At 39.4% G+C, this 202,436-nt stretch overlaps 1 protein-coding gene across 7 annotated transcripts; it reads left to right on the forward strand.

The window, feature by feature from the left end:
- The first annotated feature begins 57,813 nt into the window (after positions 1 to 57,813).
- Positions 57,814 to 191,548, forward strand: LOC110954496 (contactin-4). 7 transcript variants are annotated; one of them, XM_051948581.1, is made up of 24 exons: positions 57,814 to 58,099; positions 100,612 to 100,652; positions 120,914 to 120,966; positions 131,030 to 131,176; positions 135,994 to 136,117; positions 136,369 to 136,544; positions 138,389 to 138,484; positions 141,362 to 141,565; positions 142,093 to 142,195; positions 142,304 to 142,488; positions 147,344 to 147,486; positions 147,603 to 147,732; positions 148,054 to 148,204; positions 154,782 to 154,909; positions 155,489 to 155,661; positions 157,733 to 157,850; positions 167,203 to 167,361; positions 169,486 to 169,635; positions 170,270 to 170,340; positions 170,760 to 170,994; positions 171,093 to 171,208; positions 178,698 to 178,878; positions 184,424 to 184,536; positions 185,393 to 185,897. In XM_051948581.1, the coding sequence occupies exons 4-24, from the start codon at positions 131,116 to 131,118 to the stop codon at positions 185,663 to 185,665; spliced, it is 3,090 nt and encodes a 1,029-aa protein (XP_051804541.1). In that variant the 5' UTR covers positions 57,814 to 58,099; positions 100,612 to 100,652; positions 120,914 to 120,966; positions 131,030 to 131,115; the 3' UTR covers positions 185,666 to 185,897. The 7 variants fall into 7 exon arrangements, with proteins under 7 accessions (XP_051804541.1, XP_051804542.1, XP_051804540.1 ...); XM_051948582.1 differs by lacking the exon at positions 120,914 to 120,966; XM_051948580.1 differs by lacking the exon at positions 100,612 to 100,652.
- Positions 191,549 to 202,436: the final 10,888 nt, after the last annotated feature.

Raw genomic sequence — 202,436 nt, forward strand, 5'->3', positions numbered from 1 at the left:
TCCAGTGACCACAGTAATTATAATGCAAGCAAGCAAGGAAGTTATAGGAATTCTGCATGAGGAGGACACTGGGATGGATGGACGGGGTGACAGCACAGGGCAGGGAAGACATTTCAAAACCAGCATGCCCATTGTTTCTTTTATCCAGTGTACCACAGTGTAACCATGACGGCAAAGTACTTATTTTAATCCTGACAATGATTTTTCTGTGTGTCATCATCGATTCCTCACTTCCTTTCCAATCACATATCAATAGCATCACCCTGCATATTTCCAACTCGGCAACATCAATCATCTCTGCCCCTCCCTCACCCCCCATACTACGTCCATCCCGGTCCAGAGCCTCATCACTTCCTGCATTGATTACTATATTCTTCCTCTTTGGTCTCCCTCACAAATCCCTCCATAAGCTTCAACTAATCCAGAACGTAGCTGCTCGCATCATCTCCAAAACCCCCTCATTTCATCACATCACCCTCGTCCTGCAGCAGCTTTACTGGCTCCCCGTCAAATCCAGAACAGAATTCAAAATCCTCCTGTATACATTCAAGGCCATCCACAACTTCACCCCTCCCTATCTGTCTGATCTCCTTCACATCGCCGCCTCCACCCGTCCTCTCAGATCTTCTTCCTCCGTCCACCTCACAGTGCCCTCCGCCCTCCTCAGCACCATGGGGAGCAGGGCTTTCAGCCGCTCTGCTCCCAAACTCTGGAACTCACTCTCACCGGACATTTGAAATATTGACTCTCTGCTTCTTTTCAAATCCAAACTCAAAACTCATCTGTTCAAGACTGTTTATTCACTCTAACTGCCTCTTTCTTTATCTATGTTTTTGTTTAATCTCTATGTATCCTTTTTGTATGTGTTTCATCTGTTCTGCTGTATTTGTTTTTTGGGGTTTTTTTGGAAAGTGGCCTTGGGTGTCAAGAAAGGCACTTACAAATAAAATTATATTATTATTAGTAGTAGTAGTAGTAGTAGTAGTAGTAGTCCTGCTGCTTGTTTCTGGATGGATTTTAATTGACAAGCAACAAAGACAACAATGGGTGTTACAGGTATTCTAACTGAGAATCATGAAAACTTGCAAGAACTATGAAAAACATGGAGGAAGCAGCTCGAAATAGATATAGTAAAAGCTGATTGAAGCTGAAACATGCGGAGTCGAGGAGGCCATTCAGCATTAGATGAGTTAATAATTTATGGTTAAAAATAAAATAAACTAAAACCTTAACAGCCTTGGTGAAATAATGAGTTTTTTCATTGCTTATAGACCTCTTTGCCTTTATAATCAGAGCATTTAGCTTTCTGCGTGTGCTCTCCTATTGCATATGAAAGACTGTTTCATTATACCAGAGCTGCATGGTTTGCTTTAAAAAAAATTGCACCAAGGGGGCTTCTTTTCTGCTTAAATTCCGTAAGCGATAGAGAAAACTGATCAGATTTGTAACACAAACAAGTATCTTGTAAAAGCGTCAAATCGTGTCCTAAATATTTACAAGGAGGACATTTGAGCCAAGCTTAGCACAAAGACTGGAAGCATCAGGAAACAGCTTGTCTGGCGTTCTCTCTGGAGTTCAAAAATGTGTTCACTGGCACCTCTAAAGCTCTCTAATTCCCACACTTCTATCTTTGGAAGTTCAATGTGAACACAGATAGAAATAGATAAAGAACTGCTTTTGGTTTCAGGTGGAGTGGTTTGCGCAATTTTCCAGCAGCCGCAGCATACGTTTCTGTTTTACGTAACAAACCTGGCAACCACAGTGTGATTGTTGGTCTTCAGGAAGCACAGTCACTGTACTTGGATGTTGTTTGCCAAGAAATAGTTCCAGCACTAAACTCCCATTTTAAATAAAGTGTAAATTTGATGTTAATTGTATGTTCCTGGTTTTTTTTTTTAAATGTACATGTGAAAGATACAATTAAATTAATTATGGTAATTTGAACTCCAACCATTGGTTATAGTCTTTTCACCTGATTCCATAATAATCTAAATTCCAATTTGAAGGGAACATAATTAAATTTAGAAGTGCAGAACATGTAACCTGTGACATGGTGGGAAAGGCGGCCAGTTTGAAAATTGACAACATCCTCATTAGGAGCTAGGAGAGGGGATTGGAGGCTTGAACCAGAAACCAGACTTTCACCCACTAGACCAAAATTTGCATTCTTTATTGGACTAGAGAACACCAGTCTCCGAACTGGGTGTTCTTCTTTGTTGTCGTTCATTTTTTTGTTATCACTTACTGGTTAAGTTTCAGCACCAAATATCACTTTTTTTTTTATACTTTTACATGTTAGAAGCTTAGTTAAAATGATATGGTCTGGGTTTGGAAAATGTCATGGTTAGGATTAAAATATGACCATTTGACTGCATATTTAAACCATCTCCTCCATTTTCTGGCTTTTCAGGGTGATGATTCCCGCCAAATATATGCGATCTCTTCTTTCGCCAGCCTCTTAACGATGCCGGTTTTTATCTTCACTTGCCGTATTCTTGGATCTGCCATGGCTGTGGAGAATGCGTAGTAAACGGTTCGAGAAAATCGAAGTATATTTTCATTATTATTGTGTTTCAGTTCTACAGACTGTGGTTGTAATCAGTGCTTTCATCTGCTCCCAGTATCTTGCCATTATTATAGAGTACATGTACAAAAACTGTCTGTGTGTCATATGTTGTTGCCGGGTGAAAAAACCAAAACAAAGCAAAACGAAATGTGTCCTTTGCTACAGAATTCATATTGAATTTGCTTGTAGTGAAGCATTTTTTTTTAAGTCTGCCATCATCATATACTCTGATTTTATATGATTGGCCGGTTGAAAAGAAGTCATAGTAAAACCTTTAAATAAATAGCAAAAATTGTTTATTTACAAACATATTTATGGTACACTACAAACAAACTTAACCGGGCAGTAATATGTTCCTTTTAAAACATAATTAAGAATGCAATTTGGTTGTACAGGACCCTCATTTTGTGTAGGCTGGTTTCTGCACACAGGTCATATCTGTGGCTAGGTGGTAGAGCTGGATGTCTACTGATCACAGGTTTGGTGGTTTGATCCCCGGCCCCTCCGCATGTCGAAGTGTCCTTGGGCAAGACACTGAACCTGAAGTTGCTTCCAATGGCAGGCTGGGACCTTGCATGGAAGGTCTGTCAGCATTGGTGTGTGAATGTGTCTGCAAATTACAAAGCTTTAAGGTAGAAAGGCGCTATAGAAGTAGACCTTTTACCCTCTGCATATGTGCTATCTTCAAGATTCAAGAGGTTTATTGCCATGTGCAGAGAACGTAGGCAGTTACACGGCACAGTGAAATTCTTTTTTTCCTCATCCTGCTTAACCAAATGACAAAATATATAAAAGTGTCTAAAAAGTAAAGCAGGGACTAAATGTATAAGAGGACAAAACTGACAGCAACAGTGGTCATAAAGTGCACTATGCATTTGTAAACTGGGTTTGCATAAAGTGATCATTGCAGTGATGAAGTGAATTACAGTAGTATAAAGTGATTACAGCAGTTTAAACTGCATACTGCAACAAGGTAAGCAGTTGTACATTATGTGGGTGTCTAGAGTTCAGTGAAACAGTCCAGTTCAGTGTGAGTGTGTAAGAGAAATCTAGAAGTGCATCTACTATAACACACCATTCCATCGGTCTGGTGTGCTTCTGTAAAAAATAAGCTTGCTATTTTTACAAAATTAACAGCAGTTGCGGGAGGATCAAGCAGAGATGTCTGCCTCGGTGGGCACCATCTTGAAATAATGTGTTGAAAAAATCTATAGAGCAATGGCAGATTTAGGGATGCGGAAAGTCTAACACTAGTCTTAAACATCCTGGAGTTGTTATTATTTTAGACTCTGTTCCATACATGCCAGGTACATACACCAATCAGACCTGACATTATGACCACCTGCCTAATATTGTGTTTGTTCACTTTATGCTGCTAAAACTCCTCTGACCCCATTTGGCATGGATAAAGGGCCTCTGGAGATGTCTTGTGGCACCGGGACGGTGGCAGTGAATTCTGTGTGTCCCATGGGTGGCAGGGTGGGACCTACCTAGATCAGTCTTATCCTGGCAGATCCCACAGATGCTAGTAAGAAGAGTCTGGGGGAGTGTGGAACCTGGGTGAACACCTTAGCTCTGTCGTGTTAGGTGTAGGGGTGCATTGTCCTGCTGAGGGTGGCAAATGGCATCAAGGACTGCTGTTGCCATGGGGGGAGCCATATCAAATATCAACATGAATGTTAGGACTCAAGGTTTCCCAGCAGAACATTGCATTATAACACAATGATCAATGTTATTCACTTCATCTGTCAGTGGTCATAATGCTGTGACTGATCAGTGTGTATATGAGGTTTACATGCACTACAGAGCATGCAGATTATTGCCCTTATGTTCTATGGGCTGCACACTGGTGTGTGTGGAGGCGTCTATGCGAGCTCTCACAGGCATTATATCTGACCTACCTTTAAACTGAAACAGTAAAGTGGAATTCCCTGGGTGGACGTTATGAGACCCTCATTAAAGACTGTATCTGCTGGCTGTTTTTTGCATTTCAGGCCTTGCAGCACCAGGAGAATCTTGAGTACGGGGGTGTACATTAATAAACCTCCCTGTGTTCTGTGAAATGATTCATGGGGTCACATAATTGATTTGAGGACAGTGCATGCAGGAAAAAAATCCTGTGTGACCCCCCCTGCAGCAGCATTTAGGAAGAGGTGAAAGGATTTACCTTTGGTTTGAAAGCCATAAAGCACAGTAGCATATCCTTAAACAGCCTTTCATGCATTATATCCTACATATCATGCCTTGACCCCAGCCCATTACAATGGCAATGTCAAAGCCTTAAAAAAAGCCTCTATTGTGTGTCCGTACTTCTAATGGAATTCGCAGCGGGGAATAGAAACCAGCATCTCTACGGGCGTCGCCATTTGTTAAGCGATGAATAGAGGAGAGGGAGGGTCAATGACTTAAAGCACAAGGTGGACTTTTAAGAGCCCCAGTGACGTGAGAGAGTCTTTTCTCCCCAGACAAAGCACTCCAACAGCGTTTCATCTAAATCAGAGTTATAAATAATACAAGACTCAAATGAACGTCAGAATTGCCTCGAAGGTCTTGCGCTGGAAAAAAATAGCTGTATTAAGTAAAGAGGAAAAATGAACTCTTTCGCCGTGCCATATAAATTTCCTCCCATGTTGCCAAAAAAAAGACGAAAAAAAAAAGAAAACGCCGTAAGGCTCACATCACGAAAGCAAAGGAAACAGTAGATCCAATTATCATTTCACGGTGTGATAAAACGTCCACATGGTGTTGCCTCATGCCAGATGAATTCTTGTTCTTTCCTTGACAGTACAAAAATCTGGACCCCTGCACACACACAGTCACAGAGGGGGGCTTTTTTAATGCATCTATTGTGTCACTGCCACAAATAACTAAATTAAGCACATTTGAAAAAGTCTGCATTCTCTAAAATCTCACTGCATACCTGGCATGCATCCTCAACTTCGTCCTGCTACAAGAGTGAAGCTTCCTTGTGAGAAGTTACCACATTATTTCTGAAATTTCCAAGCGGTATACATGATAATATCGGCATCAGCATCATGTGTTCTGGCGGATAAAGGCTTTAAAGTTAAATATTGGCATTGACACACTGGCTATTCTAATACAGATAATGCCTGTCAGGCTGAAAGATTATTTTATTACATAAAAATTAAGTTTTACATGTAAGCTGAAGTAGTTTTCTTATTTTTCTCTGTGTATTTTTAATGCTTGCATCTGCCAGTGTTACATCATGATAAGAGTAGGTATAATAATATGTCAATTCCACTACAGTGGAGAGCTGCAATTATGTGGAAAAAAAAATATCTGCTCTTCAGTGTTTTGGGGCCCACATTCCCACCATGACATTCCCTCATCTAATTCCTCAACAGACTAAAATGTAAATCCACTTCCTGACACACTACAGTCTCCATTAGAGCTTATAAGTAGAAATTATTGGATGTCAGATTCATACAGTCAGGTAATGAGAAACCTGTGTTGCAGCAGCAGCAGCAGCAGCAGCAGCAGCAGCAGCAGCAGCGAGGGCTCGGCTCTCTAAGGCAGCGATTCACTCGAAGCGCTGCTGAATTTCCAGAGCACAGTCCTGTGACTCTTTCAAAGTGCTCCGGCGTCTGGGACATCTGAGGGACTGATCTCAACACATCACACTTGCGCTGCAAATGAATTGGTCTCCCAGGTCTCCAAACCTGTCAGCAACTCACTTTGTATGAGAGCTTCATTCATCAACACATTTTTCCCTTTGAGCAGCAACTTTCCGAGGAAAAAAAATGGAGCAAAACTTTTTTTTTTCAGACTCGTCCTTGTCGGCATGCTGAATATCCATGTTCTGGAACATTTGTAGAGCGGAATTAGGAACCAGGGCCTGTTAGACTGTTATGTAAATGACTGCACCTCTACAGAGTTTAGTTTCCTGTTGAAATAACTGAAAAGCAGCATAACATGTATATAAAGGATATTAGTCAGAATAAAAAAATGTACAATGCTTCATCTTTAGTGATATGTACTCTATACATTTTTGTCAGTTTACAGATTCTGAAACTGGGAATCTGACTGAGAAAAGATGCATTTGGGTGCACAAACCAGCTAATGCTTCACTTTATGTGTGTTTAAGTTTCCTGAAGAGCACCAAGCTTTTATGATAAATGAAAATTAATAATATTATACGATAAATAATTGATTATTATTCTTTTTTGGATACTTTCTAAGTTAAATTGTACACATTTTTACATTCTTTGGTAAGTAGTTAGGATAAATTTGTCATTTGTTTATTCCTTTTAATTTTTATTACAGTAGACTAGTGATTGGTGCTATTACACATTGTTTTTATGTTCATTGCCTTTATGTTTTTTTGTGTATGTTTCTCCACTTATGTACACTAAAAAATGTTTGGGCTCAACAACAAAATTTGCGCAACAGTTTGCCCAATTGTATTGAGAGTTACGAAAACTTCCACAGAAATTATGTTCAACCAATAAACTACACTAGCTTTCATTTACAAATAAACATATTTTCATTACCAACCTGAACTGTTTGAAATCATCCAGGCATGCTTGGAAAATGAGAGCAGACTTGAAATCATGCAGTCAAGATGAAGAAAAATAAGTTTTTAAGGTATTTTAATTAAGTTAGCTCAACTACAATTTAAAGTTTTGAATCAACTAGTGCAGGAACTTGTGTTTGAATTCCACAAAATATTGAGTTGATGCAGTTACCAACATAAATACATCAACCCAGCACACCAAAATAAAGTTTGCAACTTAAAAAAATTTGTCTCCATCAGTAAATTTGATTCATTTTTTGTGTCTTTATCTTGCAACAACGTCTTGCCATCGCTAAATATTTAGAGCTTAGCTGCAGGCTGACTTCAGCAATTTTTTCATGATTGATACTCAAGTAAAACAGTTTGTTAAAGGCTGAAATGAGTTTAAATACAAAAGTAATTTCAGTTTTATTTATATAGTGCCATATCACAACATATGTCATCTCATAGCACCTACACAGTAAGATAAAGACGTTACAAATTTAAACAGAGAATCCAACAATCCAAAGTTAAGGTTTTTAAATATTAAGTTAAGAATGTATTGTCTGAAAACATACGCCACAAAATTAGACTTGAATTGTCGTTAATTTATTGTAATGTAATCATTTTAAATCTGTAGTACCATTTTCTTCCATTTTTCTCTCCATTTTCAATAATGTTTTCAATACTGTTGGACTGAACCAGAACACCGTCTGTCCAGATTTCAGGTCACTCTCCAAGGGATCACACATTTACTACTAAATGAAGCAACATCAGCCCAACACCCTTCTTGGAAACTTCCAGATAAACATTCTGCCACTGGAAATTATGAGAAACATTTAAATAACTTACAGTGGAAAAGCTCAATAATTGAGTCTATGAAGTCTGTCTTTTTTTTCAAACAATGGGGAAAAGCAAAGTGAAATTACTTTCACTATATTTATAAAACAAGTCAGTCCAAACAAATGTGCAGCATGCTTTATCACAGAGCTCTGTTTCCACTCTTTCTTGCCACATGTGTTCTGAATCTCTGCAATGACTCATCCAGGAGAACTTCAAAAAAGAATAGAAAATGTGCAGATGGATGCGGAGCTGTTTGTCAGTCGTACCTGTCATCAAACGTGATATATGATGATATATATTCAATTATGTTAATCGCGTTTCTTGCCAACACTTTATTGCAGAGATAAGCAGATGGCATCATCGCAAAGGTGATGTCAGGCAGTTTCATTTGCACTACGCTGTACTGCAATAAACACTATGAGAGCAATTTAACCCAGGAGAGGAGATGTGACTTTGAAGTTGTGTTTCAAAGGATAATACATTCAAATTCCGGGGAAAAAAAGCGATTGTCTTTAACAAATGTTTTTAGTTTCTGCTGCCAGAAAAAAACAGAATCAGCGTCAAATAGTGACTGACCACATGTTTAACGGGAATGACTTCCAAGTAATTTCCAATCTGCTGCTTTACACTGTAAAATCATGATTTTGCAACCATGGAAACAAACTTTTGTCATGATGCATGTTACACATTTCACATACGTACAAACATTTACTATCATTACACACAACGCCCAATTTAATATACTTGATGGCATGGCTCAATGGGTAGAGTGGCCATCTTACTAACTGGAGGGTTGCTGGTTCAATCCTTGGCCAGGAGAGATTGTGTTGAGGTTTCCCTGAGCAAGACGCTGAACCCCTAACTGCTCCTGATGAGCTGTGGTTTGCGCCTTGCATGGCAGCTTCCCCCATCAGTATGTGATAGCAATTTTGTTATACTGACTATAAAGACCGTCTTCTTCTTCCAGACACTTCACAGTGGATTGTTGGTTAGCTCTGTCGCCTTGCAGCTAGAAGACCCCCGTTTCACATCCTGGTTTTCCTGGGATCTTTCTGTGTGGAATATACATGTTCTCCCTGCTCATGCATGGTTTTCTCCACGTACTGCAGCTTCCTCCCACAGTCCGAAAACATGCTGTGGTTAATTGGCAACTCTAAATTTTCCATAGGTATGAATGTGAGAGTGCTTGTTTGTCTCTATGTGTAGTTCTGTCATAGACTTCTCCCTAAGTCAGCAGGGATAAACTCCAGCCCCCTCACAACCCTAATGAAGATTAAGTGGCATATAGATAATGGTTCAGTACCATATTCCAGATAATCTCCAGGACACAATTATGAAAATATGACTGCATTTTATGGTGATATACGAGTAAAAATATAACAATTCCATTAAACAAACCACATTCTTTCTTCTAATCTAAAGAATCTAGAAGCTTTATCTTATCAGAGGGCATGCAGGATTAAATTACAGTCTACTATATGTGTGATTGACTGGCACTATAGGCAGAAATCAAATTCAACAGGATGACATCATAAATATGGTAACTATGTTTGGTAATGCATGCATGCTTACTGTAGCTACATGAGTGGCCATCAATTGTGCTTTCAGACATCTTAATCTGTTCAGGGGTTACTGAAACAATATAGAAACATGTTAGTGTGTGTGTAGCTTCCTGTATTTATTCAAAACAAATGTGATCACATATTGAACATAGAAATACAGACATCCTACATGGAGCTTTTCCTTTCAGTAGCCAGGCTGCTTTTATCAGCGCAGTTTCTCCACATCTTTGAAATTCAGCCCAACAGGCACTTGAATACACACTTCTTCAGACAAAGAGCGGTTTGAATGTTGGAACATTTACATAGCCTTTATTGTATGATACTTGAGCGCCGACTACCTTGTGACCCTACTTGAGAAGCAGTTGTGAGGGTGATGATGATTACCCCGCAGTGTCAACTGTCTGGGCCTACCACTTGATGATGCGTAATCCAAACTCTCAGGCAGCTCGGCGCTTTCCTTCCGGGGAGGTGATAATTTAGTGGAGAGGTGTGGGAAGCGTGGAGAGCAAGAATATCCTCTCCCCTATCGGCTGTTAGCGCGGGCCAGCGGATCCTGCACAGACAGATGCTGAATTCGGGCACGGCTGGCACCGTTTTGGAAATGTAGGCTATGGGGGAACACATGGCGGGGCAAAGGTAGCCGGGCACCCAGGGGAGGCAGGCAGATGGGCCTATATTAGACATCTCAGAGAGGTCTGCTTCCCCCTGGACGCCTCCCAACGCTGCCAGGTCAGAGGAGTGAAGCATCAGCCTCTTTGGATCCAGGTGGCTCTCATGCTTGACCTCACTTCTCCATTTGTCTGCAGCCACGTGTTCACACCTCCTCCTGCACTGCTTTGATGAGCTAAAAGAAGAGATGCCTTCCTACTCTTCAAAAGGATGATTATCTGGGGGTTTGGTTTCGGGTTTGTCAGTAGGAGTAACTTCTCAAACTACTCATATATTGTTGCTATGAAAGCATTGGTGCAGCTTTGAAGGATTGAAATGTGCGAATTTTTGGATGAAACAGCAACAACTACAGGTACTATGCTAAAGTTACATATGTAAATGGTCAAATGTTGCCATATGTCTAAAGTTTCATATTAACTTGACAGTAAACCTTTTAAAAGCTGCACTGACTGATTTATAGAGAAGCAGAACAAGTTGATAGCAGTGCTTCTGATATTACCAGGTTATTTTAAAGGTGATATTTTGAAAGCTGCAGCAAACAAGTGAAAGGAGGTGTATGCCAATTGCACCTTTAATCAGTGTTGATATACATACATGCATACAAAATAATGTTCCCTGAAAGCATTTTATTGCATAGACAGGCCATTGGCATCATTGCAAAAGTGTTGTCATGCAGTTATTGTGCAGTGCGCTCTATGCCTCACTGCAATGACTGCTTAGAGAGCAATTTAAAGTAGAAGAAGAGATGTGAAATTGAACCAAATAAAAGCGTCACTTTCTGACATTATTGACGCTATTGTCTTTCTGACAGCATGAACTGAAAAATGTGTGAAATGAATGCCTGTGTTGTACCTAATGGGTATATTCATAGTCTATTAATTTGTTTGCAGTATTACTTTTAATCAGTTAGCTTCTTGGTTAGTAAAATTACAGATATCTTGGTTTGTCCACAACCCAAAGCTTTTTTATTTTAATGTCATAGAGATTGAAAGAAACCACCGAAAAAAAATGTGTAAAAATTCACATAAAAAATATCAGACAAGTTCTGCTTCTTTTATCTAAAGAATACTCCAATTGATTCATTAACTATCAAAACAGTTGACTGATGTGACAGTTGGTGACCAACCGATTAATCATTGCAGCTTTAGTGAATACATTAGCTATGAGTTTGGAATAGTCTGTTTTCTGTCATCTGATGAATGTGAAATCTATATTCTTTCTCTAAAACCAGCCAAGAAATCTCTTTAGCTGTTAAGTTTCTAAATGCTCTACTACTATTTTTCTTTACTTGTGATACTGGGAAACCAAAACTAGAAGTTGAAGGAAACCAAAATTTGATAAAGGTATTGAAGGGTTGACTTAGCCTAGCTGCGCTAGACAACCCACGGCAACGAATTTAATTCTCTGGCAGGGTGGGTCTAGTTACCCTCCATAAGGCTCGAGGTTGGATTCTCCTAAAACTGGCCGGACGAATCACCATGAAGTGTAGAGTCAGAAGGCGGGCGTAACTAAGTGACGACAGAGGCGTGACGATTCTGACAGAAACAACCGGCACACAATAAACAGTTATCTTTCGACTCGGCTTTGGCCACAGCCCTTAAAGATTTGAAGCTAAAATTCAACTTGAAAGATAAACAAAGGACGGCACTGAAGTGTTTCATTGAGAAGAAAGACGTATTTGGACTTATGCCGACGGGATATGGCAAATCCTTAATATACCAGTTGGCTCCGCTGGTTGGGAAGCTAATGGGACTTAGCCACAATCCGCCGGCGCTCTATGAACTACGTCAGCCTATTCGTTACGCTGATTGGTTGTATACCTACCCAATTGCTGCAGAGTAATTTGAAAGACAACCTTTTAGCCCGCCTCCCTCCCCGTCGAGCGTTCCTAGACCCTTGTGCCTTAAGAGCTGGATCTAGCGCGGCTAGGCTAGGGTTGAGTTGTTTTGATTCAAAACCCAGATTTAACTGACAAATCCTAATGAAAAGATGAAAGTGTGCACAAAAAAGCAGTTACAAATACACTACTGTTCAAAAGTTTGGGGTCACCCATGCAATTTTATGTTTTCCATTAAAACTCACACTTTTATTCATGTGCCAACACAGTTGCACAAGAGGTTTTTTTTTAATCATGATTAGCTTTTAAACATGATTAGCTAAGACAATGTAGCATTGGAACACAAGAGTGATGGTTGCTGGAAATGTTCCTCTGTACCCCTATGGAGATAGTCCAATAAAAATCAGCCGCTTCCAGCTAGAATAGTCATTTACCACATGAACACTGTCGACACTGTATTTCTGTTTAATGTTGCCTTCATTGAAAAAACTGCTTTTCTCTGAAAAATAAGGACATTTCAAAGTGACCTCAAGCCTTTGAACAGTAGTGTACAACTTCAAGTACGTAAAGGTTGCTTCCATGTGAATGATTACAGACGTAACTGTACAAAAACCCTGTCCAAACACGGGCTACATGTAATGTCTAGATTAGTGGGTAACTGCAGAAAGTCAAAAGTTCAAACGATGATTAACGTCTTCACAGATGTTCCTGCACGGTAAATATTCTCCATCTCCATGTAATGTGAAGTGATATACAAGGAAAAAGGGTAATCCAGGAATTGCCTGGAGCTTGTATTCAATAACAATGCAATTTCAGAGCTGCTTGTATTATTTATTGAAGCGCAGTTGAGGGCACTGAACAAATTTTCTTTATTGTCCAAATGGCTCCTTGCAAATCCTGATTCGCTCTATCCGGGTTTGACAATTATTACCTTGGATACGACGTCCTCTGCAAAGGACAAACAGACTCCTCAGTGTAAGTGTGCGGTGATACGATGGTGATACGAAAGTGTGTCTGTTGCCATAAGCTTATCTGGGCATTAGCAGTTTAATCTACTAGACATCTGGGGAAATGTAGCTCAGGTAGCCAGATTGAGGGGGTTTTGATGCATACGTTAGCAACTCTGCTTCAAAGTAGTTTTATTGCAGTGCAGCCAGGAATACTGGTCTTATGATACATTTCACTTGTGCTCAATTTGATTTTCAAACAAGAAGGAAAAAACTGAGGATGATGCATCAGGTGTGCAGGACGACATTCAAATAACAGAGCTACTTGTGCAAAAACAGACTTCCTCTCTAATGCATGTGGTCAGCAGTGCAACTGTGCAGCCAATTTGTCCCCCATCAAATGAAGTTGGAGAATGGCCCCTTTTAATTCAATGTTATCCTGTAAACTGGCTGTAGTGTAATGAATCAGACAAAGCCTCTTTCTGACACTCTGCCTTGTATGCGGTGAGGTGTTTCCCTAGGGCAGCAGTCCTAGTCCAGGGTAAGACTAATGACTCTCTGTCTTTAGCGTCCTGAGCGTCGCCGAGGCTCCCAGCAGTTACAGCGACACCAACAAGGCTGCTCTGCTCTGATCCAATCCGACCAGGACTTTTGTTATCTGCTGCGAGCTCACCTTCCTCGCCAACCCTCTCCACAGGCCGCCTCACTGCAGGCAGATTGAGGAACAGGTCTTTCAAAGATTCGGTCCCACATTTTTCACACCAGTTACTGAAGGATAAGCTCTGAGCCCGTCTCCGAACATGGCACTTTGAAATACCTTCCTACTTTGAGAGGATAAGCCTCGGTGCACTACACTCATAGCAATTTAGGCTCTGATGCTTCTGACCTTCAGAGGGGGAGAAAAAAAAACAGAGATATATATGGTAAGCAAAGAAATAATAAAGCAGATTTTTTTTTTTTTTTTTTTTGCTGACACCACAAAAATAAATCTGCAGAGAACTGAGAGGGAGATTTTTTTTTCATCAACAGCCAATTTGAGACATTTCAGGAGGTAAGATTTCGGGTTGTCAAAACTCACCGTCGGTCCTTTATTCTCACTGTTTCAGAGTGAAATATCCTCAGGCTGTGGTCCCCTTTCCACCTGACATTAACATGCCGCTCTGTCTTCATAGTTCATCTCTGGCATACATATTAAAACCCCATTTCTCTTTCGGTCTCTAAAAATTGTTCATGCATGACATCCGCTTCTCTTATATCTTCCTCCATCCCGTCCGAGGAGACAGCATGTGCATCATTACAAATGCATGTAAAGCATATAAGCATTGTTCCAACTTAGAGAACTTTATCTGAAATTCTAGACAAGGTGTTAAGGTTTTATAAAGTTACCAAATATGCCACGCAAGGTTGTGTGCAATAAATGTCTAAAGAGACATCAAAGGCATTTCAACATGATGTAAGAAAGCATTCAGTTGTTTTAATATTAGATTTAACCTTGATATTTAACTCCAATAAACTTTCCATATGCTGCCTTGTCCAGTTCATGACAGACAAAATAAAAGTGACAACAGCAGCTTTTAGCAGAGTTAAGGTCTGATACATTTTTAATATAGATGGAAAGAGACACATAGACATTTAATTCAACCCCTTGGGGAAATTCAAGGTATCTAGTAGCTCACAGATGTTACGTTGTAGAAAAATAGGGAAACTAATGTGCCAAGTAATGTGCAAATCGTGCTGGTAGAAGTAGGGAGCAGGTGGAGACCAAAAGTGTGCTAAAAGTGGAATGAATATTAAAACAACAAATTATCCAAATGTAACATTTTAAGATGTTGTTTTGCAATCTAGAATTGTCATCCTAAGTTGTTAGGGTGCCACTGGGCCTACTAGACCGTACTGTGATGGAAGTAGAGATGAAATGATTAAATATAAAGTACTTGCAATGCATTCTAATGGAAAGTGGACAGTCAGAGGCAGTCATTTGAGAGTCATGGAGACACTGGATGGATGCTATCGTAGCCTACAGTAGGTAATGTTAGACAATTTTTGAAAAAGAGGACGATAATAAGCAGAGCATGGCAAGAAGCCTGCAGGACAGCTGTCAGGATAGCTGTCAGAAAAATACACTGTAACCGATACATTACTCTACTGAAACCTGCATAATAGGCAGCTTGGATTTAGTGTAACCAGTTTGCCCTAGTGCCTTTTGCGTCTGTGTTTCATGCGTGTTCTCTGTGGTCCACAACCACTAAGGGGTGGCTAAATGGAAATTAGAGCTTCTGTTAGCGGCTGCTATTTCAGCGGGAGGCTACCAGTCTTGTTGAAGATTGTAGCTCCTATTAGCAGCCTGCTAATTTGGTGAGAAGCTACTTGTGACTTGAGTATCTGTGTGTTGTGTCTTGTTTAGAAATGTGTGTTTTGAGGGCCCAGTTTTATTTTGTTAATTATGCGCACTTGGCACATTTGTATTATATTCGCTTCTGTTGTTTGTTGTGGGTGTTGCTATTGTGCTTAAGTTTGAATTAGGAATTTTGTTATTTTTGTTTAGCTAGTTTAAGAACGCTTACAGCCTTGTTTTTTGAGGGTTACACATGTAGCAAAGTTTTAAAAAGCAGATTTAGTTTGATCTCATGCACATCTCCCCCTTGAGTCAGTATTTTCTAATAATTTCTATAGTGACATTTCAGATTTATTGATTGTACACCACCATGAATTCTAAGCACATTGCTGGTTTATCATGGTACATTGTGATTTTTGGCTTGGAGATAATTTTGTAGTTGGAGGAAGAGTATGGACTTGATACAGTAATAATATCACACAGTCGAATATTGTCCACTGTTCCTGTTTTAAGAGAAACTTTATACTTTTATTGGGGTACTTTTACATGAATTTTAAAGGAATTCTATACCATACTGTCCTACAATAGATGTATTTTCTATTGGGTAGTGCACACAGTGAGCCTGACTTTGCACTGCAGTGGACACACAGCCAAAAACTTAACAGCATTTCCAAAGAAGTCATAATTACATTGGCAGTGCTATAGTAGAAGAGATTATATTCAGGAGTGATGACCTTGTTGACATTGATCTTCTCTACATGAGAAGAGATGAAAGATGCTAACAGGTGACGCTTATCTGATGTTGGAACAGATTATCTGATTTCACTGTCTAACTGACCGGAATCCTGCTGCTACTGTTTTGCTTCTGCAGAGCTCACATATCTTAACTTGATCTCTGTCTATAAATCAATCTGAGGCTTTGCGTTTCCTTTCGAGTCTTGAAAATGTTGAAGCAAATATAAAAGGTTAATCCATAATTGCACTGTCCGAACGTCACTGATGACAGAGTGGTTTTAAAGCTTTATCAGCACAATAATATATCACTTCTGGGCTTCTTGATCCAATAGTATTTGGAATATAAGTATGGGTTGTATGTGCAGCAACAAAGAAAAGAAGAGAAGACAAAGAGAGAAAGTGGAGCCAGGAGACAAAATAATATTACAATGACTGCTTTGTTGTGGAAATCAAATAAAACACTTTCCTCCAAGAAAGATGAAGTTCCATCTCATTGATAAGGTAATGATGTATGCCACGGGTCAGGCAGGGAGTGGCGATAATGATGGTAGTCATTTAACATATTTACTGGATTACCATCTGCAATTTTATGGCTGATTTACAGTCACTTTATCCTCTCTTTTATAGCGGAGATTTCACAATCAAATGTGCATCAGCCATCCTTTTATCATCTCATGTTTGCTGAGCCAGCAAGGACCAGTTTATTGCCGTGGAGAAAAGTATTTCATTACGTCCCAATATAGACGCTTTCTATCTAAGTCTGTTTTCAGAGAGAGGCCTGCATGCGCTGTTGGCTTCTTGACCAGCGTTCATCTTCACTGAGTGCTTGCCTGCACCCTGCACAGTCTTTACAAAGCTGTGGGTCAACTGATTAGACTGCAAGACGATGGACCGAAGAATAAATGCTCTTCTTCCCTTCCTTTATTCTACAATTTGCCTTAAATGAATGCAATTTGCAAACACTAGCCATCAGTGCCTGTAGAAAGCATTCACCCCTATTAGTCCTAAATAGGTTGCAGAATTCATGGGAAACAGTCTATGAGACATTCCAAAGCAACTTCTGTGGCACGAACTAGTGTAGTCAACATGTTCTAGAAGAAATTACATCTGCAGTGTCAGCAACAGCTTGGTCCACTTGATCATATTACAGAACTACCTCTGGTAATGCAAGAACCGACACCCTAAATGTTGTTGGGACAGGGACAATCGAACTCCGGGGGGTTTCTGTGGTGTTTGGCAGTAGATCTTTGGGGTTGCTGAGTGGGATTTCTGGGAACAGGGCTTCATCTGGCACATGCTTTGGATGCTTAATGAGATTGGAATCTGAGCAGTTTGGAGGCTAAGTCAACAAAATGGGCCCCTTATACTGCTCCTTTAGTTATTTTTTATCAGCTGTTGTGATGCAGCAGGGCATGCTGTCTTGCTGTCGGAGGCTGCTGGCGTCAGGGAGTGCCACTGCACTCGAGGAATCTGTTTGGTCTGCAATATTGTTTAGCTGTGACGCCAGGAACCAAAGCTTCCCCCAGAATTGCATTGTAACAAGGTGATCAATGCCAGTTATATATTCTTCTCTTCTCAGGGGATTCAATGTTGTGGCTGATTGGTGTTTATAATGCATCAACTGTATGATTTATAATCCTCTACCCAGGCAGTAGGAGTATTTGCGCTCAGGTGAATTTGGTATTTCCCGATAGTTCTTGAACAGTGCTGAGAAGTGTTGGAGGTTAGGTCCTCTAGTGTGGTTTGCTTCACAGGCTGTAGTGGTAAAAGCACTGGGGCACAATATCTTACACCTGTTTGTAGTGGTCAGCGTTGTTCTTTTATATTTTTAGGCTACTCTCTCTGTGGGCACTTTCAGCCATCCAGCATTCAATGAATTATTCAGCAAATGTACTTCTGTTTTGAACCACGTCTCTGTTTTGTCTCTGTTAAACTTGTGTGACCTGTGGTAGGCCAGGTTTATTGTAATAGTTCCTGGAGAGAGACTCCCCAGGTAGCATTGTCAGGTCTGCTAGATTCTGATGAAGCTCCCCAACCCAGACTTGAGTATACGAATACTGAAGCATATTGGTTTGATTTACATCACCCTTTCAAAAATATATCTGTGGTTCAATAAGTGGTTGCATTCATTTATATTTTGCTGTCAAGCAATGGTTGCATTTGAAACAGCCTCGTCTGTTTCATTGTGGTATTGAAGAATGCCTTTTATTCTGGGTTTGCTTGGATTGTTTCTGATTTACTTGGCATGTGTCTTTGGTGTGAAAAAGCCGGTTGGACCAGCAGGACAAGTTTTAAATGATGGATAGTTGTGGGCATTATTTAGACCCTCCAGAAAAACGCGATTATGTGATCGCATGAATTCCCGCATTAATCACCAAAATGCCGCTGATTATGTGGGGGTCAATTATTTCCCAAAAGGCCGCATAATCCCCGCAAAACAGCGCATAATTCCCGCAAGAATCTCACATTTCCACGAAAAAAAAGAGAAATATGCGGGTCCCGCTTGATTTCACAATTTCCGCATAAAATGAAAAAATTATAACCAATATAAATGGAGTTGTGAGTGAGTTTTTATGTGACGCCCGGCCTGACGTCATCAGTTCGCGCATTCACACACACACTAGAAGCACGAGCTGATGCGGAGCGCGGCACCAGTGTTGCCAACTTACCGACTTTCTCGCTAAATCTAGCGACTTTCCAAAGCGTCCTAGGGACTTTTTTTTGTCAAAAGCGACTCGCCACAAATCTAGCGACTTTGTCTGCCGTTTTGGAGACTCTGACAGGAAAACTCGGATCATTCTGCAGCTACTGTCCTCAACAAGCAGCAGGTGCTGCTGTGAGCTTCTCCTCCTCCCAAAGCACAGGCTGTCAGTCAAGTAACCCCGCAGCAGTCCCAGTGTCTGATTAGAGGACACATCCCTCCGCGGCCAGACGGCAGGTGAATTGCGCATATTTTTGCATATTTCACAACTATTCGCATACTTTGCAACTTTCCGCAATTTACCCGCATAAAATGACATAAACACCCCGCATATTTATTTGCATAATCAAGGATTTTAGCCCGCATAATCAAGGATTTTAGCCTGCGTTTTTCTGGAGGGTCTAATTATTGCTTTTATTGTTGGGATGATCCTTTGTTCTGAATTGGCTGCCAGCTCATCCAGTGCATGACTACCACTGACCACTGAAACTACTGCATCGCTTCATGATGTAGTTGATCATGCAGATCATGATAAATAGTGCAGCAGATAACTGCAAAATACTTCAGTTTGTGATGCAAGCATGCAATTTGGCACAAATACTCTTTAAGGTCCACTTTTTGTAAAAAAGGCATTAGCCATTCAAAATTCCAAGATGGCAACCATTTTTCAAGATGGCTGCCATGTGCACCGTAAATTCGTCTTCTGTAGCAAAATATTTGAAAAAAAAATGCAACCTTAAGGGTAAAAACCAAAGATTCTAGTGTCTAACATTTTAGCCTGATTATTTTTTGCTATGTAACATCACACAGCATAGTTGTAACTGATGGCGTCCAAAATGTCTGCCACGAAACCAAAAAATGCTCATACTTCAGGAAATAATAGACATAGAATAGTGATTTTTGATCTATCACTAGGTTTTTGAAATCAATTCATTAGATGGACACCATTCTAGATTCCTAGTTATCATGTGTATTGCTGAAACAAAGATGCAGTCCAATATGGCTGTTACAATAGCCATAAACCATTGTTCACGAACTAGTAATTCGAACTAAATTAGGGTTTGTATGATTTGCTAACTTGATATGGTTTTCACCAATTTGTAATAATATAGTCTGCACTGTGTTTGTACCGGCTCATGAAAATAAAGTGCATGGCGCTACTGTTCTGGCCCATGACAGAACGTGACACAAGCCTACAAATGCATGCACATGGTCAGTTGCCCTACGGTGGGGTTGCTATGGTAATGGCAACGTGGAAAAGTCAGAATTTGTTTCAGGTCTTATTCGCGTATGCCACAAACATCACACGACTCTGCATAATCAGGACTGGAATTCTATGTGTCCCTGCCATGTTCAGCACACACTGGGGCTTGACTCCTGCCATGCAGAGCCCTTCAGCACAGTTGTTAAGACATTGAGATTTATAGATTTCATGGCAGCCATCTTGGACGCCATCTTTGCTTTGATCATTTTATTAGGTACTCTAGCCCAGAAAACCTTTCTTTTAGATACTTTAGTCCATAAAACCTGGATATACATGCAAAATATAATCTTTCATTCAAATACTTGGCTTGAAAATTGAACTTTTCAATCAAGATGGCGGCCATCTTGAAAAATGGTCACCATCTTGGATTTTTGTGTGGCTAACACCTTTTTTTTTTTTTTTTTTTTTTTTTTTTTACAAAAAGTGGACCTCAAAGAGCATCTGTGCCAAATTTCATGCTTGCATCACAAAGCGAACTATTATGGGGGTATTTTGCAGTTCTCTGCTGCACTAAAAGTGTGATGTTGATATTTACTTCCACCACCAATACTGTTTTTCCTTGACCTGTTTTTCCCCCCTCTTACACATGTTTAGACCTCTGACTTGAAGGCCCATATAAATGCTGATCTCACCCTGAAGTTTCACCTTCATATTATACAGTAGCTCATACTCTTGGGTTTGATGTTTATGCTTGCACGCAAGGTGTTCAACTCCTTTTCCGATCAGATGAGTGGCTTTAATGTTGTTCCTGATGTAAATGTATATACAGTCTGTCTACCTTTAAATCAAAACAATCTTATTCTTCTTCTAAGGATTCCAAATTTCGTCCAGAAACTACTTAACACGCATTTGAGAATCACAATATTGCACAATGTGACATGTTGCTGCATTATAATGAGCACAGCTGCTTTAGTTTACTTCATCAGTCTCACATACATCATTCTGCTGCTGTAAATGCTCTCTCATGTGTCGAATACGTAGCTTTCTATGACTGCGCTGTTTACTCCTTTTTTTTTCCCCCACCCGTTTGACTTGTTTCCATGGACTGACTTATTCAGAAGGGGCCAGTGTCTTTGTTTCTTATGTCCTATTGTGAGACTTCCTATGTCCTTACTTATGACACCAATCATGCTGATTGCCATTAATGTCTGATAGCTACTGTCTGCAGTAACATACTGTGGGATTCAACACAAAGAAGCAACTGGCCTGCTGGCTGTGATGTTGTGGCACGCAGCCAGCTTCACACCTTTCCCACCTGTCAACTTATAAGCAATGTGCACTGTGGTTGTCTTTAAAATTAACAAAAATTAAATGGGAGGAAGCAGCTGGGCAGCAGGAACTGTGTTTACCCAGATGTCATTTGAATTGACAAAAGCAAAAGTCTCGAGCAACGACTGTTGCTGTTTGCGGCGAGATAAAGAATTTGACTTAAAAAAAATGTGTTTCCTTTGTCCTCAAGTTTACACAAGAGCGTATTGTAATGGTTTAAAACTGAAGCTCATCATTGAGATGCCAAATCGTATTAAAGGCTTACTAACGTCTAAAAAGGTGACGCCATCCTAGCAACAATGCAAACTCGCACATGCAGCATGTGACACTCTGCAATGCAGTGTGTACCTGCTGGGTAACACATGGCATTCTCCTTCTGGATTTAGACACCTACCTGTCATTGTGGTAAATTCTTTTGCATTGCTAGTTGGTGAAAATTAAGTGGTCATTTTTTTAATTGTTACTTTGGAAAATTCCTGAGGACGGTTAATGAAAAACGCTGCATCATTTTTTTCTAAGACTGACAATGTGTCAAAGGCGTTATGGAACTTTTTACAGCTACTGCTGCTGGCTTGTGTTGCTCAAATATTTTCTTTAGTTACACACGTGGACAAAATTGTTGGTACCCCTCAGTTAAAGAAGGAAAAACCCACAATTCTCACTGAAATCACTTGAAACTCACAAAAGTAACAATAAATAAAAATTTATTGAAAATTAAATAATCAAAATCAGCCATCACTTTTGAATTGTTGATTAACATAATTATTTAAAAAAAACAAACTAATGAAATAGGGCTGGACAAAAATGATGGTACCCATAACTTAATATTTTGTTGCACAACCTTTTGAGGCAATCACTGCAATTAAACGATTTCTGTATTTGTCAATGAGCGTTCTGCAGCTGTCAACAGGTATTTTGGCCCACTCCTCATGAGCAAACAGCTCCAGTTGTCTCAGGTTTGATGGGTGTCTTCTCCAAATGGCATGTTTCAGCTCCTTCCACATATGTTCAATGGGATTCAGATCTGGGCTCATAGAAGGCCACTTTAGAATAGTCCAACGCTTTTCTCTCAGCCATTCTTGGGTGTTTTTGGCTGTGTGTTTTGGATCGTTGTCCTGTTGGAAGACCCATGACCTGCGACTGAGACCAAGCTTTCTGACACTAGGCAGCACATTTCTCTCCAGAATGCCTTGATAGTCTTCACATTTCATCGTACCTTGCACACTTTCAAGACACCCTGTGCCAGATGCAGCAAAGCAGCCCCAAAACATTACTGAGCCTCCTCCATGTTTCACCGTAGGGACAGTGTTCTTTTCTTCGTATGCTTGGTTTTTGAGTCTATGAACATAGAGTTGATGTGCCTTACCAAAAAGCTCCAGTTTGGTCTCATCTGTCCAAAGGACATTCTCCCAGAAGCTTTGTGGCTTGTCAACATGCATTTTTGCAAATTCCAGTCTCGCTTTTTTATGAGTTTTTTTCAGCAGTGGTGTCCTCCTTGGTCGTCTCCTATGAAGTCCACTTTGGCTCAAACAACGACGAATGGTGCGATCTGACACTGATGTACCTTGGCCTTGGAGTTCACCTTTAATTTCTTTGGAGGTTGCTCTGGGCTCTTTGGATACAATTCCAACGATCCGTCTCTTCAATTTGTCATCAATTTTCCTCTTGCGGCCACGTCCAGGGAGGTTGGCTACTGTCCCGTGGGTCTTGAACTTCTGAATAATATGAGCCACTGTTGTCACAGGAACTTCAAGCTGTTTAGAGATGGTCTTATAGCCTTTACCTTTAAGATGTTTGTCTATAATTTTTTTTCGGATGTCCTGGGACAATTCTCTCCTTCGCTTTCTGTTGTCCATGTTCAGTGTGGTACACACCTTTTCACCAAACAGCAGGGTGACTACTTGTCTCCCTTTAAATAGGCAGACTGACTGATTATGAGTTTGGAAACACCTGTGATGTCAATTAAATGACACACCTGAGTTAATCATGTCACTCTGGTCAAATAGTTTTCAATCTTTTATAGAGGTACCATCATTTTTGTCCAGGCCTGTTTCATTAGTTTGTTTTTTTAAATAATTATGTTAATCAACAATTCAAAAGTAATGGCTGTTTTTGATTATTTAATTTTCAAGAAATTTTTATTTATTGTTACTTTTGTGAGTTTCAAGTGATTTCAGTGAGAATTGTGGGTTTTTCCTTCTTTAACTGAGGGGTACCAACAATTTTGTCCACGTGTGTATTTGCTGTAAGTTATTAGACCAGACATCCCAACATTGGATTGACATTTAACAGTGCTGATTCCATCCCTTCAGTGGGGAAAATACAGCAAATACCACTTGAACATTTAAACTGGCGTAGAATATTTTTGGCATCACTGGGGGAAAAAAATCATACTTAAACATTTAAGCATGTTGCAATTCAAGAAGAAACTAGACATCTGCACCTCCTTCTGGCTCCCTTTTCAGGCTTTAGAATATCTAGCCAATGATGGAAGATTTTGGCCATTTATAAGGCTTTTTACCCAGAGCAATTGAGGTGGCATAACTAGCAACAGAGTCCATAGAAAGAGCAGGATGTGGTGCAATGAGGTACTTCTACTTGGAGCCGTGAGTTCTGAATTCCAGCTAAAGCAACAAATAAATCTTGACTTTTAGCTTGACTATCTGAGTGCTTGAAGTGAATGCTTGTCTGGTGGGAAGAGATTAGGATGGACAGGGGAGGGAAGAGCTGCAGGAGGGCTGTACTTCAGTGGGCTTTTTTCTTTGACTTTTCCAAATTTCTGTCCATTGTAGCTTTAAACTTGCAAACCTTAGTGTTGTTAACCCCTGCTTCAACTTTTACCAGTTGACTCCTTGCTGCATGTGTCCTCTAAATCCCACATGCATGTGAATCCAGTGTAGGAATGGCCAACTCCAACGCTAAAAGCTGAAACTGCTCTTTCGAGGGGTAATTCCAGCTGTAAATACACTGAACTGTGTAGTGTTTTTGTTTTGTTTTGTTTTGTTTTGTTTTGTTTTGTTTTTTTTGTTTTTTTTTTTTTGTTTGTTTTTTTTTGGGGGGGGGGGGGGGTTAAAGCCCCAACAAAAAACTATTCCAACCTCTTCCCTCCAACATTGTGAGCGTAATTCAAAGTCTGATCCAGAAGTTAAGCAGCAGGATCCACTGATCCTCCTCAACAAGTTTTAACTACCACCAAGTCACAAATCTTCCAAAATTTAACAGTAAGACAGTGTCTGTCAGTCACAGGTGTAGAGTTCTGGGAGAGCTGGAAGAGTCAGAACATTTCCATTTGTTTTGGTTTCATTTTTTGTGTTACAAACTTAAAATATGCACTTTTGCAGATAGTTAAAGGTAAATGGGTGGAGCCTTATGAACTGTTGCTCAAAAACACAAATACATTCACTTGTATGCCTCACTTGGACCCTTTCTGTTTGCCTTTGAAATTATCACTCTTATGTGGATTGTTTGTCATTTGTTGGTGCCCTTTGTACACCAGCAGCTGTGATGCACCGAACTCCCTAAGTCTTTTGTGATTTAGGCTCATATGATGCTTATAAAGGAATAAGGGAAATAACCTGATTTGTTGTGTAAAGTAACAGTAATTTTATGTGCTAACAATTGCCGTCAAACTGCAGAAAGGCAACAAATCAAAACCTAGTTTGGTTGTAAATTTATGCAAGGTGTGTAAAAATATTTTTTGTATTATTTTTTAGAATTTTAAAGCTAAATTATTAGATCATTTCATATGAACAATGATAGTTGTAGCCACAGGCAAAAGACCAGGCGAGACACCTTTAAAAAAAAAAAAAAAAAAAAAAAAAAAAGCTGTTCTGCTGTTCCTCCGCTATTTGTGTAGTTTTACCTAAAGATGACTAAACAAAGGCATGCAGCTTTAAAATTCCTTAAACATACCCAAGTTTTTTATGAATTGGCATATCTCAACCAGCATTACTGTCTTGTTCAGTCAGTAGGAGTGATAATCTTAATACTTGGCTTTAAAAAAAATAGATTTTTTGCAGCTAAACAGCTTTAAACCCCAGAATAAATGTTGGTATTAAATGGGAGCTTCATTTTATATTTCAGAGTGTGCTGTCCTCACAGCATGTACCTGTGTGCTGCTATACAGCCAGCGAACCTTTCAAAAAAGACTCCTTATGCCAGGTTTCCTTTTATCAGCTTTATCGAGTCTTCTTGAAGCCAGTAATCGGCAAATGGTAAAAAGACTTTGGTTTTCTCCAGGTTCAACAGTACGGAACAAAACTACTGTCTCACAAAGTTTTCCTTCGTACAAAACAAAGATCCTCTCTATCTGAAATGAACACCCACTCTGTGGTTAAAAAAAAGAAGAAGAAAGAAACAGAGATCCTTAATAAAGGGACGTTACACTCTGGCTCTGACCACAGTTTCTGAAAATCAAATTCAAACAACATATCTATACACAATTCAACCGACTCATCGGTCATCAAACTGAACGTCTTAAAGCAAAAGGCATAACACAGAGAAATGTTTAACAGCATGTCGTCAAGAATGTGACTAGTGATTGCCTCGTATTATGGTCTACTAAGGTGTCCACAAATGTCTATTGAAGTGGGCACACCTGCCATAACCCACCTGCTGCTGTTCTCTCTGTAGTTGCACCTGCAGAGTTGCCTACATATTATGTACTGCAAGAAATACAGAAATTCATAAGTACTGTTAAATGGTAGGTGGGATGCACCTACCAAAACACTTGAAATACATATAATTGTTCATACAAGGATGAAATTACTAAGTGCTTTCCAACATGTGCAGATTGGTGCTTGCTGTGTTTCCAGTGGTACCATTCTTCATATTTTCACGTTTTCTCCAAGTTCTACATTGAAACTCCAGTCTGACCTAAAACTGAAGCACACCCCTATCACTTTCAAATTGACTTGTTTAAATTGCAGGGAGAATTATCATATTGCAATTTTATGCCTGGCATATTTAAAGATAATGATTGTTACAAATAACACAACTACATTTCATTTAAATGATAATTTTGTGTCATTGTGTATTCAGAGAGCCGGGACAGCAGTGGGAGCCGTTGGAAATTAGGCATTTAAATGACAAAGGCCGCTCACGCCGCTACAACACAACGGCTCTATTCAGTTTTGTCTAATTTAAGTCACAAGTCTTTCATCTGCTTTCGATTTGATGAATGAGAGAGCAGCTCGGGCTGTGTGCTCCACTGTATGCCGATGCGCCAATAGCGTGACAAATGGCTGTGGGCTGGGTGGCTACAAACACGGTAAACAGAGCCAGAGCTGCCATCACTTCACACAAGCCCAGTTTTTCCACAGGGCTTCCTCCACACATCATTCATCTCCTTCGTGGCTTGATGAAACTGTAGAGAACTCACAGTGAGGATGGCGTAATAGTTCATACTAGAAGACACAGCTGGTTTTCTTACCTCATTTTTGAAATATAGCCCGTGTGCGCAGCACTTTTCTGACTTGGATCAACACGAAGGGGATGATATTGTGAAATTGAAGTTTCAGCAAATAGTTAGTTAGATGAAACACCATGTTTACCTAAAGACAATAAAATGGAGAGCTGGGGTCTATGCAGCCGCAGACAGGAGTACTGAAGAAAGGCAACTACTTCACATTCTTATTAAAAGGCATTACTGCTGTTGGTTTAAATAAGGAATTTGTGGAATAAAAGTAAATAGAAGTTAAACCATAAACACAAGGCTAAAAATAATAATAGTAAATAAATGAGATGAATACATAAAATAAAGGGTAAAAGAGAATAAAACATAAAATAAAGCTAAAAAAATTAGTTTAGAAAAAAGATAATTAATTGTAACAATTAACTCGTAATTAATAATCACAAAATAAAAATGAAAAACTACTCTTGACAGTTGGACCTATAATTCCCTTGATATGTGCAACAGATATGTTTCTTTGTTTCTTTGATTTTTGTTTTAAGCTTAGAATATTGGTTACACTTTATTTTTGTGAATTTTCCGTGCTTTGGTTGGTCCGCTCACATTAGTGTAGTAATACCAATAATAGTAAATGAATAAAAATAAAAAAAATACATAAAAGACTGCTTAAAATAATCAAATGACTCAAAGTATACACTAATTACCAATAATAAAAGAATAACTTCTGACAGTTGCCTTGATGTTTTCATTAAAATGTGCTACAGACACTCACACATGCTGTGAGTGCGTATGAAGATTTTTTTCACTCCCTTTTGTGGTTGGTTCACTGTTAAGTTTATTTTGAAAATACAGGAAGCAAAGCCATGTTTGTTAGCGTACGCAGTGATGTCATCACCTGTGCCTGCGTGCACTGAGACGCTGTTCTGAGCATGTGCATCAATAAAAATAGTCTGCGTGAGTTCCCAGACGAAAGAGACATGGAGGTCCTTCTTTTCTCTCACAGAAGTAATTAACTATTTTTTGGCAACCGTGGTGCAAGAGACTGATGCAGACATGTCTAACGCAACATTCACCTTTTGAGATTGAATGTTAGAATCCTCGTGAAGTACTTGTAAAGACATATTTCCTCCTTGCTGTGTGCACATGTGCACTGCCACACATATGGTTGGTGCAGCCATTAATGTTGACCTACTTGAGAAGGAACAAGTCATTCAGGCTTTTAAGAAACAAAGCTACCATATAGCAAAATGGCCCAGAAAAAAAAAGAGAAGTGAAAGCCAACATCTTTGCCCTCTCATGCCATTCTCAGCTTGTATGTTTGTGTGTGTTTGCTCCAGAAACCAGCCTGACAAAGTTTGACAAACACACGTAATAAGTAAATTTGACCGTAACTATTGTTGCTAAGCAACAGGTTTTCCGAAGACCGCTGCCGTTGCCCAAAAGAGCCAAACGGACAGACAGAAATTTGACTGAAACAAACCATGTAATGCGAAAACAAACACAGAAATGTGGGGAAGTGTTGTGTTCTCTCCAGCACAGCCGCTCTCCAAATGAAACGCTTGCCAGGAGGCTTAAGTCAACTCAGCTGGTAGCACAGATGCTGTCCGTTCCCTTCAGCACGGTCGCCAACGCAGGGAGCACCCAGCCCTCTGTGAAGCCAATCTCAAAATGGAGAGCTGTGATTCCGGCTCAGGTTCCTGCTTGATGGGTGAGATGCCCCGATTGTTGCCCTTCATCAACAAAACAGACCCCATGTGTTGGAAATAAGGGTGTCATTCTATTTCTTTTTTTAAAAAAAACTTTTGAGTCTCTTAATGCTTTTAAGTGAAACACAGCTGCATTGTGTATAACATACAAAATAAAATTCAGCAAATCTAATGGTGTGGTATCACTGCAAGAATAACACATAATTATAGGCATAATTGCATCATTGCCTCAAGATGAGGCATAAAAAAATAATACATATATAAAACACTATTAAACGGGTGTATTCACCAGATAATCACTGCCTGCAGGTTGAATGAAACGAGGTTAATTAGAAGGCCACTGGAGGCTGGGAATATTATAAAATGACTAAACTTTAGAGAAGTCATGAAGTGTTGTGCAACTTTGTGATATTAGAAAGTTGTTCAAACTTTGGACAAGTATTCAGACATCTGGTGTTATTTATGTTTGCTGTTGGACTAGATTAATCCAGAGATTAAAAAACAAAAATGTGATGCGTAGTTGAACAGCTGTGCAAAGTCCTGCTGTCTGTGAGTGAGTAATTCTTCTTTCCTTTTCAACAATTTCTTGCACTGGAAGAACAAAAGTAATCATTTGTCCTTTCCCAAGTAAAAGAAATGGGTCCAGAGATCCGGTGGCCCATCATTTGGTGAAGAACAGACTAGATCATGTTGTAGTTGAACTGCTTCTTTCAACCTGCATGAACCAAGTCACATGCTGAACATTTTATAGTGAGATATTGGTTACACTTGATTAACAGTAAGAAAAGCTTGAGGTTAGGATTGCAAGCCTTTTAGATGTTATCAACAAATTAAATACCCATTATCAGTGGCCATCCTGCATGGATAATACCAAAGGTGGCCTCCTCCATTCTCTAAGCTTTGTAGCCGGTTATCACTGTATGTAATGGTGTTAAGAGGTTGGGTGGGCGGTGGTGGCATAAGTCAGGCTTTGACCTAAGAGGCTGGAGTTCAAGCCCCATCGATGACAATTTTTTTCCCTGATTATTTTTGGACTTCAGTTTCATTTTTACTCATTCCATTCAGTTTATTTTATAGCACCAGTTCACAACATAAGTCATCTTAAGGCACAAACCCTGCAATGTTATATTAATTCAATATATGATCCCCAAGGGAAAATTTCCTTTTCATGTATGCCAGATAGGGTTAAGAGTAGGGGCGGCTGGTCAATAGAGGGCGCTAGGGCGCCGCCCCCTCTGTCTCACATCATGTAGAGTCACAGCCCTTCCTTTAATAAAACGTTTTTAAAATTACATTTACATGTATATCCTATGTTTTTAACAAGCAAAATGGATAATAGAGCCTGTAGAGAGTTACTAAAATGTAGAATTTGTAAAAAAAAGTCAGATTAGAAACGTCCGACGTTGTCTACAATTACTAGTAGTGGACATATATGGCCGGGGCGCACTCATCTTTCCCCACTGACTCTCGTTATAACTTTGACATGCGCAGTTCGTTCCCTTCAATACAAGAGATAGGAGACCGCAGGGCGCAGGCTGACCGCGCTGAACTGTCGCTCATCTTCAGCAACACAGAGTTCAGGAGCTGCAATGGTGCTGTGGCTCTGTACCAGCTCTTCATGAGCAACAATCTTCAGGACACCTTCTCAGAGACTGTGTCTCTCCTGAAGATCCTCATCACGACTCCAATGACTACAGCTGAATCTGAGAGGCACTTCTCAACACTAAAAAGAATCAAGACCTTCCTCAGGAACACAGTGTCGCAGGATCGTCTTAATGCACTGGCCATGCTCTCTATGGAAAAGAAACTTGTCAGGGAGACCCCAGATTTTAACCGTAGAGTCATCGAGAAATTTGCATGTCTCAAAGACAGAAGAGCAAAACTTGCATACAAAAAATAACACAGATGTAGAGGTGCTGACTTTAATCTCTAAAATGTGAGGATTTACTTTTTTGTCATTTAATAATGTAAATAGAAATGTTAGTTGACACAAGTGGCACTTTAGACTGAAAGCCTGTTGATTTTCATATGTTCTGAAATCTGAGGAATTCTTGTTTTTCTTTATTTTCATTGTAAATATTTAATGTTAGTTGATAGAAGCACTTTGGGCTCAAAGCCTAAGATAAGATAAGATAGGTTTTATTAGTCACATGCACAGTTATACATAGTATAATGCCTAATGGTTTCAGTATTTTTTTTTCAGGCAAAGTGACAAATTTTTATTGCTTTGATCTTAAATATGCAGATTTGCTGTTTTCTCATTGTCATGTAAGGTTGTTAATGTAAAAGTTAGCTCACAGAAGCACTGTCTGCTTTAAGCCTTATAGTTAGTTTTTTTTTAACAAAATGTCCAATGTTTGTTGGTTTCACAGGTATGGATTTGTTTTTGTTTATTTAAGTATGTAAATATAAATATGTTGTTCCAAAGATTTTGCTGGACAGAAGAAGCACTTGGCACTGTTTGAAGCTGGAAAAATGAATTGTTTCTTTTTTTACTTTGGAAGTAAAAAATAGATTTGCATATGTATACATTCTTAATTTGTTTAATTATAGAAAAGGAGATTTTAAGGGTTTGTGTACCAATTACACCTTATCTGGAGCAAATCATATCAAACACTGGGGAGATAAATTCAGATTCACTAGCTGGTAACATTTACGTGCATTTAATTGTCTATTTGACTCAGCAGTAGTGCTTAGGTGTACCCTCGTAGTGGTGCATAGTAATAGCACATCAAATTGCTGTGAACATAATTTACATCAATTCTTGTATTCCAGTGTTGTTGACTCTGCCATTTGGTTTGGTAAATTAAGTGCGCCCCCTCAAGAGAAAAATTCACCAGCCACCACGGGTTAAGAGCCTGTAGCAAGCCCAGGATTCCCTCTGAGCTGCTCTTTGGTGACAGTGGGAACGGGGGGGGGGGACTCAGGCAGGGCAGTCATGTGTCTCAACAGGTTGAGTAGCATGTTTACTTTACTTGACTTGCTTTTACTCTAAATCAAGTGCAGTGTACATGTAGCTATAAAAAAATAACATTCAGATTGTTCCGTTTTTGTTTTTTGTTTTTTTCACATCTCATCTCCTACCAACAGCAGCTTTAAACCAAGCCCCTCTCACAGTCCTTACTTTAACCAGCTAGGCAATCTTGTCTAAAACCTACCAAACCTTGCCGTCATGACTACGGTTTTCCGAACCTTAATCGCATGGTTTCCCTTGACATGGTTGGGATAAGCAGTGTGTTTTCTAAGTGCAGCCGTCAACTGTAGTCTTTCTCAAAATTATTTTAACTTTATTGACAGAGAGCAGGACAAGTCACTCACTACTAGAAGACATTTGCGTGGTACACTCCTTAATTTAACCACTCGGCCAGCAGTTCACCCAACTCCTGCCTCTTTTACGTGGGTTGTGAGTAGCACAAGTGCTTGTCCATGCCACAAAGTGAATTTATGTGTTCATCTTTGCAAAGGTGTTGTTGAAAATTTGATTTTTGGTTGCTAACCTGAGAATTACCTCCAGATTGGACAATTTTGCACCTTAAGATTCATATCCAGCAACATGTTCAGGAAAGTAGCGATGTAGAGCACCATTTGGTATGGGAGTATGTAGCATGTGTGACTCATGCAGGATACTGCAGTTTGCATCCAGCCACACCTGCAGTTACTATTCATTTTTCATTTAAGTGTCTTTCCATGAGGTTTCAAGCTGTGCAAGAAAAGTCAATCCCAACCTCTTAACAACACTGTATTTGTCACAGTCACTGCAGTTTCTTGCTCTTGACGAGCTATCATGTGTGTACATACAATTAGCATGACACTTCAGGCTTTACATACTTTATGCGTGTCATCTTACTGTTAGATGGAAAATGATTATATTCCAGCTTTTACATGGGTTGTAATCACAGGAATTCCACTGAAAGTAAACTAGTTTGTCCACATTTTAGCAGTTACAAAAGATGATGGTTACAAAAGATGTCGCATTCTTTCAAAACATATTTGGAAAAGCAAATTAAAAGTGTTCTTGTCAGACATCTTAAACAGAAGATGTTCTAAATAGAAACACTTCTTTAATATTTAAATGGGAATATGAAAGGAAGAACATGTATTAGTTGTGAAAAGCTCTGTGAAAAGATGTTTTTAAGAGTAAAGAAGACACTCTTTCTGAGGACAGAAAGTCTAAATAAACAATACTTTGGGGAGAACATGTTGACTTTTTCACAACACGAGTGCTCAGCTTCCCCACAGTGTCATTTTTCATTTTTCTTATCTTCTGCACCTTGAAGGCTGCCACAGAGGAGAAGTCGGGAGCGCTGTGCTCCAGGAAGGCTTCAGTGGTCTCCAGAGAAAAAGTCTTAGTTTAGTATTGAACAGTCCAGTAACCATGTCTTTGAGCTGTGTCTGAGGCCATTGCCTGCTCTCTGAAATTTCCAATTGCAACTTTTCAGTTGTGGGGAAATGTTCTCAGTATCTCTGTGGATATCAGTGCTGCTTCTAGACAGCATCTGGGCTTTGAATTGCTCGCCCACAAATGTCATAAAACTGAAATTCTCCCGGATGCATTGACAGTGGATTTGAGGAAATGGGTAAAAAAAAAAAAATCAAGAAGAAAAAGATTTGTCAGGGCTGTTCAGTGTTTTTACGCAGCTGACACTGGGGAAATGGGACACGCCTTATTTGCTGTGGGGTGGGATTTTGTTTTTGCTGACAATTTTCACACTTTTGGCTTCTACGCATCTAAGTAGGCCTGAACCACTTGATAAAAGCATGAAAAGCAATTGCTACTGTCAACTGCAAAATAGGATTTGTAATATATAGGCAGCTATTTCTTATCCACTGTCTCTTAACTCACAGTGTGTCAGACAACGCTGATTGTTTCATAGTATATATGTACTCCATATATCCACATGGCTTTATCTTATAAAAAATGTTAGTTTTTCCTGATCATCTGTGACAGTTTCTATCGCGAGTTGATGTTTAATGCAGCTTTTCTATTTCAGCTGTGCGTTCGGAATGTGAACATATCATCTCTGACCCTCTTTCAGATGGCAGAGGCTAAAGGACAGTAGAAAAAAGGATCAAAGGCATTCACCCTGAATTCACACTGAGTCCATTTCTCTGTGCACTCCTTTCAGCATGAGGAGAAAATGTATTTTTAGCTTGTCTTTTGTGAGAAAAGACACGCAAGGAGTACAACATATTGTCAGATTTTTCAAAGAGCACTATTCTTTAAAGGGTTGTAGGCAGATCACATATCTCTGTTGGAATCAAATGACCTATTTGTCATTTAGATACAAGGACTTTATTCTACTTCATATGCATACCAAGATTATTTTCTTCAGTAGAGGTTTCTGATGTTTTAAACAACTGAAGTATTATCATCAGTGCTGAATCACTGCTGTGATGTTTCATCCCGCGGTGAAAAAGAGCAAAAACAGCCACAGCTTGATTAATCGCGGTCTGCACGACCCCTTTGGCTTCCATGTTGGACCTTCCATGGGGTTTACACGAAACCTGAACATCTCTGACCTCAGTGTTGTTCTGATAAAGGTAGTTGCTAGAGGTACGGACCCGTACCCGTAGCCTGTGGACTACGGATACGGCACTTTCCATTTGCCAATCAGATGCGCGAGATCTGGTCACATGACTCCTGGTAGACGCTAGAGGTATGGACCCGTAGCATCGTTACTACAGGTACGGACCCTAAACCTGACCCTAACCCTAACCCTTGCTTACCTTTCAACAGTTTGCAGTGGTTAGCAGCTTCTTGACTCGCAAGACTCGCGTACGGGTCCATATCTGTCTGGCAAATGGAAAGTGCCATATCCGTAGGCCACAGGCTACGGGTACGGGTCCGTATCTGTAGACACTGCCTCTGATAAATGTGACTCATAGTTCGTCAATCACAAATATCTCCTGATGGACTCCTTCCTGCATTCTTACAGACAATCTTACAGATTCTTTAATATTTAGTAGCAGTGGCAGTGGTAGCTGACGAACTGTCAAAAAGCAACAGGTAATTTGCTTAATTTATGTCATTATAGGAATACAGGATAATACCCAGATGTGGCCTCATAATATACTGTTGGTCACAAATTGCATTAATAGACATTACAAAGAAATGCACATTAAATAAGAAACATTAAATTTAAAATGTGTTGTAGAGAACTTGGGTTACTGCTTGGGTTTACTTAGGCTTAAAGGCCTCTACGCACTATGCGATTTTAACAGTCTTATAAATTAAGTTTGCTTCACTGTGCGACATGAATGTAATAATCTTTGGCAATGACGTGAAATTTGCTCTTTGCAGGTTTCACGATGAAAATCCATGCTGAATCGCAGCCTACGATGTACGTGAGTCAACGTGAATGCCCGATAAGCGTGCGTCATCCATCCATGAAAAATAAACAACCAAAGCATGAACAGAGTACCTGCAATCACAGGGAAATGAGTGAAACATGAACTGATTTAATTTTTATTTATTTAACCCTAACCCTGCGGCCACTATTTACAGCGGTGTTTGTGTGTTTGCTAGCTAACTAATGTTAGGTTACTAACCAGGAAGCTGAAATTCTGGCGCTATATCCTTCCATGCTTCATCCTTTTTTGTCCAGTTGTGGTACGACCTGGAGGACACATCAAAAAGGCTTCTGCTGCCACAACTCTACTAGGCTCCCACATACTTTTTTGATGTTTTACCATTGTCACCGCAGATCGTCTATTTGGGTTTAGCGCCAGTGTCGCGCTGGTCAGTATGTCCTTTCTTGCTGCATTTCTGTTGGTTAGTTGTTGTCAGCAGTCACACTGAGAATTTTATCGCAGCTTTTCTTTGGTCGCAAGACCATGACAATGGCCGTCCTCGAACCTGTCTCACTGTGCAATGTAGGACCGCTGATTTATAGCCACAACCAGAGATATCGCTATGATTCTGTCAGTGGCGATATCTGATACCTGATGGTTATCTTTCGTCTGGGATGCCCGCAAATCCTACCGTGTGTAGTGGCCTTAAAAGTCACAAAAGAGACAGTTAAATATTCTTACTGGCTCCTCTGCACGACCAACATGCTATTTTTTTGTAGTTTTATTTACAAAATGCATTGGAGTTGGTGTTTGCTTCAGTGAAATGTGTCTTTAGATCCTCAGGTGAGGTACAATAATAACTAATATTGTGGCCCCTCTGGCAGCTAAGAGATTTTGAAAACCACAATACACTGAAGAGCCAGTCTTCAAAATTCTGTGCTCCAGTTCTTAAGTATTGTTTGCCCATAATTCAAGGGTGTCATTCAAGTTTTTAAACATGTTTATTGCCAGATTGTTTAAGCCCACCTAAGTCACTGTTCGAGCCCACATACCCAGCTGAATTCTGGAGGTGCTGCTCTGTTCTGTTCCCTTGTACAATAAGCAGAGCCAGAGAGAAGCTTGACTCACTCTGTCATCGGTGAAATATTACTTTTCTGCCAGTTTCCTGGTGCCTCAGATAATCACCAGCCTGCTTTAATACCAGCTATTATTGTCATTAACAGTTTGTACCATTGCTAAGATGACTGGAGTCTTCTCAAAGGGGTTCTCTAAAAATAAAATGTAAGAGGAAAATGTTCAGTCTTTTACCCAGGTTGGATTGATGGGTGATTTATATGTTGCACAACTTGTCAAGTCTAAGCTAAGGCACGTATTTGATGTTAAGTTAACATTTAATTATTCAGCCTCAACAGTGTTCTATTGTATTTGATGCAAAATCATTTCAAATAGTAATTTCCCAGTTGTTACACACACCTTTTTAGAAGTAGATTGTACTTATTTTATGGAGTTGGATTATTAAAGCTGTCACTTTCACCACTTGTGGCAACCTTCAAGTCACCTGGGACATGCATGGTGTTGGGATTGCACTAAAAACGGGTTTTTCGTGTGTGCACAGGGACACGCTGTCAATTCTACCACTTACCATCACGTCATGGAGACTGAACTCTTACACATGGCATGAAAAATAATTTTTTTCCCCAACAGAACAGGCACTAGAAGAGATGTATATGGAATTTCTGTGCTAAGGCTTTGAATGTGCTGCCATTGCATCATGAAAGTGTTGAAAGTGGGAGAATGAGCTCTTATAAATACAGACCCAGTAGTGATTTGATGTCAAAAAAATGCCCGAGGTTTGACTGGGATTGATGCTGCTTGTTTTCCTCTTTTATATTTTCTTGATAGAAAGCTCCATGTTTGGAACAGCTTGAAAATTATCTCAAAAAGGATGACACGTATTTTACCTCGACCGACCATAGAACTCTAAAAAAACACGCTGAACTTGGCCTTTTTCTAAAAAAAAAAAAAAATCAATGTGACAGAGAATTCCAGTTACATTTCATTCTATTTTTTAGAGTATATGTAATAATACACATAAAGAAACGCTTGCAACAATATGGGGGCAAATCTCAACCACAAAATCAGACACAAGTTGTCAGGAAAATTATGCTTTTTCTTTGTCGTAAAGAGAAATTAAATAATTTTTAAAAATTGTCTAAACTTTTGTTGGTAAATAAAAAAGATTCTACCACCCTTTTCTATATTTTCTGATGTTTTATAGACAATATGTAACTGATTAAGTAAAAAAACAAAACAAATGTCAGATTAATGTCTAATGAAAATAGTCTTAGTTGCAGCCCATTTACCCTGAAGCCATCTTATTTAAACTGCCAGTCATACAGATGAGTCATGCAGAGTGAAACAATGTCATAAATTCATCTGAGTACTATGTGACAACTTTTAGCTGTAAGCAGTGCAGGTTTTCTACTCTGGGCTTCCTGTAGCTGTAGGCTCAAACTGCACAGATTAATGCTACAACTGCCGCTGCTAATAGACTGTTAATGGTCAAAATTAAGCATTTGTTCACTGGCGTAATATAATTGAGTACATTTACTCAGTTACTGACAGTAAGTAGAAAATATTGAACTTATTCCCCTAAAAAATGTCTGACACCTTCAACTGCTTCTCAGATTCAAATTTTTCATATTAATTCGCCTCCAGTGAAAACTAGGTACCTCCATATTTGGCGATTTAAATTTTTTCTCATGAACTCAAGGATTTAGTGTTCCTTTATGGGTTGAGAACATCCTCCTGCCTCTACATAAGAGGTTTTTTTTTAACTTCTCTGGGAATAGCTGGAAAATTCATTGTCATGGATGAAAACGGGGCTGTTTCTGAGCTCAGGCAAAGTTGACGCTAAGATATGTGGTTCTCACAGGGGAGTAACACTAAAAAGATATGATGATCTTACAGAAGATGAGGCTTTGTTGTAGATTAAACTACGCAGCAGCATATGGAGGCGAAATTAGCTCAATCTGAAACATCTACAACAGTAAAATACAACATGCACAATAATGCAACAATAACAATAATCTAAAAAACGACTTGTACAACACTAACGGAGTATGTCACTGCATAGCTAGTATTTTTACGATTGATACTTGAAGTACAATTTGCTGACTTTGTAGTTGCTTTTACAAGAGGGTTGCAATACTTCTTCTTGTTGCACAACTTTGCTTCCACGTATCATTTTGTCCCTGCACTACAAATTTGAGTTATTTGTACTTTACATTTTTCCAATTTCTTCTGCTTCACTGCATCTCAGAGGCAAAATTTGTACTTTTTTACATCACTATAATTCTGACAGGTTTAGTTACTTTTAGATAACAATTTTTAACTTCCCTCCAGTAAAAAAAAAAAAAAATTATATCTCCAGGTTGTTGTTTTTTTTAATGTCTCCAGTGAACTAAAAGATGAACTCTTCCTGTTATTGGTCAAGTGCACTGTTATACTTCCATATAAGGTGGGTAAACCATTTTCAAAATGAATAGCTGGAATATTCATTGTGAGCAACGAAAAAAGGGCTATTTCATTGAGCTCGTGAGAAGAATGGGAAGCATTTTGGTTAATTAAACTACCAGTATATAAAGTAGGTAAAATGAGCTCAACCTTTAACATCTGCAGCAGCAAAATGCAACACAGACCTCAGTTCAGGTGTAATGTTATTTCAGAAATACCACTTTACTGCAGAATGTACTTTGTCACTTGGGATTCTTAAAGTTAATTTGGCAGATAATACCTGCATACTTTTGCTTTAGCATGTTTAAACACATTTGAATGATACTTTTACTTAAGTTAATGATCAGTATACTTCTGCCTCTGTTGTATTTACTTCCATTCAGTGCATCATGTCAGTCCTGCTTTCTTATTACCTGAAAAATGCGTCTCTCTTTAAAAAAATTTGATGGATGGATTCTTTATTAATCCCTTTGGGGAAATTTAGGGTATCCTGTAGCTCACGTTACATTCAAGAAAATAAAGAAACCCAAAAAAATGTGCCATTAACGTGCATAGCAAGCTGGCTGAAGAAATAAGATGACACCACTGCTGGTATTTACGATAAAGACCATTAAAACATCTAAGCACACTGTAATAATAGAACTAATAATAAGCTTTGGTCCTGGAGGTCCAGTATTGTGGGTTTTTTATAGGCTATTTTAGTGTTGACACTGTGGTATAAGGTTTGAGTTGGACTAACTACCTTGGGTTAACAACTGAATGCTGCACCGTCACAATAAGAGGAGGCTGCATGGGTAATAATGCTACTGCTTGCCCTCTTCCATATAGCTTTTCTTTAAAAGCGGCATCGTGTGCTTCCTGCCCTATGGGGCTTGTTTTCAGTGATGCAGTTGAGATCTCTCAGCGAATCGACAACAAGCTCAACTGAATACTGAGCCAGGACCTTTAGGTTATGTACCATCATTTTACAAAAAAAAAAAAACACCCTCAGAATGTTTGCTGTGACTTATGCTTTCTGTGAATTTGTTTCTGCTTTTGGCAAAACTACTGAGATCTGCGCATTCTACACTATAAGCACTTTCAGATTTTGCTTCAAAAAATGAGAACTTCTCAGAAAGCGCATGTTTGTTTGGAGGAATAAGCAGCTTCATCTGTCTTTGGCAGCAAACTGACTTCTACTTTTGCAGTCGTGTAGACAAATATTCCCATTTTAAGATGCTGAAGTTGTGATAAAGGAGTGAACTAAGCGCTAAGTAGTGAGCATTTCAGTAAACACTTTTAAAGCATCATTAGCGCCCTCATTACACAGCACACAGCATAGCTGAGCCACAGCTCCATCTAGTTTAATTAGTATGATTGACCTTGTTGTGCATGTACAGTGCTTCAAGTGATAACTAAGAAATCCACTGAATGTGGCGCTCATTCGAACAAATTCCTTTTCGTATAAAACGTGAGACGGTGGCTATTTAAAGCAGCTCCTATCATGGCCAAACAACACTGCAATCCCCTCCTACTTTGATGCAGTTCATCCATCAGAGAGCAAAACAGTCTTCATTTATAGGGCTGCAAGAAGCCAAGCCAAGGTGAGTTCTCACTGTTTGAGACAGTCTGACCCTCATCAATGATTTGTGGTGGCTGCACAGGCCACCGTTTTCCCTCCCCTGCTTTGTTTAGAGGCCTTGGGGGCGGGCGTGCGGTGGCTGGACGATCTTACAAGGCGCTGACAACAGGAGTGTTGGGCCACTTGGCCATGACAGGAATTAATGAGGCACGCATAGGTAATGAGATCACAAAGCTGCGGCGTGGAAAAGCCAGAAAGGAGGATTACCAGGTACACACCTGTACGTGTCGCCCAGCTGACACTTGCAACAACGCCGCCTCAGATGGAGACGTGGCAGCTGTGCGATCTCGTTTGTGGCGTCTGGAGCTCCCAGTACTCCCTGTAGCGTCAGGTTAATGGTAAGAAAAGACATCTGCCAAGCTGTCATGTGGCCTCCTGTGGGCTTTATATCAAAAAGGCAGAGAAAAACAATCAATGACTAATAGAAACGTGTGCTTTTAAAGTGGATCTCTGAATATGAGAAGCTGCTAAATACCTCAGATGTACCTATATTGAGTGTCATTGCACATGGAGACACTATGTGATGAATGACGGTGTGCAGAGACAATGGCCGTGACCTTTAGATATTGCATCATCAACACATTAATAATGCATTCTCCAGCACTTTGCTCGGTGCCATTACTATGTTTCATATTGTGAGGCCAAAAACAACAGTTCGTTCTGCTGCTATTGCTTGCCAGCTTTGTCTGTCAACCAGACCTTAAGGGCCTGTTTAAAAATTAATGAGGAGTGCTTACACTGTAAATAACTGCTAGTAATGCACCGAGGGTTATTTGAAATGTAAAACCCACTGTCATGCTTTGATTATCTATGTATCTGCCCAGAGCACGGAAGCAGTGTTCCATGCAGTCTGGTTGCCGGCTGACTTATTAAGGCTCGCTGTCACTTGTGAGCATGTTGAACAGTTCCCTAGAGTTGGGAAGCAATGGGGGTTACTGCGACAACATTTTGAGGGCGCTTCACGTATATACATAATTCCTGTGTAATTCCAAAGAGGTAATTATTTTTTTGGACTTGGAGGATTTACTCTAAAAAAATGTCACTGTGGGAGATGATTCCAAGGAATCTAAATGTGTAATTTCACAGGAAAACATTCCAGCCACGCGTAGCTTTGTTCATTCCTCTTGTAAAAAGCCGTTTCCAGATGCATTCTCAGCAACAACTTCCCGCAGAGCGCAGACAAATAGCTCCTGGACTCTGCCATCAATCAGTGTGTTGGCCCTCATTAGTTTTCTTCTGCCTTTAAACAAGCCCAACCTTGTGTCTTTGTAATTGTGTGTCTAGTTACTGATAGCAGGCTCCTTCCCAGTGAATAATTAATTTGGGTAAATTGTGCTGCTATAATTTGGATTTCCACTGTACTAGTCTCATGGTCACCCTTACTCCATATCGGACTGGAAGTCTATTTTCTGCCCCGTATCAATTTTTCATATGCAGCCATTTGTCCTCAGGGGACGAATGTCATCTCAACACTGGATACCGAGTTTTCATCTATCCCCACGGCATTCCGCTGACATTTCCTGGACACTGAACGACATGAGGGAAAAGACTTGCTTGTACTTTTTCTTACTTAAAAACTTGTCCTATTTCTACCTCACACGGCCCTGCTACTTTGAACAACTGGGCTGCTTCGAAATTTACAAAAATATTTCACCTAAGTCGAGGTTTTCTGAGAGAACACGGACTGCGTAACAATCAACTAAGAGCTTCTTTTTTCTCTCTCGTTTCAATTCCATCCAGTTGCTACATTCCACCAGCGGCCACAATTGACCCGACACAGAGCGGTATGAATGAGTTTCGGTGGCACCTGATTATCAACCTGCTTGATGAGTCTGGGCTCTGCCTCCCACCCATACGCCGTTTACAAAAAATGACTGAGGCTTGCTCCAGATGGTCATGCCCTTTAGAAGTCTCTCTCTTCCCTGTAATGGAGCGACTTGGCTCTTACTCCCCAGACTGAGTACTGGGATCTGTCCAGGCGGCTGCTGTTAATGAGCCTCGGTGTTCCCTCCTCTGTCATGCTGGGGCTTCTGGCTCACACTGTACCTTGCTTCTGTTTTATCTGCTCGTGTTTCTGCATGGGATCAGACGGGGAACTGGGAAGCAGGTTGGCCCCGTGAAACCGGCAGTATCAGCCTGTCCGTGCATGCTATAGCAAAGGCTGACATGCTAACCTAATTGTGTCTGTATGTGGCAGTATTTTTAGTCTTCATGCTGAACACTCATACAGATCAGTACTATATATGTGATGTACATTTAAAGAAAACAAACGGATCCTGATGATTTTCTTTGGTCTACACAGATCTGACCAATTTACATCAATTTCTACTTTATTACACAAGTTTTTCTTCAGAGTATTTGAAATTCACTTCAAATAGTTCAGACTGTTGTAGTTTGAATGGAACTTTGCACACCTCTGTGTTGCTAATACCTCCTCTACCTCAGTTATTGTCAGAGCCGTTTCAAATAAAACTTGCACCTTATTATTCTAATCATTGTTTTGATTGCACTTGTTTGTGAAACGATGAAACAGTCCTTTTTGAAATCTGTTTGTAGGAAGAATTTCGTACCTTTTTAGTCATTCTTGGCAGAAAGTAGGCTGTGCATGCTGTTCTCTGCTTGTTTGTTAATTTCCTTCATCAGACCTTCATGGAGCACTGCTGTCAGTATGGTTAAAAAATCTGAAGATTTCAAAATCTATCCTGAGACACTTTCAAAAACAATTCTTTTCAGGTTTTTTTTAAACACTTTTTGGAACTTTTTTGGGGTGGTGCAGAAAAATTTGCTCTAACCCAAAATCTAACATATCGGCTCATGAAGTTAATTTGGATGCCATTGTTTTCTAATGCAGCAGACATTAGCCTTCATTTGACCACCTTAATGCACAAAAGAAGGAATGCATTCCAGCATTAACCTGCTTCCTAGTTAAATGTCACATTATGTTTCTCAGGTTGCTGCTAATTTTAAATGTTATTTGATGCTGGGTAGGTGGTGAACAGAGTTTATCAGAACTTTTTCACTCACAAAAGCTGTCATGAACTAAAAATAATGCTGTGCTCCCAAGAACAAGCTAAAAGACACCAAAACTTGCAGACCAAGATAGTTGATCATCCAATTTATTGTTGTTAGAGCAGCTTTAATGTTTTCAATGCAGCAAAAAAATAAAGTTTACTGCCTTTACACATCAACAGTATTCACTACAAGCTATTGCTTTGCCCATAGAACTTGTTTGGAGGAGGAATTTTAAGCATCTTGGCCCTGAGCTGTTCCCCCGTCAGCTACACGGTGTAGCCACGGGCTATTAACAGCATGATTAGTTTATACAGCACAGGACATTTTTGCCTCTTGCTAAGTCTAAGGCATTAAAAATATCCTGCACAACTTGAGACAAGTGCTGGATTTCACAGTGAGGTCGGCAGAGTCACCACCTTTTCAGCTGCAGACTGTTCTGGGCCGGCAGGTTAGACGACCTCCCCCAGGCAGGTGACGTTTACTGGGGACCGAGTGGGCCTCTTCATACTTATGTGGGAGAGGATTTCTGCCTATTTTGCGACCATAAATTTCTCTGGTCACCTTGGTGTCATGGCGGGGGGTCGTCGAATCCGACTTCCCACAGACAGACCATCCTGGCACTGACTAGCCAATATGCTAATTCCAGTATGCTGCTCTGTTGTAAGGAGTTGTTAAGCTTGTTTACTCCATTTTGACAGATGAAGAAGGCGAGCAGATGTTAGAAGCCACATTCTCCAATATGGCATGAGACTTATTAACATTATTATTATCATTACAAAGAAAATTTACATAGAAATAATTTATTACCACCTTAAAAGTCTACTTAACAGTTGTCATGAGTAATTGCTAAGAACAGCCTCAAGTGAAAAGAGCAGTTGCTGACAAGTAACAGCCCGCTCTGTGAAATTTATAATCAATTAAACAAATCTGCATAACTATCATTGCGCACTTCCAGCAAGAAAATGCTGTCAACTCTATCCAAGGTTGCATGAAATAGTTTCAAGTTGCTGCTTGTTGTCATAAAGCCTAATCACGGGCGCTCAGTCGCTTGTTGTGTTTAATGCAGACGCAGGAGAGGAGATCAGTGCGAGGATCTGCTGCAGAAGGAACACTTCGAAATCTTCCCTTTCCCGGAGTGCTGCTTTTTCCTGCTGCTCAGATGCCTCGCTGATGCTCCGGGGGTGGCAAGTCAGACAAGATAGCAGAGACACTGTCACAGGGATAGCTTTTCATGAGAAATATAGAGGGAAAAGATGCATTATCTGTCACATTTGAATCTGGAACAGGACACACCGCACACTCCCACAAAGGTGACAGCAGCATATTGTGACCCATTTGACACTGCCTACCCTGACTGTGGTCACAAAAGTAAGAAGCAAATATAAATGTACAATACAGAAATGTGTAGCATCAGAAAATGGAATCAAACCAAATGTACTTCAAGTTTATTCTCACACGCATTAGTAGCCTCACAGCACAAGTTATTCTTCCACCTGGGTAAACTAAATGTTCATAATTGTGCTACTAACCTTCAAATCTCTTCCTCCTAGTATGCTTAGAATTTACTGTAGCTTAATATTTCCCAATATTTTTCATCCACTGAATTGCAGATCTGCTAAAAACAGATCAAATACTCCTATACTTTAATCGCAATTTCAGCATTCCTGGCCGCAGAGCTGATCACTCCAGGAAACTATTTTTTTTCTTTTGGCCATTAGTCCACGTGTCTCATCTGTGGTCAGATAAAAGTGGGTCAGAAAACCTATGTTTGTGGCCTTCCTTCACACATGAAGACCTCACTCCCCGAAGAGACAATTAGAGGGAGAGACCTGTGTTGCCTCAGCAAGCAAATAAAATTTCAGAGATGTAATAAGACAGAAGTGTGACTTAAGGCAACAGCAGACGCATTACCAAGTGGATTTCTGATTAAAGCTGCAGTAGCCATAATAATGTGACAAATGGCAGCAGGAGGTTTGCACAATCAGAGCTTTTATGTTCCTTTGCAATTGCACAGCTGTTTACAGAAGAATGCATTTCTGTTATCACGTTGAAATGCAGCTTTTTTCTATATATATATGTATTTGTGGAGCCTGAAAACAGTTGGAAGTTAAAGTAAGTATGAGAAGGCTTCTGTCTCACCAGGTTTAATCTGGCAGAAATAAGAAAGCCTGTCTTCTGATCCCCTGTGAGGCAATTTGTCGAGGCAGCACATACATTACAACACCCAGGCCCGGGTGTCACTTATTACAGACAGGTCAGATCCTGATTGAAAGGTCTGGATATAAAAAGCATCTTTGATTTGTCTTTTCCCTCTGAAATGTTGCTCACACACTGAGTGGGAGGAAACGCTATGAATCATTATTAACAGCCACAGTGTGCAGCGTAGGACTTTGTGTGCACCTCATCGGTGACTTCAGGAAAAAGGAGGACTCTAGTGATAGTGTGTCACATCAAAATCTAAATCTGGAACAGTCACAGGAAAAATCTTATTTGGGATATTATTGGTGGCTGTTGCAGCAAAGAAAACGACTTTTCTCACTGTTGGTGCAGATGTTTTAACTGACTGTTTCTGTATTTTCACATTTCCTCTGGTGTCTGGCAGGTTCCTGAGCAATTCAATCAATTACTCATTATTTGCTAATTGAAGAGTAACAACAGAACGATATTATCTGGTTCACAGCAAAAGTAAGTAGTGCATTTGTTATTGCAATATTTTCTCTGTACAGTTGTTCTAACTAATTTTTCCACATATGTTCTGTTTTGTGCATGTAAAAATGGAAAACATAAAATACAAAACTGCATAAAATGCACTCAACAAAAATATAAACGCAACACTTTTGTTTTTGCTCCCATTTTTTATGAGATGAACTCAAAGATCTAAAACATTTTCCACATACACAATATCACCATTTCTCTCAAATATTGTTCACAAATCTGTCTAAATCTGACGGTGAGCGCTTCTCCTTTGCTGAGATAATCCATCCCACCTCACAGGTGTGCCATATCAAGATGCTGATTAGACACCATGATTAGTGCACAGGTGTTTTGCAAAAAGGCACCAGAAAAAAAAAAAAATTACTTTCTGTAGGGCATTTTAGTACACCTAAAATGCCAGTTACTGAACCAGGATAGTGATATTTAGAAGTGATTTTGTATACAAAAACATGATCTGAACATTTCAAGCCCACTTATAATCATTTTGTGTTACAAAATCCTGAATCTGTTTACCTGCACTGGTGCCGGGTTGTGCAACATCAACTTGTGCATCAGTAGCAGGTGTCTCCACTCTGACATGCTTTAAAAAAGTTATGTTTTTGCCACATGCACACCAAAAGGCATCAGAAGCTCCAAGCACAGATCCACAGAATGGACAGTACATCTGCAAAAGAAAAAAGACATGGTTTAGGTATGGAGGACTGTAATAAGGGAATCTCTATTAAATTTAGCTTATTTCTCAGGCTAATCTACAAATGCAAATGTGCTGCCTTGCAACGTCTGGTGTAACAAACAATAAAATAAATGCCACGTATGTGCAGCATTATATGTAGTGATACAAACATAATCATAATAAATATACTCGAATGAAAGTCACATTACCGTTCCCGTTGTATTTTTATGCACAGTGGTTCAGGCAAAGACACTGGTTCAGGCAGCTGTCCGGTCCTGTCTCTCTCTCTCCGTCCCATCCGTTACGCTGAGAGGGCCCCCTGCTCCGTTTGTATGGTAATACAGCGTTTTTCATTCGAAGATTGTTTCTTGGTTTGGAAATCGTTTCATGTTCTGGAAATCGTTTCTTCGTTTGCAGATCGTTTCTTTGTTTTGGAGATCGTTCCTTGTTTTGGAAATCGTTACTTGATTTGCGATCGTTTTTTGGTTTGGAGATCGTTTTCTCCTTTGCACCGTTCCTCTTTCAGCAGCACGTTTTTTTTTCAGCGCGTTATTTCATTTGCACCACGATCCTCTTTTGTACCTCGTTTAGACCTGTGTTTGAGTTTGTGATTTTGCATCGTTTCTGTACTTGAAGCTGTTTTCCTGAACTGAGGCGTTTTGGAAAGTTGCAGATCGTTGGCCCCTGTCGGCCACCGTAGTTTCTCATTCGCGATCATTATCAGTTGGCGCAGGAGCACCTGGGAACAAGCAATCAGACCTTCGTCTCTTACTATATAAGCAGATTCCACCCACTTCTCTGTGCCGGATAGTAACATCGCCTGTAAATTCACTCAGTCGGTTACTCTTGCCACAGCCATCACCTGTACTTGCATTAACTCCGTTCTGTGCTCTTTCGTCTCAGTTCCCGGTCCAGCCACTCCAGTTCGCATCTCGTCCAGAACCACCTTGTCACTCCGCCTGTCGTCCACTCGAGGATCCTCATTTGTGCCGTTCCAGTCACCCGGCGTCCTTCCCACTCACCTGTGACTGCTTTCCACCACCAGCCATCCGGACCGCCAGTCTGCTGCAATACGCTCCACCACATTGGAACCCAGTCCGAGCATCCTAGTTCGTTTATTGTTGAGTAACTGAGAAAAACCGATTCGTTTGCCTGAGCTAAAACTAGTACTGAGTGGTTAGTGATTTACTGTCGATTTCTGTTTAAGATTAGCCTCGCTTTGGAGTATTTTTTAAAATTGTGAATATAACAGTAGTGCTTCGTATTTGCTTCGTTTATGATTCGTGGATTGTGTATGTAAGTAACCACTTAGATTTGGAGAATTTGTGTTATAGAGAATTAGACTTCCGACCCTCTAGTCAGCGCTATTTCAGTTTTGGTTGTTTAGCCAAGTTCTGTCCTTGCCAACTTCTGGTTGTGATTCCCTGCATGGGATTTGTAGTTTTCATTTGTGTAGGAAATAAATCTCATTAACATCTGAATCCTCGTCTGTCATTCCCTGCGCCTGAGCTCCCTCGAAAATCATAACAAAGGCATTTTAATTTTCAATTCCTAACTTGTGGAAGTGATACCAAACTCTCCGACTTTAACATTCAACAGCCAAAAAGCAACATTAAAATTCACTTAGTTTTGTTTCTGTTCTGTGGCTGCTGACACTTCTGTTGCTCTGTTTTTAATCTGTACTGGGTCTGGAAGGAATTTTCAAGTTTAGTCTCATCACATACAACTGCTTTGTCAAGACCCCTTGGTGTAAGCTTTGAACTGAGTGGGTATCCTTTAGCATCATCAACACACCGGGCATCTGATAGACCATTAGGCATTCATAAACATCACAAATAGATGCAGTTACCAAATGTTGTGTGGTGTTGTCGCTGCTGTTTATTTTGGAGCAATAGAAGTCTGCCTTGTGACATCTGCTTAATGTTGTGAGAGGATGAATGTTACCCCAAACTGGTCGAGGCAGATGGCTGCCCTCCCTGGGCCTGGTTTGCAGGAGGTTTTTTGTTGTTGCTCTTTGGTCCTTTTCCATTGTTGTCAAGTGCTCAAAGGGAATGCAAAGGATGGATTTGTTGGGTTCTCTGTTTAATATCTGTAAGGTCTTCACATTAGCATGTAAAGTGCTATGAGATGAAATATGTTGTGAATTGGCTCAATCTAAATAAAATTTAAATTGAAATACATTTTAATTGAATACTTATTAAGTTAACCAAACAGTGAGTGGAACAGGACCAAAGTCACAGAACGAATCAAAACCAAGTCCTGTGACTGTCGGCTGTATACATCATGGACGTGCAGTTGCTGCTGTTATAGTGTATCTTCAGTCTATGTTCTTCTAGCTGCTTTTGAAGGAGCCTGTTCCATTAATGCTCATGAGGAGTATTTATGTATTCCACACATGGATATTACAACTGAACATGCGCACTAATGCTCTTGTGGGGCAGTCATGCGCTGACATAAGGGGTCGGGGTGAAAATTTACATCACGTGGAACTTAGCGGTTTTAGACAGAGAAAGCATAACAATGATCTTACACCTCCTCCTCCCCTCAAAGTGGAAACCTCCAGTACGTCTACCAGCATGAAATAATAAAGCAAAAGTACTCCTTGTGCGTGTCTGACAGGAAGTGCATGTTCACTTCCTTGTCATCAGTTCCTTACAACCAAGGGCGTCAGTTTGTTTTTAAAAGTGGGGGGGATGGAGACCACAGCACTTTGAGAAAATGTCGAAGAACAGCGGCAAAATACCACAAACTGGGCTTGAACTCACAACCACCACACCAAAGGTGGAGGCTCAACCTGTTGAGCAACCGGCACATGCGGGTAGAGGGGTCTGTGGGTCGCTATAGTACTAATTCTCCCGGGCCGAAATTTTGCCCCTGCACGCCTCTGGTCGGAGCTTCCACTTGGCACGGGCGCAAATTTAGCGTCTGCACGTTTTTTTTAACCTCACGAAGGTGTGCTGCATGTTTGTGCAACTCTCGGCCGAGTGCGGATGGCGCATTCAGGAGACAAAATGACCCCTGATAAAAAGTGGGGGGGGACACATCCCTACCGTCCCCCCCTAAACTGACGCCTATGCTTACAACATCTGCTCACCAAGACTGGAGAAATCACCACAAAAAGAGCGGAAAGATTGAATCGAAATACTATAGTTTGTGGGCCAAAAACATTCAGAGAAAGAGAGTAAAAATGACAACATAATTTTCTTAAAGAGAAGTGTATCCAATAAATTCTTAATTATACCGTACAGTTTGCTTTTATTTAAAGTGGGATTGAATAATCACAATTGTTGTTCAGGGAAAGACCTCAAGCATGATACAAACTAATAGAATTGTTGTATTGTATCACAGATGAAACCACCATAAACTGTAATCATTAATCTGCTGTGGAGTGTACACAGTGAGTGATACAGCAGTCTGCATTTAACAGATTGTCATGAGCGCACAATAATCAAAATAAATTACATGTTACATTATAGTACTGTTGGGCTGCACAGTGGAGTAGTGGTTAGCACTTTTGCCTTGCAGCAAGAAGATCCCCGGTTCAAATCCCGGCTTGGGCCTGGGATCTTTCTGCATGGAGTTTGCATGTTCTCCCTGTGCATGCGTGGGTTTTCTCCAGGCACTCCGGCTTCCTCCCACAGTCCAAAAATATGCTGAGGTTAATTGATTACTCTAAATTGCCTGTAGGTGTGAATGTGAGTCTGATGCTCTGCATGTGAGAGACGCCTGGTGCTTCCAGCCCAGCACGGCTCGAAATCTCTAGCCAGACTCTTCTCCTCTGTTGTTCCCAAATGGTGAAACAAACTACCAAACTCTGTGCGTTCTGCTGAGTCCCTTTCTACTTTTAAGAGACAACTGAAGACTCAATTGTTCAGAGAACACCTAGGCACTTAATCTGACTCCACCTTAGGGGTAGAATAAGTCAAGTGGTCCAAAACCCAGCACTTATTTAGCACTGACAAAGTTGAAAAAAAAGGGGGGGGGGGGGGGGGGGTGTTGGCAATTCTTCTGCAACTTGATGGCAACACCTTTGACCAATCACACTTGAAGCACTTTTTGCACTTACTACTTTTTGCACTTATGTCTGAATTCTTGCTTGTGTTGTACGTCGCTTTGGACAAAAGCATCTGCTAAATGAAATTGTAGAATTGTTTGTCTGTATATGTAGCCCTGCGACAGACTGGCGACCTGTCCAGGGTGTCCCCTGCCTTCGCCCGAGTCAGCTGGGATAGGCTCCAGCACCCTCTGCGACCCTAGTGAGGATTAAGCAGTGTATAGAGAATGGATGGATTATAGTGCTGTAGGTTTTTTTTTGTAACAGAACAGTAGGGTAGCAGTTGGTGTTTGTTCGTATTATGGCTCAAACATTAAAGTGGTTGAAAGCACGGGTCTTTGCCCTTCATGTTTTCAATTTAACCCTTGCTGAATGAATGTGATTATGCAAATGACAATAGGACATCAAAAAGCAGCTGTCTCATTTTCTTTTCACAGTCAATCGATGAGATGTAGTTGGAATTCAGGACTAAACCGTCCTCTATCATAACAGCAGCCAACTCAACGACAAGCTTGGTCTTTGTTTGGAATATAATAGGTCTCTGGCAGCACTGAAAGAAAAGCTGACTTGGAGGTTTTCTGTCTTACACACACACAGCTTGTACAGAACACACACACAAATGCAGGCATAGGCTTTCTTGCGATATGTTTGTTAGCATTACAATTAGCAGCAGAGAAGGTAACCCTTGGGGTTTTTGACTGTTTTGCTCAGTGACACCTGTCAGAAAATTCTTTAAACTCCATTTCCTTCATTAGACTGATGGATGGTAAAAATGTTTGACTTCATGTATCAGCAAATATATATGTGACTTAATCAGTTTGACTGAGTAGCAACCTGGTCCCCTGAAATCACATCTTTACACTGATTAATTTTATAGAATTTCCTGTCAATCTAATTGATCTCTGGCAATATTAGTCACATTCTGACACTGTAGAATCTTGATATTGTTCCGTGTACTAGGCTAAACAATGACTGGATATTTTTTTAATACTGAAAAGAATTCAAATCTGCAATTTGGAACTTTTCCATACCCCTTCTGACAGTGACTGTATTACGCAAACACTGTAACTGCACACTGTGACAGGTGCCTCACCGAGTTGGTTGTGAATCTCGAGCATCACTAAACTTTCCTGGTCTCCTTTCAGGTGTTTCCACCATACTCCTAGTTGCTTTAGCTTGTATCATTTGTTAGAGTTGTAGCCATTTTTTTTTTTTGTTAGTTCTAGAGGATACTTGTCTTGTAAAGCACTCTTCTCATTCGGGAAGATGAATATTTTATTTTGCAGACAAAAAACTCTTGTATAAAATTGTTAGCCTTCATGGGCAGAGCAGATGGCCACACTGACCCAGACAGCAATGCTCTACACAACATGAAAGCCACACAAACTCAGCTCTGACATTTCCTTTCATGAACACTTCTTGTGCTCCACCTTAGCTTGTTAAATGAGCCACCAAACAAACTTTCACTGAGGGAAAAGTGCATTGTAAATGTCACTTTTGAAGTGAAATCAGCCACAACTTTCACCACCTGTCTTTGTGTGTTATGTATTCCCTCTTTTGCCACTTGAACAACTCTGACCGACGGGGGAATTGTGGAATTATCCTGTGGTGTGACGCCGTGAAACGTTAGCAACGGATCCTTGGGATCCTGTGGGATGTGGCGTGTGACCTCCATAGATGCTCAACCTGATTGGGATTTGTGGTGTTTGAATTGTTGTGTTCTTCAAGCCGTTCCTGAGCAGTTTTTGCTGTGTGGTCTGCTGTGTTGCTCTGCTGGGGGAGGCAGCCATCTTTGTGAATGCTATTGTTCTGGTTGAATGTACTTGGTCTGCAACAAAGTTAAAGTGGGTGGTTTATATTAAAGTAACATTCACATTAATGCCAGACCAAAGTTTTTCTTGAAGAACATTGCACTGTAACAAGATGATGAATGTTATTTACTTCCCCTTCACTTGCTGATAGGTGTATAATTAGCTGCTAACCTACAGCATGTTAATAGACCTGCAAATGACGCTTGAGTCCACTTACATGGTCCTGTGGTCATTAGTGTCAACGATGCGCTGTCTGATGATGCCCAGTGTTATACTTTCAGCATCTTCAAGCATTTGAGGTTCTGCTATAGCCTTCCTGATGTAAATTTAGTTATCTTGCTGCAGACTCATCTTCATGCACGCCAAAATTTGTCTAATTGTGCAGCAAGGGCAATAGCTTGCATCATGTTTCAGACGTGATCAATGGCACTTGTACGAAACAGATTCCACCAGACGAACTCCTGACTAAATACAAGGTTTAAAATAGCAACAACCCTGTGTCTATGGTATCCTCTGCTGTCTGTGTTCACATCTGCAAGAGAGTATAATCAAGGCTGAAGACATGTTGGCTACATTGCAAAGTTGTTTACTTTGTTTCTCATTCCTCATGGTGTAACACTGTTTGACTGAAAGCAGCAGATTTACAAAGACAGATCTCTGCAGACTGAGATGAAAAGATATTTTCCTAACAGCCTTTTCTTCCTTTTAATAATAAAACTATGAAAAGCTAATTTATAATGTAGACTGACACAAAATTTGACTCCAAAAAGAAATGACTAAATGTGACCGAAGGGATAATTTTTGTACAGTATCCATATTTGGTTTCCTTTTTTGTTTTCTGTCAGTTAGATGAGAAGATCAATGCTATTCTCATGTCCGATAGATATGCAGCTAGCACCAGTAGCTTAGCTTAGCACAATCTAAAAACGGGTAGAAAAGCTTTGCCCATTGCTGTCCAAAGGTAACAAAGTCTGTCATCCACTATCAGTCACACTCACTAATTAACATTGTTATTTGTTTAGTCTGTATGAAAACTGACAAGTTGTGCTCAGGCTGGTTATATCTCAGACAGTTTCTTGGCGCGGAGCAGTAATTCACTGAAGTCTTCTGATTGCCAAGTGGTTGTCAGTGAGACTCCAGGAAGATGTGCACAGTCAAGACGTGGTTCACCAAAACTTGGATTTTGAAATAATGATGACATTAGATTTTGTCTCTCTACATTTTTGACCCAATGCCAAACTAAAAAAATATATTGTTGAAGCTAAATTAATTGTTTTAAGTTATGCAATTTACTGCAAAATGCTGCATTCAACATTGTTTTTTCTATATCCACAAAGTGTTTTTACTAGACTATTTTCTCTTTATTTCAACCTAATGAAAAGCAAAGCAATATATGGACAAAAGCAACTCTGTTTCTCTTGGAGGCTCTTCCTGTGTCATAAAAGAAAACTAAATGTGCGACAGTAACTGATGGACTCTGTCTTTAAAAGTCACTTTCTCACCCAAATGATTGAAGCCATCTAATATTACTACACTTGCCCAAGTTGTTCAATATCAGGAAGTTCATAATGTAACACTTGGTGTCCCACCGGATTAGACAAGTAATTATATGAAATGAATACTTTAATTATGTAGACGCTTCTGATAACTGCATATTTGCCCTTGGTGTAGTTTGTATTCCTGGATCCTGGGCACATTCTCCACAGATCATGAAACTGAAATCTAGCCTCGCCACTTCCTCTCTATTTTGGGGGGGGTGGAATTTCACAAGGGAGTTGACTATATTGATAATGATGTGCATACTGCAGGCGTACCTTCCTGTGGGATTTGTCCTTACATGAATGGCCTCTGGAGTTATTATCTATAATGATAATGACTTCTTTCTTCCTGCTGCTTTACTGGTCCTCAGAATGAGGCCAGAAACAAAGTTCCTCCTTGATGTTTGCTGGACAAAGAAGAAAAGCTTTTGCAAAAATGTCATATCTCAGGTTTTATCATTGCTTTCTTTTTTGACCTTTCATGCAAATACTAACCGAATATTCCTAATGCACCGTGGAAGTATAGTATTTTATGACACTGCTGCATTTTCATTAAGAGTACAGCCTCATCGTATTTATATGGAAACACATTCTTGGTTAACTAAAATTCTGACCATAAAACATTCAGAAACATTATTTAAACAAACTGCGCAGGCCATTTTCTTGTCATGTCTTTCACAAATAAGCCTAATTTTAGCAGCTGTTTAACATTTAAACTCATATTTTTTATTGTGAACAGTGTTTCAAGGGCATCTTTCTCTTTTTCAGCATTCTGCCTTTTTAATTCTTAAACTTTTAATTTACTTGCTTTTATCTTTGTTTCTAAGTGAAGTAGCTGTTTTTTGTTGTTGTCAGAAATTGTTTTCTTGCCCAGAACTCAATTAAAAAATAGGCGAACCTCAAAGTCATTACCTTTGTTAACTAGCGGAGAAATACAAATAAATTAATCAAATTTGAGCAGCGGGCAAAGTGGTGGCAACAGTGGAAGAGGTGCAGCACCCTCATTTTGGTTTAAGTCCAGAGTAGAAGGAAACGGAGTAAAACAGAAGACTTATCTGAATTGAATTGGTATGATTTGAATTACTTGTGGGCCTCTGATTACAGAAGTTACCCACTATATGTCAGGTTGTTCAAAAAAGGATGTGACAGATCTATTTATGTTTTTAAAAAAAGGATAATTCAGCATTTTATTTCAGGTATTTCTCCAACATGTACCTTTTTACTTGAAGTTGTTTCAGAAAGGTAGAACCTTTTACTTTCTGTACACATTCTACAACACAGTATATTTAGTTTTAAATGAATAAAATTCCAAATATCCCATCAATCTATACTTGGTAATCTGAAGTGTTGGGGCCCTTTTTCTGCTTCACTACACTTTGTGGGCAGATGCATCATATTGCATTAATAATACTTGATCCGTGTCTTGTCCTTAATTAGAGTCCACTTGTGGCAAACTGAATTGATTGGACATAGTTTAGAAAGTCTTACTCCTGTGTATGTGAGATTCCTCATTTCACGCTGCATGTAAAGACAAAAACCAAACCGTGAAGTCCAAGAAACTCTCTGTAGACGTCTGTGATAAAACTGTGGCAAAGCGTAGATCCTGGCAGGAGTGTAAAACCATTTTTAAGGCTTTGAGTGTTCCCAGGAGCACAGTGGCCTCATTAAATGTGAAATTGAAGAAGTTTGAAAGCACCAGGAGTCCTTCTAGAGCTGGTCGCCCAACCAAACTGAGTAATCAAGCGGGAAGAGCCTCAGACAGGAAGGTGACTGAGAACCAAATGGTTTCTCTTAAACAGCCTCAGAAGGCCTCTGTGGAGATGGAAGAACCTGCCGAAAGTACGACCATCCCAGCAGCACTCCATCAATCAGATTGTTATCGCAGAGGAGCTAGATGGAAGTCACACAGGGGTAAATGGCATGACAGCATTGAAAGGACTCTGAGAACTCAAGGAAAAAAAAGATTCTCTCGTCTAATGAGTCAAAAACTGAACTGTTTGAGCAGAATTCCAGGCATTATGTCTTTTGGAGAAGCCCGTCCCTACAGTAAAGCATGGGGGCAGCAGCATCTGAATTGAAGAAAGCCAGCTCCAGAGTGTGCATGGCCTGAGGTTAGAACAACATGTACAGCTAAGACACTGCTGAAATAGTTTCAGGATAAGCCTCTGACTGTCCTTGAGTGAGCCAACCAAAGCTCAGACTTAAACCAAACAGAACATCTGTGGACAGACCTGAAGATGGCACTTCACAGATGCTTCTCATCCAATCTGACAAAGCTTGACAGGATTTGCGAGGAAGAATGAGATCAAGTGGCCAAATCCGACTGTAAAAAGCCTGGTGAGACTTACTCAAGAAGACTCTAATCTGTAACTGCTGGGACAAAGTGTTGAATTAACTCCTTTAACCACGCTGGTCCCCTGTACTGGGACAATGCTTTGTCAAACATATAAAGGCAACCCAGGACAGTTTTAAAAAGTTGCCAAGCCTGGCACTACTACTACTAAAAAGGATGTAACATTTGTCGTACTTTCTGTTCTATCAAACATTACAGCAGCTTAATTTGATAGTTGTCTTCATAATAAGCCATCAAATGACACTGAGCAAGTGGTCCCTCATGAGAATTACACCACAATCTGCAGCTCTGCTCAGCTTTAAAGAACTTCATAATGAATTTGACGTCATTGTTTTGTTGCTTGGTCAAATTTTGGCTAAAATGAGCAGCGTTTTCTCAGAGGGAAAAAGCTCTTAAAAGTCATTGTACACTACCTGCACAACACTAAATCAAAGAGAAATTGTTAGTTACTAGCTGACCCTGTTACTGACTTACCTAAATGGAATGCATAGATTATTGTTACCAAATGCACCTGTTCTTTTCCTGCTATGATAATGTAAAATGTCTGCTGTGAAGGGATGTGTATATAGTGCTGCATTTAGCAGTTAAAGAAGTCGCATGTATTCTTCAGAAGATGGAAGAGACTAAAGCATCATGAACACAGGCACATAACACTGACTGTTATTGTGAAAAGCCATCTGACAAGGTGATATAATAACATAATACTAGGAGGGTGTACTGAAGTGCTACTTATCTCATTTCACTGCTGTTAAAGCCAGCAAGCTGTAAGCACAATTAATCATTCATGTCCTTAGTATGAACTCTGAAAGTCCTTCAGGAAAACAAGTGAAGTACATACAGTAAATTCTGGCTTGCATTTTTGCAGGGATGATTGAAAAATTGCTGAGTTAACAAGGAAATCTACTAGCCAAGTCTAGTATAGTTGGGCAGAATAAACCAGATCTTTTTAGTACATGCAGCATTTTAGTTGAACTAACTCAAAGAAACAAGCTGAGGTTGCACAACCTCAAATCCTTTCTCACAGTGTCACCAATCACCTGAGTTTGATGAGGATTGTATCATCAGCAGTATTAGTTATTTTAAGATAAAACTGAATTTTCTTTTATTTCATAAGCAACACTAACATGAAGCTCAGCAGCTGCACTTGAATTGGCATCTCCTGCAGTGCTGGAGAGCAATGAGAGTTGGGACACTGAGTAAATGGAGGGTTTGGATATGAACGAAAGACACCACTGGGAATTGATTTAAAAAATAAAACCAGCACTGACAGGCTTAAAACAAAAGTGAGAGTGTCCAAATCTGAAGCAATCAATTAAAGAGCAGCCTCGGGTCACCTGTCTGATGACTCTCACAGTACGTCCGTGTATGTATTCACACGGAAATGAACCAAATGCACCTTGAAAACTATTTTAAATACATATTCTCATGTCTACCAGGTGACAAAACAATTATTTATTCATTATTTTGCAACATGTGATTATCTTTAACATGTTTTAGTCGCCTTTCTTCTCCAGTTAATTGGAAGAGGGGCTGCTTCTGTGCCTCCAGATAAAAACCATTGTTGCCTGGTAACTGCTGGAGGTTTAAATAAGTTTGGCGTGTCAATTTGAAAGGTTAGGATATGGCAGGGCTCTGTTTGTTTCTGCAGAACGCAAGGAACCCAAACAACCAGAGACGATGTAAAACTATTAATTTAAAGATTTAATGTGGAAATCAAATGCTATTATGAGTACAAATTATAAGGGTATTTGTGATAATAGTTAGCAAAAACTCCTATGGATGAATGAACTCATGTGTGACATGTGATTATGCAGAGTACCTCAGATTCCCCTTATTAATAAATGTGATATAACACTCCAGAATAGGCGCACATTGACCACCAAGGTGCTGCACATGCTTGGAGATGAATCTGACACAGTGATGGAGAGGAAACAGTTGGTTTACTTTGATATAAGGGGGGAGTGGTCTGAATTTCACTGTCCTTTATTGGCGTGGTAAAAAAGACAGACGCACTTTGGAGTTCACTGCTGGGACGTCTCGCCTTCCTTTCATCCACAGCGCAGCTTCTGTCTTTCTCTGCTCTCTGGCCGGCTTCATCCCCATCCTCCTCTCTCCTTTTCTCTCCTCTGCGTCCTGTCGTGTCTCCTCTCCAGAACAGGTAAGACATCCGTCAAAGTTATTGTGCGACGCAGATCTTTGTGCAGTTAAGTGTGCTTCGTGCCTGCCTTCCTTCCTGCGCTTTGAGATTTCAGAAGCCTTTTGCCATGCCTTTGCGCAGGTACCATGTAGCGGTATGGGAGGACATGATCCCCTTTGATGCGCTTCATACGTACACAAATCCCCTCTTTAAAACCATTTTAGCAAAAGTTAAGACTCAGCAGTGAACGGTGTATTCCGTAGAGGAGTGAAACATCGTGATGCTGCGTTCCAGCATCCGGCAGCGCACAGTTAAAAAAATCAGAGGGATTTTGCATCTCGGCAGACGCGCTGCGAAGAAGGGTTATTATTAAATCCTACAAATATTACACAGTTTTGCCACATGAGGAGTGGATCTAGGTGTAGCTGATGGTGGCAGAGATAGAAGTTCGGTGCGTTTTTTTTCTTTCCAAATGCCACCACTGTTAAGATCATCAGGTTCAAGCGCAGACGACACCTGCAGCCAGAGATCACAATGTGAGCGGTGGATTTCTCAAAGAAATATCGAGTTTCTGCCCTCAAACCTTATCCATGCTGCCTGAAAATACCCTGACTGTAGTTTGAAGTATTTGAGATGTTAATGGAGATTTGATGAAGAAGTTAACAAATGCTTTGAAATCCTAGAAGGTGTCAGAGTGTCGTGCCCACCTACAGTATCTCATCCAGCCACAGTGTGTGTGCGTGTGTTTGCTGTTCTTTGGCTCTTATCTCATTTTTAAAATGTTGTAGTTACCTTAGCTTTCTGTTTATATGTTTTCAGCCATTCATGCTGGGTCATTAAAGGAAAATTTCCCCCCCTACTCACACCCATTCACCCCTCTCCCACTCAGCTACAGCATAATAAATATGCCATTATCCATTTTCATTCAAATGCAGCTGTCCCCCCAACTGTATTCAGTGATCACACTACTGTCACTTAGTCCAGTAAAATGATGATTAATATGCCACTTTGTGGCTTAATTTCTAAGCACTGACTTAATAAACCTGCCACGTTCATGTAGCCCCGTCGATTACTCTCAGGAGGGTCATCTAGAGAATACATATGGGTCCCTTCATGTCCTCATCACCACATAATGACAAGGCAGACACACTCTGTCCACCAGGACTCCTTCATTCAAAACACAGAGGTAATAACGCAGTGCATAAACAAGTCACATCGTGGTGGTTTTCGATATTTGTTCCACTAGGCAGGCCGTCTGCATAGAATACAGCTGGATGTAAAGTTCAGACTGCCAGCTACTGTGCACATTTTCATTGCCTTGCAAATCAAAATGTATGCAATGTCTGCCAAACTGGTGTCGAGGAACTTTCAGGTGTGCTTCACTGTTTCTGGAGGAATACAAACAAGATGGGATTTCATTTAATCCACTGTTGTTTAATTCAAATAGGGTTGAAGACTGTGATAACGTGTGCAAAAAGGGACAATTTTATTAATGTGATTTTGCATATAAAAAACAGACTGATTAAATCTCATTAATTAATGTGATGCTTTACTTATTTGGAGGTGTCTTGTTCATGCCTGCACACTTTCCCACTTTTCAGAATGTGGGTTTTCACCTTGTGATGCTCGAGCTCTCTGGGTTTTTGTTCAGTAGCGAGAGTATGAACAGGTAGGTAGTGCTGGCTGAAGGCTAATCTTCACAGGGATGATAGAGATAACAGTGATGTATGTAGCGGATGGGGTGGTTTAACACCCAGAGCCGACTGTTGTCTACTGGGGTCAGGTCTGTGATACCGGCGTACTGTTTCACCCAGCTCCTCTCATGCTTGGGATTTGGCAGTCTTAATAGCTGCAGGTGGATGCGAGCAGAGGCGGCCTCTGTATTCACAGCCTGCAGATGCCTTGATGAATGCTGTGTTGCTGCTCAGGCATCTGTCAGTCGCTTCCACTCTCCAAGTAAAATACTTCCTTGGCCACTAGCCAGGCAGGCAGCCAGTGTATACTGTGGCATGGTTATGTTGCATTTTACTGTGGAGTTTCACAGTAAAAATGATGGCTTATTCCCACAAGGAGAAACCACAGCTTGAAATAGTCCCAGTCCTGCTGCTGTGACATGTAATTACATGACCACCTAGTAAATAAAGTAAATAAAGAATCTATGATCTTGCATGTATATAAAAACCTTCTGCAGAGTGTGAGCATTCAGATAGGCATTGTTAAAGTGAACACTTCAACATTATAGCTTAGTCAACAATTCATAAAATAAATTGCAATGTGAAAAGGGTCACTCAAACACAGTAAATTAACAACCAAATCTGCTTTTCCCTCCACACCACAGTAGGTTTTTAGCATATTTTAGCTAACTGTTTCGGTAATGTCAACCAAAAGCTCTGATAAATGGACTGTATGTTTACTGCCCAGCACCAAATTGCAAAAAGCAGTCCCTCCAGGATTTCGCGGGCATTTTTCGTGATTGTTGCGGCAGAAAATGCCTGAATTCGCGGCAGCTTTTCGAAAAAGTTGCGATGTTTTCAGCTTATTTGTTGTGATGAAACTGAGGGAGACAGTGACAACTGCTAAAAAGCTGCATTTTTTCCAGCTTGTAGAACATGTTTTAACACTGTAATTGACAATATTCTGAAATTAATTATTTTGCATTCCAACCCATTTCCACAAAAGCTGGCACACCATGGTGGGACATTAGCAGCAGCCAGATACTGGTTTAATATGACGTGGTTGGTAGATTTGAGGCACAAAATGCTAATTTACTATTGAATGAATCATATTCGGACATATCTGTCAGTGGCTTAAAAAGTTAATTTCACATCCTGGCACACACGTGTTCACACACACGCTCACGGCTTGTCACGTCAACTAACAAGAAGAGCACTGAGAGAGCAGAACTCCACCACGACTGTTCATCACCTGACCTTGTGCTGAACACAGGTGTGTGTTCTGCATGTGTACATACCGAATTACGTGACCTAAACATGTAGCAGGCGACGGGAATTGATGGGACTCAGAAACACCCCCACAATTTAATCAGTTGTTCCTTGTATCATTTCCAATACGTCCACAGTGGTAGATTTGTTGTAGGATCACAATCATGTGATCATCAGCAGGCCGCTGAGGTAGCGTTCACCTGTTGCCATGGTTACCGTGCTGCTATCAGATGCCGTGCCGCTATTAAACCTTAACAAATCTGTGGATCCAAACTTTAAGCCGCATTACTGCCGAAGTCTAATCACTTGGTCCTTGTGTCATTTATGACCGACCCTGAAAATTTAATTCACATCTCTGAGGTAACCGAGGAAGGATTCACACACGTTGATCGTCACATAACTCCGCCGTGTTCTTTGGTCGAATAATTAATCTAATTTACCTTCATTCTTTCAGTGCTCTAATGGATAACAGGAGTGGGGATAGCAGAAAAGCTAATGTACATTGCTGTTCAAAGTTAAAGAACATGTTTTTGTTTGTGTTTTTTTAAAAAGTGGTATTCAGCTTAGTATGTAGCTATTTAGCCTGCAAACTAACCCTGTTAGCAATGCACTTTTCCCCTGCTGGATGTTTGTCAGCTAATTTAGTTTAACCATCAGACACTGACGTCTCATTCTCTTACGTTTTATACATAATCATTGTGGCAAATGGATGCAGAGAGATGTAAAATAGTCAAACTGATGCTTACCAACATTAAATGTTCAATTGCTTATTTATGTGAAACAAAAATATGATAATTTTGTTTACAGTTTTCTTTAAAACATGAATTTGGGCCGTACCATTTTGCTGAATTATTTCATATGATGCATCGTTAAGACAGAATTGCAATATAGTTACACAAAAAGAATGTTTAATTACCTATTTTGAATATGTCAAACTACAGTAATTTATATATTATACTGCGGAATATTGTATACATTATATTGTATATATTATGTAATTGTCTTCTGGTACTAAATTAAAGTTGGTAACAGCAATGTTCAGCCTATATTAGTGCAATTTTATTTGTTATTATTTTATTATGTATATACATGTGTACTGTGTCTCCTTATGCTTGCACATTGTAGCAGCATCTGATTGTTTGTGCGACATATACTACAGTGCAAAACGGATTGCACTATGAGATATGGATCAAATGTGACCTGATCACACCTGAGGGGCTCCACAGGCTCTGGATTAAGTCATTTTTCTTTATTAAAAATAGCCTTTTTGGTGGACGAGGCTCAGAGAGACAGCATGCATTACTTAATGTTGTCATTTAATTTGATTGTTGCCGGTTTGAGATGGGTCCGGAGAGGAGGTGCGATTATTACGGTGTGATTATTTATTAGCTGCTGTCTCTCAAGAGTAGTAGATTGTGCTTGGTTGAGCTGTGCGGCAAATGATCATTTTAAAGGAATCAACCAGTTTAATAGCTTGGAATCAAAAACGGCAGCAGCAAGCAGTGAATTGGAAAGTCTGCTAATGATGTAGAAGGGAAATTAACTAATCAGACATGAGATCAGACGGTTTAAAGCAGCACCCAAGATGACTGTGATTAGTTTTTAAAGAAATACAGATGTGGCAGAGCATTTTTCACTCCTATAGCAGAATATTTCCTCAGCATGGACACAGCGCTCTGGAAGTATAAACTACAGATGTACTAACAGAAAAAATGAAATGGGGGGTGGGGGGCAAAGCAAAACCCAGAACTGTAAAATGTCGTTGAAAAACTACCTGCTCTGTTAGACCAGTCTGATATCAGACTTTATGCACAATAGCGACTAAAATAAGCGTGTTTGTGAGCAGCTTCCACGGCAGTCAGAAGGGATTCAGGGAGGAGGACATGTGGTCTGGCTGCAGGAGGCCAGGTAAGCAGGACAGAGTGGTGACCTTCACTCTCTGATAGAGACTGACAGAGGCGTGATGGAGGCTGTGCGGCTACATTCATGTTGAATTATTCCTGACATGGAGCTGCAAGAAACCTCAAAGCCACGGAGGAGCGTAGTACACCATAGTATTAGAATCGATGAAAGAATCCTGCGAACAAACCAGTTGCTCGAAACCGGAGCTTCACTTTTCATCTGCTGAGTCCACCAGCTCCAACGTACTGCCAGCCAGCTACAGTACAGTAAACTGTTCACACCTTAGTTTGATTTGTTTTGATTTGTAATTTGCTTTTCTCAGCAGAATTGTTACCTTTGTGTGTTCTGCCTTTGTCTAATGCGCCCTGGCAGAAGAAACCCGGCTTATGAATAAATCAGAGCCCTCACTTTCACTGCTTTGAAGGATTGCGAATGGAATTACCATGTACTGTAGCATACTAAACTGGAAGCTACTTTCATCTTTTTTTTTTGCCCTCTCTCATGCTAAAGATAGTCCAACTGCAGGAAAGTGCTGTCCATACATTGCGTTGGTAATTTAAACACGATATCCTAAATAATTCCTGGTTGTGTTGTTTTTATGATCAGTTATTCATCTAAACCTGGTTGTGAACTAATCAGTATTTGTTTCAGGGCTTTGAACAAACAGACCATAATTGCTTATCTATTATGTAAGATGACAACCTTTTCTCAGTGGTCACCCATGATTTAAGCCTAATCTTCTTAGCCATGCCACATATTTGTTTTCTTGGAAAGCAGATTATTTCTTCTGTTTGATATTTCCCTAGAAATATATCATCTGCCAGTGGGATGATGTTTTCATTTATGCTTGTCAAGGAAAAAAAGCTTTATTTTTTTTGTCTGTTTGTTTTGCCGTACTAGTGCCAATATTCCCGATTTAGATTTTTATAGTAATATCTGTAGCCGCAGTTCAGCGCAGGATTACTAAGGCAATATTGAAAGCAAACAACTGCACGCTCTCAATATAATTTGCGGCGAAATAAATATCATCCTCAGCCGAAATAAAGTGACACCCGGTGTCTGCAGGAACTACCAATGTGCCACAGTGAAGTTTGGAAATTTACAAACAGGCTTTTCAGTCAGACTGTGAGTTACAAGGGGAAGATGACTGAGGATAAGTACTTCAGAAAGAAGGCAGGGGCCCAGTTTAGTTTCCAAACAAATCCTCTGTAGCGCCGGCATCACTAACACATTAGTGGTGGTGCATGTTTTCAAAAACAGCTTCAAGTCAAGCAACACCTGCACAACACTGATAGAAAGAATGTAATATGAACCTGTCACGCCGACACTTACTGCAGACTCTTAAATAGATGATATTCAGGTTGGTTACAGCTAAAATATCAACTCATCATTAGAATGGAAATCCAAAAAATATGTATTTTAGAGGGGGAATAAGTTAAGTCTCCCCAAACATCCTAAAAGCAGGTATTATGTGTTGAGTAATGTGTGGATTTTAGGAAAATAAAAAATAAGATTGGCAGTTGGTTGGTCAGATAAAACCTTGACCTGCATAAACTGGTAGTTTTTCCCAACTGAGGACGTTTTGGAGTCAGGGAAGACTGCTGTGTGGTCTTTAGAGCAGCTTAGTGCCTTCGAGCCATGTATAGATTTTACTATCTTGAATAGGAAGCTTCTGTCTGTGATGGGAGTCTATATTTTATCCATCGTCTTTCCTCCAAATATATGCAGGTAATATTTACCCATGGAGAATATGATTTTAACTACATTTACTGGAGCCATTTGGCTTCACAACCACAGCTATGAGCCACTGTTGGATTAACGACATACAGAGTGAGCTACATTGCTGTCTCATATTGTAGTCCTTGTCAGTGTAGTTGAGTGTTTACCAGACATGTACGTTGATGAGATGATTGTTGTGCTTTGTGAGATCTGCAACCTCCAGGGATTTCGCAAACAAGATCCTGCTTGGTCACATTGCTAGGCAGAGGTGAGATTGGATGGTTTGTGGTCCGGTCTTCTCCGTCTCCCTTTTGCTCTTGAACATTCGGTCTTGGAAAACCTCAAAAGACCCTTTAATGAAGCACATGGTCACTAGACCTACTTCATATTGCAAAACCATAGCTATCCACTTGTTGTCAGTTTTCCAGTATCACGATGCACCCGCATGTTTGGATTACAGTCCTCTTGTCCTTGTAGATTGTATACAAATGCACACTACAGTGCTTCCTGTGACGCTACCTGCTGTGTAGCAGCCTGTAAGCCTTCCTGTAGCTCTTCTTATTCACAGCAGTTAGAATAAGTTAGTGGAAATGACTTTCCCTCTGGCACTTCCATCCATCAAGTCCTGTCTGAAGACTTATCTGATGTTGACGAACAATGCGACTGCGTGCGATGCTTCAGGAATCCACGTGCCTCTTGATGCTTGACGCATGCAGCATGCCTATTTTTAATATACATGTATTCAGCCTCAGTGCGATGTATAAGGTTGGTTCTGATTGAGATTGACACTTGCAAAATGATCGTGATGGCTTTTGAAAATCAGCTCTCTTTGTGCGTGACTGGTGAGGGAAAACTATTAATTTAATAAGTTGGTGCGCACTGTGGTCTGTATGTGTGGGGTGCTTGGGGTGGGTGCTGTGTGTGTGCGCTATTTTTACATTTGGGTTAATTCATATAACCTTTTTGTAATGCAGTCTTATTCTGCAACGTGGTAGCATCACATGAGCAGAGAATATTATGTCAGAACCCCACTTAGTGCAACTCTGCAAGAGGAATGTAATTGAGAGGGGGCCCAGGGAAGTTTGATGGGGAGATTGAGAATCTCATAATGATATCTGTCTACAGCACAACTAGATATTTCCACAAATAGCCACGTAATGTACCTTTCAACGTGGCGATCGCAATGCTTAGCGTGCAGAATAAACTGAATCTCACACACATCTCTCCACAGATTCGTCAGTCAGTCCCATGCTTTTCTTACTGGCTTCTTTGAGCATGTATGTAAGGCCACACACAACACTGAAAAATGAATGAATGCAGCCAGCATAATGAGAGTTTCCTTGCTATTAAGCAGAATTTCCAACACCCCTCTCTCGTAATCTACAGAGTAGCATAAATGGTGAACCTTGGCCGTCCGCAGCATGATTAATGCACTGCACGCTAAATGGATTCGCAATGAACCAATCGTGTGATGAGCTGCTTACACTCGCAATAAACTGGTACCTCGACAGTAGCTGTGACTCTTCTGCTTCTTTACACGGGAATTTGCATGTCAAACAGCCACTGTAGGCTCGTTCGTGTGGATACGTGTGACCAGTGTGAGTCATAAATCACAAATACCGGCCCTCTGTTTTCGCACGGCTGCCTTTAGAGCGTGTGGTGGAGCTCTCGCTTTCTGCCGCAGGTCACCTGGACAAAAGCCTGCTTGCCCTCTGTTGGGTTTCCGACCCCACAGCGCGGTTGTGTTGATTTTGTCTCCCCTCTCACTGCCAGTCACCTGGCCTTTGTGACCTGCGCCTTTTCCCCCCCTGGCTTACCCAGGCGGTAGTCCCAGCCCCAGCTTTGCTCTCAGCGTGGCAACTCATATCCTTTGCACGGTGAAAAATTGCTCCTGACATCTGTGATTATTCTAAACCTTTAAACTCTCTTTTCCTATTACACTTACTGAGGTGTGATAGATTAGGCGTTATCTTCGCCGCCACATTGCAACCTCCTTTTTTTTATTGTTTATGTTTGTGTCTGTCCAGAAAAAGGCCTCTCTTAGCAGGAATTCATCAAATGCGCTTTGTCCTAATATCGGGGCAGCATAAAAACAGGCTGCAAGGTCTAATGGATAAGAACCGTGGCCGTCCTTCAACCCCACCACTCATTGTGCATTGTGATTTCATTACCCACAGGAATGTTCTTATACTTTTGTCTCAGGGCAAAATTGTATTAACCTGAAATACCCACTTTCTCTTAATAGAAAACATGTCCTGAAGATACAAGGGCATTACTGTGTATCTACAGTGCTGCTAAAGCTTTATCAACAAATACAGATCGTTACCTGGCCAAACAATAACTGAACCTTTCTGTAGCAATTTGTGGTTGAATTTAGGCCTGAAGTGAATAAGTACCCAAAATGGAAAAATCATAATACCTCTTTGGGAAGGCTCTCGCCAGATTCGACCTGTACGGCTGTGATTGGATTAAGCACGAGGTTCCTGTCAGATACTTTTGTTGGTGGGGTCGGGGCGGTGGGGGTGCTGCAGCTGTGATGAGTGAAGCCGTTGCCCTGCGTGGTGGTGGAGGATGGATGGCCTTGGAGTACAAGGTTCAGGAGAAATGTGCCCGCCGTGCCGTTAGGGGATAGGGAGGAGATGATTCATTTTCAGCATCACTTCACCCAGGATGATCTCATTACTTTGTGTGAGTGGACAGTCCCAGCGATGAGAACTCAACAGGGCTGCAGACGAGCCTCCACCCCGCGAGGCGTGTCGTATCGGGCGTTACACGGTCCTCTGCTGTTTGTGTATTGATGAAAGAAGGCAACGGAACGATGGGAGGAACACAAATTTGTTCACGGTGTCCTTTCAGAGGATTTTATGCAGACTGAAAAGACAAAAATAATGTTTCCTATTGTAGAGTCAAAAATATTAAATAACTTATTTCATCTGCCTTATTGAAAGTGTGTTTTTGTTGAGAATACTCATAGCCAATTTCATAAATGATGCTATTATAATTGTGTTGTATGCTCAGAAATCCTAAATATAACACAGAGTTGGAATTGGCAGTCATATAATTTGTTGCTTCTTTTGTTTACATTCATATTTTACCTCTATTACATGTGCATATTACATTGTAAAATCAACAGGAGAGAAATCATCCGCTGTGACCTCATGTCACCTTTTTATTTTTCTTATTCAAAATCCTTCCAGTGTGTGTTGTTATATGTTGTGATTATAGTAAAAACTGAAGATTAAATAGTCTGTTAGTTTCAGGTTTTCAACACAAAGAACAAAGCATATCACACCTCTGCATGTGCTAATTGAAATGAGGGCACAGTTTCATATCTGAGTGCAACAGTACAGCTTCTTGTGGTTTGTAAATGTGCATTGGAGCTCAAAATCTCACCGTGCCTAGTTGAGGAAAACGGGGCCACAGCTACACTGTCGACAGGAAGGAAATCACAGGTACAGGCTGCTTCCTACACATTTAATTGGAATGTTAGTCATTGTACTGTATTTTAGCCTCTGCAGTACCTGGAAAGACTCAACAGGGGCTTCACTTCTCCAGAAAGCTTCTCTTTTTGTCATATTTTTAGAAGAGCACACATCAAAACTGTGGCCAGCACTTACAATATCTAATTCAGCAGATGAGAAAACCCTGTCTAGATGCAAGTCTGCCAAGTGATGAACCACAAGCAGAAACATGATCACGGTTTTTCTTTTTCCTGCTGAAAGAGTTTAATTATTTCTGTTTAAATTTCAATGTGCCACTGTTTGTGACTGTGTGTGGCCCATTGAGGAAGCTGGACTTTAATTATTCTCAAACTACAAGAAATTGCATTGTCTGATTCTTGTGTGTTGTGTTTACAGGATGCATTGTACTGCTTTATTTCCGCTGAGAGGCGTCACACACACTTCTGTTGAGATCAATTCTAAGAGAAGATACATTTACATGTGTTCTTGTACCCGAACAACAGAATATGCACTGTTGTGTAATACACTGCCTGTCTTTTAATGCATTTAACAAATGAATGCTTCTTTTTTTCTGTTTGTATGCATCAATGTTAGATTTTTGCAAAGCTACACATGTTCTTGATTTGCAGAGTATGTAAACATTTTGCAGATTTGGCATTTGTAAAGGAGAAAACAAATTGTTGAAACCAAGTCATCAGAATTTAGCTTGTTAAAATGCAGATTTTTTTTTTTTTTCTTTTTTTTTTAGTGAAAGATCTTGAATTGTAGCGTTAAATGCCAAGCCTCAGTGATTATAACAATTGGAGCTGAGGTTGACCGTAAACAGGGATGAAAAGTGACCTTGCAATTTAGAGCAGCCAGATGGTTAAGTGAAATAAATACACAGGGTCAGAACAGTTTCAGACCTTGACCACATGGTGCTTTATGTACTCCAGCACAGGAATAATGCATGAAAAGACAGTGTGTTTTAATCATGACAACAACATGAACTGCCTTGAGTTTAGAGATGCCACACTGTAAAAAACAAACAAACAGGGTTTTCTCATATGCACAGCATGTTTATTAAAAATACAACCATGTGGGCTTTTTTAAATAACAAAAGTGCATTGACATTGGAAATCTATTGTTTACAGTGTGTGATTCCATGATTACTGTGCAGTTTCATAAACTGTGTATGTTATTTAGTTTAATTTGTTTGCATTGTGCTTGGTGTATTTCAGTAATGTGAGCAGAGGCAGAAAGTCTCAGTCAGCTCTTGTTTGCAGGTTGGATCAGTTCAGTAGCTGAAGGATGTTGACTTTGTCAAGGTTGACCTTAATGCATGTATGGCTTGATAGGGATGACATGCTCTCTGCTGACACCGCCTTTGATGTCTTTAAAGTGGCATGAACTAGAAGTCAAGACTCAGCAGCCACCCCACAGATTGTGTTTAGGTAAGGCTGCCCACGTTAAAGGAACACTTCACCATTCTTATCGCCATTGGTGATACTATTGAGTTAGTGTAGTCTGGGTGCCAAGCTGTGATTAACTTCAGCAGTGCATCAACAAAAACTTCTTTGGAATCACTTCTTAAAACCCACTTTTATAGACTTGCTTTTATTGCAAAGTTTACTTTTAACTTTAATTACTTTTAGTGTTCTATTCTGTATTATGTCCTTTATTTTATGTTCTCTCTTGCTTTATTTTAATTTTAGCTGCCTAGTTCTTTGGTGTGATGTCACCTTTAATTTTCCATTTTTAACTTTTAATCTTAAGTGTTATTCTTCAGTTTTTAAACTGCATAGTTCTGGAACATTTACATTGAACAGTGTCTTCAATATTGTTGTTTTCAAGTCAGAGTATCATTTGGTATTTTAACTCTTCTGATTAAACCTGAAGGTGCTTGCTATGTAACAAATCCCATTTTACATTACCTTGTACTTATTGAAGGTACCTCTGGTGTGCCCTTTGTGTCACTATCTCACTTTGGAGAAACTTACATAGATTCTGATGTTGCAAGTTTTTAATTATCTCGGAGGAAAGACTTCTACAAACAGCTGGAAACAACAAAATAAACTTGAGCTCCAGTCACTGGTGATTTGCATTGACCTGACCTACAACAGTGTCAGACAGTAAAGTTGTATTTTTACATACATGTTATCTGGAACTGTAGAGCAAAGTAAATAAAGTGAAGCACCACATGCATGAAAGGTGTTAAATGATTTGATTTTTTTTCTGCATCTCTATCAATTAAAGTCACGAGAACTGTATCTTTGATGCATCCTGTGTTGTATACGGACCAATATTGGTGCTGAAATATGTTCAAAGTTGGATGCTCAGACCTTGTCTCGTCTGCAGAGACAACCTGTTTAAACTATATAACTTACTGGAGCTTTGTAGCTGTGAGATTAATGAAAGCGTGAAACACGTGTAAGCAGATGTTTTGTGCCAGAAGCGTGAGAGTTGCCAACCACGAGGTACTATAGCACTACTTTACACCTGCTGGAAAGAAAAACACCTGTTCTTCTATTGATAATTGGTGTATGAACAGAACAGATGTTTCGCTGAAATACTAAAGAATGTGAAAATGTTAAAGGAATAGTCTGACATTAGAGGAACGCATACTTTCTTGGCTCAGAGAGAAAGATGGATATAGCTCATGTTCGTATGCTAAAAATGAATTTATAAACAGCAGGCAGTTAGCTTAGCTGAGCACAAAGACTAACACCTAGCCTGGTCCTGCCTAAACATGCTCTTGGTACGCTTTCCTTCCTTTTGATGGACCCTCCCTGATCTATGTGTGTAGATGATTTGTGTGGGCTTCTGATATCATGACTAGTTCATGAGCATTCTGCCTGTCGTCTTGGCTGATTGGCCTTTCGAGCTCCACTCCTGCTCTCCAGCCCTCGTTCCTCTCCACACCTATCCTCTTGACTGATTGGACCGCTGCCCAGTGCCGCTCTCCAATCAAGCTGCAGCAATCACCACACCTGAATATAAATCTGCTACCGACCTGGCAGCTGTGATTTGTTGTGGGCAGTTTGCCTCCGTGGCTCTTGCTGTCTTTATGGCTTCTATGTAAATCTGTGACTCTTGCTAACAGTCTTGTGCCTGTTAGTGGTTACTTGATGTCTTTGTAGCTACTTTTAAGATGCTACTTAAATCTACGAGCCTCATATTTTATGATTTTCTGCCTGTAATCTGGTCGTGTCCGGGTCGTGTAAGTTTCTTACATCTGCACCTACTTGTTAGTTAGCCTTTGTTGCTACACTAGGAGCAGGGAGTGTTGTGGCCATGTCTTTCAAACCAATTGGATCTTTTGATTTTTATTTATTTGATTTTTACTTTTTTAGTATTTTTGATTTAATTCCCACTGACCCTGTTTTCTTTGCACTATTAGCCCCTTTTGTATGTTAATTATGTTACCAAGCTTATGGATATATTACTTTGTATATAGTAGATGTGTGCAACAAGAATTTGAGTCCAAAAATCTTTAAGTTTTCAGGGGAAATTACTTTTCTAGCTATAAAACCTTTACAAAAACACAAGAAAATACTAGGATGCAGAGTGTGGAGCCTCACTGTAACAAACTGTAAACAGCAGCTAGGATGGCATGTGGAAAGTCTCAGAGAATGCAGTATTAGATGTAGCTCCATGGCTAGCAGTTTAATATGTTAGCTGCAGAAAGGTTACTTCACTGTAATGGGTTAGGTGGTATCATTTGTGGTTAATAAAGCAGAAACCTCTTCACTCTTTTTTTTTTTTTTTTTTTGACGGTGCTGACCCTACTGTCTGAAAGGTGTTGATGGTAACAATGGGATCTACAGTAATTCCTGCAGCCATTTCTCTATGAAACGTACAATAGCCGAGTCTCGATTCATCTCCAGTCCATTGTTCTCTGGGGTTGTAAGCTCATCTATCTGATTGTCCAAATCCCACATTGTCCATGGTGATAAAAGGGATATCCAACTTATATCCAGTCATGGTTCTGTGATCCTGTCTCTTTTCCTTCATGGCTTTGTTCCTCCTCTGTATCGTCTCTGTGCACTTCTGAAAATAAGCAGTAAAATGTACAGGATTATTAAAATTGTAAAATGTTAATTTTGAATATTAAATCTAAAATATTAACAAGGGATATTAAATATCAATATGTATTATATTAATGTCTAATTTTAAAGACTGAGATACATTTGACTCCATTCTTTAAAGTCATAAAGTTTGATCAAGCTTGAAAGGTAAAAGGACAAGAGTCCAGAAGTTGTAAATAATCATAAGATTGACGATAACCTGATTGACGCTGGCTCTGGTTGTCACCCTACAGAGACAGCAAAATCTGCTTATTACACTGACAGTGCTGTTTGCTCAGCTATGTCTTCTAAGTTGGTTTGCATTTGCAATTTTAGATTTACTGTCTGACAAGAACATGTCGGGTTTCAGTTGACTGCATTTTCTTTTGTCTGGATGCAATTCTTTTCAGCTGAGCATCGGAATTGACAGAGATTATAATGTTTAAAGTTAACTGTCACACTGTAGCAAATTGTTTTGTCTTCTCTGTGCTTGTGCACAATCAAAGGTTTGTCCAAGTGGTGCAATAAAATCGCTCAACAGTGGACATTCATCATATTCAAATCTCCTGCTGCAGAGACTTTTTCCATACGGCTCCCACTGACTGTAGGTCATTCTGGTTACAAATTCCTGCGTCAAAGCAGCTTGGTCATATAAATAATTATATAATGATACAGGCTCAGCTGAAACCACTGTGTCACTTTAAAGATGCTGAGGAAATCAGATCTTAATATAGAAAGCGCACGTGTGATCGCTGATGTTCGAAGTCCGGTTCATATTTGGATATGCACATATTGGGCTGCACATGCCAGATGGGATGAGGTCAGATAGCATCAAATGAGAAAGTGATGAACTTGCTTAGCTCTCCCACATCGTCATCTGAGATTAAAATAGATTTATCAAACATGTAGGGAAGGAAAGCCAATAAATAAGATCATCTCACAATGTTTGCACCGTTATTGCTAATGACAGGCTCCCTGAAAAGTCCAAAATAGGCTTTCACGTTATGTGGTTTAATGTCCAAACTGTAGCAATCTTCTTTTAATCTCCCCCATGTTCCCTTTTCTCTGAGTAAGCCAGATCACTCCTGGTTTTGCTGCTTCTCCATGTCGATGCTTTTTCTTCGGTACTATTGAAGACAATATGTCAAGTTCCGTTCCAAGCAATTTTCAGAATGTTAAATCAGCCAACCTTTCGTTGAATAATGCTGAATAACATTCATTTTGCTGACATTTGTGTTCCACATGACAACTGCTGTGGCATTTTTATATTTCACCTTCCAGATATCATCTGTCATTCACATACCCCGTTGACTGAACCATCTGTTACATATCCCTTCTAAGGTTTTCTGTTGACGTGATATTTTCGATTTAGTTCAGTAGGTGTTCTCAGCCGTGGAAAGTGCTCCAAGAGAAGTCGGCACAGCAAGTAGGTATTGCTGAAAATGTAGCTTTGACTGTTTGTAGGTAGTTTGGTGGTTTAAAAAAATGGCGGCAGATGGTTGTTTGCATCAAAATGATTTTACTCCAAATCATTGCAAAAATTTTGCTCATATCCCTGACCTAATCCATTGAGTCTGATGTCGTTTCAGTCTCTGTGTGTGTGCATTTTTTGCTTTTAACAAGCTCTAAAATTTGGTCTAAATACGCAACCTTTCTTTCAAGTGTCACAAATGCCCATCTTACACAGATACAGTCCCTTAAATTTAATTAATTTGATAATTTGCCAACATTGGCGATGTTTGCTAATTGCATGCATGTTAAAATATGACAGCTTTTGTTAGTACATGATGGCAGATGTTCATTGTGTGAATTCTCTAAACATGCTCATGTGCTAAGAATGTAATATATTGCTAGATGGTTTAGTTTTGATGTTGATTCCATTGGTGTTGCTATCACTGCTCAGAACACGATTTAGAATGTAGTACATTGTTTTAGATCACTATGAAAACGTTCAAATGACTTACCTAAGTGCTACAAACAAGTCAAAATGGGCACCAAAAGCCAGGCTCACTCCATTTTATTTGGATCTACATAATTTATTTACTGCAAAATTGTCAGAAATTCGCAGAACTGAAGCAAAATATTAAATCTGACAGGTTCTCCATCGCCTGCCTTTGGGTCCTGCTTCTGCAGAGCTATATCAGTTTATATTGAAAGGTGTTATTTCAGCAAATTGCCCCAATTTCATAATGTATAACAGCGATTAAACACCTTGGAGAAGGTAGCATTATCCCATCATAGAGGCAGTGTTCATTTTGTCGTTGAAAATGACGAAACAATATTTACTCACAGCCTATTTTTTACGCAGCAAATGAAACTAAGACTAAACGAAAAATGATTAAAGACAAGAACATTTATGACATGTTTAGCATCAGTGAATAAAAACCAACAAAGTTCATGAACAAATGAACTAATTATTGTTTTATTGTTATTGAAGCATCTGTGGAAACACGCTACGGCTTTCTGATAGTTACATAATGATAAAAATAAAACATTATTTGTATCGCACCTAAAGTACTAATAAAAGATGCACAATGCACAATCAAGAATTAGAGACATAGATAAAAAATAATGAAATGAAATAAAATAAATAAATAAGAGCTTGATTAAAATAAGATACTCCCATTGGAAACCAATGTGTAAAACTGAGCTTTCCAAAGCATTTATCAGTAAACATCAAGGTAACTTGGCTTATTCTCCACCAAAGGTTACCCACAGATGTGAAGGCCTTATGGCAGAATCCCTACCCGCCTCCATCTCAAGCTTTCGCCAGCAGCTGGTCTGCAGATCTGAGAGTACGAGCTGCAGTGTACGAGGTGAGAAGATCGATAATGTAAGATGGAACAAGGCCACAAAGTGATTTTTAAAAAGAAAAATGGCAATAAAATTCAAAAATCTGTTCTGGAAATCAGTAGTATCCAGTGAAAAGAAGTGAGAATAGAGGAAATGTGCTTGTAAGAACTAAGAACCTGTAATATCTTGTACAAATTGGTGCTGGCTGATGGATTTCTTGAGCAGCCTGGGACATAATGAGTTAGACTAATCTAGATAACTCCAGACAAAAATATGAAAGACAGTTGTGCATCACTGACATTAATGATGTAAACTTTGAAGTAATCTTGATTTTATCAGTGCTGACTGATTGGTGAAATTACTAAAATATTAGTCTGACTTTGAGTAGTTCAATTGTGTTAGTAATAATATCAGCCAAACATCCACATAAAAAGTATTAAATGATATGTAAGATCTCATAGGTTTGAAGTGTTGCATTTCACAATATATGTGAATGGACACAAGTAGCTTGTCTTTTGAATGATTCCATTTACTTTATTGTGCAGAGCAAATGAAGGATTTGAAACATTCACTCTGTGGGAAAGTTGCAGGGCAGGCAGAGGTCATGCTCCTCTTATAATTTAGGCTATGATTGCTAAGTAAGCTTTCATTTCCTGCAGGCACTGAGGATGCAGCACAAGCTGTCAAAGTTTAGCAGCTTGGCTTAGTAATATTTCTTTGCAAATGCATCACAAATGGAGAAATCATTGGAAGAAGGAATGATGAATGAAGGCCATTGTGCTGTCTTTTAATTTTTGCTAGTTAAAGCTCACCATTCCAGTAGTTTTTAATATCTCTTGCATGGATTACATTTAAGTGACAGTTGTATCTTCAAATACTTAAAAATGTATATGAGTTTCAACCAAATTATGGAAATATTCTTGTTCTTCATTTTACAAAAAGAAAAATATATGGTGGAGTGTCGTGCAATACGCTGCACTGCAAACCCTTGGAAGCTAAAATTTATCTATTAATACCATGTGCTTGACTTTCAATACCTTCACTTTAGTTTTGTCCTTGTTCAGCTTTTAAAAGATACCAGACATTACAGACTTGTCTGCAAGACAGGCTGTGACTAAGGTGAAGTCAGTTGGAATAATGCATAAATAGATCTGTGTATCATCTGCATAAAAAAGAAAATAAATGTTTTAGTAGTGGATAACTTGACCCAGTGGTAGCATGTATACGGCAAACAGTAAAGGGAATGCAGGGGATTTTTCTATAACAAGATAAGACAGTCCCAATAAATACATTGGCAATTCGATCACTTGGATGCAAGTGATTCCAAAACTGTCAATTCAGTTCAGTGTTAAACATTTAATGCCAAGTAACATTAGAACATACTTAAGATGAAGACCTTGCAATATTTCACTACAAGAGAAACCTAACAAATCCAGATGCTTCCCTTTGAGCAGCTTTTTGGCGAGAAGAAGTAAAAACAAACAACAAAACCTCCTATTTAACAAGAAGAAACTTCAAGCAGAACCATGCTCAGACTGCTCAGCTACCTGCATCAACTGGCTGGGGTGAAGGGAAAGGGGAAAGAAAACAGGATAGCAGAAAGAAATCAGACAAACAATAAATGAGAAAACAATTGTAGCAAAAATTGTTCCAGAAATTAGCCTTGGTGCAGCTGCACGAGGCAAATTTCTGCAACAATTTTTGCAACATATCTTTTTTTTTGGTGCCCCATGTGAGGCTAATTTCTGCCAAATTTTGCTACACAACTAACACTTGGGTGGTAGGTGAGGCCACTAACTGCAGTTCAGAAACACATAGTTCTGTCAAAGACATGTAATAGTGGCATATGACTCCCACTTGGTAGGCATAATTGATACTTGTTGATCAATTAAAAAGTGATAATCAACTCAATGAAATGCCAGCCAGCATCTGAATTGACCGAAAAATCATTTAAGACTTTCAGAAGTAGAGTTTCTGCACTGTGGTGATCTGACACTTTTCAAAGAGTGAGGAGTTCTTACGGGATATGAGCTAAGAATAAACCACTTTAGCCAGTTCTTTGACCAGACAGGGCTATTACATGCAAGTCTGTTATTAGTTACATGTGTCAAGATTCAATTTCAGCAGGAGTTTAACTACAGCAGGTTCATAAATCAGAGGAATGACATCTGAGGATAAAGACTTGTTAATGATTGCTAAAATATCTGAGAGTAAAAAGACAGAAACCTCTTTTAAAAATTGTCGGTAAAAGATCTAAAGGAGAGGAGGGGAATGTCCTTCCATTACTCATCAGTAAATCTGACTGGGATGAAATAAATAAAAAATCTGATACACCTCCTTGTGTGGCCCAGTAAACAGAGATGGCATGATTTGGGCTCTAATGGCCCAAATTTTATCAGCTAAGAACCACAATTCTTCACATCTCTCCATAGAAGACACTCCATTAGAATACAGTGTGCTGGATAAGGGAGTTAATGGTGCTAAATAGTAGCTTGGGGTTGTGAGGATTTGCAGCAGTGAGATGTGAGAAGTATTTTGATCTTTCTTCCTTCACAGCATAAACACTCTGCTTCCCGAAATGTCTCTTGTTCAGAATCACCTGACTTGTTGCGCTGCCATTAATAAGATTCAGTAAATGCCTGTCAGTAGTGTTTTCTGGCATTTACTGGTTGTTGAAAGATGCTGATTTTTGAACAAACCAATGCGAATTTGACAAGAAATGGCACAAAACATCTGAAACAAACTACAGTCCTGGAGGCAGCAGCAGAGAGAGCAGTTCAGTTTAGAAATGATAACGTTAACTGGATTCACTGAGAGGAGAGTTTGTTGTATCACTGCAGAGCGGTTAGGCTTTTTCATTAATGCTGTGATGGACGTGACTTGCACCTGTAACTATGGTAACTGTACACAAAGATGCTGACAGCCGTAGCCTCAGAATGCAAAGAAGATCTAAAATTTAAACATGCAAAACTTAGACTACATTATGTGTTGAAAATGTCTCTAACATATATTTCATTTTTGTTGTCTTAGACACATTTTTGTCACAAACCTGAAACTAAAACATACCAGGTGCCACAATAAGCACACAAAGCCACTATAGGACTTCACCAACAATATTCCTCATTATTTTTGATTGATTGATCAGGGTAGAACGTGCAAGAAATATTTTTTTTTTTACATTTTATTTATTTTTTTAATAAAAGAAATATTTCATCTAAATTGCTGCCAATTAATTTTCTGTCTGTCAACTAATTAGTTCATCAGCTAATCTTTTTCAGCTCTGCAGTACTGGTTGGTTTCAGGGTGCCTGAGGTTATAATAAAACTTACATGTTCAAATGGGGGTCAGAAGGAGCCCAACAGCAAATTTTTTCCACGAGGCTCACGAGTGTTTCTCTGCAGACTGTGAGCAGTCGGTGCCTTTGTAAGGCAGCATATTGTCAATGCATCAGGATAAAGTACTGATATATTTCCCAGCATAAGTGACTTGTTGCTATGCAACACAGCTGATGTGTGTTATATTTAATTCTCTCCATACTGACTAATTGTTTGATAAATTCAAAAAGAAAAAAGTCAGAATGAAGGCACTGTTACCCTTGATCACGAGCTGTTGACAGAGAAACTCAGTGAAGGCTGAATAGAGGGGAACACAGAATGTCTCAGGCTAAGATTTATATTATCTTCACTGTAATAAACTATTGTAAAGGTACAGACAGACTCAAACAGTGCTGTACTATTTTTTAAAAATGTGTTGCCAGATGCAAGCCATCTTAAGACTTTGCCAGTGAAGCTGCCTTATATTGTATTTTACTTTGTGTTTAGCGTAAGTTGGTGTTTGTTTTATTGTACAAAAAAATTGCACAACAGCTCTGTTTATATGAACAACTTGGTTGAGGCAGTTACAAATGTTATTGACAATGCATTAAAATGTATTTAATTGGATACCATTTGTGATACATTCCTGCTTTTGAGTAAATCTTCTCATTCCATCAGAATATAACTTGCTTTTTTCCGTATCCTTTATCGTTAATGGAATTTTAGTTGGATGTGCATTTTTGAATTTAGAGTAGAGTTGTATCATTTTTACATATCAAAATTTTAAATGAAATAGCATACTGTCACTGTAACAGTACTGTGATTTCAACCACAGCTGACAGTATTTTTCAATGAATTTTACATTTTACAGTAGTAATAGATTTTATAGTATTTATCTGTTTGAATAAATCAGTCATAATGCTGTAAAAATACAGTAAAATACTTTCAACTGCTCTATTATTGAGTTTTTTAACCTCAATATGTTAAGTCAGTCAAGTAAATTTTGACTAGATGTATTATTGCAGACTTTTAACCATAATAGTAAATCAGTCAGGTATATTTACATAATGAATAATATTGTTGTCATTAATTTAATATTTAAACTTGTCAGCAATAATAATAATAACAATAATAATACATTTTGTAAGTGTCTTTCTTGACACTCAAGGTCACTTTCCAAAAAAACAAATACAGCAGAACAGATAAAAGCATACAAAAGGATAAAAAAAAAACATACATAGACATAAAAGCCATACATAAGGAAAGAGGCAGTTAGTTAATGTTTTAGTTAATTCTATTTCAGTTAATTATTTTTAATTTTCATCAGTACAATTTTTTTTTTAAATTGTGAATTGGACCTGGACACAGCAGGTTTGTGGTGTGTGTATATATTAAAAAAAATCATTTTGGGGTACATGTGGACCCCAGCCAGACCTCAGCAGGACTGTGCGTCTTTTATTTATGCATGTTTGTGTTATGTTGCTTTTGTGAAGACTGCTTCAGTTGCATTGGTTTTCATTTCAATTCAGGAGTTCTTACACTACTATTGTAAGCAATACATGTTTGTAATCATCAATGGTAATTCCATTGTTTCTTTCGTGTTTGTATCTATAGACAACACATGTTTTCAGAAAATTTTTATTTAGAGGATATGGACAGGTAAAGAAATGTAAAACAGATGAAATACTGCTGGGGTCCAGCTGGACCCTAAGTTTACTGATAAAGTAGGTTTTGCCATGTGTACTGATGAGGGTTAACCTAAATATTTAAGTCAGTTAGGTACTTTTTTTTTTTTTTTTACATATAATACTGTAGACTTGTAACCTTAATATTAATTTACTCGGATAAATTTACATACTGAATATTTATTGGGTCTTAAATGTAATATTTGAACTTATTACCTAAATTTGTGGCACTGAGCTCAATTAAACATACATCAGATGGAAATCCTACCTGTGGATTTATAACTACACAAGTAATAGAATTTCCCAAAAAGAACTTATTGTAAATAAGATTAGATTAAAAAAATCATAAATCTATGAAGTATAACTCTCCATATGTACTTTTTAAGTCAAAATCAGAGAATCTTTTGGAAAACACGATGGTTTAATGTCTTTTTACAAACAAATTTATGTATAAATACTGGTGGCGGGACGTATTGGCTGAAATGTTGTGATGCTAAACTCGATTCGGGTTGAAGCGACAGCGTCTGACCCTTTATGTTGTGATCTGGGCTTAGATGGCACCCAGGCGTCTCCCCCTCCTGAGCTCTGGGCAGAAACAGACGGTGAGTGTGAGCCGTGATAGCAGAGGCAACTTTGAGCGGTGGCCTATCAGAGGCAGACTGGCTGCGGGAGCTGGATGGGATTTGAAGACCTGGCCCTCCATTAATCATATTCAAATCAGCATCCCACTGAATGCCTCCCCTAAGCTTCTCACTTCTCACCCGAGCTTATCTTAATATGGACAGATGAAGCCACAGACGTGTTTGTCGTTTCCACATTCATTGTAATCACGCTCCCATCGCTCATTATTGATGATGTCAACATTTTTTGATGACTTACAGACGTGCTGTCGGTTTGTTTACAAACTGTTTATCAAATTTAACCGGCAGCGGCTGTATGATTTTTTAAATGAGCAGCTATAATCGTTGTTTTCTTATGCTTATTGTGCATCATTTGTGCTGTCAGATGATCCCAATTAATGAACAGAAATGAGAGGTTATAGCTTACTAACAACTGCATCTCAGTTGCCACTTTCTCCTCGCAGCGCTGTTTCAACTTTGCTCAGTTCAGCCTTCGTTAAAAATGACGGTTAGCACTTCTTGATGGATGTATCGCAAACATACAGCTGGTCAAAGAGCTCTTAATTCTTCTGAGAGCTACTGAGATCTATGCATGTTTAGAAAGATAAGAATTTCATTATGCTCTCAAGGACTATAAATGTCGAAAGGGAATTTGTCTCCGATGGTTTGTCTCTGTCTGCATCTCAATGATATTCGGCACAACGCAGAGATTTAAAAGAGGTGTTTGCCTCTTGTTTCTATTTGAAAAAATGTTCTGAATGAAAAATAATATTCAAAACACCACTGCAGATGGCATTCCAATGAGGTCTGACCTTCAATACTTTGCAGAAGAGATCGTGTGCGGACAGATAGCTATATTAAAGCAACTTTGTTTGCATGTATGTAATGTATATTCTTAATGGAGCATGACAGAGTAAAATCTCAACCCATTCGCAGCTATAATCCAGTGCTGTTGTCTGATAAATCTTTTGGCTGCTTATTTTCAGAGTATCATTTGCTCTTGTTTCTGAGAATGTACAAAATGATGAATAACATGTCCTTTAATGGGGCACCAACATGAATACGGACCCACTAATACAATCATATTGCTTGACACTCGTCTTATAATTTCATTCTGTTTAGGTGCAAACACTAATTTCATTACCGTTTTTTGCTCTGAGTATAAATATCAGTTGATTTAGCGGTTTGTATTATGTATGTTCCGAAAAAGACTGATTGGTATAATCTTCCTATTTTCATGCAACGCTTCATGTAATAATTATTGACTAAACAGATGACAGTCTTTCTCACCTTGCAGGCTAAAAAGAAATGTCTGTAAATTCTCCTCTGCCGCTGTGTTCTTGTAATTCTTGTTGTCATTGTTACAAGCCATAAAATTCAGGTTGTAAAAAAGATCCAAGTGCAAAATATGGTCAATATGCTGCATCTCCTGTGGGCAAATTTGATAAATTTGGAGACCCTTTAATGAGTAAACCAGTGGATTATGTTCTACTTGTCTCCAGCAAAACATAGCTGTTTGGCTGTGGTTATGCTTAAAGCTGCACCGGGCAACACCCCAACCCCCAACCCTGTTTTTTCAGCAGCTCCAAAAGGTAGCAAAAGGGAACAAAACTGTTGTCAGGAAACTGCAAGCAGCACAGTTATTTCCTCAGGCTGCTCTGTGATGCTTTACAGCAAAGAGAAGCAAAAGATGGAAATGAGTCCGGCTTTCTCTGGACACAACGTCTGCTGCTCTCGTGTGCTGCTGCTGTTAGTGTGGAAATGGGCTTTTATGGTAAGTTTTCATTTGTCAGTCCTGCAGGGGGAAAATGACTTCACTGTACACGACTTCAAAATTAGGTTTACTAGATTAACGGGGTGAAACGCTGAGTGAGTGAGCCTTTGCATAAAATATTTTTAATTTCTAAAGGGGAAAATTCAGACCCTTTAAGCTTCAGTGTACCGCCGGCGGTACACCTACTAATTTGCATAGGAATTTCAGGAATGTCCGACGGGTGCAAACGCGATTATACAAACACTATACACCGATGGAAAGCTTAGATTCTCATGAATCCGCCGGTATAAACCACTTTCAGATGCGATTACCACAGCGGGTGAGAAAAACACATTTGTCCGACAAAAACAAATATTCATCCATCCGTTCTCTATACACGGCTTCAAAGCACACAGCGCGACTCACATTTCCGGGTTTATTATTACACACAAAAAAAAAGATTCCACAAAAAACGGCCATAATCCAACCTTTTACATCAGATGACACAAGCCAGTAAACTATTTTGTCCAAAACATGTCCTGAAGTCGGTATAAAATCCCCGAATCGGTCGTTTTCAAGGAAATGCACCTCCCGATGCGCGTCCAATATTCCCCGTATTTTTCGTAATTTTTTTATTTAAAAATAGAATATTAGCGATTTTTTTGTACTGAAAACGTCTGGAATTGACTGAAGCTTAAAGGGTTAAGGGTCATTTGTATGCAAATTTGTGTTTTGGGAAAGACAGATCAATGAAAGAGGAATCTGAAGCAATTAGGGACGTAAATATATGAACATTAGTCCGATTATCTGACCAGATGTCACCAAAGATTGCAATTTCTGTTATTGATGTTTGTGTTAAGCACAAATGTGGTAAATAACAATTCAAAGACTCTTTTAAGTTTGGGGAAGGCCTAGTCAATACCTGCATGTAGGGCTGGGTGATATGGCCAAAAAATAAAAACTCGATTTTTTTTTCTTTTCTTTTAGTCATCTTGGACGATTACGATTTTTATCGATTTTTGTTGTTTCTTTGCGGTCTGTTTGCTATGGCTAGTGCTAGCCATGCCGCACTCCCGTAGTTGCGTGCACTCTTCCCATTCTTTAGGATGCCTCTCCCGGAGGTGCTGAAAGAGGTTAGTTGTGCTGCTACTCTTCGTTTTCATGGTACTTTTGCAAACCTTGCATATGACTGTAGTTTGCTCTGTGTCAGTCTTGTCAAAGCTGAACCACTTCCATATAATCGATGTAACATGAGGCCCTTTTCTTGCGACCAACTCTTCGTCTGCCGTTCTGTCCGCCATGACGGCGGAGTGAGTGTTTTGGCGGAAGGAGATGAGAGGCGGAAGCAAACGCCAGTGCACAAGTCGTGAAAGGCAGAAGAAGAATCTGTATTATATATTTAAGCTCGCCTCGATTTTACGATTTGGCAAATTTTCAAATCGTCGGGTTTTAAAAAGACAAATTAATCGAATTAATTCGATTTATCGCCCAGCCCTACCTGCATGTGTAAGATTGCATGGAGACTGGAAGGTTTTGTCACAGCTGTTGGCGAGGTTTCTGGTGGTTTACTCTTACCTATATGGGCTGCAGAAGTAAGTGAAATTGGATGAGGCACAAATCTAGACAGGAAAATGCAGAACTGACTAATTCTAAAGCATCACCCTACCTGGAGTTCAAGTTCTTGCCCAATTTCTGCTTTCAGTGTAATCTAGTTGTCAGACCTCCAGCAGGAATATCTATCGCAGTAAAGTCGTTCTGCAGGTTTAGAACATGGAGGGAGCTGACACTGGAGGAAAAGAGGGCTTGATTGGAAATAAGTGGTTCTCACTTGAAAAAACTTGTAAACAGATCAAACTGCGACAGAGTATAAGAGGTGCTGAGCTGGGTGAAGATGGCTTATTGTATCATTAACTGTGGTGGAAGAAATATTGAGAAACTTTATTTAAACCTGCAATAGCAGTTTTTAGGCCACTGGAGTGCAATGGAAGCAGTTTGTGAAGACAACATTGAGATATCAGTACATTTTAAGTTGATATGGTGATTGTTACTTCCTGCAGTTGTAGAGCGATGTCAGCGTTTATTTGGATTCTTTTTCTTCGTAACAAGCATAATATTCATTCCGTTTTCGATCAGTTTTTGGTCTCTACCAACTCCAAAGGGAAATATGAGGCTATTTAGCTGCTAAATAATCCACTGTGGTAACCAGCTGAGCCAGTAACTGTCTGTCTGCCATTTAGTCGTGATCACATAGTGTATAATGGGTTTTTAGGACCTTTCTTGCTGAATTCAGCTGCTTTCTCCAGCTGAAGAGAGTGAACCAAAACAGCAGCGATGTGGTCGGTTAAACATTGAACTTAAAGTCTAAAAAGAACTCTGTAAAGCTGTGTGGAGCTGCACGGTGTGCTCTCTATAGCAGTACTACAGTGTACAAGTGCTGCGTTATACGCAGAATCCTACATTTCAAATTTTACTTAAGTAGAGGTAGTGATGGGCAGTTAGCATTGTTTCTTGATTGGTCAGACCGAGAATAATTAAGTTCAATGTCATTTATTCACTTTAGGTTTGAGGTTTTCAGTTCACCTGCTGTTAAATTAACTTCTTACTTTCTTGTAATGCCAATATTTACAATGACTGAAGTTAAGGTAACCCCAATTTTATATTTGTGCCAGTTGTATGTGACAGCACTGAGGACAAGGGCTGCACAATATATTGTTTGAGCATTGACACTCCAATATGCACAACAGTCACATCACAGGAAATCAATCCACAAGGCATGAATTTTGTTTTTTGACTCGCACATGTACACAAAAACAAATAAGGAACAGAAGAGTATGAAGCACTTAGCTGAATAAAGAAACAGAACAAACAGAAAGGATGATGTTAACCAAAAGCAGGTACAAGTGTTTTGCAATTGTTGCCACTATGTGTGGAAGACAACTAGTTTGTTTGACTACTGAAATCAGCACCACAACGCTCTGCATGATGACTGCAAAGACGCATTTGACAGTCATCCAGGAAAAAGACTATTGTGGATGCCTTTGTCAGTGTTGTACTATCTGAGAAAGGTTCCAGTTTTTTTCAGCTTGTTTTTAAAATTGTTTATTTCTGCTGCTGATGTGCTTCTCTACAAAAATCACCTCAGTCACTCACTCAAATGATGAACCAAAATGGCAGTTTATATTAATTTAAATTCTTCCGTTTTGTCATATTACAATACACTCAGTTGCCAGTTAATTAGGAACAAATCAGGAAAATGCACTAATCCTGCAATAAATCTCAGCTTAATGAAGGTTACAGCATTTGTTTGAAACTGGATTCAGCTGCAGTTTTTGGTGCTACAGAATTGCGTAACTTTGAACACCGTATTTATATCAGGGAGGTTAGGCTGCAAAATACATCCTCAAAAATGATCATACAGTTGAATCAGCTTCTCTCTTAAATGGTTTCAACAAACAGTGAACTTTCATGGTGTTCAGGTGTACCTAATAAACCGGCAACTGAGTGTAAATATATCACAGAAATTGCAATCTAAGGCCAAATATTGCGCAGGTAGTGAACTAATGGGATAACTCATGTTTGTGGAGAATTTTGAGACAAATGAGTACTTCAGTTAATTCTAATTTTTTTATTTTTTTATTACCCTTCTTCACTAAATGTCCTTGTTGTATTACGTCACTCATCTTTAGGAAGTGTCTTTGAATGTGTTGTTGTATGGACTGTTTGGCACTGAGGAATGGTTAGATCTAGCTGTTATTTAGCTCGAACAACCTTCGACCTCACCAGTCAGAGCCCAGTGGCTGACAGACAGTTGAACTGCTATCTCTGACTTCTATGATTCTTCAAATAAAATGATGGGCGATTTTTGCATTTAAACGCAATCCCAAGGAAACCTGTAGTGGTAAATAATGAAGCAGAATTTGCTGCCAGACACACAATGCAGAGCAGTTGCGTCGCTTCAGGAACTCCACTAGGTGATGGCTCGAACACTGCAGGGTGGATAACCTTTTGAAATGGCTACAGGGTACGTAACCTTTTGAAACATTTAAACATTCATGTGGCAGCCATTAAGTGTGATGCATGTTAAATACTCCTGGGCTGTTAGTGCTTTTCTGCTCATATTTGCAGCCACTGGACAGGCTTTAATACTTAATTTTTTAGAATAGCCCTAGAAATCCCAGAATACATTGAGATTCTACAGGGAAACCTCAGAGGACAAATCTAATTGACTCCTGAAATTTCCAAGCTTGTAAAATGAATTACACTATATTTTGAAGTGCACAGAATAGTAAATACAAAAAATCTTGAGCTTAGATTTTTCTGTTGATTAGCATTCAATTGTTTTTTCTGAGTTTTATATAGACTTTGGTTCTGTCTGCCAACATTACCATGTGGTGAAGTCTTTGGTTCACAAACTACTGGTCTTAGCTCTCAGGTGAGCTGTCATCTTACCTGTCACTGCATTGTCTGAGGACTCAAAGGTTACAAGATCTCTGGTTTAAACAAGCTGCCTTGCAACAAAGGTCACTGACACCTCAGTGCTACCTAATCCAATTACAGGACTCTACTGCCAGTGGAATTTAAAAGAAGCTTTCAAAGCCTGTACATGAAAACAAACAATATTGCTTTGAAAGAACAGGATAATTACCATGGGAGGTTGTATATTGTCTGAATTGCTTAGAAGAAAAGTTCCCTCCATCTCTTTCAACAAAATGCTTTAATTTTGTTGAAAGAAAAATTATGTGTTGTCTACGTGTAACATTTAAAGAAAATAAAGTCTATTTTTCACTGGATTCATAACGTTGCCAAAGGTCTCAGCTTGGATGACACTGATAAAATGTAAATGTACATCAACGGTGCTGTTTTAGCCTTTTGATAAAGTGCATGTTAGGATTGACTTAGTTGCCTGAGGCTGCAGCCAGAAGCAGGGTGACAAGGTATTGCAAGGTTTTAGTTGGGACATTGCCATTCAGTGCTTACCACCATGTCGAAGGACAGTGCAAAAGTCCATAAACGACGCTGACTAACTGATCATTTTTCTTTTATGTTTTGTTTTGTTGATCTGTGGTTGAGTCTTTAACATTCACAACAATAAAACCACTTACAAGTTAAATAAACACTATTGATTGGAATGTTACAACAGCACCTGTCAAGGCCTAGGGTTTTATCTGGCAGCAAGTGAACAGTCACTTCTTGAAGTTGATGCGTTGGAAGAAAGAAAAATGAGTAACATGATGATCTGAGTGACTCTGACAAGGATAAAATTGTAAGGAACAGATAACTGGATCAGAGCTTATCTAAAACAGCAGGTGTTGTGGGGTGTTCTCAGTATGTAATGGTTAGCATCTACAAAAAATGATCCATTGAAGGAAAAATGGTACATTGGTGACATGGTTGTGGCCACTCATGGCTCAATGATACATGTAGGGAACACAGGCTCATCTGTGTGGTCTGATCCCATAGAAGTGCTACTGAGCCTCAGATAGCTGAAAACCTTAATGCTGGCTGTGATGGAAAGATGTCAGAACACACAGTGCTTGTCAGACAGTCCACACTGACCCCTGTGCACTGCTGAAAGCTCCTACAATAGGCACATTAGCATTAGGACTGTACAATAGAGCACAGGAATAAGTCGGCCTTGTCTGATGAATCACATCTCTTACATTGTGTGGACAGCTGTGATGCTCTAGGCAATGTTCTGTTGGAAAACCTTGGATCCTGGTGTTCATGCGGATGCTAACTTTGCCACATACCACCTACCTAAACATTGTTGCAGACCACTATGACCCATTTATGGCGATGGTATTCCCCGGTGGCAATGACCTCTATCGACAAAATGATCTTCCGTGTAATACTGTAAACATTTCTGAGGAACAACAGGAACACTTCAAGGTGCCGATTTGGTCCCAGATCTCAATCTAGTTGAACATCATTGGGATATACTGAAGAAACAAGTCTAATACGTGGAAAGACCATTAATACAACTTCCAAGACCTAAAGAATCTGCTGTTAGTCTTGGAGCCTGATACTGTAGTCTGTGGTCCAGGCCCTGCCAGGTCGGTGCTGCTTTGGCAGCTTCAGGGAGACTTGAACAATGGGCAGATGGCTTTAATGTTGTGACTGTGTATATTTTTAGTTGTATCTAATGAACCCAGTTTCTCATAAGCCCAAGACATTTGCAGACAAAATGATTGTGGTTAGAGAGTTGTGTTCAGATGTCCGTAATAACAGCAGGACAGAAAGGACTAAACATTCTGGTAGTTTTTAGATGGCAAGGTTTAAAAAGAAAAAGTTGAAAAAGGACTTTAGGCAGTGAATTGGCAAATTTTGTATATCTGGTTTAAACCAAGTTGCCATGCCGCAAATGTACTCCCTACTGGTTTGCCGATTCTAATTTTCAAAGTAATTAATAAAACAAGGGTTGAACTCTCTTTTTTTCAGGAAAACTAAAAAAAAGACTGCAAAAGTCACAGTCTGGAAGTGACATACTAACCTCGTCTCTCTTTACAGCGGTGGAGGAGACTCTGACTCTCAGAGTTTCGGATTTAAAAAGGCTGGAATAAAATGTTCCATTTATTTTCTTTGTTTTCCACTGCTGATACTGCAGCTAATAGCACACAAACAGACGAGAACATTTATCAGTCTTTTGGTATTTATCACAGAAAATATTCAATCCATAGCATTAATTTCATGTTTTCCAAAACCTAAGATGAGATCCTTCATTGTTGGACAGCGTCGGACCAAAATGAACGTGTTCGATATTATGTTTAAATGGATGAAGTTTAAAGTTTAACTGCTGTAGTGTGCAGCTTTCACATTAGAAGCAGATGCATTAGGGGTAGGAAAACAAATATAATGACCTAACATTGCAGTAGCCTTTCTTTTTACCTTAGTAAATGTTTCTATTCTTCAGAGCTCTCCACTTTAACAGACAGTTGTTACTAACTGAAGTTGGCAGGATGCAATAGGGTTGTTACATGTGGAAGAAGAGTCACATGACCCATTAAGTGCCCCATTTCACACGAAACCTGATTTGTAGTAGCTGTAGTAACTTTATCAGTATGATAAATATCTAATGTACATGAGACTATTTAAAGGGCAGTGTGTTCTCATGAACATATGTGTAAATGACAGAACTCTGGTCAGCTTAACCACTTTGACAGTGAACAGCAAACAACAATCAAACTTTATTTAGTATATTTATGCATAAACTAGAGTTACAGGCGTGAAAAGCCTATATTTCCTGACTGCCACTCTTTATAACACGGCAGTGATACTTTTATTTTATAATTGTCATGCCTACCACATTGTTTTGAATTGTTAATATCCATCCTACTCCTTTTCGGTCAACTGAGGTTAGCTTGATTAGTGTTTTCTATGTGATCCAAAGCGGAACATTTTCAGTCCATCGATGCTGTGACTGTTTTAGGCTGTGACATCAGTAGGCAGGTATCTGTTTATTTAAGCACACTCATTACGAACCAGATAAAAATAAAAAACTGTTGAAGTGTTGTTGATTCATATCATGGCTTCAGTTTCCTCACAATAAATAAGAAACGTGTTCCTCTGCATCACCAGCGGACTGCAAAGAAGGAGGGGAGCATTTAGTAGTATAGTGCTCAGAGTAATGCCGTGGAGAGGCAGCAGTGTGAATCAACCTTGTTTCACTTCTTCCCTGACGCCGTGTGACACGTGTGTGATTGACATTCCTTTTTACCAGAAAATGCTTTGGTTCTTGTTCTGCATCACAGCTGTTCCATTCCAATAAGTCCTGCCACCAAACTAATTGGGCTTGGTGTGAAACCTCAAATTGTTCAACAGGCTCTGACAGGCGAGAGAAAACAGTGATTGGTACAGTTGTATGCGCTTTAATAAAAACCTCTGTGGAGTTTAGCACCATACTGTCACAGAAAAAAAAAATTGTGTGTGTTTGACAAAGAGATGAAGACAAGTTTTAGGTGAGCATTTTTGTTTAGTTTGAAGCATTATTGGGAGAAACAAATCATTTTCTTTGATCAACAGTAACACAGTCGCCGAATTGTACTGTTTCCCAAAAAAAAACAAGCACAAATAGCCAAAATTTAATTTCTCTATCTTTATGAAATCCTTAAAGGATGACACTGGCAATGATTTTTATAAATAGACTTGCCATTTACACTCAAAAAGATATATTGCAGTGATTACATACAACATTTTTGCACTCGTTTGATATCGGCTTCATCTATTCCCTGTCGTTGCTCAGCTTGCCTCTACACAGCAGAGCCTTTCAGCCTGTTCCCTGTGTCTTAGCACCAGAGACCTTCATATTGTGGATCATATCTCGTTTTCTCCGCTGTGCAATTGATCTTAGACTGTGAAAGGAAAACCTGCCAGCTTTACATAATTGGATTTCAAAAGATTGCTTCTCTCTTTGAGGCTCACATCAATCTCTGTACCTATTAGAAGGAATGAAGTAAATCTTATTGTCATTTCAATTGTCTTTTATTGAAGGTATGCATCAGAGGTATGCATCCTATATGTCATGCTCTCTAGTATTACAGCCTCTTCCTAAAGAGAGCAACCAAATTCATGTGCCTGCAGCATATATGCAGAATCTTCTCTCTAATTACTTTTCTATTTTTGCTTTTCGGTAGCAGCTATCCTCCTGAACGAGACATTTTTTTGAAAATCCCTAGCTTTGGTGGCTACCTAGTGTAGCTGTATTAGTGTTTTAGGGAGCAATAAAAGACTGACGGGTAGAAACTGTGCGCACATACAGTTACACACACAAAACAATGCCTTGGCAGCTCTAAGCCTCTTTCCCCTTTTGCTATAATTTCACTCCACTTTCTGTCACAGCAGACTGTTGTGATCATTCCCACTTTCCGTGCGGTTGATAAGACCCTGCTCAGTTCATTGCAGTTTGTCACAGGCTGCAAACGCCATGTTCAGTGGACAAAAGCTTTGCATACTAATTTCAACCCGACTGCTTTTTTTCTGAGCAGCAGCAGCAGCCACGTGTGGTCATGTCCTGAAGAGAGTTTTAACAAACTATCCCCCAGTCACTCCTCCACTTGCCGCTGCTTCCAATTATCAAATGCTAAATGTTTGTCCTCATGCGGAGGTGAAGCTCAGCATTTAATTGGCTTCTATGATCGATCAGGACAGCCTGTATTAAAGCACATGAGAGGGGGGTGGTAGGTAATTTGTGAACTGCTCCTGTCAGGATCACACCAACTATCCAGGGGGGGTATTTTTGTGTGGGGGAAAAAAGATCTGTACATAAATGCTGCATCCTGCATTGAAGGCTTCTCACAGCAGGGATCTTATTTTGTTTTTGCCTTTATTTGTTCTTGCAACGTAGCCACCAAAATAATTCCTGAGATGTGGGAACATGGTGACATTGCTACATTTCCAACAGAGCTTCTAAACAAGCTAAAATCTGGAGATAAAAGCAAGAATTGAAAGTCCCGAACCTGAAAGAAATAAACCCTGTGTAGAAAAGCTAAGTGTGGCCACAGTTAGACCAAATAGTCCGTTTTTAAGATGTAATGGAAGCTCATGTCAGACAGTTTTGACAATAATTTCACTGTTCACTTTAATTTTATCTTCCAAGAAATTGTGACTAAGAAATGTTTACTATGTGCACGATCGTCTGGCTCTCGAGTTTCTTATCCTGTACAACCGCTTATAACAGAAAGCTGAATGGACATCAAAACTCTTTCTGTGCTATACAGTAGAACTATTACATAAAGAGCTTGTGCTGTTTTCTCCACTTCACACTGTCTGCTTCTGCCAGTGCAGATGGTGTAAGGCAATAACTCATTTTCAATAGAGAACAGAGGAAGAAGCTTTGATTTCAATCCACCCACATTCGCCTGCTATTTAAGGTACACAGTTAATTTTAGTGTTAACTCAAGAATGCACGTATACACATTAATAAAAATAAATAAGGACAAAGGAATGAACACTCCTTGGTACGCATTAAGCAAAGAAAGCAAGCAAAACCTGGTTAGTCAATGCACCACACTGAGGTGAAGGTTCAGTGTAGCAGACATGGACTGATTATCACCATACAAGGACCCCACAAAGGCCTCCATGTGCATCTCAACATCAAGTTCATTAGTTCTCCAGTGGATCATTTACGTGGAGGTGGTTGGAGACACGAGTAATGTGTGTTTCTTTGACTGTGATGTCCGTCTCGTAAGGGTAACCACCAGCACTAGCTTCTGCCATTGGAGGTTTTGCTTCCAAGTCAGAGCCCCAGAGGGCCATGGACTACTGTTCCTCAGGATTCCTGGAATATATAGGGAGACTGATGGAAGGTGAATGTGCTCCATTAGGAAGGGATATAATAGGATGTTTATGAGCCATGGAGGATGCACCTTTAGAGTTTGTTCATGCAAACAAACTTCTCATTTTCGTTATGTGTTTTTGTCGTATCCAACGCTTTTACGTGAATCTGTGGAGCGTTCTATGAAACAATTTTGTCATTGTTGCAGTGATACAGTGAAAACAGCTATCAAGTACAATCCCTAAGAACTTCATTTTACTAACGGGTGGCTGTTGTTTAGGTTGTGGAGTGGCTGAACTGTCAAACTGTAAAACACTGAACTCCAAATTGCCCCCAATGGCAGATGAGCACCTTGGACGCATTGGGACCACATTGTAAAGCATTTTGTAGGACCTGGTTCTGGTTAAAAATAACACTAAATATGTGTTGTTCATTTACTATTTTGCTAACACTGGATAGAGCCTCCCTTTGCTTTCAAAATAGACTCACTTCTTGGTGTCATGAATTTCACAAGATATTGGGCACATTCCTTTGAATCTCTGGTTCATCTCGACATTATTGTGTCACATCAGTTCTTCAGATTAACAGCTGTACAGTCAAGTCACCAGTTTTGACTCCAGTAGTACACTTGCTAGTCCACTGAAGTTCACTGAAATCATTGGCACGCTCATGAAATCATTTTGAGATGGCTCATGCGTTGTGACTTGAGACATTGTCTTGCAGCAACAAGGCATTTCTGTCCACAGAACAGCCACTGACTTATGCTTTTTTGTTTCCTCTTTCCTACCATAATCTGTGTAAATTCTGAAAATGCCAGGAGATAAGCATTCTCTGAAATACTCAAACTAGCTTGTCTGGTCAGTCATGCCATGACCAAAGTCATTAAGATAACCTTTGACCTGCATCTGCATTTTTCATTCATTTCACTGCTGGCCATGTGACACAATAGTTTCATTTCTATTTGAAGAAGCTCTGCTCTGGACAGATCCTGTGGATGCTATAGAATCACCAGTGATATCTGACGAAGTTGTGATGAAACCAGAACATTGGACACTCACAAACAACTGATATTGGGGATGAGTTGTCAATGTCAGTGATATGTGCAAGTTTCTGCACCTATACTTCTCTTTTTTTTTTAAGTTGTTTTTTTCAATTTTATCATTGTTACAGGATGCTATGAAAGGTTTACAATCCTGAATAACTGACAACAAATCATTAACAGCAGGAGGTTTACGGTGTTCGCATATTAGGTGTCTGAAGTGTTCGCTGATTCGGTTTGATTTATTTGCCCATATGAGAACAGTGCCATTTGACTTAACATGGCACTAAATCTCACATGTCATCCTCCAGGTGATCCGCTACGAGGTTCATTAAGAATAAAGACAGAATCGGGTCAACTACTTTGGAGAAAATGACCAAAAAAAGGTCTTCTGGCTGCAGGAAAGCTGCTGGAGCAACTGTCTACTGATTTATTCACACACACTTTTCCAACAAGTGTGTCAAACCAAGTTAAGACTTTAAATTGCAGAGGAGTTTTTGGACTTCCTATGATTTAATTATGTTTCTTTGTAGATTACAAGGCCATGAATTATGCCACATGAAAAAAAAAAACGTTAATTCTCAGCCCATGTGACATGATGCATATAAGACCTGAGGCTCTTATGTGACGCTGAGCAGACAGAGTACTTTAAGAGGAAACTGGCTTACACTAACATGTGCTAAAACTTATCCCCTCAAAATAGATTTAACTGCTTTATACAATTGACTTTGCTCGGGTTCAGGTTGTGCCTGCTCAACTCCGCCTGTCTGCTTGCAAGTTGCATTTTTGTTCCCACAGCTGGAGTTCCTGCTGCGTACTTGGAAACCCTGCATGCCATCAAGTTTTGCCCTGTGAGCTCAGCAGCCCTCTGCCTCTCAGAACATTTCATCTCTGAAAAGCAAAATAACCTTTTTTTTCATACGTGTTCATTTGTGTGCAATTCAGACCTCTTTGAGTTGCTGGTAACATTACAGGATAAATGTTCTTAGGTAATATAAATGGAGCATGGAGTTAATTGGACAGAACACTGAAGCTGTGTTTGCTTGCTTCACAATATGTATTATGTAATTACCAGATGACTAGAAATGGTCATTTTCATGCATCCCATGCACCCTTGTGACTGTGACAAATGCCATGTATGTGTTGTCTGCTTGGAGTTTGAGAGCTCCTTCAAAGATCTGAGTTTTCTGTCATATCTGACTGTTTAATCACGACTGATTAAACCAACTAAATTATGCAGCCAAAAGGTCACTGAAATTTGTCATCGCATAAAGAGAACAGGCTCTTTTTTGAATAAGTAACATTTTTATTATGCAATTTTATCAGAATGGACTCCTAATTCTGCATTATTATGCATTTCCAATTTACATTTAATAATAGGAGCATGTGTCATTGATGTAAGTAGTAGACATTCCTGGATGTCAGAAGGAATAAGATCCCCTAGCTATGTCATGGGAGCTGATAATTGAGTATCAAGTCAATGCCAAAATTCTGAAAACCTTCTTTTGTCTATAGTATCATATATAGCAAAGATGTGATTGATGTCATAGGTACTTAGTGGAAAAGAACTGGATCGTTGTTAACACTGTAGAATGACGATGTCTAGTAAAGATACAGTTAAAGACCCCTAGAACTTTGCCTACTTTGCAAGTTGTGTACAGATATATTTTGTGTTTGAGCCAAGTGATCACAGACAAGTCGTAGATGACCAAAAGCAGATCAACCACCAATGTCATGGAGCCTTTTGGGAAAAAAAATAGGCTTAGCTCGAAGAAATTTATTTGGATCTATACGCAGAATTCATTAGTGTTCGGTGATAAAGTTGAAAAATGTATCACACTAAAATATTTCATTACAGTTGATATAGATAGTTATTGATCATTTTTATTGATCCATTTTTAATGAAGGCCAGCAGAGAACTATTAGCCCATCTTAGAAGAATAACCACCAATCCATCTTCCAAATTTCTGGAACTGTGACATAACTACAACTAGTCTCAGTTGCGATTAGATTATGTTAGCCAATGAAACCTGAAATGCTAAAAAAAAAAAAAATACATTGGAGCACTTGGAAAACATTTTGTTGCACTTAGATAATTTCAGGTACATATTTGTTGTTATCAGAAGCTGCTCTGGCACTGATTTGGGAGATACACCTACTAAGTTATGCAGCACAAGGTCTAGACAAGAAAATAATCCAAAAATGTGATTGCAGCTCACTATAAATTCTTTCAGCAGCTTTCATTCATTAAGGGAGTTTTATTGGGATTTTATCAGATCTGACAATCCACATTATACAATGTTGTTCTGCAAATAAACCCAGACACACCTATGATTGGAAATAATACATTAATTATGCAGCATCAACTACACTTTATATATATCAGAAAATAGAGTGAATGCTCCTGTTGCAATGAAACTAGGAAACTGTGTACTTTATTTGTTTCCAGTTACCCTTTAACAGACAGGGACTTGGCTGGCTGATGTACAGCTGGCTTGTTCTGTGTTGGAAAAGCATGTGGCCTGTGTGACCTGACATCACTGTGCGTGCCGACCTGGCTGTAAAAGCAGACAACGGCTCTGAAGTCCAGGAGCTGACGCGTTCCACTGTGTCGGCCAAAAGAGCCTGAATCCCCAACGCCACCCGCTCGCTTAGTTTGACTCCAACTCTGCTCCCTGTCTAACTGGCCTGTAGAACAAGGGAAAAGAGCAAAGTATAGCAAAGTTTAGACGCGTGAGCATGATTGCTTTACTGCCTTGCGAACAGTGGATCGGTTGTTCACTGCACCACTTTGGTCCTGAGTAAAAAACCTTTACAATGACACAATGCCTTTCCATGAATTTGGCCCAGACATTCATGGTCTCCAGAGGATAATCATGATAAGCACATGGCTCCTCTCTTGACTGTCTTTTAGTTCAACCAACAGGCCACTTTCACCAATCTAGAAACATTTCTTACTAGGAACCTTGTCCAGACATTTCCAGTTTCCCCAACTAATAAATCCAGTTGATTTCAGTTAAACTTTGAATTTATGTTTGAAGTATAATGTCTAAACAGCGGTTAGATGGCTTATTATAAAAAATTCTACCTATTCTAATATCACTTGAAATTGTGAGTTGGTCCAGAACAGATTCATTGACAAATATTGACAAATGTAATTATTTTCTTTGGCCAGGACTGTTTTGCGGGCACTTATTTACAATCCTAATTATATTCTTCAGCTGTGTTGTGTTTTTTGGTAAGTTACAATTTTTTATCTCATTTTTTTAAATCATAATTTTACATAAATTTATGCTTCTATAGGAATGTTCACTTAAATTTTGTTGTGTGGAAACAAAAGATTGTAGATGTCGTGGTGGTTTAGCTTATCTGACTTTAATAATATATCTACAGATAGCTTGCCAAAAGAAGAAAATAATTGTCCTCTACAGTAATGAACAAAATCATTGTTCTCAAGCACAGAAATTCACACTTGATCCTGGACAAACATGATATGACCAAGGTCCACTGGATAGAGTGTTGTGTGCTAGTTAAAAATTTAGAAATAATTGTCTATCAAGTGTTATCATGGAGCTTTTTTTTCTCATAATTTGCAGTCAATTGCCACTTAAAGCCCTTTCTGAAAAGTGTAATTTATTGTTACAAAGAGGATGCTAGTATTGTGTTCTTTTTTTCTCTCTCTTTTCCTCTTTGTTATGACTATTTTTATAACTGCTTTTATTTTTGCACCATTAACCGATATCAAAATTAATGACACATTTGGACAAAATCCTGATTTCATTACCATTAATTGAAGTAACGAGATTAAACCAAACAGGAAGGCTCAGTGGATGATAAACGAGTTGAAACCTCTCAACACGGAGCCACCTGCAGTCAGAAGTGCCGCAAGTTGTTAATGATCACCAGTGGCAATTTTGCCATCAGTTAAAGTGACAAGAAGATGTTAAAGGTATCTGCACGGGAAGTCTCTCTTTCAGTGTTAAAACACTGACAGGGATGTGAAAATGAGCCTTGTGAACTGCTGACTGCAGCAACACAGTTCCCCTGTCTGTGTCAGATAGTGGCACTGCAATTAAGAGCTGAGTTTGTCTAATGGGGCAGCAACATGAAGAATCTGTGGAGGCCACCGGATTGAAAGGAACAGCAGTGTGAGCTGTGACGGCTTTGAGGTTCAAATCTTAAAATAAAGACTTTGGGTAAACCGCATCTTAAATGAAGGCTAGTGGATCAAAATCACAGGGGTTTCTCAAATTCTGAAAAAACTAAAACCCACAGCATTAAAGACTTCTTCTCTCCAACAGATTCAAATGCCCGTTGTTTTGAGTTCTATAGAAATGTTGCATCTTGACCATCAGATCCACCATCAACCATCACTGTGCTACACAGGATGTAAAACAAGCAAATGATTCATGCTAAAGCTACCAGACAGACTGTGAACACTGCACGAGCCATCTTAATGGAGTAAAACGGGAATCAAGATTCAGTGGAAAGACAAGACATCCTAATTAAAATAGTAAAATGCCAAATGAAAGTCGCTCTTAAGTGAGCCTGAAGTGTTATAACATTGTTTTTAACAGATTGTGTTAATTGTGTCAGCTTTCTTGCTGCTTTAATTTCAGTTTGCTAGAAAGAAACTTCCAGAGCTTATAACCTGTTTTCTCATGAATACGCTTTTCAAAACGTAACAGCTGCTCAGTGCACTGCCAGATATTTAAAACAAAGCCTTAGAGACATGGAGAAAGTTAAAAAAAAAAAAAAAAAACATTTATAGAAAAGATGACAGAGGGAAAGAGACAGATACTGATCCAGAACCAGCTGATAAGAGAAACTACAAACTGAAAAGCAAAAGAATTCTCTAAAGGTCTACTTTATTGATTTTTTTGAGACTATCTAAATCCCTCAGAGTTCAAAACACAAGACTGGAAACCTGGACAGATCTTTTAATACAGGGACTCAGCCACAACAGTAACAGTAAAATGCAACAGTAAAATGCCTGCCTAATATCGTGTACGTCCCCATTGTGATGCCAAAAAATGCTCTGACCCATCGAGGCACTGACTCTCTGAAGACGTCTGCAGGTGTCCTGGCACCAAGACGTTAGCAGCAGGCCCATTAAGGCTTGGAAATAGCAGGGTGGGGCCTCCGTGGATCGGACACGCATTTCATCTTACATGTTCCAGTTGGATCAAGATCTGGGACGAGATCGGGGGTCGAGTAAACACCTTGAACTCTTTGTCACATTCCTCAAACCCTTCCTGAACCATATTTGGAGTGTTGCAGGGAGCATTGTTTTGCTGAAAGAGACCACTGCCATTAAAAAGTATTGTTGCTATGAAGGGATGTACGCGATCTGCAAAAATGTTTAGATGCTTCGTATATCATGCCATCCTCATGAATGAGTGACTTCATCAAGAATCTAAAGGTAAGCTGAGACTTTTACAATAGTCAGTGTCCAGTCCTAGTAACTGCTATACACAGGAATCAGTTTTTGTGCTTTTTAGTTAGTTTGTTAAACTTCATTCATTTTTGTCTCCATCCTCATCCTTCTGGAAGCAAACTCACTTATTTGTGTTTTTGACTGACTTTCCCAAATGTTTCTGCTGAACCTTATTTGGTTGCAAGACCATTTCCTTCCAAAACTGTCCCAAAATTAGTTCTAAAAAAATGAAGCAATGCATTCTAATGTCAGATAAAACTGGTAGGTCTTTCTACATCGGCATCAGTTTCCGAGTAACTACTTTAAACATGAATATAATGTCAATTATGGCACTTATCCAGGTTGTTTTCTCCTGACCAGACCCTTGCTTGCATTGTATCTACTCTCAAATGTACGTCGCTTTGGATAATAGCATTTCCTAATTTAAATTGTAGAAGTGTTGAATTGATTATGTTAATTTCATTGTCAGAATAAGCCAAAAAGATGATTCAAATTTTTATTTAGCCACTGAGATTGAGTGCGGTGCTGGTTCTTCCACTGCTCCACGGTCCAGTCCTTACATTCATGTTCTCATTGTAGGGACTTTTGGCAGTGGACAGGGGTTGCACCATATGCTCTGACCCCTATTTTATTATTGCTAGCATTAATGCTTTTAGCATTAATGCTTTTAGCATTTGGGCTACGGTAGCTCTTCATCTGAGGGACTGAACTTGCCTGTGCTCTTCATGTGCATCGGTGACTCTGTGGTGCATGATTCTTGGACCACTTTTGGTAGCTTTTAACTGCCACATACCAGGAATACCTCACAAGGTACAATGATGCTCTGACCCAGTCATCCAGCCATCAGTCTGGTCTTTGTCAGAGTCACTCAGATCCTTATGCTGCCCATTTTTCTTCTTCCAACACATCATCTTCAAGAAATGACTGTTCACTTGCCTAATAACATACCCCGGCCCTTGACAGGTGCCGCTGTAACGAGATAATCAATGTTATTCATTTCACCTGTCAGCAGTGTTTAATGTGTGGCTGATCGTTGCACATTATATAACTGCAATATTAAGATATTGTTTTCTTATGCTGTTTGAGGGAGTTCACATTAATTAGGTTTGTAGATAAAGCAGTCTGAGTACGTGAACTCATGCAGGGTTTGCACATCGTTTATTTTACCCCTACGACCCTGTTTAGCATGGATAAAGAGCATAGCCATTCAGCAGAGTTCAGGGGAGTAATAGCGGGTTTTCAGGGAATGTGGCTGTTCGACACAGAAACATCTATTTTCACACTGACTTGTAATATCCATACACAATAGCAGCACAGGCCCAGAAGCTGCACTCTTGCTTAGCTATAGTCTCATGTATAATGGATGATGAAATTTGTTGCATGACTTCAGCGACCTTTGCTTTTATTTTTGTGGTTGACAATCACAATGTGTGTAACATTGCTGTCTGTTCTTTTGTGAGGCGTAGAGATCTGCTCTTCCTCCTTTGGTGTTTTTTTTTTTTTTTTCTTGTAGCCTAGCAAGGTTTTGAAGAGTTTTTCCTTGTTTTTCTAGACAGCCAGTGCTGGGTCAGGAACCATTGCTCTCCTAAGTTGGTAAGTCCGCCGGGACGTTGTATGTGATATTGGCATAAATAACTTGACTTCGCTTTACTCTGCAGTCAGGAATAACATTCTTATAGGCTCAGCACTCGGAAGCCGAGCCAAGTTAAGGGCCAGTCATTCGATTTGCAAGTCGATATCAGTTCCTCAATCAAAAAGTTTGCATCATATGGTCCATATGGCATATTGTACAAATCTATCACCATCCTCATCGTTTTTCAGTCTTATACTATGTATAGTTTTATTTTATATGCTTCTTTTAATTTTTTTTCTTGAACCCTTGGGAGTATTGGCTACTGTTTTCATTTCACTTGGGCCAGTCTGTCACTGTATTAAACACTACAAATTCACAAGCTAACAGCAACTTGTGCTATTTGAGTAGGATTATGTTTTTTTCATTTTTTAACACTAAAACTATGGAAATGTGTCTGCTTCCTTCATATATGTAGTTTACCACATCAAATAGCAAAGCAAAGCCTTATTTAAATGATTTAAAGACATTCATTACCTTGCAAGGAAAAGTAGAGCTCTTGTCCAATTAGCAACCACATCAGCTACACACAAAAACAGTCATTTTACGAGTAAACAAACAATAATTATGCTCTTTCTGACAAAATTTCATGCATTTAGGATTTACCAGAATTCAAATGCAATTATTTGTTGAAAACATTACCTCAGGTAACTTTCCTAGACTTATTTGTTCATTTGGTGGCTTAAGGGCAATGCCTTGACAAATGTGTGATCTATTACCATGAAATTTAATAGAGAAACGTATGGCCCTCTGAGATAAGATAGAATTCTGGTCTGGTACTTCCTAGTATTCTGATGATGTGCAGTCGTCAAGTCAAAATAAATGTGTCCAGTTCTTGGGTTCATGACCAAATACCTTCAAAACTAATGACATTCCCATGAGCCTTGGCTGTATTTTTTTTTGTTAAGCTTTAATTAGCTGCCTTTATCATTGTAAAAAGTTAAACAAAATGATAAATATAGTAAACTATCTAGACATCAACATGCTAGAATGCTGATGTTCAGACTTTTTGTGCTTAGAAACTTTTTTTTGTTACACCGATGTTTTAGCTGTTTAAAGTCTACAAAGAAAGATTTCTTTTTTTTATTCTCCTTTCTCCTCATTTCTCCTTACCATGCTGTACTGTGAACAGTGAACTTTCTGCTACTTTACTGCCACTTTAATGGTGTTTGCCAGATAGTTTGAAATTTCAGTACGAGAAAAAAAAGGCAATTTTCCTGAAAGTTCAAATTGGAAAATGTCAAGATTTTCCCCCCACAGTGTTATTTAGATGTAGTTATCTTGCACAGTGATGCAGGCTACAGCTAATTGGAGCTTACCTTCTGCATGCTGTTGTTGTTGTACCAAATAACACAAGATGTAGAGAGAGAAATGCCCAACTTTAGGTTTGTCACGGCATTAACTTTCTTCAGTGTGAAAACTTGTGTGTCTGGTAATATGTGGTGAAATGTGCACCTCTTGAATGTGAGTGGTGCAAAACTGAGGTGTGCAGACACATGTCTTTCGATGCTGTTCAACTGGATGTGCCACCGTTTGCACATTCTTAAGAAGTGAATGTGATAAAAGCAGGTGAGAAAATGTTGTTGTTTTTTTTGCCTGCCTATGCAACAAATAATTTCAAATTGCAGAGGTGTTCCTGAGAAATTATTTGATGTGTTCATCTTTAGTGCAACTCCCCACTACAGACACGAGCCAGCTGCGTAATTTTCCTGAAACCTTTGCCAGTTGCTCTTTTACTCTTGTCTTTGCTGTGTCATTGTTTACATCTTATTCATTTTCCTGTGAAAGCATAATCTCACCTTCATTCTCGCAGCTTGACGCACACATACGCATGCGTTCCTCGTTTCAGTGACAGGTAGTTAGCTTGTTAGTGTCTGACAGGGAATCCAGGTGGCTCAGTAACCAAATATAGACCAATCATCCAGTAGTACAAGGACACACTCATGCAACCTTCGGCACACCTCCATGCTCATAGCGTACTCACATATATGTGCCGGAAAAAGACTCTTTCACTGACCTGCTTTTTTTTTTTTTTTTAATTTCTACGTCCACTAGCGCCAATTTTTTTCAGCAAAAGACAAATGTCATTACCGATTTTCAGTAAAGAACACAGATGTGTGCATTTGCAACTCTTATTACAGAGAATAATTTTATTATCCCGACAGTGTTGGGGCGTTCATTCCTCAGCCATATTGTGCAAATGGAGCCAGAGACCTGGCAGTAATGGCTGTCTTGTCTCTTGGGCTGATATTCTCATAGTGAGACTCAGTGAGAGCCAAATTAATTGAAACCACTGGGGTGCATGAGAGGGCAACAGTAAAGGAGACAACGGGGGATACTGCTACTAGTAATATAAGATGGAACATTCAGTCTTTTTATGTATATTTTGCTTCTTGGAGCTTTTGTTGAACTGTTGTCTGTGTGCATCGTCCATTGCAAAGATTTCAGAATATAGGCACATAGCTGGGAAAAGATCAAGGAAGAAACACTAGACAGGTCAGCATTTTAACCAGATTTTCTGAATCTGTGCAGGCAGACTTCTAATAAAAACACAGCCATATTCATAAATCTAAGTTTTTAAATTTTTCTGTCACAATTTGAAAGGGTGCTGTTTTCACATCACAAATTGCAAGAGCTGTTATCTAAATCTGTCTTAATTAAATTGCGACACAATTAGAAGTGTCTGCAACTAAGTTTTCTAATAACAGTTGTCTTTAGTCTGCCGTGCTTAATTACGAACATTAATTCTGTCAGTTGGTTAAACAACAAAAAGGGAAATTTGGGCTGTTGTCTGGATTTTTTTTGTTTTATTTTTTCGTTTCTTGCATACAGTGTCTGCTTGCTCAAAGATTTCTTCGACTGCCATTTTTTAACAGTGGCCCCAAGAGCTTAGAAAGCCCACACACACAGATGAAACGCAGACTAAGAAAAGTTTTATCATCAATGTGACAACAGATTTCCAATGGGCAGAAAAAGTGCTACAAAATAGGAAAAGGCAACCAAATAATGAAATGCTCCAAGTAACACGGAGTATAATGGAAATATTTCCAAGCAACACTGAGAAGTGGTCACCATTATTGTAACAGACAATCTGCACCAGCTGTGTTTTCCGGCATTTCAGCATTAAGTCTGTTTTTTTTCTGTTTTCTTGTCATTATTCTCTTTGCAGCATGTTTTTCTGGACAGGTTTTGTCAAATTGGTCAACATGTTTTCCTAAGTTGGTGGTGTTTTTGCATTTACATTTGTTTTCTTTGGACTTACATTGCATCGCTTAGGGAACACTGTGCACTACAGGATAAAATAAAACTAGTAAAAGACGGATAAAAACATTTTAGCAATGATGACAAGATTAAGATTTCATTTGAAACTGTCTCCAAAAAACCTCAAACTGTTCTACAGGTTTAGGGCATATTTTCCAAATGTTTCCTCCTAACCCTTTTTACTTCTAACCTCATGAACAATTTGGAGGTTTGAAGATCGGAGGCACCTGGCAACCACATATGTATACGACAGGACAAGGACATTCAGTGATCTAAAAATCAATACAATTATTTCAAAATTTATTCTGTTTTAGACAGGTAAAATTGGAGTTATGTGGGCTTTTCCGTTTTATATGAGCTGTAACTGGTAAATTGCTTTCTTAGACACACCAGACGTGAGAGCCTTCATGAGTCCAGCCTGCCAGAGATAAAAGCATGCATTAACTTTTCTGTATCTGTCTGTGAGAGAAATGGTCCGACTCTGGCAATATTCCTTAAATGATAAAAAGGCACTTTTGTCAGGTTTCTAATGTGACATTTAAAGTTTGGGTCAGAGTCAATGAAAGCACTACGATTTTTGACCTGTTCATGGAGTTTAGTTGGTCTGACAGTTTCTAGTTTTTAAGTTTTTCTTTTCTTTTTAAGAAGTTCTGATTCATCTAACGACTCATGTCAGAATCACAGAAAATAAAAGTCACTAATGGAATTGTAATTATTTGACGTTTATAATACATAGCTTGCTATTTTCTGAGCAGTTATGGAAACTGTAAATAATTTCGACTGGTAACATGTCCAGACTGAAGGAATTGGGTCTGAGATCAAGCTCGGCAGGACACCAAATGTCGGGTATAATTTACTGGCTATGGGGTCCATGGTAACAATAAAGTTTCAGCCTGTGAACATCATTAGTTTCTTTGTATTTGCTCTGCACTGCCAAAAATTCATTGCAATGTGAGCTCCACCAGAATGTTTAGGGAGTGCACCAGTTGTCAGCAGTAAACCCACAGTCTATCAGCTATTGCATGTTAGCAAGACAAGCCTTAAATGTTGGGCAGACAGTGTGAATTTTATGTCCAATGTGCTATCTCACACTACACTTTGTAACATGCTCACACTGCACATAAACACCAAGCCCAATATTCATTTTGTTTAGTGACAATTCCATTAAAGTTTATTCAAACAAAATTCCCATATACCCAGTGTAGACAGGCTCTGATGCTAAACCTGCATCCTGCCTTTAATGGTTAATTCAGGTTAAATAGTACTGTTACCATTTCTGTGGCACTTATCAGAATGTGACACCATCACTCAGTGTAATACGTTTTGCCATATGCAGCTTAGGTCGCTGAGCCCCAAAAACATCTCAAAAGTCAGCCTATTCTACAATGAAAAAAGCCAACAGAATATGTGTAAGGCTATTTCCGCCCAGTTCTTTTGATGGAGTAGTCAGGAGACTTCTTCTTAGAATCAAAAGTATTTATTACAGCAAAATTGAATGTGCGATACAGAGCTCTGGGCCTGAATCCTCTGTCCCTAACCAACAACAAGTGTTCGGTCAGTTCGGATGGAACAACAAGTCCTCATATTCATACGACCGCATCTGTCGTTTGCACCGTGCACCGGAATACGACCTATGCGGTCGTATGAACGTTTGCGCCCCTACGGGGAAAACGAGCGCATTACGGCTTTTCTGTCGCAAAAACGGCTTTTCCGTCGCAAAAACGGCTTTTTTCTCACTTTCCCAACACGTTTTTAGGTTATGGTTAGGGTTAGGGATAGGGACAGGGATAGTGTTAGATAAAAGTTTGTTCATGGTGATGTTTCACCTGCGACTCCAGAGTGTCGATATTTACTCAACCGCCAGAGGTCGCATACGTCAAAACGTAACACTGGGTCGTAATACGGGCATGTACAGACGACCTATGTGGTCGTTTTTTGTTTGAGGACAGGCTGGGATGGAATCAGACCACTCACTGTACCTGGACCAGTCTTCTTATACTCGAACAGCGTATGTAGCTATCTAGGTCACGTTGATGGCCGCCCCCTCCAGTGCTGCATTGGTCCATTCTCCTCTTTCGCAGCTGATGTTTTGTCATTATCGCTCACATAGGAATGACTTCACCCCTACTAAGCAAGATTAGAAACTGCACACACAACAAGCTCATGTTCTTTACTGATTACGGCTTACGTCAAAAACTGTCTGTACTTTTATTATCAAAAACTGTACTTTTATTATCAATCACCTTATGTCTTGATCATCCTTGCGTTCAAACACATGAGTAATAAGTAAAATAAAGCATAAGCTCCTTCTTATTGATTCTGGACTTATCTTCTTTGTTTCATTACAGTCACACCGTGGTAATGATGCTCTTGACCTTCCTATTCCTCAGAACCAATACAACTCTTTAATATGCACTCTTAGCAAATTATAAAACACACCATTTCCCACAATCACCGCTTATGTAAACTACTACAAAACGTGACGCTCTACTGCCTCTGGTGTCGAGAAATACACCTGCCAAATTTGAAGTTGATCAGCTGGACAGTTGTTGAGAAAAGCAAAGAACAGACACACAGACGTTATGATGTTGCCCTTGTGTTATTGCACATTTCTTTTTGATTTATTTTAACCTTGCCAATACTGGACGACAAAATGACAGCAATATGTACCAGTTGTAGACACTGCATCAACAGCAGTAAGATAATAGATTGATAGAATGTTCAACTGTTTCACTTAAATGTGTTAAATGCAAACTGCCATGAAAACGCATTAAATAAAAGGCATAGTTTGATTGCATAAACACACCCTAAGCATGTCTTCTTCCTGCTTCATAAACAGTCTTTCATAATCTCATAATGGAGAAGTTGCACTGTTGGATTATATTTTGATATTTTAGAGTAACGTCAAGCATATTGCTCATGTAATGACTGAGTTAATTTGGGCTAGATATCTTTTTTCTTATGGAACAGTTTAAAAAATAAGAACCCTGCAAGGTTCTTAACAACCATCAGCTACACAATTGTGTCTGCTAGTCTAGAAATGGAAAATTTTTCAATTTTCAATTAAGCATGGCACATTTGGCTTCATGTAACATGTCCAAATTCAGACCTGTAGTTTAAATACCATGAAGAAAATCACCATTTTAAGATATTTTCCTCAAATTTTCTCCTTAACAGAGACAGTTAAATCAGTAAATCTTTTCAGTTTAACATTTCTGTTTGCTCAGCTGCACTGATGACCAGGAAGTTTTTCTTTAACTTTCTGTGTTGGAAACTGAGCTGTGTGCAGAGATTGTTTGGCTCTGGGAGGTGATTCTTGATTTTTGCAGTGGCCGACCCTTTTGCAGCAGAAGTCTCAAGCCATTTGCATTCTGAAATTGAAATGTCTCACTTTTCCGAACAGGTGTAGTGGTGTCCTGTATGACTATTTGTGCACCCATTTTCTGTGCAGACCGGTGTTGTTAGAGTTTCAATATGTCGTTCTGTTGGCTGCTTTGGACCAGAGAAGGTGAAATTTGACTTTTTTTTCTCAGACCGGAAAACGCTTTTATATCTTTTTCCGTTTCAATGCAGAAACCAAACTTCTTCTGACTTTGGCCACTTTGTATAATTTACATATTTTATCATTTAAAAGCCTCAGCAATCAACTTCTGATGGGCTTTGACAATGGGCCATCACTGTGCCAATAAGCCTGCCAGTATTAAAATAAATGAATCTCGGAGTTTTCATGTTCTGGGGGATGATGAAGAAACAGCAGAGACAATTGCTCCCCAGTGCGAACAAACAGAAGTGTTCTCTCCAAGATTCTGCACCACAGTGATGAAAACAGAGAATAATGTAGTCCATTACCTAATTTCCCACAGAGATCAATATCCGAGTTACATCTCATCTATCTTTACTCCTCATCATGGATTCGAGAAAGTAAGTTAACTAAAACTTTTTCGGCCACGCAGCATTTTAAATACAATTTCAGTGGATGGGATGTTCTCTTTGTTTTAAAGAAAGATTTTATACATTAAGTTCAGCTTACTTGTCATGATGGATATCGAAAACAGTTTGATGTCCTTTTGCATATGGAGGAATTTTTTACTGGCTTGCACTCAAAGACAACAAAGAAACATAGTCTAGTATATCTCCTGTTGTATAGCATACAACGGGAGATATCCAGCTGCTTCATGAGAAATGTAGGTTTGAGTGTTTTGAGGTCATACTAAGAGTAAAAATCAGGGTAGTTCCAAGAAACTCTTTCTCTCTTGAGACCTCCAAATGTATGCAAGAGCAATCTAAATCAATAAAAATGACTCTGTTCTCCCTCTGAGAATAGCTTTCCCTGAACTACATTGAATAAATGTTATTGAAATAGGTTCAAGTAGCAGTTGGGTTAGTGTAGTCTAAAAACTGGAAGAGCGATCGAGGTAGTCTGGCTCTCTGCAGGTAGCACAATCTGTTTACCCGCACCTCTAAAGCATACAATGTAATTAACACATCATATCTGAAATGCAAGTGTAAACATGACTTGTTGTTTTATTAAGAGTGCCAGACTTTTTCTTGGCGAGGAACAGTGCCTTCTTTTCACTTTCTTGTCATCACTGTGAGGTTGCCAAGGAGATGAAATGCCTGGCCAAGAATTGTCATTTTTACAAATTTACCAGAACGAACAATCAGGGTAAGACTCCATATAGAGAAAAACAGCTTCATGTAAACACTGAAGTCTGATTAAAGTAGGTAAATCAGAAAGAAACTACAAATTATCTTTTTTCATATTTAAGTGAATAGTTGCAGGTAGGTGACAAAATCGTTTTATTTAAGAGACAATCATTCTTATTCTACTTTTTTTTTGACCGAGACACAAATATGAAAATTGTTTGGAAAAACTGAATGAAAATGCAAAACTCAACCATTAAAGCTGCTGTCCGGAGTTTCCGTTTGTTTTCAATCTATGTATCATTTTTTAACAAAGCTTAAATGTGTTAGTCTAGTTCGATACTATAATATAAAGTTAGAATAACGCGATATGAAAATTTATTCCTGAGCTCCGCCTTCCTCTCATAGACCCCCATGTTATTCCAAAAAGCGCCGGTCGCTGCCGACCAATCAAGTTCGAGCTTCAGCTTTGTCATGCTGTCAATCAACGGTTACGCGCACAGCAAGCAAGCCCATGCAGAGGTGGGCGAGCTATGCACTACGCGACCGCGCGCACATTTGTTTTGCTTGTGGAGGAGAGAGCATCAGGGCTCAGCAACTTCCAGAAAAGTTACCAATCCCACGGCTTGTCAGGCCAAGAGACTGCAGGACGTTTTTTGGCTCGGGGTGCTCGCGTCGCTCCCCGACCACGGCCTCCATAGCCCGGCTGACGGCTTCGTTTAGATGCCCGACCTCTGGAGGAAGATGTTGGGGCGTCTGGGACATACTCTTCGTCGGAGGAGTCATGCAATTCTGAACTCTAGATAGAAATAAATAAACAATGTAACACATATACACACGTAAATGCACTAAGTTTGATACACAACGTCATAGAGAGGGATACATGAGTGTAATCACATATTGAAACTTTACTCGTTCGTCCTAGCAGATTCATGTTATTTTGGTATTAGGACAAGTTAGACTCAATACAGCATTCTAACGTAATTCCTTTATTATTTACTAAATGTACTAAATGTAGAAGAGGGGAAAACAGCAAAACAGGCGAGATGCTGCAGCACTCCGGGCACTTCTCTCATGTACTGCGCGTGTGCACAAATAAAGGGGCGAAATCAGAGGGAGGGAGGGTGGGACCAACAGCGTTCTGGGAGACGCTGCGATTCAAACTCCGGACAGCAGCTTTAACCACAATGCAGACTAGAGGTAGCTGGTTCATCTGGTTCATGTTTTTTTTTTTTTAAGTTCATTAAAGGTAAATAAGACTATCAAATACAAAAGCAGATTAGTAAAGTGTGGCACAAGCAGACAAGCTGGCTGACTGCCACATGCTGAACACATCACAAAACTTTGCCAAACTTTATCTACTGAGTGGATGATATGATATATTAAGTTGGGTTAATTACCGAACAATACATCATCAATCATAAAAATGGACAACTTACTTTCTACCATAACCGGCTCACTTTTTGTGAGTCAGCAAATTAATGCCACTTTCTTGCACATTTAGCTATAGAACTACACTTTAATTCAGTATGCATGCATCATTTCTAATGTTGTGCAAATGAAACAAGGCCAAACTATCATTTTGGCAGCTAATCAAGTAAAAAAAAAAAAAAAACCTAAAAAAACAGATTAAACCTTTTGATAATTTTACATTTATTTATTTTCAGTGCTATCCTTGTGTTTCTTGCACGTCAGTTAACATCCAGCACCGCATAGGTTAATGTATGGAGGTTGTGGTGGTGAGAGAGAGTGTTTGTGTACAGCTGGAGAGCAGGGTTAAGCAGAGGGATTGCTATCATTTCATGTTGACCGTCTCTCAAACCTCCAAATCCATTTTGGCCTTTGTTGTGTTAAGAAGCTTTGAAGGCCTCTTCATCCTTACAAATTAAATGTAGAATGGAGCATTTTTCACAGGTTACATGCTGTAATCTTTCTTTCTGACAACCTCTTTCTCTCTCTTAACAGCTTAATAGATCTATTTGATCCCAATGCTGCTGTAAAAACATGAAACGTGCATAAAAGAAGCATTGTTAAAAATCCCACGACAACACACGTGAATATAATCTATATGCTAGCTGTGCGCACAGATTCTCCCTGCGGCCTTTCACTGAGACTGACACTTTAAATCTCCTGAGAACTGAGATCAGACTTCTTTCTTCATCAAGCTTCTTCCTACAAGCCGGTGCCGGAACTGCCGAAGAGATTCAACCGTGGAAGCAACAAAATGGCATGAATTTTTTATATAGTAGCTGTATTGTGGGGTTTCCTCCTATGTTCTGCCGCAGTTCCCATTGAAGTCTTTGTCTGTGAGGCTACCAGCTTCAGCAAAGTCCTTGTAGGCTCCCTTCCAGGATGTCAGGGGGCGCGTAATCAGACAGCCATGAACCTGATTTCTTTTATGATCCCACTCGGTCAACGCCTTGACAAGAAGTTGCTGCATTCAACCCACCTTTGCTAGAATTCGTCATTTGCTGTATGACCTACTGGAGGAGGGATAATAAAATCCCTCTCCATTGTCTGAAATACCACCGCTGTCTCTCACATTATTCAGGTGACTGACAGCTGCAATTGCCAAGCCAGCAAGATGACTGGGCAGCATCGACAGAAACCTGAGTAGCTGTGATGATACTGTACGGTGCGATGATGTGCGTGTTACAGCATCAGCAATTTATGATCGGGGCTTTTTTTTTTCCACAGCAAAAATTTGTTTCGGTGTTTTTTTATGTCACACACTGAGCTGCCATTGCTTTTCACGGAAAACTGTAATTTCTAGTGGACACTTTCTTCCTCCCAAGGCTGCCTCAGCTTTTTTTCTAGGATGAAATATACCGAGGCGCCCGCCGAAACACACTTTCCATTTCAGTGTGGAAATATAGATGGGCTGATTGGTTTTGGTTGACATTGTTATTCCATTTTTCTTCTCTGATATCTCGACTTTTAAAAAGCGCTGTAATTCAGCCTTGCAAAGTAGCTCTCAAAGTAATAGGAATATTTACACAGATTTGCCTGGATTTGTAATTTCCACATCAGTCAGTCTGGGATGCATTGTGTGGTTTTTCTAGACAGATTGATAGAAATTGTCGGTTTCAGGAAAGTATAAAACAGGATTATATTGATTTCACATTTGCAATGCCACAGTGATAAACCACATGCGACCAAGCTACAACATGCTTTAAATTTGTTTTCTAGACCAGCTGCGTCTACGCTCTTTGATTTGCATTGTGACACAAGCATGTTTTAACTCGATTTTGGTCTCAACCGGTCCGTAAAGTGAAGTTGGCTTTTATTTTTTTAGCACCTATGGGCTTTACTATGGTCACCAAGTAGCTGTTAGTTACATCTGTTTAGTTTTTAAGTCAGTACAACAGAAAAAAATACAGGTTGACAAGCACAAAGTGAGAGTGAATAAAAAGAAATTTGTGATATCCTTTTTGCACATGGTGCAGCTCTTCTTGGGGGCGGGTTTGTGTGAGAAGGCTTTTAAGAACTGAGGGAAAAGGAATATTCACCACTGGGACCGATGACCTTCAAATTACATGCAAAAAAGCAAAAAAAAAAAAAAGCTCTAGAATTCTAAATACAACTTGTTCATATCATATTTACAAGACTTCTATCCCCAGCCACCTCACATGCCAAAGTGTCCTTGGGCAAGACACTGAACCTCAAGTTGCTCTCAGTCAGATGAGCACTTATGTGGCCATTCAGTGTGTGTGTCTGTGAAGGGGTGAAAGACAGTACCATGAATGTAGAAAAGCACAAGTGCAGACCATTTACGTCAATTTACTGACTCTGCATTGCCACCCTGAACTGGTAAATCATTTCTCCCATAAATAATAAAATCAAAATCAGGATACACGAGCCCTTCAGCGAGGGGTGATGCTCATGCAGATAATGCAAAGGTCAATGGTAATATGTCACATATCTGCAGGCCAGGAGCAAGATGTGAGGGTAGCGGTGTTACCATCTCTCGTTAGCAGCTCTGTGCCGAAGCTAACCAACATGGTTTCTTGTGGGTGTTTCATCACTTAAAGCGATATTTACTTGAACTACTTTTTATAAAAGTTATAACAGCATTATAAATCTGGTTGACGATACAAATAAAGTAGAAAAATACACTTACTGCGCTGTACTTTCTACTAAAATTTCTAAATCATCTGAAGACTAAATCCGTGGCTCATGTAAATGAAAATAGCTCATTTTATCTGCTTCTTTGTGTCAGCGGACAAATGAGACTTGTCTTTGCGTTGAATTTGCTGCAGATTTCACAGCAGCAAAGTACCTCACTTGTACTGGAAGCAATCTAGTGGAGAGGAAAAGGGCCTGATGCAACACAGCTGAATGTTTGGAGGCCTGAAATTTGAAACCGTGAATTATTCATTTGTGGCACTTTAATGAATGTGAAAAGAGTTTTCCTATCATTCATAATCTGTACAGCTGCTGTAATGTGACTCGTTTGCTCCGGGCACTTAGCAGAGTTTCCAGCAGGCCATGATACCTGAGCATGGAGGGAGGAGGTTGGAATACATGTTCAGTGCATGCAGAGATGGAGGAAAACCTGGAACTTTAACACTTCATACTATTTTAAGAAAATGACAATAATTGCAATTTAAAAAACGGTCTAATTATTGAAGTGTGATCTTAATTTTTAAAATATAAGCAACTGGGGATCTTCTATTTAGACACTGACCGATTGTCGGTGTAGCTAGTTGTCATGGCGATATTTGGCAATTTCCCGATTGTCGGTATTGGTATTTTAATGGCCGTTTATAAATGAATGAAAAGCTCTGTTGTAGCCTCCTCTTTCTGTCTGCTGCCACTCTGTGGTCTCAGACTTGTCTCTCAAGAAGAGACTGCAAAAACGAAACAAAAAACATAAGCCATCACCGAAAAAAAACAAGAAAAAAAGGAAATTAGCTTCTCTCACGGTGGCTAAGGCTATGCTAACAGCTAGGGGCTAAGTTAGAAGTTAGTCAAAAAATTAACCTGAAACAGAGTCTGGACAGTAATAATTAAAATGTTTTAATATATGGACGTTAGTGGGCAACACAAGTGATGGAAGAGAGGAATATTAAGAAACAGAACAGCAGGAGACAAACTCATCAGTTTTTCCCATGTAAATAGAGGAGCTCGTCCTAATTTAATCACTCCTATTTGTATTTCATGTATTCAGTTATAGTCACCTTTATTACTGAGGAAGTCTAGTTAAGAATCACAGATTCTTTGCTACCACATGTTGTTAAAACATGTAATGTATATCGGTTCCAAATATCAGTGGACAGACTTTCTTGAGAACCAGTAATCAGTATCGGTCCTTTCAAAGTCCATATCCCTTCTTCTATTTTTCTGTATGTTTCAAAGATGATGCACAGCTTCAAGTAGAGAAATAATTACCTGTTTGGCAGAAGGAAGAATATGAATGCATGATGACAAAGTACTGTGTCATGACCCAGATTCTGAATTTGTGCTAAATTCCCTTTAAGGATATCCAGCTGCTTTGAGACACAAAAACTACGATCCTGAATATATTTTCACTCAGGACATCGCAAAACTGAATTGTTCATTTGTTCATTTATGTTTTATATCGATGAAGTCTCTGTACTCTTTGTCTGGACAGCTGTAGTGCTTTGTACAGTTTAAACTACCCTTCTCCTTATTCAGAACAAACCCTCCATTCCTGCATCCAGAATCATAAAATGTATTACTTCCTCAGAGAGTCTGTTTTCTTACCAACACCCAATAGCTACAATAGCGAACACAAAGTCTTTTTCTCCGACTCTACTGTAGGTTGAATCTCCACTGTGTTCAAGGACAGTCAGATGGTGAACGTGTTGCAGTTGACTGATTACAAGAACCGTTTGATTATTTAACCACATTATGTTTTCCTTGAAAAAGTAGGCTACTGATGTGTCAGAGAAAAATGTATGCAGACTCACAGCTCTTATAAAAATAAAAATGTGACTGTTTGGTTTTCCTTTTGTCTGTTTTGCAATATCTGTACATAGTAATGATTTCAGTTCAGCTTCAGTCATTCAAGGCATGTTTTTTATAAATTTAAGCCTGGTATAGAATGTTAATTAACATAAGTGTTTTTGAAGTGCTAAGCTTGAAAACCTTGTGCTTCTGTAAAAGGTCAAATCACCAATAGAAAAAAAAAAAATATTGTGTTTGAAACCAAAAGCAAGATTAATACGGTTACATTCACTTTGGTGATGAGAGGCTGTAAAGAGAAGCAAAACTTCTGCCTTTTGGGGCTCATTACTGTGAGTCATCCATGTGCTGGTGTCATTTACTGAATATTTGCTAGCTACCTCGCTGTAACCATCCATGTATTGCAAGAGCTGGATGCTGGATGGAAGGATTCATCCACTCACTTAAATCATTTTTGCTTGAATTGTGTATTATCCAAAAAAAAAGTTATCTTCCTTCCAAAGTTGCTTCCACATTGTGAAGTTCACATGATGTAAAGATGTCATGCAAGTAAGTAATACTTTTCCTGGCATTCGTAAAAGGTTGCAAATATGAAATTGAAAAACTACAATACAAAGAAATGGTAATCAACCTTGTTTTTGTTTTTGTTTTTTTACTTAGGACTGAGTGGCAGCTGTCTCAAGCTCTCTTGATACACCTGCAGCTATAACACAACTGCTAAAGTGCGCAATTTATTCTACTGATATTGTTTAAACCATCACGAAATAGCCTTTAGCAGGTCTGTTATCACTGCTGCATGCAAACTTCACATCCAGGCTGTGAACTAGTATAAAATTCAGAGCAGAAACCAAACAAACAATGTCTGGGTTTTTCTGTGAAGGGTGAAATATCTGTCATAGCTTCACATATTCTGTGCAGCAACAAGTTCGTGTCTCAGAATGTGTCAAAAAGAAAAGTAAAGATTGGAGTGACCGTGTGATGCAGGCTTGAACATATCAAAGATTTGGGTAGATTTCCACCTCTGACTTCTCACTTGGAGACGGGTAGAGATGAGGAAGAGAAAATTGTACCTGCAGAGATGAAAGGTGATGAAAGGTGTGGGTGGCCGATCTAATTTTTCCCTCCGACTGTAGCTGTTAACTTGCATTTCCTACCTATTAGAGAAACAAATTTGCTGGTTTCGGAGCCTCAGTTAGCCGAGAGTTGGTGTTATTCTTCAAAAGTAAATAAATGGACCTGGTTATTTTTGGCTTTGTTACATCACAGAGAGAATGAATCAGAGAGTTTTGTAACATGCAGTAAGTAGAAACTTCTCATCTATTTCTAGTTAGAGAGAAGAAGATTCAGAGCACCTCAGCATGTTCTTAAAGAGTCTCTTGTTTACATTTCATGGACAGAAACACATTTGTGAAATGAGCTTCAATTCCAGACAAAAAAACATACTCCTCAAGTTTGGTTTATTTTGCTGTAAATAAACATTCAATCATTGAGTCTGCATATAGACATGACACAGATTTTAGTTCTTGCTCCTCAGACAAAATCACATTCTAAAACTTCAACATCGAAACAGCGAAGTCCCGGATTCATTGAAAACTGCTCACAGCAGTGGCACATAGTCACCTTGTAAAGTTGTTCTTGCATGTAAGCAACTGAACTGTGCATCATTTAGCAGTCACACAGCACACTGTGTGGTATTAACTATCTAGACACATTTAAATCCTGAAAAAATGTCAGTTATGCAACACTGGGCTTTTAAAGTAATAATAAAAAAGCAGCGTTCTGTGCTTTGAAATGTTTGGGACATGTCAGATGAAGGCGCTGATTGACAGCTTTCACACCAGCCCACACGAAAGGATCTGAGTTTGTTTTACTGGAACCAAATACTGTAGGTGGAGAATATTTTAAACAGTTTGCAGCTGTGAAATATTTTACCTGCCGTGACAAACTAAACACACAAGACAACTTGTACTTTTTGGTGGGAATGTACAGCTGGGAGTCGGACTGGAGAAGGTGAAGAAGATCGATGGTTTGGCCTCATTTACCAGTGGAGATTATCATTGAATCCCAGTTTTCTCAAATGAAACTTTGTAAAACCACTCAATGTAAAATGGTCCGTGCAGAGGCGAGTGTTGGTGCTGATCCTTAGCTCTCATCACATTTGCTCTTCACAATAATCTCTTCTTTGTTCATCGTTCAAAAGAAATGTTTTGACATCCAAGGAAAAATATTAGATAATGTGGTCTTTGGTTTTTGTAATGTTAGAAAGTCAGGAAGGAGCTTGGGCACGCACAGAGGAGGGGTAGTGAATATATTGGTAGGAGGATACTGAGTTTTGAACTGCCAGGCAGGAGGTATAGAGGAAGGCCAAAGAGGAGGTGTATGGATGTAGCGAAAGAGGAAATGAAGTTGGTGGTTGTGAGAGAAGAGGATGCAGAGGATAGGGTTAGATGGAAGCAGATGATTCGCTGTGGCAAAGAAGAAGTCAAGAAAAAGATTTTGTCATCGAGTCATGATTACTGGCTCGCTTAAAAAATCCTGAATAGTGAAAAACACAGTTCAGTCGTGGGCCTTGCAGCGGCGCAGCGATTCACACTTGCCTTCCAGCATGAAGATTCTGGGTTTGCACCTGCTGGTCAGCTGTGTGGAGTTTAAATGTTCTTTGTGGTTTTTCTGCTGGTGCTTCGATTTCCTCCCACAGTCCGAAGACCTCCATGGTAGGTTAATTGGTGGTTCTGAAATGGCTGTCGTTGTGAGACTGAGTGTGCAAGATTGTGTCTGTGTTGGCTCTGTGATGGACTGATGAGGGTGCACAACACCTCTCATCAGCTGTCACCTGGGATAGACTCTAACCCCAACATGATCCTCCACAGGATGGAGCAGGTATGACTAATGGATGGAAGGACAGCTCAGGCTTTTCACGGGTTTTCAGCAATTATTGTCTGACGTGTCATATGTTCAGAAACGATGTCTATGGACTTTAGCATTCAGACATTTGAAACTCTGTATTATATATTATATTATTTTACACCTGAAAAATGTAACTCCAATTCTTTTTTTTTTAGCTATGTTTTTGTTTGCATCAAAATCTTCTTTTAAAATATGTGGGTCTTTAGTTGTGTACAGCGGTTCTTAGCAGAGCTTTTTCTCTCTTTTTTTTTTCCTGAAAATGCTCGACTAATGGAGGATGATAAAATCATTTCAAATTTAGGGTATTTTTTCATATAGCAACAACAAGCAACACACACAAAGCAGAGACAGGCAACAAAATAAAACCTGTCAAATCAATCAATATGAAATGCTAAAAAAACAACAAGACAAACAGGAAAATAACTTGTAAGACCAGTTTATTTAAAAAATGCTAAAATATTAAGACCACTCAGAGCAACTGAAAATCAATCAAAACATGTACTTCTTGAGATTTTTCTTTGAAGCATGAATAGAGGGGAACAAAGAGGAAATCCAAACCTTTGTAGCTCTTATTATGAAAGCACAATGTCTCTGATGAGAGCGGCTAGACTGCAGCATCCAGTAAACCTGCTCTGAAACCAGAACGAAGCTGAAGAATCTCTTTGTGTTTGTCATTGCAACATAAACTGCTATAAAAACACTGATACAAACTTTAAGACTTTCGTGATAAACAGTGTATGTCAACACATTTCAAGCAAGGCCTTGATCTGTCGGAATAATTCAGTTTAATAATGCAACCATCCACAAGCCAACATTTGCTTGTGCGGATCATTCGACAACATAGGATTTTACCATGAGCCAAGCCCTGAATTTCAATGTACTTCACTCCTTGAAAGTTTCCACTCTCTCAAACAAGTTCCCAAAGGGAGCTGTTTATAGCAAGGGTCTATGTTTTCCTCAAGTACAGCTCTTGCATAATACCTAAGAACTGTTAGCCGTTTTTTGTTTTCTTTCTCTCAGTTTTTCAAAGAAGAAAACATCTTCTTGGTGTGAAATGTTTCCCATTTTCTTTTCTCATGGAAAATAGAAGCTTTCTTATGATGCATACAGTGCAAGCTTTTGAACACAATTTTTTATTACTATGGCCACTGCAAGCCAAAGCTCCATCCACCTGCAGAATCAATCAGTCTTTTTGTGATAGCTCTGCTGGAGTCGGTCTTGCCTGAAACCAAATTACAGTAAATGGCCTCGATGGTGCCAGTGAAGACATTCAGGTCATTATGATTAGTTTTGCTCTGTGTCTGGAAGCACATGTTTGTGATATCTGACTTTTTTCCCCTCCTAATAAATGAAATCTCCCGTGGAAGGGTACTTTCATATGCAAGAAAATGGGACAAATGTTGGTTCCTACGGTACACGTCCTACATAATGTTGTGGTTAATCCTCTGTATGGGTTGTCACATTGGGGCAGGAAGCACAGCTGCTCGGCACAGTAGCCCTCAGTCATCTGAAGACTCCACCTTTGTGGTTGTTGTTCTTCGAAAGAGGCAGCTCCTGAAATGGGTCACAGCTGCCGCCACGGTGAAGCCCAATGAGAAGGTTGGCTGCTATACAGGGAGCTACGAATCGTTATGATCTATGGCGCCGCTGCTTGTTCAAGCTGATTTTTCATTTTTAAAGTAGTCATACGAGTCTGATTAGACTAGTTGCTTAGCCTGCTGAGTTTCTAGGATTATGCACCCAGTGAATAAACAAGTAAATAAGCCATTGTTTACCTGCGTTGAGGTTGAGGAGGGAGTTGAATAAATTGAACTAGATTTCCCAACAGCATTAGAGTAGCATAGCTGCTGGATATACAGAAGAGAGCTGAAACCACCATAGACTCGCCTCCGTTCCACCAGATTCTGTACTTCAATGCAACTTTAAATTCAGCATTTATTAAATCAGTCTTGGTGGAGAAGTATTTTTCTTTATTTTCCATATTCTAAGACTAATTAGCATCCACCCCAGCACCCATGACAAGAAACTGAAACCTTTGTGGTTTAGTTAAACAACTCTTACATTGTGGGAGCAGGATTAGGGAAATTGTGTTCATTAAAGCAATAAATTAAGTAAACAACAACAATATTAGATTACCATATACGTATATATGTAAATTTCAATATCCAATTTGGTCAGCATGTGTTTTTTTTATTTTTTTTACTTCTGGAGCAGAATCCAGAAGTTATACAGTAATTTCATCATAGCTTTTTATGACGTGTTTTATGTCCAGTGGCGCTTTTTCTCTAAGTGACTGGTTAGCATCAATGCTGTTGGGAAATACTTATGCAGCTTTTCTCTGCGTACAGCGTGATACTCTCAGAGTGTTGCTATAGCTTGCAGCTTTCAATGCAGATTAGCATATTGCTTCTCCCAAACCCACAATCCACCACTGAAGTTTAACATTGATTTTGTCCTCACTCATCTTACTACTGTGTGCACCAACCTCATGTGGCTGTTGGAACCAAACATGGAAATTGAGCTTGATGACAAGGAAGGGGGGGGGGAAAAAGATAATTCTCAGAAAATGAGACTACGTATTGTATGAAGCGGTGTTACCCATGCATGCACCTATTATATGCGTGATATCATGAACATTATAAAGTGTGTGTGACCTGACTTTATTTCAGATCAGTAAAGCTTCACTTCAGGCTTTAGTTGAGATGTAATGCATGGGGAAAGAAAAAAATGAGAGCATTTCATTGTAGCTTCTACATTTCTGCATTGTAGAAGCAGGTTTTCTTTTTCAAAATTGGCCCACGTTCAGCTCTTACTGTCCTTGGGTGAAGCAAGTACTATGCAAACAAAAGGATTCATATGAATTCTGCCTGTTATATTTCAGATTCACATATATGCATGAGTAACCCATAGAAACAATGGCAGCCCTATATGACTACAATCACTATATAGTGTATTTACAATAGAATAAGTTACGCCAGAGTGGTGTCTGTTCAAACAAAGAAGCAGTAAGTCTGTTTGAAATCTTAATGCTGATTGACTAAGCCCATATACAAATACTGCACTGGGTTGAAGGATGGATTGTTGGTTTAACAGAACTGCCGCTAGCAGTGAAATCATCATTTTAATGAAATATAATCAGAAAACTTTCCTACACTGATCAAGACTGGAGCGTTTATCCAGAGGTTCCTGCAAGTCTGTTTATTTGAAGATTACTTAAATCTCCTTTCTGCATTTTCCTCTCATGTTCATGTGAATCCAGTTTCACCATCTGCTGTAATTGTGTTGTTTAGTTTTGAAGGAGCAACCTAAAACCTGGCGGGTCTTGCAGATTGCATCCTGCTGCACTTAGCTAAACTTCATTTGAATTCTCATGTCTTAAGACTGTTATTACAAGCACTCTCAATACTTTCTCTGTTTTCTGTCGCTCTCTCTGTTTCTCTCTATCTTCTTTCTCTCTCTCTGTATTTCTCTCATCTGGCCAAAGGACAGATTGTGTCTTGGCTGCAGAGGAAAGAGCAAGCAGACTCCACTTACTCTGTGAGTACTCAATCAGTGGGAAACATGCTTGTCTTTGGCCTTTGTGATTTATTACATGCTGTAAATCATTGCGACCGTGGCTGTTTCTCCAGGTAGAGGAGCTGTGGTTGCACACAGTAATCTGCTCTTCATGGAAATGTGGGCAGATATTAAAATGTTGGCACCTCATGGGAGTGAGTGTTTGGATTGGCTGGAAGTGGTTCAAATATGTTAAAAAGTAATAGTAATAAAAAGTTAAAGAGACAGCTAAAGAATGCATTTGATCATGAGTGACAGAAAACTGAGATTCTGTTATATAAGCATCCATCATACCCAATGTGATAGCAATTTAAGCTTTCATGTAAGTTTGGTCTATGTCACATAGAGATAAGTATGTTCATTTAAAGCCTACCGTGTGTAACTCAAGAAGGAGTCCAGATACCAAGACGTTAGCACCAGATTCTTTAATTTGTAGAAAGTGCTACTGTCATGCTTTGCACAAATTCGAATTTTTGCAATAATTTTGTTGTTGTGATAAGTTTTTATATGACTATCAGGTACTATTGAGAAACAGCATTTCGTCTGTATTTTTTTAAATCCATTGTGAGAAATGACAACAAAAGGAATCTGATCTGATTTTGTGAGTAAGTCGCTCTAATCTTTGTCTATTAACCTTGATCTGTAGTACACCTGTGAAGTATAAACATTTCAGTGCAACATCCATGCAGTATTGAAACTCTGTTTTTGTTAAGTGTCCGAGATCAGCTGGTTCGACTTAAATTTCACTGGAAATCTGCAGAAATAAGCTCTCACCTTTTGACTATTAAATCACTGAAGATATAGATGATTTCACATGTGCTAAATATTTCTATCAGGAGACAAACAGATGTGCGCGACTGAGAGGAATAACAGGAATAACCTAATGGTAATGTGTACAGCTCTAACATTAATTTACTGCCTCTGCTCCCTCATTCAAACAGCTTCAAACTCAGCAGTAAACCCACCAACTCTGACAAATATGTTTGGATATAACCTTCACACATACATGAAAACTGGTGCATAATCACAACTACATATAAACAGATTATTTTTTAAACAGCAGCTATGTTGCAATGTTTTTTTATTGTAGTTTATATGTTTTTCAATCTTAAACAATAAAAGATGTGAGGGACATTCTGTTAATTTCAGTATTTTTTAAGATATTGTTCTCTTCTTTTAAACTATGTATTATTATAACTTCCTGTACACAGTCTTCTTCTTGGTCTTCCACAGTCTTCTTGGTTCTTTTCTGCTTCTGAAAGTGCTGTCTCTCGTTCTGATGTTAGGAAACACCGTTCCATCTCTCACCGGCACTGTTGCTCCCCAAATCGCAGCCAGATTTTTTTGCAGCTGTTCTTTTATTTGGGAATTTTCTTCCACCTGCTTGGCCAGACAGGCCTCTGCCTCCTCTTTTTGTCTTTTTTTTCTTCTGCTACAGATGCCTCCATTTTTTCAATTGTTGCTGAAGCATCTCTGTTTTTTTGTATTTCTGTCTCGAGATTCACGTATAGATTGCTGATCTGCCTCCCGAACTTGTAGCAAATGTCCTCATTGTCTGATTTGCGCCTTAGCAGACAGGTTCTCTTCAGCTACGGGTCCTGGCCCAGGTCTAACTATGGGCTTTGAAGTGCTAACCTGGCAATAGCCAGATTAATAATTGTGTAGTACTTGATAGTACTCCACAATATCAATCTGGGACCGCTCCATGTAAATCCGTTCGGAGGAAAGAGGCACGGATTGGACAATGCAACAGTATGTTCCGCCTCTGACAGGTTTGTTTTTAGCCAATCGCGGGATCTTCACAACAAGCGGAGCCAACTGGTAGATTAAACTCTTACCAAAACCCGTAGGTAAAAAAGCACAAACATCTTTACCATCCAGAAATGCGCAAAGCGTCTCTCGTTGTTCTTCCTTCAAAGAAGCGATAGGAGATTCAGCTAAAACTGACTTAATAGCAGCATCTACACGATCGTTGTCCTCCGTTGCCATGTTTGTTTTGATCTACTGGCGCTTGGTGTCGTCTTCACACCCGGATATCCCGCCCCACACACGAATACTGCTGCGTGATTGGCCCGTGCCAACTTGGCTCTGTACGAACAGTGAATGTGGGAGCGGTACAAGATGCTTTCTTGAGAGATTTGTGAACTCACAAATATCGCGAGAAATCAACAAGGTTACTGAAGTGCTGGCCCGGGTCTGGTCTTTGGTTGTAGCTCAGGTCTCGCTGTGGGTTTCAGACTGATTCTGTCTGCAGGCTCCGGGACGAGGAGTGGATCTTTTTTTTGTCAAATTGAGATGTGTATTTGTTTTTGTATTTGAAAGTTTATTTTTATAGCACTCTGCTCCATGTGGAGTATAATAAATCCTATGAATAATAATCATTGGATATAATGTATGTTTTATAAATTTGGAAATCATTTTACACATAATTTTACATTATTTTTAGTAATAAATTCATTTAAGCAACAGAAAATCTGAGGAGTCATTTGGGAGCCCACACAGCCGACTGTTTTTCGTGAGCTGAACCATAAGAACCAGCTCTCTGAAAAGAGCCAGAATTTCCATTATAAGCAGATAGATGTATGTTCTGTTCTATTTATCCTCAACTCAGTCCAGTGATGAACTTCCGATCACGATATGTAATATGTGCTGAATATTAGTGTTGGGCAACAGTCGTCTAAAACATTTAAGATTTTACCTTTAGAGAGTTCAAATAAAATATTCATATATTAATTTTTGTTTAATTCCTTTGGGGAACACATTGAAGGACAACCATGATTTCCAATGCAATGAATGCGGATTCACTCAAAATCAAACAGCAAAGGAAGAAAAAGACAGGGCTGTTTTTAGATAAATCCATCCATCCATCCATTCTCTATACACCGCTTTATCCTCACTAGGGTCGCGGGGGTGCCGGAGCCTATCCCAGCTGACTCGGGCGAAGGCAGGGGACACCCTGGACAGATCACCAGTCTGTCGCAGGGCTACATATACAGACAAACAATCACACTCACATTCACACCTACGGGCAATTTAGAGTTATCAATTAACCTCAGCATATTTTTGGACTGTGGGAGGAAGCCGGAGTGCCCGGACAAAACCCACGCATGCACAGGGAGAACATGCAAACTCCATGCAGAAAGATCCCAGGCTCAGGCCGGGACTCGAACCAGGGATCTTCTTGCTGCAAGGCGAAAGTGCTAACCACTACTCCACTGTGCAGCCTTTTCAGATAAATGCTAAAGGAAATAATAGAGTAAGACTAATTAATAAAACAAGAAGTTTTACCAAACTTGGACCGCCTGGCGAGGTCATCTGTATGTCATGGACATTAGCCAGTGACATCGGACACCACATTTACAAAGATGACCCCTGTGACCTTGAAAATTAGGTCAAGGTCACCAAATGGGAACTCAACCTGTGTCTTATTATGGTACACCTGTGTACCAAATATGGTGAGGCTACATCAATATTTTATCGAGTTATCGCACGGAAACCAAATTGTTACAGACAAACAAGCAAGCAAGACCATGCAGCTCAAAACAATACCTTCCGGAAAACGACGTTTTTCCGGGCGGTAATAATGCAACAGTACCAACAAGAACAAATGAAAAAAATCCACAAACATTTTACATTCAACAGAAGGAAGCAGCTTAATTGGTCAAAATTATGCAACAACCAGGTTCCTTCACCTTCTCAAGTCCTTTAATTTAGTTTAATTAATAAAACATGCCATTAATAAATAAATCAAATCAAAATTTATTTATAGAGCACTTTTCATACAGTTAAAAATGCAACACAAAGTGCTTTACAACAATTAAAAACATTAAAAATGAGAACCAATCTCTCCCTCCCGCTGTAAATAAATAAAGACATTGCGAATTAAATAATTAGAAGAATAAATTTTAAAATTATGCTTTCTTTCCATTTAAATGACAAATCCAATTTCAGATAGTTAGCTAGCATTTGTAGTGTATGCAGCCTTGTTGAACAAAATAAAGAACAGATTTTAGTATCAGAATTTGCGTATAGTGCCATTTAACAAAGCGAAGATGATTAAAAATTACTTTGATGTCGTTGTTACACTTTGAGAGGAGAACAGCTTACCAATGTAATGCAGGCATTTTGAAAACAATGAATATATTGATATGTAAAGATTGTTTTAGTCAATTTTGCACCATACAGTGTACATAAAACATACAGCCCTCTCCAAATGAGCTCAGTAGAGTTACATTTCACTGAACTAGGTGTGTCTAGATAGACAGATTTTGAGATATATTTTCACTGGAGGATATGCAAACACCAAAGACTTAAAATGTGAAGGTGCCCTTTTCTGAGAGCTTTTTAAAATATGTGACACTCGGTGACCAAAGCTGACAAAAGACAGCCGAGGTTCTTTTATATCTTCTTTCCTTGAGATTTTATAAGTATTCACTTCACATCTGAGGTCTTTTCTGTACTTTTGATGCTCAAACTTCACGTACGACTGTGTTTGTTAAGTCTGTATCGAATTGACAGGGTGTTAGCTTGCAATATCTTCCACCTTCTCCGGTGGAATATGCACGGTGAGTGACAGCTGTAGCGCTGCTTGTCCTCCCTGGTGGCAAAGAGGAGTCAAGACGGACTCTAATCTGAGATCAGGAGGGCACTTTTTTCTTTTCCTTTTTTTATTCACAGCTGGGAGGAAACAAAGCTGCGAGGTGGAGGCTCTACGGTATTTTAAAATGAGCATTAGGTTATCGAACAATTACTACAGTGAGCGGGGCTATGTGTTTTCAGGCTGTTGGTGCACTGAGCCATGATAATGCAATGTTAGATGATGTCTTTATGGGGGCCCTGTGTGTTGCTGAATGTCGCATTTCTGGTGTGATGATACCCCCTCCCAACCAAGCCCATCCGACCTCCACACACACACACACACACACACACACACACACACACACACACACACACACACACACACACACACACACACACATCCTAAAGCCTTCAAAAAGGAAAAAAAAAAAAAACCTTAATTACCTCTCACAAGGCTGCCGAAGTTAATTTCTGTAGTCACATGTTTAACCAATTACTCAGAGTGTAATGAAGTGGAACAAGGCTCACCAGAGTTCACAGGACACCTTTTTTTTTTTTTTTTTTTTTTAATTCTTAGCCTAGTTTGGCTGTTCCAGAGTGAGAAGCTAATCCTCACTAAACCGGGGGAACACTTCAGTCTGGATACATACATTTACCCACATCAATATCCATCCCTTGTAATCATTTCTCCACAGCTATCTCAATATCACGGGCTGGGCGGAGAGGCGGAAGGAAGCACATTATCTATGCCGGGGTGTTACAGTATTAGGGATTATCCCTGACAGATAGTTTCCCTTCCAGGCACCATTAGCTTGGCCTCATCCCATTTGGTATTTCCAACACCTGCGACCACCATCCGCTGGGCACAAGAATTATTACCATTGTATTTTTTTCTAGGGTATATGAATTAATCATGGGGATCACAAGCAACTACTTTAAATTTCTGGACTGTGACCAAGAAACACATCCTCCCCAAGGATGCCAAGGATCTATGCATCATTAAAACAGAGTCGTGCTACCTGACAGGGGAGCAGCGCCCGCTACCTCACTTTATATACCTTACGGGATTTTGGCCCTCTGCTTTTCCGCATAAATGGCTACTGTCTTTGGCTGAATGCACTCAGGATCTTCCAGTATGACTTTGAATGCTAAACAAACGGGGGACACGTGGACAAATAAAGTTGATCAGCTTGAGAGTGAAATCGGACAGCTGACTACAGTGAACATAAATTAACATCGATCACCGTGCAGAGCGAGTGCGCTAATGACTCAAGGCTGCAGGGGCTTGTTAGACAGCTTCTGCAATAGACTTTAATGGTTCCATATCCTCACAATCCACTAAATACCAATAAGCTGCATTCTTAATCGAGCATCCTTGTGTTGGTAAATCATCTGTCTTCGATTCACGTGCATGAATGAATCACGGCAGCGTTAATGTAGATATTGCGACACTACTTAGAATTAATACATCAAATAGTGCGGCTACATCACACCAGCCGGGCTGCGGTGAGGAATAAAGGTTTTGCATTTACGAGCTTCCACATCGATGAAACATAATTATCAAATCACTTTGATCAATACGAAGAACTTTTCACGTGGAAGAATTTATAAGATGTCTCGTTGGAACTGCCGGTGAAAATCATGAAAGCGCAAGACGTGAGGTTTTTCAGTGTTTTCATTTGAGTCTAATTTGACTTGTTCTGAATTCCTCTGCTCACATGGTGCTTAGCGAGCGCATCTGAATCTTAAAACATATTGATTGAGAATTACTTTCAGGTACTGGCCTATAACGGGATCGACTGCAGATAGGCGTTTTGACAAAATGTCTGGAAAATATCTCGCATTGATTTAAAGTTTCTCAGGGGCCAAAAATAAAAGTGCTTGCATCTAGCTGTAATTATCATATGCAGCTTTGTGTCATTCATTTAGAATCTCTTCATCCAGCACCTTAATCAACATATAATTACCTCAGACTCTGAAGTAGGCTGAGAATAGCATGAGGCAGAGCATTTTTCCCCCGAAAGAAGGGAGCATTTCACATCTCACAGAGACAAGTAGGTTGAGAGAAATGTGGCTTCTGCTGTTGGATGGATAAAGTTTCCTCGCTGGTTTTCTCCCGAACAAGAGAATATATCAGCCCAGTCAGCCCCATAAGGAAAGACATCAACCAAATCACCAGTTATTGATCAATCCTTCCATGTTTGATTGAGACTCATGACAAGGCTGTGGGCACGATGACAAAAAGGCTCGAGGTAAAAAAAAAAAAAAAAAAAAAGTGGAAACCAAATCAATAATGATGACTGACAAGACGAAGCTTTGAATGATCAGTACTGGGCTCTCATAGAATAAATAATAGACAGCAGAATAAATCCACTTCACTCCCTCCCCTACACAGATAATGCTTTTTCTTTCTTCTTCCATTCATGATTAGTCATTTGTCCTGTTTTGTTACATCCATCTGTCTGGACCAATTTACTACAGGAGCTGAGGCAGAAAAGGACAAAGAAAAGCTGCAGGAGAATAAAAAAAAGCTGTGTTTGTGGTCATTATGTGTTTTATGACGGCTCATATTAGAATTAACTGTATCCACTCAATGCACATAAGTTGGTGAAAAAAAGTTTATTAGCCATATGGAATGATCCGGTTTTCTGCATTAATTGGAAGTAAAATATAATCTGATCTTTATCTAAATCATACAGACAAACACACTGTGCCCAAGCCATTTACATAAAAACAATAATAATCATGCCTGTCTTAATCGAGCACAGCTATTAAATAAACCCAGTGCTGGGGAAAACGGTAAGATTTAATAACGATTGAGCCTCCTTTGGCAGGAATGGCCTCAAGCATTTCCAGCAGGTGTACGTCAAACTTGGGGAATGTTCAGGGGTAAATTTGGACCATTATTTGTTAAAGAACTGCATGATTCACGTCAGCAAATATGTCTTAAACTTGAGTCACAGAAGCTCTGTTCCACATCTCCAATCGTGGGTCTTTAATTGGATTCTAAATTTGCTAGCCTTTGCTGATGTCCTCGCCTCTTCCACCTAACAATGGGAGAGTGAGAAAGGTTTGTTTAATATGGACAAGAAGGATTAAATGATTTGTGATTTTCATTGAGATGGTGTGTTTGTGCACAACTGTAATTTGCATGTTCACAATTGTAGATATGCAGATAATTCTTCCATTTTTCTTGTCACTCTATTGAAAATAGATGGATGGATAGACAAACACATTCTATGAAAGGTGTGTTTTACATCCAAGAATAGAGATGCAAATCTACTGTGTGATGACAAAGGCGAAAGGGTCACGTCCGTGCCGTTGCTCTGAAAACAACGCAAACTTTGTTATCACAGTGTGCCCCGCGGATTTGACTCCTTGTTAACACGGTCAGCAGTCGCAGCTGCATCACTCGCTGTGACACACAGCTCACGGAGGCAAATAAGGTACTTTGAAGCCCTCAGTGTGCTGCCATTTGCATCAGTGACCGCACTCCATTCCTGAGTCACAGCTCAGTCAAATCTGAACATGTCCTGTGATGGTGATGCTGAGATTCTGTGTGACTTCAGGACATCGTTGCCTCCAAAGTTTATCATGAATACACTTCAGCAAATCTGCTCAGAGATCACAGATGAAGATGCCACTGAAGTTCGCGGTCTTCATGTCTCGGTTGTTCTTCCAGAAAGTGATGCAGCTTTAATCGTGCCAGTTTTCCAAAATGTCATCAAATGTGGGATTGAAAATGAGATTTAGAGACAGACAGCATGGAAGTAAAATCACACATGAGCTCTGATTATTTATGTGTTCATTTTATGCACATGCTGCTGTGGAATTTCTTCTGTTGGTGGAGTAACCTTCTGGCAGCTCAGCAAAATCGTTGAAGGTCTGAGGTCAACCAGAGAAGACATATTTTTGAATAGGTTTACATTTACATCTACGTTTACTGACCAGTGAAAAGGAATTTCTGTCTGTTCACTATAAAAGCTGTTGCATTTGTACTTCTGGACAAACTGCTATTCTCTGTACTGTATACAATAATAAACCTGCCCACAGCTCTGAGTTTAATGATAGCACATTTCCATAACAGCAACCTTTCCTAGACCTGTTTGATGGTAAAACTTGCAATTCTTAAAAATAAAAGAAGTGTGTTCTGCATGTGCTAACAATTGGACAAAATAGAAATACACTTTTTTAATGCAAGAGTCGATTTTTTTCTCAAAGGCACACAAACTCATGTAAAAGAGCATCCTACACTAACTGGAAAAGCACACATACAGTTAAAGATGCATCTGTCTTGTTTCTATCACCACACGCGCTAATAGCATGTCAGAACGATGTCAGGTTGTGTTTGCGCAGCTTTACATCATTACTCTAACAGCGCTGTGTTTGTCTTAAACCGGCATTAACCGTTTTTCAGGGCAGCGAAAACAAGCTGTAAACACAAAACTGCCTTATTATTGACATGCAGTTGTGACATTTAACGTGTAAGCAAACACATGCCTGTTTACACACCTAGCACACATGAAGCGGCATTAGCATTCATTAGTAGTCGCCTGTTTCAGTCCATCAACGCCTCGGGTAAATAGCTGGTTATGTAGCTGAAAAATGTTCGCTTTTTCCGTAGTTTGTTGCTAACTGACAAGAGCTCCCCGCTGTCTCTGGAAAATGGTGCTGATGAGAGCAGAAATAGTGAGCCTAAATGGTGAGAGTATGGGCTGTAAAACCTAAATAATAAGGTGAAACTGCTCCTTGAATAGTGATAATTCTGTGTGACGCCTTTCGCATACACAGGGAGACATTTTAGCCACTGATAATCTAAAAACCCTTGATGGTAGAAGCTTTGAAGAAAGGGCTCAGGAGTTAAAGTACAGGCAAAAACCAAGGATGTATTATGTATTGTGATAGTATTATTACTCGTAATGTTACTTGACAGGGTTGGGCGAATAATAAAAGCCTCATTTTCTAGGGCTGTGTTAATGGCGATAGTTCTTGGCATCGTGATCCCTGGAAGATGAGCCGTCTTAATCTTTCTTCTTCAGTTCAGTTTGTGTGTCTTCATTCATTAGTAGTCTCTGTGAAAAATTCTGTGCACTTAACACATATCTTGCCAGGGTAAATATGTAGAACCAACAGTTTTTAGAAAGCTTAACATTACCTTTGGCAGGATGCTTTGCTCATCTGTTGCTGCTGCTGCAAGCCACTTTTTTTTCTTTTTTTTTTGCTTGACTTGCTCCTGGGAGATAGTGTAGCAGCAGTATGTATACACTAAATATCAGCTCCCCAGTATCAGCTGCTAGCTGGCCCTTCGGCATGGGATTTTATTTGGTTGAATGAATTATTAATGGCTCACCGATTTTCCACAAGTTCCAGCCTTTTTTAACTTTTTTTTTTTTTCTATCCCAGAAGGCTTGATGCAGACTGCATCTCCTCATCTCCACAGTGCTCATTTGCCCTCCTTTTCTTCCAGAGCCAAACGGAGGAGCGTCTGCCCAGGAAATATTCTCCACTCTCTGGCAACTGGATGGGAAGGAGGAGACTCTTTGACCTTGGAAAATGAAGATGTTGTTGCCATGGGAACTGTTAATCCTTCTGTCACTCAAAGAGTGCCTTGCTGGTGAGATGCCAAGCCAAGTCGCCTTTCATGACACACCTGATATGCATACGTCTCTCACGGGGAGAGTTTGCCTCATTCTCATGCATGTTCTGGTTATCATTTCATTTCAAAGGGAATGATAGCGGCCTCAAAAGGATCATAATCTTAGTAGCTTTTGAATCTGGGCAATTTCGACAATCCGGTTTGTGATAAAATGTGCAACAACAGGCTCAAATCTAAAGATTTCACTTTATCATTTCATAACAAAGACTTTTAGATTTAGTGGTGCTGTTCTTCTGTTTAACAGGAATAATTTGTCACAGGGTAGAGTCGAACTGAATCACATCAATGTTAAAATTGACTGTTATATCAACATTTAGATCACCACCAGAGTTTACATTTTCTCCTCAGAGTGCCTCCGACTCACAATGTGACTCACTGTTACACCTGAAGAGAAACGAACATATACAAGCGAACTCACTGTCCCTTGTCTTTTATGCCTCCCTGTTTTATTATGCAATTTTCCTGCTTTATGTCCAGCTGCTGCCACTTACGTGAAATACGGCCGGAGCACTGTAAAAATCCACACTAACTCTTTTCTTAACGCTGCACTCCTTCCTCAACAATATAGATCTACAGTGTGCTGAGATGCTCTTTCCTCTGAGAGAAAAGTGGGATAACATTAGGCTTTAGCTTCCTAATACCTGCATGAGTTACAGCTAAGGCATTAAAATCTCACTAAGAGCTCCCACTTTATGCCTGGGTAGGGGAACTTGTGCAGCCCAGAGATTTAACGTCGATCGTCACATTTGAGGGATATACTGCACGCGCGACTCCAGCCAGCCGTTTACGAGTCATCAAACAAATGCATTTAAATTTAGACAGCATATGGAGAGGGGTCTATTGTGTTGTTATTTATGCTTCCATCTCCATTGATTTAGCATCGCATCCAATGTCAGCATTTTCACTGGGGCGTATCGCGCAGTAGCCACACACAAAAACCGACAACGGAGGGTAATGCACATGCTGCACCGCACATACATGTTCTTGCTATCGAGCTGACATTTGCACGCATTCCCATGAAACCTAATTAAGTGTAATTTCTATGTGTGTGGGCGTTCATGCGTGCGTTCGGTCACTCCACTTGGTGTGTTTACAGGGCAGGTCTGTTCTCGAGCATAAACCACCCGATTATTTCCCAGGTGAAATAGCCCGACTATTAAAGGTTCATTAATTTGTTTAATTTAAAGGACACTGCAACCAGGGTAAAAAATGAAGCATCTCCCTCAGAGGCTGGGGAAACAAGGCCCTTACCTGAGGCAAAGACTCCCACTCTCATTAGGATGATGATGATGTGGGAGGTAGCACTCTTTGTCCTAGTCAAGGTTACAGACGTGTATTAAAAAAAAAAAAAAAAAAAAGTGTCTCATCCTCTCAAGTGCACAGGAAAGAAAAATTAACCATTTTTTAAAGAGCAGCATTGGGTGCAGCTTGGCGCACGGCACCCGCTGCCAAATGAAAGGGAGGACGGGCACCGGTGTGAGTCTGTGTGCATCTATTGGAGAAACGTTAGATTTCACGGGAGTAATTAGTGCAACATCGGTTAATTACTCCCGTGTATTGATAGTTTGGCTGAAGCAAACCAAAACAACAAGCTTGACGGAGCAGACACACATGCTCAAATAACACGCATATAGACAACAGCTTTAGAGGCTCTCTGCTAATTGGATTATAACCAGAGTAAGGCGCTACTCTGGCTGTTGCCGCTCTCATGTAAACACCTTAACCAAGTTATCCTACTTGCATTAAAATAATGATGAAATAAAGCAGAACTGAATTAGCAAGCTGGCTCACTTGGCAATCTTTCTAATTACTCTTGACATGCAATAGAGCTTAGGCCAGTGTATAGTTTTGATTTTATGCGTATACAATCACTTCAGAAAACATTTTTTTTGCACACTTTGTCTGTTGTAGCTTTGAATTTAAATGAATAAACGGACATTTGTACCAGCTGATTTATATAATCCATACAGCCCATGATAACCAAGTGAAACCGTGTTTAAAAGTTTTAGCAAAATACTAAAAAAAAAAAACATAAAACAACCCTTGTTTGTAAAATTACCCAGATATTTAGTTCCACATTCTATAGGAGTTTCTTTGCCATTACTTGCCATTAATAATATTCAGGTGTCCACCTTGATAATAACTTAGACTGGTCTAAAAATGTAGACTTCATCTACAAAAAGGGTCAGAGTCGACCTTTTTTTGCCTCAGAAGACTTCGATCATTTGACATCTGCAGTAAGATGCTGCAGATGTTTTATCAGTCTGTGGTATCAAGTGTCCTGTTTTATGCTGCAGTCTGCTGGGGAGGCAGTATAAAGAACAAGGATGCAAGGCGTCTGAACAAACTGATTAAAAATGCTGACTCTGTGGTTGGAATCAGATTGAACACACTGGAGGATGAGGTGGAGAGACGGGCACTTCGAAAGATGGAGGCCATTCTGACCAACATGGATCATCCACTTCACATCTGCCTCAGTGAACAACAAAACATCGGTGGGCGGCTCCTGTCCCTGCGCTGCAGGGCTGAAAGATTCACAAAATCTTTCTTGCCATCATCAATCAGACTATTTAATTCAAAAGTAAACAGATGAGACCAGACGATTGAATTTCCCTTCGGGGATTAATAAAGTCATTGTGTTGTATTGTATTGTATTACAGATGTGAATTTAGTTTCTGTAAGGGTCAGTTCATGCTTTTTGCATCCATGTACACAGCCCAATGCAGAACATTCATGTTACAATAGGTCTGCACAGACGGTGTCATTGCCTCTGATATCAATCATAGAGAACCACATGGGGCAGTTTTTACAGCATATGGCAGCTTTTTACAGATTACACTGTAGCACAGTGTCACTAAATATTCCCAAAGTATACTGAGCAGACATAGCACAGGGTTTCTGGAGAATTTAGAATTTCCTACTGTGTTTGGCATCATCAGAAAGCACGTACATGCCAAAGCTGCTCTGAAGTCCTGCAGTGTCTGCTTTTAATAAAATGTAAAGGTATAGAGGACCAACAATCTCCTTCTATAGTCCCTCCTCTAAACACGTTTGTTTCATCACCATTTGTTTTCCAAGTTTCCAGTGCATCACGAATGTTGGGCTTCATGTGGGCAGTGTGTGCAAAGTCTTTTAGATTTTGGGTGAATGGTGAAATATTTATGTCACATGTTGTCATGAAGACATGTATGCAGAAAACATGAATTGACCTTTACTCACTCCAGGCTTTGTACCCCTGTTTACTGTTATTCTGACAGCTCAGCAGGACCCAGATAGCATGATGCTACCACCTCCATGCTTCACTGTACTGATGGTATTCGCAGGTGATGAACATTGCCTTGTATTCACCAGATAAAGAGCTTGGATTTCTGCTTAAATTAAGTTTTTTGTCTCATCACAACAAAGAATCTTGCACAGTCTTTTTTTTTTTTTTTTTAAAGTCTGACAAACTCAAAGTGGGCTGCAATGGGGCTTCCATCTTGCAGTTTCACCTTAAAATTCGGATTGATGGAATCCTGCAGAGATACTCATCCTTTCAGCAGGTTCTTCCATCTCTGCAGAGGACTTCTGAAGCTTTGTTACACTGACTGTTGGATTCTTGGTCACCTCTGTGTTTAGGTTCTGACTTTCTCAGTTACTCAGTTTGGCGAGATGAGTCCTGGTGGTTTCAAACTTCTTCCATTTCACTTTTATTTAGGCCACTGTGCTCTGGGGAAAACTCAAGGCTTTAGAAATAGTTTAGTATTCTTGCCCTGATACATGCCTCAACAGGGTATTATCACTGTAGCCTAAAAAGAGGTCCTTGAACTTTATTTGGTTTGGTTTTTCACCTTCCATCTAGTGTGAAATGTGGGAGAATACATAAGAGTGAGCCTTTCTAAACTATTTCCAGTCGATTCAGTTTGCCACAAGTGGACTTCAGAAATGTCCCTGATCAAAATGACCACAGTTTGGAGTTCAACAGCAAAGAGTCTAAACACAAGATTACACAACTTTAACATTTTTAAATAAATATGCCAAAATTAAGAAAACAACATGTTTTTGCTTTGTTAATATGAATTACTGATTCTACGTTGATGACAAAAAATCTGTTTCAATTTGAGGAAGATTGTGAGGTGTGCAAAGGGATGTGAACAGTTAAGTGTTCCAGTTAAATGTCAAATTATTCACTCCCGTGCCAAATTTTGACCTATACTGATTTTTTTTTTTTGCACAATATTTTTTTTTTCTGTTAAAGACAAAACATAAAATAAATACTATTATCAAAATGGATATTTTGCTGTCATATACAGATTACTGTGATTACCGTTAACTGATTATGTTTTAGTGAAAGGTCAACCCATTAGTGAAAGAATAATAAATGCATTTCTTTTCTTTTCCGACTTGTAACATCATTATGTGGCATATGTATTTACAGTAATAGAATTACCTGTGTTCCTGGAAATGCTCTGACTGTGATTGTGAAGGCAGGAAAATAAAAAGATAAACTTCATGGCTGCTTTGCAGACTGCACTGAGTATGCCAGCTAATATGCTACAGGGTTATCTTTGGTTAATTGCGCTCTCATCATAATGTATTATCTGCCTCGTGACATGTGCACAGGAGGGTTTATTAAATGCAGAATCTGCTCAAAGAGCCATGTTGGCAGGTAATTATAAAAGGTGTAGAGTTTACATGCAGTATCCTGAGCGCTGAGTGATTTCTTTTCACATTATTCAGCGTCACAGCTAAAGTGTTCTTTCATGTTTTGTTTTGTTTTGTTTTTTTTAACACAGAGAATACACGTCATGGTCCTGTCTTCACCCAGGAGCCTAGTGACAGTATTTTCCCAATGAGCACTGGGGATAAGCAGGTTTTTATTAATTGCAAAGCAAAAGGAAACCCACCTCCGAATTATAGGTAAGTGTTTTTTGATTAGCTATTCAGTAAATAGTACAATGTGCAGCTTCACCCATACCAAACCGGCTTTATGTTTGAGGGTCGTCATTCTTTACAGGCTAGCAGGCGTGTCTCTGTGCTATGTTTTCTAAGTATTCAATGGCAGAATTAAAATTTAATTTTCATTTCAGTGTTTACAAACGTGATAACTGGCCGCGGCTGAGAAGGGAGCCCTCAGCAAAAATAGTGAGCGTGATTTATTGTGTCTGCAGGTGGAAAGTGGATGGGAAAGATATAAACACAGACTCAGATCTGAACTACAGCCTTGTGGAGGGGAATCTGTTGATCAATAACCCTCATGTCATTAATCACGGAGGAGTGTATCAATGCATTGCCACCAATACATTTGGGATCGTGGTCAGCAGGGAGGCTAAAGTTCAGTTTGCATGTGAGTATGCGCTTTTTACACATTTCTTAGTTTGCATATTGCTATATGTATGAAAATGCTTTGTATTCCTTCGACTTGTTGTGATATTATGTGTGACTAAATAGAATGCAAATCATTTAGATTAGATGTAGCCAATGATTACTTCCATTATGAACTGGGTGAAGAAGCAGTTGGCTTAGGTGTCCTATTAAATGTCAGGAAATAGTGAACAATAAGCAGAGGCCACTAATCTAACTCCAAAAAATATTCAATTTAATGCAATAGAATACTTGAAGAAATTATTTTTTTTGTCATTTTTCCTTAGAAAATTACCAAAATGATCAGTTGATGCTTATTTAACAGCATTTATATTGTTTTTTTAAATGAAAGAGACAGTTCCTGGGGTTTACTTTCTACAGAGAAATTGACATCCACTGTAACTGTAGCTATAAGACACTGGAAACTTAGTGATTTTAACAAAGCTAGACTGCAGACATATGAGAAATGCGTTGTTGAAATGCAATGATCTTAGACCCAAAATTCTGTTCCAAACTTGATTTTTAGTGCAGTTTTATACATTGATGGGATTTTGAATGAAGTTTTCCTTCTTGTGGGACAGAAATCCCAGCATCCCTTCGACTTTCTGTTGCAGTCCCGGCTAGTCTTTCTCTCTGATACTTTTGTCCAAATTAAAATATCTCAACAACCAATAGCCTGACTGCTTTACAATCATCACTGCTGCTTGGAGCAAAAACGGTAATGACAGAAAGGGTGACTCTTCTGGGTGCAAGTCTATGAAAAAATGATCCAGCTACCTCAGTAAACATTTTCTTAGTGAGTTTATGTTTTCAGTTATCAATTTTGAGACTTTTTGAATCCAGTTTGATGTTAATTTTATCAATGCTGGTCCCAATTACAGTAAAACGGAAGATAAAACAGGGGGCCATATTATTACTGTGTCATGGTGCAAAGTATCATTGGATTCTTTTGTCAAATCCTCAGTTTGCTCGTTAGATTTAGTTTTGAAAGACTACGATTTCTCAAGGCTTCACAGTCGTAGTCACAAACCAATGGGTAATCACTACTTCCATCTTTTTCATACAGTCTGTGAGTGATCCTACTGTTTCAATTAGCATCATTGTTGAGTAAAATTTACTGCTTTAAAGTTACGTCTAACATTTAAATTCTGGCGTGGTAAAATACTTTTTTTTATTTACACTTAATGTACGAACATTTTTCATTTCCTGACCCTTGATTAACACACAATTTGAATCACAGTATTAGTAAAGTTTTGACGATTTTCAAACCTGAGGCAGAACATGATCACGCTCACTGCAAATTTTTGAGATATTTTTTGAATTCTTTTGTATTTTTTTTTATGAATTAGCCTTACATAAATGAGTGAGTCACCTCTTCATACCAGCCTGTAGCACCAGTGGGATACATGAAGAAATGAGGACTCCATGTCTTGATTTGGGGGATTTTTAATCAGTAGAGTTCTGATTTGTCAACTGCTGATATTTGCTTGATCCCTGCTGGGACTCGGCGATATTTCTAAGACTTTGGGATTGATATGTCTTCCCACTGTTTATTCTCTCACACAGCCACCCAGCAGCATTTAATTAAAGGTGAAAGTAATCTCTAAAGCTGGATTGGTGAGGGGCGTTTTGGTGCACCCTCTGCCTGATCTGTGGCCCACGCTGCGATATTAACAGACGAATGTCGGGTTTGACTTGTAAGCAATGTGAACAGACAGGGATATATTCAACAGAATGAAAAGCCTATCCCTTGATATTAGGTAGGTAAAGTTATTACAGCTGTCAAACCCTGAAAAGTTGTTGATTTTCTGAATTTATATTCCACAGTTCTGCAGAACTTCAGCAGGAAGTCCAGGAACACGGTGTCAGTGAGGGAGGGTCAAGCCGTGGTTCTGCTCTGCGGCCCACCGCCCCATTATGGAGGTACAGCGCTCTGTCCTAACTCTTCTGCGTTGTCTGCTGTGGTTTAACACTCCTGCTTGCCTCAGCAGTCTTTATTGTTCCTCACTCTGCTGCTTATTATCTCCCTGTAACACTGCTGTGTCTCTTTTGTTTTTATACCTTCCCACCTTTTCTTTCTGCTGCTGCTCTTTTCGAACTCTGACACACTGTTTTCCACTCACTTCCCCTTATCTGTCAGCCAGGGAACTTTTTTTTATGATCAGCCACTGTCCTGCCTGCCCAGACCCATGGCTTCACATCTATAGTTCATAGCCTCGCCCTTGAGCTCACTTTTCTTGCCCATATGATCTGTGACCATGCTGTCATCTATAAAGTCTACTGTGCTCCACTTCCCCAACTGTCATTTTTAAAAAAAAAATTATTTATTTTCCTGGATGTGGGCAGGTTATCTGTTGGGTAATAAAGGCTGCTGGTGGCTGCTGTGGCCACGGGAGCGTTTATCCCGTGGCACAGCTGTGAGTCGGCTCATGTGTCTGCATGCTGCTGATTAGCAGACCCTCAAAGTGGTCCGCACTCCTGCAGCCATTCGGTGCCCACCAGCACAATTTCACGCCAGCGTACCAGCCTTTCTCCGCTCTCTGTTTCCAGCTGAATCCTGAAGCCACGTGGGATTCCACACTTTAGCAATTTGCCCTCCAGCTTTCCCTCCCTCCACCCTTTAAAATCCTGCATCTCTTTATTTTTCCTCTTAAACGCAGCATTGTCGCACATTTGATGGGATTTGCATTACATGATAATGCTAGCTTGAGATGTGGTAAAATTGGAAAAAGAAATGGTGCAAAATAGTGGGGTTTTTTTGGTTGTTGTTTTTTCCTACAAAGTTTAAAGCTTTTTTAAATGCTTGTTGATACACCACTTGAGGAATACAGTGATGCGCCTTATTAAAAAAAAGAAACCATGTAAAGCTTTTCCCAGCAATCAATTGGTAAATGGCCTAAAAGGAGCTGCACTGAGAGTTAAACTCTGTCAGAGGACATGAGATTATGTGCCTGCAAGTCCTCTGCTGCTGTGAGACTGCAGCTCTTAAACAGACCCAGTCTCTGATAGTCCCTAATCATGAAAGGTCTGTCAGTTTCTGCCCTGACTTTCCTTGTAATGATTTTAATTCACTGTTTTCCCCCAAGGAAGCGAGTGGGACTTTTTACCGTGTGCCCAGTCAAAAGGGCTGACTGCAGAATGTCATGTGTCTGATACAGGAGGCCTGCACTAATAGCCAAGTTCATTCTGCAGTCCCTGCAGATATCTCTGCCCCTCTCTCTTCCCTCTGCTTTCTGCATGTGTGTGTTGTACACCTATACAGGAACATTCTTATCGTTCCCTTCTACTCACTATTTTGACATTAGTCTGTCTATGTGATAGAAGTCTAGATCAAACAGAATCACTGTTGTCTTTCAAATGAATAATATGCGTCACAATAAAGTAGCTAAATTTCAATTTGTGATCTTGCAAGATCTATCTTTTGTATGCTCAAAAGAAGGCTGTACTTGTGTTTCTTAAAGACAGTGAATCCCATGAAATCAACCAAATCCAGTACTGTAAAACTAGTAATTTAAACCGAATACTCTGCTTAAGGCACCATTTAGAGTATTAAACACAAATCTGCAACACAGTTATAACACATTCCTCCAACAGAAATGTAGGGCTGTATGTATTTGATTGCTGGAGGGTTTTGCATTGCATTGTCATAAAAGTTCCACTGCCAGGTTCAACTTTTCCACAGGTTGACTCTGCACTGTTTTGCTTTAGCCCCTGGTGATGGCAGCCTTGCTGAGCAGCACAGCAATCCGGTTCAAAATGAAGAGGCTTCGTTATTTACTGTATGTGTCAACACAACCTTAGGCCATTCCTCAATGCTTTCTACCTTCCCCTGCCTCCCCATGGCACTCAGTCCCGAGTCAGTTCCGTCCTATTGAAGACATAAATCTGAAAATGGCACATAAATGAATGCTGTCAGTTTAAATAAAGGAGAAATCATTTTTGCAAAACAGTTGGGAACTTTTTAAAAAAAAATCTTTCGCTTCTCAAACAGGAGGAAGTATACATTTGTCCAGCACTGTTTTCATTGTGCACTGATACACTGTGTGTGCCCCACTGTGTGAGTACATTTACATCACATTAGCAGGATGCATGTGGGACCGACTTAAAACAATGTTTAGTTTCTGGAAAATACATTCTCTAATCTTATGTCAATGTATTGGTGTTTCATTACTTGTTAAAGGCCTAATATGTCAGGATTGAATTATTTTTTAGATGTATTATAAATTCCTTTAAACATACTTTTGATGGCTGACCTTGTTCTTGGAGTAAATGCAGAAATACATAAAATCAAATGTGGATGTTTTGCTAACCCTCGATGTCACATAGTAGATTAAAAAACAAAAAACATGCTTGACCATTTTCTTGTGTTTCATAGCAGCTACTAGAGCAATATCATTGTAAAAGTTTACGTAGGGTGTGTTTGTCATGTGGAAAAACAATAAAATCGGAATCATTTGATCAACTCCCTCTTATAATTAACATCCCGCCCACACATCCTCTTCGCCTAGAGCCTCTTAGAACACTCTGCCATTTCACCGAGCCTTTAAATAGTCAGGTTTTGGATGCATAGGTTCAGTTCATTGGCTGTTTTATTGAGATTTGCTGACAAAAAGAAAAATATTGAATATCGCTGCCATTATCCTTTCAAGTAATTTTAGATCTTTATTTTTGGCAGAGAAATAAAATATCTTAAAATGCACTTGCTATAATATCTCTACTCATGTGTATATTATATACCACAGTCTGTTTTCTCTCTTAAAATCCACAATTCATAACCTGCTTTTTTGTTTTGTTTTTCAGAGATCAAATATTCGTGGGTTTTCAACGGACAGCGCAGCTTCCTGCAACAGGACGCCCGTCGTTTCATCTCTCAGAAGACGGGCAACTTGTACATAGCCAAAGTCGAAGCCTCTGATGCAGGAAACTACACATGTGTAGTGAGAAACATGATGACCAACTCCACAGTGTTCAGCTCTCCGACCCCCGTGGTGGTGCGAAGGGACGGTAGGCATCCTCACTCCGCCTCCCGCTTGTCTTGCGCACTGAACTGACGCCTGCTGTCGGAGGAAGGGCAGGGAAGGGCTACGAGATAAATCGCTTGTCTCCAGCGTGACACTGTTTTTGCTCTTCTGTCCCAGCAGGGTTTATCCACCACCGTCCCAAAACTTCTGAACTATGTGGCGTTACGTAGGAGAAAGAAACCCTCGATATCTGCATGAGGGCACATATTTGCATCAAAAGAAATGTAGTTTTCACTGACAAAAATGCATGCAGGCACACACAGGAGTTTGCTACCCATGCAAAACCCCATTAGGACCATTTCTGTGTATCATTTCAGATTTGAGCGGAGGGGGATATGTAATCCAGTCTCATCCATCCGCTCAGCCAAACTCTGTTGTATATGGCATCAGCACACACACTTGCTTCATGCCAGTGTCATCCATGCAGCAGCTCGTACATCCAGTGTAAATTTCAGGAGTGCCACTGCATTGTGTTTTGACTGGTGTAATTTGCTGTTTTTGTTTTTGCAGTAGTGATGGGTGAATACGAGCCAAAGATCGAGGTTCAGTTTCCCGACACTCTTCATGTCTCCAAAGGATCATCGGTGAAGCTGGAATGCTTCGCCTTAGGAAAGTAAGTGTCCGAAACGGCACGTTGAAATGACTTCCTCTGTTACAACAAGCAGTCGGTGTGAGCAGGAGCATGTGGCCGCTGTGACCTTTTGTGTTGTGACCTCTGCAGCCCTGTGCCTTCCATCTCATGGAGAAGAGCTGATGGAAATCCACTCCCTGGCAAGATTAAAATCAACCACTCCAGTGGGGTTCTGGAAATTCCATATTTTCGCCCAGAGGATGCCGGCGTGTACGAGTGTGTAGCTGAAAACAGCAGAGGACGAAATGCTGCCAGAGGGCAACTTTTATTCCAAAGTACGAAAAACTGGAACATTTTGCTTATTTTTTAATAGAGATAATTGCTGACCTTTTTTTGTGTTTCAGCAATATTTATTATCCAGAGCCTGGTGAATTACTTAGGAATTAAATTTGATAGTAAAAAAAATGCTCTATTATTTGGCCTGCCTATAGAAATGTTTTCTCAATATAAAACAAATGTATGAAGTCGAGATAATCTGCAGGAAAAGTTAACATAATGTTGTTATCGTCTTTGCTTTGCTGTGACCACATTTGAAATCCTTCCCATCATGCTGATATTTTGTAAATGAGTTGCTTGAAGTAGAAAAGGAGATCACATGTAATTTAGGATAGTTCTACCACCTTCAGGGAATCAAAAACAATGGCTTCAAGTTATAGAATGAGTCACTTGTATGTTTTAGGAAAGCCCTGTCCTTAATGAATATTCACAACAGCAGAGAGATGAGTCACTGTCTCACCTGCGCTTGTCTGCTGTGCGCAGTGATAAAAGGATGAGTATCAGTCTCCAAATTAGGTTCCGAATTTTTTTGTATAATGTTAATCTTTAGAATGCACCTGCTGCTTGGATCCTGAGGCATGTAGCTTGGAATCACTGTTGCTAAACTTGAAGTTGTAAATGTTATTCACACATAAATCAATGTGCTGTACAGAATGTACTTAAAAGGAGATGGTATTTAAACAGGAGAGCCAATTAAAAAATAAATAAATAAAATTCTGAGAACTATTTAAAAGAAATGAAAATAGAAAACTGCAAAAATATATTAGCTGGAAATAATTAGAGCTTCAGGTTCAACCAAAGACAGTGGGGAACAAATCCAGCTGGCAAAGCTTTGCATATTCTCAAAGTTTGAGATGTAGCGTTAAGTAACTTTGAACTGCAGAACTGGAGCAGTGTTCATTTACCTGAGAGGGTTCATTCAGTAAGAGATATATCAAACTCTTATTTTATAGCACGCTGAGTGCAGCAGCATTCTAAATGAGCTGAAGCTGATCAAAAAAACATTTCAGCAGCAGAACCTGCTGGCGATAAAAGCTCAGACAAGCCCTGGATGGACAGGAGTCCTCAGATAGCAGAATGTGGAGCTGATTGCTGATTTGGCTTGGCTATCAAAGATCCGCTGTGAGTCCATTGTTCCACAAAGTTTAAACAGTTTCATGTGATTATGCGAATCAAAAGTGAATAAAATTCTCATTACAACTACGTGTACTTTACATAAAAGGCAATAAATTAAAATTCCCAGTTGTATTCTTGCAGTCTAAAATCCACTTATAAGTCAGACAAGTTATAAATCAGTCTATGATTCATTAAAACCTTTTCAGTTGCTTTTTAAAGATGGTCCCATTTAGGGTTTGTTAGGCCTCCATTCCACTGACAGCTGTAGCCAAAGGCAGTTTGTTTTCGGGTTGTTTTTTCCGTCTGTACATCCCATTCTTGTGAACATGGCATATCGGGAATGCCTGGAGGGAACTACATTATATCTTGCACAGGGTCTACACACGTGGACAAAATTGTTGGTACCCCTCAGTTAAAGAAGGAAAAACCCACAATTCTCACTGAAATCACTTGAAACTCACAAAAGTAACAATAAATAAAAATTTATTGAAAATTAAATAATCAAAAACAGCCATTACTTTTGAATTGTTGATTAACATAATTATTTAAAAAAACAAACTAATGAAACAGGCCTGGACAAAAATGATGGTACCTCTATAAAAGATTGAAAACTATTTGACCAGAGTGACATGATTAACTCAGGTGTGTCATTTAATTGACATCACAGGTGTTTCCAAACTCATAATCAGTCAGTCTGCCTATTTAAAGGGAGACAAGTAGTCACCCTGCTGTTTGGTGAAAAGGTGTGTACCACACTGAACATGGACAACAGAAAGCGAAGGAGAGAATTGTCCCAGGACATCCGAAAAAAAAATTATAGACAAACATCTTAAAGGTAAAGGCTATAAGACCATCTCTAAACAGCTTGAAGTTCCTGTGACAACAGTGGCTCATATTATTCAGAAGTTCAAGACCCACGGGACAGTAGCCAACCTCCCTGGACGTGGCCGCAAGAGGAAAATTGATGACAAATTGAAGAGACGGATCGTTCGAATTGCATCCAAAGAGCCCAGAGCAACCTCCAAAGAAATTAAAGGTGAACTCTAAGGCCAAGGTACATCAGTGTCAGATCGCACCATTCGTCGTTGTTTGAGCCAAAGTGGACTTCATGGGAGACGACCAAGGAGGACACCACTGCTGAAAAAAACTCATAAAAAAGCGAGACTGGAATTTGCAAAAATGCATGTTGACAAGCCACAAAGCTTCTGGGAGAATGTCCTTTGTACAGATGAGACCAAACTGGAGCTTTTTGGTAAGGCACATCAACTCTATGTTCATAGACTCAAAAACCAAGCATACGAAGAAAAGAACACTGTCCCTACGGTGAAACATGGAGGAGGCTCAGTAATGTTTTGGGGCTGCTTTGCTGCATCTGGCACAGGGTGTCTTGAAAGTGTGCAAGGTACGATGAAATCTGAAGACTATCAAGGCATTCTGGAGAGAACTGTGCTGCCTAGTGTCAGAAAGCTTGGTCTCAGTCGCAGGTCATGGGTCTTCCAACAGGACAACGATCCAAAACACACAGCCAAAAACACCCAGGAATGGCTGAGAGAAAAGCGTTGGACTATTCTAAAGTGGCCTTCTATGAGCCCAGATCTGAATCCCATTGAACATATGTGGAAGGAGCTGAAACATGCCATTTGGAGAAGACACCCATCAAACCTGAGACAACTGGAGCTGTTTGCTCATGAGGAGTGGGCCAAAATACCTGTTGACAGCTGCAGAACGCTCATTGACAAATACAGAAATCGTTTAATTGCAGTGATTGCCTCAAAAGGTTGTGCAACAAAATATTAAGTTATGGGTACCATCATTTTTGTCCAGCCCTATTTCATTAGTTTGTTTTTTTAAATAATTATGTTAATCAACAATTCAAAAGTGATGGCTGATTTTGATTATTTAATTTTCAATAAATTTTTATTTATTGTTACTTTTGTGAGTTTCAAGTGATTTCAGTGAGAATTGTGGGTTTTTCCTTCTTTAACTGAGGGGTACCAACAATTTTGTCCACGTGTGTACGTGGACTCAAGGATGAAGTTTGGGATCACTGTGATAAGCAACACATGTTTCCATCCATAACTGAAGTATCTAGACACTAGTTATAACGGCATTTCGCACAAATGTATTGTACGATAACATTTTGAAGTGATAAAATTGTACATCCCAAAGGTCAAAGGTCAAGTCTGGACAGACATAGATGTAAACTACAACTTGACTGGTTTCTAGTTACGTTAAAAGATGGTAATGATTCCAAGAGTCACGTCATCCTATCTATTGTAATGGCACTACTTTTATAGCTGTGTGTGTTCCTAGTAAATTATGTTTGAAATCAAGCCATCATGATTGATAACAAACCAACTATTAAATGTTGCATCTCTCATTTCACCTTAAAGCTCGTGTCCGGAGTTTCCGTTTGTTTTCAATTTATGTATCATTGTTTAACAAAGCTTAAATGTGTTAGTCTAGTTCGATACTATAATATAATGTTAGTATGACACGATATGAAAATTTATTCATGAGCGCCGCCTTCCTCTCATAGACCCCCATGTTATTCCAAAAAGCGCCGGTCGCTGCCGACCAATCAAGTTCGAGCTTCAGCTTTGTCATGCTGTCAATCAACGGTTACGCGCACAGCAAGCAAGCCCATGCAGAGGTGGGCGAGCTATGCACTACGCAACAGCGAGCACATTTGTTTTGCTTGTAGAGGAGCTGAGAGAGCATCAGGGCTCAGCAACTTCCAGAAAAGTTACCAATCCCACGGCTTGTCAGGCCAAGAGACTGCAGGACGTTTTTTGGCTCGGGGTGCTCGCGTCGCTCCCCGACCACGGCCTCCATAGCCCGCCTGACGGCTTCGTTTAGATGCCCGACCTCTGGAGGAAGATGTTGGGGCGTCTGGGACATACTCTTCGTCAGAGGAGTCATGCAATTCTGAACTCTAGATAGAAATAAATAAACAATGGAACACATATACATGCGTAAATGCACTAAGTTTGATAAACAACGTCATCGAGAGGGATACACGAGTGTAATCACATATTGAACCTTTACTCGTTCGTCCTAGCAGATTCATGTTATTTTGGTATTAGGACAAGTTAGACTCAATACAGCATTCTAACGTAATTCCTTTATTATTTACTAAATGTACTAAATGTAGAGGAGTGGAAAACAGTCAAACTCCGGACACGAGCTTTAAGCTGTGTAAAATCAGAAATATCCAGTCCTATCTGACTACTCAGCCTCTTCAGTCATCATCACTCGCTCTTTACATCCTAATGGAAACACAGGAAAACCTCTGCAAATGGTCCACAATGCAGCATGTCCGACCTATAATCAGTCAAAGACAGCTCATTTCACTCCGTCCTTTGATTATTCGCCACTTCCTGCCTGTTGCTTCAGTTCAAGTCACTACTGCTTGACCTCTGAGTAGCCACTAGCACAGCACTCACATACCTGAATTGGCATTTTCTTTCATTACAATATGCAAATGAACAACTAATCCTGCCAACCTTGGATGGCAGGGAGTCCCAATCCTAACTCTTTTCCTGTGTGCTGCTTTGGTGGAATAAATTACGAAACTGGAGTCAGTCAACAGCATCCCTTCAAAAATCAGGAAGACTCACTTCTTCTAAGAGAATGTATTTGTTTACTTTCTCTAACGTCTGTTTCTCTGACTTAATTTGCTGTTTCATTGCTAAAAATTCACCCCATAAATATTTATATTATTGGCCGTTTCTGCAGATGTCGAACATCTACAGTGGGTCCAGACGCTGAAAGATGCCCATATGGCGATTGACGCAAACCTGCAATGGGAATGTAAAGCCATCGGCAAGCCTAGGCCTACGTATAGATGGCTGAAGAATGGTCAGCCACTAATTACAGAGGTAAAGCAATATGAAACAAATGATATTTGAAATTCAAAAATATGCGATTTCTACACAAAAAAATCTAAGCGATACTGCCCAGATTTCCTTAAAAGATGTGTTTTGTGTGTTTTCAGGGGAGGATGCATGTGGAAGCTGGTAGGCTGACCATATCCAAGATCAGTCTGTTGGACTCTGGGATGTATCAGTGTGTGGCAGAGAACGAATACGGATCCGTCTATGCTAGCGCTGAGCTCAAGGTTGTAGGTAAGCAGTTTTGTATGCCTTGTGTCCTTTACAATGAGGTGAACCAGAAGCAAGGCAGACATGCAGTCTGACAACTGTGCTGTTGGTGAAATGAAAGGGCTTCCTATCTAAAAGCAAATATGGAAAAACAGGCTGTACTAGCTCCTCACTGAGCCATGGCCTTGCTCATCATTTCCATAATTATTTCATACAATAAGCCAGCCTGGTGGTGAAATATAATTTCCATAATTGCTGGTGATGCACTTGACATTTTGGCTGATGTACAGCAGTTGCCTCTCCACAAAGCGAGACAAATGACCTCAACGTGGGTCTCTTCCCCAGCCTCACCGCCTGATTTCACCCGGCGGCCCGTGAAGAAGTCCACAGTGATCCAGAGGGGGGGTGAGGTGGTGTTGGAGTGTCGTCCCCACGCTTCCCCCAGAGCCACAGTCTCCTGGTGGAGAGGTGGTAAACTCCTGAAGGACAGCAAGAGGTAGGATACTGTAAGCACCACTGCACAAGCCAACGATGGCAGTAAGTTCTAGGACTCATTGTTATTTATCCCTCTCCTCTGTGGAAGTCGTTGGAAGTCAGTGTTGCATGAAACCGCCTTGATTGGTCGGAGCATGTCTGATTGTTTTTCAGGTTGACACTTTGTCACTTAGATATAGCTGTTATGACAAATTAAAGGAAAGCCTGAATAATTAGGAAAAAAAGACATTCAAATGCAGATGCTTAAGTGGTAGAATTAAGTAATTAATGTCTAGTCATGCTCTGTGGCATGGATAAAAAGCTGAGCAGGACCAACTGATTCTGATTTTGTATCAAGAGGGCAAGAGAGTTTATTGTTGGGGCACAGATGGCAGGAGCTTCAGTCACAAAAGTTGCTCAAGTTTGTGATGTTTCAGTAAGAAGAGTGAATGAAGTGCATTTTGATCTTTAGGGAAGACATCAGTAAAAAGGCTCGGAGACTGTGTTTAGCAGCACCCATTTAATGGCCGTGATGCTCATCCATTAGTGTAACAGATATGGTCAAACGGAAGCAATTTTATCCTCAGGTGGTCAAGAAAGTTAGCCCAGGACTATCAGCTTCCACCAAGAAGAGCCCATCGACAGTTACATAGAAATACATTACAGATGTGATTCAACGCATAAATCTCTCATTCCAAAGTCAAATCCACATTTGAGAGTTTAGTGGTGCAGAAATTGTTGGCATTGGTCTACGGAAATGTGGGAAAAAAATGCTATGGTCATGAGACATCCTTCTCCATGAGTCATTCCACCTCAGTTCATCAAATTTTTGAAGAGTTCTCGCTTGACTGTCTCATATTTGCCTTTTTTTTTCTCTGTACATGCCTAATTATTAAGTGAAACATACGTAATGTTTGGTCTCAGGTGTAAGTTTCAGTTTTGGTGGTCACACACCTCACTACAACACTTTATGTTGGTTTTCCATTCATTTGTCACACATCTGTTATTGTATTGAATTACGCTGTATGTAAAGATGAGACCGTGACACTAAGTCTCATCAGTTTTGCAATGCACAAGATGAAGAGCGCAATTTGATTGAGCTGTTTGAAACTTCAAAGCATCAAGTGTCCTTCAGTTTCACAGCTCTTCAAGGCAGTGAAAGTGCTGGATTTAGAACGGAGATTCTGTATGGATGCGCTCTGTGTGAAAACCACAGAGAAAAAAAACAACAATCTGACTACATCCTTCAGTGAAACTCCACCTCAGGCTACATGACAGACTGCACCATGTCATCATTTAAGGTCTGAGGCAAACACCTCCTCGCAAAAAGAAGCAGTTTGTTGCAGCACTCGGCCTTAACAGAGACTATTCCACCTGATAACAACCAGCAGAGGTTAAGCGCAGCATGAGGGCTGTTTTCATTAAATGTTGGGCAAAAACAAAGTGGAGGTGAATGGTCCTGTGGGTTCCGAAGCACAGTGGTATTGCTGGATATCTGGTAGACGGTTTCAAAAAGTAAAGAAAATCTAACCATCTTACAGAAAATTTCACAACAGTTTAGCGGTTGTCAACAATCAGTGAAAATCGCTTTACAGCATGAAACCACTTGCAGCACTGTGGGACAGAAAGTAAGCCTGACCTACATTGGAGACGCTCCAAACTGACGCTCTACAGGTCCCACTGTTTCATATCATTATTTCAGTTTAATCACATAATATCAGAGCATTTCAGTAATTTAAAGGGGAAAGAATTGCAGTATTGGCGGTATTCTCGGTGTTTCCCTTTTGATGCCATTGTTCAGCAGTCCTGTACATTAGCAGACATACAATTGAAAGCATGTCTTTTGTGTAAAACACCATCAGAATGCTTTGCCTGTCTCAAGCTGTATAATTAACGTAATAGCTTCAATTTTCTGCCTATGCCTTGACTCCTTGTTCCATTCAGGCGGCAGCTTTCGTGACTTACAACACCTTAACATAAGGGAGACTTTTGAAATACAGAGCGCAAGAAGAACAGAGACGCTTGTCTTGCATCTGAAACCTACACCTGCCAATTAGCTACTTCATAATCAGTAATTTAAAATGTCTGGAAAGCCATAAAATACTAAGTTCAACAGCAAGCTTAAACTTTGTTTTCGAGTTTGCTAGGTCAAAGCTCAATGATCTACTGCTGTGCTTCAAAACTACCAACTAAAGACTGCCAGCAATCGCTTTTGTATTAATGGACAACTATGACAAAGTTATAAATGATAGCTCACAGCAAAATCATAAGTACATAAAAGGTGCCTGTGCAAAGCCATCAGCCTTGATTCTGAGTTTGGGTTATAATTCAGCTTTGAGCCTTTAGTCAAATAGAAAATGTCCTCCTCCACCTGTTCATTCAAATGGTATTTGTATTCTTTTATAACACTGATAACTGCAAGTTTTTCTTTTGTAACATTAAAATGAGTGAGACTATGCAAGTTACACAAGACTAATGTTGAACACAATAACAGTCTGATTTTACATTTTTCCTTTATATAATACACACTTGCTATATAACACCTACAATACAGAAAATTAGTCCCGCCCCCATCTATTATATGATAGGTCGACTGAACCAGGGGCGACAGATGGAAAGCAACACAATAACTGGTAGTAGAATGTCGATTAGAAATATATTTGTGATATATTACAAATAAACAGCAGAAAATGAATTGTAAATGTTGAGAATGTAATTTATTTGTAAAGGAATTAATATTGCCCCCAAAGACCCCACCTCCTTACTGCAGGCACCCACTCAACCAATAGGAGTTCATGAGTCCTCACAGGCTTGCCACTCACAAATGCTTCCAATCATGGGCACATATTGTGTAAGTAGAAAGTATTTTACACAAACTACAAACTTTCTGACTGCAGAAATGCAACTAAACCTCTTCCCCCTTCACTGCACTGTACTTTTTTTAACATTTAAAAAGTTTGTATGCAGATCTGTATGCAACTTTACTCTGTAGTGTCCCACGCAGACTTCAAATTTAAACTCTCCACAGTCCTAAACAGAGAATCATGGTCTTATTTAATAACTCCAGGGATCAAATGTAATGTTTTTCTTATAGGATTGCTGATTCATCAATCTGCCTGAGTGTCCCCCTTAAACCTTTCAGGCTTAACCCATTAACTTTAACATATTCTCATAGAAACTTCAATTTAGCTATTTGTTGTTAGTTCCAGACAGTTTATGCTGGAAGATTTCACCCCATTGTAGTTGCATTTTGGGGAATGTGGTGCTAGCCAAACTGCTAATGGGATTTCTCTCAGTCTATTGTCAAGAAAAACAAGACGACATGGTCATCAATATCCCCAGCAACATGTGATGTCTATGAGTCTATATCCAAAATAGTGATCAAGGGCCATAACTCTGTTAAATATTATCACACAGGTCTCATTTTCGAACTTGATCAAGGTGTCCATGGTGTGAAGCGACCGTCTAAATTTCGTAATCCTAGCTGTAATAGTTTCCGAGAAAAGCTGTCCCCTTCATCTCGGACGGACGGACGGACGCATGGACGGACGGAGGCCAAACCTATATCCCCCTTTTCCACTTCGTGGAGGTGGGGGATAATAAGTTTAACATTGGAATCATTGAAGGAAAGTTATTCCTGAAATTACGAAACCGGAGTTCACAAAAAAGGTTTAAAAATGTAAAAGTTGCTGATTTAAGTAGCTGTATTCAGGGCACACAATATTTCAGCAAGTTTCTTTTTGGTATACATTTTTATGATGAACCTTGAAGGTTTGCTGAGAATCCCTTCATATGAGTCCACTACACGAATACAAGAAGATAAGCTTCTGAAGAGCTCGTAAATTTTTCTGCCGGTAGACGTGAGCAAACTGTACCACCGTAAATGATTTAATTTTAGGAATACGAGCGAATGACCAGAAACGTGTGATAATGAGAGAAAAATCATTCGTGACTTTATGTGGATTCAGCTGGAACATTAAAAGGGATTTTAGTGAGTTAATTAGTATGTATTACTTGATTAAAATTTTAAAAAAACACTTCTGTGTCTTAAAAGAGCTGTGGATCGTGATTTGAAAATTACATCTGATGTACCAGACAACTAAATTTTCAATCAATTGTCCTATTACAGACCACAACAAAAACATCATACGGGGAAAATAAAATAGTACGGTACAAATGTTCTGTATCTATCAAGGAACAAATTGTACATGATGAAGGAAATGATGGAGGAGGAGTCTTGTCGGTCTCAGCTGAATTCTGTTTTCTGCACAGTTTTTTCAACAGTGAGACTATTTTCTATATTTCATTTGCATGCCTGTTCCTGTACATGTCAGATGAAGTGTGAAGTGTATTGCGGTTGTTTTCCTTTCTCTCTTGCTTTTGGCTCTCGCCTCGCTCAATACTTTCAGCCATATTTCCATAGACTTTCCGTAACTCACCGGGCCTGCCTCCACATGTGACCAGCAGGATTGATTATTTATCATATTTTCCATGGGCTGGTCTTGAGGAAAGGGAGAAAAATTACCCAGGCATTACCTTGGCAGCACATTTGGACAAGAATAGAAAATCACAGCTTGGAACAGAGTTTGTCTACAAAGCAGATAGTTCTTTACGTTTCTATTTGTTTTGCAGCTCATTGCCCCTCAGGTCATGTTCTCAGTGCGCCTCCATCACTCAGCATTTGATATTTTTGTCAATAAATCAGCGCAAAGCACCTCGTGTCAGACATGCTTTCTGGGTCTCAGCTTGGCCCGAGTGAATACATATTTATTCTTTAGAGCCAATATGAAATTGTTTGATTTCTGAGCTGGCTGCTCACAGCATTTCTGTTTGATTTACTGAATCCAAAGGTCACAACAGGAGAGCATTATCTGCCTCAGTTTTGCATATGTTTACATGCGTTCCCACTTGTCTGTTCAGAAACAAGGTGCCAAAACAACTATTCCAGTCTGTAAGTTAAGGCATTTGAAAAAAAAAAAAATCTGTTATATCCATGGCAGGACTTTTCTTGTCTGTGTTTTTCCCCTCTAATCCAGATGACTGAAGATGTGACCTGATTAAAACATTGATACACTAATGTTAGTTGTCTTTAGTTATTTTTCACACACTCAGATTAATCTAACAAGCAACAGAGCATTATTTTTAGAAAAAAATGTTTTTGGTTTTGGCTATGCCTCTCAGGCTACATACAGGGTATTGTTGACAGCTGTGCGGCCCAGTTGCTAATTTTGTCCTTAACCTTCTTAACCCCAAATCCCACTGGCAGGTATGAAAGCAGTGTTATTTTATTTTAAAAAAGTGCCAAAACTGCATCATTTATCAGAGCCAGAAACTGTTTAATTGTTGGATTTTCTGCTTTCTGACTGTCCTCGGGCTGACCATGTGCAATGTCCATTTCTATTCAGAAAATGAACCAAAGCTCAAAGTATTTAGTCAAAATGATTTGATTTTGTGTGTCTCATTTAAAAATGCACCAGAAACAAACCACTTGAAGGCTAAAGTAAATGCAGCATGTTTGAAGATATGTTCTATGATGGTCAAATAGGTGCAGTAGTGTTTGTAGAAGTTGGAAAAATGCAGATGGACCTTGTCAAATAGAAGATCTACAACATGTAGAGCCACCCGTAAGCACTTGGAGAGTGTCTTTTGTATGAATTATGGCATTAGAGCTTTGTTACAGTGCACAGAAGAAACCACTGTCTTTCTCATCATGATTGTTCTGTTTCCATAGGACTTAATATTCAGTGGTAAAATGATGAAACAGGAACAAAAATCACCTAGAAACCGCTAAAAATCAGCATAATTGAGTTGGTTTACATGTATATTGAGGTGTTTTATAACATATGTTAAAAATGTCATTGTGGTTTGAATTTCGCTGTGTTCCCCCATCACGCTCCCCACGCCGCCCCTTTTTCCCCCCTCACAATTGATCACATCGCCACTAGAGAAACCTTGTAACAAAGGGAAATGTAGTTCACGAAAGTGAGTCACCAGCTGTTACACTCATACAGCAACAAGGTCATCATTCCTCTGTGTAATTGTTGTTTCAGTCACGTCTTCGTCTAGCGCTCTCATCAGGCTGACATTTTTTCAAGTGAGATTCCTCCATATGCATATCTCCATGTTATTACTTCTCAGAAATGTCTTGTAGCGTGTTGATACCATCTCCACGTGTTGGGGAGTGATAAGGCTCCAGGTAAAGATCCCTTTCAAATTGCCTCTCTCCAGTGCCGCCGTCCACCTCATATCATCGTCCTGCCCGGCCCCGGCGGCCCGTTGTGTGTCCAATTAATACGTGCATTTAAGCTCTTGTGCTGTCAATACTATGCTGACCCTACAGCAAATCTGTTCTGCTTCAGCTAAGATAATTGTTATCTTCTGAAGCGTGCAAATAGATTTTTTGGAATAGATTCTAAAACCTTCATTCACAAAGAAGCAAATGGAGGGGGAAAAAAGTTCAAATGGCTCGAGAAATGAGGCCGTATCGCAGCCAGGAAGTAGTTATCTGATTCTCATCATTGTTTTCAATTCAATCAAGAACTGAAGAATTGATAAGCAAATGAAAGATGGGCTGTTTTCAGTGTTGTCGCTCTCCTCAGACAGACTATCATGGAGGACGGGACTCTGCGCATCACGAATATCTCCAAATCTGACGAGGGCAGGTACATGTGTGTGGCCAGGAACCTTTTCGGAACATCCAGCAGCGCAGGAACGCTGGTGGTGAAAGGTATTTTTTATTTTCACTTCAGGTTTCCACTAGCATACCTGCTAAGCCAAAGGTTTAAACTTTTGTTAAAGGGAAAAAAATACCAGCTCAAGCATGAAATTGATAATGAAATATATGGCCGTTTTATGTTCCCGCCTGTTTGACAGACATATAAGTCATCCGTGGTTTTGTCAGCTGTGAGTTATTGTTCATGTAGCTGAGTGAGGGAAACCACGGCCGTCTATAGCTGTGAGTGAAGATATTTTCATTTAATTTGTAAAAAGAGCAGCTCCTGTACCATTTTCAGATTTAGCCTTTTAAATAATGATGATTATAGAGAGAGAGTCCTTTTATTTCTTTGTAGTTGACATCGTGATTGCAGTGTGTTTAATTATTCATTACTGAGTTATGGGAGGCGTTCGCTTCCTAAGTGAAGTTATTTAAGGTCACTTAATTACACTGATAGACCAGAATCTGCCTCAGTATTCTGGGCAAATTAAGCTTTATTACCTTGTTCATTTGGCCGGATTTTATAGAGATACAGTGGTACATAATGTAACAGATAATGGTCTTTTCTTCCCCCTTGCTGTAATGCTGAAGAGCCCACCAGAATCGTGGTGCCACCTTTGAGTTTGGACGCCACTGTGGGACAGAGTCTGGTGTTGCCGTGCGAGGTGTCCAGCGATTCATCCCTGAGTCCCGTCTTCAAGTGGTTTTTCAACGGCAAAGCTATCGATTTCAGCAGGCAGGAGCACTTTGAGATGATTGGAGGGGTATGTATAAAGCGGGTGAATGTTTGTGACGGGCGATTTTAGACAAAGATAACTGTCAGCCATGCAGTTCTTTGTCACAACCCAAAAATATTTATATTCAATGAGACCCACTGCAGTTACACAACATGAAGGACACTTTACTACAATAGAGGCTGTAAATCTTCCCTGTAGGTTAACAGAAAAAATACACATTACACAATAATTGGAAAGGCACTGTAGGACTGATTATTTGCTTTCATGCTCAGAGTTTGAAGAAGACTCATTCATGTCTGTGCATTCAGCATAGAATCGAGGCCAGAGGGCTCATCTCAGTATAAAGACTGAAAGCAGGGATGAACAATGAACGAGGTTTCTACCAACCTTGAAAGCCCACTAATTAACACGTTACGTCCACGTTGTTTTAATGACACAGACATGTTTATAAAGGACAGTATTCAGTTTTAGGGTGAGTTGTGCATGTCAGTACGCTCACCGTGATTTCCCACACAGCTGCGACGTCTTGACACACGTGTTTGCAGTGAATCAGGATGCAACGCTGTCCTATTTTCCAGCAGTGACATGCATCAGCTCCCCACAAAAAAGCAAAATTTTACAGCTCCGTGGTGTGTGAACCTTTACTGCTTCTATGTGTGGAATGGAGCCCTCAAAATCTGTCAAATGACACAACAACAATAATAATAATAGTAATTTAACAAGTTTATTTATATTGTGCTTGTGATTAAAATGTTTTACAGACAGGGCAAAAAACCCCATGAAAAAAATAAACACAAGGATACTCACGAAGAACACTGAACAACAGAAAACTGGTCCAAACCTAGTAAAAGGTTTTCTAAATACATTCGTAGAACCACACCAGGTAAAAAAATTAAGTGCCACATCCAATGAAGGGAAAGAACAGTTGGAATTAAAAAAATAGAGGGTAAAACCACAAACACAAGGCAAAACTCCATAAATAATAGTAAAATAAATAAATACATTATTATTATTATTATTATGCTAATTCCAGTGTAACAACAACAACAACAAAGTTATGCAGTTTAATGTTTTGACAATAAAATATTTTTTGACGTTGCTTTTCGTGTACCACTTAAACAAACAAGATGCAACAAACTACACGAGCAGTTTGGCGTTTTAGGAAATATTGTTTTTGTGCATCAAATTTGAGGCAACAGCTAGCACCTGAGTAGCGTTTCTTAGCATAAGTGCTGGAAACAAAGGGAAACAGCTAGCCTAGCTCTGTCCAAAGGTTGCAAAAAGCTCATATTGGTCCTGTTATTTACTTCTAGCCAAGAAAGTCACACAGGCCTGTTTGAAATGATTGTTTTGTTTCTACAAAATAAGTGATTCTAACTGAGCTTCAGTGTTTGGCAAACCTTATGCTAATCTCCTGCTAGCTGTAGCTTTAAATATATTTATATGTAATAAACACATACAGATGCTGATTTGTTTCTTTAAGCTTTGAGAGGTCGGTTAGCAATTTTTAAAAAATTGTCTGCTGGTTGAAGCTCTTAGACATGCAAGCAGTACTAATGTTCACATCTAATTCTTTGCAAGAAAGGTTTTAGTTAAAGCTTGTGTTACTGTGTGTTGTGTCCGAGGAGAAAGCCTGGGATGGCATATCTCCAGATTGGAGGTGATCTCAGCATATAAGCAAATTAATCAATTACTTTCTGAACAAAGGAGCCCAATTTGTTCAAAAAAAGCATCTCTGAAAATTCTTGCTAGTCACTCATCTGAACTGTGAGGGTAACATGTAAACACAACAAACACTGTTCCAAAGGAAGGAAAACTGTTTCAAAAACAAGTCATTTCTGTGTAGCCGTCCTTACAATGTAAAACTGAATTAATTTGTTTTGCTACACCGTCCTGTCACTTTCTTCCCCACCTCGTAGTTCTGTGGTGAATTCTTCCAAGCTTCTTTTGTGGAGGATTTACAGCACATGACTGAGGAAGAAAATTTAATGTGTTCCTGAGGATTTTACATACTTTTTTTAAACTTTAGCTTTGCTGCCTTTGTTGTTGTTTTTTTCTTCCTTCCAAGACTTTCATATGTATGCGTGTCTGTCTGTAGGGATTTGCGGGTGACCTGATGGTGAGGAACATTCAGCTGAAGCATTCTGGGAAGTATGTGTGTATGGTGCACACTGAAGTTGACACAGTTTCAGCAGCGGCAGACTTAATTGTCAGAGGTATGCTTGTTTCTCATTACTTGTCATCTTGCGGTACGCTTTGTGGAGGTTTTCTATGTGTTTTTTTTTTCTTTCTGGGGAATAAAGAAAGATAAACACCAAAAACAGTTGATGCCACATTTGCAACGATCAGGAAAAACAGACTTTCAGATTGACAAACATGAACATTTTGAAATTGAAATATTATGCTGTCATTAACCCATGGGCTCTAAGATCATTACATTTCACTTCAAGAGATGATAAATAAGCACATTAGCAGTAAAGCTTCAAGGCAATTCAGAGACATCAGAGTCCATCTTTCTGCAGGAAACACTTTCCATACTAAGTTTTTTTCTTTCTTTTTTTTTAGCAAATTTAGTCAATAAATGAATCCAGCTCAATTTAGTTAGGACTTTTCGTACAAATTAAATGTAACACAACATAGTTTACAGATAACAGGAATAAAAATCCAATAAAATAATACAAGAAAACCCTCAAACTCCAACATAATTTTACAAATGAAGGACTCAGGGGTTGAGAAGCTGAGGGAGCGCTGTCATAAATAACACGTGTAACACATCAACACCATGCAGGCCACATTTGATGATGAAACCCAATTACACAGCCTGTTCTCATTCCTACAGTGTTAAAAATGCCATTATGTCAAAGAATCTGGCATCTAGGAGATACACGTGAGGTGTCCTTCTGTGTTGGTGCCATCTGCATCAATATTCAGTACTTATATTAGCTTTTCCAGTTTAAGAAGAAGCCTTTATTTTTCTCAAAAACAAAACAGCACCATCAAATTGTCTTGTTGCATAACTCTGTTGGGGTCAGAGCCCGGGGTCAGCCATGCTAAGGGGCCCCTGGAGCAGGTAGGGTTCAGGGCTTTGCTCAACAGTGGCAGCTTGGCGTCGCTGGGGCTTTAACACGACCTTCTGTTCAGTAACCCAGAGCCTCAGCTGTCAGTGGTGACTCCACTGGTGACTCAGGATTTTCACCCAGGAGACGTGGAGGTTTGTGTCCCCTTACAGAACATTGTTTTATTTTGTGACTTAAGTTTCACTTGCTGTTTGGTCGAGTTTGGGCATCTTAACTGCTTGGTTAAGTTTAAGGAAAGATCATGATTTGGGTTAAAAAAATACGTCGTTTCGGGTTCATGTTACAAGGCAAATTTCTTGAAATATGACACCAGCTAATAAAATTTGGCACCAGTGTCATGGTGTCTATTTCTGACATTCTGTGAGTTTCATAGATCTATCAGATACAACACTGAAGTCAGAGTTCCTGTCTACTTTTAGTAATGCATTTCCTTCCATCTCTCCAGTCTTTATATGTTTCAGTATTTAGCTGCATGTTAATTTTTACATTTTTAGTGTCTCTTTTTTTTATGTACTACATGTAGCTTAGACACTGCCAGGGTGGGTTGTGAACTCTACCAGACTCCCTCAGAGGGGAATTAAACTGTGATAGTGTTACTTATTTAAAACTGACAATTCAGAAAGAGTTGTGTTACCTTGCTGACATGTTTCGACAGCTTCTGCTGTCTTCCTCAGAGCGTCATCTGATGTTTGGTGACGTGTCCTTTTTATCATGTGGTCGGTTTGACAGATCTGTCAGAATCTGTCAAACTGACCACGCCTCCCGCCACCCTGTGGTCTCTGGAGGATGGTGTCCCAGGTATGTGAGAGGATGTAGGCCCCCTCGTCCCGGTTCATGGTGCAGCCCGCCCGCTTGCTGATTTTGATGGCTTCCTTGATCCATCGTTTCTGTTTCTTTGTCTCTGAGGCTATAATCCTCCCCCCGTCCCAGTCCATAATGTGGTTTTGTCTTCTGCAGTGATCCGTGATGGCTGATTTTTTTATTTTCTTTTTCGGCTTTCTGTTTTTGTGCTCTTGTGAGGCGTCCAGTTGTTTCCTTTTGACATTCTGTTTGGTGTTCCTTTCTTCTTGTGTGAAATGACCTGCCTGTTTCACCAATTATGTTTTGTTACATGATTTGCACGGTATTTCGTAGATGATGTTACATTTATCGTCCGGTTCTATTCTGTCTTTGGGATGGACTAATAGCTGCCAGAGTTTTGTATGCGATTATATTGCTGTGTTGATGTTATGTTTCCTCATAATGCATTGTATTGGTTCCGTTATCCCACGGATACAGTGCCTTGCGAAAGTATTCGGCCCCCTTGAACTTTTCAACCTTTCGCCACATGTCAGGCTTCAAAGATAAAAATATAAAATTTTAATTTTTTGTCAAGAATCAACAACAAGTGGGACACAATCGTGAAGTGGAACGAAATTTATTGGATATTTTATACTTTTTTAACAAATAAAAAACTGAAAAGTAGGGTGTGCAATATTATTCGGCCCCTTTACTTTCAGTGCAGCAAACTCACTCCAGAAGTTCAGTGAGGATCTCTGAATGATCCAATGTTGTCCTAAATGACTGATGATGATAAATAGAATCCACCTGTGTGTAATCAAGTCTCCATATAAATGCACCTGCTCTGTGATAGTCTCAGGGTTCTGTTTAAAGTGCAGAGAGCATCATGAAGACCAAGGAACACACCAGGCAGGTCCGAGATACTGTTGTGGAGAAGTTTAAAGCCGGATTTGGATACAAAAAGATTTCCCAAGCTTTAAACAGCTCAAGGAGCACTGTGCAAGCAATCATGTTGAAATGGAAGGAGTATCAGACCACTGCAAATCTACCAAGACCCGGCCGTCCCTCTAAACTTTCACCTCGAACAAGGAGAAGACTGATCAGAGATGCAGCCAAGAAGCCCATGATCACTCTGGATGAACTGCAGAGATCTACAGCTGAGGTGGGAGAGTCTGTCCATAGGACAACAATCAGTCGTACACTGCACAAATCTGGCCTTTATGGAAGAGTGGCAAGAAGAAAGCCATTTCTCAAAGATATCCATTAAAAGTCTCGTTTGAAGTTTGCCACAAGCCACCTGGGAGACACACCAAACATGTGGAAGAAGGTGCTCTGGTCAGATGAAACCAAAATCGAACTTTTTGGCCACAATGCAAAACGATATGTTTGGCGTAAAAGCAACACAGCTCATCACCCTGAACACACCATCCCCACTGTCAAACATGGTGGTTGCAGCCTCATGGTTTGGGCCTGCTTTTCTTCAGCAGGGACAGGGAAGATGGTTAAAATTGATGGGAAGATGAATGGAGCCAAATACAGGAGCATTCTGGAAGAAAACCTGTTGTCCCTGAGGCTGGGATGGAGATTTATCTTCCAACAGGACAATGATCCAAAACATAAAGCCAAATCTACAATGGAATGGTTCACAAATAAACGTATCCAGGTGTTAGAATGGCCAAGTCAAAGTCCAGACCTGAATCCAATCGAGAATCTGTGGGCAGAGCTGAAGACAAACGCTCTCCATCCAACCTCACTGAGCTCGAGCCGTTTTGCAAGGAAGAACGGGCAAGAATTTCCGTCTCTCGATGTCCAAAACTGATAGAGACATACCCCAAGCGACTTGCAGCTGTAATTGCAGCAAAAGGTGGCGCTACAAAGTATTAATGCAAGGGGGCCGAATAATATTGCACGCCCCACTTCTCAGGTTTTTATTTGTTAAAAAAGTTTAAAATATCCAATAAATTTCGTTCCACTTCACGATTGTGTCCCACTTGTTGTTGATTCTTGACAAAAAATTAAAATTTTATATCTTTATGTTTGAAGCCTGAAATGTGGCGAAAGGTTGAAAAGTTCAAGGGGGCCGAATACTTTCACAAGGCACTGTATATGGAATGGTGATTAAACTAATTGGTCAGAGTCTAAGTGAATGAGTGTCGTGACTGAACTTTTAGTTCAAGGATTCACAGAAGAGCAACATCCTTTCTGGTTAGCAGTTGGATAAATATAGTTACTGTTCCTGTTATATAGCACTTCCATTCAGCCAGGAATACCTGATAAATGTCAACACATTACCTGTGCTGCAAGACAGTTAGCCGAGCCGTCAAACAGCATTCTATGGTGTCAAATTTAAATGCTTTCTCAGTAGTATCTTGATATGTGCAGTAGAGCAAGTGGAGCTAATAGAGCTAAAATAATCTAATTAGCTTGGATCAGGCAAACAGTGGATTACCTGAGTTCCCCTTACACATAAGGTCTTATTGACATATGGGAGAGCATCAGTGTGCTCCAGTTAGAAGATGCACATTTTCTCTTAAATGTCATCAAGCTAACACCACTTTTACATGTGTGCAGTGTGATGCTAAGAAGCTGTGAGAAATATCAATAGGATTCATTCACGCTGCAAGTAAGGGTGGTGAGAAAGGTGGTTTTGGCACAAAGTTAGAAAAAATTCCAGGAGTATTTTTCGAACATAAAGATGTTTGTCACTTAGCATAGTTTTTACATGTCATGCATTCTGCTCCGTAAGAAATGAAAAATCATGGGCCTGTGACTGATTTGTAACACATTTGCAAAATTATACACATGCCTCCTCAAGTAGCATGTTCAGTCAGGTATCATTAAGGTTGTACAGTATTTTTACGACTCCCATCAATCACATTTGCATGTTCGTATGATCAGTGAACTTTCCAACAAGGAATGACTCAACTGTGCCAACTTGTACATAAAGGTAATTAATCCAGTTTGTTTGAGTGATATTACTATTTTTAATACATTATCTGATCACATCTTTGGTATGAAATCAACATTAAGCAGTAGTTTGGCTGAAATATTGCCTTGACACCTTTTTGTTCAACACAGCTTTTTAGCTGTTTCATAATCGGAGCTCAAGCTGTTACAACAAGCAATCACATAAGCTTCAACTGTCAAATCAGACATAATCCACTTTTAGTTTTCTCTATTGAAAATCTTAGTGGTTTATTTTATCAGATACACATTGGTCCGTAAACTAGGTAAAAATGTTTCCAAAAATAAAACCAATCGTTCTTGTTTGCATGCTCCTTTTTGTCTCACTTTGAAATGGTTGTGAGTTCTGAGTAAAAAGTCACAGCCTTATTTTCTTTGTTTTCATTCTATTATGAATCCAAAACAGTCTGAAAACTACTGAAAACATTTTGAAAACTTGACCTATAACCATGAAGAATTTGCTTGTAAAAATGTGAGGTTTCCACAACCGAGCGCAGCTGCTTTCATTCACAAAGACACCAAAGCTGTAAAAGAAAAGTCCTGGAAAATAAATTGAAGGAGTGTGTAGCACTCTCAACCAGCCACACTGATACGATTCAAACCGTCAAATAATCACAGCCAGTTAAATGGGAATACATAATCAAATGGAGGGAGAAAGTTCAGGCCCGGCTGTTTGAATAATAACGTAGAGTTTATTACCAAGCAGGAAAATGAGTGTCCAACCTGAATACGCTGCCTTGCTTTATCAAATCCCATGTCATTCATGTTGCTTCCTTTTGTGCTCTCCTTTCACTTGATTAGACCCGGCTCCATAAACAAGCCTTTATGTTTTGCTCTTCTTTACTGTTCTCACAGGACATCAGTGCATGCATATGGTCAAATTAAGTGCACACATTTCTGATACTGCCGTCGCAGCATGACTGCTGCACAACAAACAAATAAGCACAAACAGCATGAGCAAACCAGCCAAACCACGCCCACACAGAGCACTAATTCAGAGTAAGAGAAAAGGCTTACTGAGCAAAGTAAGCTCAGTCTACTCCAAATGGAGCTTATATTTGCACTACATATTGGTTTGAACAGCCCTAAGGGAATACAGTTGGTTATTGTCTGCATTGGACACAATAAACAATCACTAATGATGGAAAATTAAATTGAATTAAATCGTGTAGCTTTGGTGAAACTTGCCAGATTAGAAGGAAAACATTCAGAACTGCCTTTTTTTCCTCTAATAAGTGAATCCATTTTTGCCTCAAGCAGCAAAATACATTTTTTAAAGTGTTTCTCTCATTTGAAAACACTTCATACTTTACCTGATAACGTTTTTTTTTTCACTACATCGAACTGTTTTCATCCACATCTATCAGGTACAGATAGACATAATTTTTTGTGTGAAAGAGACACAAAAAATTATATAAGATTTCCAAATGGCTCCATGTAAGTATGTAGGTTCCATGTGTTTTTTGTATGTCTTATAATAGTATTATAGTCTGATTTGCAATTATTTACTATAAATAAAGTGTCATTTTTCTAACACGACGCAATTATAGGAATTAAATATGAAACTGATAAGCATGATTCATGTTGTTTATGAGGAAGGTGAGGGGCAAATTATGTTTTCCATATGTGTTCCATCTAATTTTGCAGTTTGTAATTAAATATTAAAACGGCCTGCACTTATGTCACCTTATTAACCTTTGTGGTTCTAAAAAGCACTTTGCAAACCACTTTACCACCTGAGCCGAAGCCTCAGCTACCCTCACTGCAGTAATCAAACGTGCCTCAGTTATAATGGCATATGCTCATACTTTTTATGTATGAATTTACACACGTGGACAAAATTGTTGGTACCCCTCAGTTAAAGAAGGAAAAACCCACAATTCTCACTGAAATCACTTGAAACTCACAAAAGTAACAATAAATAAAAAATTATTGAAAATTAAATAATCAAAAACAGCCATTACTTTTGAATTGTTGATTAACATAATTATTTAAAAAAACAAACTAATGAAACAGGCCTGGACAAAAATGATGGTACCTCTATAAAAGATTGAAAACTATTTGACCAGAGTGACATGATTAACTCAGGTGTGTCATTTAATTGACATCACAGGTGTTTCCAAACTCATAATCAGTCAGTCTGCCTATTTAAAGGGAGACAAGTAGTCACCCTGCTGTTTGGTGAAAAGGTGTGTACCACACTGAACATGGACAACAGAAAGCGAAGGAGAGAATTGTCCCAGGACATCCGAAAAAAAATGATAGACAAACATCTTAAAGGTAAAGGCTATAAGACCATCTCTAAACAGCTTGAAGTTCCTGTGACAACAGTGGCTCATATTATTCAGAAGTTCAAGACCCACGGGACAGTAGCCAACCTCCCTGGACGTGGCCGCAAGAGGAAAATTGATGACAAATTGAAGAGACGGATCGTTGGAATTGTATCCAAAGAGCCCAGAGCAACCTCCAAAGAAATTAAAGGTGAACTCCAAGGCCAAGGTACATCAGTGTCAGATCGCACTATTCGTCGTTGTTTGAGCCAAAGTGGACTTCATGGGAGACGACCAAGGAGGACACCACTGCTGAAAAAAACTCATAAAAAAGCGAGACTGGAATTTGCAAAAATGCATGTTGACAAGCCACAAAGCTTCTGGGAGAATGTCCTTTGGACAGATGAGACCAAACTGGAGCTTTTTGGTAAGGCACATCAACTCTATGTTCATAGACTCAAAAACCAAGCATACGAAGAAAAGAACACTGTCCCTACGGTGAAACATGGAGGAGGCTCAGTAATGTTTTGGGGCTGCTTTGCTGCATCTGGCACAGGGTGTCTTGAAAGTGTGCAAGGTACGATGAAATCTGAAGACTATCAAGGCATTCTGGAGAGAAATGTGCTGCCTAGTGTCAGAAAGCTTGGTCTCAGTCGCAGGTCATGGGTCTTCCAACAGGACAACGATCCAAAACACACAGCCAAAAACACCCAAGAATGGCTGAGAGAAAAGCGTTGGACTATTCTAAAGTGGCCTTCTATGAGCCCAGATCTGAATCCCATTGAACATATGTGGAAGGAGCTGAAACATGCCATTTGGAGAAGACACCCATCAAACCTGAGACAACTGGAGCTGTTTGCTCATGAGGAGTGGGCCAAAATACCTGTTGACAGCTGCAGAACGCTCATTGACAAATACAGAAATCGTTTAATTGCAGTGATTGCCTCAAAAGGTTGTGCAACAAAATATTAAGTTATGGGTACCATCATTTTTGTCCAGCCCTATTTCATTAGTTTGTTTTTTTAAATAATTATGTTAATCAACAATTCAAAAGTGATGGCTGATTTTGATTATTTAATTTTCAATAAATTTTTATTTATTGTTACTTTTGTGAGTTTCAAGTGATTTCAGTGAGAATTGTGAGTTTTTCCTTCTTTAACTGAGGGGTACCAACAATTTTGTCCACGTGTGTATACCATTCACAAATTCAAATGGCATTCCATAGGTTTAAAACTGATAGCAGCTAGACATGTATTGCCTGATTAGCACTCTTAACAGTACATTCTTACTACATTATAGCTTACATGAACGTTCTAAGAAAGTACATCACTTCTGAATTTCACATTTCTAACCCTTTTTCACAATTATATATTGTCTCCTCTTGAATGCTCTTATTTTGAAGTCTCACCAAAAATGGAACCTGCCAGCATGGGTGACTTGTATTTTTAAGAGGAACTTGTACATTAACAACCAACATCACAAGCAGAGATTAAAACAAAATGTATTTATTGTTTGTTTTTGGAAAATATAACTAATATTTGACACATGCTCTGAAAAATATTTCAAAATGAGCATTTGCTACCTTCATGCAGCAGTCTTGGTGAACACAGCATCTCTGACTAATGCTTTCAGCCTTCAAGCCACTTTGGTTTGTCATTTTAAGTGAAAAACAAAATGAAACGTTCACCAGATGTGATCCTGACAAAAGTGAGAGATGACTGCTGTTCTTGCAGAGCCTGTTTGTACATGTGAATGTAGCAGCTGTTGCAATAATACACCTTCATCTACGTGTGTCAGTCGTATCTGGACCATAAAACGATTAAAAATAAACAGAACTCATTAGTTTGTGATCTAATTTTGTCTGTTAGATTTCATTTTAAGATTCCGCTTTTTTTTTTTCATCTGTATGTGACATTTTGCATTCGTCTTGTAATGTTTTATACAGTGCTTGCAAGATTTGGGTTTCACTAAAGGTTGCAAAAATGACATGGGATTGAAATTATGTACTAAGAATATTTTGACATCTAAATTACTTACAAGTTAACAAATTATACAAGGTGCAACAATTTACTAGGGATGTCGGTTTGACTTTCATTACCCATTGCCTAAAAGTTTTAGACAAAAGATATCAACATTAATCCACATCTTTTCCATCTGGGTGACCAGGGATATATTATTACTCTATTGCAATACAAGAGATAGTGGAAGTTAAGCTGAAAAAACTCTAATCTAATGTCTAAGTAAATGTAAACAGTCGATGATCTAACCTGACTTCCAGTATAGCTGCAATATTCAGTGCTCCCAATAGAGGCCATTATATCTCCCATAGTCCTGAGCTATTGTTGCTACCAGAGGAAGGAAGCACTTAAAATCTGTGATGGGATGATGCTCTGCTATGCAATCGAACCTGAAGTTTTTTTGTTTTGTTTTGTTGCTGTACACTGACGCAGGTGTCTCTTCTTGTCTGGATGTTGCAGGACCCCCCGGGGCTCCGGAGAGCCCGGTGGTGAGCGACATCACTGACACCACTGTGCAACTGTCCTGGAGCTCTGGACCCGACAACCACAGTCCTGTTACCATGTACATGGTGCAGGCCAGGACCCCCTTCTCTATAGGCTGGCAGACCATGAGGACAGGTAACAGCTGCGCCAGACGCTTTTATTTCTAATTCACGAGTTGCATTTTCGAGAAATTGTAATGTAATAAGTGAATCTATGATTACTAAGGAGGCATTATCTTGTTTCCCAGATGTACTGCAGTTAACAAAGAAAAGCCCTTTTAAAGTTTAGTGAGGTGTCAGGAGCTCATCTTAAGCATCTTACAGACAATTACACATCTTTTTTTCTCAGTCTGCAGTTGATAAATGTCAAGTCAAGTCACCGTTATTTCAATAGCACTAAAAAAACAACAGCCATTAAGTCGAAGAGAAATTTATTTAACATGAAGTATTTGCACAAGTTTAAATATTAAGGTTAACACCTTGAAGTGTTATTTATTATGTAAATGTATCTGATTAAATTAAGAGTTAAGGTTAAGACCACAAATGAACTTAACTAACTGAAATGTGAAGGCTAAGAGCTTACAATAATGGATACAATTAACTTAATTTAACTTTGAATTTAAAGTTTAATTCTACATGGAAAACCCAACAAATGCCAAGTTGTGCTATGAATAAGTGTTGATCTCAAGCAGAATCAGGCTCAGGGAGGATGAACATGTGCCCCGACTGACTGGGGCTAGGGGAGAGGGAAAGAATAGCAAAGATAAAGTTGACAACACCATCCGTCTCTAATTTTAATACAGGATGTAGCGTGTTGAAACTGTAGCTCATCTGAAATCTCATGGAGTGTTATTAATTCACTGCAGCAGCTCATATTCTTGTTCTTTGGAGGTTAAGCTTACAGCAGAGAGATTTAAACAAAAACGATCATCAACTCAAGACATCATCACTTTTTAGCCCCATTACAATAAAGATAGATGCAGAAACAGTGGATTCAAACTACACTGTACGAGTAAATAACAGCCTTTCTGTTCAAATTTGACACTTCAGCCCAATCTGAGACAACTTTTTTGCCTCCCCTCAGAGCCTCAGAGGACTTTTGTTTGTCGCAGTTTCCATTTATAAAAAGAAATTTAAAGTTATATGACATACATGTACTCAGTAGGATAATATAAAGCTGATATTTCAGTATTGGAACTGCTTTTTGAACGAATATTGGCCAATATGTTGGTCAGTCAGGCTCCTACTCAACAGCTACTGTGTGGGGGAAATTGTAGAGTGGACGAGCTCAGCCACAGATTGTCAATCTATTTCTTGTCGTTCGTTCTTTTTTTTAAAAAATAAATAATTACAGTATGTGCTTATGCTTGTTAGGAGGAACACTATTAGTAAGACACAGAAACACAAGAACAAACCCAATATCAGACAGTTGTAGGGAACACACTAAACACTGATGCAATTACAGACACAATCAGCAATTTTCAATTAACTGCTGCAATTTGGCACAACAATAAATCACATCGTCAAAGCTTATAATAGTCACTTTTTATACCATGCAAGCAAGGAAAAGTTAATTTAGTATTTTATGCTTGCAGTTCATGGCGTTTTCTCCACATGGTATCAGAGGCCTCTATTCCAGCTTAGTAAAATTGCCTTTTTAAGGCTTTATGGCCTTAATTCTCTTAAGTCCTGATTATTTTAATTTGTTTACCTGTATAGGTCTTTCAGTCATTAACGCACATTTCAAGTGAAGTTTAAAATTTTAAGTGTCTGCCTTGTGGTAATGTTCTTTCTAATCCAAACTACTTACCGGCTTATTTTCCTCAGACACAAATTAATTTCTTCCTTCTGTAACCTCGACCCTGGTTTAACTCTACAAAGGAAAAGATTTAAAATACGACAAACGGACCGCAGGATGATGTTTAGCTCAGTCTTGTCAGTCACATTAACTGAAGCGACCCCTTCTGACAGCTTGTTCATTCCATTTATTTAATTGCGTTTGTGTTGAAAATTGCATTGTGAGGTTCAGATATTACTGTGCAATATCCAGAATAGTTACAGAGCGTGCAGAGTTGCTGGACCGGTGACATACTGTAATTGGAATAGTATTAAAAGATTTACAAATGTCATCATTTCAGTTTGATGTACTTCACTGGTTTTTGAAATGTCTTTATATATATATATATATATATATATATATATATATATATATATATTAAAAAAGAAAAACACATCTCAATTCTAAATTCTTTAATCCTAGTTCCTGATTCTGTGCCTGGACAGATGATGCATGCAACAGTGAAAGACTTGAACCCCTGGGTGGATTATGAATTCAGGGTGGTGGCAATCAACAGTGTTGGTGTTGGAGAACCCAGCACGCCGTCAAAACAGATTCGAACCAAAGCAGCAGGTATCCTCTCAATTTGATGTTTCTCTTCATAACAAATTAATCAGTCCCACTTGGACGGTGTAATTTAACTGTTTGATTAGCTTCACTTTCTATCAGCGCTCCCTGTGATGCTCCTCATTTGAAATCTCTGCTCCGTTTTCATGCCAGAACTTTGATTACTCGCAACCTAAGCGGAAATTGAATTACACTTTTTAACATTTAAGTATTAACACGAAGCTCACGTGTGTCAGCACCCTGGAACATATGTCAGGATTAATAAATGGCTGCATCAACAGAAAAATGTAACCTATTCGCACATGAAACATGAAAGTGTCTTTTTAGAGCTGGTTCGCTGAGTAATTCCATCCCGCCGATTCAATCACAAGGGAACAAGTTTCCTGTTGCGCCGCGCACATGGGGCTGACATACGATGCTCGGCTAATAACGGCAACGCGCACGAGTGTTGTAATGCCGCTATCAACAAAAACGAATTCCTTCGCTGCGTTATTAACCCCTTTTGTGTAAATAAGAAGCTCTGCATAATAGCTGTGATCACCTCATTCAAAGCTGTGCAGTTTAGCAGAATATTCTACACCTGCAGTAGACCTAACAGTCCAAACTGAGGCATGAATACGTTTCCTTTGTGTCTTCTTAGTTCCCAAGGTTGCACCAGTTAACGTTAGTGGTGGTGGAGGAACTCGAGGAGAACTTGTTATTATGTGGGAGGTAAGAGGATCACGGGCACTTTTGAGTGGGCATTCATTGTGACAGAGTATTCTTCTTTTGATGAGAATGGAATTGTGGCAGAGTTACTGTGTCTGCAGCAGTCTGGCTTCAGTGGAATGGCTTTTAATTAAAGGCTGGGCTTTTCTGATTTGCTGCCTGCTGACTGCCCTTGTTGTGTAAATCAAAATGAAGATACAGAGCCAGTCCAAATTTCATATGTGTAAATCCAGAAATGGGTGACAACTTTACATTTTCTGGATGTGCTCCCAAGAGTAGAAAGGTGCTGCATCGGTGCATTTGTTCAACACTTTGTAAGACATAAAGCGCTTTTTCTGCTTTACTTTAATCCAACTCCCTAATTTCATTTCTGCTGACAGTTGTTTGGGTCAAAGGCGTAACTTTTTCTGTCCCCATCTCAGCCGGTTCCAGAGGAACAGCAGAGCGGAGAGGACTTTGGCTATGTTGTGGCTTTCCGCCCGCTTGGCAGCAGCACCTGGATCCAGACAGTGCTGGCATCCCCCGATGCATCCAGATATATTTACAGAAATGAAAGCATCGCACCGCTGTCGCAGTTCGAGGTGATGGTGGGCGTCTACAACAGCGTGGGAGAGGGACCGTTCAGCCGAGTTGTTAGAGTGTTTTCTGCAGAGGAAGGTGAGCGTGTTCACAAAGTTGATCATGGGAATTCCGCAAAAATGTATGCTTTCATTCCTAATTGCAAATATGCATAATTCATGATTCATCCCATTTAGAGCCCTCTGAGGCCCCGTCGAGAGTCTGGGCCCGCGCTCTCTCTGCCTCTGAGGTCGAGGTGTACTGGGAGCCGATTCCCCCCAGGTCCAGCAGTGAGAAGATCATTGCATACGAGGTAGGATGAAGAAAAGGTAAAATAATAGTGCTACGAGGAATATTCAAACAAGGAGTCGACATTAATCCCAGAATGACTGACAGTACAATAAGCAGGCGCCCATTTGAATGTCACCGCCGATGGTGACAATGTGGAAATATTCTGACATTAAAATACTGCATGTGTTGGAGCAGCACGGCGTAATCTAGAGAATGAAGATATCTGTTGGCAGCTGCTCTAGTCTCCAAAAGAGCTACGCACCCAAGGCTGTCGCAGAGCTGCTATCGAAAAAATAAATAAATTGGACAAAGTGTGCACATCATGCATCACTATAACCCAGATATTCTACATGTTGAGGTTCGCCCCGGTGGCCTGATCTCTGTAAAGAAGCTCTGGGGTCAATGCCAGTGTTTGGTGCAGCCATGAGACAGGAGCTTAAAGCACCATGATGGGGAACAAGACAGTGGAATTTAGCCCAGCTTGGACTATTCATGCTCAACACAGGGAAAATCCATTAAAAATATTCAGCTCTTTATCATAGAAATGTATTTCACAACTTTCTCATCTTAAAAAAAGCTCAAGTTATAATGATTTGTAGATTTTGAAGCCTCTTTAAGTGCAGAATTCCACAATGTAAAATGTTTTTTATTAATCATGTGTGTCCCATTCCTATCTAAAAAAAAAAAAAACAACCAAAAAAAACAAGCGTTAAATCTTTAATTATCTCAGGCAGCTGGATGGGACTAACTCTTCTGACAAAAGTGTCAGCCGCATGTGGGTAGATATTTGTTCAAATTCTCACAATGCCAAGCTTTTCCCAAAGAGGTCTACTGGGATCTTGTGACATATATTCTAATTATTCTAATTTAGAGCTTAAATTGCCTCACAAATCCTGTTTTAATGGATCATTTGAATCAGAGAGGGCTGGGCTCGGTGCCCGCAAATGTACTGAACAGACAGTCAATTATGTTTCACTTTGGTTTCAAAACATCAAATATTGTAATTTGGATTGTCTAATGCTGAGATCTACAGTTAGAGAGTGAATGTCATATCCAGTTAGGTAATTCATTTCAGAGTTCCAGCATTGCGTAAAGCTATAGAAAGACTTTAAAACACACACAATGAAAAGGAGTAATTCAATTTCAACTGATGATTGAATTAATTTACTGACTGATGGTGGAAAACACATGCATACATTCACATGAAAAAAAAAATCTACCTACTAACGGTGTAATTACAGCTCGTCAAAATGGCATTCATGTTATGTGAAGTCTCCATTTCAGTGAAACCCACATATTAAATGGTACACCAGTTGTTGAAGACACTGCATGAATGCACACAAACTGTAGCTTTAACCTTGAATACTTAGATAATGCCCCAACAATTTTGTTCTCGAAGATGGCCTCTACTTCCTTTTGACTAATGATTTAGTTAAGTTGCTAACTAATGTTAGAAAACGCATGCATAGATTTAGTTTGAAACTCCACTTGCTTTATGAGCTGTGCATGAACCCTGACCCTAACTCTGGACAATAAATTTGCTTTTGCTGTAACCTTCCACTGCTTACTTTAACCTTGTACAAGCATTATTCCCTCTGGTCTGCGATCTTGGCTGGGTGCTCTTGAGACAAAGTGTATGTCCTGTTCAGGACATCATTTATTTTTGGCATTGGTTTGAGTGGCGATGGCTCATTCTCCTCATTTTGAGTTAGGGGACAGTTAAGTGGGGTCATACCAGCGGGCTGATTAGGCAGAATTTTGACTCTGCTATTTTGGTACGTCCCACCACCGAGTTATTGTTTGGCCTTGATTTGACGAAGGCCTGATTATAACAGAACTCTGCAGGCTACCACAGTCTGTCATTTTTCACCAGCACATCTGAGATTATTTTCCCATTAGGGCAGTTTTGCACCACATTCTATAAGTGGGGTAACATCCCACAGACCATCTTCCTTAAATTTGTCCCTGACCTCTTCAACTTTCCACCTCATCATCATTCTGCTGTAGGTAAAGAAAACACTATGGATTGTTTGTGTTTCCTTAAACCAATCACAATCGTCTTGGGTGGAGCTTAACAAAAGACGCAGTGATCGTGTTCCCTCAAATTAGTGGTAGGGGAATTGTTTTGGTTCTGTTATAAAAATGAATAATTGACTGCAAAAAAATAAAAAAAAGAAATTTAAAAAAAATGTCAGGGCTTCCTTCCTGCATGATGCGAATCCTCAAACTTAAAAATTTTCCTTGTGGTGGCTGATTTGAGGCATGCAGCGTTCATGAAGGGATGACTATTGCAGAGTTGTGTGAGAATGCATTAATTTTTACCTAGCTGGACTCAATAAACTGGCAACTGCATGTGAGTTGTAAAATGGACAATGTTGGTGCTATATTTACTCCTCATTTAGTTGTGTTTGGCTCTACACAACATCCTGAGGGAAATATCTGGTGTTTCAGCTGCCACGCACATTACTATATTCACCAGATTGGCTACTGTGTTTGGTGAAATACAGGGGAGTATGCAGGGTTGTTGTTGAAAAGGAACTACCTGCTGTGGGAGTGAAAGTCAACCAGAACTAGAGTGGTGGTAATTATTTGCAGGATGATCACAACAAGGAACTCATTTCACATTCAAGTCATCGTGTGATCCACTGTTAAAGTAAAATTTACAGGCTATAGACACATTAAGGTTGAACTCTGAGGTAAACCAACAATGCAGGTATTACTTGCTCAGTAGACACAGTTGACTTACTTATTTGTTCTTCTTCAGTGTTGTTGGTTGTCACTGCACTGTCACTAAAATGGCTGCTTGTTTGGTGTTTTGAAAGCATCACCAGAAGTGTAGCTCAGTCCCTCTGTGTTCCTACACAGAAGCCTTTTCAGCTACTTTTGCACTTAAAGTGAGATTTCTTCTACTTCATGCATGCTGGTATTGTGTGCTGGACTTTCCAAAGGCAGGTGGGTAACATTAAAAGCTGCACTTGAACAGACTGGACTCTGCAAGCTGCTGCTAACATGCTGGTTTTACATGCACCCTGTGTAGACACTGTAGAAGTACTACACATTTGGATTTAGACTCTCTAGATTTTGTTCTATATGATTGTAATGGTGATGACTTATCACATGGAGATAATACTGTGAACATGAGTACCTCGCTTGGTTGGGCTTTTGATTGAGGGGCCAAACTGTGCCTTTTTTTTTTTCTCAGAGACATACAGAAAGTGTGTTATTAGACCTACTTTTCCCGAGACCCAGAAAACAGTTGGACTATAAACTTTTCTACCTGTTGTCCTCGAGAGGAAATCCAGAAATAACCTCTGTAATCTCCCAGAAGAGGATACCCAAATCCTCCCACAGTGAGTTCCTCTCTCCAGTCAAAGACAAAGGAGGAGGAAAGTGAAACTGGAGAGCATTGCCCATTCACAGTCTGTTGTCCATACATGCTGCCAGAAAAACAGCACTTTGCCCGAAGTTATTATATCAGAGGCTTTTAGTGATGGGGAACTGGAGAACATTTAGTACTTGTTGCACAATTTTTTCAGAGAACAAATTAGTTTTGAAACTACTGATTTTGTCCACCGTTTAAAACAAAAAGTGACTTCCCGTTGTACAGCATGTTCTTTGTGACACATGATTACGATTCCATGGAGGACTCTGGAGAAGAGAGGATATAGTTAATGTGCAGATGCAAATGTTATCTCCGTCACCAGAGGCTAAGCAGCCAGCTGTGGAGCAATGATCCTACAAAGCTCTTGTTTGGAGCTATACAAGAGCCAATCTGTTCCAGCAGGGTGTTGGCCCAAAGGGCTCTCCATGCATCTTGGCCAACAAATACCACTTAGACACTGGTAGCAACATCTTTGACTTTAGTGTCCTCCAACATGTCTCCTTGTTCTTGATGTATTCCAGATCACAGTGGCACAAGTACACAAAAACAAGTAGTTGTCTAGTTGTGCTCTTCCATCCTCCTTGTATAAAAAACACATCTCAGTTTGTAATTGAGGAATCTCTGTCTGTATGCCTGTGTGTAGCTGTCTGTTCTTTACTTTTCTCATCAACTGTTCACCTAATCTGCTTCACACTTGGCGAGTGCAAAGCTGGGGCATCAACTAAGTGCAGTGTTGAGTTTGAAGTTGCTTGGATGAGTGCTTTTCATGCTTTGGCTAAAAGTTGGGGTTCAATTTTGCAGCAGTACCCTTAATTACTTGGCCGCTTATGGGCGGGGCCTATTTGTAACATCATCAAATGATGCATGTGTGACATCACATGGTCAGCTTAGCATTTAGTAGCTAGACTGTGTATGTTTTGCAGATATCCAAAATTCAATGCTTCCTGATCAAAAAGAGCATTTCATTTCAATGTCACTCTTCCTCTCCAGGCTTCAGTTATCAACATTTCCATTCATCTCTGGACAAATTACATCACTTTGACCATTTATGTGAAGTATCAGCTGCCATAATCACAATGGTGTTTGAAATGTTATCTGGACAGATCTGAACATCTTTAATGTTATACATGTCTGGGAGAAAAAATAAAGCTACTTACACTGTAATTAAAACTAGTCAAAATGCCATTAATTTTATTTTATCAAGCTTAAATGTTAAATGTTACAACAGTTGTTCTGACAGTAGATGCTGAACTAATGCATATGAGCCATGACTGTAGTTACTTTCTTGCAGCGAGTCGCTCCTCAGTGGTATTTTTGTCATTTGTCGCTCTGTTTGGAGCAGCTGTTTGAAAGGTACGAAAGAAGCAATGTGACTGGCTGAGAGGATAATGATTCATCACCACACCCTTCAAACTATCTCCCTCTTCATCAAACCCATCATTCACAACGCTGCTTCACCTACACGAACATAAATAGCGGGAGCATTTAGTTATCTCAGACTGAATGCACAGGACCTAATTGCAGCTCCAAGTGTTGACAGAGTGAGAAAGTAAAAAAAAAAAAAAAAGCATCAGCACACTCCACGCCTGCCTCTCAGCAGTTTAAATTACAAATCTGTCATCACCATTAGAACTATAGTTGCATATAAAAGCCTTTCACTTTGCCAGGATTAACTTGGGTTAGGACATTCTGACATGTCACTGTAGGAAAAGAGGAGGTGTAAATAAAAAGAGGAACGTGAATGGCCGATTTCCATGGAGCTGCTTTGGTTTCAGAGTCCTGTTATTGTGCATGCTGACTCATTGTCACACTGTCATGTCTTACTGGGACACTTGAAGCACAACAGCGCCATTTTTAATACTATTAGCAGCTGCTCTTTTCAGCTGTAAAAGTCAAAATGTCTCCTGTGAAAACAAGCCTATTGAACACAACATTCGGCAGTGTTATTTTCCTGCACACCAAGACATCAGTAGCCATTTATTTTGTGATGCAGCACTACTTGATCTTTGGCTTTCTTTGAGTGTTTGGAAATTGGTGCCATGTAAGAACAATAAACTAAAGCAAAGGTTGAAAGTAGCTCAGAGCACATCCAACTTAGGGACTTTTTTTTTTTTGGTGACACTGTTAGTATATTGTCCACGTTACTTCTATCCATTATTATGTCTGTCTGAGACTTGATTAGACTCAAACTAATGGCTTAAAAACCCTTCCTCTAATGAAAAGGGTTGAAAATTTTCTCAAGACCAAATTTCGGTTACATTACATTGTGTTTCTCCTCAAAAACCTGTGTGTATCCTTGAGGTCAAACAATCGAATAAGTTTGCAGTTACATTTGGGAAGCAGAAAATATTTCACAGCTTATATTGTTTGCCACTAGCTAGTTTTCTTCTACCATGCCAAGTGTGGTGCATTGCGTTGCTTCTTTGTTGCTCCCAAATCACAGGAGTAACAAAACAGTGACCCCATTGTTCTGTAGCGCTACTAGTGAGCAGAAGCTCAGCAGAGAACCTGTAACTGCCTTTTTATCATAGAAAAACAGAAAATGATTGTTCCAAATTTTAGACAAAAATGCTTTTATAGAAATTGTGTTCAGAGCATGACCATCCAGTGTGTACCTGACCCTGATAAATAATAAAAGGAGACATGCAGACATGTGCTAATGTACATACTACCGTTGTCGGCATTTAGACATGTTCCGTACATTCACTCCAGGAAACAATATGGTGGCCTTCTGACAGCAAGAAAAAGAGCTCTTCTAATGCATTTATCTGAGAAACAGCAGCAAAATACAGCATTTTCAACCGCTCAACCACAATAGCATCAAGGAAATGGAATGCAACAGAAGTAGTATTAAAAATGTGGATTCCATGAACTAGCTGCTAATTGGAATGACTGTTTAACATTGTTTAGCTGCAGCCATCCTGACTGAACTTCGATCCACTTTAAGGGTTGAGGAATTTAGAACAAGCATCGATACCAATAAATGTGCAGTATTTTGTAAAAGTCTGAGGCATTAAAGTGAAGTAAGAATGCTTTCAAAAATAATGCCAGATATAGTTTTTATTTGTGAAGTAACTCTAAAGTGCAGTAAAGAGGAAAACAACTAAGTCAAGGTAATATTCATTTTGAGCGCCATTTCCACTCTGCAAACTTGCAGGGTTACTTATATTACGGGCACAATCAGCAGCATCCAGTGTTTCTGTTTCCTGCACACACAAACATGTTTTGTGTTGGTGGTATGATGCACTTTACTGCCACTGTCTCCATAAGACTTTAAGATGCAGCAAGACGGCTTAAATCTCCTTAGATCCCTCGCTTTCATCCCTCTTTGAGCGTGTGTTTAGATTCTTAGCTGAGGTGGTATAGAAACCTGTAAACTTCTGCTCAGGTATTTGAAGTATTTTCCCAAGTGCCTGGAAAAAAAAAAAAAAAACTTGCTATAATTAAACCGCTGGTGGAAAAAAAAAAACACACCCTAGATGCATCTGTTATCAGCAGCTCCAGGCCATGTTGCTAATCTGCCTTTCCCAAGCAAGATCCCTGAAAACCTGCGTGCAGCCAATTGAATAAGTACCTACTCTCAAACCATCTGTTTGACATTTTCCTGCCTGCTTTCCCTGTCTCGTGTTAGGGTCATAAATGATCCCCCTATGAATACAGACTCTGACAAGCTCCTTATCCTTGTTCTCCTCACTCTCTCTGCTGCTTTCAGTGTTGCTGATTGCCAGATACAGTATCATTCAGTGGCAACGTGGGCTGCACCACCTGAGAACCTACAGTTGCTGAGTCAATAGCATGAGGCATTGCTGTTTTTCCTTTTTATTGCAAGTCGGGTTTGACAGAATCACTGCTTTATTGTAGCAAACACTAAGACGTACATGACCTAAGCATTTCGTTCATAGGTGTGCTCTCAGCTTCCTCGGCTTAAATGTATTTGAATAGAACTGTGTGCTTTCTAGAAAAACACTGCACAGGATGCTCCTCTTCGTAAGCCAAAATGTGACTGGAAATAATTTTGACTGGAGTTCTTTGCCAGGGCTTTTCCAGATACAAAAACAGTTTAAAAACAAAAGGCAAAGGTAGGCACTGTGCCTGGAGCTGTGTGGTAACCTTTGTCTCTTTGGTCCAGGTTCTCTTTTGGGAGGAAGGATCTCAGCAGAGCGACGCCGACATCGTGAGAGTTATCAACAGCTCGGCTTTGCTGTCCGGCTTGAAGGGCAGCGCAGTCTATCTGATCTCAGTCAGAGCCCAGAACAGCGCCGGACTTGGACCCTGCAGCCCTCCTTTTAATATCACCACCAAGAAACCACGTAAGTCCACGCACACAGCACACAAAAATGTGATTAGTTTACTGAAATGGCTTCTATTTTTCAGACTTAATGGTGTTTCTTGCAGAAGAGGTTGAAGTCTTTTTGAATGCAATGCTCACATACCAGACTCAGTGCATGCTGGAAGAGTTGCTGGTCTCAGTAATCAGTTTGCCATCTATACTGTCCATGTTGTACTAAAGGAGAAGTCCTCTGGGGTTTCTGATGACACAGAGAGACATACTTTTGGATTTTCTGAGGCTTATGTGCAGATTGGCCTCATGAATCTTTGGTTGTTTTCAGGATCATTTCACTACCTTTACTTCTAAGCTCTTATCTTGGTCATTATAAAGTCTAGCCATGCATGCTCTATCTTGTTTTGTTTTTGTTTTGTTTTTTTCAAAAAAGTCTAAACTATTCAGATCATCCATCATTTGATGTGATAATACTTCAATGATTTTATATGAGCCTTTATATGAACTAAAATGGTTATTTAGTTTCACAAATATATTAAGCTGTTACGTTTTTACATGCATCTTACCATAAAATAGTGTCTATAGGGGTATCTTTTCATTATTATGTTGGGGAGAATGTCTAGAATCTGCCATTATCAGAATAATAAGTGGGAACAATACATGCTTAGTACTTAACAGACATAAATATTCAATTTTTCAATATTTTATTCACTGAAGTGTTCACATACGGTGGCCTATTTGCAGAGGTGGCAAACACCCCCTAAGCAATGATTTCATTGCACATATGTTAAAATATTTAGATGTTAACACATCTATGCAATGATGTGTTCATGAGTAATTCAAGCAACAGCAATAGGCGTTGAGATGGAAGCACATGTACATGCATTGTAACTACGATTGAAGTTCTTGTATAATAAATTATTTTATTTTTCCTGACTCTTTGCCACGCAGTGACACAACGTACAGTTTTCTTTGATAACACCTCATTGTCGTGAATACCTCCAGAGCAATTCAGCTGAGAAAAAGTAATTTGAATTTGGATGCAAAATGATCCATCAGGCTTTAAGGGACAAATGTGGAAGTTTGACTTTCACTTTGAATTTATAGTTTAAATGAAGTGAAATAAACATATAATGGATAATTGTGTCATATTTTGCATCACATTAACATACATTGCAATGAAGAGAATCATATTGATGCAACATTAAGGCATACTGTGGGAGATTTTTTTTAAGCAATCGGAAAAGTTTGCAGAATTTGGTTGGTGACACGATTCTGGTCATAACTTCAGTAGGTTTCCTGTGATATTTATTTGCCATTAGTCACAGAAGAATTCCAGTGTGAAATAGAGCAGTAACAAACAACTTCCCCAGTGCAGCATTGTTTAAGACAGATCGACTAAGACATACTTTCACTCTTTTCACCTTTATTTAGCTGCTCCCATGTAAAGCCTTGAGTAGACTCAGGCTTTGTAAATATGCCATGGTTTCTGGGATTGCATTATTATGTTTCTTAATATTAATAATAACAAATAGCAATATTTTTAGACCAGCTAGTGTTCAGTCAGGTCAGTTACAAAACTTTTAACCCCTGTCAATGCACATATACCTATATAATGTCACATCTGCTACGGTATTTAAAGTGCAGGTGCTTCAACAATCTCTGCATTTCAGCTGCAACTAGGAATGTGATTCGCTTTCATAACTCACTTTGCAAATAGCCACATTCCTCAAACATGATCTGGTATTTCTGCCACTGCTTCTTTCACTTGAACTGCTTTCAGACATATACACTGATAATTCAACCGATATGTGTGTGATTAAACATATTCAGCTCCTCCACTGAAACCTCACCTCAGTTCACCTCCTCAACTTCAATGAACACTTTTATCTTACTAATACTGTTAGTTCGTCTCGATTGTTTTGAAGAATTCTTCGAAACAAAAGAGCGAATCTGAGTATAAATCTATGGTCACATCCACAAAACAGTAAAGACAAGTCTCAACAGGTGTTGTGATCTATACACTCCTAATGCAATCCTGAAACTCCCACATCTTGAAAAGCAAATACTGTGACAAAAAAACACCAAACAAAAAACACGTCACATATTATGTTAAAACCTGCAGTCATTTGGTGATAACAGCTGCTTTCCTACTTTAAATAACTGAAGTTTGCATGAAGTTGTACACCTTTATCCACATCACACATGCTGTAATATTATTCTAGACTAAATAGTTTGTGTAGCAATTCCTGTAAATTCTAATCAGTTAGAGCTGTTTTTTCCACCTTACATCAACATTCACTCATGCACCCACATCACAGCTGCTACTCCTCTGAATTGCTTTTTCTACAAACACCAATTTCCTTGTGACTTCAAAAGTTTAGTAACTCTGGATGCTTTGATAAAAGAAAATACTGAGAGCTGGACAGTGAGTATTTTTCATGTGTTAAAAGATTTGCGAACCATGTTTCCTGTGTGAATCTGAAAACAAAAGGGAGCTTTGCAAAATGATAAATGAGGAGTTCCATGATTTGTCTTCAAGCAATGTATAAGTGCCCAAGTGAGCATGGAAAAAGGTTTTGCTTGTTGCAATTAATCTTCATGTTCATAGAGGCCATTAAAGTAACCCCCTTGATGGGGCACAAAATCTACTTCCTGTGGAAAATATTCTTTAAAGTTGTCCTGAAGTCAGTACAAAGATTCAGCTGCCAGAATTAGACAAATCCTCAGCAAATCCTCAAAAATTGGTCTCTTTAGTAGAAATGATCACCTCTTGTTATTATCCTACCCTTGCAGCTAAACAAAGAGGGAATGTCAAACTCCAAAGACTGTAACTTTGGATGATACCCGCTCGATTCATCTAACAGAGACAGATGAAACCTCCATCAACCCCCTTATGTTCACCATACAAAAAAAGAGTAAAAGCTTGGAAGCATTAGATTTATTGGACTGAAAACAGTGTATAGCCCACAGTGAGTCAACAAGTACATCCCCCCTACAAACAACAAAAAAGGGTCGAAACTACCGTTTTGCTATTTATGCCCCTTTATAACAATCTAAGGAACTACTGTTACTATGGCTGTTAGTACGCTTTGTGCTTTCAAATCAGTCTGTATTGTTTGATTTAGAAGGGGCCAATGCCATTAAGAAAACAGCTGTGAAATCTTCACATATTTGAGCTTGTGAGTGTTGGGGTTAGTATGTAAAGACAAACGGATTACAGAAAACCAGCAAAACCTGCCCAAGTGTTCTTCATTCATATGGACACATCCTAAAATTTTTTTTAAGATAAAATTGTGACAAATGCAGGGTTGTGGATATTGCATCTACACTGAATTTGTTTGACATGCAGAATGTTTGAGGAGAAAATGCGAATTTGAATGTATCTGTTCACTGGCTTACCTTTAATACATCGGGTTGTGTGAGTCACAGGCAAGACAAGACAGTGAGCTTTTGTCTTGCTGTAAGCCATACCTGATTTAATGAGCCATTCGCAGTTTCCCTGTACTGGCCATGTGTACTTAGACTTGCATGGCTTAATCTTTGAGACAAGCATATTCTACTGGCAGGATCAACCAGGTAGCCTAGAGAACGTGCATGTGGCGGTGGCCTGCATGCCCAAGTGTGGCTGCGTTGTTGTTGTTGTCAGGTTTTGGCCTCAGAATAGCGCTGCATCACAGAGTTTGTGTAATGTGAGTCAGTTAGTATCTGCAGACTGCAGCACACAATGTAAGGATTAAAGATCATAAGCAAAGGGCAGCTGATATTGGCCAAATAAATGTCAGCAGGAGGATCAATACCCCAAAGTGGAAGCCTTGTTTGATAAAGTTGTCATTTCTTGTATAGAAGTTTCATTTAAAAAAAAAAAAAAAAAAAATGGCATTTTGTGACTATTTTCTGTCTGAAAAATCCACACACACTTTGTTTAAAAAACAAAAATATAAGGGTGGCAGATTTTACATATATGCACCACTTAAATTTGATTTATACACAAAGCCTATGCAGTTGACTTACATCCTTGTGAGCATATATAGATATACAGCGCTGGTTTATCTCTTTGCGATGGCACCTGAATACAGCAGTTAATGATGGTACTTCCTGTGCCACTGTGTTGAGTTTTTTTTTTTTTTCAAATAGTGGTCACTGAAATTAGGCCACTAATGTTGGAGTTGGGGCTGCACAGTGGCTCGGCAGTTAGCACTGTCTTCTTGCAGCTAGAAGATTCCCGGTTCGCGTCACGGACAGGGCCTGGGATCTTTCTGCATGGAGTTTGCATGTTCTCCCTGTGCATGCATGAGTTTTCTACAGGTTCTCCGGCTTCTTCCCACAGTCCAAACACATGCCGAGGTTAACTGGTAACTCTAAATTGTCCGTAGGTGGGAATGTGAGTGTGCTTGTATGTCTCTCTATGTAGGCCTGTGATAAACTGGTGACCTCCAGGGTGTCAACTGACTTCACCCTAACTCAGCTGGGATAGACTACAGCCCCCTTGCGACCCTAATGTGGATTAAGTGTTGCATTATGGATGGATGGATGGATGGATGTCGGAGTTGAAGCTAATAAAAGTTAAACAACAGTTATTACTACCTGAATTAAAATCAGATAAAAAAAAAAAGATACTGCGACACAGAAAAGAGAGAGCATGTTAGCATGTGGCTACACTGACAGAATACCGTGTTTGCATTATAAGCAAGTCAGACATACTTATAACCCATTACATATTATGTTATTTTTCACAGAAGCATTATCTTTGTGCAAGTCAATATGGCATGTTTACAGAGCCTATTGTTACCTAGTGTCATGTAGCCGGACCGTTCTCTAGCATTGACACAGTGCTGTGTAGACTAGTCTGTCAACACCTCATTGTCATTCTCTTCTGAATGGAAAGAAAAACCTCTGATGTCTTTGTATTCCTTCAAACAAATCACAGTCGTATTGGGTGGAACAAAGAACAGGATGCAGCTGTGTCTACAAATGTCATATGCTCAATTTGGCCACAGGGTTAGATAGTTCCAACAGATGTACAATAAACCAATGAAGAAAAAGTGCATTATTATTGCTGTTAATATTAGCCACATTACAATTTGTAAAAGCATTAGAAAATTGAAGCCATTCTCTCAATTTAATGTGTTTCTGTCTTTTTTATTATGTTTTCAGCTACACTGCAGCTCCACTAAGTTGTATTTTGTTGTCTTCAATATGTCCATATTGTTAAATGTTGCAGCCATTCTAAGTCAGAATACTATTGAAATATTGAAATACGATGCAGCAGACTTCTGTGCCGCTTCAGGGTGAACTTTCATTTCATCCTTATTAGCGCAGTTTTCACACACATAAATGAGAGGGTAATCAAACAGAATGCATTTTCTATTTTTCCTAACCTCCGGTTTTCTCCGCTGGGTTCTTGAAGGTTAAAGAGTATACATGTGGTTGAGTCTGAATATGATGCAAATTCAAACACCGCATGATTAATTCAAGGCTCACCGCGGAGTTAGTTTGGAGAATACTATTGACGACACTGGTTTAGACAGTCATTTGCGAATCTTGTGTGTAAATAATTACATGTCTTGCAGCTCCAAGTCAGCCTCCAGGGAGTATTGAGTGGAACCTGACCAACTCGAAGATCTTTCTAAATTGGGAACATGTCAAGGCAATGGAGAATGAGTCTGAGGTGACAGGATACAAGGTGAGTTTGTAAGAGTAATAGCAGAAACTCCAGAACTGGGGAAACAAATAGAGCCTCAGCAGCTGTCATCCCAATAAATGGCTTTCTCATTGCGGTGGAAAGATAGACCTCAGCACTCCAGTGTTACGTTATGGATTGGCCCTGTCTGGCCTTTCAAAATTAAAAGATCTGTTCCAGGTGATAAAATGAAAGGCGTCATACCACAGAGCTTCTTCTAAGCAGCAATGAATCATATTTGATCCGCTTTGCATATTTCGTGTGGAAAACACACCGTTTTTGATAATACTTTCCACAAATATATATATATATAAATACAAGTATATATTATTCTCTAGAGATACGCAGCCCTGCTCATTTAATGATAAGTCTTTTGTGAAACCCTGTTGTAAGGGAGCTTGCAGCACACACAGGCATGACTGGTTTAATAATTTGGAAACAGCAGTACTGTGAATTAAAAGCAGTAATTCCTTACATATTTTGCATGTTTTTAAAGTGAAATTTGCAGTTTGCTTTTGTTTCTTTTGAAGGACAAAATAAAATACCATGCTGCTGTTTGAAAACGATAAAATCACATGAATAGATGTGTGGAAAGGTTGTCTAAGGTCCTGGTTTTAAGTGCCTGTGGTCCTTTGTGCTGAGTCTTTGAACTGAATTAGCCCCTTGCAAGGTATTATGAATTCATTACCTCCTCTAGAGACGAACTATATGATCAAAATTTGAATGCACTTACCTCTCCGACTTTGGAGTTTTGGATTTGTTCTTCATACACTTACTTAGCATGTTGAATTAAGACATAAATCTGTCTGCTTAGAGGTCATAAAGGTTAAAACTAAACAGGACATATGCTCTGCTGCAGGTTGTGTATCGCCAGAACTGGCATGGCAAGACTACTGTACTGGAAACCAATAAGACCAGCGTGGAGCTGCAGATCCCTTCCGGAGAGGACTACCTCATTGAGATCAAAGCTCTAACCGAAGGAGGCGATGGCACCAGCAGTGGTCCCATCCGCATACCAAAGATGTCCAGTAAGTTTCAAACACTCCACAGCATGCAAATGATTAGAGCTGGAATTAGACAGAGGAGGAGTTGGATGGGTGCACTCTGTGTAACTAATCCCCTGTGTGACTGATAGTGTTTATCAGCTTTACCGTAGCTTGAACAAGACCTTCAGAATACACACAGAAATTGCAATAAGACTAGGAAGAAAAAAATGCAAAATACACAAAGACAACTTCCCCAGCATAGGCTGTTTTTCAGTTCTCTTTGTCTGTTACCTAGAAGGATGTCTCTGCATACTTAGAGGAGTAATTCAATATTTTGGGATGCATGCTTCGTATTTAATATACTACTACTAATAATTATCATTGTTGTATATTATTATTGTGATTATTGTTATTGTCACTTTATTTGACATTAATGCAAAACATGCTCAAAATGCTTTAAAGTGAAAGAAATTGCAACTATACAGTGCTTCACATGTAACAAAATTGACATTAATGTTGAGATTAAAAAATCGCAATCAATGAAAGAAGCCCAAGGGTAAAATTTAGCTTACAATAATAATAAAACCAATGAAATATTTCAGATTAATTGGATAAAATGTTGTAAAACTTAAATCAAATACATGGAGTCGTTAATTCTACATGAAATGCATAATTTAAAAGGACCACAGCAGTGCAAAGTCTAGAAAAAAAAAACAAAGCTGTATAAAAGCTAAAGTGAAGAGAGTTTTATTTGAGAGTAAGATGAGATTATGAATGTGATTTCTGTGCAGTAAGTAATACAAAAGGAATCAAAATATTGTTAGCTTAGCATCGCATAAAGCCTAAAAATAATCATCCAAACAACACCTCCAAAACTGATGAATTTACAGAGTTATCACACATCAAGACATTTGTAAAAGTTCGTAAATTAAAAGTCACCTTCCGCATACTTCTTGATATAGTGAACGTCACTTTGTGCCACCGAGCAGTTGATATTTATCTCGTTGTTGCACTCATGAAGAAAGCAAAAATATTTAACCGCTATTACTTTAATTCATTGCAGTGACACTTGGTGAAAAAGGTGAATCAATGACTTTTGCGTATGGGAATAGCGCCCCCATTTGTCCAGCTTTAAGCACTTTACAAGCATTTTTCATGGATTATCTGCTCCAACAAGGTTTCATCTGCTCAAATTTCCACCATCACAAATATTACAACATTTGAGGTTTTTGCAAAACTCTTTCATGTATTGTTTTTAGATTTCAGCCTGCTATTTTGATAGTCATTTCAGATATTTCAAATATATTATTAGAATACATAATTACACATGAGTTGCCACATTGGATGGCATTTCAAGTGCACCGCAGAAACAATATGAACCCCGAGATATTACACCAAAGCTGTGCCTGACACCTGCCTTTTTTCTGTCATCCAGCAGGGGGCAACAGCTCTGGTTGGAAAAAGAAGTCAGATTGTATAGAACACTATGGAGAAATGAGCATACTTCTCCCTTGATTACTGACCTCAGAAAACATTTTCCTTATGAGCTTATGGTTTCAATCACTAATTTTAAAGTGTTTTAAATTTGCATGGCGTTCATTCTGTAAATTATGGTCCCATTTTGAGCAAAACAGACAACAAATCAGGGTATGTTTAAGGGCGTAACTATCTTGTGATTGACATGTCACAAGTATATCATGATGTATCGAGCCCTCAGGTTCTCAGTCGGATCCACCCATCATTATATTCAGTTTCACAACAAATGCTAAACTACAGGCTTCAGTATGGTATTCAACAAATCAGTGGGTGACATCATGGTCATTATGTCCCTCTTTTATATACAGTCTTAAGTGTAAATCATGTGATCATTACTCAGTAGTAGAAATATTACACAATTGATCCCTGTTAAAAGCTTAGGTATGGGTATGCATCATCCTGTTGCTGCATTTGCATTTATCTTTTCTTTTCTCTCTTCCTAGGTCTTAACTCAATGGGATGTGTGTGTCCAGTTCCAACTAAGATTTGCTGTTTTATGATGTTTTTTACATTTTCTATGTTAAATTTGTAGCTTCTGATGCCTTTATAATCAGCTCTGGACATTTTGAAAGAATCTGCTGTATGATATTCTTCCACATGTCAGATTTGTGGAATAAGCAGCAACTAAAGAGTTTCTCAACCACCGGTCTGCAAACCAAAATCAAATGATGAGAACATTCTGACAGGTTGTCAAATACCCACCGATCTGTGGCTGGTTTGGTACTCACAGGCAACAGCACAATTATAAAACATTCTCATCTGGCTATTTTCAGGACCACTGCAACCCTCCAGGATGCATGCATTTGATAAACATGGAAAAATGAATTTCTTATCTTTCCCTGAGAAGTGAACCTGAGCACAGGCTCATGTCCCAGTTTCCCCACTTGATTCTCCATTTCCACTTATTTCGCCTCAACTTAAAAGCATCTCCTTGACTTGCCGTGTTCTCTGTGAACAGGTCCAACTGTGAACTCTACATGCAGTTTCAAAACAAAGAGTTCAGTCAGTCTCTCTTTCTCTTTAGGTGTTAATTCTTTACTTATTATATGAAAAAAATACTTGCCACTCATTGCAAAATTAAAGAAATAACTTGACATTTTAGGAAATGCTTGTGTGCTTTCCAGCTGTTTTCCCTTTCTTCAGTTGTATTTGCAAAACAAAGTTAACTGACATGCACAGAACTAACTGTGGTATTGATTTCCACAAAATGTCAGGTACAAGTACACGGTGTCTAATTGTCAAAGTGCATGCTCTTGTGAAGATATTCTGGCAGGCCAACCAGCAACAATGATTCATACCCTGGATTTATACGGCATGAAACAGATCTGACAGTTGCTGTGAATCCAAGCAGCTCATAATCACATCAAAGTTTCCTTAATCTTTTTTCACAGTTATTCACCAGTTCCAAGTAGCATTAACTCAGCTACTTAAAGATGGGGTAGGTCGATTTTTTTTTGGAATCAATGGGCAAAAACTCCGCATAAACCTTTCTGTATAATGTAATTTAAGTGATCTAAAAGGAAATAAAAACATCTGCGCCTCCTCCTGGCTAAGCCTTTAAGAAATCTAGCTTGTGATGGCAGATTTTATCCAGTCTTGTCACTGATCAGATGTGGTGATGCAATGGATTAGATGCAGACTTACAGTTTGAGCAGTGGGGTTTAAGTTCCCGGTGAAGCAGTATCTTTACCTTGACTGTTTTGAGGCGTCTAAAGCATCAGGGGAGAAGGAAGAGCTTCAAGAGAAGAGGTGTGTATTTTCAAATCCTGGCATTTGTTTTGGCCGTTTCCAGATTTCTGTTTATTGCAACTATAAGATAACACCCAAACAAGCCAGCACTGTTTGTCCACTGTACTTCTCTGCTCCGATAACACTCTAGGACAGTGGGGATAAAATCAATTGGTGCAGCAGAACCAGAGATATTGTCTGTTTTTCGCTATTCCACAAACCTGACTTCTACATTACCCAGATTGCAACTCAATTGGCAAAACATTTACAGGGAGATTCAGAGGTGGGTTGTTCTCAAACAGCTAAAGTAACTCTGAGCTGCGCCTCTCAAGGAGCAAAGGTTGGATGAGGTCACTTCGTACTCTCAACAGTGCTCTGTCAGTGCAAGAAAAAAAATCTGGCTTCACCAGACATCTTTAAACCAATCACTATTGTATAATGCAGTGCTTAAGCCCAGGATGCAGTGATGGTGCCCCCTGCATAATAGTGATGGATTAATAGTTCTGGTGGAACATTTTCCTGCAGGGAGGCTATCACTGTAATTAACATGTCAATTTGCCGAAATAACTAAGCAGGCCTGCCTTAATGCACGATCCAATCATTTTTAGTGTTTAAGTTGCTGCTGGGATGCTGTTGTTGTTGCTGTTTCCTGTATTTTGAAAAGGCTAGCACATAGATAGTGTAAGTGGAGGAGGCAGACATATGAAACTGAAGGTTTTTACCTGAAGTCCAGTAACTTTTTTTTCTAACTCCACACCTCAACCAGCATTGACTCAAGTGACTTCACTTGAGGCAGTTTATCAGATTCTGTGCAGCTTCCTCTGGAGCCACAAAAGGCTTTTATACAACTGTTGTCGCATTTGCAGCAGCACTCCCCAAGCCCTGTAAACAGACTTTGATATGTAAAAAACAGTAGAGTTGTGCTTTAAATCTGACAGCTGGCATTTTGTAATTAAAGCTAACTTCCCACTTTAATCGCAGCGGTGTTGGTCTTTGCAAAACTTTCATAAAAATCTGCTAGTACATTTACACTTGATGCATTAAATAGAACATATTTTCATAATGGCTGCATTTCATCCACTGCCTGTTTTCCCGTTCACTCTTGGTATCGAGCTTGCTGGCTTAGTGCTTTGTTTGCTTCCACACCTGAGTGGAACAGAGCCACCATTAATGGTATTAACTACAGCTGTGCTGCTCCCGCAATGACAAGTCAAACTGTCTGCTGTGGGAAAAGCTGCTCAGTAAGCAGAAGCTCAGCCTGACTGTTACACACTTGAGCATAATTACATCACACCACTAATTGCTAATGGGGCCCAAGCAGTGGTATTTAGTGGGAAAAAGATTGGCCAGGTATAGGCTTGTTTTTCCTACTGGTGGATTGATAAATACAATCCACCTTGCGCTCCAAAGAGATTCATTCTGTAGCTATACAGACAATTTTCAGTGTGAACACTTACTACTATACATCCACACAGTTACGACCAAGTTCAAGCCGTACATATCTTCTGTGTTAATGTTATGCAAAGAAATACTGGCGCAGCTTATGATGCTTTTTAAACACATTAGAAGGAGCGCTTACTGTTTAAACAGGTTTTATATCGGAAACAGATGCAGTGTTTAACAAAGCTGATTTGCCTTATTAAGTTGATATTTTTCAAACCTATTGTTAACCAGTCTCAACCATACTGATTGTAATTATTTTTGCAAAAGGGCAGGCTTATCAAAGATAAAATGTAGAATGTTATTTACTGTTTTTATTATATCTGTTAAGTTGTACTTAGGACTAGTTGGTCTGGAAAAAAGAGGGGATAAAAGAGGTCAAACTTAAAATGTCGACCATTTATATTTATTATTCATCCAAAAATAAGGATTAGTAGGTGTAAAAGCTTTCCTGAAGAACTGTTTTGTGCATTTAGTGTCCTTTTTATAGTGCAAACTACCAACATTCTGAGCACATACAGGATACTGAAAACTGAAACTGTATCCCGCCTATATTTGCAAGTCCAACGAGGATAAGACATTTTTGCGTAATGAGGTTAATATGTTGTCATTTTACATACTTAAACCGGACACGACTTGATATCTCACTAAAAATGATTGCATGGAATATTTTGCGGAAACATTTTGCTAGACCAAATAGTTGTAGAGGAACATTTGGCTGTTTTTCTGTCAGCTGTCACCATCATACATTATACTGCTGAGTGATTTTAAAAATAAAAAGCAGAAGTTGACAAACGTTGCAGCAAGAAATGTAAAGAAATGTTGTCATGTTTTCAATTTTACGTTTGTTTCCTATTAGTTTTTTTTGTTATGTTGTATATAAAGTCATAGTCAACATATTTGAGTCACATTAATTTTTATCATATAGTACGATGTGGTGTAATTATTTATTCGGTGTATGTTATTCTATATGTTGTTGTTTACTTAAGCGTGTGAAATAGTTTGTCTCCTATGTTTTGTGTGTTTATTATTATTTTTAAATGGCTCTATTATTTATCATTATTGTTTAGTCTCTATATATTTACTGTTTTGCTGTAAAGTGAAACCTCCTTTTAAATCCCTTTTTGTTTTATGGTTTTATTTCTATATTTTTTCTAGAATATGTCATCATAATGTCTCAGCTTGGTATCGATGAAAAACATGTTTCTTCTTTCACTGAATCTGCAATTTGTTTGTTCAGTAATGTAATACCATTGTATTAATATAAGAATATGTCTCTGTGAGATGAAAAAAAATCAATAAAGTTTCACATTGAAACCCTTTAATGAGTGGATGTGTTTCTCCTTGTTTGAATCATGCATATCACCAGGAGACAGAGTTTTATTCTTTCTCAGACTGCTCTCAGGAGAGTTTTGCTACGCTAGAGAGTGCAGTGGGGAATCACAGGAAATGTAATGAGTAAGTTTACAGAAGAATTCTGGTCCTGTGAGACTGAAGAGAAGGAAAAACAAGTACGAAGACATAGCTAATGTGTTCCTTCAGGACTAAAGAAAAATTACCAAGAGATTAGTTTCTTAAAATACATGATTTCACATTGTAATTTGATAATGGACTTCCATCAGTCTGGTATGGCACGTGACAGTTTCTGTCCAGTGGGATATGACTGTACAGAATATAAAGTTTATACAGCAGACAGTAGTGGAGTGAAAATGATCACATTTACGATAAAATAGCAAATCTTAAACCAGTCTTGAAAATATTTCAAATTCTCGACATGAAAACATTTGAGATGTTATTTAGCATATTAAGCTGTTCCACATGAGAACAGATTATAGGTCATGTGTTGGCATTTCCCATCGCTTCTACACCATTTCCTGTTTTGTTCCTCAGCTTCTTTACTAAAGGAAACAAGTCAAATTTCTTGGTCCTGATTGCTTCAAACTGTCTGCTGTACACATCTCAGAGTTTGGAAAGCACGCATACATTAATGAGGAGCTCATAAAACTTGACCTCACCACATTCCCCACGGATACTAACAAAAACAGCTTTGTATTACTTCCTGTATGTTGCAAGTCTTATGTCTAACTGTGTTGTCATCCTTTTCATTCTGTATTTTATTCACATTATATGTAATCATGAAGAGAAGTTCACAGACATTGGAAAGACTTTGTCTATTATGGCAGTCTTGAGTTTTTAATGATTCCATAGCTCTTACTTTTCTATTGTGGAGGTAATCCTTCTTTTCAATATTTTATGTACTTTGTGTAAAACACCAGTTCTACAGACAGCAGAACAGGCCCACATCATAATCCTGCCACCACCATGGTTGTAGGTTCGGTGCTCTAAGAGTTAAAGACTTCATCTATTCATCTAACATGTTATTTCTGCTCATTGTGGTAAATTTGTTCAATTTTTTCTTTCATCTGATCACAGAACTTTCCTCCAGAAGGTATTTTCTTTGTCCATGTGATCAGCAGTCAATTTCAGTCAAGACTTAAGGTGCCATTTCTGGAGGAAGAGCTTTCTTCCGTAGTTGCTTTGAAATGGCTCCAAGTTACTTTCCTGACATGATTTTCCTTTTTTTTTTTTTTTTCAAATCTATGCAGTGCTCTAAGACTTATCCATTGTAGTGTTTGTGGGCTGAGTCTGAGTGTATCAAATTGACCTTACTTAAGTTGGCTCAGAGTCATGTCACTGAGAAAATCTGAGTAACACAGCTTCCTACATCACCAAAAAATGTTCACTAAAGCTGCTATGTATATTTTTAACCCAGCAGGTTTTGTCATTTTTCTAAAATAAGTCTATAAAATAATCAAAATGAATTATTGTTTTTGTGACAAAAACATGTTTTTTCAAAAATTCCATCCCAGGAAAATAAATCAAGAGTTACATGAGACACTAAAAACTCAAGACTACCATGATAGACATCGGGGGAGTCAAACTCATTTTAATTCGGTGGCCACATAAAGCCCAGTTTGATCTCAAGTAGGCCAGACCGCTAAAATCACAATAAATATATAAATAAGGAAAACTCCCTTTTACCCCCCTTTGGTTTTAGAGCAAAAAGTGTAATTCTTAAAATGTTCAACATTTAATGAACCATCTTTTCACAAAACATCATGAACAACCTGAAATTTCTTATCAAAAATTTGTGCAATTTTAACAATTTGATGCCTCAGTTTATCAGTTATACTTTACAACTTACAGATCACAGTGTATCTACACTGGCATAAAAAAGTCACAGGTATCTGGAGCTGAACAATATAGTAGATCTTGAAGTTATTTTAAATTTGCAGTTTTACAAACTTATATCTTGCAGTTAATGTCTTCTCTGTAATTTTTATGTTGCAAAGTCATCCCAAAGGCCAGATTAGACCTTTTGGCAGGCTGCTTTTGGCCCGTGGGCCGTATGTTTGACACACCTCAGTGTTTCCCCTCCTATATAAACGACGAGGCGGCCCGCCTCGCTGGAATCGCCTCATTACAATTTTGCCGACACTGCCGCCTCACTGGTCCACACCAAAAAAAAAAAAAAAGTAATGCTAAATATTAGAAAGCATTGACACATAAGTCCGGTATATTCGCCGCTAAAATCAACAGAATGGCAGCCTTTTCTCGCCGTGGGTGAAGACAGCAGACATATCCCTGTTGGTCGGTAACACTCAGTTCTCGTATGACATCCCGCGAGTTCGTGTATCAAATGTCGGTCGTTCCGATTGGCAAACAACGAGCATGGTGGACAAGAAGCGGCATCGCTCCATCGTTTCGTTTTTCGGGGCTAAAAGCAGGTGTGTATCACAGACATATGTCAAATTAAGTATCAAAACTATTGCATGTCATCAAAATAAATTGAGCAACACAGTGTAGGCATCAATCTCATTTCCTTTACTGAGTTTGCTTACCGTTTTGTTGTCCGCGGCGATACGAATTGACAGTGACTGCAAAAATGGCTCCCGTTAAAACATTTAGGCACGACAAAACCCGTTCTCACGAACGAGACAAATGATTTCAACTGAATATAAAGTTCCTAGTTTCTTTTGATAAAATTATTTATAGAGTGCCCGAAATTATATCATTCAATGGCAAAACAAATTCTGTCTTCAAATTCTAGTTCTGTGTTCAAAAAAGTAACAGTTTTGAAAACAGAACTAACTCCTTCAGAAAACCAGTTGTTAACCCAGAGTTGAAGTTTTCTTTCACATTTTTAAGTAAAATGAAGGTCATGACATAACCTTTTTATTATAAATAAAAATGAAGTGGGAATTTGGTACCTAACATGTAGTTGTTTTTAGAAAAAAGTAAAAGTCACCACTTGATTCCAGATTCAAGTCCTTTGTCATCTTTTTCAAATTTGTAATAAGAACTGATGTGGCATTTTGGAATGGCTTGTGGAAATCTGACCAGAATATAATAGACTGGACTAATTGACATGTTTTGATCGCAAGGACAAGTGGGTTTATATTTGTCATATTTTCTCCCTATCACTAATTTTTAGAAAAGAAACATGAACATTTTATTTAATTTAGTTTTTGGAGATGGCTAAAAATACAACAAAATGTGCTCCAAATTGTGCCAGAATGCCCTATTTTGCATCTTGATTTTCAAAATTTTTCTGGGGGGTATGTACCGTTTTGTTCACAACTGTAGAACATCAACTCTTCCAAACGTGGATTCTCACACGGATAATCAGTTTTGGCCACTGACCATAATGTTTTATTCAAACAACATAGACCTGTTGTCAAAAATGTTAACAAATATAAAGACATCTCTGTGAGATGGAGAAAAGACTCAAAGTTTCACACTGAAACCCTTTAATCAGCTGATATGTTTTGCCTCGTCTCGGAGACAGATTTTTATTTCTTTCAAGATTGGTCTGAGGAGACTTCTGCTGCACTACAGAGTGCAGTGAAGAAACTCAGCAAATGTGTTGAGTAAGTATACCGAAGGATCCTGATCCTGTGAGACTTTCATATTGGCTCTCCACAAATATTTCCTGTTTTGTTTCTCAGCTTCTTGGCTAAAGTAAGCACAAATCAAATGTCTTGGTCCCGATAGCTTCACACAGTCTGCTGTACATTGCCTCAGTGTTTGGAACACATGCATCCATTAATGAGGAGCTCGTGGGGAATGTAGTGAGGTCAGGCCTCATACGTCTGATGAAAACAGCTTTGTATTACTTCCTGTGTGCTGCATCTCATCAGTAAGATGTCTAAATCAGCATCACTTCTTGTCTTCTTCACAAAACTCCTGCTGATTTTACTTTGATGGTCTGAAATTTGATATAGTAAAATCAATCAAAAAGGTGAAAATGCACCTTTTCACCTTTGTAATGTGTAACATTTATATGTATATATAATTGTAACTTCGGATTACCATCATGTCATGATATGACGAGCCACTCAGGCAACTTCTGTTTATAATATGTTGTTAGCAACACAAAACAGCACATTCTAGGCAGTCACAGTGACTATTGCAACACTAACACGACCAGCTGATGCCAGTGTTGTCGTCCTCCTTAAGTTGTATTTTACTCCCACCGAACAGAACATCATCTGCTCAAAATGCGGGTTCTCACACAGATAATCAGTTTTATCCACTGACCATAATGTTTTATTCAAACAAGATAGATGTGTTGTCAAAAATGTTGACAAAGACAAATGCAGCAATATTTGAATTTCTGCAAAAACAGTAATGATATGGACGTGCAGATGGGTCTGTTCTGCAGTGACGTCCGATTTCATCAGCTCTCAGTCAAGATCAAAGTAAGCCAATATTAAAAATATTACTCCAGTAATACTTAGAAGCTCACAAACAGATCTGACAGAGGCCATGTGGGAAATAAGATTTCTGACCTGCTCAAATTGCAAGACAACCAGGCAACATTTCAACCGTTTCAAAAACTTGTCCATAAGCCAGACCAGTGATCATTTAATGAGGCAATTAAACAGTTGTTGTGAGCAGTAGATCCAGTGGAAATTCACCCAACTGTAAAATTGGTCGAAGGCAGTTAATTCAGGGTTGAATCAAGGATAAGCCGAGCAGTGTCTGCCCAGCATAAAACAGGCCTTGCAGGTAACTAAGATACAGGATTTGATGCACTCCTGTGTCTGTAAAACGGCGCCAGTAGTCACGATTCTTTTCTAATAAAGTCGACGTTATGTCAGCTGCCGAACCTTCAAAGAAAACAGGATTACTCATAACAAGAAAACCATCATATTATCAAACAAAGAGCTGATATTTCAAGATACTGTCTGTCATAATATTGCAAAGGCAAAAGCTTTAGTCAGAGATATATACATACAGAACACTCATAAAGTTGATATCAGCAGCAAAGATCCTGGTTGAGCCAATTAAATGTATGATGGATTAGGCAGCTTATCCCTAAATCATTAGTCTTGGAGGATAAAATCAGGACCAATATGACTTTCCTCGGAGCTCACAGGAAGCGTTCTGATCTCAGCTCATAATCTCTGTGTCTTAATGAAATTGATTTTACAGTAAATATGTCCAACATGGTGAGACACATTTGTATTTTTAAGGCCAAAAGTTAAACAGTCTCATTTAAAAATTCTGAGTTAAAACACAAATAAAATGGCTATAGAAAGTATTCGCCTCCCCTGGAAGTGCTTGAAAGTACTTCAAAACACTGTATCAAGGTCAGTTTAATTTTGACTATTTGACAAGAATTTTGAAAAAAAAAAATCCTGCATGTCAAAGTGAAAACTGATTTCTACTAGGAAATGTCAATTGATTAAAGACACAACATGTAAAGGGTTAAATGCTTATATACAACATGTAAAGTATTACATGTTGTATATAAGCATTTAACCCTTTTAAGTCAGTCTTTAGTAGACCCATCTTTCCTTTGAGCTTGCATAGAGAGGTCTCAATCAGCCTTGGCCAACTGGACAAAATCTCACCATATTCTGTTTTGTAAACCGTCGAAACTGATTTCCATACACTTTGCTGCTCTTATTTTATCCTCTATCTTTCCTAGCCTTCCAGTATCTACTACTGAGAAGCATCCCCACATCATGGTGCTGTCACCACCACGCTGTTTGTGTGTATTGATGTGTCGTGTTTGTTGTCTGCCAAACATGGCATGTAATCTCAATTTTGACCTCTTTAACCCAGAGAATCTTCCTCAGTTTGACTGACTTTCCTGTACGTCTTTTGGCAAACTCTGACCAAAATTTAATATGAACAGTGGTCTCATCTCTGTCACTTTTCCAAAAAGATTTGAGTGGGGAAGAACAGACAACAGTTGTCTCTCCCATCTCAGGCGCTGAAGCTTGTAACTCCTTCAGAGGACTCATAATTGTCTTGGTGTCCACCCTCATTAGTCTTTTTGTTGGACAGTCACTTACTTGTTCAGGGCAGCCTGCTTCACACATGTGCCATATTCCTTCCATTTCTAAATAATGTATTCATTGTCATGCGATATTCAGATCCCCTGACTCATGCTTTTCAATAAGTGTTCTTTTGCCTTCAAGGAGTAGTTATATTCAGGAGTACTGATTCACCAATGACTGGACCTTCAATATAAAGGTCTCTTTATAACACAGTCACTTGAGACCCATGCACTGCACTCAGATCATCTTCATTTCACTACTCTAATGACTTCTAGCAGCAGTCGGTTGGACCTGTGTTGAATTAGGCAAGTCACATAAAGGGGGTGAAAACTTATTTAATCATTTATATTAGTTTTGTTTTTTTTTAGTTCACATTATTTTATTGAGATCTGGTTTCATTTTTAAGTAAAATAGTATTTGGGGATTTTTTTGTCAAAAAAGCCAAATGAAAGTCACTATGATTCAGTGTTAAAGAGCAATAAAAGAAGGAAACTATACATTCAAAAGAGAGACTATGGATTGGATTGCAAGACAAAAATGAAATAAAATGTTTATTGTGCGTATATAGCCCTCCTCATATGACAAATCATTAAAATTAAGACCTGATAAGGTTGGCATGTCGACAATTTCAGCAACTTGCATCCATAAACTCATCTAGGTGCCACTTGGCAAAAGTGCTACACAATCTCCTTTGACTTTAAGCCGCCTGTTCTGCTGGTACAAAATTCTGCCTTAAATATGTAAAGCAACTGGAAGAACCAGAGCTTGACTCACAGCTTGTGGCTAATCCTTTATTCATGGAAATCTCCTGAGAATGGCAGCATTCGAAGAGTGGCTTATTTACCTTTGCTGGGGTGTGCACATTGTGCTGCTTTGAATCCACCTCCGCTCATTATTATCAACATGCGACGCCTCCTGTGGGACAATCCCCAAAAAACCGCTTGGGTCACCTGATAAGCATGGTGTGATCTGTCATGAGCGAAACCCAGAGCTCCTATTTTATTATACATTTGGTTTCATCCCTGTCACAAATGCACATGCTGCCAAGAAAAAGTCAAATACGGAGTGGATTGGTGTAGGGAGGTAGGTGGGAGGCTGTGTTCCTAAATCCAGTTTGAAAAAATGATTTGTTGTTCATATTGAAAGCGAGTTGGGGGTGGGGAGGAGCTGACAATATTTTCTGGTATTGTTGGGGTGTAGGCTGTGAGATATGTCAGAAAAGTGACAGTGTGTGGACCTGAGCTGAGCTCTAAAGTAGGGATAAAGTGGTGTGATGGACAGAAGATTGGCTGGGAATTAAAAAGACCATGAGCCCTCTCCAAGCACCATGGGACAGCTGACAGGCAGCGTGTAGAGCTCTCCTCCCAGGTTCACAGGGAAAATGTTCTGTGTGGAAGACCAGCGCTGAAGGCTGGGACTGACAAACACTGTACTCATCACTTTCATTCTTCACTCTGGTCCGTGGACCCAACATTTCTTTACAGAACTTTGCTGCTACCCAGATCACTGTGCTGTGGTAGGGTGTCACAAAATAATCTAGAGTCCTGAATAAAATAAAACAATGAAAGAGATTCTTGTTTTCAGAGGTCTGACTTATGAATCCATTGCGATTCAAGTCTGAGGGGTAAGAAGACAACATCAAAACAGTCAGACAGGTCCTAAACAAAAAAAACTGTCTGTCTAGACTATCCAAAGTGCTTTACGTGGAGATGCAACTAAGAGTAAATGCTGTCACGATACCACTAATATCCTTCATTGCACAGGCAAATCATTCCAGCAAACTTGTTAAGTCAAAGTCAGACCTGAAGTTGATCTGTAAACTAAATCACCTAACCTCACTTAAAGCTTTGATATCTGAGTGCTTGGACCATATTTGTTGTGATGGGTCCAAGGTTTTCCTTGCTTTTTTGGTCTCCACACATCATGATGCTGCCACCACCATGCTTCACCTCATAATGCTGCCACTGCCATGCTTCACGGTGGGCACTGCATGTTTGCAATGATGTGCAGTGTTTGTTGTCTGCCAAACACTATCATCTAGTCTGATTGCCAAAACATTCTATTTTGGCCTTGTTACACCAAATAATCTCCTTCCAATCAGCTTCAGAGTCTCCCACATGCCTCCCAGCAAACCCCAGTCAAATGTTTTATGAGCTTCTTTTCAACTGCAGCTAGTTGCGAGCATTGTGCTGTGCACGTAGCATTCAGTGGGGTTTATCACAGTCTTGTTCGGAAAGATGCTAATAAGAGCAGTTGTAAAGTACTGCCCATGTGGATTCATTCATGTTGCTTATTTTTCCACCTTCATTAAACTCAGCTAATTGTGAGAGAAGAGGACGCAGAGGATAGGGTTAGATGGAAGCAGTGGGAAGTTAAAAGTCGAAAGGAAAAGAAAACTAAACTCATTAATTTTCAGCTGTCTCTTAAAATACTTAAAAAAAATATTCATTGCTTTATTATCACTTGGTTAACTTACTCTTCTTCCTTATATGTTGCCATAGAGCAGTCATTTCTTCAGCATCTACAGCTGGTACAAAATGCAGCTGTTCGTCTTCTAATAGAAAAAATAAAATAAAATAGCGTGAACACATAACTGACTATTGACCTCCCATTACTGACTTTCTGTCCATTTTAGGATTGATTTTTAGATTGGATTTTTCAAAGATTTAAAATAGCTGGTGCCACCTTATTTAGCAGAACTCTTGCATCTGAGCTCTATCAACCAAAATGCTTTAGGGTGTTCCAAGATCTAGGCACAAAAATGGAGTTGATCGAGCCGTCGCAGAGGCTGCTCCTTATGTCTGGAACAGTTTACCTTTTCAATGTAAGAACATTTCGTGCTCTGACTTTAGAAATTTCTGAGTTGCTGCCGAAGACCCAGTTCTTCTCTTTGGCTTTCAATTTCAGCAAAGCTTCACACTGACTTCATCTTATAATGTATTGTGACTTTTTGTTCTTATTATCTTGCCATCTATTTTCTTGTTATTTCAGCTGTAGTCACTATGTCTCATGGCCTAACACTGTATGCGTACAACTGCTTTGCAAGTAGATTTGACTTTGACTAACAAATGCCATTACAGATTCTGCCACTTCCACATTCTCTGCACCACCTACAGACCCAATTCCCTCATTAACTCTCTCAGTTAATATACCAGCCCAGTTGGCCAGATTAACTAGTGCCTTCTCGGGTTTTGGAGCTGACTGATCTTCTACAAGTTTATTTTTGCCTTCACTTTTTGCCTTGTTCATTTGAGATCACCGTCTGCCTGTTGCAGACCCAAACTTGCATCCTCAGGTCAGCCTTTGTCATTCCCTTTTGCCTGTTCTTGCCTGTGGTACCATTGAGTAAAATTAAACTCTTTGAACCTTAACCTGTGTCTCTGAATTTCAGTCCTAACTGTGCCATGACAAATCTTCAGGAAAGCACTTCTCGGTAATCCAAAGAAAGAGAAAAAGGCAGTTAAGAGAGTAAAACCTGAACAATGAGCGAAAGTGCTAAAAACCATCCATAGAGCTGAGGAGAACAGCGGGATTGGGTGATATTTGTGCATTCCTCAGTTACACAAAGCAATCTGATGAATTCTAAAGTAACAAATTCATGGCAAAAACACTTCAAGTTACAAATCTGCGAGGCAAAATGCTAATGTAATGGCAAATATAGCGTTAACCATTTCAGATAATTAGTTGTAATGAGCACCAAACACAGCCGAAGCTCATGGGATTGTCATTAGTTTTGCAAATCTTTGGCGATACATCAACATAATACAGAAATGCAAAATCGAGGCTTCATCAAAGCCGATGCAGTCCATCCAATATTGTCAAGACATTTAAATCAGAAGCATGATGTCGTTAAAATTAATTGTATGCTGAACAAAAATGCGGCCGCAAAATCGTGCACCAAGTACAGTAGCGGTTATATAGAGTTATTTTTTGGCATAAATGTAAAGTTTGTTCTGCTTGTGGGGCAAAATGAAATGTCATGAGATCTTTAAAGCATTTGGATTCAACTCCAGGGGACCTTGAATGTCATCCTAATCCATCCTGTAGGTGTTGAGCCATTTCAGTCTTGATCAAAGTAGTGGGCTTGTAGACAGATAGCTGCATTCACTGTCCAAATGACCAGTCACATTCCTAAATCTTAGTGTGGGCCTTCAGGTTTAACTCTGCTGAGACATCAGTGGGATTCAGTGAGGATTTTCTCTGCCAGTAGGACAGTAGTAAGTAAAAAAATACAATAAATTAGACCAAAAAAAATGCTTTAAAGAAGTAGAATTGTACTTTTGACTGGTATCTGAGGAAAAACCTCAATTCAAGTCAAAAATAGAGGGCAGACACCAAAACCAGAATGTGTTCAAAACAAGCTGCAGGAATGTGACACCTTTTGTTACTGTCAGTCTTCACACAAGTCTTTTCAACGTGGCTGTCAGTTCATATCGGTGTCAGATATCGGTTGCATCCTAGAATAGATCCGAAGAAAACATTCAAAAAAGTCGGATAGAGCTGAGCATTGAAGCTGTGCCCCGTGAATGTGGCCTATTTTACACCTCTGAATGCTGCCACTGACAATACTGCTGCTGATATGATTCTTTAGTTTTAAATGCATTCTTCTCCATCTAATCTGCTGTCATATAGTACAGCATGTCTCCTCTGCACTGTGTATGAATTCCTGGCAGGTACGTTCAGTAGCTGGTGTGTCAGCCTTTCATTATTGATTACCTACTGCGGAGCTATAACAGCAAGAAATCATTTCATAAAGGCAACATTCAACAGCGCCTTTAATTTAAAGCAGATTTGACACGTCTTGCACTTGTGAGCGTTTCGTCGTTTCACGTGACCTTTGCCATCATGCAGCTCTGTAGGC

Source organism: Acanthochromis polyacanthus, chromosome 5 (assembly GCF_021347895.1).
Source record: "Acanthochromis polyacanthus isolate Apoly-LR-REF ecotype Palm Island chromosome 5, KAUST_Apoly_ChrSc, whole genome shotgun sequence".
Taxonomy (NCBI): Eukaryota; Metazoa; Chordata; class Actinopteri; family Pomacentridae; genus Acanthochromis; species Acanthochromis polyacanthus.

What these genes read in the sequence shown, in the direction of transcription:
- LOC110954496 (XM_051948581.1), top strand. Translation starts at nt 131,116, where the DNA reads ATGAAGATGTTGTTGCCATGGGAACTGTTAATCCTTCTGTCACTCAAA. An exon ending in ACTTTGAGATGATTGGAGGG is followed by an intron (nt 155,662 to 157,732) that starts GTATGTATAAAG and finishes GTCTGTCTGTAG; the next exon opens with GGATTTGCGGGTGACCTGAT. An exon ending in GATTCGAACCAAAGCAGCAG is followed by an intron (nt 169,636 to 170,269) that starts GTATCCTCTCAA and finishes GTGTCTTCTTAG; the next exon opens with TTCCCAAGGTTGCACCAGTT.